The sequence below is a fragment of the Lagopus leucura genome, unplaced genomic scaffold, assembly GCF_019238085.1.
Source record: "Lagopus leucura isolate 7727_CA_CO unplaced genomic scaffold, USGS_WTPT01 Super-Scaffold_73, whole genome shotgun sequence".
NCBI classification, from domain to species: domain Eukaryota; kingdom Metazoa; phylum Chordata; class Aves; order Galliformes; family Phasianidae; genus Lagopus; species Lagopus leucura.
Window position 1 is genome coordinate 79,847,013 of NW_024962252.1, and position 242,955 is coordinate 80,089,967.

Sequence of the window (242,955 nt, forward strand, 5' to 3'; positions counted from 1 at the left end):
AAGGAAAGGAAAGGAAAGGAAAGGAAAGGAAAGGAAAGGAAAGGAAAGGAAAGGAAAGGAAAGGAAAGGAAAGGAAAGGAAAGGAAAGGAAAGGAAAGGAAAGGAAAGGAAAGGAAAGGAAAGGAAAGGAAAGGAAAGGAAAGGAAAGGAAAGGAAAGGAAAGGAAAGGAAAGGAAAGGAAAGGAAAGGAAAATGTTTTGTGTGACAACAAATATCTTGCTAGATAAGTAAGACATTAGAAAATGATTCCAATTACAGTGAAGAAAAACATACTAAAATAGAGTTTAAAAATTCCTTGTTAGGAGGAATTTCATGACCAGTACATCACAGAATCACAGAAACACCAAGGTTGGAAAAGACCTACAGGATCATTCAGTCCAACCATCCACCTATCACAGATAGTTTTCACTAAAGAGGGCATAACCCAAGTAAAGATAGGACAATGCATATGTAAGGTAGTTTCATCTAGGCCTTTATTTCTAACCAGTGTCTGGAATGGGAAGATTAGCACATAAGATCAGTTTGTTTCCCTCCCAACAGTAACCAGTGCAGCTTTCTTAAGAGCAAAAAGACCAAACAAATTGGAAGGGCAGATGATCTCTGAGCGCCAGTAGCCTATAGACAGTGGAACCTGTCTCCATTAAAGCCCTCACCTTATCAGCAGACTGTTGGGGAATATTGTTTCCGAGGTGGTTTACCACAGCTGTCTGTTCTGCGCAGCTCATCAGGCAGAGCGTTTACAAGAAATCCAGGACCATGGGTTCCGGTAGACTTTCATTTCCTATTTCATAATACTGCTCATTATCCACACTGGAATGCATGATGAATACATCCATACGAACCTAGTGGAAAAAACTTACCAGGCATTATCCACTTCATACTTCTAAAAGGCTCAGAATGTTGGCCAAGTCAAACTCAATTTCTACTGAAACTCTCCAAAGTCTTTCCTAATCAAAGTTATAACTTCTTCCAAATGTCAGTTTCCAACGTCTGTTGCACAGCTATTCAGATTTTCATTTTTAAATATTTTCATAAGGAGCAAAATATTCTTTATTATTATAGCTACTCTAGTTACAAATGAAAGGAAGCAACTTTAATGGCCATCATTGCTGCCTGCATCATACAGTAAGTCTCAATTTTGGCAAGGTCACTACAGTAAGTTCATAATCAATGACATTAATGCTGTCTCCTTGCCAGAAAGGCACTGGTGCCACACTGCTGTGTCATACCCTGACCAGAGGTGATCTCTTTAGAGGAAGCAAAAGCATCATGACTGGCACCACAAGTGACTGCCTCACACCTGCTGAGCTCACAAGGTCTCAAATGTTGAAGCAATAAACTGCCAAACAGCATAAAGGAACCCCAAATGTTTACTCATGCAGGAAAAGATAGACAAACAGCAACTAATTAATGACTCATTCTCATTTATATATTTGTTTCTGCAGACTCCTTAAAGCCTATCAACTGTAGGTTGTGTATAGGAGTATACTAAACTTTACACAAAGCACAAGCAAATCACAGTGTAATCCATCATTTTCACTGCTATGTTGGCAACAACTTTATTAACCCAGCAAAACAGATTGCTCATGGCATCATTTCTTTTTTTTTTCTTTTTTTTAAAGTACAAGACATGTTTACATTGCTGTTTTGTACTAAGGTACAAGTTCCAAGCTGTCAGCTTTTAGAAAGCTCAGGCTTCATATTAAAATAATATATATGACTGACTCAGGCTTACTTAATAAATCTTTCTATCTCAGAATAAGTTTTCTTTAATATTCTGATTCAACTCAAGATTTCACCTGCTGGTTGAAGGATCTTGTATCATTATCCCGTGGGAGGAAGGAGATTAACAGCTGATATTCTGGAGGAGGAAAGGGAAAATGATCATGATTCATTTTGCACCCTTTTTTTAAATGGCTTGGTATTAGTTACTATTTTTAAGTGCTTCATTACAGCAACAAGGGAGCTTCCATCTATTTATGCTTGATGGCCTATTGGCTTCATGCATAAAATCTAAGCCAAAAGTAAAAGGAAGAGGGAACAGAGCTGTCCTAGTACAGAACCCAGACTCCCCTCTTCCTGGATGACGAAGTCCCCATGTCACAGCCTGCAGTGTAATGATTTGGAGGGTAGATCTTGAGCTGTAGAAAACTGTCTAGAGGAGATGAAAATGCGACAAAGCACAACAAATTCTAATTGCAAAGGCTTCAGCTTTTTGGATTTTTTCCCAACCAGGCAATATTTTAACATTCACAATCCATTATCATTAAGTGATTGAGTGAACAGTGTTCTCCATATAAGCCTTTATATTTTATTTTTTTGCCCCACTGACATGATGTTTCCTAAAAGCCAGAGAAAAGTTACGTCCTAGCTCATTTAAAACTACAGTCAAAGAACAAAACAGCTAGCTATTTAGCTATGGGATCATAGATAATTCTGAATATTTACGTGTGTAACTTTGGTTGGAGAATGATTGGAGATGGCATCAGACCTATTTCATAGGAGAGTTTCTCTAAACTTGCCACCACATTGTCATCACAGTTATCTGCACAATCTCTAGCAGAGCTGGAAAATTTGATACAGATTAGAAAAAACAGTGGCAGCTGTGGAAGAGCACTGTATAGAGGATGTATTTTATTCATCAATTTCATCACAACACACTGCACATAAGGAAAGCAAAAGCTAGGGAAGACTGAAGATGAATTCCACACCTAAGCTGCCAACAAAGAGGAAGTGCCCCTAAACACAAATTCAGGGTTCTCCTCAAATGTCCAAACATCATCCCCTTTTCTCCTTGCACTCAGCAATACACCATCCCCTATGCTGCATCCTTTGACCATGAACGATAATTTCTCCTTCCCTGAGCCTCCAACAACTTGTAACATATATTTCCAGTGTATTAAAAATATCTAATCTAGGAACTGCTGTGCTAAGTAATGCTTAGTGAAGTTTTTTTTATAGTCCATAGTGCAAAGTGTACTTACATCCAGTGGATATGCATTGTCTTCTTCCAAAAAGCTCAGAAGATTCAACTGACTGTGATTCTCTCTATTTCAAGTGAGTGCTTTTCTCTACCATTTTACCAGTGGACTAAAGCCCAGATTCACTCTCACAGAAAGCATTCTGGTTCTTGTACTGAATTACCATCTTGTAATAAAGAATTCCATTTTGAAAACATCTCCCTGCTGCTAACTGAGGCATCTGCTGAAATTCGGTTCCACATCAAGATTACTTTTGGTTACTGCAGAAAGTGGCTAAACAAATCTAGAATCAATTTTAATGCTAATTTATTTAAATTAATTGGATAGCCATGCATACTAATTGTGTTTTCATTTTTCTCTCAGATATTTTTGGTGAATGGTGAAAGGAGGGAAAACATCTGTTCCAGGTGAATGACATATATAAAAACCATCAGCAGGAGTATTATACAAAGGCTGTCTGAGCCACTAATATTACTCTGCAAGTGCTGTCTAATGCATGTTAATAGACTAAGCTTAGAAACAGTAAGAAAGCCTTTGTTTTTCAATAGTTATGCTAATCAAGGTTAGATATACATAATTGGATACAGAAAATAAGCTGAGAGCATAGATTCTGAATGTGTCTAGAGGAGGGACACAAAAATGATACAAGTGATGGAATACTTCTCCTATGAGGACAGACTGAGAGAGCTGGTTCAGCCTGGAGAAGAGAGAGCTGTGAGGTGACCTGATAGTGGTCTTCCAATACCTAAATGGCAGCTACAGGAAAGAAAGGACAGACTCTTTAGCAGGGTCTGTTGTGATAGAACAAGGGGAAGTGTCTTCCAGATTAAAGAGTGGAGATTTAGGTTAGATACAAGGAAAAAGTCTTTTACACTGAGGCTGATGAGGTACTGGAACAGGTTGCCCACAGAGGATGTGGATGCCCTGTCCCTGGAGACTTTCAAGGTGAGGCTGGATTAGGCTCTGAGCAACCTGATGGAGCTGTGCATAGCAGGGGAGCTGAACTAGATGACTTTCCTTTTGATCCTATGACTATATGAAAACCAAATGGATTAAAGATAGGAAATTCTAAAGTGTCGCTTTATAAGATAAAGGCCAACCTGCACATTCAGCTCTCTTGGTGCACTGGTTTCAGTGTAATTAGAGATTTCTACAGCATAGCTGTGATCAGAACCTGGTCCATTCTGGTCAAGAACTAACTTATATCCTCTGATATATCTCAGCTTTAAAAGAAGTTTTATCTTTCTCCAGTATCTAAAATTATCCAAGAACTGGGTGTATTAAGTGACACAGACTCAATGAATATTTTCCAGAAGCAAACATTATAGTAAAAAAGAGACCAAAGTATATAAGGCATATTATTTGGAAAACAGCTACTTTTAAAAACTGTGCAAGCTAGTCAAGATTATGAAGTATTTAAATGATTTATAAAGTGAAATGTTTTGTTTTCTAAGCAAAAGTTCATTAAGCCCACTCACTAGAGATGTATGTTTACCACCATCCTTTAAAAAAATTAAGGGTGCCCAACCATTTGGGTTTTTCTTGCATAATTTAGGTAGGAGTCATAGTTTAGGAGGGCTGCTTTATACTTGCTGCTATTTCCTACAACTGCTATACTGTTAAAAGGAGAGAGTATGCGCAGCAAACAAGACTAATCAGCAAGCAAAGCACTTTCATTAGACAAGCACTCTTTTATATCAATCTAATTACTCTCACAAAGCTTTGCTTTTTATTCTGGCTTCCACTGCTGCTACTAGATCAGATCTGAAGCTGGCACAATGGATACAGGAATATATGTAGAGTTAATTACAAGCACTGGAGAGCAGCCAAGAAGATAGACTGCTATGAAACATTTACTTACATTCCAGAGGTCATACAAACAACGTTAATGGGATTCCCAGCATCAAGACCGCGTGAAAATGAAAAGGGGGAACGTCCCTTAGGAATATAGAAATGTAAGCTAAAAATGGAAAGTCAGACAAAAGAGAAAGAAATTTAAGATTTATTAATGCAAGGAACTGAGCTGTAATGAAATCTTTTTTTACTGATATGCAAAGAGTAGATTTTAAGGTCTAGCCTGCCAGTTTGCAATGTTAAAACACAGGAAAAGTGTGCTGCCAACAGGTGAGCCTCCTTCCTCCAGTTTTCTGGCTTTGTGACAAGTGTTTGGGCAGCAAATAGTGAACATCAGGCAGAGTCATTCCAGTCTTCCTTCCTTACTCCTTTCACGTTGGTTTGATGTTTTAAAAAGTGCAGTCAGGATCCAAAAATGGATAGTTTTGGATTGCCTTTAAAGGAACTTGTCTGTTAAATCCCTCATTTTGGTACAGTTAAGCTGCTGGCAACTGAGATGCTGGCTGTATTTCCCCAAGTCATGGGAGACTACATGTCCCCCAGAATGATGGACTGACTGCCGCAGACGTGAAGAGGGTTAAGATTCCCAGGTACTGTTCTCTCAAAAGGGAGGACAGGATAAATTTCTGTCCCCATCTCCAGAGGCTAGGAGAACAATTTTGAAGTGAATCTCTTTGCTAATCCCACTTATACTGCATTTTTGTTTCTATCCCAAGAATATCTCGGAGTGCAAAGTTCTGTTAGCATTCGACTCAACTATACAATGCACGTCAGGAGTGCACATACTGTACTAATGGGCAGCAAGTCCTCAGGATCAGACTACTGCAATTCAAAAATAAATTCCCCCGAAACGCATGCTGCAGAAATCAAATACTCCAGTAATAATGGCTTTATGTTAGAGATCATCATGCAGTATTTTTTAATGTCAACAAAACCTGAGAAGATTAATTAGCTCATTTGAGCCACTCTAAAAAGGACTCAATTGGAACCTAAAAATGTTGTGTTGTATCTTCGTAACTTTTTCCACTTTTTTTTTTGACAGTTTCTCCACCATCAACATCTCATCTACAAGTAAATATTTCTTTCATAACCTCTCAATACTCATCATGTGGCTTCTGCAGTGCTATGAGAAGAGATGGATCTGTCAGCCTCAGTCAGTGTTCAAATCTAATCTCAGCCAGTGTTTTCTAGCCCATCTTCTCATAAAGATGCTGTCAAAGGCATGTTTGTTCTGTAGAAATCGCCACCACAGCTTCTAAAAATCAAATCATTTATCCATAGATTCACTTTTGCACTTTTAGAAGTGTAATTTTTACACTTCTGAATTCCTTTGCCATACCCTGGTCAACAAGTATCCAACAAAGATTATTCAAATGAGTAGAGAATAGTGGAACGTTACATTAAAAAGAAGGGACATGTCTATAGCACAAATCAATGTCTGATTCCATAATTCTGTATAGAGAATTTAGAAAAATATGTTTAAGTACTACAGAACATGAAATTACTCTCAAAGTTCCTTTTTGAAAAATAAGCGTGGATAATCTGTTTTGTACAGGTAGAGAGAAAGAGGTCACACTTTGGGGAATATGACCACTGAGGATAAGGAAAAGGCTGAGGTCCTCAATGCCTTCTTTACATCTGTCTTTAATAGTCAGGTCAGTTATCTTCAGGGCTCTTTACGTCCTGATCTGGAAGTCTGGAGCAGTATGCAGAACACACCCCAGTGATTCAGGTGGAGGCAGTTAGAGAGTTGCTCCTCCATCTGGACTGTCACAAGTACATGGGAGCAGATGGGCTCTACCCTAGGATACTGAGGGAACTGGCAGAGGTGACTGCCAAGCCGCTTTCCACCATCTATTAGTGCTCCTGGTTATCTGGAGATGTCCCAGAGGGTTGGAGATTTGCCAATGTAACTTCCATCTACAAGAAGGGCTGTAAGGAGGATCTGGGGAACTACAGGCCTGTCAGCCTGACCTCGGTACCAGGGAAAGTTACGGGGCAAATCATCTTGGGTGAGATCACACGGCATGCATGTGGCATCTGGCGGATCAGGCCCAGCCAGCATGGGTTCATAAAAGGCAGGTCATGCTTGGCCAACCTCATCTCCTACAGCTGAGTGACCAGACTGGTAGAAGAGAAAAAGGCTGTTGATGCAGTCTATCTAGACTTCAAGAAAGCCTTTGACATGGTCTCTCACAGGCTTCTTCTGGGGAAACTGGCTGCCCGTGTCCTGGACAGGTATACCCTTCCTTTGGTAAGGAACTGGCTACAGGGCTATGCCAAGTGGATAGTAGTTAATGGAGTTAAGTCCAGGTGACAACTTGTTACAAGTGGTGTCCCCAAGGGGTCGGTGCTGGGGCTTATCTTGTTTAACATCTTTATTGATAACCTAGACAAGGGGATTGAGTGTACCCTCAGTAAGTTTGCAGATGACACCAAGTTGAAAGGTAGTGTCAATCTGCCTGAATGTAGGGAAGCCCTGCAGAGGGATCTGGATAAGCTGGACTGGGCTGAGGTGAATGGGATGAGGTTCAACAAGGCCAATTGGTCTTGCACTTTGGCCACAATAACCCCATGGAATACTACAGGCTTGGGGCTATGTAGCTGGATGACTGTGAAGAGAAAAGGGACCTGGCAGCATTGATCGATGCTCATGAGCTGACAGTGTGCCCAGGTGGCCAAGAAGGCACCATTTGATTCTTCAAAGTAAAAGCATGCATCACAAAACAACATATCCACTTGTACTCCAGGTAGAATATATTTCCTCATGTTCAGTAAAATATTGATGAGGAGATGATAGTTTGCACTTTCCCTTTTCAGGTGTGTTTGCTTTATCACTCTTTTCCATGAAATCATAATTTCTGCTTAGGATGTAATTACCATTCGGCTAATTCTGTCTGTGCTTTAGTTTCAATTAAACTAAAGTTAAGAAGATTACTTCAGTGTTGCTCTGGATATTGGAGCTCTTCTTGTTGCTGTTTTTTCCCTCAAGTCTCCACGAGGAATCAACAACTTCTGGGAAGATCTTTGCTTTCAATTCTCACTTATGTTTTCTAAATTTTTAAATTCATTAAAAAAAAAAAAAAAAATCTAGTCCTGTTAGCTGTAAAGAAAAGCTTTATAGTGCAATCCAAGAGTGTTGGTTCAGTTCGTGAGCCAGAAAATAAAATATAAAAAGAAGCCAAATATTCAATAAGAAAATAAATTCTCCTTACTGAAATTTAATTGGGAAATGGGGCAAAGAAGAAAGAGAAGGGACCAAAAGTTAAGCTGTGAATTCTTGTGGTTGACAGCTCGATTTTATCCAACCCACACGCTGACACAGCCCGGATACAGCATTTGCAAACAGTGCTTGCAAAGCAAGCTCCGTACATTTTATGTGCAACCCACAGTGCTCTCTCTACCTGCACAAAACTCAGAAGATGGCCAGATGCCCTTTCAACAAAACCAAGCACCTGAGTGAAAATATACAGAAACCGTACCTTCTTCCGATACCAAAGTAAAGTAGCAAAGAATTTTGCTGTTTCCAAACTGCTGCATGAATTTGAGATGAGCTAAATTCTCTTGTGTGAAAGCTAGCAGCAGCTGGCAATTGTGGTGGCTTCTTAGGAGGTTCACAGCTCCACATCCAATATCCCAAAGTGACATAAAAGCATGGATGTGCTTTGTTTCAAATAATTAAGCATTCAGAAGCTGTTCATGTGCTCTGCAACACATTAACACCACTGACTTCAATAAAGTTGCTGCTGCTTTCATATGTGAAGGATCTAAATCTGGCACATAACCTTAAAAACTCTGAATCTTTCATATTTCAGCCAGTGTTACTTTAAGCCTGTCTTGCTCACGTCCTGTAGCCACAAAGTATATCCATCCTGTACTATGCTTTCCAATCAGACTTACATATGAGTGGGATGCAACTGTATCCTGAATGCAGGCCTCCAAAAGAAATGTACAGACTATTAAAAGCATTCCTTCCAATTTTAAACAGGATTCTGCCAAAACACTCAAATAGAGACGGTCAGCAGACTGCACAGTGGTTGCCATGATGAAGTGAGACACCAGCTTAAGCTCTGTCTGCACCACAAATTTAACCACACTGGTAGCTGCTTGGTGGTATAGCCTGTTAATCTGGGCTCATCTCTGTGTAATTCATCCTAAAACATATTTGCTCCCATCAACAGAGAATCTCAATGTGGCTCTAAGGAAGCACGTGAGCGGGTGTGTGCTGTTCACAGATGTGATGCTATAGGGCTTCAGGAATGTGACTGAAGAGCTTGCTGATGGTTGTTTATCTACTAATTTAACACCAGTTTTTTAAAAGTGAAAAAAATGGGAAGACTGGCTCTCAGCACTGCTCTGCAAACTGAGGCAAGATGGGTTTGTCTTCAAATACCTGGATGATTTACTTTTGGAATTACATCCCTGGATACTACCCTCTCCTTTCTCTTGCAACTCTGACACAAAATCAGTAAAACAACATGAAAGCCCAATGGTAATTAAAACTTTCCATCACACTGCACTGACACTATCAAGACGTGGGTGGATTTACTGACACAGTAGTGGAAGTCTGAAATCAGCATTGGTTCCATTCTTTAGAGATGCAGTGCTTCTGGCATTCGGACAGAAACGCCCACAAGTCTTGAGAGAATATGATAGTTGACCTAAAATATTTATATACACTAGGTTATTCAAACAGTTTTAAAGATATTTCTGAGAGAGCGCCTTATTTCAGTTTGATCTCTGGCTCTGTGCTCAAGAAACATCTTGCACTTCACTGAGAATTGTTGGGAATCTAGATTATATCCCAGTTCTGAATGCTTGGCCAAGGAGATGTAAGTCTCTGCCAGCAGAAATATACACTGCAAGACAGGCTGCCTCAGTGTATTTTACCAGTATTCCACCACATATTGGACTGATTTGAAACAACAAATTGCAACTGCATTCTTCTACAAAGTAAACTCAGATCAGACACATTTCACAATGAACTGCTTCAGATAGATTTGAATATATACGGAAATATTTGTAATGCAATCTTTGCAAGGAGGGAAGCAATAATGCACCCAAATATTAAAGAATAAATAATCTTTACATATCAAGCATTGCACAGATTGTCATTCATTCCCAAGTGGATTTATCTTTCTTTGCAATAATTTCTCTAGATAGAAGCACAGAAGTTTTGAGTTTTCTCAAACCTCAAAAGAAAAAAAAAAAAAATCTACAAAATACACTGATCTTTTTGCCATTAGAAATGAACCAAATTTCTGCTATGAAATAGAAATGGAAGCTAACAGTTTGTAAGTATTTAAAGGGAAGAAAATAATAAAGGGAACATAAGATATCAGAGCAGTCTTAATAGCATTAAGCAAGCCTTAAAATTAAGGGACGAAAAAAAAGCTGTAAATTGACTATTGAGAAAAAGTAGCTAAGCAAATTACATGTGGAGGTAGCCAAGGAAAATGGCACCAGTCATCTAGGGCTGTTAGAACTGACTGATGTGGAGCAGAAGAAAAGCTTTTTCAGGATGGAGCCTTCAATGTTAGAAACAGAAAACAAATCGAAATGGTTGCAGACCTACATTAAAAATTCAGCATTCACTATCACAATAACTGTAGACACATGGCCAGTCTATACTAAATACATCTGTTCTGCAGAGGCATCTGCTGTAGGCCCTTTCTCTCCTGGTCTGAGTGAAGAAATTCTCCAGCTTACATCTCAATTCCCCATCTCATGTTTTAGCTTTCATCATATATTTGTTGCAGAGTCTCAGCTCCTACGGTAAGTGGGCTAGGGGATGAGTTAGGTTAAAGCAGCTGAATTCAGCCCTGGTGCTCATGGTCACGCAGGAAGACTGGATCATCTGGCTTCACCATCAAAGCAGTAATCCCAGGGCTGGGTTTGTGTCCTGAGCAATGGGTCACCCTTCCTCTGAGGCTGTCCAAAAATAGCAGTGATGTCAGATCAATAGTTGACTGTCGTTTTCCAAGTAACATGGGTTTTTTTTAAACAGCATTTTCGAATTTTTCTAAAGACTATTCATTTCTTCCTGACAAGCAGCAAACACACAAACTATCTCATCCATAAGTAAAAAGGTTTTGCAGAGGAAGGCTCAGTTTCTAGATGCCAGCTGCCCTTATGACACAATCTCACTGCTTCCAGACCCAACAGCACAAGACAATCTTTCAGTGTTTGTTCCCAGGTGTATGGTAACTGAGACACTCCTCTTCCATTTGCCACACTGCTGATGTCATTAAAGCAGAACTTGAACACTATTCCCAGACAACACCTCCTCTTGGAATTAGGGCTTGGATGGATCACAATGCCTCACTCTGAAGTGAGGAAGCATACAAACAAGAGGAGGAACGGTTGTTTATGTGGGTGGATAGTGATAGGACAAGGGGGAATGGTTTTAAACTGAAACAGGTGAGGTTTTGGTTAGATATTAGGAGGAAACTTTTCACACAGAGGGTGGTGATGCACTGGAACAGGTTGCCCAAGGAGGTTGTGGATGCCCCATCCCTGGACGCATTCAAGGAGGCCAGGCTGGATGTGGCTCTGGGCAGCCTGGTCTGGTGGTTGGTAACTCTGCACACAGCAGGGGGGTTGAAACTGGATGATTGTTGTGGTCCTTTTCAACTCATGCCATTCTATGATTCTAGGAAAGTCTCACCAGAAAATCAGTTCCAGTGCTCAAGCCCTGCAGCCATGACTTCCAATCACTTCTCTAATGATTCACTCTGCAAACATCTCCACCTTGCTAGCCATTACTATGACCTTTTCCCCCCATGTAATTGATCTTACATCCATCCAGGCAATATCTATCCCAGAAATACACTTCTTGATAAAATCTTCTCATGCACCATACATCCAGTCCACTAAAAACAATAATTAAAAAAGGCAATGCAAAAATATGAAAATTATAAATACTGTAACTTCCTGTCTCCTAGTACTAAAATAAGCTATGAACAAACAGCACAGAATGTTTTTTTTTTTTTTTCCCCAAGCGTTCCCAGAATGCCTATCATATTCTCTGGTGATGCGGTCTTGAATTATTTTAGACTATAAAACTTCCCTACTGTTTACCCCCACTGCTTTCTCAGCACTAAGTACAATCATAGGTACGATTAGAATACACACATGCATACTTTCCTTCCTGCTCCCTCATCCAGGGACAGTTCTACAATCTGGTAAAAATTCCCCCCCATCTCACAGCATGAGTATCTCTCCTGGTAACTTAGCAATTAATCTAACCTCTTTGTTGTTCCTATTGCTAAAATGTTTACCAAACTTCAAAACTAAGACTAACTAATTTAGATTATAGCAGAGTGCCACCTAGTGCCAAGCAGGTTTGAAGTCAAAAAGCACGCTCTTATCTGATAAATTCTTGAACAAAAATTGGTTCTTCAGATACATTTGCATTATATTATATGTCTCTGAGTGGGTGCAAGGAAAGTATATAAAATAACAGAGGGGAAAATTATAAAACAGCCTGAACTAATTGCATTATTTGTAAAGCTGGCAAAACTCTGCCATTACCTAAGCCTTGCAGTTCTAGGTGAGTCCCTAAAGAGGTCATTACATGTGCTCAGGACTTCAGCACAGAACAAGATAGACACAAATGGAAGAAAATACTCTCAAATTACTCAAGAAATGCCCAAGGATAGAAGAGAAAGAATAGCCATGTTTACTTCAACTTTTGTTTTACATTACTTTTCTTTTTCTTCCACCAGGAAGAAAATCCAAATTCCTTACTGAAATGGTCATGTCACATACGGCAAAGAATATCTTTTTTATTTCAGGTGAAAGGCATATATCAAGCCCAGAAAACACAAGCTGAAAACCTTACATGCCCCACAGCTCCCTAAAAAGAAATACGAAGTGGAAACTCTGTTTCTGGGCTCTGAAAAGGGCCTTGGACATGAACACAGGTTACCGACAGAAAAGTTCACACTTTTTTACTGATTTTACTGATGCTGTTTGGAAGATTTTGGGCTGGCAGAGGATGAGATTATTCCTTGACACTGCAAACAGAGATTAATCATTTCCTACTATAAAGGAATGATGTTTCCCATGCTGTAGACGTTCTTCTCTGAGACCAACAAAGGATATCAACACACCAAAGAAGGGTGTTTTGTAAAAGATTGTTAAGAAAATGATACCCAGCCTATAGAAATCTCACTCTTGTCTCTCAGTGAGAGCTACGAGTAGTTACTAACAACTGGCTCACACAGACCGTCAGGGTGGAGCACAGATATTCCCAGCAAAACATGATCTGAGACTAAGTCTATTTGCAGCTTGGTGCCGTTCTCTTCCTTGGGTGTGTTTCAGAGAAAGCTGAGATTAATTACCATTTATTATGAAAAACACAACTTATCTTTTTGCCAGTATTACTGGGCAGAGTGAATCAAGAAATGATTCAATGAATATAGTTTTTGATTTCCTTCTCATCCTCTTCAGTGCTTGCAGACTGCAGCAAAGCCACAAAACACTACTTTCACTATTTGTATTTGGAACCTGGTATTATTATTCAGAAGCACAGACTGAAGCATAGAAGTTATCAAATTCTTCCATATTGGAAGAAAAATAATGCTTCTTAACAGCTTCATAACTGTTTCAAATTATGGCAAACACATCTTTGCCATGGGAGAACTTTGCACAATTCACGGGTTTCTTTTTCTTTACTTGTTTTGGTAACAGCAGGGTTAGAGAGACATGAAACCTTTGTAGGCACAGCAGTTTGAAAGCTCTGCCTGACATGCAGCTACTACATTAGCAAAAGTAATCTGAACAACTTCCTCCATGTTACAACAACAAGTCATCAGCTCTGACTCAAAAGTCTCATCTTTAGGGATGAGAGCTGTCACTCTGCTGAGGCTGTGCCTATTCACAACCATGGGTGCCACAACAGAAGAATTTGCTGTAGCCCATGAGGGCAACAGCAGATAGGGTGTGGAGATGCTTCTGTAGGATTGGCCCCTCAGGAAGACCACTCTGAAGTATAAAGTTGCTCCCACCAAGCACGTTCTCTCTCTGCAAAGTGTGGGACGGGTGGCTCTGGGTAATATGAATGCTGCACACCTTTCCCCAGCTGCATACTGTATGCTGCCCAAATACTGCCAGTAAGAGAGAGTGCCCTGGGTTTCAAACCTCAGTAAAGCCTAAAATAATTAACAAGAAAAAATTGAAGCTCTCTCCCCACTTACAAAACTCCCAGACAGAGGCAAGGGAAAATGCTACTGTCCCTCAGAGTTGACATTTTACTGAGAAGGTTTTCTCATGCTATGTAGAATTGAACCTACTTTAGCTCAAGCATAATGTACTCTATGCAATCTTTAATCAACCAAGTTCCTGCCTACATGTTGTTTTTCGTGGAGAAATTTCTTGATTTAATCAAATAAATAATAACACCACATCACACATTTCCATATGTAATAAATGCACATTATTAAATCTTCACTTCTATACAAAATTCTGGCAGGGCAGCCCACCTCAGTTTTTCAGAAGCAAAATTTCCTCATTCTATGCACAGGAAAACTGAGACATGGGGGTAGAGCCTTTTGGCAACAGCTTCCCCACTGAATTAGTACAGGATCAACCCCCTGCCCAGGACTTGGGTTTAGAAGTCAGATCAGCATCGGGAAACTACTGTATCAAGCCCCAGAGACCTCCAGACCAAATCCAACAAACAATAGGATCTGTCTTACAAAACCACTCAGACAAAATAAAGGGGCTGATTCTGAATGATCCTCGTGATTCCTAGCTCTGGAATCCTCTTTTGGTTACTGCATTTGAACTGTTCAGACTGAAACACAATGCTCAGCTGCAAAATATTTTCTTTTTTGGCAGCTCACAATCTTGTTCCAAAGGCACATGTGAAATACATTCCTGGGTAATCTTGGAGTGAAGTGGGCCAGATGGTAGCAGTCAGATGTGACCCAGTTCTTCTTAAGCTCTCATATTTTCAAAGATGCGTTCTGAAAAAATTCATGTATCTCTCCCACAGCAGATACGTTTCATACAGCTTCTGAGGCAGCTCAAGCACACACAGACCCTCACCAGCTGCCTGTGTCCTGGAGATAAAGGAGCCGTGCACGTGTGTAAACTAACAAGTTATCCCATTGCGATTTTTATTCTGCTTCCTGAAGGAGAGCAAATCGCGAGGATATCAGGCAGCCTCCTGGTTTAAGGAGGGTAAGGGAGTGGAAATACTTTCTTGAGGCTTCACTGAAAGGAAACAGATAAAAGAAGAAAGGGAGTGGAAATGGGTTCTAGTTGTTGTATCCGCTGGAGTGGAAGGAATGGCTTTCAAAATGGCCAAAGAATATTTCCATTTAAAATTTAGTCGTCTTCTCCTGAGAAAGACTTCAAAACACATAATTCCTGTTCAAAAATACATGCACAAAGCACTTCTTCCAGAAGGTTCATTTTTGGTTCTTATTTTCTTCTCATGTATTTGGCACTGACATCAGAATAACATCCCTAGTGTGTCAATGTTTCAACATTCAGTATCATGGTGCTCAGAGTAATGCCACGTATCTAACTAATGCTGCAAAGCCTATCAAAGTACGAAGCATAGCAAAGAAAAGCCCCACCAGGCTGGGTGGCCACTGAAGCCAACCAGCTGTATGGCTCCTGGTCCTCCACTTTTTGGCACTCCCCACCCACCTCACAATAGTCAGGTTTTGTACTTGATAGGGAACAAAGTGTCACAGAGAAAAAGGATGGATAGCCCATACAAACCAGCTCCAGTACCCTGCAGCAGCACAAACCTCCCTGCATGAAGAGAAGCATGACCTGTGGAGTGGAAGCTGGCACAAACAGCCATTGCTTTGTAAAGATGCATAATATACAAAGAAAGATTCAGACTAATACAAATGCTTGGTTCAACATTGTGGCTTATCAGATTGACTAGTAAGAGACCTTTGGGACCAGGGGGTATACGTGCTGGTTGTTCTATTGCTCCTGATGTTGGCAGTTTCTAACATCATAGGTACTTACTGTCATATGGTTGTCAAAGTTTGTTAAGAACACAAAAGAAAACCATTTGCAGGATTTCAGGATAAAGCTTTTCTTATTTTCACTGTCACAAAATAAAGGACAGGACCCAAAGTATTTTGTGAATGTCATCTGTCCTTCAGTTTCTCAGAGCAGATGCTTGCAACACAGAGGTTGAGCTGGAGAGAAGTGACTGTTCACCAGCCAATGAGGCGATAATACTCATCCCAGTGCTGTAGGCTGCCTATGGAGATCCATCCAAGAAAGTGAATTTCTTAAAATCTGAGCCTTATAGACCAACTCCATAAAAATACAACTTGCTAATTAAGAAAAAGTAATTAAATGTTCTTCAAAGACAAAATCCTATTTCCACAAGCTCACAGTCTACTCTGGAGAAAACAAGAAAGATGTATCTTTTTTGGCCTATGCCCAGACTAGATTATCCTGATGATTGATACCGTTCACTTTGTGTCCAAAGTTTTGGCAGAGAGATTAAATAATCTGTTTCTACCTGCAGCAAATGGAAATACCAGATGTTCTGTAAGTGAACAGGGGAAGTAAAAATAAACAACATGAAAAATGCATCCAGGGAGGGATATATTTTTGGAAAACTTATTCTATGTTGAGAAGCAACTGTGCAGCACTGTTTAATTTCATTCTTAACACAAACCTACATGGAGCCAACTTAGATTATCACAGCTGTTACAAAGGCATTGTAAATTAATAGAAATATTTTGTGAAAAAGAAAAGGGAGTAATCTACAAAAAATACTCAAAATGTCTTCATAAGAATTCATGCAAAGCAATAGGATTTCCCAAGCTACAGTCTATTTCCAACATGAGAAATAAACCAGTCTCACTGCATATCATCCTGTCCTCACTGGGTCTACAACTTCACAGATCTAAGGTGGGAGACAGGAGCATATTTCCACCCAGGAAAATTTTTAGCCATCAGTGAGAAAGGTAAAAACTCTGACATCCAGCTCCAGTTTATATTGAAAGGGGGTTCAGAGATGAGTAAGGGAAACTATAGCAGAGCTAGAAAAACAGGACATACATTGCCACAAAACAAAATATTCCAGGGTCTTGCATGGAGATCTCCAGACTTTCAGATTAGCGACCAAATATTTTACTTCTTCAGCAGGGAAAGAAGGTACAGCCTTTATAACAAAGGCTCTCCTGAGTCAAGTTGGAGGACAAACTCAAAAACTTGAATATGCAATTACTCAATGCAATTCCTTAGTGGCAATGTGTTTCCTTTAAGGACATAAGTTAACTAAATCAATTTCTCTCTGCTAAGGAAAGTGCTTGTACAGAGGCACAGAATATTGGATGGGATGGAGATATTTAGAACTGCTTTGACTGAAAAGCAAAATAATAATATCCAAGTCTTCTCTCACCACAGTGGATGAAGATGGCATGATTTCTGATGAGAGCTTGTTTTAATGGAACAGCATCCTCAGATGAATACAAGTATTAGAAAACAAGACTTATAAATAAATCCTATGAGCACTATCAAGAGTAAGCTTAAGTCTGACATAGAAGAGGAACACTGAAAAAGACTGGTTGAGAAAATAGTGAAGAAAAAGCTTCAAACATTTTGTAACCGGGTTCAACAATCATTGTGCAACATAATTCCCATTCCATTTTCTCTACTAGAATATCAAAGATTCCTACAAAACGGCAAATTCTTGCAGCTTACAGAATGAAAAATGCTAAACTACCATTTAGTCCACAAAATGCTATAGTGGCGACTGCATCCCTTTACTTAGCAAAGTCGGGTGGCCCGTCCATATGAAATTGCCTCTCTACGGCTTTCTCCCTCATTTCAGCTTGCAAGCTATGAAGAAAAATATCGTCATTTCCTTGAACACATTCATTCCTGAACAAACTCAGATATCTGAACAATTATTTGGAGACCATTTATCTGTCATAGTCAAGAAAATTCAATGACACAATCCCATACTTCTGTTATTTGTGCCTGTCATATGAGAACATATTTCCTTTCCATAAATAACTTCCAGAATTACCATTCCATTTCAAATCTTAACTTTGTATCTCTGAGATTTCTTACATGAATGTCTGCTAATGTTTCCTTAAAATTTGCTTCTTCTGAAATTGCTTTCATATAGCAAATTTTGCCAGGCTCTCCACAGAAAGAAACACAAGGTGAAAGTATGTGTGAACACATATGCCTGAATAAACTCTAATGAATATTTACTTGGAAATCTCTGTTAAGGCAACGTAGGGCAGACATTTATCTATTCATTCATTTAAACTGCAGCAGGAAGACCAGACACCAAATATTTCATAAGAAATATTCAACATGCTCATGATAAGGAGATTAGTGATTTGGGGATTTTCAGTGGTGGTTTTTTGGCCTTTTTCCACCATCCCTCAAATCAATGCAAACAAACAAACAAACGAATAAATAAAAATAACAAGTTTCCATGGAGCATTACAGATCAAGAAGCAAAAAATTGCCATTATCTTCATATACGGACATGGTTTAGCACATAAGAGGTAAGGAAAAACAAGTATTGGTATTGTTCAGCCAAAGGAAGTGCTGCAGACAACTCTATCATGTCTACACACTTATGTGCCTGTATTACATTTGTCTTATTTGTGGTTACTGTTTAGAATTGGCTTCTTCTCACCACTGTGGATCAGTAACTGTGCAACCTCACTACTTCAGTGTTTCAGCAAACCTTTATCAATCAGAGGAGAAAATAATGGTGAAGCTTATTGTAATTTTTATTTTTTCAAATTGAACTCTGCCCTCAAAATGAATACAAAGTGAAATTTCTTGAGAACTTCCCAGAATAAACTTTGCGGAGGGCCTTTGAAAATTTAAAGGAACAATGGAAACCAAACAAATCAGGTTAAGGATAACAAAATAGTTTCATGCTGGGCTGATCAAAAACTTGCCTGTTCTTTTGCACATGTGATTTTAATTCCCTCAATTTCTTGCAGATTTCATTAAATACGTATTTTACAGAGATACAGCATAATAGATGTGCAAAAACTTGCGTGCAGAGAACCCCCACACCAAGCTCCCAACTTCTTACAGATGTACCTACTCGAAAACTTAGGAGTCAATCCCCGTGATTTTCAGTTAGACAAGTCTCTAGAAACAGTGTGAATTCTGCAAGAAGTTGGACTGCAAAGTAAACCATTTATGGCAGTTCTCCCCATCTACAGCCCTCCCCCTTCCATGCACAAATTCTTCCTGCTCTCCGTTGTAGGGTTATGATTTATTCCCACAGGATGATCCTCAGGAGATAGCACATGCAAGAAAGAAATATTATAGTTGGCAATAATTCAGGGCCCAAAACGGGATACAACCCACAGTTTCCCTAAGTCTTTCCTTACAACAGAGCTAAAACAGAATGTCTTTCATACTATCTGTGACATTAAAATCTGTGACCTTGGTCAAACTCCAGAGAGAACTGGAGAGACACAGGAACTTGCTCTGCAGCCAAACCTGTGGCAGACCTTGTGGCAATGCTTTCTTTTGCCCATTTCCAGCCAGTTTTGCTCAAAATTGTGACAAATTAGGGGGAAAAAAAAAAAAAAAAAAAAAAAAAAAGAAGCACAAATCAATGCAGTAAATGAGAACTCCGAGTACAAAAATTTCTTCCCCTGTCCTCTTTGAAATTCATGGATCTTGATATCTGTGTGCTGCTGCTAAGATGAAAACACTCTGGGAGGAAATAATCCAAGTCAGTGAAACTGTTCCAAGAACATCACCAGCACTGACAATGATGATGTAGTGCTCTCATTAACCAGAAACTTTGACAGACCTCCATAACCTACTGTGGGGCAGAATGCAGCCCACAGCAACCTTTGGCCGGTTTGCTAAGTATATGGGCTTACATCCATACACAAGCAATATCATTTAGTCGTTGAATCTATCAAAATTCTCCAGTATAAGCTGAGGTTAACGTGGGTGTACACATAGTCCTGACTAAGCGTGGGATGGACACCTACCCCAACAACTCTGTCCTAGGTAGGTTTTTCAGCAGTTTAAAATGTCTCACGCTTTCCACCCAGGTGGCAGGAACACCACAAGACTACTTACCCTTCACAATTTAGGATATAAGCAATGCTAATACGTAACAGCTTTTGATGCAAGAGACCCAGCTTCACACAATACACTCCAACCAGCACTTAAGTTTTCGTTTGCTAAACTTGGGGCAAATAGGAGTTCTGTTTATGCTACAGATGCTTCACATTAAACATTCACAACAAAGATCCCATTAGCATTAACAGTATTGGGTATATGCATGTGCACAAGATTTTGATTGTTCTCTCTAGTCTTAATTCTGCAGTGCCCAAGCCTTCAAGGAAAAGTCCAACTAATGCAAAGTGGAAAACAACATTTTCCATTGAAATTCTACCTGCAGGGGAGTAATTTAAAACAGTGAGCCCAGCAGGGATGCAGCTCACAATCACCCTGGTGCCAGAAGAAACAATGGGAACTTAGCATACACTTACCTTCTCTGCATGCTACATAGCTCAGTTTTCTTCTTTTCTCACTGTCATATAGAAAACTGTTTGTGTGCTCAGTTCTACTTCTCCTGAGCTCAGGGTCAGTCTCCAGGCCTCCCTAATGCAACAATAACACTATGTTTTCTCATCTCTTTTTATCTCGATCTCAAAGTTCCCAATTCTACTTCATCATCCACACAGTACCAGACAAAGGCTTTCATTTAAAACACTAGGAATTAATTCCATACCACTTCCATAGTAATTGGCCTTTGAAGTAGTACCCTCATCAGATGTAGACAGCTTAGGACATCCCCTCCTCTACAATTTTATTGAATATAGTTAAAGGCATATGAATGGACATAAGAGAGGCTAAAGGAAAAAACTTATTCCCAGAACAAGGATTTGATGGATATGTACTGGGGGAGTAGGGGGGAAGGAGGGAATGTTTGAACACTGACTAGAATAACAAGATGGCCTATTTAAAGGGGAATTAAGTTCTGAAACACCATCATAAGCAAATGTTCGCTCTTGCTTTCAGACTGGAAGTCCAATGATGTGTGTCGGATGAGAGCAGGATGTGTGATGGGAGATTCAGAGCATGTTTGATAAACCAGCAGTGCACAACAGAAGCATCAGATTGATGAAACATCTCACAATGTGGAATTTGGTATCTCAAGAGCTATCTCGAGCACCTCATACAAAGTATGTTCTAGAAAGAGTAACTTTAATGCACTTCATAAAAAAAAAAAAAGTAGGGATAATGACTATAATCCAGACAGCCTTTACTAAGTTAAATAATAGTGTTTTAGGCAGCAATCCCAATGAACGAACAAAGCATACTGCTTGTCAGAAAGCAAACTCTGAGGAGGTTTTTTGATTACCTGGTAAAATGCCTCGAGATTGCGAGTTACCTCTTCTGAAGCATTAACCTCTAGAAGATATGTCGGGAACTTCACCTCATCCATCCCAATGAAGGTGTGCATCCAGACCCACAGGGAGCCATGGGGCCTGTCCTGCAGCACTGAGATGGGAAATGCTGTTCCACCATTTCAATTCCTCCCCATCCCTCTCACCTCACATCCTGCTGGGAATGCTTCCCCTTCCCTAGACTCCTAAACCTCCTTAAGAGCTCGTGCTTCCCTGCAGCATAAAGGCAGTAACCTATCCTTCTCTTTCAAGCATTAAAAAAATGTCCCTGGGAAGTCTTTTCTGTTTGATGCTCGTATATACACACAAATACATCACTGTATACATTAAACAGTTTACAATGCGTATGCTGCTCTGATTCCTGATTGTACAATCCCACTGTAGGCAGGTTTTCATTCTCAGTTGATTAAAGTATTGGTACATAAACCATCTGTGAGAAATAAGGATTAGGCAATGGGCTTGGACTTGTTCAGAAGGAAAGCAAACAAGCAGCACAAGTCTCACACAAGTAAAATCCATCTCGTGCAATATTAATCCTTTTGTTGCCAGGAATCAACAATTCATTGGCAGCAGAAAGGAGAACTTTTTTCTTTGGCTCAGTTTAGCTTAAATTTCATGAGGGCTTACTACTTCTTTTTTTGTCCCAATTCAGCTAAAATACCGCACTGAACTGAAGGAACTATAAAGGAGTATAACTCACAGAGTCTACACTTCAGACAGGGTCTTGTTATCAGTGTCATAAAACATAATTTTTGCTCCACATTTTCAAAGAAAACTAAAGCCACAATCTATGCATTCTAGAGATGATTAAATAAAGCCAAGAGGCTGGAACTTAACACACATCATATACAAGAACTTGTTATTTATGATGAGAATTATAGGAAGATCAAACGTAAGAAATGCTTGGTTCCCCATCACCCATCTACACCTGTAGTCTATTCCTTACCTACTCTGGAGTTTAGGAAGGAAAACAAAAAGCCCCATAATATATCATTATATTGTATCCCTTTATATGCAAAACTCTGTTAATATCACCTCACATGAGATACATCTGAATATGGATGCATATCATAAAGATGCATATGCTGGACATTTCCTAACATTCCGTTATTTAATTATGCAACCTAAACAAACATTTTAATGTAGAGTTCAAAGTTTCTGTCATGCTCAGTGACAATAGCTTTAATGTCTTAAGTGCAGCCTCCACTCTGAAGTCCAGCTCCACGTGACAAAGACCATCACCATTACAGGTTGCCTGAGCTGGCAGCAGAAGATGCTGTCCCACAGCAGCAGGCACCTGAAGCCATATCCTGCTTCCATCATGCGAAAGGCTGCTTCCCACCTTATTGAGCAGCCCAGGAAAAGCAGCAAAACCTTGTGCTGAATTTGGACAGAAAGGGAGTAGAGCCAGGAAGAGCATGCTATTGCCCATACTCCAGTGGTACATGATGTTGTGGGTGTGCTGGAAACAGCATAACATGATCTTAAGGCACCTGCTTGTTCAGTTTAGAACAGCTACGTAATCTGATGGAAAAGAAGAGTCACTGAGATTTCCAGTCAAACTCAAGATATGGCAGTGATGTTTTTTAGTTTGTTTGTTTGCTTTTAAGCAAAGAAAAACATAATGTATTTGGCTATCTTGGAGGTTTCTTTCTCTTCTCCACCTCATCCTCCTTTTGCAAATGACAGGAACCAGCTGCAAGCAATACGATTCAAAGCCTTATAAAAGACAAAGAATCATTCACAAGGAATATATTAAGAAACTGAAGCATATTGTGACCCTTGATAGGACAAGGGGAAAATGGTTTTAAACTAAACTGAAAGAGGGGACATTCAGATTGGATATAATGAAACAGGCTTTTTTTACAGTAAGGGTGGTGAGGCAATGGCGCTGGTTGCTCAGGAAGGATCTGGATGCTCCATCCCTGGAGACATTCGACTGAGTTGTAGGTGCACCTGTTCACTGCAAAGGAGTTGGACCAGGTGGACTTTAAGGGTCCCTTCCAAACGATTCTATGACCTTCTTCATCTGCAAGTGGACGGAGACCATCAGCAATGTGGAAGCATCATGATATTTAACACATTATTTCACAAATAACCCTGTACTTTTCACATGACTTGCAGAAGCATGTAGAACACAGGAAGGTAAGCCTGCAATACATACCAGGACTGATACTTACTTACCTGTAATCCCACAGTGCCCATCAAAACATTTGAAAAGTAAGAATGAGCAATATTTAGGAGTGTCAGCCGATGCTCCTGATGCTTATTTTTAGAAAGTCATCAAGAAAGCACAAAATAAATGAGGTCCTTTTCCTTGTCTTCTAAAACAATACACACAGACATCACAAACGTGACCACAACATGCACACTGCATACAGAAGGAGCCAGGACAGATATGAAAAATACACTGCAATATATTCTTTTGATTACTTTATTTTTTTTTAATCTTCAAAATTTTCTGCCTTCAGACAGGAATGCATGATAGATAGAAATGGCTCAAACATCTTCACATGAAACACTCTTAATTCATTCACAATTATTTTTCTAAAACATCTACTGTTACATAATCCCACCCATTTCCATCCATTATCACAGATTTAATTATTTGTTAAACAGTAGTTGCCAGCAATTGAAAGCTGTAAGGCTTTTTGCATATTAGTAGAGTCTTCTGAACTACAAACACAAGAATATCACAACTATATCTCTCATTTTACATGGCAACCCCAGGTGACAGATGTTCCAAATGAAATGTGTTGCTTACATGGAGTTCATAAAAATGACAGAGAGCTCTGTGCCTCATTAGCTCTAAAATTCTTTTTCCTTTACTAGGATAATTTTCTAAACCTATGCCATACTCCTCCTTTGGAACCATACAGTCTGATAAGCTGATCTTTATCTTCCATTGCTGCTTTTTGGCAAATCTGCAAGTCAGGCAAACTAGAGCTCTCCAGTAAAACACTATGTACAGAGCACAGTTTAAACAGATGGGTTGCTTGGAATCCATTTGTCCCTCCATCCGAAGGGAACTACTTTGAGGTTTTCTGGAACTGTTGTAAACAAGAGGATATATTTTTTAATATATATATATGTGTGTATATATATATTTATATATTTTATATATAAATGTTCTAAATGTCCTTTGGGAGTCCATTTATTTTTTATCTTTCCAAATGATGACTAAATACCTGATCTGTAGCATTTCTCCTGAGAAGATACTAGTAAGGGAATGACAGTTTTGATGCACTTTGGAATGGCACAATCACGTAAACGCTTGCACAATTAAGACTTATGAACTCATCCAAAGTATCTAAACATGATATTCTAACTAAGAACTAAAATACCAGCACAATGCAGCAAGTTAAAAAAGAAAATTCTATGTAATCAAAATATAAACAAGTACATAGGAAATGGATATCTGTCAGTAAAACTATATCTTTTTAAAGTAGGAAACGTATGCACTTAAGAAAAAATTGTAGCTATCTGACAAACTTCATTAAAAAAAAAAAATTACTTTCCAAATGCATAACAAATGCCAAGATATCCCGTAACTGGCCAGGTATAGCCACATGAGAGCTGCATGGCTTAGAGCAACCTGGGGAGAGAGAGGTGGTGGGGAAGTAGGGGTGGGAAAAAACAAAGTCACAAAATATATCAGCAAGTCTGAAAACAAAAACAAAAAAAATATCACATCATCTAAATTGCTGTATGCTTCTATCACCATTGCTAAAGGAACAGAAGGAGAGAAGAGAAGAGAAGAGAAGAGAAGAGAAGAGAAGAGAAGAGAAGAGAAGAGAAGAGAAGAGAAGAGAAGAGAAGAGAAGAGAAGAGGAAAAAGAAAAAGAAAAAGAAAAAGAAAAAGAAAAAGAAAAAAGAAAAAAGAAAAAAGAAAAAAGAAAAAAGAAAAAAGAAAAAGATTGCAGTTTAATGATTCCTAGAGTTACCTCTAAAAATTAAGAAAAAAATTACCGACTAATACTAATACTAATCCCAAGCACCAATTTAATAATTTAAGTTAACTGTATTTTTCTCCTACTACGGATGGAGCAAGTTCTGCTTGAAGGCTTAAAGCTTAACTCTGGAGCCCATCTGACTTGTGTTCTTGTCGCACATTCTCTGCCATTCACATCAAAGTCACTGTAAAGACTCTCTAGGCAATTCTTTGAAGAGACAATTGGATCCTACTGTTTAAATCAACTTTCAGGTCATGAAAAGTGAAACACACCAGTATTTGGTTAGTCTGTTATTAAGTAGCCTAAAAAAATGGAACAGCTGACACCATTCCTCAATAGGATTTGCCTTAGAACTAGCAGCACCCAGGGCAGACCAACTGTGAGCATGTCCAGACTCCACTAGGAATTAGTAGTGTTAGAAAATTGCATATGTGTTAGATCAAGAAGGCATTGCCATACACGTGGCATCATTACATTGTTTTTCCTCTATTTTTCTCACTAAGAAAAAACAAAGGAAAACAGCCCTACCAAGAGATTTTTGGTTTTTGTTTGTCTTCGCACCTAGAAAAAGCAGCACAGTAACTCCTCAGCTGGAATTGCTCAGTGCTTCCCATCAGCTTAGCTCTTTCAGAAAGCCCTTTCACATAGGTAAGGTGGTCTATCTCAGCTAATTCTTAGAGCTAACCTTTTTTTCCAGTATATATTTCATGCCACTTCCTAACAGCAATTTCAGAACTACAATGGATCTATGATAATGTCCACTACTAACTTTGACCAGATCTTGATACAAACCATCGAAGCCAGGCCCTTGGGATGGTTCCACATATTGAACTGAAGCTCAGACTAAAAATTTCACCAAAACTCAAAAAGCTGGAGTGGTCATGAATCTCAGCTACTTTTGCCTATTTGAACCCTCACCCTGTAATGAAAGCACGCACACCAAGGGACAATAACAACCGTCTGAGCTGGGAGCATTATGACTCTGGCGAGTTCTCCTGCTGCTCCTCAGTGACCGTGGACTCGCTGTGCTCCTCACTCGTCTCGTTGGAGGGCTCCTCGTAGCCTGGCTCGGCGGGGTCCAGGCTGCTCCCATCACTTTGCTCCTCGCTCTGTTCCTCACTGGCCTCTGCAGACTGCTCCAAGTTGCTCTCCAAGGAGGCCGGAGAGCTGCCAGTTACACTTTCAATTTGGTTCATTTCGTTAAAAGGCTGCGGGAGGGGAGCAGGAGACTGTACAGCATTCTCACTGGCAGAAATGGGCACTTTGGTTGCACCGATGTCTACAACAATGTCATTTTGTGGTAGAGTTACCTTCTCCACAAGTTTCCATTGGATAATACTCATGTCTTTCCCTCCAGTTGAGATCAAGTGACTATCACTATGGGTAAAGCTGACATTTGTCACATGACTACTGTGAGCACTGTATTTGTGACTCGGAGCCTATTAAAATAAGCAGGAAAGAAGAATCACACATTTCATTACAAGAACACAGGATACTGAAATCTAAAGTTAATATTGTTCAGCCCTTCATTCACATATACAAGTACCAATATATGCTTAGATTTCCCATACAATAAATCTTCTCTTCTTAATGTTTACAACTCAGGAAAAATTTAGAACATCATTTGAAAGGTAATGTACACCAAACTAGGATACTAGGAAAAACTTCTCTGAAAGAGTGGTCAGGCACTAACAAAGGCTGCCCAGGGAGGTGGTGGAGTCACCCTCCCCGGAAATGCTCGAGAAACATGTAGATGAGGCACCTAGAGACAAGGTTTAGTGGACATATTGGTGATAGGTTGATGATTGGATTAGATGACCTTAGTGGTCTTCTCCAACCATAATGTTTCTATGAATTAAGGCCTTTGAACAGAATGAATCAAGCTTCTGCTCCAGAACTTAAGGATAACTATGGCTACTTCAGTATATATATATAAATAAATTCACGTTATAAAAATCTTAATCTTATGAACCAACTGTTACATTAATGGATAAAAGTATGCTTTCATCTCTAGTGCTGTTCTCACAGATTTGGTTGCCAGTTTCCAAAATACTTAGGCTGAAAGCAGGTGTCTGGCAAGGAAATCATCATGTAGTGCAAACATACACATAAGATCAGACTGGTCTAGACTTACCTTTGGCTTGGAACAGGGATACTGAAAGAGATGGACCTTACAAAAATCATCAGCAACTGCTATCACTTTTCGATTATGGGATCTGACAAGAGCATTTATGTCTGTCCCATCTGATCCTTCAGGCCATACTCCTAGGAGAAAGGAGTGCAGATATTTGGATAGCAGATATTTATCAAACAAAATCTATACGGCTGTGACAGACAAGCATAACAAAAGAAAAACAAGAAATTCAATTGGAAAATGGAGCAGGTGTTGAATTAAATGTTGTAGTCATTGTCAGCCTAATGCTGTTCTCCCACAGTCCCTTCTACCCTCAGGCCCTCAGCCCTGGCCCAGATAATCTCTTGGGCTTGATATATTTCCTGGTGAAAAGCTCAGTCTTTCCTAACGCTGATTTTAAGATTAAGTTTGTTGCTTAGACTAGCAACTCTTAAATTATCACAGACTTACACACGAGCATTTAAAAAGCAAGACTGCTGCTGAAGTATGAAACAAGGCAAAGTACTGTACATTATTCAGAGTTTTTTGTTGTTGTTGTTGCAATTTTTAATATTTGCATGATTCAACAGAGACGACTGATGATACTTTATACAGAAACCCAGACTGCAAATTTCATAGATGAAAGCGCTGTCAACTGCTTAAGTACAATTCAATATGCTTTTAAGTAAAAAAATAAGACATTGATATGTCTAGACAAAAGAATAACAACACTGCTTGGATGAAAAGCAGTTGGATGAACAATCTGGGAAGGGGAGAGTCTGTAGTTTGAACAAAAATGAAGACCTCAGAGATTATCCTAAGAAAACTGGTGATTGACACCTGTGAGAAAAACTGAAAGAAAATTAAGCAAGGTGTTGTAAAATAGAAATTTATGCCAATGGTGGCAGATTTTGTAGGTGAGAGTAATTTTTTTGATTAACCTGAGAGTTATGAAGATTTTTTCCCTTCAATTTTTTTCCACCTCAAGAAGGATTTTGTGCCTGATTTACTGAAAGAGATATCGACTCTAAGATATGAAAAAACCTTCCTTATAATCACTGGCTTTGGTGGAATAAAAAGCACATGCTTTTTTAAAAAGCACATCACCTTATACAGCAAAAACCTCAGACATAGCACTACCTTATCTTTTCAAACACCTACATTTTCTTCTTTTTAAGCAAAATGGCAAAAAAACATTTAACTTTAAAGCTGTTTTCCCCCTCCCAGTTCTTCAGTGGGTTGAGTGAGAACTTCATTTTCTCTGACCAATAACAAAGGCAGCTTATCACATTCAATGCAGTGCCAACAAACTACATGGCATATTATTTAATAAAGGCATGAAATGGTGCAGAAGGTATTCAGAAATATTTTAATACTCTTGCACCAATGAATTAAATCTGAAAAATATATTAAACAATTTCCAAGTAGCTCAAAATGAATTAATTTTAACTTTTTCCTGCATTCCTTATATAAAATACTGTCATCAGATGGGAGGAATAAATGAACTTAAAGCCATTTTCCTGAAGTTTCAGATAGCACCTAAGGCAGGCAGCCCTAAATTAGCTACGCTATTTCCTCTTCTTTTTAATTTAAGATTAAAAAGACTAATATTCAAGATTGCGTCTCTTATTAAACATTTTTTTTGTGTTCAAAAATTCCTTCAGCATTTATAAATGCCAGACAATCTTTTAATATAATAAAGTAGGGTTCACTTTCAGTGCAGCTGGAAAGCATGGAAAGCTAAGGCATTAAAGTGACCAAGTTCTGAGTTTTTAAGAGCTTTAAAATAAGAAAAAAAAAACAATACTGAAATAATAGGACTTCAACAGCTGTACTTCAATTTTAATAAATTCTGCTGGTCAGGAGTAAGCCTCTCAGAAGAATCTGCTCAGAGGGAAGTGTGGAAAATGTGCAGTAAACAAGGAAGCAACTTCAAGTGCTCAGGGTGCAGACTGAGGATACCACTAAGCCACTACAGTAGTATTGAGAGCCAAAAGGGAGTGATGCTATTCTCATCCCCACTGTGTGCTTCCATCTTCTTTAGTCTGCCAACAACAGTGCAATGCCTGTGCCTACAGACACCATCCATAGAGCTGAATCTGTAAAACACATGCTCCTGAAAGCCTAAATCCCATAAACTCAGCGCTCTCTTCTGAACATCAAAGTGAGCAGCGCCCAGGTTTTTTTGGATCCCTGAGCCAGCTCACTCTGGTGTCAAAGCCAACAGAAAATATCTGCACTGTCTGATTTAATGGGAAAATTATTGCCTTTGTCTGGGACCAAGCCACAATTATATGATTCTGAAAGTGGTGTCAAAACACCAGACAATACAAAATTAAAGCATGATGAATCCTGTCTAGCAAGTTTAAATACGTAGGTTGCTCTGAAAGTAATACCTCCTACTTATCTCCATGGAAATTACAACAGATGCAAAGAGCATAATAACACTATTTGATAGAGCAAATTCTTGGCTATAAAACACTCATTTTTAATACAGTCACTGCCATTAGCTATGTATTTTTACCAGTGATGAACAAGAACCTGCATGATCCAATGTTGCTGTCACCACCGATGAAAAGCACCACCCATTGCCTCACTGTGCTCATTTATATGCAGTGTTTGGTCTCCATAAATGTTCAGCAAGCATTGATAAATGTCAGTGAGTACCATTTACGCTGCATGGAAGGATTCTATTCCAAACCTTTGCTTCATATGCACTTCCATTTCAAACTCTTCTGGGAAAGTGCTTAGATCAGCTGCTCCATTTACTTTTTCTCTCTTATACCACCAAGCGACATAACTCTATCAGTAGCAACAAAGCCATCTTCTGCTGCCCCCAAATTTTTGCTAGATAAAAGTACTCCAAATAAAACAAAAAGTGGCTTCAGATCTCAGGCTATGCCAGCAAGAGCAGTCAGTTCATTTGCCTTACAAAGTGCTTTCACTGCTCCTGGAGAAAGGTCATATTAGCACAGAACAGAGAGCTTTGATTTTGACATTATTGTTTTCTGAATCTTGATATTCCACTTCAAAAATGCATTTGTGTTATGTTATTATTTCAGTTGTAGCTCCACAGCAGCAAAATAAGGAAATGACTACTATGAACTGATAGCTTTAATCAGCTTGGGCTTACATGTACAGAGCATCAAGAGGAAACAGCCATCCAATCTAAATTTCACAGACAAAATGAATAAAAACATGCACATAGACAATCTGGTACACATTTATCTGGATAATGGAAGCCAATATTTTTTATTAAAACTGCATTAAGCAACTGCATTCAGCTCCAGAAAGAGCAAATGCCTGTTTATCTTTGGTACCTACTCTCAAGTTCTGAATATCTAAAAAATACTTGTGGCAGTTTATCTACCAGTCAGAATCCTTCCCTGATCCCTCTATTCATTTGGCTCTGCCTCAGATCTTTGGAACTCAGAGACATGAGGCTGGTTATAAAGCCTCCAGATTCCTTCCACCTAATATCTACACCATGCAACAACATTAGTGTTAGCCCCCAAAAAACCTGCAAACTTTTGATTAGTTGCTAACTAATCTTTTGACTAGCTGCTCATTAAGCAACTGACAATCTAAAAATATAAATGATAGCTGTCAGAAGCTAAAACAAAGCACTTAAGTTACGTGATTTTTTTCTACCCTGTATAAACTGATATTCAGAAATGAACTCCTAGCAGTTGAGAAGAAAAGATCTGTAAACCTAACCTTCCCTTCTAAAGAAACTGCTGATTTGCCTGCTTTTGGTGCTTCCTACAATGTGAACAACTGAGGGAGGTATCTGATTAGTGGTAGAAGTAAAACATTCAGCATCCTGCTCACACAAATTGGATTGAGTAGTACTTTTCAACCTGACACAGAGGAGCAACTTGTTTAAGGTCAACAGAGATGCCATCAGCAGGAGCTGCTTGGACTAGTTGCATACAGTCCCAAACTAGATTATTAACGTATCTGTCAGCTGCGAAATTATTATTTTTTACATTTTAGAAATAAATCATTAGGTGTACAATCTTTTACTTTCTAAGCAGTATTACTCTTAAAAACCAGTGTCTATTATTCATTTTTTACTACAGCTATCAAGGTGCTGTCATGACTGTAAGTCATGAACTATCTTACACTTGCATAGTCTCCTATCCCAAATCAACATACGAAAAGAGCAATCTACCTGTACCATAAGAACACTTAAAAATACCAGCTTTTTAGTTCAAACTTCCCAAAGATGGTAGTCTAAAATGACAGCAGAAAAATCAAATACTACGCTTCAAGATTTAATAGATATCAATTACAATTACGCTGTGCAGTATCCAGTGGTCTGTATCATAGACTAGTGCAATAGTCAGTCTCTTTGGGCTGTCCTCTCCATCCCAGAAAGAAATCACAAAAGCATCAAGTAGCTTAAAAGCAAATTAAATGGTGCTTACCAAACACTTGAAAGCCTAGCACACAAGTGTATGTCGTCCAATCTATATCCTTACAGTCAGAACGATTCCTGATTAACTTGCAGCCACTTGGAATGTCCCCTGTAATAAAAGTGAAATAAGAGTTACAGCATATACCCTCACATTTATACAGGTGCTCTTTAAAGATGCTAAAATTAATAGAAACAGTAACAAAACAAATCTTAAGACCAACTTGGAATTGCACTGCAGAGGCAAAGATACACCAGTACCTTCTAGACACCTGATGTTTTGCCCAATATCTAAGAGCTACATTTAATTTTCATTTCCATTTTCAGATTAGCATACCTCAAATGCACTTGTAGTTTGAGTCCACTGCTACTGTAGAATAGCCTACAAAATGTTTTGATGCAATAAATGCTTTCATGTAATAGCTGAATGACTCCTTCCTACCAGCTTGATGAGCATACTAAAAATCAGTCAACCATTCAGGAAACTCTGCTTTTAAAGCAGTGAGAAACTACTGCCAGAGACTACTTGGACTTGCAACTACTTGGACAGCTTTTCAACTAGATATAGAAAGGAAAGACTGCTTCCCAACAAAATGTCTCTTTCAATAAACCAGCCCAAAGTCAATGGGTCACAGCTCTTCGCTTTCCTGTGCAGGCAGTTACAACCACCAACACTTCCTTTTGCTACAGTCAGGCACTGTGCTATCCAGATTTGAAGCCTAAGCAGTGACAAGCAAAAGGAACATGTCAACATATCAGATATTTAAACTTCTGGCTCTTCTTGTCTATGCAGCAACAGAACTGTAGTCCTTTTTTTCCCTTGCTAAAACTATATGAACATTACAAAAAAATAGTGTAGGCTGATATACACTAAACAAGTTGAACTTGTGGCCTAAAAACTATATATTAAATTCATATTTTCACATATAAAAATGACAAATGCAAAAACAAGATAATCATTAATTCATTAACGTAGTATTATTGCTTTTCTCAGTTCTCAGCATCACCAGTCAAAGTTAACAAACAAACAACTGAACAGAGGCACAGACCTGCTGATTTTATCCCTCCAAAATAACCAGTACTGTTGACACAAATTAGACAACTATATATATTATTTTCAATCTATGGAGATTTGAGCCAACATCAAAACGTAGCGCCACTTGTTCTGTAAATTCTAAGCTGTTAACTTGATTTATGACCTTGTAAAGAAGTAAGCTATATTTGGCATTGCCATTAGGTAACACACAGCTCTGAATAACATCAAGATATCAGGTTACAAGAGTTCAAATTAGTCAGCGAGCATTTTGCAAAGACTCAAACACATTCTTCTAAATATTGTGATAGTTAATGCATGCTTTTGTTTCCAGTACATTTCACATCATACTTACAGTATAGTATTTCATAGTCTCCTGAGTTTGACATTATATGCTTGTTGTCTGGGGACCAATCAAGGTGTGTAATATAGCTGGAATGTCCCTAAGGAAGAATGCATTAACATCAACATGAAGCACACATTTTAAATAAAATAGCAGCAGAAGTTGCAACCACGGATGGGACAGCTAGCAGGAAAAAAGCACCTCCCCACCCACCTCCAGCTACTTGCACTCCTTTAAAGGCTGCTTACTGCCCAGAGCCACACTCACTAGCAGCCAAACACACACAGTTGGGCACCCTGCCTCCCCACGGCATGGCGGATTCCTCACGGGTAAACACTGTCGTCCCGCCCGGACCACAGCGTGATTTACTCCGAGAAGGTACACTGCTAAAATACTGATGAGCTCACATTTGTACTTTGTACTGCATTAAGAAAGAATATACCGTGACTAATTTAGAAAGACAAGTTAACGTGCAATGGATCACTTTTGGATCTCATCAGAACACTTCATTTCACTATCCATTCAAAATAATTTCAAATACATGCATCCACATTGAGAGCATTTCTCTCTTTACTTATCTTAAAAACTTAGGACGCTTTGATCAGTAACCACCATGTTAAACTGCAAGATAAGGAAGCATTACAAGAAAACCCCTACAATCTTTATGAAAGCTTCTGCAATGTCTTACACGGCACATATACTAATTAATACCAACTTCAAATGGAATCCTCCTATGCTACATAGGTCACCCTGCCTAATAAAAACACCTTTGCCTGATTGCAGTTACCAGTAAGACATCAAGCACTAAATACCCATCTTTGGTGCTGCAGGAGAAACTAAATGTGTCTGGGTAGAATGTTTTACTTAAGCATTAGATATTTTTGCTGACAGTAGTAATACTAAGAATAAAGATAAGAGAGTCTCCAGAGAAGCTGCATATTTGCAAAGGGTAAAATTTTTTTTGTTGTTGTTGTAGAAAAGACATTCCTGTCACTCTTTTCTTCTTGTACTTTCCTATTTCTTCTTTCTGCTCTTCTCTCCAAGGCAAGACTGCTTATTTTCCCTTCCCCAACCAACTGCTAGACAGCAGCATGCCACCTCCATGACAGACAGCTGCCCATTCTCCTTCCTTACTCCTCAGGAAGACATTGGCCCTCAGCTTCCTCAAGGCCCCATGGCACTGCAGCACTGCCTGTTCCTGAGCATCCCATAGAGCCACACTGGAGCATGGACTGGTCCAGCTGCCATGTCAACCTCTTTTTCAGCATGGCATAAGAGATACTGAGCACTTCAAGGGTTATGTGTGGAAATATAACCTGATCTGTCTGTCACTAGGTCTTCTGTGAGAGGGTCTAAAAACACTTAGGAGAAAAGCTATCCAGAAAGATTTATTTATGAACTAATTTTCATGTATTGACATAACTACATTGCAGTCATGGGTAGGATATATTGTATTAACAGGCAAACTTGGCATTTTGACAAAAAAATGAATGCAGTACTGGCTAGGATTCCTTTCCCCCCCTCTTATTTTCCAAGCCTTCAAATTTGCAAGCTAACTCCAAGATGGAAAAGAATTGGTCAGTCATTTACTAAATCCTGCCAGACATTTGGCAGCTGTTAAAATTCCTAGGGGTGGTGGGAAGAGAACAATGCAATTGGCCAGGGGGCTCCATGCTGGAAAATCCCTTCGAGCAAGTGATCCCTGCATGATAACTATTTTTTAAGAAGAATAATCCAAATTTTTATTAAAAACCTTCTTCAGTAGCTGCTACCAATAAAGTAATGCTTTACTCTCTTCTGTACCTTTATATATGATGACCATAATCACTCACATTATCTCTGGCTAGCAAAGTAATTTGACCACATGGAAAATCAATCCTTCATTGGAAATGGTTGTCTGTTTCAGACTTCAGTGGTTTAGGAGTCAAAATGCCCACAGCCTACAGGATGGGCATTTATTCAGGCTAAGCTTAGTGCATCAGACACATGGCTGCTCGCACAGCTTTCAGCTCACAGCCCTCTTGGTAAACGCAGAGTACTTTCTCCTCCTTTGCTAACAGATAGCTCTGCTGTAAGGCAAACAGAAACGGCTGTGGCTAGCCTTGAGCTGCTGAGACATAGGAAATTCATAACTTAGCCCATACCTCCACATTGCTGTCTGCATAGCTGGAGCCCTTGAAAAACAGCTGCACAAGCCAAAGCGGTCATTTCAGCTAATCTGGAATTCCTTCTGATCACAGCCATGGCCACTGCTCACTGCGGAGGCACACTACAGGCCACAGCCATGCCTCTGCAGGAGCCCCAGAAAGCCTCACTGTGACTGAAAGGGGATTTAAACATAACACTGGGAATATAGCCCTTATATACAAACTGATGCTGGTTCAGTAGATAAAATCCTTCTGAAAGTATTCAAACTATGTTTTCAAGTTGGAAGAAACAACCAGAAATTGCCTAGCAGGAGGACTGAGTCATACTACTTGGAGGTCACTCGGTGAGGCTACTGGATGACAGAGGAATGCCAGAAGGATGCAGTGCCAGCACCCAAGCCCTTGCCAGGACTGCCCCAGGTCCCAAGCACTCCTGGGTGCCACCCTGCTTCACAACAATCTGGTTTTGGCCCTCTGGCACAGGGGTGGATGAAACCCAACCGGTATCTCTACAATACAATTGGTCAGCTTGCAGGCTGCTGCTATCTGCTTGGGCTGGAAGGGTCAGAGCAGCTCAGCCCCAACAGAAAGCAGACTGCTAATTTTGGCCTCTACGTGCAGTTGCTCAGACTGAAAAAGAACAGTTAACAGAAATCAGCACTGAAACATGAATTCTTGATCATGCCTAAGTATAACAATGCTTGTTTTTCCCACCTCAATTTTTACAGCCCACATTATGTGCCCTCAGCCAAGGCACACAGATGTATGAAAAGAAGGTGCATATCTGAAAAAGTCTTGGGGTGCATGAGGACAAAAAGGATAGGGAAGGAGAGAAACACTTTCCAGCGGGGTGTTACTTTGGCACAGCTTCAACATCCTCAGTCACTGAAAACTGGTAGTTGATCAATATTCCTAGCTGATTTTGAATTATAAGGCCACTTATTAACACATTTGTTGCTGAAATAAAGCGGCATTATCAGCAAACTAATTGCTCTCTGAAATATTCTCCTACAACAAAAAGACAAGGAGCCTGAACACCAGTTGATACTGGTTTAAATTACAATATGCTCTCTGGAAAGCAACACATAAGATATAAAGAAATAAATGATTTCATATTTCTTCAAAGAACTTGGACAACTTGATGGACATTTTGCAAGCTAAGTATGTATTTTAAGATTAGAGGTCCTTGAGTGATTTTATGTTTTGTACCTAAAAAATAGGTGATGAACTGAAATGCTGTGTTGGGGTAGAGCTGGCTGTCACTACCTTGGCTCACCCCACATCACTCCCAAGGAGTCCCCAGCATGCCCAGTCCTCAAACAGTGTGGACTGGGTGGTGTGAGTTGTCCTCAGAAGAATGGCCTGGAAACTGGAAATCTCTCAAAGATATCACATGTGGTACTAAAGGACTCGCCAACAATCAGCCGTTTCCCACCCACAGTAGGTTCCACTGTGAATCTTGTATCAAAGATCACCAGCATAACATATTACAAAGCATGGTTTAGGCTTATGGTCCTCTCACCCCCACTTTCAAATTAACAGCTTGAGAAGGTCCTTTATTTTTAAAACTAGAGAAATCCAGCTGATTATAAACACATGAGAAGTATTTTGAGCAGGGGATGCATTCTTTAAAAAACAAAAGCCACATTTGATATGTGAACCTAGTTTTATGATATCATTTACAAGTTCCACTGAGGATCAGATGCTCATTATGTAAATATTCCCAATAACCTAGAGAGAGGGCTCAACTAAAACCATGGTGTTAGACATCTTAAAAAGAAAAGGAAAAATGTCTTTTTTGAAACCAATCTTTTTAGCACTGGGATATCACGTAAACACAAGAACTAAAATAAACTTCATTACTTGCACAACATATGCATTTATTTATCCTGGGCCAGAAATTTATTGGTATTATTCCAAATGTTAAAATAAAAAATTCAGCTGAAAATAGTGCTTATATGCAGTCTCCAAAATTATATATTCTAATGAAATTGCATCATCTAATGCTACGTTGGTCCAAGAAGTACTTTATCAGTAGGAATATGCAAGAACCATGACATCAAGCAGTGTGGTGTGCTTGACACACTGGAGGAACCAAGACTCGAGAGGTGGGCCATGTGATCAGCTTGTCTTTGTGGCCCTGCTTTGATCCCGCTCCAACAGCCCCACATCCTTGTACTGGGGGCCCCAGACACAGGATGTAGTACTACAGGCAAGGTCTCACAAAGGCAGAACAAAGGGGGTACAAACACCTCCCTGACTTGCTGGGCATACAGCTTTTGATACAGCCCAGATGGCTGGCTTTCTGGGCTGAAAATGCCCTGTTCATATTGAGTTTTTCATCAACTGACACTCCCACGTCCTTCTCCTCAGGGCTGCCCTCAACACATTCTCTGTCCAGCCTATACTGGTGCTTGGGATTGCCCCAATCTAGGTGTGAGACCTTGCACGTGGCCCTGTTGAACCAACAAAATCCACATTGACAGAGCTGGGGTTGTTCAGCCTGGAGAAGAGAAGACTCTAGAGAGACCTTCCAGTACCTAAAGTGGGTCTAAAGGAAAGCTAAGGAGGGACTTTTTACCAGGGAGTGCAGTTACAGGACAGAGAGTAATGGCCATAAACTAAAAGAGGGTAGGATTACAATGGGTAATGGCAGTAAACTAAAAGAGGGAAGGTTTAGATTAGATATTAGAAAGAAATGGTTACTCAGAGGGTAGTGAGGCACTGGAACAGATTACCCAGAGAAGCTGTGGCTGTCCCATCTCTGACCCCACAAAGGTCACATTGCAGGGGGCTTTGAGCAATCTGATCTAGTGGGAAGTGTCTCTACCCGGAGCACATGGGTTGGAACTAGATGGTCTTTAAAGTCCCTTCCAACCCAAGTCATTCCATGATTCTTTGAAAAAATAACTCCAAAGTGCAATGTTTTCCCAGAAAGACTTTCAGCATCTAAATAAAAGACATTTCTGCCTCTTACTGTTATTTTCCTATTTCAAAGAACAGTTAATAGCTGAAAAACTGTTCACATTTGATGCAAAGGTGTTCACCTGAAAACTAAGTTGCAGTACATATTAAATGAAGTTTAAAATTAACTAAGTGCTAAAAAAGACATAAAAATGATAATCAAAATTAAAAGTAGAAAAACATCAATCTAGAGATTTTCTTTCTGTTCCACTGCTTAACAACTACTATCACATCAAAATACAAAAAGAACTGATTATATTTGCCCCAAAACTTACAGTGCATTTTCCATGTCTGCTATACTTTCTTCCATTTTCTGTTACTATGTAGAGGTAAATAAAGTTGTCATGGGACCCAACTGCAAGTAAGGTGCCATCTACAACAGAAAATTAAAATATTTAATAGAAACTAACAGAACTTTTGTGTTTCAAATCTTAATGATTTCAAATTTATCACTAAGACAATTGTCTCAATTAAGCTATTCCCTGATATTTAAGGTTACATAACTGTTTTCTTTATATTGGTTTTCAATCAGTATGCTTTTATTTTGAGAGTATGTTTTTTGGGCAAAGTCTTTCACCTCTGCTCTTTTAAATTAAAGTCCAATGGATAAAGTACAAATAAGTACAAATCCTCAGACTGCACTACATTTATGGAAATTGTTGACAGCAGGTCAGTTTTCTGTATTACTAAAAATGCAGAACAGTATTTATTCCAAATTTATAGGATTTTTTTTTTTTTTTTTTTCCTGTGGGAGGGGGGAGCAGATTGCACATAAATCAGCACTAAATAAGATCTAAATAGCAAGCGGATCATTCAGTCAGTGTAAGTAGTTTTTTAACCAGTGTTATCTCCATTTGAAAAAAAAAAATGGTTAATGTGGTCAAGATTGCTTTGAGTCACAATTAAATACCTCTGTAGTGTCGATGAACAACAGTGATTTGAAATAAATTACTGTGCTTGGCAGAAGTGGCAGCAGCAAAGGAGCATTTTACTCACTGACACTGCATATTATCCAAAAGCAAAAAAGAAGCAGATTTATGAGATTCTTCTTCTACTCAGTTTTAACAGAGAATTCCTCTGCTGATCTGTCATGCCACCTCCAAGGGAAGAGTACTGTTTTGGAGTACGTGTAATCACGTAGTACATATTTAACAAACAGCTCTGAGTTTCAGACAGACCTAAACGTAGTTTTATGGCTTTGTATTACTAAACTTGAAAAATTAACTAAGAAGGTTATTTTAAATATTAATAATATTTAAATATTATTTAAATTCCAAGCTATTTACAGCCTGAGTAGACTGTAGAATAGTAGAATGCTGATATGTAGCTTTTTCTCTTCTGTTAACATGCCAACAATTTTAAATGAAAATTCTTAATTTCTCTGGGAACAAAGCTGACAGAACAGATGAACGTGAAAGAAAGGCTGGGAAAGGAGACTGCAATGTCTGCAGGTGCAAAGCTCTGAGATTTAGTATACAAAAAACAAATACAAAATCAAATATACAGATATTATTAGTCATGTATTATTGTGATAATTATTCAGGTATTAAGCATCCTAATGCAGGGGTTTTTTTCAAAGCTCTGTCTTTTTCAGTGACTGGAGAGTAGTTGAACACAGCTTAAGGGAACAAACATCCCATTTATCAGAAACTAATCACACAATTATTCTGAATGCACAAGTCTCCCTACCTACTGAATAGCGCATCACTGAGAGCTGCTCATTGCCATCAGTGTGTATTGAGACCAGATCCCTTGTTTCTGCATCCAGAACAAACCACCTAGAGAGAGAAGGAATCCAGTAAGTATCATGTCCACTAAAAAAAAAAAGAACAGCAACAAAAAAAGCAGCAAGCAAAAGAACAATAACATTGCCTTGCTTCGTCTTGTCATGCTAGCCCTCAAGGGCAGCACAGCAAACATCTGTTTTTAATAGAATGCTTTTCTGGTTCACAGAACAATTTTCACTGAAAAATATATAACATTTTAAATGCAGCTGAATTTCTTTTTCGCTCCCTTAAACATTGCAGTAATCACCAAAATGTCTCCTGGCCAATAAACATGCCACCGTATAGAAAATGTGTTGGCACCTTAACACCTTGAAGCTACAGCTGAATTTTGAATCTACCACTAATACTCCATTTTGAAGAATGGCTTGGATATAAAATCTGACCCTTCAATTTGTACGAAGCAAAGGTGAAAAACAACAACAAACATAGTAGAATGAGGAGAGACTGGAAAACACTTCCACTTTCATCCCGTACATGACACCTATTCTTATTGGTATTGTTTGTTATTTAACAGTAACTTCTATACTGCAGTATTAGTTGTACGGAACATCGAAAAAGTTCATAGATGCCCAAAAACCACTGACAGCAAAATGAATAAGATCAGCAGAACCAGAGCCTTTCACGACATTATCTAGCTCCTAATAACAGCAGCACATATTTGCTAGACAAAGACAACAAAAGTTAAATATACTTATATACACATGCACACATGCATGTCATGAAAACAGAAGATGACAACATCGTTAAATAGATAAAAGATGTTAACACAATATAATTTCTGTGTTTAGAAAATCTCAGCACTGTTCACACAATGGCTAAGTTTATGTAACCAGCATCAAACAGCAAGCTCAGAGTGTGGGTATGACAGCAAACTCAAGGGAACAAGCATACTGCAAAAACTAGGACTGTCTACTTGAAAGCCAACATATACAGCCTAAAATAAGCCCTGACTAACAGATGCACACATGGCTGCTTTCTATGGATGGAGCTGAGGTTCCAGCTCATGCTGATCCAGAGTCCAGCTGCTTGGCATCTGGAAAGCTGCCTGGTTCTGATGGTTTAAAAACAGCCTGTGGTTAGAGAGCCACGTGACAGAAAGAAATTGAACAACATGTACATGAAAAAAAGCCCCACATGGCACAGACTGCTGAGCAGTGTGTGTGCAAGGCAGATGGAACCAGTAGAAAACAGCTCATATGTTCTCAATGGACAGCAGCAGAAACCACACTCAATGCTTCTCAGTACTGTAAGCCAAAATGCAGTCTCTTGATTTCTTCCAATCTACATACTGAAGCTTTCCAAGTTATCTAAATGCAACAGAAGTATCAAGTTGCTATTCAGTTCAAACACTGCCCCTTTGTCCCTGTCAAATATTTCAGTAAAATGTTATTTTTTTTATACCTGAGTGATAACTGAGATAGGGTACAGATAATGAAAAACAAATTTAATAAACAGTAAAAACAAATAAACAAATTTGGTATGGGGAAAAAGAGAACAAGAGAGTGTGCTTATACCATATAAATTACTTTGATTAAAAAATTATAACAAAAATTTTGCTGCGATAGCAAAACTACTTTACAATTACACAGGATCACAGAACAGAGAAAAACACACATGGCAACACTACTGACTTGCCAGCATCTGTTTTTCAAGCAACACCAGAAGCTGGTCTGAAGCCACTGCACCACTGCCCCACTCTGGCTTTTTTTTCCCTGCACTCAGCACAGTGTCCAGGCTCCTTACTGCTCTACATCTTTTGTATATGGGCAGGAAAACAGGAGGCAGGAAGACCTCTTCCTCTACCAGAAAACTTTGGTGCTATATGGTAAAATCTGTCTATCTGGCAAGATGCCAGAAAATGATGCCTATTTATTTCTTCCAAGCAGCAGTCATGGTGTCTGGTATTAAAACCTAATTACGAACCCAACAATAAGCAAAAGCTTCCTTCTTTCATACAACAGCTGGGTGCCCCTTCCCATGCCATGCTGTGCAGTGCTTCTGCTGGCCAGCTGCATCCCAAAATATCCAATGAAGACAGTAGTGCTCCTGCATTAGGGACATGGCTCTCATTCTGACACTGAGGCTGGCTCTTTAGGGAGCTCCTCTGAGGTTCTTACTTGAAGTTGGTAACCTTCCTGTCAATGTTTCTTCTGGAACATGAAATATTTTCAAAGGTTGGAAAAACATGCAACGTACAGAAAGCACAGAAGTTGTATTGGGTAGTATGAAACACAAGACAAAACATCTGCAGGTCTTAAGAGTGCACACTGAGTTTCACTGGACATTAAAATATAGCATTTTGAGACACTAATCTTTCTCTAAAGTTTTTCCTGAACAAAAGATGTTAATAGCTGACCATGGAAACAGTCAGCCATGGAAACAGCACCATGACATTCTGATGTTAATGTAGGAAAGTAAGTGCTGGTCACATCTAATTCAGCTGTTTCTTTCTGCCTCTGCAATCTGAATCAAACGTGTTCCCTTTAATCACCTAAGCTCTCCCAAAGCCGTGGCAAGCCTAGTAATAAGCCAGCAAGAAAACATATTTCCATGAAAAGTAGTTTAGCAGCCACAATATTTTATTGGCATGCCTCATACATGCCACGTATCATCCACAGCTCGGTCCACCTTCACACTGCATTTTGAGAGAAGATCTTCCTCCCAACACAGAGGTATACAACATGCAAATGGTAGCAGACCCTGGAAATGCTGCATCCAGCTGCCAAGTGAACTCTCCTGACTGTAGATACACAGATCAGATGAAATAATGCTGCAAGATAGTAGTTCTCCTTCTGATTTGTATCCATTTTTGTTCCATTGTTATTGCAAGCAACATGCTTGACTTGCGAATTAACGTAAACAAGACTGAGTTATCATTATTTTCATCTGTTTCTTGTCACCCTATTCCTTTGCTTGCCTTCTTATTTTAATAGATAACCTATCTGAAAAATAGATTATTTATTTAGAAACAAAATCCCTATAGACAACTCTTTTGGGAAGTGACTTTTAATGACTCACTAACATTTACCAGTGGCAATTTTCATCTGTGAACACACAATTTTTCTGATAAAATCACCAGGGAAACAGTATTCCAAAGTTATATTTTTGCACTAGTGCTTGAAATTGCCACAAAAATAAAAATGAATGTTAAACCTGAAAAGTGTTCAGCGTGTTGACCGTAAAAATCAACAAACCAATCTCATGACTATGTTCATAGGGACATCTAGGCTTCATTCCACAACAAATGCTGAACTGGTCTGTGTTGGACTGACCTACCTCTTTGGAGCTCTGGCTTCTTCCGGCCTTGACCTCCAGCCTTCAGTTTTCTTAATAATGTTAGTAATTTTTACATTAATCTTGCTAGTCTATTTCTTCTGTAGTGCTTTTGAGTAGTTGTATCAATAGCCCTCAAAATATTCTACATTATTAGTCACAGGAAGGTCTGCTTTCCTGAAAATGGTACCACTGACAGCATGGCAAAATTATCTGTATGGTGCTTTGGAAAAAACTCACTTTTCTGGAAAGATTTTCCATTGCCAGACCTTTTGGCTTCTTCAGCTCTGCACTTCCAGCAAACAGTGGCATCAACAAAATGATATTAGTTCTCTCCAAACCAGGCTTAGTCACTGACAACTGAAGACCAAACATTCAGCAGGTATTTAAAGAAGGGAACAAAACCTGCAGCAGATCATTTGCAGATAGTCCCAACAGGGAAAATGATACTGAAATACTCATCATGAGAAGTGGTATGTGAAAGCTACTCCAGAAACATGATGTGTTCATCTGATAACAATGTCGTGAAACTACAGACAAGAATGGGAAGAGACAGAAAATTCAGTTTTCTTCAGATATCACAAGTTCAGCCATAAAACTCAACCTTGTCAGTGCTCCATTCCTAATCCTTGCCTCACTGACCTCTGTACTAGAAACAAAGCAGAACTAGAGCTGCAATAATACACCAAAGTTTGGGTTTATTGAATCGTAAACAAATTAGACTCATTTAACATTTGCTTTATGCCTTTTGGGTTGCAAACTGAGTAAGTTATTAAATGACTAGTTATAGGCCTGACTCTCCTCTTTTACAAATCAAAATTTATCATGCAACCCCATTCCTCTGGGAAATGACTCCCCTAGACTGCATTATCTGGCACAGAAAGCACCGTGTGATGCCACGGTTAGTCTGTAAATCTTAAGCTGTTTTGTTTATCTTGATTCACAACTCCCTCTATTTCTCATCCACTTGTACACTTACCAGGCCCCCACTTCATTTCAGTTTAATTTGTGTTTCTAACCTATCCCTAATCATGTAATTTCAGAACAAAAGAAATAGAAAAGCAAAAATGTAACTGCTTAATTGTAAGAACTTAGTAAACAAAGTTGTTTACTTAGTTGATGGAACTTAGTAAAAAAACAAAAATGAAAACACTAACAACCAACCAATCAAAAAACTCCCCCCAAAAAACCAAAGCCATCTACATAAACTTAACCAATACAGTATAAGTGGGTTGTCTCCAGTAATTTAAATAACATGAATTTAAACTGAAAAGCGCTGAATTGAAAAGGTGATGTTAAATGCTGCAGGGGAAAAAAAAAAAAAAAAAAAAAACACAACAAAAGCAGCCAAGAGCAAAAACACCAGACTGAATGCTCTGACTGCTCAATCTGCCTTGACTGGGCTTTGATGTAATTTCTAAAATGCCTGGTAGCTACCAAGCAATGCGGCTTGATTTTCTTTTTCTTTTTCCCTATCTTAAGTTTTATTATTCCAATACCTACTGCTCTGTTTAATGAAAGTTGAAACACTTAATCAGTTTAATGCTATAATTAGAAAGAGATGAAAATATTGAAAGGCACAACATGGAAATCAAACGTACAGGAACTAAATAAGATTTTTCTTAGGAAGGTACACTAGATTTCCTAGTCTGATTTTGTACCTAATGCATTTACTGCAGATTGTATCATCAACTTGGATAAGGACCACCTTGAAAAATATTTAACATGTAGATTTTCCTAGGAAAGTTAAAGGTTGTTGCATATGCTTAGCAGTTTTTCAAACCCAATTTTGAATGGCTTTTAGGCATGTTGTTAGGTATAAAAAAAAAATTACAGGAGGCAGATTAAACAAAAAGTAATTTTCTTACGTGCTGCTTTACTAACATATGAGTAAGAAATAGAACAAAAATGTCAGTAGATTTCCTAGCTGCTCCTCTAACCTTTCTAATGCTATGAATATCCTGTTTTTTTCTCTTGGTTGATACTTGCTAGAACTCCACCACATTGGACTCCTTTCAAGGGAGATGATACTGAGCCAAAGAGAATTTGGATATGAATTGAGACAATTTTTTTCCACCACAAAAAGATGCCTGAGTTAAAGGTCCTGGCTTGTGTTTTGACAGTTTTGAAATAAGCAACGGTTTTGGGATGAATACGAACAGCTCAACAGCACTTCACTGCAGAAATGTGCAATGCTAACATTTGCCTTACACACACAAAAAAAATCAGAATACAAGCCTGATCATTTGACACTCCAGGTCAATCTAAGAGGTTGCAAGTGTGTTTGATTTGGAAAGGAGAAACGGTCTGTACTTACCAACTAATGTTACATATACAATTAAAATATATATGGTGTTTCATGAAGTCAGAAAGCTCATGAAACCTCCCAGCACCAAAAAAAAAGCCCACAAAAAACCCCAACCAAAACAATAAAACCAAACAAGAGCTGGGTCTTTCATGGAAAAGTAGTTCAAAAAAATAGAAAAGAAACAACTGCCTAACAGTCAAATAATCCTTCTTTCTCACCTGCATCCTGTACAAAAGATCTGCCTCATCTCCCATCTTTTTAGAGTAGTTAAATCCATGCAGAAGAATAAAAATAAAAAAATACATATATTCTGATGGTTTGATACTACAACTCTCGTAAATCTCCTTTAAACTTCTGATCATCACAACTCAGCCAATGCCTGCTTACCGTCCTGAATGCGTTCCTATTGCAACCACCGCTCCGCTGGGATGGAAGTCGGCACAGTGGCCCGGTTCCTAAGTAGGGAGGCACAGACATGTCATTTGCCCACCTGCTCTGCACTCCAAAAAAGCCTTAAAAATCAAAGATGAACTGACAGAGTGAAAAACTACTTGACAGACAGACTTTCTTTTAATGGATCCTTGATATACTACGTGACCTTCTCACAAGTAAAAAGCTAAACTTCTTCATAAAAAGATGCTTTCACCTAGATAGTAGGACAGAATTAATCAAAATATGATCTGAACAATGACTGTAAGGATGAACTTCTAAAGCCAAACCTTTTACATCTGCACTGTAGTCTTTGTAGATGGTTTGAATAATTGGGAAGAAAACTTCCCAATTGAACTGCAACAAGCAGAAAGCACTTGGAGTTTCATTCTGATCTGGAATGAAATCACTAGAATGGCTTTGGACAACACTAACCAGATTACAGCATATACAACATCTGAAGAACCTTGTCAAGCTTATCAAAAGCTTCTGAATGGCTCTTCAGTGCCTCAGTTACAAGATTTTTGCTTCTTTCAATCACATGGGACAAGATGTTTCAGAAAATGAATGCCTTTTGGTTTTTTTCCAGCTTTATATTTAATGTTGAAGGGTAGACATACATCTAGCAGCCTGGTCCATTCCAGTGTGTGGTCCACAGAGTTCCACATACAAACTTGCCTATCTTGAGCACAAGTTAAAAATAAGTCTTTGAAAGGATGTGATGCCAGTCCCCAGAGTTCATCTGTATGTCCCTAGAAAGAACACATTTGATTTGATAAAGTATAAAATAAAAAGTCTCAGATCAACGTACAATCAGGGAAACTTTTACAATTTTAGGGTAATAATTCAAGAAATCATTTTGCTCACCTGTACTTCTACTAGGAAACCATCATTAAATGTTCCACGTAAAACAAAGTTTCGTGAAGTACCCACTAAAAATTGATCTGCTTTTCCTTCTGCTACTGCTCTTATTGTTCCATACTGATCAGGAACCTAGGAAGAGAAACATTTGTAAAGCCACATCACATATCTTAATGCGCACTTACTTCTGAAGGCCATAAATAATGCACAATGGTACTGGAACAGCAATTCTCCTAGTAAGAAGGAAAAATCTAATCACATATGCACTAGGCAAGGACTTGACCTCAAACTTACCTCATTTATTTGTTCATTAGATACAACAGGACCTCACTCCAAAACAACTGGAATTATTCCAATTTAATAGGTCTCAGTAGAAAAAAAAAAAAAAAACCTGAAGTTGCACTGATTTTTAAGCATCAGATACACCAAATAAATGCACTCTACATTCTTACAACTCATAAGGATGGGAACAATATTTATAGTCACTGTCTTCTTTTCAAAAACACATTTTGAAAATTAAGAAGAATCTTGTAGCCCACAGTAAATGTTTCCTGATTCTTAACGCTTCCTGATTAACCTTATGTAAACATTCATATGCCATACGTCAGCAATGACTCCATGTTTTACTGAGCTTGTTTATTGCAACCTTGAACTCTCAGTGCTTTATTTTACAGTGGGCATTTGTGGGTTGTTTTTTGTGCGTTTTTTTCTTCCTAAATGGGTTTGCTTTAGAAAACATGCTTACTTTAATATTAGCCTCATAGGATAGAAAATAATTACAATTGTTCAGAAAGCTGTGTGATAGGGTTCTGGTTATATTTGTCCAAAAAAATAATAATAAAAAAAAAAAATAAAAAGCTTTAACTTAATATATTAACAAAAAGAAAACAAAGATTGATATGAATAGTGCTTTGTTTAAGTCTAAGGGTTAGGATAACTCAATAATTACACTCAGACATGTTTTCTAACGGTCAATAGTGGACTTGGGACAGTAACAAACTCTTTTCCTTAACATTCATGTGTAGTTCCATCAGAATCTTGCTATAAATAGACACTAGTTATGTTGAGTAAATCACTGCTAGAAAAACTGAGAATAAACTACTTCAAGAGGTCATCTATTGTAAGGAAAAAAAAAACACTATTTTTGAATCCGTGATGTACATTTTTTTCCAGTTTATCCTTATCACTGCCATACAGACAAATCACAGGCAGACATTTTCAATAAATATCTGCTTTTTAGATGAAGTCAAGAGAAGTTCCTCAACACAACTAATTTCTGCAGAGTATCCATACTTATCCTACTCATTATTCTTCTAATGTAAAAAGCTCAACAAAGAACTCAAATCCTGATAACACTGCCTTTATCCAGACAGGCAAACTTTACTAAAGCAAATACTCAAAAGTAGGATGAACAAAAGAAACAATGGAAGAGCTGAAGATATAGCTCCCGTGGGCTAATTTCTAGGCTGAAAATTGATATGCTTTTTATTACAAAACATAATCTTCCACTTAAAAAGATAGCAACCAGAAGGTATGCTGTCATCCTAACCGCGGATACTCTAAGGAATAGGGGAATGCTCAGGATTGCTGATCATACCATGTTAATACAACTTCCTTGTCACTCCTGCCTTCTTACCTCAATTTCCCTTTCGGGATTCAAGTCATGATCCCACAGAATGATCTTTCGGTCTTTCCCACCTCCTGTTAGCAGCATCCCATTCCTCATTTGACAGAGGGTAAATACACTGCCATCGTGAGCTTTGATTTGTCTGCTTATCTGATATACTCCTACATGCACAAAAAGAAAATAATACAAAACACCACTCGTTTTGTCAACTGAGGATTACAAGAAACTGCATTTTGGCTTAAAAGTAAAGCAACAGTGCACAATCAATAATTGCATTTGGATTGTCAGGCTATTAGCACTGCATCGTACTGCAAACACAAGGTGGTAGTGTTTTCTTACAGGATAAGAAGATGAAATAAAAGGCGTGTCTTCCTGAATAGAAATGTTTTTTAATTGCTCTAAAACTTGTGAAGACAAGCATAATTATTTGCTAAATACTCTAAATTTCCTGCTATCCTAGGGAACGCAGTTTTTCCTGATGCAAAAAAAACTCCCAAAGTATTGAAAAATATTTGCAGTGCAATTATTAGCAAAGAATTATTTTATTAAAAGAAACTCAAAGACTTGTCTACAGTTTTGTGGGAATGAAAATGAGGAAAAAAAGCAAATTATTTATAGCAAAGTTTCCAGGATGTGTGATCCTAATATCTGATGCTTGATGTCGCCTTACTTAAAAATAGTAAACTAGCATTTGGCAACTATCAATATAGTAGTCTACTCAGAGTGAAACACTAGGAAGAACAAGAGGAATGGAAAAATTAAATGAAAAACAGCATTAAAGGAAATCTCTTGCATTCTAATTGGGTGTTTATTTGAAAAGAACTGCTGTAGGAAAGTATATCTTAACAAGGGAAGATTTTGGGGCTTTGAAGGTTTGCACATATGCAAGTAGTAAACACAGAAACCCTGAAACATCACCCACATAAATGCCAACATAATTCATCTGACTCTGGCTACAGCTGAAGTCTGTTCAAGTCAGCATGCTCTTATGCCGTGAAAAAGCATTTGAGATCAAGTCTGGTTACCAATTTAATGTGATGAAATAACTAAAATATCTCATACTCGATTAAACTGATGTAAATAAATGTTGTATTTGATAACTTTTCGGATTATATATGGAAAATGTTATTTTGCACAAAATGAACCACAAAATTAAACATCAGATAACTTGTTAAATTACTTTTTCATTGCCGTTTGCTTGAAAGACAAGAAAAGGTCTACCTACAGAAGCAGACTTACCTTTAAATATTTGCTTTTTACATGAATGTTTTCCTGGCATACCAATTTAAATCAGAGTGTTTGAAATAGCTGCCAAGTAAAATGAATTATTTTTGAATTTATAAGTTACCTTAGGGCTCAACTGTTCCAGGTCTGCATATGTTGGATAACAAATACTTTTTCTTTCCTTTCTACAAAACTTTTGTCTTAAAGAGTAACTTTAACCCATGTTTCAAATAAGATGGGTTAAAAACTATCCTTTACATCCAAGACTTGAGTGCTGTCTTAATCAGACACTCCTATTTGCATAACTGCTGGATTACATTTTCCCTGGACACAAGTCCTGTTAACAGTATCCCCTGGACTAATGATGATATAACATAAGTCTTAAGAAACAAATGCAGCCTGCAGAATCCTCAAACCGAATCCATGGCCTCATTCAGACCACAGGATGAAAGGAAATATGATTAACTACACAGTTGTAAAATGGAAAACATTTAGATAAAGTTTAGTTTTCTTTCACTTTGGGCAAAGAGAAACTCCAGATTGTTATTAAGTCATCAAATTCATGAGACGTGGAGTTCAGCATCACTTGTTACTAATAGCCAGGTTTTTCTTCCTATTTTGTTTCTAATGCAATTCTTTATATTTGTCTTCTACAGACTGTCTAATCTGTGATTAACTGTGAACGTATCCTACCTTTAGGTCCTTTTCCTGGAGTAGATTCTACAGTAGTTTTGCCCCATATAAGTATTATCCCACCTGAGTCTCCAGTGAGCACATCACCATTTCCCAAAAAAGCCAAACACTGAACAAATTTGGGCTTTTCATATTTCTGAAAAAAATAAGCAAGAGAAAGGGATAATTGCTTGTACTCTACATACTTAGAATAATGTATTCACACCCATACAATCCTGAATATACATAAATAGAATTTAACCTTTTTGTTGTTTGTTTACCACTCTGCTCAATCTATATGAGGTGACAACAAAACAAATTTGAAGAAAGCATGAGCAGACGATTCTATTGATTTTAAACTGACCTGATATCAAGACATTCTTACCCCAAATATCCCTTGCTTCCTTGATAACGAATTGCCACTCCAAGTCCAAAAAAATATATGAGATTTGCCACACGTTATTATGGTATTTGCATCAGTTGGATGGAATTCTACAGCGAGCACAACTTCATTTGTAGTCTGAAATAAACCAAATAATATTTATTCAGATGTTCTATTCTACTTTTACTAGAAACTCATGTAAAATCCCAGGTTTCAGAACAAAGATAGGAGGAGCTACACAGGTTGTTCTATATATGAAAGAATCTGTAAATTCCCTCCTAAACTGGTTGGCTGAATGACTGCACAAATCCTTTTCGTATCATCTATTCATACTTGTTTTTTAGCTTGTTGTTTTTTTAAAATCAAATCTCAGTAAAAAAGTCTGTGCTTTATATTCACTTTCCAAATCACAAGAACTTTGCTTTTTAGCATAGCTAAGAATTTTGCCATGGGAACTGAGTGAAATACAAAAACACGTTTTTGTATTGAACACTGTTTAGTTTCTGCACAGACTTTTCTGAGTAACAAAACTGTGATAGAAATAACTCAGGCAACCGTAGCATACCAGGATTATATACATTATTCTCTTTCTGAAATTCTATAAAAATTCCTTTGCATTCTTTCTCTCTCCATAAAAGAGAGTCAAAAAGAAGCCTGCTCAATTCAAAGCTCTGAAACATACTGTACATCCTTTGTAGTTTTACTGGTTGCATATACTTCTACTGAATAATTAACACCTCAGCGAATATTATATCCCTACCAATGAATTTTACAAACAAACTGACTGATCATTTTTCTGACTTATAAAGTAAACTCTACAAACCTTAATTTGAGGTAATTTTCTGGAGGCAATTATTCTGCATAACACATAAATTCATTTATGCCCTTTTACTTCTATGGTATTTAAGCACATGCCTTAAAAGAGTATACTTAAGAGTTGCTGAATCAGCACCCAGGCAAGAATTGTAGCTTGGCCTCATCCCACTCCAATATTTTTGGCTCACTTGAGGAGAACAATCTTCTTAAATTTAATTTGTTGTTTATGAATGCATTTAGCTCAAGGGAGGAAACTCTCTGCTCACACTGAACCCAGCTGTTGGTGAGGTGCTCAAGATATTCTAAGATAAAGTCCTAAACATGAATAACTGAAGCTGTCACGGCTGATTTGTTTGCTAGCCAGTTCTGAAGCACTAAGGACTGAAGGGTAAAGGTAAAAGTAGTCAGAACACAATATCAATAAAAAGGGAAAGGAAATCTACAGAATGTGCCGAATAGCTTGATATTAAATATCTGCAAGGAATTAAAATAAAAACAAAAGCTGACGTTTAATTACATTAACTCTTATAGAACAGTGCATAGTTACTATTGGTACACATGATTTAGGGAAAATGGGCCCCCAAGACCTGATTTTTGAATTTGCAGGTTTGTAATCACATAGAAATGTTTGCTTATAGAGTATTTCACACACTGATTCATGACTAAAATAAATTTAAAAAAAACAAACCAAAACTCAGTTCCACATCTATATTTATCTGTTTGCTTGTTGCAAGCAAGATGTCTTAAAACAGGGAGTTCAGCAGCAAGTTGTTATTGGATTGGGTGTTGCCAGTGGAATCAGCTTCACACCAAAACTTCTCATCAACCAGAAATTCAGCAGCTCACAAGGGAATCAGGAAAGCAGAACAAATTGCAATCTACAGAAGTGTATCTACCCAACAAATCTATGTCTGCAACCTAATTCAGAGAAAAATGAAAATAAAACATACATATATTTTAATATAAAGAATTGTACACTGAATCATCACTTCAGGTCCTTCAAAGTTCCCAGGAACTATTATTACTTTTTAATTAAGAAAAGACTAGAGGAGTGCTTTATTTAGATTAGCCCTTGGATAAGAGTAAAATTTAATTATGTGTTCCAATATTCAAAACTCTTCCAATGTACAAGTTAAGAACACATTTCTTTTGTGCCCTTATAAAACCCAGCAGTATTCTAATTAAGATCAAATCTGTGTCTCACAAAATTATTGTATTTTTGAGAATAAAAGCATTTGTACTTTAGAATAGGCATCTGTGTTATATTTACCTTTATTTCTGCTACTTTTGATTTTTTCTGCCAATCCCATACAGTGAGCATATGCTCATTAGAGTCATCAATTACACACAAATGAGTACCAGAATCCTAAAAGAAAAAGGCAAAGAATTATCAAACTGTGTTCAGAAACGAGGCATAGCAGTAACATTTAAAAACCACAGGAGTAGAAATATAAATCAAGCAAGCCCTTTGTAAGGAATTATATGATAGTATATCTGGTATTTCCTTTTTGCTTACAGGTAAGAAATATTTTTCCATAATCTCACAACAAATCATCATGTTTCAAAATATATTCTAGGAAAGCTTTAGAGTATCTTGCCAAATCTTTCCCTCCCCGTTCTTCTTTTATTAAATTTTCTAAATAAATATATATAATCATCATTCTAGTAGCATAAATGTTTCTCCCTTTTTCTATTCTACAAACACATTGTTTTTCCTCAAGTCTCAGAACACACAGTTCCAATGTGGTTTTCTTTCTTAACGGTGACCATCACACACACAACTTTGCAGTATTAACATTCAGAAAGCACCTCATCTTTTTCCTCAGAGACATTAATTACTGACCAGCTTCATTATGTAGTTGGTAAAACTGAATGAAGCAAGATAACACTTTCAAAACAAAATGGTGATTACAGAAGCAGAAAAATGTCACATTTACAGTGTTAAATAACTGAAGCGGCTCATACTTGCACAAGCCAGCTGCTTCAAGCACATGTGTAGAAAGATTTGGAGGATGCCTTGTTTATTTTAAAGTTGATTAGTGCAGTTCAGACCACATTCTCTAACAAATTATAAAACAGAGGTGGCTAAAATTTTTATTCCCCAATACTAATGCTATCATGAGCAGTACTACACAAACACATTCCAATTAAGTGGAAAAAAACCCTTGAGAGAGCACTGGCAACACAGACTGCTTTTGTGTGGGTTAGGGGGATTATGTGATAAAAGCGGAGCTCTAGGTACTTCACATTCACTTTTTCAGTTTAATAAAAGTTAACATTCCCAATTCCTTAGATTGTTGGGTTTTTATTTTTATTTTTCTTCTTCTTTTAATTGAATGGTGGCACATGCATTTATTTGCCTTAAAGTTAAAAGGTTCCTGGTTTGTTACAGTGATAGGAATTAGAAATTACAGTTTTCTTCTTACATAATTTTATGCTATACTTTACTCATAAAATAGGCTGTTTTTTTTTTTATATTTCATAACAGACAAAGACATAACTAACTGAGCAATGTTTTGATGTTTGGTGAAATAGCAGCAAGAGAGCATAAGCATTTATTTTTCAACAGGTGTCTGAAGATGCTCAAAATTCAACCGGTCCTCCACAGTCCTACACAGCCTGCCCTGGATGAGGCAATCACGAGAGGTCTCTTACCACCTAATCTGTTCTGTAATTCTGTGTAAGCAAAATACCGCTGGGTTTGGGTTTTTCCGTGTTTTTTTTTTTTTTTTTTTTTTTTTTTTTTTTTTTTTTTGTGTGTGTGTGTGTGTGTGTGTTTGTTTTGTTTTTAAACAACAATTCTCTGCTGCTGCAAGAAGAGCAGCGTGGATTTTCAGGAGGTTGATACCTCCTAGTGATTTGGTAAAAACGCAAAGGCAGCTTAAAGATTAAAATACATGTATTGTACACAAAAAAAAAAACCTCAGCAGCAAATTGGAAATGAGAATTTTATCAGTGACAAACAACACAACACATTTTCATTTCTTACTATTCTGATAAATTCTGTGGGCACAGTGACAACACTTATAAGATTTGTACTATTCTATGTAAAATTACGAAGCACAAATTGATTTTTTTTTTTTAAATTTCCTGTTCATGGATAAAATCCTATTACAGCAGTGCAAGCAGCCAAGCTACCCTTTCCATCAGAGCCCACTAAAACATGTCCATGAAGCTCAGTAACATGCTTGTTTTTAACATCCAAACAAATAAAAGCTCTGTCTTGTCCCACCCCAACCACCAAGCCCAGTGCAGGTTTCAATTTCCAGCCAAGGTATTTCTGTGCCTCCTATTTATTCACAGAGCTTGTTTGTTGCCACAACTCTACAACTGCAATTTCTGTTTTTCACCTCGCTCGTCAGCTGTTTTTATAGAGTACACTGAGACTTTACTAACATGCCTTTAATACCAAAGCAGGTCAGCAAGGCAATCACATTCAGAAGGGTCAGACAAATCTGTTATATACCCCAATAGCAGCATTTGTCTTACCGCTTTCGAAAAATCCAAGCACCCAACTCCACGCTCGAAAGTCCCCAGGCCGATAACCTGCAGTGTCACCAGGCTCACTGAGTCCCACACTCTAACATGGGGCTGCAAGGGCTGTGCAAAAGCAATGGGACAAACAGTGTCATCGACAGCAAAAGCATCCAATGAAGCCATCAGGTTATGACATGCTATCCAAGCAGCAAATTCGGGTGAAATGCAGATGAGTCATTGCTGCTGTTGGACTGTGTCTTGAACCTCAAGAGGCAAGAATTGAGACAGCTTCTGCCCACTGCGTGGGAGCTACAGATATCATGTGGGCATTTGGTACTTGTGAACATAAATCTGCAGTTTAAACCATTGAACAAATAATGGAAGAGCCATCTTGAATTTCAAACCCCAGACTTAAACACCTTGCACAACTGAAAACATATTTTTTAAAACATAAAAGTACGCAGAAAATAATATTAAAAAACACAACCCTAGTTGTACTGAGTCACCTAATTATAACCAATCACTCAAGGAAAACCTCCAAAGGTATATTTCATCTAACTACTACCCCAAAACAGGTTAGCTTCATAAATGCAAAACAATTACAAATTAAGTAGGAATTGGCTTAGGGACAACATTCACCATAAAAAAAAAAACAAACCAAAACAGGAAAAACCACATAGTTAAGCAAAAGTTCAGTGGAAATTACAACAATATCTATACAATGCCCACAGAGATTTCTCAAAAAAAAAAAAAAAAAAAAAAAAAAAGATGTTGAACATTTGAGTAAGGGATGTACTTAATGTGTTTCTATGTTTCAAGGCATCTGTGTTATTTTCTTTTAACCTTTCTGAAGATAATCTCATTATTCAACTTAGCTCACCACGGACAAGAACTTTTAACTATGCTTGTCCTTAACTGAGCAAGCTTTCTAGCAAAGCTTGACACACTTTCAACAGATTCCCAAAGTTGGTTTCCCTTCCCATGAAGCCTTATGAGCACATGGACCCACCGAACCGGGGTTTATTTTCCTCTGGGAGAACAGTCATTGAAAGAGATGTAACAAGTGATGTAGCCTTACAAATCAATTACAAGGCTCACAGTTGCTTGCAGGATTAAATATGAATTTTCCATGTCACAGATTGAAGACTATGAGCCTCTACTCTTTTTGATGTATGGCTGAGTGTCTATATGGTAATACCTATCACTAGAAATATATACTGTTAAGCTTGGAAATAGCAAAATATCTCACTAAATGCAGTGCATAAGAAAAACTGCAAACAGAAGGTGATAATGAAATTAAAAAGAAAAACAAAACAATTTTCCCTGATTTTCAAAACAAGACACTACTGCTCAACAGCTCTATTACTTACCCTTCCATCTTTATCCACTCCAGCTAACTGTCCTGTTGCAATTCTAATTTTGTCTGGATGAACTGCAAGACTAAGACAGACAGAAATATGACTTGCTTTTGCTGTCATCAGCCTTCAGAACTGAGAGGTTTTTTCTTTTTTTCTCTCTTTTTTTTTTTTAATTTTTATTTTTCAACAGAAGCCCATGAAGTCATTTGTGATCCTAGATCCCACTTTCAATGAGACAGCTTGAAAATTTTCTTTGTCAGACTATTTTGTCACATATAATACTGCAAAATCCTGTGTTAATCAGGCTTTTGTAATGGCTGCTGGCATACAACCAGAAGTGCCACAAGAGCCACCTCCACATGTGCTCAGAGAAATAAATCTCAGGTTTGCACTATACTGGGAGTCTACTGTAACAAAATACACATTGTCTCATGTTGAACTTCCTAGATATAGTTACCTGCCATTTTTATAAGCACTACAGCATACTTCATATGCCCAAAGCTTTGGATAGCACAGGTTTGTGCTATCCAAAAAACAGCTAGGAGGATGGTCAAGGGTACACGGACCCAGGAGTTAAGGACTACTGTCTCTAATGAAAATCTCCAATGTGGTACACTCTCAGTGTAAGTCAAAATCTGCTTTTGCTTTGAAGGTAATGTAAAAACAAAACAAAACAAAAACAAACAGATACAATAATTTCCAAGTCCACATCCTCTTACTCCTGCTTATTTTTTTACTAGCCTTGTCATTTGCTTCCTCTGTGAAGTTACGAAGGTGAGGAAACTAAGACAACAGGCAAGACGGAACAGTAGGTGGGGGAATTAATAAGTCAGGATGGTAGACACCAAAATGTTTAAAATTCAGTCTAAGTTTCTGAAAGAATGTAAATAACACAAGTCTGGTGGCATTCTTCCCACAGGAAGCAATTACAGTTATGAAAACAGGCTAGAAGAAAAGAGGTTTAGACAGCAACTCCTTTCTTCCACTCAGGTATAGTAAGGATATACCATTCAAATCAAAGCTCTCTACTACTTTTCAGACTAATGTTGTGAAGTGACCAACGAACTACATTTGCATCAACAATGACATTGGCTTCAATTTTCCTGCTTTTATGTTTTGTTTGCAAGTGTCTTTCTCTTACCTCAGATGGTCTAAATACTTGGATGGGGCACTATTCAAAAATGAGAAAATTATCATCTGTCTTCCATTTGATCTTCTAATTCTCCTTAAGTCTACAAATTGCCATATTGCCTTTAGCTGCTTGATCTAAAAATTTGGTTGACGTCAGTTTTTAATTCTTGGAGTATGTATTTAGAACAATTTATTCAGATACTCCATCTCTAATCTGGCACTTCTAGAGTGTCTACATATCTGGTTTTAAATTTAAGCCAGAAACACTAAGCTAGTGTGGAGTACTCTAGCTCTGTTCATTTGTATGGTGTTCACTACAGTGAAATCTACTGAGACAAATGAAATAAAAGAGTAACTACAATTATGATGATATTAATGAGATCACAGATACAGTAAAAGAATTAAAATAACGCCTTAATGAATTATGACACACATACACACAAATTTTTTATACTAACCATTTAACGCAGTCTGTATGACCCAGGTAGTGTCGTTGAGTTCTCTCTTCATAATTAAATAGTACCACAACTGATGCTATGAAATATACAATTTCTCCGGTAGGAAGGAGGTAAACATTGGCTCTACAATCTCTTCCACGATACCCATATCTATATGCATATTTTTTAAGTCAAGGTTTTATAATCATTGTATATCACATAAAAATAAGAAACAACAACCGTTGAAAGGATGTTTCCTGGGGATCTCTCATGTCACAAAGTGCCATTTTTGTTTTCCTCTGAAACTACAGCACAATTTTAGTAACAGTTTAAAAATATATTAAAAAGAATCAAGACTTCAGAAAAGCGATCACTGTTAAAATGTGATAATCATTGATGTGAAAATGTAAGTCCCTGGGGTAAAACAAATGTAACTGTGTCACCTTACAGAAATTCTCAATGTGAATTTTCATGAGGTAGCAGCAGGATGTCACTATCCAGGCTTAACACCTTTAACAGCAGTAGAGTTGGGCACCTCCATGCTGGGGACCAGTATGTTGGCTCTGTTTGGCTTTTCAAAACAAGCATGTGAAAATTCCTTCAGAAAAATGCAAACTTTGGCACAGCAGCTGCCAAGTTCAGGAAATAGTGTTTTAGAATGCTTTAGAGTATTTTTAAAGCAAATAAATCTTAAAAGGAACTGATAGTAAAAAATAGTCTACCCTAAACAACCCAATATACATAAAACGGATGATTTTTCTAAAAAGCCTGCATTACTTCCCTGCCCCTACAGCATTCAGAGTTTTTAAGCTCTACATTCCAGACTTGGTTAGCCACAATCAAATTTTACTATAACTTATTACTTTGAAACTGGTGCAACTTTCTCCATTTAGACTATTAACGTGGTGGTCTACCTGTTTTTCAAGTCCCACAGTCATTAAGTACTATTAAAATCATCACTCAGACTGCAGTAGTAGCTCTGAGATCTTAATTGTAAAAAACAAACAAACAAAAAACCATCAAACTTTCCTGTTATGTCCTGCACAACACACAAGACAGAGGTTCCCAATTCAGCACCAACTACATCTGCAACAAGAAAGAAAAAACATGCAACTTTAGCTGAAGGATTCCAAGCTCTTGGATAATCAGAAAGAAAGGACAAAGTCAAAGACCAACATGGAGAAATTTGAATGGCTCAAGCCAGCCGTCTCTTATTAAAAGCAGGCATAGTAGGCCAAATTTTGGAGCATCTAAACTAATATCTCCCCACTTGACAGCCTGGCCTCTGTTATTCTTGGACAAGGGCTACCTTTCTACCAAAAATACCACCACACCCCTCTTGATGTCACCCTCCACTCCCAAAAAATCCCCTGCATGCTACCAGCAAATAAAGTTATTTCCTCTTATGTAGTCTCATTAAACTACAGTAATACTATGCCACTAGAACACTTGCAAAATTAAACAAAATCATTAAATACTGTAACTAAACCATGGTTTGAAGAGGGATAATGCATTCAGTCTTCAATTAAGTGCCTTAAGATCAAGGAAACGGAAACAGATTCCCATATTGTAGAATAATACAGTGACTCTGAAGATGAAATTATTCACTGTTTTCTTTAACAAATGATATCAGGAGAAATACTGATGTAACAGAATGGTGAGATGAGAAGAAAGGATGCTTCTGCTTCTTCTTTATCACCATTTAACTTCTCACCAATTTTTCACCTTTAAACATCAGTGGAACAAAAAGAAACTCTAGAATGGCCCTTTACAAAACCAAAACAAAACAAAGTGAACTTTCAGAAATGATGGGCTATAAGCCAATGAAAATATTATTTCTACACAGAAACACAGAGAACACTAGTCTAAATGCCATCTCAAAGAAGAAAGGCAGATTGTGTTCATCTCCTGAAATTAGCAAGGACTGCAATGGCAAGGATTTATTGAGACTGACATCTTTGAACATTCATCCTTTTGTAGCAGTTTAACATGCAAAGCTATGGCTAAATATTTTGGCATCCACTACTGAGCTTCAGTATTCACCAAGGCTGCAAAAATAAAAAAATTGTTTTCTCAGCCCATTCCTTTCCTTCAATCCCTGTACAAATTACAGTACCAAACAGTGGCAGCATTTTTAAGGGCATGCAAAGCCATAACCTGTTTTGCGAGAGAAATTTTTACTTTCCTCAAAACAAGAAGTGTTGCTGCTCCACAGAACGTCTTCCCGTCACCAAACTCCCAGAACAAAGTAGCAGAGATGCATTAATATAATAATTGCCCTTTCCCTACAGAAAAACAAACAAACAAACAAACAAAAACAACAAAAAAAGCCACAAATTTTATGCTTAACTTATACTAAATTTCAATGTTTATCTTTCAGTGAGGCTGATGTTCCAACCAGGGAAATTCAGAGGTAACCGTCTTAATATTGTGAAGGCTTCTCACGAATCACAAGAACTGTTTTGCCATAAAAAAATGACGTACTACACAGATTTTATTGTTTTTTTGTTTGTTTGTTTTGAAGTGGATAAGAATAGTCATGGCCCCATGAAGTGATCTCATTGAACAATAGAATTTAATAGCATTGTTACTGCTGACTTGAATTACTCTTACAAAGAAAAGCACCAGTGCTAAAAATAAGCTTACAAAAAGGAGTCAGAAATTCCCTCCAGTAACTGAGTAACTTTACACTGGGAGAAGGAAGTTGAAAAGTCACTGTCACTCATTAGTAACACTAATGGTGATCTCAGCAGCTACTATAGCAGCCCATTCTCCTATTATTAGGAATTCCAGAGATTCCTTAAACAATTCTGAATTGAAGCAAGACTGTATCATAAAGCAGGGATGTCCAAACTAAATTAAAATGAAATCACTCAAGAAGCAGACACACTCAAGAGCTCAGATTTCCCCATGAACTACTTTATCCTGCCAAGTCACTTAGTTCTTTTCCAAGTGACAGGGCAGGGCAAAGAACAGCAGGGTGTTTTCTACTGAACCTATAGTTCTGGCAATCATTTGTTGAAAATATTCCTACTCCCCAACACAAAAACAAGCAAACACCAAAAGCCCTACCCTACCTCAAAACTTTTTCCCTCTCTTCTTGCCTGGAAGATGTTTATTCTCACAGTTCATCATTTAGCCTGTAAATGGCATGCTACAGAAAGGTAACATCAAAGGCAAGCCTGATTGTAAACAACCATCCAGAAGGTAACTGCCAGAGAAATAAAAGGTGTTCAAAACAAAGCATACAGATTGAACTACCAAACACTTGATTGCAAATCAAATGTTTCAGTTGCAAAAAACTGGCATCACTAAAATACCCTGTGAATCACTGTCCCATGTATTGTTCATAAAGTTCACAGGCTTCAGTCTGCAATTATATTTGGATTTTATGGCTGGCTTGCAGACTTATCAGCCTTTGCATGACTACAAGATTTGCAGCTATAACTTTGTGTCTCAAGAACCAAATGCCAATTTTGTTCAACGTCATACAAATCAATATTATTGCTTCAAAAACTTCCCAGCTTTCTCCTCACTGTTTTCTTCAGCATCATATCTAAAAGATATTCTACAAACAGAAACATACCAGTCTCATTTAGGACTATATTTTCTTAAACAGACTGTAAAAACATGTGGGCATTTTGTTTACACAAGATATATTTCACTTTAATTAGCCCTCAGCACAGAACTGGTTTAACCTGAAATTGAGGTCCTTGGACACTGAATAAGCATTTCCACACTGGGATTTGCACATACTTAGCTGATGGTATGATTTCATGATCAGCTTTCATCAGTCCAAACTTCTTGCTGCTGCTGAAAAAGTACGTCGGACCTTCCTCCAGTGTGCTGGTTGTGCTCCTTGTGCGTTTGTGGAACAAATCAAATTAATGAATTGATCCAGCTGAAAGTTAACTCCACAAAAAAGATTACATTTCAGCCAGATCAGCAACTGACTCAATTCATTCCATGGTCATATTAGTGCCAGCATCAGCACTGAGGAGCGGTGACACTAGGAAAGGCAGGGCACCACAGCTTCGTAAAGACTGAGTAAGAGCTCAGTTCTCTTTCTGATCAGACTAGTAAACCCAAATTCCTCCTTTATGTTCTAAGCTTTTACAATCTTTCTGCAAAGTTGAATGGACTCTAGCTCCACAATTTCTTTTCATAACTGAGTATCCAATATCATTAGCTTCCCCCAATAAAAGCAGGAAAACAATAGGGAAATCATCTTTCCTAAAATGACTAAGAAAGGATAGTTAAAAAAGATGCATGTCTTAGTTGCTATGGGATATGCTGAGAGAGCTTCTTTCTGTACACATCTCCTGACATATGACAGTGCGTCATCAATATTTCTAAAAATCTTATTGCTTTCAGCAAGATCAGAAGGATCAAGCTTCAGATTATTACATCAACTCAAGTGCTGTCTAGACATGTTCTTTTACAGAAGGTCTAAAAAGCTTAATTATACAATCAAAACTTGTTAGAAGATTCTGTAGAGATGGGAAGACATGAAAGAAGGCCCAAATGTGTGCAGAAGCATTTGTTATGAGCTCCAGATTTACTAAGCCTGAAGAATTGTTGACAGCCACATAGCTACTCATCTCCTCAGAAAAAATTATTTACATAAAGTACACCGCTCTCCCCAATAAATGAATCCCTTCAATTCAGAGTTGAAACAAAATTAGTGCAAAAAACTTTGGGCAGATGGTTACTGCAATCGTTTCCCATAGATAGAAGCTATGAGAAATCTTGGATCTTATTCAAGAGCTTCTGTTGATCTAAAATCTCCAGTTACATACACAAAATAAAAAATAACTGTGTTCCTGATTACAGTCTATCTTATAGAGAATATAGGGGAGGAACTTTGAAACTCAGTAGCTCTCCAAAGGCAATATTCTTCCTAAAAATAAACTGCACTTGGTTTCAACAGTAAAAAAAAGTAAAGGTTTTCTGTTTCTGCAACTTAAAAATGTATTATAAAGTACTGACAAACTGCTTTAACTGTTTTGCTATTGCTTTTTTGTTTGTTTGTTTTTAAATATCTTCCTCCCTTGAAGACAAGGCTACATAATGAAGAAGAAAGACAAGGCAAGACAAGAAAATCAAACAAGCCACCAAGAAATAGCTACTGATATCAAGGATACACCCACTCCAGTTTTAACTTTTCAGGAGGCAGCTCAGTCCTAATATCATCATAGTTTTCTACATCAGAAGGAATGAACATTGTGATTGGTCGACCCCGCATGAACATCTTGATATATTCTCCCTCTGTTGAAACAAACAAACAAAATCATATTAATCACATGGCAAGTTTACACATGAAAGGAGCACATGAAAGTAGTACTAAACGGAGGGATGCAAAAACGATTCTGATACAACTATTTTTGAGAAGTGAGCTTGGTAAAAGCTTGGAACAACACACACACACAACACAGGCACAGTAAGTGCTAGTTGAATTTAATAACTTTCTCAACAGACAGCATGTAACATTTTAGACATGCAAATTAAAGAGCTAAGATAAATTTTAAATCTAAATCAAAATGCAAAATTTAATAAATAAATAATCATGGAAACACTGAAGGATATGATCCTTCAGGCTGAAGTAGACCTCACAAGGTCTTTAAGTCTGTCTTCTGGCTCAAAGCTGGATCTCCCAGAGCAGAGAAGGCACAGCTCTGCTGGGCACCTGGCTGCCTTCTCACACTCCCAGGGCCTTTTCTGCAGAGCTGCTCTTTCAGCCTCTTCAACCCCAGCCTGCATCCCTGCTGTAGCTATTCCTTTACATGAGCAGGACTTGGCATTTGTTTTTGCAGTTCCATGAGCTGCTTGCAGGCCTACCACTTCTCCAGACTACCTAGTAGTAAATGAGATTAGATCCTACGAGGGTTTTCCTTCTACTATTAATAAAATAGCAATTTTCTAACTTTAAAAAAAAAAATTAAAATTCCTACAAATAAAACTTTCAAAGACTTATTATGGTCTTTACACTCTACATGTGCAGCAAAAACAGCAGTGTAACAATTAAATCAGGCCTCAAATTCACAAGAATAACTGCCAATACCTTCAACTCCACTGACACAGGAATTGCATTTCAAAATATACTGAGTAAGGGGGACTCAAGTATTTCACAACTTTTGCATCAATTAAATGCTTTTTAAAAATCACACTTCCTTCGATCGCTGCTTTGGTGATAAGTATCCACTGTTAATGTTAATTTCACAAACCTAAAGTAATATAATACTTTGTTAAGAAGCTTTTTTTTTTTTTTTTTTTTTTTTTTTAAGTAAAATTTGAAAACCATAGCAGAGAGAACTCAAGAGTTCCCCAAGTGTAGATGGCTGATTAAGACTGAAGTAGAATAGCTATGGATTTGTAATATAATCTGAAGAATCCTCCAATCACATTTGATGTGACTAATATCAAGCTATAAAAGTAAAAATCTCGGGACAATTGCTTTTATATTACTTTCAAAAAATAAAGATGAGACAAACTTTCTATAAATGCCCTGGTAATGCTTACCAGTATTTCCTGAATTAAATTGCAAGATTATTATCCAGATTGCATGAATGTGAAATCTGTGTTTTGCACCTAAAACAAATCTATATCTAAACATATCTACAAATCAATTTTATGAGAAACTGAGCTTTATTCCCACTGAATTATATTTTAATAGCTCACTCCAAACTTGGAGATGTATAAAAGCAAGAGAAAGCAGATGCAAAGACTGACAAACAGTTGTGAGCCACATCAGAAACATATTCACCAACCTCAAAGCCAGTGTCCTCGTCCTCTCTGAATTTGAATTATCTACACCATTTAGATTACAGAGACATGATCTATCTGATAAGAAACAACTCACTTCTATCTTACAGCCAGAATAAAATGACAGGAAAAAATTTGCTACTATTTTAATCCACTAAGTACGCAAAGCAGTCTTGGACAGAAAAATACACTCCAAGTATTTCTTTCATTCTAACTGAAAACTCTTAACTAGGTCAATGAATCTATGCATCTCAACACTTTCTCTCACATTCAATATTCACTCTGAAGATTTCATAACACTGAAGGCTTAATTTGTCAGAAAGATGTTTTGTTGTTTTTTTTTTTTTTTTTTTTTTTTTGCTCTTGGCAGTTGATTGATCAAACAGCAGTTTGATTTCCTGATGTTTTTACAGTTTTAAAAAAGGTTTTTTTTCTTATTTTTCTAAGTCAACTGTCTGAGGAAGCAGATCCCAATTTATCAAATATACTAAGTTCTCAGCCTTACAAGATACGATTAATGTGACTCATTTTCTACTTCTAGTGTGCTGAAAACAACCTTTTGAGACCATAACTGATTTTACTTGAGTCTTGAGTCTCTCTTAATCCTGTTAGTATGTATGCTTGCTCTGCCCTGGAGGCAAGAGATGAGAATTTTCCTGTTATAGTCCAAATACGACTGAAAGCCAGCACACGAGCTGAGAAAATTCTTCCTGCACAAAAACTGCTAATAACGAAGTAGTGTAAAATTAGCATATGCGTAAAGGTTTTTCCTTACTTTGGATATTAATACAATGAAAGTAGAGCCATTTAAGTATCAAAGGAATCAATACAAAGAAGATGAAAAACAGTTGTCCCACTTCTTTCCAAGAACAAATACAAATTCTTTGAACAAGACATCTGTGAGTCTGTCCATTGACAACAGGAGAAAAATTGCCTCAGATTAAATATCAAAGAACAAAGGAAATCACTTCCCAGTAGCTAAACTAAAAACAATAGTTATTTTGAATGTACACTGCTCAAGTACGTTGCTGAGAAAAGCAAAAGATCTGTGTTATCACTGGTTTGACACAAATGTTTAGATAATTATTCTAAGTATGCCTCATTTTTCCACCAAAGTATTTTTACAGTATATGCTTTGTAAAAAAAGCAGTACTGATCAACACAGAGAATAAGTTATCAATAACGGTCTACCTATTGAAGTCTGGTGCTTGTGCTCTTAAATGGCAGCACTGTGTTTTAAGAAAGATCGTTCATTTCACACGTCAAATCATTAATTTAATGCCAGGCTTGGCACTCCTGGTTCCATATAGTCAGTGCAAAATCATTCCACAAATTCAGCTTTCAATTTCCCATTGCTGCTTAGAACGGCAGAGACAAGCTGCAACAGAGATGCATATGGATGGAGGTAGCTGCACCTGTTGGACCCTACAGACAAGGAACTTCAAGTGGAATTTAGTCAAGTCTTTGGCCTCTGAAGTCTGGAGAAAAGCCTGTCTGCAGGGCTGTCAGATACAAGTTAGCTCTCTGAACTGCCCTATAAAAGAAAGAATATTTTTGGCTCTTATTAGCTAGCTGTGTGTATTCAAGATCATCTTTGAACATACACATTTAACACACTTGTCAGAGAGACACAAAGTGGGTATGACTTGATTAAGCCTCTCTCCACAGAAGGAGGGGGGGGGGGGGGCATAAGAAAAGCAGGCAGACAAAACCCATTGAAAGGTTTTTGTCCAAAGCTGTAAATTTCCTTTCCTCAGAATAACCTGTGGGGCAGATATAATATTAATGTAAAAATCTTTTGAAATACTAGAGAGGAATGGCAGCATATCAACAAAACCATTCTTCAGAGAAACTAATTGCCTAAGGCCAAATTTTTGTAAATGCAAGTTAAGAAAACCAGGAATTTAACTCTTTCTTATCACACTGGCTCAAGTGCATATTCAAGAGCGCCAGACAATCTGCTTATTTTCTGCTTTCTCAGTTTCCAGTTACAAAGCAGTATGTAACTTTTTTTTTTTCCTTCACTTTTTGGAACTAAAGATTCTTTCCTATCTATCTCATAACAGAAATATGGTAAGTGGGTATTAGGAGGAAAGAAAGAAGTTTTAAAGAACTTGGAGGCAAAAAAAAAAACAAACAGAAATCCTTGTCAATTCTGTGTCTAGTAGTATGCAAACAGCAGGTATAAAAGAAAAAAATCTCTGCTCCTCATGAAGAGATGTTCAGACTCCAACATCCACTGCACAGAAGCATTTTGAGGGCGAGGGGAGCAGGAGGGGAAACTTCTAAAATCCTCTGCACTCAAAAAATGATTCTCCAGGTTCTGCTGTCCTACCAGTGCTTCCAAATATGGGTCACATCCACCTAAGAGCACAGCTCCAGACCTGCAGTCAGCACACCCAGGTGCTGTGTAACTGAAGAGCTCAAGCTCAGAGCTGCTGCAGAAGGCAGCGTCATGCAGCCGTATTGCTGAGGCTCTGAAGACCGGCTCTTGTCTGGGAACAGCTGGAGCTGCTTTTGTGCGGCTTTGAGCTTCAATCCACAGCCCTTGCCAGACTTGCTTGGCTGTGCAATAATTCACCTCTAGAGCCTCAGCTATGTCTTTGCACAAGTGCCAGGGGACATCGGACCAATACTCCCAGTTTTGTGCGCAGGATCAGCTCAGGCTTATGAACCTCACATGGGAGCCCCTCCAGCTGTGCTGAACCATGCAATCTCCATGCAGAGCTCTGCAGGATCCCCAGAGGTCTCTGGCTGAGTTAATAATTTCCCCAGAGATGCAAAAATACATGATCCAACACACATCCTGCTATTTGACTGTCCTCTTGCATGATAAAATTTCAGTCTGGCTCCACACAGCCATAAAATTTGCCTTTTATGAACACTGGTGTCTATAACTGCCTGACATACTACAGAGGAGAGCCTACCAGAGTTTTGAGGCATTATTTTTTCCCCCCTCCCTAAGGTTGTGTATGTCTGCTAGAATTACTTCCAACACACAATGGGATTGCATTTATGTTTTCATAATAAGAGGTTCAACCTTTGTGTGATGAAGTAGCATGTTAGAGTCCTTTTACTTACCATCTCATTTTGGCAAACAACCTTACAGGCTTTTATAGCTAAAACATCACTAACAACTCCTGCACATATGATCTTGCACTTTGAATAATTTAATTTTATCTCCTCCTGCTCCAGACTTCAGGAACATCTAGGTCTTCCTGTATTAAATCTCCAGCTTCCACTCTATCGGTTTTGTCACTCAGCTTCACGTCATCAGCGAAATTTCCTGTGCTAAGTTCATTAGTGTAAACACTAAGCCAAATAGGTCCCAGCAGACTGAAAGCAGACACTAGCAAGCAGAGTATCTGCTCTCCTGAGGGTTCTCTGAAAGTTTACGGCCTGCTAAAAAGAGAAGAATAAGTCTGTTGGTGAAACAAGGTGCTGCTATAGAGAGGGACCCAGGAAGCCTGCCTGATCTGCAAGCAAACAAATGCATCTTGCTGACTGCCAAGGAACTACTGGTTCATGCTGCTCCAAGAATCTAGGACGAAACTTAACTAGAGAACTGTGGACAAACAGAATGCAAGGACCAAGGAAATTCTGCAAAATCTCCTTATATCAAAACAAGATTCCCATTAATACAGACAAACTTTTAATCAGGTCTTGTGGAAAATGAGAACGCTGCACAAAGGAAACAGTAAAATTCCACTTCATACAAAGCTGATTAATTCACTCTTGGAACCGACAGTTTAAAACCCAGGAATTCATGGAAAAAGCTGGAAGGTAACAAGTGAAAAATATTGCAGGTGAAAACACATCAGAAATATATGGCAATACAACCCTCTGAAGGGCTGAAATCAGTGCTTACATGAAACTAGCACAGGAAGCCTCATGCGGTCACACTTAAGCAATTCATTACTTTGTGAATCATATTCTCAGGGGAATACGGATGGTTTCCAGGCAAAAATGAGGAAAACAAGTAGGAACTGAAAACAGCAGAAAAAAAAAGATCAAAGAAATATTTATAGAGAAGAGAGGTTCGGGAGACATGAAAGCTACTGCTTATATCCTTCTGAAATTTAAAGACAGTGATGTAGCTAAACCAAGATCCTGACTTCCAAAAAAACAAGCCTCCATATGAAATTGTCCAGGAGCACACAGTGGTTTCCTAGAAGCACGTGAGAAGACCTAATTGTCTCTTACTGATTTCTACAAGACCAGAGGAAATGTTAAAATGCATTTTGTATCACTATTCATCACACCTTAGGCAGACTCTGGGGAAGCTCCCTAAGTCTGAACTGTAATTAAGTGCTTTTCAGCTAGAAAATGTATGCATAATTGGAAGTCTAACATGCATACACAGTTGATGTTTATTTATATATGTATGTGTGTGCATAGAAATAAATAGTGGATAAATAACAATTGTTCATCTAAGTAATTCTTAAGAAACCATTAGCACAATTGGACCTTGGAAACTATTAATGACTATTTGAGGTCTGGGAGAGCAAGGGAGAGGTCTGGGACTGGCACATCAAAATATGTAACTCAAAAACTGCATCTCAGTTCTATTTGCATTTATCATTTTAATCTCATCCTTGGAGCAAATAACCAGCAACCAAAAACCCCATGTGTCTCCAGCTAGCTTGGCCAAGCAGAACTCTCTAATAACATACAATAAACTACCACATCCAGAGTACATTTATTAATCTGTCTTCACATTCTAGCTGCTTGACCAGTGAAGTTATGCTTTTTAATACTACAAATAGCTTCTTTCCCACAGGCTTTCTGCCTTCAGGCCTGTGTCCAAGAACTCCATAGGACCACTAACCTGAGGGACAAAGGCTTAACAATCCTGTTTCTAATTTAAACCAGTGCTAACTGCACAGAGAAAAAATAAAACTGCATTCAGTCAGCATGCCCAGATCACTGCATTTTGTGTTACAGGGGTCCCAAACAAGGTGGCTGGTCTGCCTGCTCCATCCCAACCCAAGTATCAGAGGCAGAACCAGAGAAGCAGGCAGGCACTGACACTGCTAAGTGCTGCTGCAAGGCAAACAGTCTGAAAAAGCAGCTAGAACAAAGATCTGACTGGGTTTAGAATCATTTAATGGTTTTGTCTTGCAATTTCTTAACAGATCTTTGGTTAATAATTTTACATAATGTGATATGAAAATCGTATGTGGAAACTCCAGCTATCTAGATAGTAATAAGTTATCATTCACATTGAAGTAATTCAGGTGTAATAGTAACTAGCTTTTTCCTGTAAAAAAAATAGACTTGCAAAAAACAATACTGCACACAAGTAACTCAGTAGGACTAAACTCAGTACCTAAAACCTTCCTGCTTAAAGAATTAAGTCCTGACTTCTTCAGAAATCAGTGATAAAACTCACAAATACATCAGAGCAAATTTATTTTTCTGACAGTACTGATGTTTTTAATAACATGCACTGTGCCCATACAAGGGCCAGAAGCCCAAAGAAATATGAGGGACCAGGTCACTATTTGCCCTCAGATACGTGAACACCTTCAATAAGCCTCTCTCTGTCTGATAACAAAACCATTCTGAAATAGTTACTGGATTTTGTGCTCTCGGTGGACAGGACACACTGTCAGCAGGGTAAATATTTCCACTGTGAGTTTCATTGCCCTTTTCTGTGAAGCTAGAACTACAGCGCAGTTAAAACTAACAGAAGAAAAAGTACTGGAAACTAATATAGCACAATCTAAAAAGAAACAAACTTAGGAATGCAGTGAATGTTTTTCATTAATTCTTTCACATATGGTTTTTATTGCCATCCAAAAATGTCTAAATGTCTCTTAGTACATTATAAGAAATGAACAAGGGATTCGTGTACAGAGCTGCTATCACTGAAATTCAAACTCAAGTTTAGAATCTCAGTGAAAAAATTACCTTTTATCTGAAAAAAAACCCACCAACAATACAAACAAACCAAAACCCCCAAACCAACAGGTTCTTTAGCTCTTGCAAATAAAATATTAATTCTTTATGATTAATACTTTAAAAAAATATCTCCTGAAGTAAAAATCAAGATAGCCTTTATAGGCAATTATCAGCATCTGCTGGTAAAGAATTTAGAAAAAGTTCAGTGTCCTTTTAAGATTGTAGCAAGCATCTGCTTGTTCCATCCATAACTTTATTGGATTTTCAGAGAATTTTAATACTTCTTAGTATTTGACTTTATTGGAAAAAAAAATTGTCCTGGTTTGCAAGGAGAAACAAAGAACCTAACCCCAAAACCTCTCCAGCATACATATGGAAGCGTGTCTAATACTTCCCTCATTGGATTGGCATTACAAAAGCATTCCTGCATTGCATCTGCTTCAGCATATGCCCAGATGCACAGAGCTCAGGACTAACCTTAATGTGCAGCAGGTGCAGCTCAATCCATGTGAGAGAGAGGCACCGAGGGAGCAGTATCAGGTGCTGCAAGAGAAGGTATGACCAACACTGCTCACATGCATGGCCTCAGTGCTATGTGAGGAAATTCAAGAGATTGCCCAGGAGGCAGATACAGGCTGTGGCTGCTGGTAGGAGAGGGGTGCCCAGGTCTTGGGGATGCTCACATGCAGCACCCACCGCGTGCTCTCTGGGGGCTCCGTGCCAAATCAGATAAAGCTAATGCCTTTCATCTACTGAAACTCATCTAAGATTAATTCTCAGGTATTCCTCAAACCTTTCATTTTCACAGATAATACTTTAACAGAAATCACAATGAACATACACAGGTGGTCACAAGACAGATAATACTGCTGCTAGATAAATAAGATTCCAAGAACTAAGTATGCAAAACCACATTTCTCTACATTTTGTGGCATTCTAATACAGTGACAAATTTCAAAGTATCTTCTTAAATAATCTGAATCAATAAAACTGATTCCACAAATGGTCACAGCTATGCAGGACAGTCATCTTCCATCCCATTACTGCCTGCAATTATCTTCTGCTACAATAATTTGCTATGTTACTGTTTCCAAGTGCATAAAGGCAGAAAAAGGACTTCTTTGTAGATCTGTTTTGAAGCCGGATGGTTTGCACACCAGCAGCATCCTACAGCCCCTGCACACCGAAGTTAAGAAATGCAATCATTAGCGTAGGAGGTGTGTGCTGGGAGTACACAGTGAGGCACATGCAGCCCAGCAAAAGGAGCAGCTCAGGCAAGCTGCAGGAACCTAATTAACAGCACACTACATACTTGTTTTTAGAGGTAAAAGATGACAAGCCACAAAAGATTGTCTGAGCTTCTTGTCTCCTCTTTGGTTTGCAAAACAGAGAGGTCTTGCAGAAAAGCAGCAGCTGCAGCTACCCTCCATCCTATCCTGCTCAAGCCAAATCTGTCCAGTTGCAAGGATCTGCCTTCTGAAATCACATTAACCACTGAACGCTGAACGTTCTGACACTTGGGTCAAGATGTCCATTGTTAATTGGATATTAAATAGCAACTATCTTGCAGAGAACTGGTTTAAAGTCACCTGCCCCAAACATATTGTTGCACTGCAGAGAACTGGCTGAGCATTAGCTGAGCATTTCTAAGCTGATACTGGGAAGGGGTGGGGGGTGAAATCCCTCTGCAACTACCATAGCTTACAAGTGGTTACTTCTGTGATAGTAAACCCAAAACAAAGTCTAACACATAACCCAACACAGGCACGCACAGAAAGCTGATATAAAATACACATACACATAAAATACATCCATTGGTCCATATATAAAAAAAAAAGTCTTTGTAGGTAGAACCCTTCTAATTGCAAATTTGTTAGTGTTAAAGGTAGAGTGATGTTTTGACACTATTTTACACTTTAAAAACATGAGTAAATGCGTTTTCTGTGATGAGCCTTTCCAGCTTTACATGGGGTCACTAATCCACATCATATTTCTCTTTCATTCAGCCAGGCTCAGAGCAAACTAAGGCATGACACGTACAGAAAGGTACCCATTCATCATTCAGTGAAAGTTCACATCATCTGCAGTAACATAATAAATAGCAGAGAAACATCAAGGCCATGTACGTTACAGCCACCAAGATGAGAGAACTGAGAGACAGCCCATCTTTGGCAGGACGTGTAGAATTGTAGATGCATATTTTCAGGAAAGGATTAGTATTCAAGGTATTTTAGCTGTATGCAACTCGGTATTGCAAAGCTGTGTATTTTAGCAGGTATTTTTAGTGTGACTGGTTTTTTATTTTTTATTTTTTTTTAATTCTTGCAAAGCTAAATTGCAGCTGGTCTGGAGAGTACAGATTAGTTTTCTTTTTATAGTAACCATTGCTACACGTGGTTCTACAGCTGGTGGGTGTTAGGAGCCCTGGCATGAAGCAGCATTCCTGCAGCTTACGCATCCTTTTTTACTCCTATTGTCTTCAAATGATGCTTTTGATATAAATCAATTTAGAATATTTTATATCTGTAATTTCTCTGTAAATTAGCAAAAAAGTAAAGTTACTGGATTCGAGTTAATTTTCTGCACATTAAAAGAATTTATGCTAGCTTCCAAAAATCCTGACTGTTTTGTTTGAAAGAAAATTCAAAGGAGATTGAAAGTAATCAAACTGTTTATAATGTAGTTTTGCTTGCAGCACACAATTTTGAGACTACGGATTTGTTAATTAGCAGCAAAAAAAGCATGAAACAAAACCTTTGTGCATAGATTGATGTTGTGTACAGCATGCACTTAGGTAACATGCTTTAGTTTTGAAACTGCATGCTTCAGTACAGTTTGCAGGACATCAAAGCAGAGTAGTTTGGCGACACGAGAAAAGGATTTCTTTTATTGTCACATTCCATCATGATCAGAGGGATGGCTCCTTTTCCTGACTGAGCAAGCCAGCAGCAGCAGGTAGCCACAGAATGCAAGATTGATCGATATAACAGCACACACTTTAGGAGAGACTCATTTCTCATGTTAGGAAACTATATGAGAACCTTCAGGTTCTGTTCTTGTCTCATCAGCATGTGTATGTTTTAATATTGGCAAGACAGAAAGCTGAGAAAACAAATCTTTTAGTTGGCAGTTCTTAATAATCTGATATCTTAGGCAACAATGCAAGACTTGAAGAGCCTTATTTAAACACATTCCTCTGTAAGAAAATTACGCATGTAGTAATTTATTTTAGTCTACTCCAATAATCCACCTTGTATATATTAATATGCATACTGTAATCTATTTAAATAAGAAAGTTGAACTATTTCATTTAGGTGCTCAGAGTTTTTAAGAGATCATGCATTGATGCTCTTTGTTTGTGAAAAGCCAAGTAAAAGATTCACAAGAGAGGTAAATTAGAAATTGACCAACGGGCATAGCTTAATTCTTACCTTGGCTGTTTTTTTCACGAGTTGACATTTTTGCTGGTTATGGGACAGAAACAAAATATCTTAAAACTATTTCTAAATTCTCACTGTCACCTGTGCTTGGATGAAGACTGGCACACAGTTTAAAAGCTTAATTTTTTTTTTTTTTTTTTTTGCTTTCTTAACCTCTCTCCATTTGCAAATATACATAGACGGAAAAATAGAGCATAACCCAGAGAAGTAAAATGAATCTTCCCACCACCCACCAAAATTCTCTGTCCTATCTAAAGATCCAGTTTGATGAGGCATTATCCATAATTTCAAAGACCTTTACAGAGGCCTTGAGTAAGGGTTGGCAAGATCAGTCTTTGAAGTAAGCAGTAACTCAATTTTAGCTCTGCATCCCTGTTTCAAAACCACAATTCCTAATGCATTTATTTACAAGAAATACTATTCAGTTAAAAATATTTTTTTTCATATTTATTTAAAAATAAATTTTTTTATTTACCTTGGCTGATGATGACATCTTTGTGCCTAGGGAAAAATTCAAAGTTTTTGTTAGGACTTCACGAAACCCATATAATCTACTTTTATATTTTATTCCATTTGGTACTATACAAAGACTCTCAGAGTCTGCGTGTAATGTAACTGTACCACAGGATGCTATATAATTAACTTTGGTCAACGTAGTAAGCATTTACACACATTTTTCACTCAGGTCTCTATATTTTTATTTTCAAGTTAAAGCATTTGACAGCATGGCACGGGTTTCTAAGAACTACTTTGACAGCAAGAGGTAAAATGATGTTTAAAATAAATTAGCAAGGTTATAATTTTTGTGGACTGAAAATTCCATTTTAAGAGAGCAAATGTGTAACAACAAAATGTTTTAAGCTGCCAAACACCCTCAGGTCTGCATGTGAAGAATTTACCACCTGTCAAAACAAGTTGTCTGCACAGAACAACATGAAATTCTCTAGGAATTAACCCTGTTAGACACGTGGGTTAAATGTAAGCAAGTCACAGTTTCATTTAAAATGGATCCACACAGCACTGCTGGATACACACAAGGTCTTCTCAAGGAATGCAGTTCGGATAACTTTCCTTGCCAGAACCAAGAATGAACTTTCACAAAAATTTCTGTCTTTTTGGTTTTTTTTTTTTTGGGGGGGGGGTGGGGGGAAGAAATACTGATTTCTAGCATCAGAGTTCTTCTTGTCAGAATGACACGTCTTGATGGGAGAACTTATTGCATTATTAAAAAAAAAATAAAATTCCACCCTTGAATACATTTGAAATTCAGCAGCAAGGTATGAGAGGCAGCCAATGGATAGAGGTCGAATTTTTGCAACAGTGACTAAGGGTCAAGCATATGCATGAGGAAATGAGGAAAGTCGTCTCTGGCTATTGGTACAGTCACCCTTCACCGTGCTACCAAAAGATAAATTAAAGACAAATTCACAGTTTTGCCTAAAAAACATTGAATGATTGGCTGCTGTGAGAATGCTGTCACTTCTTGTGACATTAAACTGATTTACGGTTCAGCACTGGCTTAAAGATTGAGCTTACTAAACAAAGTCCATATTCCGGGCTGGCAGCACAAAGCACATGTAAAAAATTTCTGTCCTGAGGCCTACAGTAGGGGCTGAATTCTATTCCCTTGCACAAGACTGGCAATTTTAGGTTGATTAGGTCAACTTCTATAATTGGGAACTTTAAACGCAGTCTTTGCACAATACAACTGATTCTACTAGAAATCAAGCATGCAGGACCTAAGAAATGAGCTTTAATGTGCGCTCTTGAATGCAAATACTCTTTTTACTATAAATCTGAAAGTAAGAACAAAAGACTCAATACAAAATACAAAAAATTGTAATATCCATTCCTCAATCAGACAATAGTTTACAATCCACACTGTTAGAAGTTTCATTTTTTGCCCAGTGCTTTAAGATACGTGAGCTTCAAGCTGTGGACAAATAACTTTTTCTGATAGTAATTAATCCTAATCTTTCGTCAACCACTCTTATCTTAGACATCTGATTTGCTCTACAGTAGAGATGATAGAAGGGTGGCATTTAATGTCTTCCAGAGAAAAAGCAGGAAAATGAAACAAGGCACTCACTTTGACCTTTCCTGAATCAATACGCAGAAAGGAAATAAAATTAAAATATATTTTTCAATATTAAATAAAGGAAAACCTTAACACTTTTGGAAAGATATTTTATTAGGATAATAGAAATCGGGAAATAAATTTGATTAAGAAGAGGGCTGTTCATTCCTAAACATTATCTATAAGTACTCTGCTACAACTGAGAAAACAGGGCATTTAAGTTCTGACAGTCAAAAACAGTACTAAAAGGAAACAAAAGTACTTGCAAAATATGTAAGCCATAATCTCTCTCACACAGCACTTCACTGAGCCACAGCGCTCTTCAGGCTAGACATAAAGCTTTTAGTAAATGTGCCGATACCTATGCCCCACAAATTAATTTATGATGTTTTTGTTCTTTCTGTTCCTAGGGAAGATGGTATGCACTTACACCAATCTTATTAAATATGTGTTTGCAAGTCTCTCATGGAAGCTCAGGACACCATCATGGAAATTACTTTGAAAGGCCTGAGGAGTTCTGCCTGTTGTAGTAGGAGTGGTTTTCAGGTAGCCCTGCCGTGGGTCAGTTAATGATTATTTGAATGAAGATTAATGAGTAGATGTATGAGATCAGGAAGGTAGATAAGCTGGCAGTACTTTTGGGGCAAGCTTAGAACTCAGAAGGATCTCAGAAAACAGCAAAGGGCTCAACCCAAAAGTCAGCACAATGATTTCAACAAAGTGAGCACAATTCCAAAAGATAAAAATGAAACCAAACATACAAATATGAAGCTGGAAGCCCAAGTGGCAAAGAGGACAAAAAAGTGGGTCAAGCAAGGGGGTCAGCAATGCAGAGTTAGAGCAAAACACAAACTCGTGTCTGTGCTAACAGAAGCGGGTAAGTAACTACTCAGTGCTATTCTTTCCTAGTGCCTTCCCTGTGGAGAGACTAACTGAGAAAAATAATACTGAAAAAGAGCACAAGGGGAACAGTGGTTTAGAGTGCATAACCCACACATAAGGACAGAGGAGACAGGGCTTCCACCATGTGGTCAGAGAACATAGCAGCTAAAAAGCGACATACCATTGTCACCATTCACTACTGACAAAAAGGTAACTTAATTTATAGGTGCAGTGGTTTATCTTGGATATCCAGAAATGTTTTTGCTGAGTGTGGCATCCCACTGCTTTCTGGCAGCCTGATGTACAGAGCAAAGCAGGGAAGGCTTCAGCCTGGCCTCAGCACCAAGCAGCCTACCAGCCACTTTGAGCACTGTTAGGCTCGTTCCTCCAGAACTAACCCTTCTTGTTAAGAAGGTGGAGAAGTGGTGTTCTATGCCTTGTCAAGACCTTAATGAAATAAGAAAACACCATTCAATTCTTCAGGCCTTCTTTGATGTCTAGGGACTCTTGGGTTCTTTAGGGCAGTGCAGGAAAGCAAGCACATGCACAGTTGCTGTGTCAAAGTCAGCTGCCATGCACAAAGTATTAAGAAAAGCTGTAAAGCAGGCCTAGAAAAACACTGCAACACTTTACTGTTTAAATAGAACTCTCTGAAGGACAGAAGTAACAGAAAATAAACCCTGGCATACTAAAAGTCAAACTGAAAAGAAAATCTCTGCCTATTATCTAGAAACAGTATCCAGAAATTTGTTAACCAGTGACCTATCTGAAATCATATATGTTTATTTTTGTAACTACAATCTACTTTAGAAACACACACATCAAATCCAGTGAATTAACAGCAAGGAAATATAATGGCATTTTCAAATAATTATTAATCATTAAAATGACTGGTTAGAAACTTCACTACAGTAGTATTAAGCTATAAATCATAACTTATAGCACATAATTCCGCTAATCCAAACAGGCTATTAAAATATATTTACACTCACTTCACGCTTTCACATTTTATAACTATTTTCAGATTCCACTGATATCTGGAGTGTCACATTTCCAAATTGTGCAAGTAATTATTTGCAGTGAAAACAAAAGTGCAAATTTTTTTTTTTTTTGCATATATTTCAGTTCACTAAATTATGCAATTTCTTAATATTTTGATTTTTAAGTTCACTCACTTTTATGCACCAACTATACGTACTTGTCTGCATTCTTTGCCACTTTCGATATTAATTTAGATGTTGATGCTACTCTCAGTAGCTTGTTACGACTGTCATCTGAGCTCTCCCAAGCACTGTGAGGTTTTTCAGCAGTCAACGACCTCTTTATGCTAGAAGAAAAAAATATATATATTTTAGAATGACGATAAGAGTAACTGGAATGGGTTTGCAACCGACAGATCAAGCAGCAGTAGACAAAAGCAGAGCTAGATCTTCCTTCAAGCTGAAGCATGAAACAGGAAAAAAAGATTAGTCAAAAAGTTCTAACTGGATGAACAAAAACAACTGAGCAAGACAGATGCCAAATGTTTTATCCATTCTTTTGCATTTTTACACACTCTTACATAAAGACTTGAACAAAAAAGATCTCTATACTTCGTTACTACTTTGCTAACAAATTAGAAAAAAAGGGGAAAAAGCAGCTTCAACATATTAGAATTAAGGAATAAATTTTTAAAAAATCACTCAGAAAAGTTGATTTTTTATTGACTGATACACTATTCGTCAGATTTAAACCAACAATCCATGGAGGAAAAACTCTGCCAGACTATGATTGAATAAGATTGCTTTGGAGGTAGCCCATTTTAAACAACATTAATAGCTTCAATCATTTTGAAAAATGTCTGCAAACTTCTTACACGAAGGCAAGCTAGGGTTAGCTCAGTGTTATAGACAAATCTCTGAATTCTGATGTACTTTTTCAGCAATCTTATTGTAGCCAATTTACAATAATAGTAAGCTGAAAAGTTTTGCAGTCATTAGTTCGTTTCATACACAAATCAGGGAAAATATGTTCAAAAGTGATATAGGCCATATTACTCTCATCCAACTGTCTTTGTCTGCATCTGTTCAGCTAGCAGTGTTACATGTCATCCCATCAGAAACGCTTTTTGCAGGCGTAAGTTCTGAACTGTAGCCTCAGAACTGGCAAGCTCACCTTCACAGCACCTCAGGAGGCTAGAAAAGGTCCTGAGACAAACGCGTTAACCAAATCATGTTACACCACAACGAGACCACAAGAGGCATTTATTTTTTTCCCCACATCGCAGAAGATTAGTATGCAAGACTTCAGGCAAACACCTTTACAGTGAGATACCAAGGCAAAAGGACAACAGGCTGCAAGTTCAGCTTCAGATAACGTAGAGTTTGTACAAGACATGAAGACAGCCTTTATGCAGTGTTATGACATGCATCAGTCAAGTGGAAATTTAAATATTTATTAGAATTCAAGCAATGCAAGACAACAATCTTGTGAACTACAGTAAATTTCAGAGAAATAAATTTAAAGGTTTGCCTCCCAAACAAAAAACTTAAGAGAAAAAGATGTCATAGTTTCCAAAACAATAAGATAATGAACCAAAAAAAAAAGAAAAAAAAAAAATGCAAAAAAGGGAAAAAAAAACCCGAAAGCTCAACACAGTAAGTGATCTGAATAGTCTTTAAATTCAGAATTAAAACCAAATCATAAAATTCACTTCCTTAAATTTCCAGTCCATTAATTTTTTATTTTCTATTTTTTGTTCCTCCAAAAAGAGGAACAGAGGCAAATCTAGAACTCCTACCTTCAGTCAAGTCAAGCAGTTCTGTGATTTGGGTGTCAAAATGCAACTTCACTTGAGTAAAGAATCAGAATAAAAGTGAATTCTCCTGCAAACTAGCAGGAATTAAAAGAGATAAAAGACAAAAATCAAAATAAAGAAAAAAATCTGAACTGTGGTTTTTCTGAATAGAAAAACGTCCAAAAAAATAGAATTGCAATAACACTAGCCTTTCAGAAATGTAACAGCAAGTAGTAAATATCTATGCACAAAATGCACTCAATTCAACTATTTAGACAAAACCTATAATGTGTTTGTAGAGAAAGATCAAGTCAAAATAATTGTTATGTACTTTAAGATGATGAATGATTAGAGGTAAATTTACTATGTTAGAATTTCAATCACTGAGCAAAAATATTTTGCAATCTCAAATTTGCTCAAAATTTTTCAAGAGATTTGCTCTGTTGCAATGTATATTGAATGCATATTCTTTCACAAAAAAAATATTAAACATTAACTTGATCAGGAAATTGGAGCTATTTCACATGACTTGTTGTCAGATATGAACTCAGTGTCATTACAATCATTTTCTAGCTCTGTACTGTGAAAACCTTTTAGTTGGAGCAGAACTCTTGCTTTCTGGAGTTTGCCTGTGTGTTTGGAGAGTCTGTGAGGGCGGCTGGGGAGAAGGTGATGCTTGAGTTTGTGGACTTTGATCATTAGAATGAGATTCCTCTTTTTTTTCTTTCTGTCCAGGAGGTTTTTCCTTCTTTTTTTCTGTACCGCTGTAAAATAAAGTATAATACAGGGGAGGAAAAAAAAAAAAAAAAAAAAAAAAAAAAGAAAGAAAGAAAGAAAGAAGAGAACAAGCAAATAAATTAAAAAGGTGGGAGAAAATGCCATCTATGAAAAGATGGGCAAAGCATGTCACAGCATTGTGTATCTATCATCACTTAAAGAAACTTCTGATTATCTACTCACACTGTTCAGGAGAGAATTTTGCTAAAACAAGATTTATTTACAAGCTCCAAAAATAAAAATGGTGATAGAATTATGGATGTTTATTTACTTATACTGGATAGTTATACTAAATTTACTCTGATTTAAATTGAAATACAACTTTGATTTGAGCATGCTTGGGTGCTGCTACAGCACTTGAAGCTGACAGAAGTGAATGCAGCAGAGTTCAAAGGAAATCATCCCTCAAAACACATCACTGTTTTGAACTGCAGCTGGATAATGTCAGGCTATCTTGCCACTTCTTCAGGTAATATAGAAGAACCAAGAATTCATCTTTATTTTCACATTGCTGTATTTATCAGGCTAACATTTGAAACAGCTTTAAGTATAAGTCATTAGCAACCTTAAATTTATTAACGATTTAACTAAAGGTCACTTGCATAGAACAGCACAATTTGCAGTGTATGGAATGACATAACGAGTAACAGTACTTGAAAGAGAAGAGCATTCCACAGTACACAGCATATTTTTTATATGACAAAAGAACCACTTCCAAAATAAATGCATCAGCCAAACAAAGCAGCAGCTAAAATGGGGATAAAAGGATTTTTCTCTTACATTCAAAGTGAAACAGAAATTGCACCCTTCTGAAGAACAGTATTTAGATTTCTCTATCTTCACATCACTTCTCCCCTCAACTCTTGTGTAATCTTCACTGTTTTTCCATTTACTATTTTCCCACAAAACACTATCCGTGAAAAGGAGTTAAGTAAATACTCAAATTAATAAAAATGGAGTCCTGTTTTTGATACAAGATTCATAGGATCCTCTTGGCTCAAATTGTTATTTTAAAGTGTATCATCTATCACTGAAATAAAACCTGCAAAACATTTGATTTTAATATTGCTACACACTCTGATGAAGCACTGAGGATTTGGTAAAATACCAGAAAATAACATAACCCCCCCCAAAATTTATAAGGTTCAATTAGAATTTCTGCACTAAACCATATCAACTAGTTAAACACATCAATATAGTACCTCTAAGTTACATTTTCTTTTCAGTAAGAAGAAAACAAAACAGAATGGACATTAAGAAAAATTTCTTTACCTTGAAGGTGGTCAAACACTGAAATAGGCTTCCTAGAGAGGTGCTTTATGCCCCATGCCTGTCAGTGTTCAAGAGGCATTTGGAAAACGCTATCAGGGTCAACATTTCGTTAAACCTGACATGGTCAGTCGGACGTGATGATCATTGAAAGTCCTTTCCCACTCTATTTGTTTACTCTACAATGATGTGGCACCAATCCTAAAATTCATCTCTTCATTCTTCCAGCATGCTTGTACAATTACCATTTGCTAACAGCAGTGCATTACCTAACTTTTCAGTCTCATATTTTCTGTGTTCTTATCTGAACTCATTCAGCTCATCTGATCCACCTCCTAGAAGCCATAGGTTCAGTATAGGAATATTTTAATTTGTTCAGTGAACTTCTCAGCTGTAAACTGTCCAGTTCCCACCTTTGACATGACTTTCACTACTTAGCTTCTCTGTTAATCTCTGAGAGTCACTCAACCACTGCTAGCAGTTGCAGCACAAGGTATACTTGGTGTTCCAATACAATGTTTTTTATCTGGCACCAGGCTGCAAGTAAACTTTTCTTTTTTTCTTTTCTTTTTTTTTTTTTTGGGGGGGGGGGGGTGGGATGGCTATTTTAATCTGAAAGTTAAAATATTTTCACTGTAAAACATATTCACTGCGAGTGCTGAATGTATTTACTCACTCCTGCTGAAAGCTTAATTGAATTATGGCTGCTATTGTAGAGTGGCTCTCCCACTAATATCTCTGGAACGCCTAGCACCTCTTGTGCAACAACTGAAACCAAATCAAAGAGAGTACCTTTTTTCTTGTGGGTTTCTAAAGATTAGTTCTTCTGGGAAGCAGTCACTTAATGCATCCAAAAATTGTTTCCAAATCCCAACTTGATGAAGCATTTCTTCAGTCCACATTCAAGTATTTGAGATCTATCACTACCTGTGCTAATTTTCCAGATTCTCCATTTTCACTTAACCCAATGTTTCATCCCTTGGATCACAACACTCTGGCAGCTGCAGTGGAGGGTGGTCAGTCTGAAATTACACAGCTCCTTACCAGAAGCTGTTTTTAGAAAAAATGTTTAGTCTTAAGGAAAATGATCACAGGTCTCTGTGAGCACAGCACAAAGTACAAATGTGTTTCTCTGGTGATATAGAAAGCACGCAGCATGTTCTCTGTTGAAAAGCATTTCGGCATCTCTGTCACACATCAGCTCCAGACAGTTAGGATGAATTTTTCCTCATACATATTACTTCGCTTCTCAGAATCAGACATCATCTATCTATTTTTTCACAATGTTTCTGAGCTCTGTTTTTAGTGCTTCTGAAGCAACAGCTGAAATTGCAGCACGCTTGTTGAAATGAGACACAGTGCTGTTGTGCAGATCATTCCCATGATCTCACGATGTTCAAGGTTGGTAGAGTGAGGATTAAGGAGTCCGGGTATGAAACTGTTTATCTGTAGAAATGCTCGAAGATGCCAGCTCTACAGAGGCCAAAGGCCAATAAACATGCAATATTAAGACTGCACAGCACACAGAAACTAAACTTCCAGTAGATGATTAGATGCGTGGCTACAAATATTCGGAACATGAAAAGCTAAGACAGACTTTGGAGGTGTTTGGTAACTACATAAACTTCCATCAGAAGAGGGGTGGCCAGCAGGGATAGGGAGGTGATTGTCCCCCTCTACTCTGCTCTTGCGAGGCCCCATCTGGAGTACTGTGTCCAGGTCTGGAGCTCCCAGTACAAGAAAGACAGGGAGCTGTTGTAGAGGATCCAGAGGAGAGCCACAAAGATGATCAGGGGGCTGGAGCACCTCCCCTATGAAGACAGGCTGAGGGAGCTGGGCTTGTTCAGCCTGGAGAAAAGAAGGCTGCGGGGTGACCTCATTGCAGCCTTTCAGTACCTAAAGGGAGCCTACAAACAGGAGGGGAATCAACTCTTTGGAAGTGTTGATAACTGCAGGACAAGGGGAAATGGTTTTCAGTTGAAGGAGGAGAGATTTAGGTTGGAGATCAGGGGAAGTTCTTTACATAGCGAGTGGTGAGGTGCTGGAACAGGCTGCTCAGAGAGGTTGTGGATGCCCTGTCCCTGTTCAAGGCCAGACTGGTTGGGGCCCTGAGCAGCCTGATCTAGTATTGAACGTGGAGGTTGGTGGCCCTGCATGTGGCAGGGAGGTTGGAGATTCATGATCCTTGAGGTCCCTTCCAACGCTAGCCATTCTGTGATTCTGTGATAAACAGATAATCATTTCCACCTACTGCAACAGTTGAATCTCTAGCCTGAAAAGAAAGCCTGGAAAAGTAAAAGTGAAGTGTTCTACAATCTGCTGATACTATCCTTTAGCCTGCCTCCTACTCATCATAACGAAAAAAGGTGTCTATTTCCAACATGATTATCCTAACTTGGCTAAGAAGATGAGACTATTGAAATTCACTTACGATTCCCAGCACGGACATTGTACAGAACAGTTTTGCTATTGTTACAAAAAAGAAAAAAATTTACCAGTCTTCACATCCACAAAGAGAGAATTGGCATTTCCTTTCATCTTTCTTAAAACAGTACTGTTGCAAAAGGACAAACCTGTTTTCTTCCAAATACCAAACAAATTTTATGGGAGACTGTGGAAAGGCATTAGAACTGCTGAGAAGATAACTGAAAATTGGAGGTCTTAAAACATTCCTGAAACAGGCCTCCCCACCTGCATATTTGGTTTCAGAGCCTGGGCAAAGCTACCCTCCACACATTAGGGTTTTCCTCTTGTGATCCATCCAGGAATCATTTTAAAGATGTTAACTCAGATGAAAGGGATGCAACTCACACCACTCTGCTCCTCTTTTGTAGTCAAGTGCACAGCAACCAATTAATCAGGAAGGCAAATGCAAACTGAGTACTGCTGGAAACGGACTGGCTCTCATCAACATTCTAAGAGCCACATGGGTAAGATTAATGGAAAAGTGCTTACTAACAAATACTTTCCTTCAGCAGTGCCTTTTGTCCCAGTGCCTGTTGTGCTAGCAGATAGAGACATACCATGATCAGTTTCTAATTTATTGCTGAAAAAATAAACAAGAAGACATGCAATGCTCTTTGAGGGAGAAGAGTGAAGTCCAGGGTATTACCCTTCCTTTCCACATTCCAAATGGCACTAAAGGTTTTTTTTTTAATTTGTTCTTATAAGGTTTATATTTGCATTCAGCATTTTTATTCCCTGAAATATATCATTTTCCTGTCTTCTTGTATAGCACAGTATTTACATCCACAGCAGAAGATGAAACAGCTACTGGAGTTACCAGAGAACTCTGCAGAGGCCAAGAAGTTGTTCACATAATTTACCACAGTTATACATTAAGAGTATTCTCTGTCCTGTGGCTATATCAGGCAGCTTGTTCTTCCTAATGAACCATTGTAAAGTATTGATTAAATAAGCCAAGCAATCATTATTTAAACATCCCACAGAAGAAAGTAATTATAGAAACACTTTGCTTATTGTATTCAGCAGGAACCATTACACTAGAGGGAAAAAAAAAAAAGCCATTGCTTTGTGTACAGCTCATTTAAATTTCAAATACTTAAGCTTAAAGCGCTATTTTTACATATTTGAGAACTGATACATACTTTGCAAAGATGAAGACATTTTGATTTAAGATTTCATGTACAAAAAAAAGTAAACTTCTGTCTTAAAATTCACTATTGTTTCATCACTACTTTACTATTGCCTGCTATTTACACTCAAGACAATTAACTCAGTTTCATCTTTAGTCTCCTTGGGGGGCGGAAAGAAAAAGATCTGGATGAATACCAGAAGGAAAGTTTTCCATTCATACTGAAGTATATTTGCCCCTTCTGTCTCTTGCTGAGAATGCATTTTGGCCAATATACACTATAGAGATACTCTCTATTTACGAATTCTTTTTAGAACCTTGCTGTAAGCTGGCGAACAACACGGCACGTTTCCAAAGCTTATTTTTGCGTTATTACACATCACATTCCCATTTCACTTCATAAAATGTGATCTCAATTTTAGTAACCAGTTGGTACCTTTTTGCAGCAGATGAAAAAGTTTCTTTTCTGGCAACAGATACAGAGGAACTGTGGCTTGTTTTCCTGCTTCCTGTACTCCCATTGGTTATACAGGACATCGAGATAGCTTCTCGGAGGCTTGGCTGACCTAGGAAATGAAAATGAAGAGCAGAAGGTTTTAGGTTTTACATCCCTGTCTCAAAGATCTATCAGAGAAACCATAAATTTTCAGAGGGGGACCTGGTAATTCCACAGTAGCAGTCCCAGCACCAACCAACCAGCTGGTATCCACTGGCATACATTCATGACAGCCTTAATCTAGATAGCTGGAGAAGGGAGACCCGAGACACATAGAGAAAGGCAAGGATTCACTATGACAGGAGACACCCTCTACTGCCACAATGACAGCATATAGCTTCATTCAGTGACATGTCACATCTCTTTCTAGTTGTGATCCACAGAGAGAATTATAGATAGATTATGGCTTGCCTCGGTAAATTGTACAGCTGCAGTAAAGCAGATCAGATAACTCCAACTTTTTTTCAACACCATCATAGTTCACAGACAATACCACACGAGGTCTGTTGCTTTCAACCTGTTGGTTTTTCTATTTTTTTGTTTTGTTTTGTTTTGTTTCCCCGCTTAAGCCCAAAGAAGTTGCAGACAGAAGCCCTTTCTATATACTACACGATTCAAGTTATCCCCTAAATGATATCCCTTAAAGTAACCCCTCAGGGTTGTGATAGTAAGGATTCAAATATTAAAGTTTTCTGTTTATTTTCAGCTGCCCATTTTCATCTTAAAAAGGTCTACCTTTTAGCATATGTGTTATTAAATTTTTTTAATAAGTTATTAAATTTCTGATATGGTTTACTCCATTGAATATCTGCCCCACCCAGTGAGCACTCTGCAGAGCATACTGCAGATTCTCTGTTGATTGAATCAAGGTGTATGTGAGGAAGGCTGTCCATCAGATGCCCACTTCTCTCAATGAGAAGTTTGAAATTATGCAGTGAATGTGGGAGGAGACTACAAAAAAGAGGGGAGGAAGCTCTTCTATCTAAAGGGGTGAATGCTAGCTGACAATCAGCACCTTGACCTGCCTCTGCCACAGCCAGGGAAATACATGGCATTTTACTGGAACCTAACATTTCACCATCTCCCACTAATCCTTCTTTTTTGGGTTCCTGTCTTATTTTCAACATCATGTTCAGAAAAGAGTTTTGTGCTCCTTTCCCTGTAGTTCCAAATTTGTGCTTTTCCCTTCTGGAGCATCCCATGCACAGGAGGAAAAAAAGAAAAACAAAAGAAAAAGCACCCAATAATTAGCAGCCATTTCTGTCCACATTTCTGGGCCACATCCCCACTGCATAAACAGCAAATCGTAACTGATCCTCATGGGGTCATGATGTCCAGTCACTCAGGCTTCAGCAGCAAGCACAAAGGACACGACTGACAGGAAAATCATACATCTGTGTTCATGGCAGGCTTGGAATAGTGCAAAATAAATAAGGCATGAAGCCACATGTCAAAGCAGTCAGGAAGAATCAACAGCTCTGTACGTGGAAGGCAAACTCACGTGGACATATCATTAAAACAATACCAGCTTTGGTCAATTTATCTAACTGTGGTTCTGTCAAGTAGGTTCAGGGACAAACTAACGCTTAAACAAGTGCGTTACATATGAGGGAGATGTGCCAAGGGAATATTAGGTTTCAGAACTACTTGACTGGAAGCAGAAATGGGCAGACATGAGCTGACTGCATCCTGATTCAATTGCACCAAGCAACACAAAAGGGACACCATCTAAAATTCACATTGCAAGAGACCAACAGAGCACACAGAATATCCCAGAAACAAGATTGAAGGAAACCTGAAGAAAATAACGATACTTAAGTGCAGAAACACTGCAGAGATCACTACTATTCTTCTTAAATTCTTCACAAATCAGCTCTACTTAGTTTCTTCCAACTCTGCACTTCTTAGAGACCATTTTATTGGACATACTTGCAATATAGATTTCAAAGGTTAATAAACCATACAAAACCAACAAAACTCAACAGATTTTTGCTCCCTTCTTAAGCTTGAATTGCAAGAACAAGAGCATACAAGCTGAAAAGGCACTTTTAGCATTAGAAACCTATAAATTAGATTCTTTTATTTTTGCTGACAAAGTAAATCATCTTCTTTGTGGAGATGCATAATATCAGGGTCTATGATTCACTTGTGAACTGCACATGACCTTACCATCTCTGTCTCCTCATCATAATAGATCAGTGCCTCCCCAAACAGCACTAGTGCAGCCTTCCAGAAATGGAAATCTGGAGGCATAATAGTGGCAATTCTCAATTCTGCCAGCAAAGCATTCACTGAAAAGCATAAAGAATAGCAGTCCTTCAAGCAAGGTACAGAATCTCACCATTCATTTCTTTAAAACATTTTAATTCAGACCAAAACAACAAAAATCTTGGGAATTGCATTGGTCAAATTTGATTTTTTTTTTTTTTATGTGTCAAAATAAATCAGGCTCTCTTTTACAATCAAAAATAAAACTTTGTTCAGTGGCAGTTTGATGCCATACAACAAAATGTAAAAATCTGCACACAAACACAGAAAACACAAACACCCTCAAATACTAACACATTTAAGAAATAAGCCCCTCCCAAACTCTACAAAATACATTATAATTCTGCTAAGTATTCTAAAAATTACCATCAGAAAACTTGTTTTTAAAGGGAAAAAATCAAGTATGTATCTAATTGTATGCAAACAAAAAACATTTCGATTTTCAATTGTTACAACAAAAGAAGACCAGTTTAAGCCCTGTACAAGTCCCAGGCAGCAGAGCATTAAATTCTGGCTCTCCATCGGGACAGATAACACAGACTCTTCTCAGCCAGAGTGAGAGCCCAAGCTGGCCCAAGGCAGTCAACTTCATGACTTTTAATCAGAGGACCTCTGTAGTTAGATGATTTCAAAAATTAGTAATGTCACAATCTTCCTCTTCACTGTATTTTACTACAGGTAAAGTTGCTTCAGAGACCTATGTAATAACAAAGAAACTCAGGAAAATACAATTTCCATATCAATGGACTGATATGGACAACTGAGTCGTCCCAGCATTCCGATTGCATATCTCCCCAGTATCGCGTTGGATGTCTCCTTCTAGAATAAACAGTCTGAAAATTTTCAGAACAGTACTCCACTTTATCTGCAGCTTTGGAACAAAAGCCAGACATAAACTGAATGTACAATGAAATCCAGTGCAGGGTGACCAGGATTAAAGCCAAATTGCAGAGATCAAAGTGGTAAAAATATATTTTATGGATAGTAGGTTCATCTCAGTTCTGATAGTTTTCATTAACTAATATCTGTTGAGTTCAAAGAAGTATTTCATTAACATCTGTCAAGTATACATGTGTGAGAAAGAAAGATAAGTAGGATCAGGAAAAAACACAGGACACAACAAACTGATAGTATATTTCCACTCCTTTATCAGCCTTGATTAGCTAACTGTGGGAAAACCGAGGCATAGCTGTAAGAGACAGCGATAAGTTTTGAAAACACACATCTCATGATAACACAATAGCTTTTCTTTCCAACATACTAAAGCTGTAATTCATTTCTCTTCTCCAAATTGGTTATAGTTTATTATCACCTTCTCTTGCGTTATCCATACTAATTAGTTGAGTATCCTCATCTGATCCTGACAGGTAAACTGCCTTCCAAAGAAAAGCCAAAACCTTCTTTCTCTTCTTAGGATAATTTCATTTAACTGATGTAGCCCTGTTAAAGTACCTTCTCTGTACATGTCATCCAAGAGGATTTCAAAAAAAAAAAAACCTCAAACGAGTTATTTCTAAGAAAAACAAACCAAAAAAGATTTGCTTATATCATTTTTAAGCCTTTTTTTTTTTTAATACAGCAATAAAGCATATGATATCAAAACCATATACTTAAATACTTTATTTTTACCAAAATTTATAAAATATACCTACGTATTTAAAAATATATTGATGCATAGGTGTTTTGTGCAAATAAAACTGAAAGCTTGAAAAACAGAAACCCACTTTGTTACTCATACCAAATGCATGTACCATCTATACTTAATCCCACTATTAGTCACTAGACAACCCACAGAGGTGAGCCTTTAATAGGGTAGCAGAACATAAGGTTTTATCAGTTCTTCCCAAAATAAAGCCATCAAAAACTTGAAAGCAAGATGAATTTAGACTTCAAGATCTTATTAATAAATTATATTAAAGCTGCTGTCATTGCTTCTTTGTTTCCAAGCTTTCAAAGGACAAGACGACACTCAGCTGATGGAAGACTGGCAAAGACTTGGGAGCACTAAACCTCCACTTGAAAAGAGGAAGCAGGAAAAAATTCCTTCAGTACTTTGGTGCATTCAACTGTTTCATCACGTAAGTTAAATTCTAGATATTCTAGACAAAAAAAAAAAAGTTCTGTTCTTCTATCCCATGAGCAGAAGTCACAGGTCAGAATGAGGTACCAATTCTCCAATAATGACCAATATAAATCAGGAAAAACAAGTCAACTTCTTTTCCTGCTAATTGATTATATTTAAACTCACATAATAATTCAACATGAAGTCAAAATTAAGTTTTGAAAGTCTTCTTAAATCAACTACTTCTACTTGAAAAAGTTTCAGATTTTTTAATTTTTTTTTTTAAATAAACCCAGTTCGTCTTTTCCAATTAAAAGGAAAAGAGCAATTTAAATAGAGGTTTTTAAAATGAACTGGTTTGAAAAAATATAAAATGAAAAATATAAAAATAAAAAATATAAAAATAAAGCCTAAGTACCTTTCAGTGCATGCAAAATTGTCTCAGTAGTTACATTAGTTACAAAGCTAAGAAATAAATTAATATTTATTTACAGATTTCTTACATATTTTTGTACCTATCAATGTATATACATCAATATATATATTCCTTACTATAACTACTCCTTCAACAGACTAGTTTTTCAGGTGTTATGTTCCCAAAAGTTTAGGAGAGCCACACTCCTACTAGTAGAATTAAAATCTATTCCTGAGGGAAACTGAAGACTTCCTTGGTGTGAGAGAACCAACAGCTTATTCAAACCACATAGCACTTTTTCTCCCACCTTCCTAACATTTGGTATACTTTTGTCTTTGAGCGATTCCAAATGAGCTGTATTCAAGCAGAGGAAATAAAAAAAAAAAAAAAAAAAGTATCCATGGTATTTTGAAACAATTTCGTAAATTCAGGCAAAGAGTCTTGAAAAAAGCTACTGAAGTGTTATAAAAAACAAGACAGTTTTTGCTTTGGAAAAGCTAACTGCACTGTTTAGCTATTCAAGGTTGCAATTCATAGCTTGAGAAGCATCATGGAGAATAGTAGAGCAGTATCTCAGAAGTATTAGTCCACACTTCTAAAACAAAAAAACAAAACAAAACAAAACAAAAAAAAAAACAACCCAAAAAAACAAACCCAAACCCACACAAATAACTGAAGGCATGTCCAAAACTGGAAGAAGCATATGGAAAAAGACTAAGGGTACTTATCACCACAACTGAAAAACAATCCACTGAACAGGATTAGTATGTTGCAGAAGTTAAATAAAAGAAAATCTACTTTCCTCTTCACTTCTCTTTCCTTCAACTTAGTTTAGCTGCTAAATGATCTTGAGTTAATTAACACGCTCTAGATTCAACTACTTTGAATAGATGAAGAACATCAAGAAAAGTACAGCAGAGGTAAGAGATTAAAGAAGGCAGAAGAAAAGCACAAGACAGGAAAAAATGGGGAAGTGGAGTAGAAAAAAAAATGAATTCCAGAAAGAAGAGATGGCACTAAAACCAGTACCTGGGAAACCCATTAAGACCTCAGGAGTGTCATTACTGGTTATGTGAGCATACTTTAGTTGGACTATTCCCACGAGTAAAAGACACATGTACAAGCATGCCAGGTAAGTATTAATGCCATGGATAAGTGCCTATAATCTGTCTTTACGATGAACATTTTCCAATCTGCATTTTCATTTTCAGTACTGCTAGCATTTAATAATTAGATAATATAAACACGTACCCTGTTAAAAGAACAACTATGCAATTACAATGTTTTAAAACTAAAACCACTAATAAAAGCCTATCTTATGCTTTCACTAGTTAAGCTTACTGAACACTGGAAGCCATTTTTTAAATATAAATTAAAATGACAGCACGTTATGAAAGTGAAACCATTGTTGATAGGAGGCAGAAAACATAACTGAAGCATTTTGCTTATATTAGAGAACTTAGATGGAATATGACACAAGATAGTACTTGAGAATTTTTCTCATTGTGGAGGTGTTCAATAGACATTTTGCACCAGAGAATATTGCAGAAAAGCACAGAAAACTCTCAGGTTCCTATTAGAAAAACTCATTGAACAAATTAAAAAAAATTGCATTTCCAATTGCAGTTGCTAATGCAGATCCCCAAGACCTCTACCATAAATAAAATACATGCCTCTTGGTTTCTACTCCTCACTGTCATGGGAGAACCTCTCTTCAAAACGCCACCATCGCTTCAATTTTACTTTGTGACTTTAATTTGCTTGCAAGTTATTTGACTATTTTACATCAGTTCTCGTTCAAAAAGTGGAAATGTTCCTCCAGGAGGCTAGTCTGTGACAAGCCTCCTCCTTACTTCCAAGTCTAGAGAAAGTACATGAACTCTATGGGCAGAGATGAGGGTGTACTTTCTCATTGTCCGCCACTCTTTCAGGCAACAGCTCCTACCCCAGCAACGTGATGAGCCTGAGCAATTTTACTGGTGCCATCGTGAGACACAACAAGACTTTGAGGGATGAATTCTTCTGTTACATACATTGTGACATCCTCAAAGATTTTAATAGGTTTACCAGACACCAGCTGTGAGACAACCTATATTGCTGGCAGCCACAGGCACCAGGCTGCCTTACATTTTCCTTTTCTTCAATGTCCAGGTAAGCTTTGTTTTGAGAATTTTAATAGCACCAATCATACATCAACATCAGATAGATGTAGCAATGAGAGCACAGAGCTGCTAAAAACAAAGAACTTACAAAGAAAAACTCTTTGCTCAGTCTTTTATTAAATTAAAAAAGAAAGAAAGAAAGAAAAAAAAAAAAGACTACAAGCCCAAACTCACCCATACAACACAATCTCCCTCCCCTAAACCCTGTAGCTGCTGAGGACTTATTCCCTATCCAACACCTTCCATATTTCTAAGAACCTTCAACACTATCTTGAGACGTGGCTATTTTGCTAGTCTGTAGAAATTTGTAGCTATTTGCAGAGATGCAAATGTATTATCATAGCCTTTTCATTTTGAAAAGATTTTCTGTTTGGAATGATTTTATACTGAGAAAAGCTAAAGAGGAAGACAAGCCACACCAACACTGTGTGCTGTCCACTGTGCAATAGCAGAACACATGCTAATTCTGCTGCAACTAGGTACTTCCCTTATCTAGTGCCTGCACTTCATGCTTCACTAGGAGACACTAAAGCGGCGTAAAAACTCTGCCTTATCTCGAGTAGTTTGCAGATCACCTAGCATCACATGAACAGCAGCTTGCTTCTGAGTTGCAGATGGACAGCCTAAATTGTGGGCAGTAACCAGCTAAATGATAGACCATGGAGCATAAATAGAAATCTACCCTTGCCTCCATCAAATTTGTCACTGAAGACTGGACTACATTCAAAATAAGTATGCAACAAAAACTATGCAGAAAAAAAGAAAAACAAAGACTACAAGGATAATGCAAGAAATTCTAGCCTCTGCTGTGGTTGACTCAATCACTCAGTGTAAAATAAAGGGTATAAAAAGTAAGAGAAGAATTAGCTTTCCAGATATGCATTGCAGGCATAATAACCATAAAGGATGAAGAGATCTCTTCTTGCACCAAGTTAGCATATCGACTTCAGGATGAGAAATATCAGTTTAAAAGTGATCTGTATTTGGTCTTTTCACAGCACTTATTTTTAGCTTACGAAAAATCTCTCTTCAAAGACACTGCTGAACTGGTTATAGAAAAACACTGAGGCTTTAGAAAACATTTCAGCAGCAAGTAGGAGAGACTCTTTCAAAGCAGGCTAGATATCGTCTGCTACTCAGATTAAAACTCTGATGGAAAGATTCAAGATGCCTTTTTTTTTTCCAGTCCCATTACTTCTCAGTTTATTTCAGAAGAATCTATCTCACTTTCTTGCCATGCTTCAAATTAAACACATCTCTCAGTATATTCAGAAAAACATACACATCTTTTCTTGTTACTCATTAATAATGACAGCACGTATAAAGCAAGTACTGCTTTGGAGACATACTTCTGCGAAGTATGAAAATTAAATGAAATTGGAAAAAAAACAACACACTGTATTATTTGATACGAAACTAATTGCTGAAATGCAGAAACCTATACTCTTGACAGAATCACGAACACCAGAAAGGGTTTTGGAGAATTACAATAACCTTTGTAGCAACCATGACTTAACAAGTAAAAGCCTGTTATACACCCATTAAATACTTCAAAGAAAAATTAAAATCAATGCTTATATTATTTTTGTATGACAATTCAGATCTTCTGCCAATCCTGTTCATTCAGGAATACAATACGCTTCCCTTTGTTAAAATGTTTCGAGGGTTCCCCACCAACTGAATGCAGTTAAAATACAGAAAGCAAAATAACCACCCACAGCATCGCAAAAAGCTACATGTGAATTTATTTTGAAATATTTAATAAAATACTGAAATTTAAGTCCAAAACAATATTAATATCTAGTTCATTCTCCACCTCCCACAGCTGTATACAGTCTTTTTCTTTCGTGATACCTTTATGTCGTCAATACGCAGCTGATTTTATGGTAAACAGTGAAGCTAAGCGTTGCATGGTTACGTTAGGCAACTGAAGACGAGTTCACATCACAGGCAACTTAAATGCAGTGTCAATTTAGTCGTGATTCAATTAAGTTCAATGTATAAGCTTTTATGCATTCATCTCACCCTTCCTCCCTCCCATCCACTTTTTTTTCCTCAGTTACTGCCGCTGTCATGAATTACTAGAAACTTCATGAAGTTGAAGATATTTATAATCTTCCCTCTTCCTCTCTAGGAAAAAAAATATATTTATTTCTCACTAAAGAAATTGACCTGCAGAACCTCTTATGGCCCCAAGACCTCCTGTTTCCCCAGAAGGAGACGGCTACAAGTCATTCTGCAGAACAAGGCATGTGCATCACGTTTTCTGGATATCAAACACTTCCAAGACAAAAGTCTTTATCCGTACTTGTGCACATCTCAGTTCCCCTGCACATAAACAGGAAGAAGGTTCTGTGTTGCATTCCTTTTGCTCACGGTTTCCCACTTAGACATTTCCTTTTTGTCCTAATAGATAGCAGACAGCAAAGACTGATTTAGCTGAAATACTTGCTTCAGCTTAATTTAAAGAGTTAGACAAGGATGTCTCAATCTTGACGAGACCGGAGATGCGTATCATACAGATAAAGCTGCATTTATAAGCAGTGATGACAACAGTCTACCATTTAGCGAGTAAGAGAGAATGGCAGGATTCACAACCCAAGCCAATTAAGCACCATCACTTCCTTCCATCTGGCAGAGAGACTGCAAAAACACTTAATTAAGCAATTTGATCTCTCTGCCATAGCTAAAACAATTCAAACTTTCAGCATTTTCAGCTTTTGCATTTTCAGCCTGTACAACACAGCCACTTTAACAAACACATGGTGTGTCAGTTCAGCGTTACACCAGCATTGGTGTAATAGCTGAACTTGAAAGCTGAAATACAGAGAAAGAGTCCAGCAAATTCTGGACTGCATGATTTCATGGAGATAAATGCATTTATGATGAACTAGAACTGTAAATTATCTGAAACATGACTAAACTTTTATTTAGTTGTAGGTCTAACATATATCACCAACATACATAGCTGTAGTTCTCCCTCTCTAGTTTAAAGTCAGAGTAAATTCCAATAACAATGCAAATAGTTATCCAAAACAGAAAACAAAATGTTCATGGGGAAAAAAAAAAAAAAATCACAAAATATTCATGCAAACATAGACAAATTAGTGCAAATAGGGTTTTTCTTGTTTTGCTTTTGTTGTTGCTGTTGTTGAACGTGTTTTAAAATTTTTAAATAATCTTTGACAAAAAAAAAAGAGCACTGTTTCACACAAAATATACCTGCTTGTCCAAACAAAAAGGGGAAAGGAAAAGTTACCAATGGAAAACATATTAAATGATAACTTTCAGACTGAAATAATTAACTGAACATGAGCTTACCTTTACTTGGAGCTGATTTTCTCACAGAAGCTACATGGTCTTCAGAGATAGCAAGGCGCCTTAGCACATCAGCCAATGCTGCTTTTAGGACAGTGATTTCATCTTCTTGTTGTTGTACTCTCAGCTCTAAGGCTGAAAGTCGGTCTTGGACATCAGATGTGCTTGCAGCTGAGATGCTGTCATCTGTATGGAGTCAAAACAGTAGAAAGAGAGATTTAATTGTTTTATTCTAAACCAAAAGCCATGGAAAGACATGTACAGCATGAATAAGTCTGTCCCTATACATCCTTTTGAAGTACTCAAGATGTTCAAACAAATGTGTTCAGGCAAAGGAGGAGGAGATATTATATTAAATAAATCAAATTAATGCTTCAAGATAGAAGTATTTCTAGTCATCAGCTAAGAAGGCTTAAATAGCACGGCTCCACTATAAGCAAAAGAGGAAATCACTTTCTGTTAGATGTGTAGAAGGAATAATATGCTTTTATCAGTTTAATAAAGCCTGAAATTAAGTTTTTTTACAAAGCCAGCTAAACTATGGTTGAATTTTGTAATGCATTCTTTTGGTACCGTTGGAGAATTTTAAATGACATAAAAATTTAAAATGATATGAAGTTACAAAAAATACAGTTGGAACAAACAAGTATCCGAGGTTTTTTTGTGTGTGCTTTGTTTTTTTTTTTTTTTAAAACCATCACCACCTTACACAGGCTCAAAAAAAAAAAAAAAAAAAAAAAAAAAAAAAAAAAAAAAGCCAACATTATTTTAACATTTGGCTTGAAGTGAAAAGAAAGTAAATATACTAAAAAAAGGTTCCAAAAATCTGTTTGGCCACACAGAGATAGATTAGCATTAAAGGCATACTCTGGCCAAATCTATTCTTCAGTGGTAAAAAGGAAATTACAGCTTCTGCATATTCTTTGCTTTTGACAGTTCTTTGCATTATTTCTGCCAAGCCAAAATAACACATAACAGATTTTCATATTTGGCTGTTCCAATAAGTCACAGTCTAACCACTAAAAAAGATCCATAAAAGAATACATTGCTCAATCACAAGGTACTGAATTCCTTATTCATCCTGTTTTAATCTTATTAAAACTCAGGAAGGAATGGTTTACAAAATGTAACTTTTATTCTACAACAGACAGTATGAAATATTTTACGAAATAATTCCAAACAGAAAATTCACACATTAGGGGAAGGCACTGGATCTTACTACTGTGATTATATACAACCCAAACTTTAGCTCACTAATCTGATAAATAACAAGGAAAAACGTTGATATAAGGACAACTACAAATTTGTCACTAAATAGCTTAGCCTTTGAAGAATCTGTATAAGTGAAACACAAGTCAAACTGCTCCAATTAATTAAAAATGAGAGATTTGAGTGCCAACTTCCATGCTTTTAAAATACAAAGCCTACATGTATGATAGCCATTACTGAAGGAGTAAGAATTTAATTGACTGAAAAGAAAACCATGATAATCTTACGAAGTGAAAAAATTCCTGCAAGGAGTTAGCAAAACAAAATAATAACCATAGTGAAATGTTAATTTTTATTAAACTGAAAGGAATAGTTAAGATCAGACTGATAGGACAACTCCCAAAAGAAAACAGTTTTGCATAATAACTTAATTCACTATTTTGTCAAACCAAGAACAGAAATATATCATTTCATGTTTAATATAGTGCTAATAATAATACATATTAATAAATAAGAAGAACTGTAGAGGAATTCATAAGATATGCAATCAGACTGAGTCCCAGAGACAATGGATCAGAAGAACTCTGAACAAAATGCCTTCAGTATCACCAGCCATAATAGTAAACCATCTACACAAAAAAAGGTTATTTTTTAAGGAGATATTTTAATAATTCTATAACTTAGCTTGTTCTCTGATCTCTCACTGGTATCTTAGAAATCCACACCATGACTGCTACTCCAGTTAGAAAGAACTGTAAGTTCATCTATTGAAAACTCTATTTTCAAAGAATAAAAACCCATCTGCTGTAAGGAGTTACAGGATATTCCTACAAGCATACATGTATATCTACATGGCACATAAAAAGGAACTGAGGTCAATTTACATCAATTAAGTCATGAAGAGTTTTGACTTTAGCAAAGTGGATTGAAAGAAGAACCACATAATTCATACTGCTGCTGTAATTACAGTATTAGCCTTTAAAGAAATGCACAGGACCAGACAAAATGAACACTGTAAATAAACAATGGCAATTATTTTAAAAGTAATTATCACAATCTTCACATCTCATCTCTTTATACTAGAAGTCTAAGCAAACACAAAAGTGTGACATTTCTTTTAACTTTTATTTTTCACGTCTTATTTTTACTTGTCTGTTAAAGTCTTCAATTAATCAAATATTAATATGTCTGATAGTGGTTAAATGTCCAGGTACTTCAAACAGGCAGCACATTACTATAAAAGATTTGTAAAAGAACTAAGTAGTTCTCTCTTAGCTATGGCAAACCATCATTTTAGAAGCCAGACATAGCTCTGTTCTTTGTGTGAAGTCCAAAAAACAGTAATTACCAAGCCAGTAAATGCTCCAATGTCGGTTTCTCTTTGATGAGCACAGCCAGAAGTGCACTACAAGGGCTTTTTTTTTTTATTTTTTCTCAACCTCCACTGTCTACCAGTATTGACAAGACTGCCTGTGCCAAGCTCAAGCACCTCAGAAAAGAGGCTCATTAGATTGCTCTTGCCAGCCTCAAAGTCAGAGTTTTGCCACTCATTACAAATCTCCAAGGGCCAATAGAGAGGCAAGGCTTTCTGCATGTAAGAGGAAGCTGCAATTTTGCAATCTCCTCAACATAAACTAAGATGGTGTAGAAGTTGAGCAATGTTGGTCTCTACTTGTGCTATGGAGGTTCAGCCCCTAAACAAAGCCCAGTGAGTTGATGCAGAAGCACTCGCAAACCCAACAACCTGTCAGAGATGGCAGGTGTACAAATGGGACATAAAAAGGAAATCAAGAAGATTAAGACATTTAGCTGACTCAGAAATAGGTAAAGCGATGGGCTGTGTGCTTAGTGGGAAAAAACAACCAGCAGCTGCTTTGCACTGCAAAGGCAGCACATGAAGCACAATGACTGAAAGAAGCTTAACATCAAGAAGATCACCTGGAAATTAAGATTATTTTGTTTGACCAAGAATCACAGTCACACACTGTGAAGACATTTTGGTATTCTCTATCACTCTACAGAAGCAGGCTATGCTCTAAGTGATGACAACTAAACATCACGTAGGAGAACTGAAAATGAATGATTCCCAACCCAAACACCTCACCCAGGAAAGCAAATACTCAGCTGAACTCCAACATGCCCTTCTTGACAGCGCCTTGAAAGTAAATCAGCTAGGAATTAGTTTAAAAGAAGATGCCTTGAAAGTAAATACCACTGCAATCCTTGAGATTAGTTTAACGAATCCGCGAGGTATGTTTTCAAAATATCTGGCTCTGGGGGATTTCTTGCTTTAAAAACACATACTTTTAATCCAGAGAACTTTTTCAGAAGAAATTTAAACAAAAAACTTCCTTCAAGAGCATGCCGTTCTCTTTATTAATGCAAGTTCAAAGTCAGTCACAAGCGAAACTTTAATTTATTGTTCCTTTCTCTTCTCCCACTCCTAAACATCTGGCCATTCCCTCATGCCACATGGGGCATATCCAGGCCTTCCATAAGCCACTCAGCTTAATAAACTGGACGGAGCTTCTTTTACTCAAAAAGAGAAATAAGGTCAGAAAATCAAGCCAGAGACTTCAGTGAAATTCACTATTTATTTGAATTAATTGACTTCATTTTCAATGGGACTTTCATCTGGTTATTTTTTGTTATAACAAAATGGTAAAATTTCTGATGCTCTGGTCATTTTTCCCAAGATGCCCATAAACTCTACTCTCAAGAGGGACTTTGCAACAAGATCCATTGTGAAGAAAGCACCATCTGCACTGCTGACTGGTGAAACAAAGGAATCTTCATGTAAATGGGGGCCTGAGGTTTTTCCGCTTTTGAAAAGCAGTGTAAGGTAAGAGTATTACAATGCAAAAAAAGGCAAATATATGCTAGGTCTAAACATATGTCACACTGTAACTTCCAAAATGAGATTTGCTATTTCATCATACTTCACCAGTTTGATTCTTAATTTTAGCCATTAAAATATTAACTTTCCTCCCACTTTTGAACTAAGCAGGGATGTGCTTTGTTGGTAGCCAAGTGGCACTTAAACAGATGCATTATGCTCCATGGAACTTCTCACAGTCATAAATGAAACCTCTCCCAGCAGTCTGAACAAACCTGCAGCTCACAAGTTCCCTTAGGTTTTGTCAAGGAGCTCTGCCAGTGGGATTCAACGCATAATGAAGGTACTAAGAACTCTCAACACACCTTTAACTCTCCTTCTCATGTATCACTGAGCAGGTACATGAGAATAACAGTATTTGAAAGATATCACCCTTAATCACTGTCTGTTTGAGAAAAAACTGAGCACTGTACATTTAAAACATTTGTATTTTTATATATATATATCTTACATATATATTATATATTATTTTATTATATATATTATATATACACATTATATATTATATCTCTTACATATATATATATTATATTATATCTCTTATATATATTATATTATATCTCATATATCTTACAACTGAACTGGGGCCCCTAAACAATTCCAAAGTATCCATTATCCCTTCTCAGAGCCAACTCCTGCCAGCTCTGACTAAACGTAAGTAAGGACTTTTAGACACAAGGAACGTTTCAGAAAAACAAATTCTACAAGCTCCAGCACTTGGAAATTTAAACCACAGGATGGAAAATCCTACATTTTGTCCAATAAAACCACATAGACCACAGATATTTTTAAACCACTGTCTGCCAAGGCACCCACACAGTTTTCTGTTTTCCCCAGAGCACTAAGAGTCTTTTATTACAGAAATGCAACAGAAATTACTTGGACTGGTATAAAGATCTGGCTTACAATTTCAGAAGACAACTGACCCAAAAGAATCCCTGCTCACTAGAACTACGATGTGCACAGGAAGGCAAGTATTGGCACAGCCTGAAACTTTTGTTCTGAAGACCACTGAATAATTTGACTCTGGCTGAGGGTTTTAGCTCCAGAGAGATAACAGACAAATTTTTCCTACCAAGTTAAGTGAAGGAAAAATTCGGTGTAGTTTTCTGTTGCTTACATGTCTTTGGACTAGTTTATCAAAGGTGCAAAGATTCTGTTTTGCACTCATAATACAAAATTCACTTAAAAAAAAAAAAAAAAAAAAAAAGATAGCATTGGATGCCAAAGTCTTTTGCTAATAGTATCTTCACTTTCACCTCCTCCAAATGACAGCATGCTATCCTGGATTTGTAAAGGACACATGTCATGTAAGGAGCATGGGAACAACTGGAATTAAAACAAATTAAAACACACAACATGAACACTAAAGATTAGGAAAGCCTGATTTTCCCAACAGATACCTTATCAACTCTTAATGTGTCCCTGGAGGCTAAAGCCAGTGACATGAAAGCTGAGTGGGAAGTTCTCTCCAGCTTTTCCTGTTGCAAATGCAAGACTCAGGCCTTTAACACACTTGATTACCCCATCTATTATTCACTTCCTTTCCTACTTTTTCCCTCACTTTGCCTCATTCCCCAGTTCCTCCATTCAGAATTTAGAACAATGCACTGCTTGATCTCATTTACAGCCGCAAATGTGTAAAAGGTATCTTTACACTATTGTAGATGTTTTGAAACTAATGTAGGTAGATCATTGTAGATTGGTCCCCTCTCATAGCTCACCTGTGGTATGTTGGTACTTTGAACACCAGCTAAACTTTTTATTTTCTTTTCACACAAACGTTTCTTCAGGTTTTTAGAAATAACTTATGTCATCATTCCTCACTCAAGCAGTGCATGAGTACTGTCGTGCTGGGAAAATCATCTTCCCTGAACAATTCAATGGACTGATTTACATTTTACTATTCAATCTTATTTTAGCTCCTTCTGTGATAGTGAAAAAACAAACAAAAAAGAACGTATTACTCTCCATTAGCCTTGCACAGATGCTACCACAGAATCAGACCATAAAATACAAGTGCAACGTCTGATGGACAGTAAGCACCTAAAACATTAGAAGCAGTTATCTTAAAGGGTAATCTACATTTGTAACCATAGACCATGTAATAAGATTGCTCATTTTTTCACTTTAAAATACATCAGTGCAGTCCACCATGTTAGGTATACAGAACTGAGCTATAAAACTAAACAAAAGAAAAAAACCTCTTGCTCAAGGCTAAAAATTTAGTGTGCATAAATACCTCAGTAAAAACCCTGACAGGAATATGGTTTATACTGTCAAGAATTTATGCATGACTTTGATAAATGAAAACCGGCCCATCTGGAACAGATCTGCACAGATCTGTGTATATCTTTATGGACAATTATAGAACCCAAAATTCAAATATAAAAAACTATAAAATAACATGCCATATACTATAAAATTAAATCACCATAGTACTGCATTAAGATAAGAACAAAGACATAACTATGGTGGAACAAAGTTTCCTTTGGACTTTTCAATTAAGCATACTGCACATCCATAATATAAGCATCCTGTTCCGTCTGTCGATGATTCACAAGATTTTCTCACAGCACATGAATATTCTGAAATGCAACAGCTGCTACTGATCTTGGTAAATTTTGATTGTTTAATGATTGATTTGAAATGAGCTCACATCTGTGAACCTGCACTACTGCAACACTACATTACAGAGAACATCACACATGTTTTGAGGCAATCTCATTTTAAAGAGTTAGTCTGACGTGTGTGATAATCTATATCTTCATCTCTAATAATTAGTTTTGCTTGTGGATGCTGAACATATCTGTGCACACAGGCTTTCATATTTATTTATATATTTGTTGGCACAAAAAAGTGAGAAAGATAATACATAAAACATAATACAAAAAATATCATGGAAATATTAACTTAGCAATTACCACACTTACAGCACTTTGATAAAAAATATTTTTGTAATAATCCAGTGCATCTGCTGCTGTAAATACCTATTTTAATACTGAAAATCTAGAAATTTATCAGCACAAAATTCACAGTGTGCAACTCCACCCTGCATTTAATTAACTGGATCGTTTAGCTTGCCCAAGTTTCCAGTAACCATATTATCTACTGGTCACCCAAGTTTAACAAGAAACAGAACAGACTTCACACATGGCCAATACTAGATTTGATAAGCAGACTGAGGATAAAACAAACAAACAAACAAACACTCCTGCACATTTCTCCTGTTTGACATAGGAATCCACATAATTACTTGAAGAAGCAGGTAATTATGCTGGCTCTCTCTGAAATATCCTTTCACCAGTTGGATACTTCTTATCAACTCCACCTCCGTTAAGATGCATCTAAGCACTAAAACCATTCACTGTATTTTCACCACCCACTAATTAAAATGCCTTGTGGTTTGTTAAGAATTTTCTTTTTCCAGCATTGGTTAGCATCTGATCCCTCAGATAGTCTTCTGAAGCTTGAGCTTCTCAATGCTTGGCCTTCAACCAGCAAGACATGCCCTTATCTTCCAAAACAGTGCTTCTGAACAGCACATATAGAATTCGTGATGACTACAGGGACCTGTGTGGGATGCTCTGCATAACTTGTTCAGCAACAGTCCCAGTCGTACCAGATTCTTTTTAATATCAGATGACACCCTGTTTTCATGTCACAGCAATAGAAAGTGAGGCACAGCATCTCTTACTGTTATATAACATACATGCTTGGCAGTTCACAAAGGAACTAAATAGTTCACAGTGACTGCTGCAATCAACTGCTCTACCATAAACTGCACATGCATTAATGCATAACACTGTGTCTTAAAATCTTCTAGATTGGAAAACGTGTTCAAGATCAGTAGTATACAAACTTGAAAATATATCATATTATGCTAGAAATGTATATATATAGTATATTATATGTTATATATAAAATTATATAATATATATAATATTATTATATACATCATAATTATGCTAGAATTGTAAGCATTATTTACAACAGACCTAGATAGACTGGATTGATGGGCTAAGGTTAACTGTATGAGTTTCAGTAGGGCCAAGTGCCAGGTCCTGCATTTTGGTCACAACAATCCCAGGCAACCCTAGAGGCTTGGGGAGGAGTCACTGGAAAGCTGCCTGATGGAAAGGGACCTTGGTGTACTGATGGACAGTCGGCTAAATACGAGCCAGCAGTGTGACCAGGTGGCCAAGAAGGCGAATGGCATCCTGTCTTGTATCAGTGTCACGGAGTTAACTAGACCAATCTATGCTCGTGACAGGGGGGCAGTAGGCCCCTGCTCTCCCTCCCTCCCTCCCTCCCCCCCACCCATTTTGAGGGGGCAGGGGGGGGGGAGGGGGAGGGGGGGAGGGAGGGAGGGAGGAAAAACAGTGGCAACAATCTATGGAGGAAAACTTATTTTACTAACTATGATATCAGAATGCAAGATAACACAATATAATACAATCTAATTGAAATTGAGACGAATCAGTAAGATAGGAGAGAGAAAATTTCTGAGACCAAGTCAAACCTGAAAAGCTTGGAACAGCTAGGAAAGCACGCTCCAGCACCCACTGCCAGGCAGTAAGAGATCGCCCAACCCGGAAGGGCCAGATCCCATGACTTCTGTAATGTATAGGGATAGGTACCTGGAATTGGAGCATTAACACTTCAATGCCCAGTACACTACATGATGTTTTGATGCAGAATACTGAAAACCAAAAAAAAACCAAAAAAACCCACAACATAAAACTATGACAATGCTGTGGTGAACAGGATTAGGGAAGTCATCCTGCCATTGTACTCAGCATTGGTGAGGCCTCACCTTGAGTAATGTGTTCAGTTTTGGGCACCTCCGTACAGAAAGGCCACTGAGTTGCTAGAGCAGGTCCAAAGAAGGGCAACAAGGCTTGGAGAATATGCCCTATGAGGAGAGACTGAAAGAACTGGATATGTTCAGTATGGGGAAAAGGAGGCTGAATGGAGACCTTATTGCTCTCTTCCAATATCTGAAAGGTGTTTACAGCAAGAGTGGAGTCAGTCTCTTCTTACTGGTGACAGGACAAGGGGAAATGGCCTTAAGTTTAGGATAAGTTTAGGTTGGATGTTAGGAAACTCTTCTTTACAAAAAGGGTTGTTAAGCACTGGAATAGGCTCCCCAGGGGGGTGGTTGAGTCACCATCCCTGGATGTGTTCAAAAACCATTTGGATGGGGTGCTCAGGGATTTAGCAGAGGGTTGTTAAAGTAGCATGGTTAGGTCATGGCTGGACTCAAAAATCTTGAAGGTGTTTTTCAACCTGAGTGATTCTATGATTCTAACTTTTCCAACCAAACAGAGCAGGCTAATAATGACAGTGCCAGGAGCTCTCTCTCCCGAGCCCAGTGAGCTCTCCCATGTATCTCACGTCCACAGCAATCAGGCTTCTGACAGGCATGGGGCTGTCCTGCCTATTAGGCAATAACTTAATTAGAAAATTGGGTGATTAGCAGATGCTTTTGACCTTAATCTTTTTAACTATGCTCTTCATCTGTTAAATGCAAGTATTATCCCACACTTAACCCATAAAGGTTAATTAACACTGGTAGGCTACTGATATACCATAAGTTCTGTAGCAAAGTCAGTGTTGAAATTCATATCCTTGAAAAATGAGGGCTTTTAGTCCTGCCATAAAAATGACATAGGTAGCCAAGCAAAAAAAAACTTAAAGCAACTCAATACCAAGCAACAGCTTTTTAGTTAGACTTGTCGTTTCTGTGCACTGACTGATTCAGAAGAGACAACGATCAAGTAATTAAAGGCTGCACCTTAACACCTACACAATCCAGAAGTCTAAATACAGGTTTGAAGGACTATCCCCATTATGTCTTCAACTTCACATGCACAACCATTTTCATTAAAGAGATTTCATTACCACATAAATCCACAGAAGACAGTAGTGCTGCTTGTCACTGATCTGCTCAGCACCATTCAAGATGATACTGGCACTATCCAGGCTTGGACAAAAATACCAAAGCATCACACAGCAGATCCAGCAAATGCTGTGCAGAGTGCACCAAGAAATCTTTCTTTCCAGGAGTATTTTGTCAACTCATTTACACAAAGTGGTACCCACAAGTTATGACTGCAGGGCAAGGAAGTTGGTATAAAGGTTTGTAAGCAGAGGAGAAAAAAAATTAAGAGCATTCATAATCATGTCAGAATCTTTCACACCTTCCCCAGACATTTTATTTACCTATTTAACTGTTCTTGTCAGAGAGATTATATTAATTCCTATTTAGAGCATTGTCTGTATATTTAGGACTATTTTTGCAAAATTTAAACTCCAATTCATACAGGTTACTGCCAATTTTCCAAGACAATTTATTTCACTAATGTGCAAATAAAATCCAGTTTGCAAAGCATTCAATCTTCAGCTTGCAACAACTCAGGACAAACTCAACATTCACCATCTCTGCAGCAAATCTCCTCTGCATTCAGTAGTACCAACATAGTTATAATCTGAAACTTATGGACACCCTCCAAAATCTTAAACATTTATTGCTCATTCAGTCAACAAACCAACCTAAGTTTTTGTTTGTTTGAGTTTCTAAAAAGAACATATTTGCCCTGGAGGAAAGCTTTTTCTACCCACTACATTCATTGTATTCTCATCAGTTGTGGTGTCTAATTTCAAAAGCAAAACAGAAGAGCACTGAAATCGTGAAGTGAGATAACATCAGTCAAAGCAACACACTCTCTTCTATTGATTCAATTTTTTTTTGTGCCATGCAGTGTTTATTTGCAAAATTTTACTCATCTCAAATCATAACATACAAATGAATGATCTCCAGCTTCTATTATCTAGGAATGCAGTTAGGCATTGAAATGTTAATGAAATTACATTGAAATGTAAATGGAAATGTTGGAATGCTTCTGAAATTAATTGTGCTGTATGCTACATTGTGCTGCTCTTTTTTCCTTCCCTCAAGACTCATAAATAATTATCTAATTGGTAACATAAAAAACACCACTGTACAAAGCTCATTTGATCTCACTCTGCACTATTCTAACCCACTCTATCATAAATGCAGTTGTCCATCAAGAAAAACAGAGAGCCATGGTCTATTTTATTAATTTCCCTTCCCAAATAAATATGTTTCTACTCAAACTGCCTCCTTATGAACATGTTGCATGGGTTGTGCCTCTCCTCGAATGATGGACACACAAAAACGTGTGTATTAGAGTACTGACTGGTTAAAGAGATTCATTAACTGATATTGATATTAAACACAGCATAGTGCATGCTGTTCTCGCTTACTGTTATCTTCCTTAAAGCTTAAGGGAAAACTGGCCCAGCCCATCCTTTGTGGTACAGTTTCAATGTCAAAATTCAGCCATGCAGTGCAGACTGTTCTTCATCCCTCCTAAAATCTACAGTGACCCTCTTGTGGATGCCATACTCCTCACCACCAGCCCATTGAGACTCATTTTTGTGCTGCTTGCATCTCTTGAGGTCCCCATCCTGAAAAACCCTTTGCTCCTGAAGAGAATGTAGTCCCTCTCAGTCTGCTGCGAAGGACAAGGTCCTGTGGGCTCCAGTGCTCATCAGGCATGTGCTTACACCAGGCCAGTATGCACATGAGGGTACTCTCTGGCTCTTATATGTCTGAGTTAGATGACACAGCCATTTCAGATCAATGAAAAGATCTGCTTGGGAAGAGGCTTATCAACATGTATTATCTTAGTTTTCTGGTATTTCAGGTATATGAGTTCTTTCAACTTACAGTGCCATGCAATCTCCCACTTTTCACTGACAATCTAAAGTGACCTTGCAAAGTCATTGTTCTTCCTTATATTTTCTTATCTGCAAGCAAAAAATGATAATACGTTCCCTTCCTGTGAATTTTAAGCTGTACCAAGAGACAAGCACTTCTGGATGAAGTGTTCTATCTAGTGCAAAGCAGGTTACATTTAGTGCTGCAACCAGAAGATGCAACCTTATGAATGTTGCAATATCTCATAGAAGGGCTTGGAACAGACCTCAAAGATCATCCAGCCTACCCCCTCTACCATGACTCACAAAGTCAAGAACTATTTCAGGTTGCCCAGGGCTCCAGCCATCCTCTCCCTGTAGGCAAGAATAGACAGAAAGCTTCCTTTTGCTATCTTTTACTAAGGCCCATTGGTTTTTGGGAACACAAGACCAGACCTCTCTAATCATGACCCAGATGCAGCAGGACGCTGACAGCAGCAGGCCAAAATTCCATTTCAGTTTTCCTCCTCTAAGATACCTCCCTGACTTTTATAACTGCTCACAGCTTTGGCACAAGAGGGACACCCATATCACATCTAGTGCTGACTGCAGGTGCACCCATTGCTTTTTTTAAAACAGAAAAGAGGTAAATCTCCTCTGTTCGAAGCAGTGCTGGTACGAACACAACTAGGCTATCTGCCCCAGTCTTGAGGACAAAGCACAAGCTCTGCAACTCCCACACAGCTAGGCTGTGAATTGCTATCTGCAGCCATTCACTGCACATTAATAGTCAGCTTCATTTCAGTTGCCACAGAAGAGCAAATATTGAGAAATGAAGAAAGTGTTTCCATTCTACATGTCACAGAAAACACTTCAGAGTAGACAGGAAGCAGAAATACCTACACTGGTTCAAGTTGATAGCCACCCTCAAAAAGGGGAACTGATCATAAACACAATTAAAAACCTAACTAGTTCTTTAGACGCAGTCTTTTGTTTTATTACATCAGTGACTAAATAGTCCCAGTGAAGCCCTGAAGTTAGCACTTCCTATAAACAAGGTGTGGGTGGAAAGCATTGCTCACAGCAATCTTGCTGCTGTGGCTGCTACTGTTTGACAGAAGCCTTACCGCACAACCACCAAGCCTGTCATTCTGTAGCATGCAGATCTCAGCTACTTGGATGTATTTCACATCAGCATTTCATATTTGACGAAGAAAGGTACTCTGCTGAACAACGCAGTCCGCAGCTCCGCTACCAGGTGCTGCCATGTTTTCTTTAATAGGGACACCACTAAAAACTTTCTGCAAAGGCTCTAATCCTACAAACAAACAACGTTACAGTGAAATGAAGCTAATTTCATCCATTCTTGAAAAGGAAGAATTCTAGAACAGCAGAACAGCTTTAATAAATAGTATCAGTTGCTAATCCTGACACTATTATGCCTGAGCACAGCTGAAAAAGGGTGTATTAAGCTAAAAAAACAAGCAAAAAAAGAAACAGATAAAGCCTTCTCTATTCTAGAATGATGGAAAAATAAACATAATTTAAAAAAAAATCCTGGGTGTCAACTGGGATGCATGAGATTACTACACCACACTTTTCAAAAGCAAAAACACAGCACCAACTACTACTCAGAGAGATTTGCTTTCCCACTTAAGAAAGGAAAATTCCAGTTGAACAGGAAGAAGTATGTTTCATCTTCATTCAGGTTAAGAATTAGGCAAGTTTCTAAACCTGCAAGGAAGGAAAGAGACATGTAAATAGAGTTCTGTGATGCTACAGAATCTCGAGGAAAAAATAAAATAGATCACTGAACCAGATTACCTAGGTTAAGAACGTTTATGTTAAGAGCTTCCAAAATTTCACCACATTTTATGTAGAAGTTCCATACAAAAGTGCCATAATTTCATAACTGATAGTGATTACCATGGATGTGTCCATGGAAGTTGTCTGCAAGGGAATAATATGCATTTTCACAGGAATGCCTTATCCTTCCCTTCTCAAAGGATGCTTTAGGAAAACACATTTCTGATTTTGAATACTTGTCAAAGTTTGCAAACCTAAAGGTACCGTATTTGTATGAAAATTATTTAAATCCATCATATTTCATATCATTTATTTTTTACATGGATGAAATCTCTGAAGTGGGAAGAATTCTTCAGGCTTATTTTTCTACTATTTGTTATAAAGCAACAGTTTTTAGGTTAAAAAAAAAAAGAAGAAGAATAAATCCCTATAAATATCAAGGGAGGTAGGACTGCTTATATACATGTCTGGTATTAGAAGTAATCAAGTTGTACAGACATTTCACAGATAACCAAGAATTAAATCCGGTTGTGAGTAAATAACAGCAGCGTCAAGAATCATAAAAATGCTGCCTCAAGCTCTGCCCGTTTCCCTTATTATTTCAAATCAAGTAACTAAGTTACAAATTGACACCAAAGTCTTGCTAGAAAGAAGGATCTTTCTGTGCTTTAAACACAGCTTCACAAAAGCAGAAACCCTGAGCTGCACCTCAGTGAACACTGAACTGGGAAGTTGATAAGCTTTATGATAACTCTTCTAAAAAAGTGAAAAGTACTGAAAAATGAGCCATATACTCTAGGTGACTGTTGCTTCTCTTCCCCTTTTTAAAATCTGAGGATTTCTCCAACTTTCTCATACCTAGGAGGAATAATCTTAAACCTAAAAAAAACCTGAGTTATTTTGAAGGCAGCTATTCTCTTAAGCCACATAATTATCCAGTATTCATTTGACTCTTGCAAATTAAGGTTAATTTCACATATACTAAGTATTGACTATAATAAGTACTTAAATATGTAAAATGCATGAACAGTATCTACTTAAATATATAAAACAACTAACCAAGAACCTGCTATTTATTCACAAAACCTTGGTCAAAATAACATGCTCCTTCATACACTGAAAGGATCCCAGCTGCTCTGACAGAATACATCAGTGAGAAAAAAAAATTGCTTTGTACTTTTTCAACACCTTGTAATCATTATGAGCATCTTATTTTCCAAATACTTTTATTATTTTTTTTAAATGTTACCAGGAAAGGAACTAACTTGGTATGAGTGCAGGATGGGTGCGTTTACAGCCAAAAATCTACAGAGTAGGGTACGGCCACATAAACCACCAGCAAGAGAGCAGAAGAGGGAGTCAACAGCACTGCAGCTTCCCTGTAGGAACAACTCAAGCACTCTTACTCAAGAAGAAAAGCCAGTCTATCAACCCACATTTACTAATCAGCTGTGTCAACACGCTGTGAGTTTCCACCTTCACACAGCCCTCCACAACTGGTGCTCAAAGCCCACAGTCTAACTGGGTAGGACCAGCCCTTGTGAGCGCAAATCCAAAAGTCACTGCAGGCAGGCAAAATGCAAAATTCAGCCCCTACCTCTCAGAGCTGGAAAGAACTCACTGTTAACCCATGAACAGAGAAGAAAACCTCATTCAGCTTCTCCTGGAAGGAAAAGCTGAATATGTTTCACAGATACAAGAAATCTGGCTGAGTATTATCGTGGATATTAAGTACTTCTGAATAGCACCACAGGCAAACAAGGGAAAAGAAAAACTCATGTGCCATTTTAGAATGTAAAAAGAACAAAAAAGAAAAGTCAAGAAAAACAAAGGGAGAAGATACGGCATCTGAACTCTACCTATATATAACCTATACTGTTATAATGCATCAAAGTGTCTTCTCATCACACAGTAATCTGACTAATGACTGTAACTTCCATCTCTTCTACTCCTCATGGAGTAAGATCTGCATGTTCAGCAGTTTTGCTGAGTTTATTTGCACATTCTGCTCTCACAGCTGCTCCATGCTGTCTGCAGAAGAAGTAGGTTAAAGAAGCACGCCTGAAGGGAGGTCTGAATTGCTACTGCCATCCTGATCAATTTACTCCTCCATGTAAAGCAGAAGCATGATGCAAAGTTCACAAAAGTAAACTTTTTAGGTCTACTAATCTGGGCATGATTCAAAATTTGAGAGCAAAATTTTAAACCTGAGAATATGAATACACATCTGAATATTTGTCTGACCTTGAATAACAGTTTATCACATCAACTGCACCTTTGATACTTCTGCAAGATCAAAAAACAAACAAACAAACAAAAAACAACTAACCACTACCCTGTGCCAGTCATTATCATTTCAACCTCCCTGTGATGACTAATATATATTCCTAGAACTGCTAGAAGTGAGAGAACAGAACAGGCAAAGCAGAATAAACTTTGCATAAAACCATAACCACACATTTGAAAATTAACTATCATGTTAAAGAAGTAAGACTATTCCACAAAGTAGGTATAGCCTTTTAAAAAGTGTAAGATGAAACCCCTTAACCACCTTTAAACTTGTAATTTTATTTCCTGTGTTAATAGCAGTAGTGTTATCGGTGTTAAAGTAGATATTTACTGTAGATATGTAGCAAAGTATGCACACGAGGGATAATTTTGTCTCTTAGTAGAGGTAAGCATTGGAAGGTTTTTTTTGTTTGTTTGTTTTTTAAAGTTTTATTTAATTAGTTTAAGATGCATGTGTGCAAAAGCTTTCACGGACTGGTCAATGTCGGCAGAGACCTCTGGAGCTCAGCTGGTTCAGCCCCTACTTAAGCAGGGACACCCAGATCCAGTTGCCCAGAACCATGCCCAAGTCTACAGTCAATTATATGCATCGGAGACCAGTATGGTTTCTTAACACCATGCTGCCCTGCTGGCCCTGCCTGAACCCAGCAAGACAAGTCCCTTGCCCTTGGCTAACTGGAAAGTGAGTGGCATATAACAAGTAAATAGGGGTCATATAACAAGTAAATTAGGGGTCTGTGCTGGGTCCGGTCTTGTTCAACATCTTCATCAATGACCTTGATGAGGGGATAATGGCCACCCTCAGCAAGTTTGCTGATGATACGAAGTTGGGAGGATTGGCTGACACGCCTGAAGGCTGTGTTGCCATTCAGCAAGACCTGGATAGGCTGGAGAGCTGGGCAGAAAAAAAACCGGATGAGGTTTAACAAAAGCAAGTGTAGAGTCTGCATCTGGGGAGGAATAATTCCATGCACCAGTACAGGTTGGGGGATGACCTGCTGGAGGGGAGCTCTGCGGAAAGGGACCTGGGTGTCCTGGTGGATGACAGGTTGGCCATGAGCCAGCAGTGTGCCCTTGTGGCCAAGAGGGCCAATGGCATACTGGGGCGCATTAAAAAGAGCGTGGCCAGCAGGTCGAGGGAGGTGATCCTCCCCCTCTACTCTGCCCTGGTAAGACCTCATCTGGAGTACTGCGTCCAGTTCTGGGCTCCCCAGTACAAAAAAGACAGGGATCTCTTGGAAAGAGTCCAGCGGAGGGCCACGAAGATGGTGAAGGGCCTGGAGCATCTCTCCTATGAGGAAAGGCTGAGTGAACTGGGTCTGTTCAGCCTTGAGAAAAGGAGACTGAGAGGGGACCTGATCCAGGTCTATAAATATCTAAGGTGTGGGGGGCAGAATGGCAAGGCCAGACTGTTTTCAGTGGTGAGTGGAGACAGGACAAGGGGAAACAGCTGGAAACTGCAGAATAGGAAGTTCCGCACAAATGTGCGCAAGAACTTCTTTACGGTGAGGGTGACGGAGCACTGGAACAGGCTGCCCAGGGAGGTGGTGGAGTCTCCTTCTCTGGAGATGTTCAAGACCTGCCTGGATGCCTACCTGTGCGACCTGCTGTAGGGAACCTGCTTTGGCAGGGAGGTTGGACTCGATGATCTCTGGAGGTCCCTTCCAACCCCTACAGTTCTGTGATTCTGTGATTCTGTGAAATAGCACTTGGATGATACATCCAGTGAAGCCTGGAACCAGAACAAGCTGGTCTAGCTTACAGTTCACCTCATTAAGCACAGGCTCAGCTAATGCATGAAGCAAGTAAATATTGCTCATTCCAATAGCCCTTATAATTACTTCATATAAAAGATGAATAAAAGGTTCATTTAACTCTGCCAAATTGGTAGGAGAAAGGAAATAGAGTTCTAGTAACCTGCTAAGGAAGTAGAATTAGAAACAAGCATACATTATTTTTCCATCTCTGGTAGAGTTATGGGTCCATGCTATTTTCATATCCTATAATGAGACAGGATTTCACCTCTAGACCTATCAGCAGACTCCTTATTGCAGGAGAAGGACACCAGTAAGAATGGCAGATGTCAGCATTTCCTTCCATAAAACACAGTATAAAAAATAAAGAAACGTATAGGAGAAAGGTGAATTCCACTCATCACTACTTTTAGAAAATCCAATTTCCAAGCACTTGGAGAGTTCAGTTATAGGCAGGAATGGCCAAGTCACAAATAATGCAAACCTTTGCATCTTCAACTCTTGGTGAATGCTGATCCTCTTGGTAGGGAACAGTCTGACCTTCTAGCAGGGCACTGATCTGTACCCTGACCTGTATAACCTAAACTAAGTTGTAGCCCAGATCTAATTTGATAGCCAAGATCTCTCTGAAGAGATGTGTCATAACATAAGCCTGGACTGTATTTTAATTGCAAAAGACTAATTAAATAAAGTATATAAAAAAAGAGTCATCAATATTAACACCAAACTAGCTTTCTTAAAAATGTGAATAAGCTTCCTATCAGCACTGACATCCCATTTATTAAAAGGAAGTTCTAGTTCTTCCCTGCTGAAAAAAATATATATATTTTTAGCTTTGCCAAGAAATGAGTGAGTGGATGTATGTACATACAATGATACTCAGAAATTAAAAAACAAAAAACAAAAACACACAAACACCAAAAGAGACAGATTTGAGTTTTGTTGGTATTTTTCTTCGATTTTGTGTTTGTCAAGCACAAACTAATTCACTGTTACAGGTAAGAGAGTAGCAACAGCTCTCATAACAAACTGTAACAGCTCTCATAACAAACTGTATCTCCTTAGAATCCTCAATAAATAAATAAATGTAAGAAGTTATTGCCAAAACTTTACCTAAAATGCCATATAATTTCTGCAAGGTCTTAATCTCCTTCACACATAAACAGCGAGAACACATATTGCCAAAAACCACCACCAACAAAAAAAAATCTACAACTTAATCTGAAGCTTTTTCCTATTTCTTGTTACTAGATGCCATCTTGTGAAGTTGCTAAAAGCCCTGGAGGCAAGGAACTCTTGAGAACGTGGTTAGAATTTTCATACGAACAAAGCTCTATGTAGATTCTCCATGATTGCACTTTTTCATTTCTGTAAGTTTACTTGACAGCCAGGGCACATTCCACAAAAATTTTATACAAGGGTACATTAGGTCTTATGACGTAAGTAGGAATGAAATTTTAAATCAGCAGAATATATTGCACTGCTAAAAATATCCAAAGTCACATTTTCTTTCAATTACAAATGCTGACTTGAACTTTCATTCAACAATATCTTCAGTTTTGTACCAAAATTTACTTTTTTTCCTAGAAAATTTTGATTAAAGTATAACGTATGTTTTGAGAAAAGAATATATTTCTTGCATCTTACTCTGCTAGATTTCTAGACAAATCTGAGGCCAGTCCATCATGTCACGCTTTCTTCCAAAACTCCGCGTATGCCTCAAACTCAAGCCTGAGACTGTGCTACAGTGATCAGTTGATCCCCAAAAAAAACCCTCTAAAAGCTATTAAAGTCAATGAAAATGTCTCTACATAATCCTAAAACTCATCAGTAATGATGCTGGCCAATTACAGCCATTAAGAATTTCTCTTCTGCTGAATTTGATACTGAAGATAAACTGTTAAACATTTGCCCCTTTTTACTCTGGCACCATAAAAAAAAAATCATATATGGCTGTATGAAACACTTGCAATTTTAAGATTTCCAATTCACCCTCCCTCTTTTTCCCTAGGGTTGCAACATCTTAAATTCTAAACTGAATGCTTTGAATTCTGAAGCAGATAAAGCTCAGTGCATTGCTCACTTTAAGAAAGCACACTGTGGCAAGGTCATTTCTCTCTCTCTCATTAAATACACATACAGATTTATGCACCGAGTACCTGCCCGTACTTATTTTTTTAAGGAAGTTTTCCTGTTGATAGATGTATTTTAGACAAAACATGTCTTACATCAAAACTGCACTAAAAGAACTGCTCAGAGAAGAGTGTTTCACTGGGAATAACACTTCTCTACTATACACAAGAACAATACACATGGTCACTAATTAATTTGGTTGTCTTTAATTTTCCTTTCCTAATAACTGAACTCATACTTTTGATAATAGCAAGAATGCTTCAATTAATCATCTGGTTTACACTGAACAGAGGTCAGCTTGATAGCAAGAGCTGAAAGAAAGGAAGTCTGTATTGAAAGATTTTAGATTTATGAGGACAGTGACAAAAATAAAAGTGAAAAAAAAAAATCTTACCTCTGAAGGGCAAATAAACATTTTACACACACAGAAATACAGTAACTTTAAACTGCAGCAGATAGAGTTATTTTCACCACCTATCTTGAATGAATCTTTGCTGCCTCCTGCCTGAGAGGCCCTTGAGAAGCCAATGCTTCCCTGCAGGGACTTCATGAAGCTCTCCTATCTGCAACATAAAATCGAGGTTTGGACCAAAGGGAGCACGCAGCAGCAGCTCTCCCCACGTGTGGAAGGGGTGCTTGGAGCACTCCTCTCTGGCAGCACACGACCCACTCTGGGATGTGCTGCCAAAGGCCACGCACACCACCAAAGCCACTGCATCAGAAACATTCTGCCCTGCCAATTATTTACCTCCCAGTCACCTTCCTGCTATTTCCTCTGCTATCCACAGATAGCAAATTTATTGGTTTCTCATAAAGTTTGCTCAAGGACACCACGCTGCAGCAAGCTATCTCAGCCACTCCACAAGCACACCTTGCCAGCTGCTAGCAAGGCTGCAGTCAACTCCACCACCCGGATAAATCTTCCCCCTTCAATACGAGCTTTTCCTCTCCCCTGCCCAGAGGTGACCGTACTTTACCCCTGCAGAAGCTCCCCAGTGCCGCAGGATCGCAGCCGACTGCCAGGCAGGGCAAGCTGCCCTCCATTGCTGGCCCCCAGCTTGGCCCCTCTGCCTGCAACCCTGGCCAGAGGCTGGAGGGGGTGGGATGGGGACAAAAATCCCAGGCTGCCGCAGGGAGTGGCTTGCCCTCCAACGTCAGAAACACACCAATAAAGGCACTTACGAGTGCATGCAGAGCAGAAATACTTCATCGTGCACTAGCTATCCATCAGCGATCCCAACATTACGACTTTCTTGCCCTTCCCCCCTCCCCCCTTAGGGGAAGCAGAATTTACCAGCTGTTCTTCAACCTGCTTGAAAGTCAGAAAATGGCCATTGTTTACATACATACACAGGGTCTTGTAGCGCTCTCCATTTAAAACTAAAACAATTAGGCTGTCGCACAGATATACCCTGCTGTGTCTCTTCCAGAGAGACAACACTGCAACACATTCACAGAGAACATTAAGCACAGCTTTAATATTGTGATGGTAGCTACAAAAAGACAACAGCAGTCTATTTGCAATAAGTCTGAACAATAAGAAGCACTGCAGATAGCTAATGATGAGGATTTTTATATTTGGTCAATCCAAAGAAAAAATTATTGTTCCAGAGAATGTCTATTTGTGTCAAAGAAAACCAATCTTAAAGCAGTAAAAGCACAATATGAAATGAAAAGTTCACACAGAGGGGAGGGCAACAGGGTGGCTATTTGTTTAATATTATATTGGAATATTTTTCCTATGACATCTTTCAAGGCAAAAAAGCAATGACGTCACTAGCAGTATATTTGCATTCATTTCATTAAAATGAAGCAAAGTACCAGGGGTTTAAGAGCAGGAGCTTTGCAACGCTATCATTCTGTTAAGTGGAAGAGACCTCGTATCACAAATGCATTACAATCTATTTAGTGCGATCGTGATTTTGTCTGCCTTGCAAGATGAAGCACAGCCAGATGAGAACTAATGAATGCAACATGTGTTCATTCTTTTGGTAGCCATGCCTGCAGCCAGTTGGCAGAATGAATGCAGCAAGATAAATGTCAAAACAAAGCTATTTGTGAATATGTATTGCATATATTTTGCCTCATCTCTCTATTATTCTTTGAATAGTTAGTTTTCAAATGCTGTAAGCACGTTAAATACTGCCTGATTTAAGCTATTATTTCCAACAAGATAATGAAAAATACATAGGGGAAGTTCATGACTCCATTCAAAAACAAGACAGGCAGAATTTTTTTCTATGCTCACAAACAAACAGTTGATAAGAAGGTTCATAAAAACACATAGTTAAGAGAGAGCACCAAGAGTTTGGAATTTCTTACCCTGGAATTATCCATCTGCATAATTCTAATAGTACCTTCATTTTCTGCAGTTCCTGGAAGAACTACAGGAACCACACTGGAGGAACTGACCTCTGCAGTGGTTTGAAAAGCCAAAGCCAAACATAAATATCAGGAAAAAGCCCAGACAGTCAGCTGAACACAACTCTCCTATATTAAGCAAGACAGACAATGACTGTGATTAATAATTGTAATAAAAAGAGCCTAAGAAACTGAATGATGGAAAGTGATAAAGGGCAAAAGGCAAGGGAACAATTAAGTAAACAGCCCTAAGCCAAGATACTCAACACACAGCTGCAGCACTGGGATTGACCAAGACCCCCTGCTTTCCACTTATCCTAACCAACATGTTGCATCACATTATTAGAGGAAAAAATCCTCATTGCAAGATGAAACACTGAGTGTTATCTTGGGTGGGCTGGATGCACAGATACATTTTAGATTTTAGTATCCCTTAATACTTAGCACAATTACAAAATATGGGAAAAATCCATCATCAGGCTGTTCCCGTCTCAACAAAAGAAAAAAAAAACTGCAGTAGGGCAGTAAGCTTCTTGAAGAAGTCTCATCAGAAGGCTAGTGTTTGAAGATAGTTTTCAGACACCCCAAGTATCCTTGCTTACCCTGAAAACTCTCATCCCACCTGCCATATACTGCCCACTAATTTGAGGACCTGGGTCACAATTCCTTCATTTACCTTTAAATCTTTCATGAAAACCTTGACCTCTCATTTGGACTTTTCCTTGCCCATCTCCAGCCAGTACCTTCCTTCCTAAGCCATCTCCCTCTTGCAAAACAGGTGTCTACCTCTAACAGACCTAAGCAACATCTCAGGCTTCCCTTCTCTTGCAGTATTTTAGCACAACTCACATTTAAATAAAACACACACAATGTAGGCAAGTAACCTTTGCCGAGGAAAAAACTCCCTATGTGTTAACAGTGCAAAGCACATGTTATACCCATGAAAAAGAAAAAGAAAAACCAACAACCTTTTCAATCTAACATAATAAAGCACATTAAAGATCAGGAGTAGAACCAAGCATGTTGAAGAAACATGGTTTGGTTTTGTTTGATGAGTGGGGGGGGGGGGTTCTTTTTTGGTTTTGTTTCTTTGGTTTTGCTTTGTCTTTTTTTTTTTTTTTCCCTGGGTTTCTGTCACCAACATGGGAATTTTCTAGAACATTACACGTCTGGTAAGAACAGTGGATGTCTCAAATACTGCAGAAGCATCAGTCAGATGATGAGCCTAAGGAAAGAGTCCTTTGAGACACTTCAGCTTTTTAAGCACCAAAACCCTCTCCAAACCACACAGTCTTCAGAGGTGGGGGCACATGGTTCCTCTGACTTTTGAGGAAAGCCACAGCAAGACCCAGACTCTTTTGAGTCATCTCTCATGCAAAGAAGAGGAAGCAGATTCCCTGCCACTCTGCCATTATTTTTCAGCGTCCCAAATCCAGCCGAGTGACCTGGGGTACCCCCCAAAAGCTACTGTCCCTCAAGCCACACAGGCCGAGGAATGGACATGGTCTTCCTGCATTATCATTTGTAACTGAAAATCAAAAGAAGATGGTTGAGTTTCCTTGGTAATGATCCTGCTACACAGAAGGTATCTGCAGTTGTATGAAGGTTGGAAAAGGTCTACCCATGTTTTCATGGAACAGGATCTCTACCTCCCTGCACAGCAGGTTGTAGAAACCACAGATGACATGTGAGGTAGATATGTTGCTTACGCCATTATAATAACCCCTCCATAATACTAATAATCCCTCCAAAATAATGCTCCCACCTATCTTTCTTTAAAGATAAAAGGTGTTTTTTTGTTTTTTTTACACCTGTTGCTACTAATATCTCTAATCAATATAAAATAATCAAGTATACAGAGATGAATTTAACGACTCTTCGAATTGCAAGAAGGAACGTGAGTCAATAGTATTTCTTCACATATAAGAAACTGATTGTGTTTCTGCTGGAAAACAATCCTTCAATTATTTTGCTTTCCTCTTTCTGAAAAGGAACTGCAACCACATTTCAGTTGACAATTACCTTCCGGACCAAAGGTATCGCATTCCAGCAGCTGCTGCGTCACTGCTGCACCCTACCTCCAACCCATGAAAGAGAGAACAGTAATTTCTTCAGTGATCACCCAAATTCTTTAGAGAAATGAAGTCATCCAGCATAAAGCCTCATCAGTCAATAGCAGCTCTGCCTTCAGGTAATGGAAAGCAATTGTGAAACAGCTAGACTTGTAAATAGCACCTCATTGCCACTTCACTGCCAGAAAACAAGAGCAAGAACTGATACAGAAGACTGGAACACCAGGAGTTTGCAGTGCCAGGGAAGGCAGTGCACACCCACAAGCCACTGGACCTATGCTGAACTCCTCCATCCTATGGGCATTTTTCCTAAACTACAGCTAACAAGCAGAAAATGCGAGAAACAAGACACCTGTATCCAACCTGTAAAAGCCATCCTGAGGCTGCCTTCCAGAACTAAACCATAGTGGTGGCTGTGCAATCGGCCACCCTCAAAATCTGGAGAAGAATTATTTGTTTTTTTCCTTTTTCCCCCCTCTAGAACATTATATAATCAGTGGGAGGAGGGGACGGGAAGAAAGCAATAAAAAGCAAATGCACATGTATTTTAAGAGTAACCACCTGACAGTTCTTGCTATATGGTTATTCAACTGCATCAGCTGCCCACTCAGAGCCCTGTCCAGGTGGCAGCACACTAATGGGCAGAGCAGGAGGGGTGATAGTGCTAGAGGCTGGTGTTTCACCAACCATAACATCAGACAACAGCTGTAGCATGCCTTCCGCTGCCTGCTAGCAGCAGTTGCAAAGCAGACTGCTTGCAGCTGCTTTCCTGCCTACCCATCAAACGCAATAAGGAAATGGCCAACAAACAAGATGAAAACGTATTAAATCTAAAACACAGCCAGGAAAAGTGAATTTTTCTTTGGGCATATGTTCCAGAGCACAGCTGTTGCATATTCTACATAGAGGCCAGTGAAAATGTGCAACCCTGCCCCCTGAGAAAGAGAAGAGCATGAGCACAGCATCCCCGCCAGGAGTAGCCTGTATTTTTGGAGATCATTGTAGTTTCATCCTTGGTCCAAAACCCACTTAGATTTGAATACACAAATGGTATTTCCAAAGCTACTGGTAAACCATGCTACATCGTTAAACACATTGCATTCTCCTTCTCTGAAAGTAATCAGCAAAATTACGATTGTTCATGTAGAAAAGTAACTGGCAGTCTTAGTCACACAAAGCCCTGGTATGGACTAGCCATGGTGAAGTGTCCAGGTGTCAAACCACTCAGCTCACTTCTGCAAAAAGTGGGGGGGGAGGGGGATGGGGAGGATGAACCAACTGCAAAAGATGTTTTTTGACAAAGCACTTTCAAAATAAAGTATCTAATTCTAGAAACATTACAGTGTTTAAGAGTTGTATATTCTTTCAAAATGAGTAAATATCTTTCTTGCCTATCAAAACATCTCCTAATGTTGGCTGTTGCCGTATGTTGATTATTATTGCTACTTTTAAAAGTCACTCTAAATTTAGCATGGAAAGAAATACAACAATAAAATTTGAAACTAGTCCACTATTCATGACAGAGAGTTTCTCATTTACTATCCACTTTAAAATGCTGAGGAACTGGAAAAGCTGTTATGAAAACAACACTAATAAAAAAAAAAAGAGAGATCTTGGCCTCAAAACTAATGATCATGGAGGATGACAAGCAAGAGATTTGCTGATGCACCTAGTGCTCAGTGCACCAGAGCGATGCAGTCCCTATCATGCACAGAAAGGTGCTGTGTGGGCAGCAAGGACTGGAAATACAACCCACAGGTTGGCTCTGATGTAACCACTCATCAAGTAACAAATCAATGAGGGAGAAAAGACACAGGTACTATTCTGGCTTTGCCCAGATAGCTTTCATTGTCTAGACTCCTACATACACTATCAGAACTCACATACCCACTTGAGCAGTGGGGTGATTGCCCACATTTGGGACCTCACTGTGTAAACATCGTATCTCCTATTTAAATATTACCTAGTACACGCAAATGTGATGTAGGTGTCAGACCTTCAACTATTACAACACCTCAGAGTTTGACCTTATCAGGATATCATTTACAGCCACAGTTTTGACATATTACATTTAACAGGTGTACAGTCCATAAATTAATTACCCTACTGATGGCACAGGCTATCAAACGAAGTGGTTTAAAGGGAATCTGAAAGGACACTTTTATATCTGTCATTCCTTCAAATGTATACCAGTCAGCATATTTTGTACTCAGTAAACTGGGTCATAATAATAAACATCATAGCCTGTTTACAAATAAGAGGACTGAGATATTGTGAAATCCTAAGGTAGGGCTTATGACCTATATCGTAGAATATAACAGATATCATACCTATATTAAAAAAAAAAAAAAGGTTGGAAGCTTCCCGTGCACGTCTCATTTTTCAGTTGTGTTCTCAGTATTATATTTCACCTTCACTTTAAAACTTGGTGAATGTAACACAGGAGACTGACTGAAGCAGATCACTGGGGAAAAAAAGGACCATTAAGAACAAGTCACACTATTTTCAAAACTGTCATTAGAAGGAACTAGCTTGGTTCACCACACATCCAAAGTCAAGAGACCTTTCAACCAAGTTAAAAAACTATATGCCAAGCTAGAAGTCATGTTTATTTCTAAGTTTGAATAACATTACCAAGATGAAATTAGAGATTGATTGCTGATTTATTCCTCCCGCATGAAAAATTAATGTTACAAAAAAACTGGCACAACTGATACTTTGGGCAGCGTCTCTGGAGGAAAAAAAAACAAACAAGGGATAACAAGAAACACCATACAGCCTATGCCACTGTAACTGATAGGTCTTTTACATGTCAAGACTGAGGTCAGCCTTTGAATACAGATATGCATATGTGGATATTGCCATAAAATATTCTATTGGTCAGGACAAATTATTTCTTCCTTTGGATCATCAATTCTGTTATGACAGTTCAAGGTCAAAGCAAGAACAAAATGAACAACAACAAAAAAAGAGAAAACAAAGAACATGCTTTGGTGTGCAGTGGTAAAGGTCTTGCTTTGCCACTGTGATGTAGACAACAATGTATCACGTCAAGGAAAAAGCCAACAGCAAAATAGAGAAGGTTTTTGGTGGCATTAAGAAATAGTAGAATTGTATTTTCCAAGAATCCAACTTACTACTGAAGCTTCAGAGACCTACCAAAGGTCAGACGTGACAGGAATTAAACAGTATTGTATTACATGAGGGACATTTTCATACTCGGCAAAACCATCATCCAGGAGGCGGTGCCGGTGGCCGCAGCATGTGACTGAGCTCGCTGTGCCCTTTATTCTCTGTAAGTTTCATACTATGTTCTATCTAGCCATCTTTGAACATCAAGGGCAAGAAAACAAGAAAGCAATCCAAAACATACTGATGTCAATGGGAACATACACACTTTAGCAGAAATTTAAGCCCTCTTTAGACATGAAGTTAATCCATCTGTTCTTTGACAAGGATGAAAATCCACATTCCAAATGAAAAAAATACCAGACATGATGGGACCAAAATCAAATTCTTCACTAACACAAGAAACAACAACACAGACTGATGCAAGCTCCAAACGGCAGAGGATAAGCAATGTAATCTGCTCTAGCATTAACAATGCATAGAAACTAAACTACTATTTTCTAAAATTAAAATATTTTCTAAATACAAGGAGTATTCTTAAACCATTAAGTTACTACACTTCATTTAACTAGCTTCATAACTACTTATGTGGAAGTTTACATGATCAAGATTGATGGAATCACAATTCTACCACAAGATTTTTAGATTGAAGCTTGACAAATAACATGAACATAGTGCTTAGATTTCAACTGTGTATTCTCTATAGAACATACTATAAACTCTTATCAATGATTAAAGACGATTAAAGCACTCAAAAAAGCCAAGCTGAGGATCAAAGAACTGGACTTGGTTGTAGAGCTTTTAAATTACATTTTCAAATTATAAAGCATTCTTTATATTTACAGGGTATGTTTTCCTTAATATTCCAACCTTAGTAAAGTGCTCTGAATTACTTATCAAAAGTGATTTTTTGTTTTAAAGCACAAGTTACACACAACCATCAGAATACTCACTCCAGAATACAAGGCACTCTAAAATCCACACATTCTTCCTTCTTCTAATCTCAAGCCAGAAGAATTTTTTTTTCTAAAAACAGTCAAATCATCTCCACAGCTTCCAAAGTTTGCCAAAATAAAACTTCAGAAGACAAACTATAACGGTGATTTATTTGTCAGTGAGTATGTAGTCAACACAGTAGCCTAAAGTACACTGAGCAACTGACAATATTACATCTTCAGCACAAGTTTTACTTGGTAGAAATATTTTGCCTAGTATTTTTATAAACAGGAAGACTCAGCTATTTCCTTCAGCTAAGTGCTGGAGAGTTACTAAAATAAGACAGCCTTCAGCAAAATCAACTTGAAAGTAACAAACCTGAAAAGCAGGACATTTTAACACCAGCGTAAGAATAGTTCTCCGTTGGCTGTATTTACAGCTCAAAAACTTTTTTTTTTTCTTCCTACTTTCAACATAAATGAAAACTTCTACAGGAAAACACACAAATTACATTGTAGGATACCAGAATGAAAGCAGTATTAGGTAGCAGTGAAAAGAGACTGAAATATCAAGGAAAACAGAAATTCAGTTACTTTTTCAGAAGTCTTCTCTAGAAGTTCTTCAGACACCATTTGAGGATGCTTTCAGCTTACAAGGCAATAGATTTGAAGAAAGCCAAAAAGACATCATCCACTCAAAAAAATAAAATCTTCCACTTCAGTTCAGTTACCCCAAATTCCACCGCCCAATACAAAAATATAATTGCACAATGTTAAACAGCAATTAATTGTTGCCAATCATGAGTAGCACTTGAATAACTAAGATATATCTGGAAAAAAAAAGTAGATCTCTGTATCTAAAAAGTAATCCTTAAAATAACTGCTTTGTGTCATTTTTTCTTCTCTATCACTCTACAACTCCTTGTTGTAGTTTACAGCCCCACAAGGAGGCTCCCAGTGAAGCCCAGCCCCTCTAAAACAAAGACAAAATACAGTAGTTGTGGATTGCAAATGATGACACATAACATCTGCCAAGATTTTCTGAACTGAGGAATTCCATACATATCAGAACTTTTAACAGAATTCAAGTCCTTTCTTCCCTCCCACCAAAGCAGGATCACTTGATTTAACCCACTTGACGTGTAATCAGGCAATAGACTTCACCTGCTTTGTCAGTTACAAGTGGCCAGGGTTAGGTTCCATTAAAGCAAATTGCAGGTTTTAAAGCATACCTGCATACCATCAATTGGATAAAATCAGTATCATCTCACAGGATCCTCAAGAGCCACAGAGGATACTAGCATTGGAAGGAGGTGGGGGAATTTCAGAGAAGACTGAATTAAACAGCAATTTGAAGGAAGCATCTTGTTAATTTCTGTCTTCATTAATTTAATTAGATCTATGGTATTGAAATGAATGTGAGAAAACAAAACACTGCTAATTTGCATTGTCTCCTTCCTTTTCTCATTTAAAAATCAATTGCTATATCCTTCAGCAGGACATACATTACAAAGAATGAGCTAGCCAAACAAGGGCCTGAATTTGCAGCCTGATGCTTATCACTAGCTCCAAGATCCACACAAGCTGGCCTGGACACCTCTGAGACTACTGAGCACCGGCATCACAACAACATGTGATGAGCATTTGCTTTGCAGAAAACTCAGATCCTAACTTCTTTAAAAATAACAGATGCCTGAATGTATACTGGCAATACATTTTCAAGGTTAATAAGGTGTTTATTTTGGTGAATCTTTCCATCCTACCAGAAGAGACCTTTAAACCCAAACAGAACCTGGCACTGCACACACCACACATGAACACATATGGTGTGGAGCCAGTTGACGTAGTCATGTCAGAGCACAGTGGCACAGCAGCACAGCTCTGCTGATCTCCAGACAGTTAGGAACTGTGCACCTATGTGGGATGAGCCCAGCCATCCCCAAAATGTGCCTTGTAAGGTCTGCATAGAACTGCTTTCAAGGCGTCCCCCTTCGATAAACGGGTTTGAGTAGAAATAACCCATGCATGGCATGAAGCCCTACAGTTGGGGTCTGGCTTAGGTCATGAGGGAGTTAGCAGTTCAAACTAGATTCACTGTTGGCAGATTTGATTTTGTAGCAAATGTTTAGGTCCTGCTGCCCCGTTGTGCAGGAAGGGCCCAGCCTGGGTGGAGGGAATGCGGCACTCCTGGCAGGGCCTATTGCCATCTCCTGAGCTGTAGTTTAATACCACATGGCAACTTCTGTAAGTTTCTAAACCAAGGCACCCTCACAAAGACTTCTGAACAAGTATTTCAGTAAAATTATAGCTAAGAAGCAGTTGAACATCTCATGCTACCATAAACATGTGACTCTATTATTCCTTCTTCTATAGCATCATGTTCCCACCAATTGAGTCTCAGATCTACTTTTGTGAAATGAATGGCTAATATTATTCCATCAGAGTTTAAACAAATTCTGTTTTGCAAATTATTCAAGCAATCTATTTTTCTCACATTTGTTTTGCCAGAAAGAAAATTAAGTTATAAATTCATAAAAATGACAAAATTAAAATTATGCTGGCTTAATCAAGGTCCTTAGGGGGAAAAAAAAAAAAAAAAAAAAAAAAAAAAAAAAAAGTTTCATGGTACCATATGAAAAAGGCTCAAAACAGGTTTTACCGATGTGCTACTTTCTCAGATGAATTTCACTAATGGGCATTAAAATAGAAGGCAAGCCTACATGTGAAATTACTTTGTATTAAAGAGTAACACATTGAGATCAGTCTGCTTTTCCCCATAGGTAAATATAAACCTGAAAATTGATCCACTGCAGTTAATTCATCACTAAAATGGTATTTACAATCAGGGACGTTTTCCTCAAAGCAAAAAAGTCACTGATTTGTCATTTATGTATTAGCTCTACCTTAAGTAGGAAAGGTGAGAAGGTATAACTGAAGTCTAAAAAATAAATAACGTTGCAGTTAATAATAGCATCACCTTTCCCCAGATAGGCTGTGGCTCCAGTACTGTTATAGATACCATCCACTCGTGTTATGGAATGAAGTAAACTAATTCCCTAAGCGAGGCATTCCTTTTTTCAATTTGTTATTATTACTTTTAATTCCATCTCTAAAGGCTCCCTGATGTTCTCACTTAAGAAGCACAATCACCTTCACAGGGTAAAAAAAAATTCTTCTACAATTGCAAGTATTTTCCAAGATACAGGGGAGTCCAGAATGAAGCTCCACATAGGTCAGCTGGATACAGGCACTAGATATCAGGCTTTGTTCAGTGAGATAGCAGCTTCAACTGAACAACTATAAACAGTATCAGTTTCAATTAAATACGTTTGTTTAAACTATATATCATGTGACAGGCATCCTCTGCATGCAAGAATGTAAAACTTATTAAGCAGATCTTAAGTATAAGGCCAGCCTAAAAACATTATTAGGAATTATTAGGAGGGGGTACATGTGTTTTGATAATCTTGTGTTTGTTATATCAGATTCTTCTTATCCTGTGTGCCCTGGTTAATGCTGCACCCTACAGCTGTGCTATCTACATGCTTTCTCCTTTTGCAACTTTGAGAGCTGCAGACTTCCTGCTTTTATTGAATGCACACAGAGATCCTCTTCATCATGATTCACAGCTTCACAAAGAGTGACTTTAGGAAAAACCAAACTCTTGAAACATTTGCCATAAAGTTATGCCCCTCAGCAATGCAGCTGATGATGATGCACAAAATAATACTAAAGAGCTACTCGAGGTCTCCTCCTCTAGCAGGATTGTTGGACTTCAGTCACTGAATACATGGCTCGTGGTAAAGGTCACTGCAGCTTGGTGCGTCAAAACACTTACTTGAACATTCACAGCAAAATGAGCAAAGTGCTTTATTTTTATGGGCCATATCAATTGTTCTAACGAATGCTGACCCTATCTTCTACAAACAGAGCAGGGTTTGATTGCACTACAGCATTAAGCAGACAGCTTTTAAAATTCTATTAAACCTGAGCACCTGTTTGAACTGCAACCGACTGTGTTGGAAAAGACTGAAGCAGGTGCCATTCTACAAAATAACCGGTATTCCTATATGTAGGAAGATACATTTCCAAAGTAAATACAAAGGAGGTAACTGAAAAGAAAGAATCCAGTTTGCTTTTTTTTAAAACCTTCTCACAAACAAACACAATTTCATGTGTTCATAATGCAGAGGTACATCATAGCCTCCCAGACACCTAGACACCGACACTAAACCTTGAACAGTGCCAGGACGTTCCTCAGGCAAATCACTCAGCTGCAATGCTCTTCCAGCAAGCACAGGGCAAAGCTGCTTCCAGCTCTGTGACAGACATGACACACACATCACTCCAGCGAGCAGCAGGAAAACAGGCATTGTGAGCTGCCATCCCTGCTTGCACTGAGGGTCTAGTTCCATTTCCCAGCTCCTCCAAGAATAATGACACTAATACTGGCTACTTCTCTTCAAGATTGTGCACAAAGGTTGTCAATGCCACAGGTACAGGAATAGAGAAAAATTTGTACTGCATATAAGTGTGTGCACACACACGTATGTATATACATATGTGTATACATGCATGAATCTGCAACCCACAAAACCAGGCAATTCTCTGGTTCCTCAGAGCATCACACTTAGTGTGCATCAAAGATAAGGCCAGCACCAAAGCAGAGCATGCATCTGTTCAATGCTCATAAGAGAAAGAAAGAAAATAACCATACAAGCAAGAACACAAAACATCACAAGTGAGTTGTTTTTGGTTTTGAGACCCCTTACTGTGGGAGAGATTATACCCATATCTTTTTAGACCTCTAGAAGGAATAACATAGAACTTGGCTCAACTGCTCCTCCTGAATGGCCAGGCATCCTCCCCTTTATTTGCTGGCACCAATATTAACAGCATGATCAGCTATTCAGGGAGCAGCAACAGCATGGTGCAAGGATAAATCACAGTGCATTAGAAGAAGCTGTTATGCAGGATGCATTCAACTTCCTCTTCCTTCTCATCAAAAAAATAAACAATATATATCACAATTAGTTATTCCAAATGTAATCAAATCCTGCCTGACATCGAGACTCGCTGAGGCCTTCCCTTTGCCCATCGCTCTCCATAAACCATAAACCTTAAAAAAACAGTGCATAACATCTACACCCACCAAACATACAAATAAAGCAAAGGAAGCCATGTACAAAAAAAAAAAAAAAAAAAAAAAAAAAAAAAAGCCAAACCAAAGCAAAACCAGCTGGTACACATATGGATCTGGGCAACCCTTCAGTGAAGCAACCATTTGGAAATGGTATATCAACTTAAGAGAGCAGATCCAAACTTCTTGTAACACATGAAAGTTTAAACAATTCAACATTTACACATTTTCACAGCACAGCTAACATCTATCACTCTGCTTTTAGAAAGTTTAGGAAGAAGAGTCACTAACAACTACATATACAGCACATGCACTGTCAAATATATACATTACTGGGTGCAGAGAATTAGAAAAATTTGAGTCAGTTACTGGTGTGATTACACATTTTATATGCATCCTTGTGTTCCTAAGCCCTCTCATCTCCTAGAATTACAATTAATGGCATAGGGATCACATCTGCAAGAAGAATAGGACATCAACTTGTTTTTAGGCAATCACGTTTCTCATATGGTGGTTATAGATCTGCCAGAATTTCTCCTATAAAAGTATTTCCAGCCATTTCAGCTCAATGTTTCTAACCCTACAGCAATAGTCCACTGCAGAAGTTTTATTATTTTGCTATTTGATTGTTTGTTTGTTTTTAGTATTACATCTCCACATTTCTCTTGCATGATGAATAGTTTTCCACAGTAAGATGATGAATGTCTTGCCACAGTGAGCACTAAGTAGATTCAAAAGAAGTATTAGCACCACAAAAAGCTATCTTTTGCTACATCAAGAAATATAAGAAGTAGATTAAGAGAAAGATAACCTTTGGGAGGTAGTCAATACTTACACAGTGGCTAATACTGCCAGGTAAGATAGTTAATGCTGGATGAGGAAAAATAAAGGAAGTACTAAAACATGCATCTTATACAGTGGATCTATCTGTCAGACTTAGTTGATGTAGAATGACTCAGTAATTGACCATATCAGCAAGTTTAAGAGCTCAACTTCCAGTATTTCACTGCCACAAAAGAGTTCAACTTGGGTGCAGTATGCAGAGCCAGATACTGTGTGGCAGTAGGTGACACCATCACATATACCAGCAGCAACACAGACACAGGCACCAAAGGTTACAAGGCAATTAAATGTAAAGGAACGAGGAAGCACCACATACCAGTTATATGGTTAGGAAATAATGGTTGAAAGAAGTAACAAATTTTTGGCAATTACAACTCAGGGGAACAACTGGGACTCTGCAAAGACTAACACCTAAACAAGAACTGCAGTCCACAGAACAGCCCCATCATCACTGATCACCATCACTGAGAAATGTGAACTCCTAGGAAACCAGCATATCAAATGAAAAGAACACAAATAATAATTAAAAAAAAAAAAATCACAAAGTAATGGCGTGATAGCTGGAAGACTCTTTTGGCCATCAATCACCAGGGATTTTTTTGTCAGTTGTTTTGTCAGTGGCTCAAGCAGCCACAAGCCAATTTCACACATACAAGCCTATGGCCATTTCACATCACTTCATAGGAACATGCCCAAATGTCTAGAATTTGGGGAGTCTTAAACCTCAAGAAACTACTGTCATTTGTTAAAGGGCCTGATGGCTCTGAACTGTTTCAGAAGGTGTTTATACACCAATTGAAAGCCACCCCCCCCCCTCCCCTCTCAGTTTTTGGATTTGTTTACCAAGCTAAAGAATTAAACCTGGTGACAAATATTCTTGCAACCTAGATGTATAACTACCTTATCAGTAATGTTACTTTTATATATAAATAAGCGGAAAAGCTTTCAATACAAATTGGAAAAAAAGAACTGCAAGCACGTTTCAGAGCTTACAGGGTACAACCATAAAGAAAAAACAACTAAAAGTCTACTTGAGGTGAATTATGCAAAAGAAATCAGGGAGGTATAAATGTTACTGTGCATTTCAGCTTCGAAAAAGGACAGAAAGGCAGCTGCACACTGAGGTTTGAGAGGATGTTAAGGAAAAAAGATGCAGGAACAAATACTAAAGCAAATACTTTGCCTTCTGTTTAAATAAAGATAATAAAACGGTACATTGAAAATGAGGATAGGATAATGGTTATTACCACATACCCTGTGGAAACAAAATGAGAACATTTACAAAAACTAAATGAGGGGATCTGGATAATCTCCATCCCACAGTGCTGAAATAATTGGCACATGTAACAATGACAGATATGCCAAAAATCATTAAGAGAGGGAGGGGGGAATGAAGTAGTTTGGGAGAGAAGGAAGAAAATCTTGGCGCTACAAGCATGCTACAATGAACTTGATACTACAAGATCTGAAAAAGAAATCAAGGAAATGTAGTAGTGAAATGAACACTGAAATGAAGGTAAATTTAATTTTAATAGCATAATTTATTCATAGAAAAAGAATAATACAAATAATACAGCAAGCTTAAACCAGAGGTAAAGCAAGGACTGATGTGGTCTCTCTTGGAATAATATTTAAGGTGGAGATCTGTAACACTTGAAAGACAAAAAAACAAAAACAAAAAAAAAGCACTAGCAGAAATACTGGGCTTGTACAGCTTGGAGAAGAGAAGGCTCCGGGTAGCCAGCAGTGTGCACTTGCAGCTTGGAAGCCCAACGTTACCCTGGGCTGCATCAAAACAGGGTGGCCAGCAGGGAGAGGAAGGTGATTGTCACCCTGTGCTTCGCCCTTCTGATGCCCCATCTGGAGAACTGCATCCAAACCTAGAGCCTCCAGTACAAGAAAGATGTAGAGCTTTGGAATGGGTCCAGAGGAATCTTCAAGGATGATCAGAAGGCTGGAGCATTTCTCCTATGAAGAAAGGCTGAGGGAGCTGGACTTTTTTCTGCCTGCAGAAGAGACCTCATTGGAGGCCTTCCAGGGAGTTTATAAACTCTTTTTACAATGCCTAATAGGAGAAGGGGGAAGAGGAGAGATATTTGAAGGAAATTCTTTATGGAAGAGGATGGTGAAGCACTGGCACGGCTGCCCAGAGAAGCTGTGGTGCCCCATTCCTGTAGGCACTCAAGGCCAGGTTGGATGGGGTCCTGGGCAGCTGAGCTGGGGAGGCTGCCCTGTCCACAGCTGGGGTTAGGGCTGGATGGACTTTAACCCAAACCGTTCTATGATTCTATACAAAAGGTAAGATGTTCAGGCAAAGAGGCAGTACTGTATTCCTTAAGTACTATGAAATCAGAGCTACTAAATATACAACGTAGTGACAAAAAAGCAGGTACCCACTAAGTATCTGGGAGATAAAAGTTGAGAGAAGTCATTGCTCCTGAAACTATCTCATAGAAATCTGACTGTCCTTTGGGCTGGCTGGAACGACAAAAACACAATAAAATTTGTGCAGCAAGTGAAAGACTATTAAAAACAATGATTTTTACTATGACATGGGACCTATTAAGATGAGATGAATGGGAGAATAAAGACCTCAGAACACAAAAGATCTTAGCCTCCTCTTAGCATTTTTAAATCGCTCTTCAATACTGATGTTTTGCTGTTACTATAAACAAAAAGTTGGTTTTTTTTTTTTTTTACTAAGAACAACAACAAAACACAACAGGAATGATCAATTCTATATAGTACTGATAAACCAGTAGCTGCAGTTTTATAACACTGTGGTTCCCTACTCCAAACTAAAAGGAAAACAAATTGTAAAAACAGCATGCTTCCCCTAAAAAAAAAAACAATTTAACTGAAATAGTTGCACACAACACTACTCAGAGAATACAGGGTAGAGAAAAGTATTTTATGAGGGAAGCTAAAGCACTTGGGATATTTTAGCCTAGCAACAAGGTGCTAAAATCAATACAACACTGAACGTACATCTTCAGTTGAGCAGAGCAAACTTCATAGGAAAAGGATGGCTTGTTCAGAGTGGAAACACAGAGTACGGTTCCAGACAGGAGAATTGAACAGCCTTCGAGCAGGATGGGGCAGATGAGGGGCAAAAAGTGGTTCAAGAGAGAATCTCAGATATCTACAGAGCAAAGACAGCACCTGTGGTTTGAGGCTTCAGGCAGTCAATTTGTGGCATTTCCTAAGAGGTTCATGGATGCACTATTACTAGATTGCATTAATTTAAATACTGTACTGATACTTTCCACTGATTATCTGAGACAGAAAAATAAATTCTTTAGCAACCCAGTGTTTGGCACAGAAAGGTTCCTCCTGCCCTGCAGCAAGAGCTACAGCTCCAGACAGACAGAGGGCAAAAAACACTGTGCTGGGAAAAGAGGCATCAGGGCTGCGTGGCATCTCAATCAGATTTTTTTCTGCTGTTCAAGCGAAACTTCCCTGAGTCAGACTTCCATAGTACAGGTACAAGACTATTCCCAACTCATCCTCTCCTATAACAGAGACATAGGACAATGTCTTTGACCTTCCTTCTTGTCTCCTTGGGACACACTGATATTTATTCACATTCTCAACCTTTCATGAAGGCTTTCAATTTGTTAGAACGTGTTGAGAAAGTGAGCAACATGCCCATCGAGATTTAAACTTTTCACTTTTACATTCTTGTTTGGGGAAATTGTCCCCTTTGGTCCTCTAATCCTAAGTCAGCTGTACTTTAATAGTCCATTACAAGAAGAGAAACAAATCTCAATATTTACTTTCCGTTGAACTATCAGATAAACGCTAGGTCTATTTCTGTTCTATTCACATTCTCCCACAATTTCCATTACAAGGTATGCACTGAGCACTTTGACAAGAAGTTCCCCTCTGCTAACGACCTCTGTGCTGAAGAAAAAAAGGAAATACCTAGTTAAGTTTGGGTTTCAAACAAAAATATGTTCTCAAAATTGAACTGGAATTCTCATCTTCTGTGCAATGAAGTCTCACAATTCTACCAACTCACAGATATAAACTCCAAATTTTGCTAGGCAATCTGAATCCCATTTCACTGGAAACAGTTCTGTTTATTTAACTGTGCAGGACTATCAGTAAAACCTACCACATTACCCTTCTGATTCACTTGGTTAGAAATGGCTTTTGGTTAACTTTTGCTCTCTTCCTCATTTTGCACAGCATCCAGCACACCGGACTACTTGCACTGGGTATAATATACAAAATGCAGTTCCATGTAAAATGAACTCTGTGATCCTTAAATTGTGAAGATAACATTGATCTATCCTAGGTTCCTTATTTCCTTATTCTCATTAAGGCATGAGATCTAAAAAGGATGCCTGTATAATGCATGACAAAAATGTTAAGTTTTCAGCAAGTTTATGTTTTACCTTGCACATAACATACTTTTTGTCTTACTTGCAGGTACGAGAACATTCTTCTGGCAAAGTAACCTTCTTTCTTCTATTTTCTGCCACTTTCACTCTGCTCTTTTTGAAAATGAGTTCATCTCGCCATACCCTCTAACAGCTTGCAGTAGTCACCTCTGGAAAAAGTTCCCTTCTCCAACTTGCAAGCATGACTGCAGCCTATTTAAAAACAATCTTAATCTCTCCATCCTTAAAAACGAGAAAAGTTGATGATGTAATGGTAATCCATGGAAAATGGTTTATAGTTCTCCGAAAGCAGCAGGCTACTGAGGAGTCCAAAGCAGTTCAGAGATGAACAAGAAAGGACAAAAGTGTACTTGATTTGCGTAACTGATTCTGATCTTATCCCTGCTCAGTGGTGACTTTACAGCCAATAAAAAGTAGAAGAAAACAAAAAGGAAGACTAAAAGGGCAAAAGTTATGCAAAGCCTACATTAAGCTTTTTTTTAAAAAAAAAAATTATTTTCTCATTCTTTCTCTGAAAGAAAGTCACATCTCCTCAAAAAAAACATGGAAGACCAGGATATGAGAGCAATATTTCATGTGCATAAAAACCTGAAACTATTGTCCTGCGGCTAATACCTATCTTCAGTTTATGCCCATGTGTTACTGATTACAAGTCATCAACCTGTATCTCATTTTTCTATTGCTCCAAACCTGAACAAAAAACAACCAAACAAACAAAAATCCAAGAATTATTAGATTTAGGATTTTTTCTCACAGAGAAATAGTTTTTTTCTTTCTTTCTGCTTCTTAATTGTGGAAAAGCATGAAGACAATACATATTCTATTCAAAACTTAGGAGAGTATTTGATTTCTCTCTCTCACCAGCTGTCTGCCTTGTAAGAATGCAGCTAGTATATCTTCCAAATATTCTGCCCTTTTCTTTGCTTCTCTCCTACAGGAAAAGAGGTCATTTCTGAGAATATTTTAAAATGTTTTGTTTCAAACTGGTTTTGAAAATATACTACAGCAACTTCACGGGATTAACTGCAGGCAAAAGCAAACATGATAACCAAGCATACACCAAAAAGCCAGCCAACTCTTCCTGCATTAAGCTGATAGTTAATATATAGCAGTAAGAAATTTGGGTGAAATTCACTCAATACCCTAAACGCTTTTGAGTTTTCAGCACTACCAGCCATGCCCTGCAGCTGCTGGCCTCACATCACCAGAGAAAGTGGTCAGTGTGCTGTGTCAGAAGAGATTTCAAGCTGGCATTGGTATTGCATTAGACTCACATACAGCCCGCTTTTAAAATACACGTGAAACACCTTGCTATTGCCAATAGTTTTCCACGTAACATAGTTATTAGCAGCACTGCTAGCTCCATTGCAGCTTCAACGTACATAAGCTCATGACTGTGCTGGGACCAAATATTCCTGCAGTACAGACCTTCTAGACAGCTCACACAGGATAAAGGACCAAAATCTTCATTTCTGGCTCACGTTAGCAACTTGATGAAAATAAGCCTGCTTGTGGAGATGTACTGGATCCACCTGCCATACCTGAACATCACCAGCTCTGGCTCCCAGCCCAGGGGAAGTCAACAAGACCCAGGATCAGCACAATCCAGAAAATACTGCCTATGCTAGAGCTGGAGGTGACTCAAGAACCAAGGAAATATAACTAAGGAAAAGCAGTTTTAAAAAATGCCTCCTCAAGCCGAGAAGCTTCACTGAGATTCCTCTGCCTTCCAGTCTGAACCCTGGCAAATGTACAGGTTCTCAGCTCTTGACCAAGACTGCCACTCACAAGCCGAAACAAGTCACATGGAGCTCTCATGCCACCTAAAAAAGTCAGGCAAACCACCTCCCACCATTACTGCGCTTGGGAGAAAGCATCAAGATAGGAATTAACATTCCATTACTAAACTTGCTAAGAATTAATGCTCTCAGTTCCTTCTGATTAGTGTCACTGTTTTAATGAAATCATTCTGTGCAAGAAGGTTTTGGAACCAAGCCCATAAACCAATGATCCACGAAAAACAATTAGAACTATTTCCTTTTCGTAAACTGTGTAAGCAGCAGAGATTGTATCAGTCAGGCCTAGAAGAAACTCATCATACTACTTCCACGCAGCCCCTCTCCCCCCCTCTGTTTTCTTTTTTAAATCTACTTTCATTCAGTAATAGAGAGCTGGGTTTTTGCCTCTATGTATTTGAAACATATCAGCCTTTGACTATGATAAATAGAGCACTTCCTCACACAAAACATCTATTCTCTCCTCCTCATGCTCACGTAAGTTCTATCCAAACAATCTGAAGAGACAGGATGTTTAAATTTAAAAAAAAAATCACTCTCTGGAAGGCACAGAAAAGGGGATATTTTCAAAGAGCATTGTCAGTTCCTGAAAAACAATCCAAACTGCTAGACTGGTAGCCCACATTTCATGGCCCAGTGTAGCATCACACCCATACTGAGCAGTTATAATTTGAGACTGTTGAAATCTGTCAGAGTTCTCCTAGAAAACACTTCTGACAGCAACAAAATATTAAGACGACCAAGATTCACATAATTCTAGTTTTAAACACAATTTGTTCTGTAAGTTCAATCCTTCTTCTCCCCAGCTGTCAAAATCGAAGCTCAAACTGCACAATGAGCAGTACCTTTCCCACTTACTGTCCTCAACTTTAACACTACTACTAGCAAATCCAGGCAGCCCGACCAGTGGCCTCACCAGCCAGCACACTAAATAGCCTCATTTCATTTGAGTTTGAGGACAGTATTTCCTCCTACCCTGTACACAGCTGAGCCAGTATGCTGCAAACGCTGCACCCACATGCTCTGTAGACACTTTCTTAATGGTACAAGGGCAGCCTAATATTTCTCCTCTTTAAGTTGCACAAAAATTTACTGATAGCCATCCATCTTACTAAATGTTTGTGAAGCAAGTTAAAAAAATTATTATGGTAAAATATATCATTCTACATTATTCTCTTTCTATTCCTGATACAAACCTGTGGTTTTCTAGAATTTCAAAGTTTTCCCTCAGTTGGAAACTGTTTACATGGGATGGATGATAGCCAAGGAGATATGGGTGTTTGGTTAAAAAAAAAAAAAAAAAAAAAAAAAAAAAAAAAAGTAATTGATGTAATTGAAGAACAGAATCTAAAGTTACAGTTTTGTGAAGTTAAAGTTTTAGTGCAATTGAAGGACAAATGGTATTTTTCAGAAGCCCTACAGTGGAGAGCTACACATGTAGCATTTGTTCTCATAAGAAGTGTGGAACAGTAAGACCCTAGATACATTGAAATAAAAGCTATGTATAAGCTTCGATTCGTATTAACTTGTATTAACTAATTCAAACTCTGAATTCATGTACACACATGCATACGTGTACTTTCCTGAAGTTCCCAATCCCCTCTAGAACAGGCCAAGAAGATTTTCCTAAAATAAAGTCCTATCGCCAAAGGTTTGCTATGCCAAAAAGTGCTGAAGCAAAACACCACTTTCACTGGAGATTTAGCAAATATTTGCATGTGTTAATACTGTACCCTTAAAAATCTGTTCACTAAAAGCAAAACACGATAAAATTAGCTTTTCATCCTTGACCAGGCAGTGAAAAAGGCTTAATTTGAAGGCCAGGCACATTGTTCCAGCTAAATGCAAGCCATAAGTTTTCAATTGACATTTCCTTTGTCAACTTTACACCAATCAAGATCACCCATTCTACCTTCAAAAAAAGGATTTAGAATTTATTGTGTTAATGGGACATTGTTTATTTATAGGTATGCCAGTTCACGCAAACTGGATTTTCAATGCAAAAAGTCTCAGATTAAACTCTTTCAATCCCCCGCTGGGAGAATGGGAGAGTTTTTGGTGAAAGTTGGCTGTCTCCCTTTGCCTCTCCTTCAACTGAAAGGGAAAAGTCAATACAGTGAAGTGAACCTAACTATATAAGGAACAATCCAAAAGCACAGAACAATCTGCTATAACCTGCAGGTACAAGGACCCAGCAACCTCTTTTAAGCAAAGGACAACTCAGTGGGCAGCAGCAAACAGAAAGTAAGGATCCAAGTAAGGATTTTGGTCTGACACAGACCAAAACAAAGCTAAAAGTTTTCCATTTCCCCCCTCCCCCAAGGATATGAAGAGGGAAGACTTCATTGTGAGTATACAGTAAAGCACTGTTAAAGCAACAAATAGCACTGGTCTTCCATCCAATCCCAAAGAGAAACTACAAAAAGCAAGGCACCACCTTGCCTTGCCATTATCCCTGACGAATTAGCGTCTGTACAGCTCACTCCAGCATACACGGTACTGGCCACAGATGGCTTTTTTGAAATCTTTCCAAGTCTTTATTTCCTAGGGTCTGTTAGACATTTGACCACAATTTTGAGTCTCAGGATTAGAAAAGTTTCAAAGGCAGCTCTGCTAAATCTTACCATCCTCTCCCACGGAAAACACAGCACATACCACTTCTTAGGCAGAGTACACTTTGGTAATCTTCATGCAAGAGTATTTGGGCGTTTCATTCTCAGAGTAGGTAATAGAGATGTATGTTCTCTCCATGCCTAGAGAATTTTCCTTGAGCTAATTGAAAACAGGTATATTTTGAGTAATGAATATGACTGCCAATAGTCTTGCAGGGAGGCATTGCAAGAATGATGAATGGACTGTGAATATCACGTAAATCTGTCTTCAAGTAAAAGGATCATCTCTGCATGGAATAAACTTAAGTAGTCAATTATCAGTGCTCTGAATTGTAAATATATTTCCCAAGTAAGAAAAAAAAAACACAGCACAACCTAACCCTTCTCAAAGGTTCTCTCACAAAATGGGTATGGTTTATATCTAAAATGCAGACAGAAAAGCAACAGTCATCTACAACACCTTAAAATTAGACTATATTTCAAGTACTTTCCAAATTTTCATACCATCCCATTTTTACATTTCTTCACTTACCACTTACTCAGAGGTCCAAGGGAAAGGCAGTAGTCAGTCAAAATGCTGGTAGGTAAAAGGTGGCTTTCCACCCACCACAGACAAGTCGCTTTCCATGAGGCTGTTTGACATCCACCAGTTACTTGGTGATAACTTCAGGATAATTAATAGAGGAGAGCTGAATGCAGTGACAAAGAAGCCACAGAGACTTAACCAGCTACTACTGGTCCTCCACAAATAGTTTGCAAAAGTCTGATTTCTTTATTTACTTCTACACTAAACAAGTTCAGCCCCTAGCATTGTGCTTGGCAGAAGAGCACTAACTAGGCACTGAACGCTGTCCAAGTGCAGGACGCTTCATTCCAGCCCTTCCACCTACCTAAGTTAATACAAAAGCTAAAGCTCAGCAACATGCAGCACAGTGTCACAATATTTTCAGGTTTACCAGATGTTTAGAAGACGCTTCAAATACTTGTGAATACTTGGTAAAAGAAATTAGCTTTTTTTGTTTAAGGGACAAATTGCAGAAGCTTTGCTATAAAATGGTAGTATTTGATAGTTACCTGCATGTGAATGCACACAAATAAATATAGATAGCTCTGGGCAGGAATAAGTGGACCTGCTTTTGAAATGATGATCCTTCAGAACTTGATTTCAAGACACTGAAAATAACTTCCCCCCCCTTTTTTTTCAGAAAATAATTCTGAAAATTAGAATCTCTAATTTGTAATTACTTGCTCACTTTCAGCTAAATAATGGAGATGCATTGTACTAATCAGAAACCCAGTCCCACCCTCCCTAGAGCATACTCATTATGCTCACGGTGAAATATGCTTCAGAACTGTAATCACCATTCAAAATCACTAATTTTGAAAGGATTCTTACAAAATCCATAATCACAGGAGAACAAATCCTCGTCATTAAACAGTGAAAACTATATTCACACAGTTCTACAAGGAGCACTTTCAGCAGCATGACCCATTAGAAAGCTAGTCTCGCATTACACTACTACCCTATAAAAAGCCCAAGAGCCACACTGAAAACTGTACAATGGCAGTGAACGCATGCCTATTCTATTTGATCCCTCATCCCTTGCAACGGGGCAACTGCAGTCCAGCCATAGCCATTCCTTTTATTTTCTTCCCCCACCCTCAGGTATCAAAATGCAGTATATTCTACAAAACCTACACAATCTACACTGAGTTATCCTTACCGTAATGATTAGGAAGAGAGTCCATCTATCCTACCATCCAGTCAACTTAGCACAAAGCTAAGAGAATGTGCCAACCTCAACAACACGTGCTCCTTTTGAACTCCACTGCAACAGATGGCAGAAAACCACCTCTGATGTTTTGCTGGAAGTGGAATACAGCTATGAACAAAGGTTAAAACTAAAAACTTAAAACTGCTTAGCAGAGGTGTGGCTGCTGAAACCTGACATAGTTGCGTCACCAAGTTTTTACTTTGGCAAACACAGCTTCCTGAATTCAAACAAATCTTAGACAGAACTATCTTTTGTTCCAGCAATAACCAATTATTGCACAGACATGCTTTCAAGGTCACTAGCGGGAAGAGTAAACTTCACCAGGATGTGTCAGTCACAAATGGTTTAAAAAAAGTTAACACCAAGCCTCCCACACTAGCAGGATGCAAAGTACTTACTTCCTTCAAACTGACCACAAAGAAACACAAAGATTCACAAAAAAGCAATAATATTCTTCTGTTATAACTCATTTTAACATTCCTTACAATCAAGATGAATTTTTTGGTATTGCTTTAGTATGTTTTGCTTGAATGATTTTGTTAGGGAAAAATAATGTAGTCTTCAATGTTAAGAACAGGAGAAAAAAAATATTTATTGAGGACTTTGTTCTCACTTATATTAGGAAATCTAATGAAAGCTAAGATTTGGAAAAGAAGCATTTTCACAATCACTAATAAGAGCTACACAATTTATATTATTATATTCCCCCAAACTAGAATAGCACCCTAAACAGAAGTACTGTAGCACTTTCATTAATAAAAACATTTGCATTTAACAAACGAAAGTCAAAAGATCCAGTTATTCCTAAAAATACCACTTTCCAGGAATGTATATATTCAGATTAATAGTAACAAAAACGGAAATCAAAAAAACAGAAACTCCATTTTTGAAACAGATATAATAGGCAAGATTAAAAAACCCGCAAGTGTTTTAAAGGGAAACGCAAAGCACACTTCTTCAGAATTTAAAACAACTTCTGTTAAAACCAAGGAGGAAGGTCACACTGCATTGGTCTGGCGGCAAGGTTTTGTACCTTTCTTCAAATGAACTGATGATGAATGAAGTTAAATACGAATTACTGGACTAGAGAGACACCAGCATGTTCTTGAAGGTCACCATGGAGATGAAAGGTATTACCATGGGTATTCCTATACAAATGGTAAAAATAGCAGCTTCCTTGAATTCAACTGTGCATTCCTTGTTCAATTACTGTAAAACAAATACTGAGTGATAATGAAGAAAACAATGCAATTTCTGCTTTTTTGTCTATTTATTTTTGCCTTTGACAAACATATGCATTATCGTATCAACTGCTTCATTATACTGAACTATAATTCAGGATGCACAACTATATTCCAGCTTTGCTGTGCTTCAGAATATGTAACAATTACAAACAGGCATTACAAGAGCATTTTTTTTAGTAAGACTCTGTTCATCAGTGCATACTGAAGTGAAAAATGCTTTTAAAGCAACTAACGCAGGAAAAACCACACACAGGTAGATCTCATTCAGAGCAGAGTTGAAGCAAAGAACTTGAATTACTGCTTTTATGATTTACTGCTACGTACATACACACATGCAATGATTAACTGCCATAATTCAGTGCAAACAGTAATAAAAGGAAGTTAAAGCACCTTCCTTTAGCAAGCTTCAGAAGTGCAATATTGAGATAACACTTTGACATGAGGCCTCCTCATGCCCAAGAAGGTACTTTGCATCCATGACATACATCATTTGAAGAGTGAGTTTTCTGCATGAACACGCCTGCATAAGCAATTCACACATGAATTATTTACACACACACACACCTGAGTAGAAAAGTAACAAACTCAAGTCTAAGTCCAGTAGGCATGCAAACTGCTTTGCAGATGTGCTCTGTAACACACCGTGGTGAATGAGAGTAAGAGTACTTGCTAAGCAAGCAAGAGTAAACTTAAAGTCACTCTAAAAGTATTTAATTCCATTTGATGCTCATTAATGACAATTTGGTAGGGAATAAGCACCAAATAAAAGGTTATTTCCTCATCACAGACAATGGAGCTCTCTATACCATAACGGGGGACATCTTTGCATCCTATTGTAGGGTAGCTATTTTGGAAGGGGGGATGGGACTCAGTGCTCTCTTGTGGTCCTTCCAACCCTTGCAATTCTGTGACACAACCAGACTGAGATGGGTCTCCTGCCTGACATGACAAAATAACCACTTTCTACAAATTCAGCCTATATTTCATGCTCCAGCTTTTGAAAACTTCACAATAGATCTCAAAAATCTGAAGGACTAAAGGGAAGACCCACCATGCCCAGCGCGACATCAACATGAAAAAGGAAGTAGGCAAACCACATAACTAGAGGAACATTTCTGTAGCCTCTGGGGGACCTGAGGCACACAGAAGTTGAGAGCTACCCATGCAGCAGGGCTGAGCTTCAGATAAAAACTGTTTACTTGGGGAATCTACTTTTAGCAGCGGGGTTGGATTCAATGTTCTCCAGAAGTCCCTTCCAACCCCAATGATTCTGCAATTCTCTGACTACTGGTTCATTTAACCAACAGCTCATTTCTAAAATAGTCATTATTTGCTTCTTCGTTTATGTTAAAAAATGCATTCAAATATGCTTCCCCCGACAAGCAAAAAAAAAAAAAAAAAAAAAAAAAAAAACACCGAAACAACAGAACACCTCTGAAACTTGCTTATGCCCAAAAGCGTGATAACTATAGTCTTCTAAACATAGATTATTTACTGTTACATCTACTTGCTACCCATATGAAAGACTAAATCATCCCAAATCTCAGCATAGCTTTCTGCTTTAGCTTCTCCAAAGGAGACACGTTTTTCAGTGTAAACACTAATTCTATGAGAACAAGGATAGGGAAAAAAGAACGGGTGGGAGTTTTTCCTTTTCCTTGGGTTCAGTTTCACCGGCTGCTCATTGTTCCCAGGCGATGCTCTACCTTTCCATTGTTTCAAATACTTCCCCCACCCCTTTCTTCAATCCCTTAGAGGCAAGCACATAGATAAAGGACTCGGTTTTCCTTCCTGTATTTAAAGTTTGGTTGTTTATCCTTGGTTTTGAGCCTACATCAAGGTTCTGTTTCAATCTGTACACTCAATGTTCATCCTGCTCCCTTCCTTCACAAGACAGTAATTAAGCCCCTGCAAATCCTATTAGTCCAATATAATTTTCTTGTCTCCTTGTCATTCCCTCCTGCTGATTCATCAGGTTACTCTGTATCTCCTTATGAGTTTGCTTAGTCTTAACTAAAATAGTAACTGATCATCCTTACAGTTTTTTTTGTCATTTCACCATACTACTCACACTGAAGGCAAGAATGCACACTTTTAGAACACTGCAACTCCCTCTTCTTCCAACTTCAGTGGAACTTTTTTTGCTGTATTCACCTGGTCACAACAGCTTGCTATGTGTATTTCAGTGCACCATACCAAGCACCATCCTACAGTTGAAAATAATTCATTCTTATAAGACAAAACAAACCCCACAAAACTGCAGTACTCACCACCACAGCCCTTCTACTTTTTCATTTAACTACCAATTACAGAAGGAATTATTGCAACTCTTTCTATTTTTGTGAGGTGAGACATTACAGAACAGGCCATCTGCCTCACAGACCTATCACCCATTCTGGTTTCCTTCCTACACATTTGTCTCAAGCATTTTATGACTTTCTGTATTGGTTTCAGCAGGGCTGAATTTCCCTTTTCTAGAAGATCCCTGTTGACTCAGTCTTGCTTTATTACTCGTCTCCCAGCTTCCCTACCCCCTCCTCCAGTTTTTTTATTTTAAGGAGAGGAGGTATGGTTGTTTTTTCCCCTCACCTTCTGAGACCAGACGTTACTTAAAACTTCTATGATCTAAATTTAATTACTCAGATTCCTTACCTTCCTATCAGGAATTTGTCTGAAGGAGAGAGAGAAATAAATCCTTCCTCCACAAATTCACTGCAATTGTATGGACTGACATTAGTTATCGGCTCAGAGTTTCTAATTTTTATGTGCTTTCCTGTGTATTAATTAATTAGGCAATTATTAACAACCTCGATGTTCACAACAAACCACATATTGCCCATACTAGGATGCATAAACATGGCTTAGTTTCCCTTATGTATTACGAAGATATTGAAAATATTTTCCAGTCCAGGCTAATCTGCTTTAGCTTTAAATAAGCAAAAAGTGTGGGGATGGAGACAGAAGAGGAAGACTCTTTAACTGTTAACTGATTTATAATTATTATTATTATTATTTTTTATCATGGCCAGCATGCCTGAGTTTGAATAATTACAACTGCTGTAATAGAATTCAGAAAATTGCAGTGAGGTGTCTCTATTTTCTTCCCCAAAAGGCAGGCAATCAAAACTGAGGGAACCTGTGAAAGCACAGGCAGCTTTGATCCTCTTTCCAAATAAGTAATTCCGAAGTCCAACGAACACCTTTCAATGGAGAACCGCATTTTTCAAAAGTTCTTACACTGGCAAAAAAAATAAATTATTTCTTCATTTTCCAAGTTAAAAGTATAAGGAGGAAAAACTGTATCTATCATTTGAATGCTAACTTTAAATCTTTCAGCTAACATAAATCCATGAGAAAATCTTCCATTTACAATAAGCAAAACAAAACAAAACAGCCTAACGTACACAATTCTAATTACATCTCTGATATTATCTGTATCAGTAATTAGTTAATGTTGGGAAAGTTGATTGCAAAGATAAAATATTTTTAACAGACCTTGTACTAGATGTACAAAAAAAAAAGCAAAGCTTATGATTAAGGCCACTAGAGCATAATTTGATACAAAATACAAGTCAGGAGAATCAGTCTTTTTTTTTTTTTTCTTCTCCATTTTAATTGTAATCTAGTACAGCTTCTCACTGTTTCTAGATATATATAGGTACACTATAATATCCAGGTCCCACACATGTTTGTGAATTTAGTTTAAAATACAGCAGTATTTTAATACTACTTAGCAGTACTAATTATAACTTCAGTCTGCCACATGCAGAGACATTTCAAAGTTCAGAGACATTTAAAATCAATTTTGCACTTTTTAGTCTATTCTGTGAACTACATTCAAGTCCAAATTTTGATTCAAATTCAAATACGAATCCAAAAAAAACAATTATTTAAAAAATACCCTTATTTCTTGGCTCAGTCCACTTGTCAGATGTACCAGACTGTTTGACAGAGGCACAAACAGTAATACCAGCTCCTCATGTAAATTTTGAAGCCATACACACCTCTTCCTTTAAAATTCTTATTCAGAACATGTTTCTAGCATTTTAGAAGGTGAGGATTTTCTGTTTCATTGCCTACCTATTCTCTGTCTCTGATATATGTCCCCTGTTGAGCACTGTGGAGCTGCAGGAATGCACACCTCAGGAGGAAAACGTTTTCTTGGAAATAACATGCAGGTTAAGGGGCTGTCTTAATGGAGACTATATTAGTTCTTCATTGCTTATTCTTCCCAAAAATTCCATTACTGTTACTTTATGCTCAAAAACTCAGCAATAAAAAGATCAGAAAATAAATAACTACCTGAAAAGAAGGAGCTAGTAGCTCAATTTTGGAAGTTCTACTTTCATCTTAAGTCTCTGAGCTAAGCTAAAAATGTATGGGTCAACAGCTACTTAGACTACTGGAGACACCATTTATGTTATTTTGTGTATCAGCTATATATCAGCTATCAGCTATATTCAAGCAAAACACATAAGTCACCAAAGCAGAGAACAAAAATATTATTCTACAACTAAAGCAAAAAAGAAAAAGAGGAATATCTAGTTATTTTTAAGCACCTCCATGGAAGTTCTACGAGATTCCTAATACTGGCAGTTCCTTTTGGTCAGCCCAAGAGGAAAAGTACATGCAGTAACACATAATTGGTATTTTAAAAAAGGATACATTTGTTTCTGAATCTCCAGAATTCACAATCAAGAGATTCTGTCTCTAGCACAAAGAAGTACAAAAGATCAGTGCCATTACAGCAAATTAAATCAAAAGCCTCAAGATAAGCTTTTCTGCAAAGTGGGTTCATTTTGCTTCATTGCCAGCACGAAGAGATATTTGGGTTGATACCGAAAAAGCAGACTAACATCAACAGGTGCAACAATTTTCAATCTGAAAAAGTAAACCTTCAACACAGCTTAAGAGCACCTTTTAAAGCAATTTTCTTTCCAGAACGCCCAATGAGGATTTGAATTTCCTCAGTGTCATTGACTAATAACCTCTTCCTTATCTATTATATCCTGCCCTTTAAACAGGTAATGTTACATTTTCAAAGTAAGTGATGCAGTAAAACTAAAACTAAACAAAAATGGAAGAGTTATTTCCCAATCTTCATGTGTTACCATGGAAAGGATGAACAAACCAAGCCACCGCTTGAAGGAAAAAGAATACTAGCAATGTATTGACCAATGAAAGTATTGGTCAGTTAGGGTGGCAGTAGTATAGGCTGGAAGGGACCTAAGGAGATCACCCAGTACAACCTCTTGCTAAAGCACAATCAGCTATGAACACACGAATTTCAAAAAACCCTCTCACTTCTTTCTGTTTATATCTTTCACATCAGCTGAAGCTACAAAGCAGTGTTTTTTTCTCCTTTTTAAATACATGGGTATTTGTTTAAAAATGAATGAAAAAGTACGCACACATAACAGAGCATCCAAAGGAGGGCTACAGATATGGTGAAGAATCCACAGGGCAAGGTGTGTGAGGAGCGGCTGAGGTCCCTGGGTTTGCTCAGCTCAGAGCAGAGGAGCTGAGGGGAGGCCTCACGGCAGCTGCAGCTCCTCACAGGGAGCAAAGGAGAAGTGCTGAGCTCTGCTTTCTGTGACAGCAACAGGACCTGAGGGGATGGTATGGAGTTACGTTAGGTTTATACTAGGCATTCGGTAAAGGCTCCTTAAAGAAAGGTGCACTGCCCCAACAACAGCTGCCCCTAGACCAGCAGCTCTGCTCCAGTGTGAGCCAGCAACTCTGAAGAGCTGCACTTCCCCAGAGCAGAGTGTAAATCTCACATTTTCCCCTTGGTTTCACCTAGCCCCTCTCCAATAGGCCTCCTGAAACACGCATGGGAACGCAGCTTTCTTCAAATGGCCTATTTGAGTGTGTGTGCATGCCTAGGGGTGGTTTTGTTTGGTTTGGAGCAGTTAAACTTGTCAGAAGACTTCAGAAAAATCAGCTAAAGGAGACACGCTCTTGCATAAGACATTAGTTTAAGCATGCTGAAAACTGATGCAATATAGAAATGTGTCTTCCTTTATTATTTTTAGCATGGGGAACCACCTCCCTGCTGCCACAAGCTACACTGAGGGAATATTCAAATAATCTTCCTGCAAGCGAGCAGAAATTATGCACGCTTACTGGGCAGGGTAATTACCACTGCCATTATAATGCTTGCTAATTGTGCATGGCCTCAGATAGTTAAACAAGCACCATCAGAGTCACCACTGGACTTTCAAGGCACACAGTGAGAGTCAATTGTTCTAAATACTTCACTAAAAAAGTAAAAAACAGCAGTGTCAATCATAGCTGTCACTGCTTCAAACAACTGTGCCCACTAACAATGGAAAACACTGAGGCCATACAGACACGGGAGGCTTGCCACCACTTATAAACCTGGCTGGAACTCGCTGCAGTGCAATTTCCCAGTTCCTGGAGCAAATGCCCATCCACCAGCCCCAAATCCTGCCAACAAGCAGGCAGTCACTACCAGTACGTTATTTCAAACACCTGCCTGCACCTGGGGGGAATTAGGGAGCACAGCAGCTGAGTCCCAGAGCAGAGGAGCAGGTGATGGGTACCGATCACACAGAGCAGGTATATTAAATTGACTTTAAATTCAGCCTCTGTTGAAAACTCTGTTTCCAAATCCATTTTTACTTACATTTGCACTCTTGCCATGCTTCCAATTCTTCTGGCAAATTTCAGATACCCCTTGTTGCAATCCACAGAAAATGTTTATTTGTTTTTTCCCATGTTAGATTTTTTGCCCCCTTCATAGATGAAGTTTCTTCTTGTTCTAACATATATTTACTGAATGCAAAATGCCATGCAGTTACAGACTGAGCTCTGGCTCCAGGTCTGGTGTGTTCATATAGAGCAAAACTCCAAGAGCACCTGCTTTACAGGGCAGGCATTATTAGGCAATTCTACAATGTATCTATGGCTACTATGTACTAAGAAAGTTACAAGTTGCAGTTTCCAAACAAGCTTTTGCTTTCTGTTTCAGTAGCCGATAGAAAGAAAAAGCATACTCAAAATTCATATTAATGTTATCCCCAGCTTTCTTCCTAACAAGGTGTTATTATAATCTGATATTTTTAGAGCTCCAGTTCTTTAGTTAGTGTCTATCACGTTACACCTGCTGAAATCATACAATCTGCTGAAATTATGCAAAGCTTTTACTAAAAATAAAAGACCCTACACGAGCATCACCAGTTACTAAAAACAAAACAAAAAAAAACATGTTACATCCTCAAAAAAAAAAAAAAAAAAAAAAAAAAAAAAAAAAAAAGTCATACATAATCATAATCCCACAGGCAACTTGATGAAGTTCTGTATGGAATTTCTTCCAAAGCTCTAAGTCCTAGATCCCAACGGCACAGCTGGTTGATCCAGTGGAACTACTCTATCTATATTCAATCCCACAGTCTCCACAGAACAGATTGAAGATCAGAGTCATATTTCATCAGAAGTTTTTTGTGCCTATTTCTAGCAGCACAGAATTCTAATTAAACTGAAGCTCACAGCAAGCTGTTCTCAAATCAACGCAGCAGCAATTACTAGAGTACCAGTAATTATTAGAGCAGCAATTACATTCACCAAAATTAACTTGGCAGACTGACTAAGGTGTTTTAAACAGCTGTACAGCTGCAAATCAGTGGTTATGCAAAGGGGAACACACATTTCATGATCAACAGAACTGCTTAAAAGTTAGTTGTCCTCTACAGATAGACTACAGTTACTGATTTGCATCAGGAACCTAAGGATTGCATGTGATCTTGACTAAGACACAACAAAGACCAGATTTTCTGGTTTCATATATATTAGTTTACATATATATACACACACATATATATATATGTAAATAAACATGTATAACTGCAGCTGGATATGCTTCAGGCAACACATGAATACGAATAAAATAAACAGAAAAACATAATATTCACCATTGCTCATAACAAAGTAAATAATATAAATAATACATCTTCCATTAATTTTTACTGGGCTGCCAGTTTAAATATCTTTCACTTTTTTTGTGTAATTGATGGGAGACTTAGAATGAATACTTCTCAAGGTAGGGCAAACAGGCTTTTACTCAAAAAAGAATGCATTCTTTCTTGTAAGTATTCCTGTTAGCATCAATCTGCACCTCTATCATCTTACACAACAAAAGATCACGATTTTACTTTGTGCTTCCAGCAAACTCAAGGATTTAACAACGAAAGGTCAACGCATCTACAGTCTCCTCTATATTTGACATGTCAATAACTCATATTAGTAGCATACAGAACTGTATAAATTCATGTGTAGAATGGATTTTTCCAGGTTAATTGCAAGAATGTTAAGTTAAAAAAAAAAAAAAATGGATTTAGAGAGAAAGTGTTACTTAGTTTGATCATAACATTCAAAGAAATTGTATCAAAGCTTATAACAACTAATTCATACGAGAACTTTCTACAGAAAAGTGTGTATTTTTTGCTCATTTTCAAAGCCTCCTGTTCTGATCTCTGCCATAACATTCTTTTGCAGGTGATGTTCTGATCATTAAAAAAAAGTGAGTTCTGGTGTGATGAAAATTAAAGTTCTTTCATCACAGTGTCTCATCAAAGAGATATACATTTAAATCATCTTTCAAATGCTTGCATGACTGCAAAGCCAATGTACTCCTATATCTTTTGACAATCAGAGCTACTTGGCATAGTTAAAAGGCATGCAAACACATCTTTGTTATTGTGCAAACTTTTCTAAGTCCAATTCAAACAAAATAAAAAAGAAAAATGTAAAAATAATAATGGATCTGGTGAGGTTAGCAAAATGAGTATACTTACCAAGGCACAATTTAATGTTTACCTGAATTAAATAAGGGTATGTGTATATATTTGAGATAAAGGATATGCACTGAACGCATGTGCCAAAGGAACAGTAAATAGAAGCATCTCTAGAGTGGCAATACCTTCCAAAGACACTACACTACAGAGATCCAGCTCTACATAACTGATGCACGTACCTGAATGCCTTTCTGCAGCACAAGCCAAACTCTTCCCGAGCCTGACCCTATGTTAATCCCCTGTTCCCCCCCAGTGCCCATGCTTGAGTGGCTGCACTGCATCCATGGAGCAGCTCAGCTATGCTTAAAGCTTCTACTCCCTGACGTACTTTTAGGGATAGGAATTTCCAACTTGCTAAACTAGGATTTACACTAACTATCCTATTAAGTATCAGTCATAAAACAATGGATTGCTGCTGTCAATTTGAGAGAAAAGGAAGGGTGACAGAGAGGGAGATGTCAAGGAAGGAGAGCAGGAACATGAGTGTACAACTCTTGAATCGGACAGTGCACACAGGACTGTCACACAGAGCTGCGGGCTGAGCTCTGCAGCCCTTCAGCACTACTGCTGTGCTCTGCTGAAACCTTTCCTCCACACAGCACCATCCTGACTTAGCAGCCACTTTCCTCACATTCACACAGGAAGAGCTCTGAGAGCTCACTGATATCAATGGCTGTGAGCTGGAAGCATATTCTATCATCCCTGTTTGTTCCTAGCAAGTCCCCTCCTCAATGTTTTCCAGCTACGACTTCCTTATGCCCACTGTTACTGTCAGGCTATACAAAAAGCCATTCTCCAGCAAAATGGCAAATACCACTAATTACCTACTTCACAGTTCAGATGAGCCCAAGTGTTTCAAGGCAGCCACCCTCACAGACCTCGAGGATATTCAAATCACACCCTAGTTCACTTTCAGAATAATTTGCAAAACAGAATTCCAACTATGATTTGTCATCAGCGCTGGAAAAGAATATCCCACATCATAAAGGAAAATCACAAAAATGACTTAAATACATGACTGATTTTAAAGTAAGGTTGAAAAACTAAAAATAGTTGCAATGTGTTCACCTGACACTCTGCTTCTACTGTCTTTTATTTTCCTTCAAACTAGTTTTTTTTTGCCTCCATCAAACCAACCATAAAAGTGCTCCACACTCAACCACTACAATGAAACTCAAAAAACTCACCAACTCATACCAAAGAAATTAAAACAACTGCAATTCTCCATTTAATTTCATTCTAGTTCAAATTACTTAGAACATATCACTTTCAACATGGGTACAGACTGTTAAAAAAAAATAATAATAATTTTAATCTACTGGAGTCTGTCCTTCCCAAAATCAAATCCTTCTTAAAATCAATGATGATTTTTAATGATTACAATACAAATCATTTGTTCTGCTATTCAGACTTTCATTTATCTGCTTATCAAACTCACATTTGTGAAGCACAAGGATCGAATGATCATTTTTACCTAACACGTAAGTCATTTTTAAAAGTTACATGAAAAATTAGCTGGGCTATTGGGCTCCATGTGGTGGTTAGTGGTTCTGGTTTAATGGTCTCAACAGCAGCTGTTTTCTAGCAGTGCTCCCTACAGGTCAGTAGGGAGGTCAGTACCACCTCATCTATTTATTGGGGTGAATACACCCTCATCCTGCACATGCAGAACACCATGCTGGGGCAGGACTGAAATGGTAGAGATGACTGCCTCTCACCAGTATCAGGACTGGCTGGAAGACTGGATTGACAGCAGCATCACAAAATGCAGCAAAGAAATGCAGAACTCTGCAACAGCAAGACAACCTTACACAGCAGCACAGGCTGGGGTGACTGAGGAAAGAAGCTGGGAATCCAGGCAGACAAACAGCAAGAAATCACCAGGGCATCTTTGCAGCCATCAATGTTGACCACACACCAGGTTGTGTGAGCAAAAACACAGCCAGAAGGCTAGCAGAAATAATTATTCTTTTCTGGGCGACAGCTAGACACATCCAAATTTGGAGACTGACCAACTGGAGAGAGTTTGGTGGAAGAGCACTGAGACCAAAAGCAGGCTGCAGCACATGTGTGATCTCAGAGAAAAAACTGAGCTCGTTCAGCCTACAGAAAAGTCAAATGGGATATAATTATACTCTTCACTAACTTGGGGGCAAAGGCTACAAAGAACAAAACATCCAACTCTGCTGAGAGGTGCATGGTGAAGGGGCATATATGAAAGAAACAACACAAATCACAAAATGGTAGCTCCAACTTAGCAGTTTGTTTTAGTGCTGAACCTCTCCTAATGCAGACTTTTTTTTCCCCCCCCGCTATCCATACCAGTTAAAGCATTTCCAACCTTGGAGAATTTCAAAATTCAGATCCCAAATAAGACAATCAGATCCCAAAGGCAATGCTGCTGGGGGAGGGGGATGTTGGACCAGCTGACCTCTAGAGGTTCCAGCCTACAGTTTTCAGTTATTCCATAATCTATTCTTGAAGGTCAGACTCAGTATAGGATTACAAATATAATATACTGAAAAGTCAAAATATACTGCCAGCCAGAAGGCAGGAATAGAAAATCCACTCTACGGTCTTTTGATACATTCTCGTCAGCAGATGCTCTAAAAGGTTGGGTTACCACTCAGTGTTCATTCTTAAGGGAAAGGGCAAGACAAAAAATAAACAAATATCCAGAAATACACAAAGTTTTTCTGACATCTGTATACAAGAACATCCACATAACATACAGCAGATGATACAGATTTTCAGCAGTGAAAACTGATTACCCCTGAGCAACAGACAGAGGTAGCCAAGAAGCTAATAGTACAAATTTAAGTGAAAAAACACATGGGACAAAAGACAAGTAATCTGAAATGGGAAGTTTCTTTCTAAGATGCTCTCTGACATTCTACTCCCACAAGGCCATATTCTGAAGTCACAACTCCATGACCAGTTTATGAACATTTCAACAAAACCTGAAGTATATTATTAAGGGCTGCTCCAGAAGTAACATCTCCTATTTTATTATGTCGGTCCATGCCACCAGAGGTAGATGGCAGACATATGGCAGTAGAGGTTGAACCTTCCCACCAATATTCTGTTAAATGTTGCTGCTATGCAACAGATGGCACCAGAGGGACAGCATGGCACAATGGCACCTGATGTGGAAGAGCACATGAAGCAAAGGTGTGCCACTGAATTCCTCCATGTGGAAAAAATGGCACCCTCTGACATTAACTGATGCTTTCTGAATGTCTATGGAAACCAAACAGTGGGTGTGAGCACAGTAAGGTGGTGGGTGGTGCATTTCAGCAGTGGTCACAGTGGGGCACCTCCGCTAGTGCAGATTTTTACAGTCACGGCATACAGATTCTTGTTCATCACTATTGAAAATGTAGAACTAATGGTGATGACTATGTTGAAAAGTGTTTTGTAACTGAGAGTTTGCTCTAACAAACCGTGTTATGGTGGTCTTTGTTTCTACTGCGGTTTCCATGGAAATAAACAGAAGGCATCACTTTCAGAGCAACATATGTACACATGCGTCACCCAATTTCTGTCTGTGGAGAGATTTGCTATAGAGCATCCAACTTCATTATGAAACATAATCAGATAAACTTGCAGAAATAGAAGCATATGATAGATAGCCAAAGTCACTATAAAATCTATAACAAACAATCCAGGGAAAACAGATTTTCTGTAATGGAGCTGATGGAACTAACTTTACTTCAATATAAATGTCTGCCTAGTGCCTCAAAAAGGCAGTATTGGTGCATTTGGGAATTTATTGATGCTGATCAACAGAACATCACCAGTGAGAGAAGAATAGCACAGATTTATATTAGATAGCATTAGATCTGCTGTGACTTTGTTGTGTCTGAAATTTACTATTAAACTTGAAACCTGTCTCCAATTCACATTTCCTAGCAAGGTGAAATAATTAACAGCAGCCTGCACAGGTGGAAAAACCAAGGAACCAGTGAACTCTGTGGATATAAACTATATCGAAGGACTTATCTATTACACATAGGTTACAACTAAATACAAGTGTAAACCCAGCTGCAAAGGAGAACTCATAAGCATTTAGCAAGTCACATATTCAATCCAGCCATAAAAAGGTGAAGTAGTTCAGCACAGTTTCCTGTCCTTAAATGTTGAGAGATGTAATAGAATTCTGAATGAAGAACTGAGACTTGCTTGTTTCTTCACCGATCTCACAATGACCAATAAAGAAGTTCACTTCAATGTCAGCGATGATCTTCAAAATATCAAGAAGCAAGGAGGATGGAGTTAGTAACAAGATTTTTGTATATGCAAAAACATACAAAGATTCAGATCTTCCTATCCCATGATTACATGGGTACACCTCATTTAGGCTTAATAAGAATGCTATTCTCATGTAGGAATAACTATTTTGAGGAGTTTTCTTCTATTGCCACTTACAGATGGCAAATTTCAGGTGGTTTCAGCACTGTTAAGCAAAGAGTTCAATTTACCCTTCCTCTGGAATAAAGGCAAGCTTATCCAGTGCTATGACTTTCACAAAAATCATAGAATCACCAGGGTTACAAAAGACCTTAAAAATCATCCAGTCCCACCATCCACCTACCATCAGTATTTCCCCACTAAACCACATCCCTTAGTACAACCAAAATACAACAACATATTTACCTCCACATTGCTTAAAGTTGTGGTAATTTACAAAAAAAATGCACAAACAAATTGAGGATCCTGTGGTGAGCATGTGTGGATGAAAGTAATTTTAGAAGTTAAAATATTGATGATTCGTGTAGTAAAAGAAAAAGGTCTGTAATTAAGAAATATGAAGGCCAAGACATTGCACAGAGAGAGCATGCAAGAATGTTAGCGCTGACATTTGGAAAACACAGCCTTTACCATAAGAGCTGGTATGTGAGCAGAAATCTACTGAGTTGGGTGTAATTTACTTCTACAAGAAAAAAAAGGCAAAAAAAGAAAGAGGAGAAAACGATCTTCCACAACTATGAAGATTCCTTGTTTCATAGGCAGAAATGCCACATTTTCTGCAACACCTGGTGAAATGGCTATCTTGGAATGTACTGAATTACCACTCCTTGCATAGCATCAAAAACATAGGAAAGATGTTAAGTGTGAAATTCCTTATCACTGTTGTGGAGTCACAAATTTATACTTCAAGCATATGTTACATTCATGCAAAATAAAGCCGCCTGCACTGATCACAAAAGTTACATGCAAACACGCATTAGTCCCAGCAGATTTTGCTACTTCTCAATTGCAAAGGCATAAAACCAAAAATAATTAATAATTCAACCAACATATGTCTGCAAATTGGCTAAAAAGCAAATAACAAGCCCTACATGCACAGATGGAAGGAGAAAAAAATAGAACACCGAAACCCTTAGAGCAAGTGTGGTAGAGCTTGATCGGTGACCGAAGATGCCAACGCTTATCAGTATCTAACTCTTGCCATGTAAGTGTCATTTACAAAAATGCATTCTGACTGAATGAGAGGCATCTCATGACTCAAGATAGCGTGGCATCAGAAATTCAGAACTGAAATAGATACATCTTGGTTAAACCATTTGGAAAATGGAATAAAACTGAATAACCACTTAGACATTTGAAAGAAGTCAGAAGTCACATCCAGTGACTTGGTGTAATGGTTCACTAGACTTGAAGGTCATACAGACTAGAGGTTTAATTGTGTCTAGCAGAAGCATCTAGAAAACCGCATTACACAATCACACATTTGTCACTCCAGTTACTCGTATTTGGACAATCAGAGGGCACCACAAAAAGTAGGTGAAACTAATGCAGCTAAGGAAATAAAATCAGAACCACTTCACAGTATGCTTCTATAAATTTAAATCCCATATGGCAATTGCCCTATTAAAATTTGGCGCTTTCAACTTGATGCTTTAGGTTTGTAAGCCTGTGAGCACCTCCCATTGTGTGCAAAAGCAGCTGCATCTCCTTTTGTGAGCAGTTTTACTGAGCTTTTTCAGCCACATTTTTTAGATTCAGGACCATGCGTAACAGTTGCCTCTTCAGAAATCTCAAGCTAAAAATTTCAAACACTTTTACAAAAAAGCAAAGAAATCAAAAGGTATTTTTCAGACTATTTTTCAGAAGTTGTAATATCTTTATAAATAAATATGCTTGTGCCAAAAGCCATAACAAACTTTTTTTCTTTTTTTCTTTTTTTTTTTTTTTTTTTTAGGTATTTCTGTACAAAGAAATTAACTACATCACATTCAGGTATGTCATTCAACAGTGGAAGAAAATATATCATTTAAAATACCACATATTTTTATGCAAATATCTTTCAGCACATTTTAGTTACTGCAATTCCTTGTGGCAACCCAGGCTATGAAATGAGACCACACAGTGCTCGCATAGTATCAAAATTACTACATATTAAGAATTCCATTTTCATGAAGCAGCTTTTGCTATGTTGAAGAGGACACTATGGGTCACCTGCTTGTAAAGATAGTTGGTATTTCTTTAATCTTAAGTAATTAAAGACCCCACCAGTCACCTCCACTACTTCCCTTTAGTATTCAAATGTAATAATGCATCTTCTTCTCCCTAAATTTTTTCTTATTTTACACAGACCAAAATATTTAATCTACTTACGTTTAAGCATTTAACTCAGAGGCACAGTGTTGTACATTGTATTCTGTTAACCTGCATTCACCAAGAGGAGGTATCTGTACCTCCTGTTATAGCATCATCCTTCTTTTTTTCCAAATTTTAGTTTCTCCTAGTGGTTTAATTCCTCATTTAGCAGCTGGCAACTTTGCCCAAGGCAGAAGGGTTGGAACTAGATGGTCCCTTCCAACCCAAGTCATTCTGTGATTCCATAGTTCCAGGAAATTACTGCCATATGGGCCTGTGCTCTTCATGCCCAATTTCTACCCAAAGGCAATTTCTGTGGAAACAGTGAGCACAACTGCTTCAGACATTTTTCAAGCTGTCCGTGCATACACTCCATATTTTCCTTGTACTACAATCAGAAAATCAGTGCTGACAAAACCACATCTCTGTTCCAAAACACAGTTCACATGAGTTGCTCCAGGAGCTGAGGAACACACCTACCCCACCAGCCCTACACCCTTTGCGGAGGCAGAGGCAGGCAGGTTTTGTCAGCCTGCAACGGTTTCATTCCAGGTTTCGCTCATCACCCTTCAGTAAAATACTGTTGCCTTGTAGAATGGTCTAAAAAAATGCTTCTGAGGGGCTGAATCCTACCAGCATGGTAGGAAATGGGAGGCTGAGAGCTTCCCTGAGAAAAAGGAACTGCTGGTAGGTGTGGTGATGGTATCTTCCTGAAGGCCTGATGCTGCTAGAGAACAATCACAGCTTAAAAAATGCCAGACAGACCTCACTGGTGCTACATCAGCTGTTTAAGAACAAAACAAAAAACACAGTAAAGAGCTCCCAGCAGCACTGTACAGCTAACCACCATCATGTGTCAAGGCAAGTTTTCCAGGTTTAGCAATGCTAAACATGAACAGAACAGTCACAGAATTTCACTTGCAAAGCAGTGCTTCCAAGAGCGTCCCACAACAGTGACCAAGAAGCAAATCAAAGCTGTATATTGCAAAAGGTAGCTCACTCCCTGAGTCTCCAGCGTAGCTCCTTGAAATTACCCTCCCTTTAAAACACAAGGACTTGTGAATATGTTTACATTTGCACATTCAATGAGTGAACTAACTTTTCAAACATGGGCGCCAGTTTTTATGAAAGAAACAAAGCCATTTAGAATACAGAATTCAAACCAAAAAAAAAAAAAAAACCAACACAAAGATGGTTACAGAGGCACATCACATTTCTGGCTATTCCCCCTAAGATGCTCCAATCAATTTAAAACTGCTGTGTGAAAACAGGACAAGCATAACAAAATGCTTACAATCAGCAATCCCAGTCCTCCATTCTGCTAAATTTTGCTCTGCTTCTAATCCTGGCCTCCTTCCTAGTGGCATTTCAGAAATAGCACTGTACAGTAGGATTTGTACTCCAGAAGCTATTTTACTTAGTTGCACTTCTCCATAAAGGTATAAAATACAACTCTTCTTCAAAAATCAAGGTGATTTCTCTCAAATCACAGATACTTTGAAACCAACCTGAAAAAAAGTAATTGCTGACATTTTATTCAAATTTACATTTATCGTAAAAAGGATTTATCATGGAGCTCTCTTTTTTTTTTTTTTTTTTTTAACATGACACAAAGAAAAGGAACAATCTGCAGACAAAAACAGCAGCTAATATTTCAAAGCATGCAAAGAACATCTTCACTTAAATTCTGGTTGGAAGTCACTGGGGAAACCTTACCAAGGCTTAAAATTAAAGGGTTCTGAAGTCCTACTTTATACTTCGCATGACTTCTGAGCAATCACTAAACAATACTGTTAGCCCTAAAAAGTAATAAAAGCAGCATAAAGCTCTTAGCCATGAAAATGAGTTTTCCAGATACTCTGATTCTGTAATTGTAATGGCCAAGATTAAATTCTACACCGTCATGGAGTAAATGCAGCAGAAAACACACAGCCTTTCTTAAACTCCAGAAATTTGGCATTGACAGCAGAAACAAACCAAGGAAGGATGAAGATGAATAAGAAAGATAGAACCAGCACTTCTGCTGCTAGCTTGTCATCCACAGTCACACAGAGACCCCATGCGATGCTGTGGCTAAAAGAATCTATTGACATGGGTAAATTAATATTTCCTGTAACACCAAGTTATAAAATACCGTTAAAACTGTTTGAGAAATAAAAACAACGGAAAATACAGACACATAGAGTTAGATCTGCAGGGATTATTCCACGTTACCATGGTACATCCCAGTGCCTTATCACAAGGAATAAGCAAACAAGCACCAGTAAGGACTCGAAAACCAAGTGGGGCATTTCTCATGGGGATCAAAGATGATCAAATAGCCTAGAGCAGGAAGGCAAGAGAACTGGAATGACTACTCAAAAGCGCTGCTCATGCAAGAAAGTCCCACGCAACCTGAGATATAGGAACAATTGTGATTTCATCAACTATTACACGAAATTGCACTTTTTTCACCATGCCAACAAGTACAGCTGCAATTTCTGAGTCAGGGTATTTAACCACTGCTTTCAACAAGATGAACTAAGCTCTCACTTCTATTTCTAAGATTCCTTTTGTAACCAAGGGGTCTTTAAATTATCTGATAATCACAAAGTACTCCATTCTCTTTTGAGCAGAGAAGCATTAAGCAAAATAAACTGGCAAACTCTCAAAGCATGTTTCTTTCAAAAGAAGTCGCAGGGTGCACTAGTGTTGGCAGCCAGAGTCAAGGTTGCAAAACAATTCCATTATAATATTGTTTTAGAGGTTTTTAACTTTCTCAAATATTTACCTTTTTATTTAAAAGGTTTCACATTCACTGTGGGAATAGACTTGATAAGCATCTGAATACGCTTTTAAAAAACACATCAAAAATAATCACACTGTAAAAACACAATCACTTAGGGCTGCATAACAAGAAAAGTCTATACAATCAATCAAAGCCTAACACATCCCAGATTTATGATAGTGCAGCTATGCAAACTATGTAGCCAAAATATTGGGGGTGTGGGAGTAAACAGGTGAATAGAGCAGATTTATAGAATAGATTTATACATCTAGCAAACCAACTTTTTTTTTTTTTTTGGGGGGGGGGGGGGGGGTAAATAAAAATTTTGGAAGATATTCAGTCCAAAATAATGAATTGTAAACCAGTGTTCCATCTGGAGTTATTCAAAAGCACATATGGTCATATTGCTAATGTAGAAAAAATCTGTAATTCGATACTTATTCACCTTTCTTGTGAATAGCTGCTCCACAACATACCAGCTTTAGAATATGGTGCTTGTTATGGTCTTGTAAATTAAAAATTAAGTCATTAAGTCATTAATTGGAGGCTACTCTCATGAAAGGTATAAATGTGACAAAACTGGAATTAAGTTAGCTGCTGTTTTATTTTAGAACACAGCAACTGTAAATCCCAATTAAAATATGTGCACATTGCAGATGAGAAAATATAACTGCCTTAATAAAGACAACTAGCAAATAGCGATGATGAAGCAGAATAAATCACATCATTAGTTGCATTCAAGTTCAGAGTTTGTTTGGCTTAAAAAAGTGGTAACATTTGATCACATATTTTTAAGATTACAAATGAGATTGACTACACTGTGCATAAGGCACTGGAAAGGGAAATCCATTCTTGAAAACAGAAGTACCCAGTGTTGTCTCCTCTGGAAACAGCGTGACAATGGAAGGAGGAAAAGAAATGCATAAAAATTGAGAGGGAGAAAAAGGGTGTTGGGCTACAGAGGGAGGAACAGAGATGACAAAAAGCATCCAATTGGCTCTCATTCCCCCCAGCTCAAGAGTTTTTCAAAACCATAGAGGCACAATATCACCTGTACATTCACTTTCCAAATCAAGATTCTAGATTCTTTGCCCTCTCACTTCCAAGACCTATGTCTTCTGTCCTCCAGAGACACAACAAATTTATTCTACCTCTGACCTTCTGTACACTGGCTGCATTCACACTGCACAATGCTGATGTTCGTGATGAAGGGTAATGGAACCAAGTCAAAGGCAACACTGATGCAAAGCTGGTGTTACCTCTGTGCCTAGGCTTTTTGTAGAGGGCAAAGTCAAGTCAACAAGTCTCAGAGCTCCTCAGAAAAGCTGGATGACTTCCTCAGCATGACTAAAAGGAGGTGAAAGTTACTACTCTTGCCCGAACACATGCAAGAAAGTAGTTGTCAACAGCAAACCATCTAACTCAGCAACCACAAATCATTATTAGCCTCCTGCCGAATGCAGCCTTTTAATTCTAAGTACATTATGTTATCATACCTCATTATACATGAGCTTGTGAGAAGCACTCATCTTCTTTGTTTTCTCTGCTTTCAAACACAGCCATTAGCCGGCATTAACAGGAAGAGGGTTTACAAGGGCTGATTAGTTAAAAAAAAAAAAAAAAAAAAAGTAATAATTATAATAACACTTCTGTTCCCAAGCCAGGAGAGCCTGGCTCTCAGAAACACTTTCTGATTGGATCCAGTTTGCCCTATGCCCAATGAGGCATCATACAAACAGATGAGCTTACATGCTCAACAAGCAAAGCGTGGTCCTGGAGACAGGAGCATATTGTTCTTGCTCCAAGGAAGGAACGTAGGCAGAACACAACCAGAAATCAAGTCAGTCTGGTTTGCCCTTGCTACTAATTTTAGCAACATTTTCATACAGACAGGAACAATGATATAGCAAAGGACGACAAATACTACATCAAAACTGAACCTTTTCAAAATAGCTTAATATGCAGCTCCTCTCTATGGTTCATTGAAAGGAAGCAGAAAAAAAAAAAAAGCAGAATTCCTGCAGAATGCAAACGACATTAACAAGACCACAATATGAGGCAGAGTAAATAAGTATAATTACATACAATATCTTGATAATTACAGTAACTGATCTATATGGCTTCATAGGTTACCTTTCTAGATCAGTAAAATAGAAAAGCAGCACTGGAATGCACCATTAAGTAAAACTGTGTTCAACTACAAAGTCAAAGATAAGTTTCCTACTGATTATGTTGATGCACATTAGGTTCAGGAAAGCCTTCTCACTGATAAAGCAGACACAGTATATGCTATACAGGTGAAATAGAATATGTACAGCAAGAAATCATTAACTTTAACAATACCCAACACACAGATCAGCTATAAAAGAAGCAGGGAATCTTCAGTGATCTGAGGTTACACATCCTTCTGGGCTTCCTGTTTTAAGTACGTAATTGATGCAATAAAGACCCATGGAAAAATGACTCATGTCAAACAAAGTAATCAAGCCATAATGATTAACAAAGAATTGGAACATACTTAAACTAAAAAACACTTATCAAATGAAAGTGCCCTTAAATACTATGTTTTATTCAAAGTTAAATAAGTGTAAAAGTGCAAAAAAGTTGTGTAATATTTCAATAGGTAAAGTCATCTTAAAATCCAGCAACTGTTCTGCAAATAAACAAACAAAAATCTAAGTAAAACAAGACAACAACACAGATGTTTACTTTGGGGAACTCAAGAAGTACTTTACAATATCAGGAAAACAATTTCTTAATGCACTAAACTAACCCTAAAAACTTACTTTCAGTGCTACAGCAGTATGGCTAATGGTCATCGATTAGCATACCTAAAATTAAAGGAAAAGAAGAAAGCCATGTGGCAGCTATCATCTCATTAAAGAATGGTTCTTGTTAGAGAACAGAAGAGAAGATCCTTATTGAACTGAGCAGTCAATGCAGCGCTGAAGCAGCCGCTTTCTGCTCTAAGCTCCCTGGAAATGGCCCAGCAACATGTGAAGTTCTCACAGAGTCAAAATGATTCAGTTTCCCATTTCAAAAAATACTGACAGTTAACAAAGAGCAAAAGCTAAATTGCTAAAACCTATTCTAACAGCTGCTTCCAGGAGATGGAAAATTGCTTGTACAACATGGAAATCATCTAGTCGGCATCTGAGGAGGGTACAGGTTAGAAGAGTGACATCATGTGTCCATAACAACTAGGAGCACAGCAGAAGAATGGAGGGCATGTTGTGTGCATCAGATTTGGACCAACAAAACTGATAGTGATTAGCAGAGCAGGGCTGTACTGGAACCAGTTGCCAGCATGCCGCAGCAATCCCTTGGGTTTGAGGGGTGACTTTATGCCATCGCCAGCACAAAGCTGGAGGCATGCAGCCATGAAGCCGAAGTCAGAACAGAAGCACAGCCACCAGCTGGAACTTGGAACTACCAAGCATCATTTAGAGAAGACACAGAAAGCTTTACCATTTCCCTGTTTTTCCCCTCAGGTACAAAAAGTCCAAAGTGTATGTGGACTTCAGGTCCCATCGGTCTCCCTAGCACAGCAGCACTACTAAGGATGACCACAGCATTTGCTTTCTTTGCTGTCAAGTACACTACAAGGACCAGCCTCACCTCTCCCTGCTTCTCCTGTCTGAGGATGAGAACTTAGCTGTGCAGCTAACAGCAGCAGAAACAGTCAGGGCCCACCTCAGGAATTTTGCAGCAAAAACTTGAAGTTCAGCAGCAGTTGTCAAAAAAAACCGAAACAAACAAACAACAACAAAAAACAGAAGGAACAAGAATGGAAACAAAACATCCATACAGATACTAGGGGGTGGGGACAAGCAGTTCTAAAAATGACACAGTGTTGGAAAATCCAGGTATTTATAGTGGTGAGCATGATATTATGGCAGCCCAACACAATAGGAAGAAATACGAGTTGCTCAGCAGAGCCTCATTCCAGACAGCTGCAGCCTGTCAGCATCCCTGTGACACTTCTCAGAGGGCAGCTGAGGGTGGCTCCCACTGCCTTCGATTGCAGCAGGCTTTCCTTTCAGACATCTGCCAGCAGGACCCCAGTCCTGCCTTCTGGCACCTCCAGCACCAAGGTGGAGACAAGGCAGCACGTGGCTGAAGGCCACTGACCAGTTGCTCCTCACACAGCTTGGAGGAGGTCAGAGACAACACATGCTATACATGCTGCAGAAAAGGACACATCTGTGCACAAGCAAAGCTGACGACACTCAGTATGACCACCAGCATGAAAAGTTCATGTCTATAGCTTTACTCCATAGAGAATGACACAGATCTAATGTACAACAGCACAAGGCTGATATCCATAATATCCCAGGGCAGTTAAGGGTGAACAGGAGACTTCATATGACATTGGTCCTACCCAATTTTCCTCTTAAAATGCCTACACAAAGTTCATAAGATGGCACACAAGAGCTGTTCGACAAATCGTAGTTCATCTTGAACAAGTGACTTCTTCCTAGTAAAGATTTATATACTTTCTTACCTGCTAATTACTCTAACTTGAAAAGTATTTGAGTTTTAATCTGTACAACACTGAATGCAAAAGACTTGCGAATAGCAATAGCACAAAGAAAGGGAAAAAATACTACTCCAGAGTCAGCTTATAGCTTCACAAAAGCAAAACACATATTATAGAGAATAAGATTATCATAATCCTGAAAATATGTTTAAATTTATCTTTAAGTGAAGGTGGAAAGGTAGCTATATCTATGTCCCTATCAAGTATAAATGCACACATACTGATAAGTCCAGTACATGCTACATGCTGCAGATGCTCTTATGTATGCTTTATTGCCAATTTCACTTTCTTGAAATTCCTTTTGCCATTTTATCAATAGTTTTGGAAAAAAAAGTCCCTTTATGGTTTATAAAAATGGAACAGTGAATGCTGACATTAATTCACAAAAGCCGCAGCCCAGTTATGGCTTTGAGTTCTTTTACTGCTAAAGCTGCTCTAGCTGTACGAACAGGAAATTGAAATTTCTACTGCAAATAATAATTACATAAATGCAGATAATTAAAAGCATGTTAGCAAGAACCTCTACACTCATACACCTCTATTATTTAGCTGGTCAATAACTGAACCAATGTTCAGAGAGCACACAAACATTAGGTCACATTTTCTATCTCTGGAGGTTTCAAATCACTAGAGATTGGAAGGAAAAAAAGAGGGGAGCAGCACCATGCAAGTCAGGTTTCATTTGGGTTTCAAACCTCAGCTGCAGGGAAACAACAGGTAAAATTTCAACTGAAACAGCTGTAATGTCTTATTTATTTTATTGATTTAAGTGTAAACAGAATTTCGAATGCACAGTTTGCAAGCCATAAATGTTTGAATTGAAGGAAAAATCAGGAGTAAAGCATACATTAAGCTGTTCAGGCACATAGCAAGAGGCAGTGCCTGACACTTGCACACCTTGCAAGCTCCACAAGCAGAACTTCTGCAACACCTTACCACACAGTACTGAATGGCTTGCAATCCTCCTGATTGACAGGGATTATGACTTCAGCACCTGACTATTAGAATCCAAATTGACCACTCTCCCAACTTCATATTCCTTTAATGGCAAAGAGTAGGACATATAGAAAAAAGACACCATAGAAAACCATGTTTTTGTAGTGGATACACATACAAAATAAATGATCCAAAAGCAGTTTCAAATTCCAGTGTTTGGTATTTAAAAACAAACAAACAACTTTTCACCATCATAATAGTTTAGAAAACAGGATGCCAAGTTAACTACCATCCAGCGATATGCAGCTCACTGACAAGTTAATCCCATGGTAAAACAACATAAGATTCCTCCAAACATGCCACAATTTTCTGCGTTTCCCAATGCACACCAGGAAATTTAACCCAAGTGAAACAATTCTGCAGTACACCTCAATCAGACATCCATAATAACTGGCAACCTGATGCCCCCAGTTTGAATACCTTTGTACCAAAGTTACCTTTGCAATATATTTATATGTAGCAGACTCCACAGGCAGCCTTCATTTTCCTGCTTATCATCCTCAGCACCCCCTAGGAGTTCCAAAATACCTGCTGTGGCTTCCAGTGCTGAAGAACGATTGTGGCACCCTTTAGAATTTGCAGCCCTGCACCCCTGTCAAGGCTGTAATTCGCAATCCTACAGCTGCCTGGGATCATACCTCTGACATATCATTTTATGAATGGATTGGCAATTTCACTGTGAAGGGACACACAAAATTAGAAAAGCAGAAACAAGCATGTTGATGCCATACAGAACATCTTTGAACTAGCACACACGCACTCAAAAGACATGATTTATACCGTAAGTATGTTTTTAAGTGGAACTCTAAGTAGAATGTTTACTGCTGGATGCCAATTCTGTACATCAACAGAAGAGTGAAAAGTAGAGTCATACACTGAGACATCTTCAAAAAAAAGTTCTCCAAAATCAACAAGATTCTCAGTGACACCACAATGACAGTGCTACATGACTTACAATCACTGACGGTCATGCAGCAGCATAACAAGAACTATTCTCATATTGTTTGCAAGAACTCTACCTAAGTCTAAATGTATTAAATCATCTCATTCAGAAGACCAATGAGGGGTTTCCCTTGCATTACCCAGTTTATCCCCCCTCCCTCTACCACACAGTATGTATACTGCAAATCTAAATACATAATTGATGCAAAACAAACAAACAAAACAAAAAAACCACTGGAATATTCAACTTCTTTATCCTGCATCAGTTCTCACTCCCATGTCCATATACAATAATAAAGAGTTCACACAATAAATAAGGTGTTTATTACACTGAAATCTTAAAGCAACTCATTGGGTATAGTTTCACTGTCATTCAGTAAATATAGGCACTTTCCATGCGATGCATCTGAAAATGAAAGTTTGCCTCTACAAGAGTACTTAAGTAAGAACTTTTATGTACAGATTTGGTATCTATATGTAAAAAAAGAAAATTATTTTAGAACTAATTTTGTAGTTAAAGTAAATTCTCACTAGTGTTTTCACATCACAAAATTGCTGAGGTTTTGTTTTTTTTTTTTTTTTTTGGTGGGGGGGGGGGGGCCGCCGCCCGCCCAGCGACTCCACCACCTCTCTGGGCAGCCATTCCAGTGCCTGACCACTCACTGAGAGAAAAAGATCTTCCTTACGTCCAACCTAAACCTCCTCTGATACAACTTGCAGCCATAACAACAACTTGCGGTCCTTAGCTGAGGCTGCTTTAAACATCAGTCTATTAATCTGCTGATTATAAGTTCAGACCCACTTTCTTTCCGTTTAAACCAGCTAGCACAGAAAATCTACTTAATCACATTATTTTTCCTCAAATCACTTGCTTCTAGGGAGGAACAAAGCCACTAAGAACCTCAGAGTGATAGCTTCCAGTCAACTCACAATAAGACATGAACTTTTGTAGAGTTTGGTGGTAGTTTCTAGCATTGGTTCCCCTCCCCCACCAGTTTTGCAAATCAAGCAGAACAAAAACAACAAGTACAAAGCAAGGCTAACCACTTTCCAAGGGGAAAAGAAAAATAAATCTAAAGAACTTAATTCCATTAGCTTACTGAAATCAGGAAACGCTGCTTTAGTTATAGAATTAAAGAATATTATGCTGTTATTCAGAACCTGAAGTCATTAGAAGCTGTATTAATGGCTGTATTACTCTACCTTTCTGGATCTGGCCTTGTCACCGCTGGGAACACTGCACATTCAGCCCACTTCATTCCTCCATCACTTCTGCAACAACAGTTATCTTCTTGCAGTTCCTTTTCCTTCTAACCAAGCATTTCTTAAATCAGTATTCTCAGCCACATCAACTGCAAGAGAAATCTGGTATGAGATGATAAACCAAAGGAAAATAAGCATGAAAGCGGCAGAAAGGGTAGCGGGGCTCCCTGCTTATTTTCCTTTTGCTTCATATCCCATACCAAATCCTCCAGGAAGCTTTTCCTGGAACAAACATGCTTTTCTAAGCTTTCTCCTAATGAAACCTTCCTCCTCCCCATGCTGCAAGATGATAGTTTGGTTAAACATGCATTTTTTGGAATCTATGTGAAAGTGGCTGAACTGAACAGTGCCAGAAGACAGAAACCATGCAACTCCTGAGCTGGCTTTCATTCCAAACAAAAACTTGAAGTTATATGCATGTACCACACTTTGATATCTGTTGACATGCAGGTAAAGCAAAGCTCAGTTTGAAAGCAAAGGCACAAAACTCAGTAAGATTTCAGGTATTTCTTTGCTTCATACTAAATGTTTGCCCAAGCTACAGTAGTTTCTGCAAATCTAGGCCACTAAAAAGGAGTTAAAACAATCTAAAATAAGAACATTAACAAACAGAAGCAGCATCTCAGCAAACAAACGTATTTTAATGTATCACACACAAAGAAAAAAGAACACATTTACATCAAGAATACACCAATTAAATACATGGTCTTATTACTCTGGTTCTTTAGCTGAAAGAATATGCTCAAAAGAAATCACATTCCTAATTGTTTCACTACATCTGCCTCCAAAAGTAACTTACATATGCACCTTAATTATTAATTAACTCCTCTAATAATAACTCAGACCAAGAATTTTTGGTTGACTGCAACAACAGACAGAGCCTTACTGTTGCCATTCCCATGTCAGGCAATCCTTGAACCAACAAGCACCTTTCAAAAATACTGTTGTCACAAGTAATTGAAAATATAATAAAAGTTACACAAAATAATCCACAAAACCTAGAGAACAGCAATGTCAGCAAGACATGTCTTTTCAATGCCAGAAACACAGAAATCCTCCCAACTCCAGTGCACGAGAGATAAAAAAAAAAAAGGGATCTCATAATTGGGCTTATCACACCTATCAGAGATGTTTCAGTGGCTCAGAACTTTTTCAGGCTCATTCCATTCAATAAATAAATAAAAATTTACAGATGCACTGAATTTGGGCTGCTTGTTATTGTTGTCTCACTCATGATTTTAACAGACATGTTTAGAGTTTAGGAAGAAAGCACTACAACCACACAAACCACTAATTTCCTGCTTGATATCTCTGATGATATTTGCATAGCATGCACTGCAACAGGAGGCTACAGCAGTTTAATACAGCATTTCATTGCTAAACAAAGTTGTAACTTTCCTCTTGTTTGAAAAAGCTGAAGTGGTATTATCTAGACATGAGCATTGCTACATCTGTGAGTCCTGCAACTGAGAAATTTTCATGTACAGTTCTTATCCTTGAAGGTTTCTCCTTCCTCATCTCTCTTCAGAAACACGGGCACGGTGGCAACTTGTCAACAGTTGTACTAGATGATCTTCAGATTATCTTTTCCTATCTTAATGATTCCATAATTCTACAAGCAATGAAGACCACATTCATAGGAATGCATCCTGAACTTCTTCTCAGCCAAATTCTAGCAATGAAACCCCCATGCCATAGCACATCCATCAATTTCTTTCCATTCCATGTGGTCAGACTTCCAGTACCTCCTGCTCCTGGAAAAGAGCTTGGTCAAAGATCTCGTAGTCCTACGGGACTACACCTATAATTCCAAGCCACTCCAAAGCTTGTTATAAAAGCCAGATGTATATTATAACCTTAGAAAATATGTTTGTTTGTTTTTAAGGTGATGTCCATCCTCAAAAACCCAATCTGCAAGATAAACCTTTGGCTGGTCTCCTGCCATCTTTTCAACACAACTTGCCAGTGAAACTCAGTGGTCTAGTTAACTACAGACCCACGTAATGTACACAACAGGAAACCTCTTGAGAAAATGGCGTGGTCTACTTGTGACTGTGAATGAGGGGGAAGGAAACAAACTGGAGCCCACCCTCCTCCTGCTGTTGTTTTGTACTGCAGTAGGTGCAAAGCTCTTCAAAATCCCGTGGAAAAGGGACATTTTTTCTTTTGTTCTCCAAGAGAGAAACAAGGTGACATACAATAAGCTGTAAACAAACTAATAGTTCTGCCATTCATTTTATGTATATTTGGCATTGTTAATTCAATTATGCTTGGGAACATTTGCTCAACTCAGCAGCTAAATGAAATTTCGCATTTTAAAACAGCCTCTATTATTCTTATGTCATAAACTCACTTAAAAACATAAAATATGGTGAAATCATTACCTCTTGTGTTTAGACAGCAAATACAACCTTTTCTTGGGAACAGCCATTTCTTGGTTTTGTGTCCTCAACTCAGAACAAAGAAATCCAAATATTTTGTCCTTAAAATCATGAAGTTCTCATGAAAACGTATTTTCATTTGCTTTAGCTAAACCACATTTCTAGGCCTAACTCATTTGCAGCATCCCTTTAGGGAGCCAAATCTTGGGCTTAAAAGCATTTGTGACTTCAATTTATCCACTGGGTTTTGAACTCCCAGTTTTCCCAGAGGATTATGAAAGTCTGCCAACTTAGCTTGATGCATTAAAACTGTTTACACAAGTTTAAAATATATTTCAGCTTAAAACAGTTTGGCTTTTTGTCCCTTCCACCTATTTATTTTTTTCTTTATAAGCCCAAATAAACTGGAAGGACAAGTGAGAACCAACTCCATTCTCGAATATTGCATCAAAGCTAGAAATTGGGTTTCAGTAAAATACAAGTGAATCACACAACAGACAACAGTGACTGTTTTTCTCTGATTTTACAGAACACCTGAAATCAAAGGTACATAGGTTGTTCCAGATGTGATGCCTATTTACTTCCATGGAAACTATAACAGATACAAAGAACACAATAGCACTATTCGATAGAGCAAATTCTCAATAGCACTATTTGAGCAAATTCTCAGCTCAAAACACTCTTCTTCAGCATAGTCACTGTTAGGTATACATATTCACCAGAGACGAACAAGAGCCTGCACACTGTGCTTGTAACAATCTGCACCAGCAAAGGTGACCCACTGTTGCTGTCACCACTGCTGAAATGCACCAACCACCACCTCTGTGCCTACATCCAGTGTTTGGTCTCCATAAAAATTCAGCAAGCCTCAATGAATGTCAGTGGGAACAAGCTTTTTCTCAAGGAGAAATTCAACGACACACCTTTGCTTTATGTGAACTTCCATGTCAGATGCCATTGTGTCATACTGCCCTTCTGCTGCCATCTGTCACCTGGCAACAAAATGTAATGGAATATTGGTGGAAAGGTTGAACTTCTACTGTCATACTACCAGCATCCACCTCTGAATGTCGTGAGCCAATATAATAAAGTAGGAGGCATTACTTTTGGAGCAGCTCTTGCAGATGAACTTCTCTAAAACATACCATAAGTTTTTATACAGCAGAACTATGTTGCTTCATCTCTTCCCCTTTCATCACAATTTTAGTACATATATGAGTCATGCACACGTACAAGCTACTCTAGATAGCTAAATAAAATTTATATAATACAAAGAGTAAGGCTACTTCTACAGTAGGTCAGATTTGCACTCACTAAAGCATCTTGCCTAAAGACTGCAAGACCACACAGTCAAGCAGAAGACACCACAAAGAAGGCAAATGGATTCTCCAGTGCTTACTAGAAAAAACAAAGTTGTTGTTGTTACAAACGAAAAATCAATATCTTACAAAGTAGAACAGACACTAAAAACCAGAAGAGCAGTTAAAAAACATCAAGACACAGCTATATTTAGCGAACAAGTTAGGCTGAAGCCATTGAGGATGAGCAGAAAGGGCAATCCACTGAGACACACAGCAGACCAAAAAAAAAAAAAAAAAAAATTAAGAAAATGCACCTCACCCATTCAAGTAAGAAGTCTTAAGGCATAAAACTTGGGAAGCATATTGCTACGTACCATCACTGAACATCCCACGAATAATTGAAATATGGAGCCAAAAGAAGAGAAAGAATATCAAAAGTAAAAAGTGAATAAAAAGTAGGAAGTGATAGGGGAATGGGAAAGATTAAAAAAAAAAAAAAAAAGGAGAAAAACATTTCACTTGTTCCGAGATCTAGCCATAAACTCAAGAGTTTTAACCTCTCTGGCATCTCTTCATATCCCAGCCCTCCATCAGCAGCACCCTCTCACTGCCACTGGTTGAATTACCAACCTAGGCTGCAGGCCTGCCCCTAAATCAGAGTGCATGTGTGTGATTCCCAAAGATGCCTGCAAACTCTCAGAGGAGCCCACATATCACCCCACAGGGCTTACAGGTGTCCCTCATTGAGCTCGTCACGAAAGCAATTCCCATAACACCAAAGTTCTACATTAGTTTCATCAAGCTGGTGAAGCAAAAATGAGTAACAACTCCTCTTTAAACTCAGCATGTTTATTTACAGAGAGGTGAAACAAAGCAAGCAGAGGCTCCACCTGAGCTCAGGAGCAATGTAGGAAGATTTCTTGAAAAGGAAGTTAGTGAAACTCATGAGAAGCTGTTTATGGGGTGATTCTGATCTGTTGAACAGAACAATCTCCCTAGCAGAAACAGTCGACAGCAGCAACAGCACAGACCTGCACTGTCATCATACACACTATGTGTTACAAAATTAATTACTCTATTACATTATGTGTGGGTAAAACAGGAACAACATTCTTGACCTAAAGATTACTTCATTAAGGATTAGATTTAGCAAGGATCTAAAAGGGAAAAAAATAATAAACCTCAATAATTGCAGACATCACAATACAGGGAGTGACAAACAGGAAAAAAAAAAAATCCTTTCAGAGGAGGTTTTTCTGGCAAGAGAAAATTCTATCAAATAACTGTGCTGTCTGTATTAGAAATATTCAGAGAGTGTGAAGTACACAGTGTTAAGGCCAAAATTATCCCCTGCATCCCAGGCATTAAGAGCCTTTCTACAGCAGGGAGAGAGAAACTCTCACAGATTCTCCTGCATTTGAGGTTTATGGTTTCTTTGTTCAGCTGGCAATGAGAAGCAGGGCTGCTGTGTGCTGCCCATGCAGCAAGAGGAGCCAGCAGAGAGTTCCCACAGCAAGCAATGTCCTCCTGGCCACCCTCACACCCTGGTACCAGTCACAGCCATCCTTCTCAGGCAGGACAGATCAATGTCCTGCCAAAAGTTTTGTTTCTCAGAGAGCTAGCACACTGACAATAGCACACAGCAGTCCCAGGAGCACAGCCCAGTGAATCAAGTTGAGCTCATTGTCTGCAGCCTAAAAGGGCATCCATTAGAAAACAAAACTAGCCCAGATAAATGACAAACCCTCCAACCTGCTGCAGCCAGTCTCTCTCCCTCTCTCACTGCAGGGCTGAAGGAGCTTTTGCAATGCCAGAGCCTCAACAGGCACCACAGGCTTTCCATATCCAGAGGAGGAGCACATTCTCACAAGTCTCAGTAGTTATCCAAGATAACAGCTACAGACGTGTTTTCCAACAACTTTAAAACAAACTTTAATGCAAATTGAGAATTAAAAAATAAATGAATCTGACCTACATGCCACTTCTGCGAAAAGATGTACTGCAGTTAAAAGCAGTACATACAGTGACAAAACAGTATGCAGATACTGTGTGATATGGAAAACCTCTTTTTCATTTCATTTCTCCAGCTTCCCCTCTTGTAGCACCAACAGAAGAGCAAAGCTACCCCCCTTAGCCATTACTACTCTTTTCTGTTTTCTCTTCCTCTGGGGGAAGGAAAAAAAAAAAAAAAAAAAAAAAAAAGGCATAAACTGAACCACTTTTTTTTCTCCTTTAATTCTTGATTACTTTGCCTGAAACTTCAGGAGAGGAGTGATTTCTAAGCTTCCCAGCCTCCCGCACAGAACCAATGGTTACAGTTTGTAAGTTGCGAGCTCTTTGTTTATTTTTATAAGTTACTGTTCTCCCACAGACCTCATTGCTGGAGACAGCCCTATAACACTCTTCATGCCACGTTGTTATCATTCTGGTGACAAACTTGGAAACAGACGTGCTCTTTTTAAATGCATCTTATGAAGGCTTCCACATCTTTAGTTACAATTGGTTATTGTTACAGAGCTCAACAAGCTGAAGCTTTCTCAGAACAGAAAACAATGCAACAGCTAAGCACAGCAGAAAACTGTCCATCGGGGAACATCCCACGACTTACCCTTTGTGAGTCTAAATCTAGTGGGATTTAAAGGATCTTGTACCATAGCCAGAAATCTTGCAGAAATAAGAGGGGTATTACATGGACGGCTTGAGAATTGACCCAGAGAAGTAACACAGTGGCAAATGCTTTGTATTGAGACCTTCCAGCAAGAGGCGCTGGGAGAAAGACAGTGGCAGGACAAAGGGGCGCAGTTTTAAAATAAAAGTAGGAAGATTTACATCAGATGCGATGAAGAAATGCCCTTTACTCAGAGGGCAGTGAGGCAGCGGCACAGCTGCCCAGAGAAGCTCTGGGTGCCCCATCTCTGGAGGCACTCAAGACCGGGTTGGATGGGGCCTGGGGTAGCCCTGTCTAGGGCAGGGGGTACAACTGGATAGTCTTAAAGGTCTCTTCTAACCCAAACCATTCTACAGTTCTATGATTTGTTGCTCCAAAGAAGGTATCAGTCCCAGAAAGTTAAGATTTAGGCCCAAGAAAAGCATCCCTCTCCATACTTCAGCAGGTTCACAATACAGTAAAGCCAACGCAAGGGCTGGCAAACCTCTCCAACCTTCTAACAAGCCAACTTATGGACAAACTCCTATAACACATGGGAAAGCAGGAAGGCTAGAATTGACTATAGACTATAATATTGGATGGAATGTGAAAATTGAAGTTAGAAGACCAACAGTTTTGCCAACAATGCAGTCTTACAGCCTTCTGCTGGGCCACCATTTCTGGTAGGAGCATGACAGTGGAGGAGATTGAGGCAATTGTCTGCACCATGAAAAAGAGAGATGGTAAAAACAAGGCAACATTTGCTGGCTGCCTCAGTTGTACTATTTCTCACACTGACTTTGTTTGCCAAAACCTCACAGTCTTCTTCTGTTGGTGGGACTAATAATGCTTTCTTTCCCATGAAGATGCTGCCTCTGGGTTGCTTTGATCAGGACCCCAAAGCAAAAGAACTTGGCAGACCCTTACCAGCCACCATGGTGTGCCTGTGTCTTGGCAAGGGCACGAGGCACAAGCCCAAGAGCCCTGTCCAAGTCCCTGGATCTTTTGCTCCTATTCAGAAGCACATTCCCTCACCTCAAGGGGTGTATCTGAAAAAATGGACGGCCAGAATTCACCAAGCTCCCAATTCATTGAGCTCCCAGTGAGCGCTCTGTTAGAAACACTTAGATGTGAGGTGCGCCAGACCTGACCTAACAAACGGGATTCAGTAACTGCTTTGCTAGTAGCAGTAGTGAAAATGCACTCAAGGCCCAATAAATGTGAAATAACTCAGTGTTTTATCAAAAGAGCAAGCCAAAACTTATTTCAGCTGTGGAACTTAACTAATAATGCCCAATTTTATTTATTTATTTTTACTCTTTACAGTAAGTGGGTGTCTCCACTCTTGACACACTGCTACACAAGCACATCCTAAATCAACAACTAAAACAATTTTTTAAATTACATATGAAATGGTTTCTTTCATCTCTTTATTCTCATAAAAGTTTCAGTATGGAAGCCAAAAGAAAACAGCTGCGTGAAGTATTTTAGACTGCAGGAGACATGCAAAAAGGTATTTCTGCCTGTGCTGGAGGGCACAATCTGTAATAACATTTTGCCTTCCAGATGATGACAGGAGGCATTAAAAGGACAGCTTGCTTCCTAATAAGCTCGCTTGACTGGTAAAGCACGCACATACAGAGATAGCACAGTTTTGCCAACAATAATGGCAATTAATTTTTACGTTTCACCCCAAATTACATTAATTTATGGCCTTCCTAAAGGCGCTTAGCAGACAGCTGATTAAATTCAAGCCATTAGATTTTAATTAGAGATGTTTAAAAAAAAAAAAAGTCTCCAAACAACTTTGTGCACGTTACACGCTTGTTACCAGCAGCAGCAAACAAGAAGTGATGACAAAACACCAAGCAGGCAGCACAGCTGAACCTGGGAGCATGGGGTCACACAGAGCTCTGTATTTTGGAGCCTGAAACTTTGGACATTCTCTCCCAGCCCACATCCTGCAAACAACATGCACTGATGCTTACTCCAGAAGCAAAATCAAAGGCCAACTAACAATATCATGACATATACTTTAAAAGACTGAGCTGAGCTTAATCCTCATTAAATTCTAATAAAATCACAGAGCCTGCCTGACCAAACAGTGAAACAAATTAAAGGTCCAGATGGAGCCTCCCTCAGTAAGGGGAGCGGGATGCCCCAAGCGAGCATTGCCTCCATGCACAACACTGACTGAGTCGCTGCTCTGAAAGCAGCCTCCAAGCAGGAAAACAGTGCTCCATTATTTCAAAATCAGTGTTGGGGTCTTTCCCCCACCACACTTCCAACAGTTATTTCTGAATAAGGACCTCATGGGGGGCAGTAGTCCCCGAGCTAAAGGCACACGGGTGCTCTTTGATATGGTGATCAATTCCACCACTGGGTAAAGAGGTTCATAAATATTAAGCAAGGTATATTTGCATACGTCACCCACGGGCACAATTTTCCCAGTGAAAAATGAGAATAGAACACTCGCAATTCTTCCCCGTGTTGCTTTTTGATCGGGAGATATGAAATAATCAGAAAAGTTACTTGGGCAAGGAGAGCGGATCAGGCCAAGAGCCAAGGTTTATTAAAAAGTAAGAAAAACAAAAACAAAAAAAAAGTATATTTTAAAGAAGTGCACTGTTCATTATGGTGCACCAGTTTGGTTTGGACAGGTGCCCAAAACGTGGGAGCAGACATTTCAGAAACATTAAAGGTTGGGATCACACTCACCACTATTGAAACGAGTCAGCTTTTCCAGAAAATCGAGAACTATTCCCTATTATTATAGATTTCACCCAAGTGCTGTAAAATTAACTTCGTGTCATTTTTAGAGGGGCAGATTTATTCTCCTGCCAAAAATGGAGGGGGGCTGAGTGGTGCAGCGGGTGCAGCAGCACTGGGGTAGGCACAGAAGGGCTGCAGGTAGACAGCGCATTGCTCGGTGTCCTGCAAACCAAATAGGCAGAGCTGTGCCACTGAAAACAAATTAGGATGCACGCACTCTACAGTTCTTACATACAGAAATAACCAGGTCAGGTCATACTTTCAACTAGGACGGCTTCACGCTATAAACGAGTTATCCTCTGAAACATTCAGAAAGGGCTGCTGGAAGATTTCTCCTAAAGTACGTGGTGAAAATTTGCCTTCGTCTTAGCGAAACCGAAAAGAGCACAGGCTGTCAGCTCTCCGGGTGCACTGAGACGGATGAGCGATAGATGTTTCGGGTTTGGGCGCAGCGCAGCACGCCGAGCTCCGGGCAGGGGCTGTTCCCCCGCGCTCCAAGCAGAGCGGCGCCCCGAGAAGGCGGCCCCGGAGCCGGCCCGGCCCGGGAGCAGAGGGAACGAAGCCGTCTTGCCGGGCTCTGGCCGTCCGGGGTCCCTCCGCACCCGGAGCAAAATTAAAATGGCATTAAACAGAACGAGCCAGACAAGCCCAAGTAAGTAACTCCGGGGAAGAGCAAGCCCACGGCGAGGAAAGAACAAAGGAGGCAAGTGCAGCCGGAGCTCTCGCAACAGATGGTTTGAAGCTGACCAGATTTCGCGCTGGCATCCCCTCCCTCTCCCTCTCTCTCCCTCCCTCCCTACTCGCTTCCCTCCCCTCCCGCCGCAGAGCGGGTGGCGTTGCGCGCTCAGCTCCGCGTCTCCCCCGGCTCCAGCTCCCGCTGGCGCTGCCAGCAGCCCGGCGCTGCCCTCGGCGGCTCCCGGCCCGGCCGCAGGTGCGCGTCCCCGGTCCGCGGCCCCACGACAGGAGGGCGGGCTGCCGCCCGGAGCCAGGCTCGCCCCGTCCCTCCCGTGCCGTTCCGTCCCGCCCTCCGCTCCGCGCTGCCCGTAGCCGCTCACCCAGGCTCCCGGCGAACCCGTCCATTTTGTCCTGGGGAAGGCTGGTGCCGCAGCCCGAGGCGAAGCCGCTGTCGCCGTCCGGGACAGGTTCATTCACCCGCGGAGCGGCGGCAGCGGCGACGCAGCCCGGCGAACATCGGCCGCCCGGAGCAGCGGCTCCCGGCGCTCGGTGGGGGGCGGCTCCGGCTCCTCCTGCTGCTGCTGCTGCTGCTGCTGCGGGGCCGGCGGCGCTGCCCGGCTCCGTCGCTGCGCCGCGACCCTAACGCTGTGCCGAGTGCCGAGTGCCGAGTGCCGAGCGCCGAGCTCCTCCCGCCGCCGCCAGCGCCGCCCCAGCGCCCCGTGCTGTCGTGCTTCCGACTCCGCCCGCCCTGGCAGCCGCCGCTTCCCCTGCGGGCGGGACGGGGACCGGCCGTCCTTGCTGCCGGCAGCACCACGCCGGCCCCGGCTGCCCCGGGGGAGAAATCCCGCCGCCGCCTCAGCGGCCGGCAAAGGGGAGCGGGAGCGCCCCGTTCCTGCCCACGTCCTTGCTGCCTGTACACCTGAGAAGCGCACCCGCAACCTCTCTGTGGGGCATTTGCTCGGGTTGCGTTCAGGGGTTGGTACCCTTTGTGAGACGCAGCGATCAAAGCTGAGGTTTCCTTAGGTAGCTATGGAATCACTGGTTCAGACTAATTTGGGGGTGAAGTGCTTTAGCAGCCGTTGGAGCTGTTCGTCCCGATGTAAAGTGGCTCCCCGAGCCGCCACTCCTCGCGGCAGCCCCGCTCCGGGCTGCCCCCTTTGCTTCCAGCCCCGCGCACGCTGATGAGGAGCAATGCTAAGCAGAACCAGAAATTCAGGTCGGCCGTGCTGCACTTCGGCCCGTCTCCTGCATAAGAGCTCGTGCGTTAGGCAACGCCGCCAAGTTGTGCGATGCGTTGCTTTCACTCTGGCCAGGAAAAGCTGCGTACCCGTTGCAACATCCTGTTGTGGTGCGAGCGCTTTCCTTTCGTGCACACAGCGAGGGGGGCAGATGCTGCCCCATAGCGCTGCTATTGCTTGCAGCCGTGTCCGAGACTGCCGCTGGGTAGCGCGTCCTGTGCAGGGCCGGGTGGGTCGCTGGAGACAGACCTGCACCTTTTAGTCTGGAAAAGGGAGGCACAGAGCTGAAGGGGACAGCAACAGATCCTTATCTAGATGCTTAATTACAGCTGAAGCACAAATGCAAATGGGTCCTGCACAACGTGCACCACAAGGTAGAGCTGCTGAGAGAGCCAGCTCTCCACTACCTTGCTGTAAGCACAGTGGGGTGCTCAGGTAGGATTGAAAACCCAAACTTAAATACTAACATTTAAAAAAATAAAGCTATTTCACTGTGGAGTTCAGGAACCAAATAAAGTTAAGGAAATTAAAAAGCAAAGACATTTACTCACTGATATGTGAGTAAACCAACCCCATGTCTCAGTTGAGACATGATAACAGCCTATCAATATCTAAAAAGGGATGGAAGAAGAAAGGGGATGAAATCTTTAGCAGGGTCTGTTGTGACAGGAAATGGTTTCCAATTAAAAGAGGGGAGATTTAGATTGGATATAGGGGAGAAGTTTTTTACTGTCAGGGTGGTGAGGCACTGGCACAGGTTGCCCAGAGAGGAGGTATATGCCCCATTGCTGGCCAAGCCTCTTGGGGCTGTGCTGGGGCCCACATGTACACAAGGAGTCTCCTCTTACTTAGGAGAGCAATGGAAAATATGACCTGCAGAAGGAGGTTGCCGTGAAGCACTCAGCAAAGGCTGAACGCATTCCTAGGATTTTTACTCTGCTCTTGAAGGAAATAAGATATTTTCCCCTATTGTTTCATTTTTCTGGCACGTTTTCCTTGGATCACAGGTTTTTTGAACAGTGCTTCTTATAAGAATACCTTAGTATTTATTTTATTTTTAATTGACATAGTTTGGCAACATTCAGCCTGGGAGTTGTTTAAATTTTTTGGTGGCTTGAATGTAAATTGTAATTAACCACCTTCCCACCGAGGAAACACAGAAAAATGATTAAAACAAAACAAAATTGCTGAGATTCTTGTACGTGAAGTTGAGAGTCTGAGCCCTTTCACTTTGCCTGTTAGCATGAGAAATCTGCTTCCCACTCTACTCATCTCCTAGTACTTAACATGGCGCATGGTTTCCTGATCCAGAGTGGAAACATGGAATGAAACGTCCTCCATCATGCTTTCCTGGTGCAAGCAGCCCCAGGCAGTGCTGGCCAGGAGGCAGGGAGCCCAGCACCAGCTCTGGCCCTACTCCCCCAGCACCACCTGCAAGTGCAGGGAGAAGCAGCACGCAGTTTGGAAGCAGCTCTGCCGAGCAGCTGGAGAAGGCTGAAGCAGTGAGGGATCACATCCTGAGTGTGGTGCTGCTGCTCCTTTGAGGGTATTTGGGGTTCTTTATGGTGCCCTGTTCTGAAGAGGAACAATTTTATTGGTTTACCATATGGCATGGCCTATTGGTAATTCTCCCAAGCGAGGCTGCATTTGTAAGAAGTTCCCAGGAGTCACTGATGTAAGGGAAAATAGTTTGGTACCTGACCTAGAGGTGGATTAAATTACTGTTTCCTGGTTTACAGAAGGTAATCCTCTTACCTCCAGCACAGAGTCTGGAGTTTTGCTTTCTGAGCTGGGATTTTTCCTCCCCTATACATGACCAGAGGGCATGAATCACCTACAATGCTGAATGCCATGGGAAGCAACAGGAGTCATGCCAGGGACTTGAGCAGAACTGGGGACATTTGATTACAACTTGGCAGGTAGCAGCAGACAGTGATGGTGGTTGAGCTGAATGCCGGTGTTGTTAATTAAGTGTTTACATTAAATCTGGCATCGGGCTGTCCAAATTGGACTGAACTTTATTAACTACTGTGGCTATCTCAGTGATTTTGACAAAGACTCCCAGCTGCATCCTCTGCTGTGTGTTTATTAAAGTGAATGGGCAGGTAAATGCATCTGGTAGTGCATGAGAGGGGAAAAAATAGAAGTCTTTCCAATTCCTTAAGACTCTTTATCTTTTTACATTATTCCTAGCAGTCAGAAGTGGAGGCATACCTAAGGCTCTGCTGATGGTCCTCCGTTTTGTTTAAGATATCCAAAGAAACTATCTTCCCAAATAAAAAGATCAAATTTTACAGGCATGTTTTCAGAGGCTAAACTCTGTGTTAGGTGAACTCTGTAGCAGGGTGGATTGTAGTCTTATTTCTATAATGCCACTACTTTGTTGTTAATTAGTGTGGCAAAAAAATCTCCTCAGTCAGATTTTACTTTTGGAGCTATATGGAGCTGATCTTCTGCATGTTTAATTATTTCAGCTTATTGCAAATAGATTTGATCACAGTCTGCAGAGTCATTCCTGAATATTCAGAAATGTCTTCATTTCATAGGATAAATGCAATTTTATGGTAATCTGAAAAGGAAAAAAAAAGGAAAAGCTCTTTTTTTATTTAAACGTACTAATGTTTTTTGAGGGCCTTTGTTATGGAGACCCAACTGAGATATTTTTTTTGGAGGGCGTGCAGAGCACTCACCTCCTGAAAAATCAAACTTGGTTTTGCTGTTTTATATTGATTACCCCAAAATTGCAATCCCAAGTCATTAATGAAACTCTGACAAGAAGTGCATAATTTCCTGGTGTCCTCGTTAAGCATGCATTTTGGCTCAAATGTAGAACCTACAAAACCTGTTAGTTTAAGCTACATTTCACATCCTTGAATTAATGTATTTCTAAAATGGCAGTTTCACAGAACTGTAACTACTGGATAAGAGAAAAATAGCAGAGCTCTAGTGCTAATTCATTCACCAGCCCTGGTGGGGAATAAGCAGATGCAGTGCGACTCTAAGCATTCAAAAAATTGGCAGAGTTGTAACAGAGATAGTTGGAAATGTGTGCAATGTGTTTTTTTCTAAGGAGGGGAAAGGCTCAGCATTTTAACTAGAGAGCAGGTTGAAAATTTTATTCTGGAACTTTGTTGATACTGAGATTACTTTAAGTGAGGAAATCTGAAAAACATTTCACAAAGCTGAAAAAATAGAATCTTATCTTCCTTCATCTCTCCCCAATGGATACGTGGTCTGGTTTCTCATACCAAAGAGCACACTCAGTTGTTTTCTCAAATTAGTGAGTTCCCCATGAAATTCATACCTTGGTCCAAGCCCTATAAAAGTCTAATGTCTTACATAAGTGCTAAGTTAAGAATTTAGCTGAAGCATAAATTGGTGCATTGGCATTGTATCAGCCATTTACATTAGGGTGCATTTTATTCCCTGCCTCAGGAAAAAAAAAAATGTGCTTCAGCTTGTAGTTGGGAGCTCTGTGGTGAGCTTTGGAGAGATCTGTTTTCTGTTTTCCTACTTAGAAAAATTAGGAAAAGGTAAAGCTAGTAGTGCTAACTAGAGATGCTAACTACAATACATTAAAGCCACTGGAAGAGGTGGTGATTTTGAGACTGAAGGGGTTATGGGTATCCCCCTTGGGAACGGAATAAATTAGCATCACAGTCAGATTATTTTTTTCCTGACTTAAAACATCTCCTGTAGCTTTGCATTTTTACGCAGATAATTTCCACAATAACAAGCTGGTCCACACAATAGGCTGCGTGCACGTGTATGTATCTATAAATAAATGCACTCATATAGATCCTTCTTCATCAATGCCATCCCCCCTCTGTGTAATTCTGTTTAGGCCATCATTTCACTTGAACTATTTGTCAGTGAAAGGAAGTGCCTGCCGAGAAGTGATACATTACTGTATAGTTTCTTGCTGTGAAACGTTGACTTTAAAATAGGCTGGCAGACGGCAGTCGATGCCATAATAAAACCAGACACATTTTGGGAAGTTTTGTTTTTCTTTTGTCCTGTTGTTATGCCCAGTTTAAGGAATCTTTTATTGTCTTTCAGCTGCACCATATTCAACAGTAAATTTTTTACTTCCTTTGGCTTTTTGCTTCTGGGAGTTTGGAATTCTTTCCCATTTCCATTCCTGCATTTTTAAGCCATGACAACCACTATATTGCCCAGTCATTAGCTATCATGGCAGGTGTGCAATGTTTTCTTTTGGAAAGGATAATGTTAGTATGGAGATCTTTCCCCATTTTACAGGCTGAGAACACCAACACAGATGTTAGTGCAGGGGCGCAGGCTGAAGAATGAAGGCCAGACACAGGTCAACACAGTCTAAATTGAAACAAAATGGAAAGCAATTGTACTCCAATTAAAAATAAGAACTTTGAGCTTAGACTCAAGTGGAAGCCTGCTCTCACTACCCTGGTGTATAATCAATGGATACGAAGATGTTACAATCACAATATAATCAAGAGAGTTAGGCGAAGTGGACAATGATAACAAAAGAGAATAAATGGAAGGCTTACCCTTACGCTGGGCTCACCTACAAAACACCAGAAGAGGCAATCTCCAGAAGAGATCCTTCCCCACTGGTAGCCAGCTCTTAAATAGGTCTAGGAGGGCTGGAGCCTGGCTCCACCCCTTCCGGCAGCACAGGAGAATTGCCTTCACCTGTGCTCCTCTGGCTGACTCATGGCTCACCTCAGGTGATCAATCAGAGGTTCAGGCCATGATTCAGTAGTTTCCATACACCTGGTAATGCACAGTAGAATAGCTGGGCATTGATACCTTCCATCCTACGTAATAGACATTTTCATTATTTCTCCAGGAGAAAAAGTAGGTGTAGGAAGGAGGCTGCTGCCTTCTTCTTCTAAGAAGTAGATCTTCTCTTAAACACACGCTGTTAGTGTATTTGCGGGATAGATCGTACAGAAATGGTTTCAGCATCACTTGCAAAGTATGGTTAGATATCTGACTGTATCTTTGCTGAATGAATAATGTGAGGAGCATTGCTACCAATCAAGAAAATGAAAATTCTAACTCATCAAAATACTGATGCTCATCAAAACATATGCCTCAGCTTAGTATCTCCTGCTTTGATAAGGCCTCCAAAGCCTTTCAGGCAGAGAGTGTGATGGGACTGATAAGTGATTTTTACTTAGACCAAATCTGTAAAGACTTGAAGGTGAAATTTCTATCTTGCACCACAGTCCCCATATGTGTGTCCTTATCCAGGAGAGTTAGATTTTCTGCAGTGAACAGCAGTAGATTATTAACTTAGACATAATAAGGCACAGTGCTTAGCTAGGGCGAATTAACTCATTTTCAGACAGATTTACCTGTGCCTGAAGAATTACTTAATAAAGCACATTTGTTTTAATTTCCATTACCTACTCTACATTTACAAATTATAGCTCCTGATTAATGACATCAGGAGTTGAACTTTGCCTTTTCAAGCACCAGACGCATGCTGTGCTTTAGAGACATTTTCATTCCATTTATGCAAGTCATCCAATTAAAACTTACTTATAGAAAGTATATAATACACTAGGATGAATACATTATTTCCCCTATTAATCTGCATCCTTTGTTTTTCAGCAGAAGTGGCCAACCTTCCACATACCCCAAATGGGAATTCACGTTAAAAAAGAAAAAAAAAAAAAAAAAAAAAAAAGGGTAGTGGAAATAAAAGAAAAAGATCCAGGTCATATTAATAAATTGTCCTTCTTAAATAAAGAATAGGGAAAAAATAAGATTTGCCCTTAATTTTATTTATATATTTGCATTTAAAAAGTGAAGAAACATGGTCTGATCCTATACAGAACAGATGCTCCCTTTGCATAAAGGGAAAATGCTACAAAATGGAGCTGCCTCTGTCACAGAGTGCCCATGTTTCAGGGAGAGCATAACACTCAGGAATATCACCATGAGCTACTTTAGGTTCTCCTTTTGAAGAAAATGAGAAAAAATTAACCAGGTGCTTTCCAAGCAAAGACAAACTGAAATAAGCTTCCAAAAGCTTTCTGGCTTATTCCTCTTATTAAACACAGGAATGATGTTCGTGCAGTATTCATGTAGAGAAGGATGCTGCACAACAGCTTTTGCAGTTCCTCACTTCTGTCAAGTATTTCCTGTATTCCCAGCGCCCTCATGGAGTATAGTGCTCACACAGAATGAACAGAGTAACCTCTGTGGAGGCTTTCTGGTGTGCAGCCAGCATCAGCCTTTCCTGCCAGAGGATGGTTTTCCTGCAGGTGCTCACAAGCAATGTCAATCTGTGCGGACATCTCCAGTACCAGCAGCTCTGCAAATGAAAGAACTGTGTTTGCTGTTTCCTGAAAGCATGGAGTGAGTATAACAGCTTGAATGATATCTGTCTGCATCTGCACGGTCCAGGAAATTTTGCCAGACTGTAGACAGGGTTAATGCAGTAGGTCAGAGGAAAAATCATGGTAGTGTTTGAAATCTTCAATGCTTCCACGTGAAAACAGTAGATGGCAGCAGGAGAGACAGTGTACCACCAAATTTGGTTTTTGCTTTCTTTGCTTTGATGGGTAGGCTTTAAATAATTTCCTGAGTAACCTATTTTCTCATTGGTCATGAGAATATAAGAAAGTTGAAAATTACCTTTTCTTTTTGGTGTGTGATCTTGATATCTGTGATCTTCATCCTGGAGAGGTATTTCATGGTTCAAGACTCTCTGGCACTGAGGTACCCTTTTGTCCTTTTATGTGGTTTACAGTGCTTAAGAAATGCTGAAGGCAGGGATGAGTGCCTGGAGCAACTCAGTCTTTTTATTTTGCTTTAAATATAACACTGGTGAATAGGAAAGAGTGTCCTTTTGTGACACACTTCTCAAACGGGATGTTTCATCAAGACCACAGCCTCCCAGGGTTTATCACTGAATGCAGAAAATCTATTACACTAAAAGCAAGGCATCAGAACTTTTCTGCCTGAGCATCAATGGAGTCCCATGCAAAGGAAGGCTCTGCAAAAGAGAAAGAAAAACATTATTCAAGAAGGAATACTGCTGAAGTTGCGAGAGTGGCATTAAAGACAAAAGTTTCATTTAATATCCAGGTGCTCATGAATTCATCCTTTAAACAGCAGCCAAAAGAGGTAAGATTTCCACAGGTGATTCAAAGCATCAAAATTAATCCTGCAGCTCCATCTCTGCAGAGGTTTAATATGTTTTAAAGGAAATAAATTGTGAGAAGGGCAAGCTTTCCTTAGGGCTTCCTAGCTGAGGAAAACAAGTATATTGGGACAGTACTGTGTCAAATTTAGAAAAATATCTTGAGTTAACCATTCCCATGACATTATGAATAGTGTATTTTGTTGTTGTTATTGTTGTTGAGCAAATTCTCCAATCCTATTGCTTTGACAGACATTCTTATGTGAAAATTTTTCTTACTCTTCTGAATACACAACTGTCATATGCTCTGTAGATCCCTTTACACATTTCTGATCAGGCAACCCAGTTCTTTTCCAAGCTGGACTTAGTGTTTTTCTCTTTACTCTGCTAATTCTTTTACCATATACTTTTTTGCTCTGGAATATAAGGACTTTTTTTTTTGGCTCAAACTGCCCTGCCAGGCTGATTCCCTGTTCCAGACTCAGTTCACAACCGATGGTGATTTTCTGAAGGTTCTTTGTTTCAGATTTAATCAGGATTTCTTACAGCCCTAGTGACTTCAAAGGTGAGATGCTCCCCCTGCTCCCATGGAAGACTTTTAAAGATTTCCTCCTCTTTCCTTGTCTCTGCATGCTGTGGTTGAAGTATGCATGATAACGAATGACATTTTCTTTCTGACTAAAAGATTCATCAGACAGAGTATATTGGCAATACATACTGCTTTTCTCTGCCAAATCAAAGGATTTAGAGATATCTCCAGCATTTCTTCATATAGAAACCAATTGTGAGCTGTTCTATTTTTTACTGTTCCAGCTGTTAAAATTTATAGAGATCAAAACCAGATTTAAATGTTCTTTCCATAAAGACTGTCAAGCTAGATTCTTGTTGGGAAAGAACGGGTGATAACATAAGAAGGAGGAAGATGGTCTATTCCTTTTATTTTTCCTGGCTCACCACATTTGCTTTTATATTTTGTGCTTAAAATAATTTTTCACAGCCCAAGAGATCTGCATTGAAAGGGCTTTCTTTTTTGGTCTTGTCACTCCTACTTTATGTCACACATCCACCATGCTTTACAGCTGTGACTATCTGAAGGGTTACTTGTACTGACCTGGGTAAGACCATTTCCATTCATTCTGCAACAGCACATTGCACAGCTAAAGTGGATCAAAGGATGGGGTTTCCTCACATATTTTTAACAACGTGGGAGAAGTAGCTGGTCCTCTGGTTTGTGAAGGAGAAGACAGTAAATGACAGTAAAGTGGAAAAGGCAAAAAACATCATCAGGCACTAGTAGATGTTGGTTTGTTATTGAAATGAAACCATCACTATTTAGAAAATATGAGTTTCAGGTAAATTTGGTTGTGATGACAGGTTTCCAACGCCTTATGGGCCCATATGTTTAAAAGGGATACTACTGCAAACACACATGTACCTCAGGCAGCAAGTGTAGAACTACATTTGGGTCACCTTAGTGTGTAGTCTCAAACTCTTATCAATGGCTCCTGTCCTTCCCCAAGGCCTGGAGAGTAGTTGGTGGACTGTACCAGTTTCTCTGTCTGTTCATTACAAAAACAAGGTCACAAAGGAAAATAAAAGTGCTCTCCTACTGCAGAAGTATACCCATTCCTACCCAGCTTGTTCTCATGCTAATAAATGCAGGATGGTGAAAATACTGAGTCAAAAGTACGTCTCAAAAATGTGAGAAAAAATGCAAGATGAATAAAGGAATTGCAGGAATAAAGGAAAGAAAAAAAGTATCTTTTGTCCTCTTCTTTTTTTTTTTTTTAATGTTATATGTATATGTTAGTGAAACCACTTTAGATCTGGAATGTATGAAATAAGTACAGTTTGAACATAACGTGAATATTCAGTATCAATAAAATGCTTTTGGTACACTTGAAATTGTTCTTCTCAGCATTCTTTCTGTGTTTAGTTCCTGCATCAACTATACCAGTTATTTAAAAAAAAATTGACCTGTATTTTATTTTTTAAAAAAGCAAGGAGGCCCACATATGCATGCATCCTTTTTCAACATTCCTACAGCTTGCTAAATGATTGCAAGTGCTGTTTATCCTCTAAGTTCATTTCTGCAGAAAAATCTGAGTTGCCGCTGGAATGCATGTGACGAACTGAGACATTCTATCAGCAGCAAAACCCCTAATCAGAGTGCCCAGTAGTTTTAAGGCTGAATTATGGCTTGGATTGATTTTGTGGTGACTTTGGTTTGGTTTCTTGCCATTATTCCAGAAAACACAAAGATCAAAGAAATAAAGTCATATTGATTGGCTCAGCTCTGGTCAAAAACTAGACTTGTGAATTTGTGTCTTCTAATGTAACTAACATTTTACAGATGTCTTGGTTCATGTTAAAGCTAGGGATGCATGTAGATTGAATTATCAGTGGATTAGAACCATCTGCATTTAGTTTGAAAATATTTTTGTGCATATGCTGTCCAGCAAAATGCACAGAGCAGCCTTTTGATAAATGAATTCCAGCAGATACCTGAAAAAAAATAAATGAACATTGAGACGAATCGAGGCCATGTCCTATTTACAGCTGGTTACCTTTTTTCAAAGAAACCACATTACATGTGATAGTTCTTGGGACTTTGAATCCATGAATTCCACAGAACAAGAGCTCATATTTGATCATGAGTTAACGGTGAAAGAGATCAAATCTGAAAAATTTGCATGAAGACAGCTAGAATCCAGCCCAGCACCAGATCCACAAGACAATGGCAATGACTATCCCATCTCCTGCCTTACATTTCATATGCCTTGATAAAAAGATTAAGAACAAACCTGATCCTGATTTTGTAATCTTTTACACTGACTCTGTGCATTTCCAATGGACCAGACCAGGTGCAAAATGATGAAGAGTCAGAACAGAGGACTGACGTTCTGGCAAAAGTATCCTTAATTACTCACCCCTTTTGAATCTAAGTATCAAAGTCTTTTAATGATGCCTCAGGACCTACAGTAATACAAAGCGCAGTATAGAAACAGGCAGTCAACATTTACATTGCTGAACTAGATTTAGTGATTCTTTGAAGTCACTAACAAAAGAACACTTAAATTATAAAAGTGTCGGGAATTTAATTCTATTAACTGTAACTATATTTTAGTTGCATCTACGCTTGCAGCAAAACTAGATAAAACAGAAATCGTGTTTGCAGCATTATTTCTTCTTATAGGCTTATTCTATTATGGGGTTTTATGTTCATTAATAGTACAGTATAAAGGATAAATTCTTGCTTAGTGCCCAGAAAGTATTCCATTATTGATGTCCACTTACACTGCAGTGATTCTTGGTCTTGGTGCTCATTTGTGAGGAGAAGCATTTGCTGCAAAATTCAGAAATGTATTCCCAAGTTCATCTCTCTTTACAAATATATACTAGATTTAAAATACATTTTTAACAGTGCTTAGTAAAACCAATTATGTTTTTCTTCAGGGGTGATTCTTGCCAAATTTATTGCATGGGATAATCTCACCAGAAGTCCAGGCTTAATAGGAAATAGTACTTTATATTTTCATTAAGTTTGGGGGATATTTCTTTGCAGACCTTTTTCCTGAAGCAGATCACTGATGGTAAAATCAGAGTGCTTCTGCTATGCATGTTTTTCCCATAAACTTGGAGTCCCTTTACAGCATAGGCTGATGCTTCTGAGAAATAAGGCTTTGTCTCGACTACAGAGCCAAATCAATCATTAAACTCTCATACATAAGGTTTATGATGTAAAGTAGGCCCCTAAAACTGAGTGGTGTTTTGCATCAGGTATTATAGTTATATGATTTTTAAAAACTCACCTTCAATCTTATGTGTATGTATTTATATATCAAACGAAAATACAAAACAGAGTTTTAGATCTGTCTTCCTCTTGTCTGAATTGGCATTTTGTGGATTGCATGGGAACCATACTGGCTTATCACAGTTAAGCATCCCTTCCTTTTCTTTGCTAATCACCTCTTCAATTCTCAGCGCATATGATTTGACTTGCTGCAGAGAACTCCAGCAAAAAGCATTACTAAACTCCCAGGAGGTTCTTTCCTGGATGTCCTATTAGATTTTTTCTTCTGAACATCAATTTAAAAGGAAAATGTGGCTCTTAAAATTTCTCGGCCACAACAAGGAAGGCTGGGATGCATTCAGGTCCAGAGTTCAGTAACAGTCTGCGTGCTTGTGCAAAGAATCATTTCTGTGTACAGATGTCTCCATTTTTCCTTGCTAGCAGCTTTAGCTATTTCTGACCAGGTATCTGACCAACTTTTACCAAGCTTCTTCCAGCAGCATGAAACCAGTTAGAGAAGGCTTGCACAGATGCAGGCTTTCTCTTCTCTTTTAGCCTGTTCAGCTTTTGGAGCTCTCTTCACATGAGATGGGGATGGAAATTACTTCTCACTGATACTTGAAGTTCTCTTCTAGTCATATTTCCTATTTCCAGGACTTTATCAGAGACTTTTATTTTCACCATGAATGTTACAATATTTAGAGTATTTCACAAGAATAATATGATTAATAGAGATATATAATAACATACGACCATTGTACTTCAATGCAATATGTATTCTATGGTGTAAACTTTACTTTCATACAATATCTTGCAACAGATATGTATAACTGGGCTTTGTAGTCTGTTCTGAAATGTGAAGTGTCTATCCCTAAAAAACAAAGGTGAGTAAATCATTAGACTTCCATGGATCTGCAGCAGTCTTTAGAAGCAGAAAATGCTGTACTGTGCTTCTCTGCTGAAATAATCGTAATGCAGCTTCCACTATCAGGGCAGAGTAGCTCTTTTATTTTCCAAAAATAAACTCTATCAGTGGCATTACTCTGATCTACTGTTGGATCACACTTAGCAAGAAAGGACGTGAATGAGGCAGAGAGGGACCAATCTGGCCTGCAGAGAGCCAAGTACTTATCTGCCTCACCTGCATGGTCCCTGCAGGATCTGGGTGACAACTGTTGCCTCATTGTGTCAGGATGTGATGGAAGGACCTAAGGCTGCCTGGCACTGAAGGAGCTCTGCTGCTGTTTTTACTGAAATGATCACAAAAGCACCATGAGGAAAACTGTCAGTAACAAGAAAATGCATCTTGATTCACCATGTGAAATTAGGAGGAAATACTGCATACTTTGTATTCCAAATAGATTTGAAGAAATAATCTTCCTTATTTTTTCCTAGCTATTGGTAGCTTACATAGGTGGATTTACACTTACAGATAATGCAAATTGCAACATTTAGGAGAAGAAAACAATGTGTATTTTTTTTCGCTTGGTTTGCTAACATAACTACACAAATGCAAAAGAAAAAAAAAAGCAAGTAAAATGATGTTAAAGAAATAAAGTCTGTCATCTCTTCTTCCATTTACTTGCTGAAACTGGGAGGCTTACCTCCTGCTACGTGCATATACTGTTTATGACACCGTTAAATGGATTATTAATTGATCTATAATAGATTATGTGATGTAGTTCCAGATTCATAAAAACAACCTTAAACCTCACTGAAAGCTTGTAATACTTGGTACTGTGCTCAGTTGGTTATCTACAGTGTTGTTGAATTAAGCTCCTGTGAACTTTCCTTAATATTCCCTAATTTTTGTTGTTTTTTATGGGTTGTTTGATTTTTTGTAAATCTTGAGCACTCTATGTGAAGTTTTCTGCAGCATTCCTAAATTATAGATATTTTCCTTGTAAGCCTATATTCCTGAGGTCAGAATTCTGCCTACAGTTTCACTGATTAACCATGCTTGTAGGACTGTGACCTTACCTCATCGCAAAGAGGTAAAATGATCAGATTTAAACTGGTAAAATGAGTGACAGAGAAGAGCAGGTAGAAAGCTACAAGCATCAGAAAAAGGTGTCAATAAGAAGAAAAGTAGTGATGTGAAGGAGGAAAGCAAGTGTGCTTGTTCCCGTGGCAGCAACTCTTCCTCTGTCTCATGCCCAACGCTCTGCTGCAAGTGAAGCAGCCTTGGGTGCAAAAGAAAGTGTTGTCAAAATCTGAATTGGGGTGAGCAGGACAGTGTTGGTTGGGGCCACAGCTCTGAGTTCTCCACAGACTCATGCTTCTGCAGAGACATCTATTGGAATAACGTAAGAGCAACATTAGAGGTAAGAATGGCACAGAATCTGCAAGTCTTGTACAAGGAATGTAGCTTTTTTACTCAAGGCTCTCCTCTCCTAAAGTCAAACTGAGAACCTTTAGCAGAAATCTGATAGGGAGAATCTACAGCTCCATATGGCTTTGTCCAAGTTTTCTGAGACCGCTGAAAGCAATTTTGTGTTAACTTAAATGGACTTTGGTTAGGACCTGGTAATAATCAGAGCACAAAATGTCTGGCACTCTCAGGAAAACAGGTGGATGAATACATAACTAAGCAAAAAATGAACTTATGCGTGTTTATTGTGGACAGCTGCAAGCAAAATACCACTGTTTTAACCCTATGCAGCCTTTGTTATGTGCCTGCATTCCTTTGTGCTTAACACCTGTTATTTATCAGTTGCAGCACACCAGCATTGCCATATGTGGAAAAATTGGCTGTGATTGATACAGACACCATTGCAGCGCATGGCCTTGCATGAGAGGCTCCTGGGGATGCCAAGGACTCTCAGTGTGAGGGACCACAGCCTGGCTTCTCAATTTAGTCTCTGAGTTTGGGAGCTTATGCGGAGTAAATACATGTGGCTCTTCACCACTTCTTTGAAAAGGACAAGTATGCAAAAGGACAAATAATAGTTACTGAATCTGATGCAACACCATCCACCAGTGAATTTGTGTTTTCAACCTCACCTAGACCAATTAAGGAGTGATTAATGAAATCCTTCAATATTATTCATCAATAGTTATTTCTGATGCAAGGATAATCTCTAAGGATATGAATCAAGAAGCAGGGGCAGTGCCTAGAAGACATTAAGTGCAAAAAAATAACTTTCATGCAGAAACTTGCCTTAGCAGCAGTGTCTTGCCTATTTGCTACATGATCTCTTCTGCTTTGCTGGTCTGGAAAGGACCAGGACTGCTTTTGAGAAAAACCTCCATTGACTCCAGCAGCAAAAGGCTCAAATGTTAAAACTCTTTTTTTTTGGAAACATTCTTGTGTATTTTCATCTAGCACCTTCATACTTTGTCAGTTCACCACCTGCTCCCGCTAAATCCACAGACTTCTGTTCTGTCTTTTGTTAATAGCTTCAGAAGGTTTTAAAATCGGCCCTATAATTTCACTGGAAAAAGTAGAATTAAGGATGGAGTCCTGATTTCTTTGGAGTCAATGGCAAAACTTCAATGTTACTTAAGTGCCAGTGATAGCAAAGATAACATTCCATTAGGAGCTTGGTTCAATTTATATAATTATATGACATATTTTCGTTTATGTAATGACTAATGTTTCCTTGTTATTGTTTAAAAGAGATTTCAAAGTCTGTACAACTCTTTTTTTTGCTTGCCTGCAGGGGAAAAAAACACTTAAGAAAAACCTGCTGGGACACTGTATGTCTTACTGGTATTAGTTTTGATGTTCCTTGCTTAAGATCAACTCTGTCTTTTTCTCTGCTTTTCTGTTGTCTTCCAGAATCTGCCAGGGTCGTGCTGAGATGGCCATCATCAGTTGTCAATATGGCCTGAGCCCGAGTCTGATAAACATGGATGAAGTTTTATATTTCAGACCCCGAGTGTTGTGGACATATTTAAAAATAAAAATAAAAGGAAAAATTCCACGTTCACTTGCTAATCTGTGTTCACTTAATGTATATCTTTTCATTCAAGTGTTTTCATGCACCTGAAAATCGTCATACCTCAGCCTAGGCCTTTTCACTGCTTCCATCAATGACTTGGTAAAAGAGATCCCTTCCCAAAGTTATACTCCTGAGCTCGTGTTTCCCATTACAGCTCTAACTGTAGTTGGTGAGATGTGTAGAGCAGGATTAAAATGATGCCATGGGGGTCTTAAAGTTTCTTGTTCTTTCTTCCGTCTTTTTAGTGGGTCACAACTGAGTTCACAAATAAACACTGCATTTGCAGAACCTGTTTGTTTTTATCACTCTCCATGGGAATAATTGGAGTCCTTTGGGCTGTATTACTCTGGGAGGAAAAAATACTCTTCTTTCAGTTACCACACCATCTCCTGCCTGTCTAGTGAAGCCATAATAGTAAGATCTCCACCAGCATTTCTCTGTCTGGATGTAATAACAGCTTTCTGCTTGACTATATTTTGTATATTTAACATTTAAATCTTCCAAGATTTCCTTTTAAGTAGAGTTGTTTTCTATGTCCTCTTAAATACACCTCTTACTCTTAAGCTCATTTGAAGATGATTTGGCAGAAAATGCTGGGAAGAGAATGGTTTAAAAAAAATCTCTTCTACTTTTGCCTCACACCTTAATCACATCAGGGGAGTATCTGAGACAACTACCCCAACACAAGCCTGGAATCTGCTGCAGGAAGTGCAGGTTCCTCCCAAGGTGCCTTCTGTTTCCTCCTTATGGCTAGGGGGAGGACAGCACAGTGAGACCTGCTGCACTAGTTAATACCAGGCAATGTTAAAGATCACAGAAACTTGGATCCTCCTTTGGTGTATACAAACCTACATGTATTCTGACAGCACATACTGTGAAGCCAAAGCCCTGTATTTATTTGTACTTACAACAGAGTTTTCATTATTCCCCAACACTTTTTTTTTTCCTGTTTTTTTTTTCCCATAGACACTGAATGTATGGATTGCTCTAAATTTAATTAAGAACACATTTTGCAAGTTTCTATACTAGCAAAATAACTGTAATTGTTATTGATAAAGTACAGGACCTGTTGCTTTGGCCTGCATGCACCACTTATTCAACATGATTCACTGGGTGCAACTCTTGGAATTTATTTTTTTCCAGTGGTGTTTTAAAGTGTCCCTTTATCATTGTTTTGATACCTAATCTTGGATTTGGTGAGCTTCCTAGAAATAAACTCGAGTCCTACTCACTTCCATGCTGGCCTTTTTGGAGAATTCATTCTTCTCCTCTCAGCTCTTGTAAATGTGTTCAGCATGGAGGAAGCATTTTCTTTCTCTCATGCTCTTCCATAAACTATGCATTACCCTTGGCTTTTCAAATCTCCAAGCTGTTCCTCAAGGAGTCTGAGCTCAAAGTTCAGTGCTCTGCCCTCCCTATAAGTTTCCACTGTTGAGCAGAGGAGGTAACAAATCCATCACTCAACACCAAATGCTTCTCTCACCCATTTCAGCCTTTCACTGAGCTACTTGCAGCCTGGAAAGACAGTTTGCCTCCTGAAGTAGTGTAAATTATTTACATTTGCTTCAGCCTCTCCTCTTCTTCCACGTGGTCATCGAGTGTTTCCAGCACAAAAGGAAGACTTCAGGCAGAGCCCCAATGAGACAGGAACACCCAAGTGGCAGTTCCTGCCCAACACCTGCCCAGGACACCATCTGATCTCTGCAAAGCTTCAAGTTCAAACCCTGCATACTCTTTTCATGGATTACTGCAGAATTTTGCTTCTGATGAGTGTTCTTGAAAAGATGCACTTTTCCCAGAATATTTTCAGAAATAGGTTTCATAAGGGATAAGAATATAAATTAAGCAAATTTGATTACCATTTGGAAAGTATATTTCAGTACATAGTGTTAGGGTGAGAAGGGCAGCTCATACCCCTCCACTCTGTAGCCTTTCTCATCACATTTTCCTCATATAGAAAAGGTATTTTTTTCCTCCTTTCTTCTTTCCATGGATGTCCTTTGGGGCTGAAATGGTTAATCAGATTCGGTGCAGTCATAGGGCTCACAGAATTGGATCTTCAGGCACAGAGCCTGCAGCCATGGCTCTTGAGTCTGACCATTTTGCAGGCTTCAGCTGTCACCAGAGACATGCAGACAAAGGAAATGGTCCTGCAGAACACACACACTTAAGAGCAGCCAGACTTTGGCCTTCTGTTTTTCATTATGACTGTTTAAAATGTGGTGAGCATTTTCCAGAAGGGGCAGGTTGTGTATTTAATTTATTAAAAAAAAAAAGAGGAGAGGAAGAGTCATCTACATTCCTTTTGGTTCAGTGATTTGTACAAATGTGAGAATTGGGGTAATATTATGCCATATCTTCCAATGATTATTCACCAGATGTCCATGTGCATGCTTTTTGATATGGAGAATGGCTATTAAAAAGTATGTAGTTTTATATTATTTGTTATGTAGTTTTGTGCAGGGGTCTCATGAACATTTCTTGATAAGAAGGGTATATACACAGAGGGGAAAAAAGCTGCAATATGCGGATACTGTTTCAGCTCTGAAGCCTCAATATTTTTGGAAGAACTTCTACCTTAGCTTTTGGAACTTGGATATACACAATACGTGCAGGGAATGCAGGAAAAGCCTTATTTTGCTTCAGCCATGTATATGTCCTGGGCTGCATAGTACAGAGTGTGTATTGGGAACTGGCTTAGAGTTGAGACTTGGCAGTGTACAAGTATCCACGGGACAGATAAATGAGCAGTTTGTGCTGACAGACCCTGCTTTCACCTACAGAATTGTAACAAGACCTCAAAAAAGATTGAGGGTATCATAGATATGGTTCTTTCCTGATTTCTTGATAAAGTTTCTTGCTCCAGATCTGAATTGGAGAAATGAACTGTCTTTGCCTAATAAGTGAAAATTCACTTCTGCCCTGTGAAAAATTTTGCAGAGCAGAGGCAGTGTACCTCAACATGTGAGATAATGCTCAAGAAAGCATAAGAACACAGATAGGAAATGAATAAACAAAAATAATCTTTATTGGTTCTATCCCACCTGTACACCTCTTCCTAAGAAAGTGCCAGAGCTTTAGCGTGTGAATAAAGCACTCCATCAACTCAATAAAGACAATGCACCAGCCCCAGGCATTCAGAAGTCATAAGTCAGACCACAAAGATCATTAGATTGTTTTTAAAATAATGAGGTTTAACAGTAACAGATTCACAGTTCTTTTCACTTGCTTGGGACTATTAGTTTTCAAATTATTTGCAACTTTTCTTGGTGATTCCAGGGGCAAATTCATTTCTAACTGAAAGCTGTGGGATTCTAGGAACCAAAGTATTTTTTAAAATGCCTAAAATGGTAAGAAATATTCCTCTTAAAATACTGCATAAGTAGCTGGGAAGGACTGGGTTTTTTACAACAAGGATGAAGAAAGAAGAGATCAAATTAATTCCAGAACTTGATACTGCTGACATGGTGAGGGAAGGTAAAGGACAATATAACTTACTAATACAATGCACATGTTTGCAGTGAATCTGTTGTAGAGATGGGATGTTGCCAAAGACTTTAAAAAGCATATGGATACACAAAAAACCCCTCCTGCAAGGGGAGAGTTAAGTATCTCTCTGCAAATTCTGGAAGCAATAATGATGACTGTATTTCTTTCTTCCCTAATCTCATGGTGAAGTAGATGGGGTGTTAGCTTGGGAAGGAAAGCTTTACTGCCACCAAGAAATATTCCTGGATTTCCCTTAACACTTTTACCTCACTCTTCCCCTTTCATAGAAGGAGCTAAAGACACGGACAGTGCAAAAAAAAATGTATTTTTTATTTCTCATTCTTTCCTCCTACAATTCTTAGTTAAGATTTTACATGCACATTCAGGGATGTTGCCTGTATCCATGCTTCAATGAAGCATGTCACGCTAATGACAAAAGCAATTAAATATGTCCAAGTTAAATATGTTCAACAACGTTCTTCAAAGCAATGGGACCATATAGAGAAAACACTGTACCTCTGTGGGGCACAATTGTACCTGCAGAAGCAACAGTGCAGCAGCGGGCTGGCAGCACCAACCCAGCATTGCTCATTGGCTGCTGTAAGGTGAGGAAGAATTAGAAGGTCTGGCTTTGAGGAGATGAACAGTCGTGTGTTCATTCCTCTAGGAAGAGCTGGTAGTGTTTCTAGGCTTGCATTGCATTACTGGAGGCATTGGAGGTGTACCTGAGGAACCTCTCTTGGCAGCTGACTGATTGCAAGGAGCTTGCCATGGCCAATGTTTTGCTGCTTATGAGCAACCTGAAGAGAACTCTGTCAGATCCCATATCTCCTGCTCTGGTGAGGGCAAATTTAGAGGGAGCAGAATTGAAACATTTTCACAGCAGGGAGGAAAAAGAGAAAGATGAGAAGTATGGCACTAAAGAAGGAAGAAAATTTGATGGAAAAAAAAGAAGAGTTGGCAGTATGGAGAGCCAAGTCCAAGTACTAGCCTGCGGGTCGCACGAATTATCCATACAATTAGGGTAATAAGTTCCAGGGCAGTTGCTGCGGAAGAAGTCCCACAGGACTTGAAGAAGAATTATTTAAAAAATCCAACCGCAGAAAATAAAAACAAAATGATGAACAGATGAAAGATCCCATTTTCTACTCTTCAACAAACCATGCCTGAAACGTGTGATGATTCCTTATGTCTTCAGTATTTTTCTGGCCCCTTTTTATCAAGAGTATTCTCTCAATTGTTTTTCCTTTTCGGCTGTGTGTGTGTAAATCATCATGGCTGGCACCTTCTTGTTGACCTTATCTGCACTAAGAAGTCTCATGCAAAGTAGTTCATGATATGGTGGCAACATCTGAACTGTATTTTACATCAGTGCTCATAAATCATCATTTGTAGCACTGTGAATGCACTATTGCTGGAGACAAGTACAAATTACCATGCTGGAAGGACAGCTGGTGAGATTTATGTTGTATCGATGCCTGTTCTTCCAATAGGAAGTTCTCCTCAGTGGTAAAAGTATGACCTCTCTGTTGAGCAATATATTACATGGACAGGCATATGGAGCCTAGCCTTTGTGCCTTTATGGTGCAATACAAAAATATGCTACAATACCTGACATAACTCCAACTGAAACAGCTCCAGAACTGGGAACAGTCTAGCTGCATCAGCACAGTGGTATGCCCAGGCTAATTAAATTAGGACAGAGGCTACACTGATGCAGCTAAACTGTTCCTGAAACAAAGATAGTATCTCTGTACAGAGCTGCACTGTGCAGTATAGCTAGACTCATGAGAAGTGTGTGGGTATATCCTTTGAGATTCAGAGATGAGCACCAATGCAATACCTCTCATCTTACTTGTTTTTTAAATATTGACACTATCCTAAGTGATCTTCAGTCTTCCCCAGTTTTCCTCTACATCGCAGGAGCTGCTGAACTGAAACAAAAAAACATCAACCAAAATTGATTCAAGGAAAGAGTTCAGGAAAGCCCTCAGCAAGCTCTCATAACATTTCTGAATACAAATTTTCCAAGCCTTTCCACTGACAACAGACATTTTCATGCATTCACTACTCTTGAAAATTCAACCACTTTTTCAAAGTTGAGAATTTTTTCAATCCATGCATTGAATAACTTTGTTCTTACCCCCCTAATTTCAAAAATTTCAAAATTCTTCCTGCTCTCCTTAATTTTGTTGGCCTTAATTTTCTGTTTCCCTTTTCAAGTTTTTACAATGCTCTGTAAAGTATATTTGCAATGTGATTTTATCATAAAGCGCCTTTTTTTTTTTTTTTTTTCTATTTTTAAAAATTTAAGGCTGCCTTCTGTGCTACTGTCTCTATTTGAGAATCTCAGCTGCATAGAATTTTACCTAGTTCTTTTCTGCTGCTCAAGGCTCGCTGGATATTTTCAGCCTTCTGTTGTACAAAGAGTAGGCTCATGTCCTAGATGGAGATAGCTGAACTTCTCCATTGATTTGTTGCTGGTCAGTTCTTTTTATATTGCACTGATGCAAGTGATGCTTCCTGAATATATTTGGTAAAGTCTAAATCAAAACTGAGAACCCTCCATTGCTCTCAGGTAGTGCTGGACCTCTCCTGTGGATCACCAGAGCCACTAAGAACTGGCTTCACAGAAACTAACACTCTCCCATCCACTCTGAATGTATTCATTTGAATCAAATGTCCTTTCTCTTTACCTAGGCTCAGTAAAAATAACTAAGAAATTCTGTTTTCGTCCATTGTTGCATGAAATGCAAAATCAGAGAAGTACTTCTAAATTCATCATCAAAACAAGTTTGGAAGAGCTGTCATCTGGAAATGGATAGTATGGAGGATAAACAAGCATGAAGTGTATGTAGTAAGTTATGATGTAATTTATTTGTCTTCACCTGCCTCCCTGTGATACTTCCATAGACAAAAATTGTGCAAATGGAATATTTCACAACAACGTGGAATGAAATATTTTTCTAACTCAGACTCAGACTCCCTAACTCAGAGAATGAATGTTATAGAATAGCCATTTTAATGGGAGTAGTGATGCAGTTGCCTGTTCCAGAATCCCCTCAAAATTTGCAGCTGTATCCTGGCAAGCACACCAGGATGCCTGAGCCATGGCTTACTTGCATGTGTATTTGCATACTTTCAGATTTAAAAATAGCACATGGAATTGTGTCTGCCTGTACTTTAATATTCTTGGTAAGGTTAGATAGCGACACCCCTTGCTCGAGAAGATAAGGGCAGAAAGGCATCCAGCTCCATGTCAGATGCAGTATGAGAGTCTCCAAGCACATCCCAAGTGTTACCAGCCCAGGGCTGCACACTCTCTCCCAGAGACAGTCAGCTGACAATTGCAGGATGCTCACTGCACAGTAACACAAGGCAGTATTCCAAGGGGAAAAAAAAGCATATATGCAGCATAATGAGAATGAATTTTCTGTGGCTTGGTTTGCTTTCATCATCATTACATGGAGAGAATTATCTTTCTATCTGTATTGTATCTTTTATTTCTCATTCTTAAGAGAGAAAATGGTCCTTTCTATCTGATGTCTTGCATTAGTTCTGTTCTCAAATAACATAAAATCAGGCCTTTTCACCTCTTATTGTAAGGAAAGCCTAGAGGTCTAGAGGTCTACAGAAATTTTCCTTTCATTTCGATTTTCTGCCCTTTGATTAGAAGAAATATAGTTTATTAACAACAAAAACACATCAGGAATAAAGAGTAACATCTCCTGTCACGCATAATAACACTTGAGGTAATTTTCAAGAAAGAGTTTTTCCTTTTTTCCTTTTTGCTTTGGCACTCCTTAATGTGTATTTTTTGTTTGTTTGTTTGTTTTTTCCAAAATTTAATTGGATTTTTTACTTCTTTACTTCCTTTGTCTCAAACCAAGCAACATTTTTCTGATACAGATTTTCACTTAGATGAGGAAAAAAACCAAGATGCCACAAAAGAGCAGCTTTACAGCTATATTTGACCCACTCTATAGTAACTACTGCCAAAAGTAACTTCTGCTGTGCAGCCCAGTAATCACAGTCACGCTACAGTATTTTCATCTTGCCCTGCAGATGACGGGTAAAAATAAGTGAGCTAGACATAAAAGCACAGGGTGAGCAAAAGAGCAGGCAAGAGAGAGATGTCCTCAAATAGATTATACGGGTCAAGTCATGCAAGTGCTTCTATTACTGCTGATTAACTTTGTCAGCTGTTATGTTAATGCGTAGCATGGCTTGAGCGTGCTCAGACCAAAAAGTACAAGGAAGCTGAGACTGTTCTCTAAATAAGGATGTGGCCCAGACTGCTTGAAATGGTGTGTGTCTGCTTCTTACAGAGTGATGATGGATGCTAACAGGATGAAAATGAAATCTCAACAGCTATTCTTCTGCAGTACAGATACATCTTTCTCCAAACCCAGGAAATTAAGAGGCGCATTTTCTTTTGCCAGCCCCAAACTTCCAAAAATCTCAAGGTGTTCTAACATTACGTATTTTTAAAAACTATATCCATGGTTTTGGTTGTCCTTTGTTTTCAGGATGATCAGCATTTCATTTTCAAACCTTTCCTTTCTACCTCCATGAGGGCTGGAACTATACCTAGTACACAGAAAGTCCAAATCTTGCTGTGTGGCAAGTGCTGAGATCTCTGAGCTTCTGAAAACGGTATGCAGGCTAATGTTTCTCTATGATCAGACCACGCTTCTCAGAATAAGAAGTACAGTAAGAAAGAAAAAGATGCACATAAGCTTTGACATGCTTAATTTGTGAAGACTCAGCATTCAGGAAAAAGGCATCCAAAAGACTTTTGGAGGTGATTGCAACACACATCATTTAAACCAAGAACATATTTGAGAGAAGGTGAGGACTGTTAATGGGGTGCGTAGAGCAGTGCACAGCCTCCCCCAAAGGAAAGAAATGCATGCAGACAATGAAGCGACAGCTTGCTGGGATGGCCTCCTGCACAGCGTCTGGGGTGACTGGTAGTTCCACCCTTGTGAGCTGCATCCCTTGCTGGGGAGGTGCTGGATGAGTGATGCTGAGTCCTTCTGGCATGGCAGCATCTGCCCACGGCTGTCACCCACAGCTAGTGTCACATGCGTCCTCCTTTCCTCTTGTAAGCGACAAGGCGTGTGCATTGCTGCAGTGTCTGGAGACCTTCCACCACTTCAAACAGTTCTTTTTTTCCTGAAGGTAGCACTCTTTCTCATCACTGAGCTGACAGCATGAAGACAGCATTAAGCACAGTTGAGTGGGCTGCGAGTTGGGCAGGCACAGGAAAGCCCCTGGTGCTTTTTCCCTGTGCTGAACTAGGTTGTATGTCAGACCCCTGGGAGCCCAGAGAAAGAGGGGTAACAGTGGGGAAAAGCCACAGGATGCGGTCCTCCCATGGGCTTCTGGGCTGGGAACCCCCTTGTCATGCCAGCATCACCTACCTCTTGTCCCCTGGGGTGTCCCTTTTACTACAGCCTCTGAAGTGCTGGCTTTCAGGACAGGGCTCTGCTTTCCTCCAGACTTTCCTCTGCTTTCTGCACCAGGAGACACCAGGACTACATGATACAAATACACTTGTGGCGTAAACTGTCTGATCAAATCCTGGGAGAGGATAACTTGTGCAGTGTCCCGGAGAACTTCCCCAAGCAACAGAAGATCCAAGAAGTGAGGAGTGACTGGAGAACAGACGCGTTGAAAATGGTTTCAGACGGTGCCTTACAGTAGAGTCTGTGTTCCTCAAAACTTGTAAGTTTCTTCCAAATATGCCGACTAGTCTAATAAAAGAAACTGTTTCTCCCTAGAAGCCTCATCTTGTTTACATCTGTAGCGATAATCATCTGCTAATGAGAGATACTATTGTGATGAATAACGTCGTATTATTTGAGTGTCTGCTCTAAGGGCGCCTGGTTGTTGCAGGAGACTTCTCCCCTGCTCTTAGTAGCAGTTCACTTGGGCTCTCAGCAGAACACAGTGATGGCTTAAGGGCTTGCTTCTCTCTCAATTGCTGTTTGTTTAATAAAAGATGCCTCACAATTCAGCGTGTTTTTCCAGCCCAGAGCAAGGGCGTCTGGTGAAGTGGTGTAGGTGGAAGTTTGGAGCATCTCAACTATAATTGGTACAATTGTGTGCTGCTGTAGTGAGCAGAAGACAAACAGATGTCAGCTCAAAAGAACCTGTTTTCATCAGCATCGGTGCTATTTAAAAAGCAATCTTTTTTTCTTTCCCTGTGGGTATAGGAAATTATCTTCTTTCTCCTATTATTTTGTGTCTGTTAAAACCAAGGTCTGTTTGTGAATCAAACTAAAAATACTATTTAAAATACTGATTGCTCTAATTTTCCTTGAAGGAAGAATACAAAAATGGATATACAACAAATGTGAAAATGGAAATACAGGCAATACAAAAAAGCTCCATTCTTTCTGAGTTTCCTTGAGATAATCTATATTGTGTCTCAATCTCCAAATGGAATTCTTAGATGTGGGTAGTTAATTGTCTGATATTTGCAGGTAAGTTTATTCTCCATGAGTCTGTCAAAGGCTATTAGGGCAGTTCCATTTCCCTCTCATTCAGGGGGATAGGAGGCTTTGAGTGACAAGAAATGCAAAGCTGGCTGGAGAGGAGAGACTGAAGGCTGAGCATACGGGCAGAAGGTCGAATGCTGACAAAAACTGGAAGTAACCACATGTGCTGGCAGATACTTGAAGAACTGATTTAGCAGCAGTTCTCCAAATTTTCCTAGAAATGAGAATCCATATTTGTTCAGGAGACAGGGGGAGGTGGCCCTAAGTTGCTGGAGCGGGAGCAGCAGCACATTATACTCTCAGGGTACAGGATAGAGAGCAAAAATACAGAAAAACCATGTAAAAGATAGCATTATGTAGGGAATATACCAGGCTATATCAGAAGACAGAAACAATGAAATGACTCAGGAGACAGCCTGCTCCTCCTCCTGTCTCCCCGTCACATTTGACAATGCTCTGCATTCACCTCAGCAAACTTTCTGCCTTCCAATGAAGGGGAAGCGAGTGGGATGAGGAAGTAGTGGGCCTGCCCAGATGAACTGTGCCCCTGTGTAGCCTGCTGCCCTGTAGCCTGCTGTGCTGTGGCCACCCACCTTCCCAGAGTACCCCTATCCAGGAGCTGTGCTGCTGGCATCCAGCCTGGCACAGGAAAGTCTCACATCACTAGCACTGCTATGGGATTTGTCTGCCCCGAACCACCTGACTTCCCTTAATTTTGGCAAGAGATGGTCAGAGATAGCTGAATGTAGGAATTAAAAGACATTGTGCTTGATTGACAACAAAATCATCTCACTGCTGGTCCTTTTTGCCATTAGCAACAGGAGTATGTGACCCACTGATAGCATAAAAATAAAGACAAAGAAAGACAAATAAAGATAGACAAATAAAAATAGCCACTATGCTCTTTCAAGGTACTTGGCACCTTTCTGTGAGCCTACTGTTCTGTTTCCTTCCTTCCTATTTCTAAGACAACTTGAGTAACCTCGGTCTTGTACTGTCACGTGTAGGAGAAAGCCTTTAAACCTGATCTGCTGATAGAATACATGCCCTGGCACTGGAAAGTCATCTCACAATATGGACTTTGGGGCCAGCCAGTAGAAGAGTTACAGAAGCAGAAGGGAAAATGGGTGTTTTAAACAAGCAGCTTTTGTGCTTTATTCCTGATGCAAAATAAAGGAATTACTACAGGAGTGAGCATGTCAAGGAATGTGAATAATTGTAAACACTGTGTACTCACAGAAAGGGCTGCACAGGTTTATCGTCTGGACAGTTCCTTCAGTTTTTGAACAAGAAAGTTGTACCTTGCCAGAGAGCCAGGCTAGGTGATGCACAGGCAGATTTTTTTTTACCTGGCTATCTACTTGCTTAAGTATTCTGAGAAATGAAGTTTGCACCTACAGTGACACAGCCAAAAAAGCATCCTGAAAGTATTTGGGACCACAAACAGAAGGACTTTTTTCATGCTGCTTCAGAAACAGAAGGCCCACTACTGCTGTGCAGATTTAGCTTACATGTGAGTGCAGAGGATCTAACACTTTGTCATCTCAAGAAAAAAAATCATTTTAAGGTCATCTAAATGAGACTTGTTATCTCCTGCAAAGGAAAGAAACATTAGTAATTACTAATGAAACTTATGAGAGGTAATGCTACCATGAGTAAATGTGTTGAATTTTAGAAAGTGTTCGTTTTAGGTGCACAATAGTGGAACAAAGAATTTTGGCTCAGCAGACATCTGAAAAGGCTGCCAGTTTCTAATGTCAGGAATATGATTAATAACATAGATAAACAAAATAAATGGAGTTGTTCAAAACTAACACTAATGGAATCAAGAGCAGAATATGAAGTACACACGCCTACAAAAAAAGAGGCCAAATATTTTCCTTCTCCAGACAAAGAGGTACAAGAGCAGTATCACAAAAAAATTCAGTTCTTAGAATGTTTTCAGTGCTCATCCTTAAAAGCTAATTATATAAAGTTCCTAAAATACAGAATGAAGCTGACTATAACTAGATGAATACAAATCTGGGAAAGAAGTCCACTGAAACTAGTGGATGGAAATTAGAGCAAAAAAAAAAAAAAATGATGTGGAGACCATGGAGTTTTATTTTCTCTGCTCACACTGCCCCATGATGCTTCCTGAAAAGATGATGTCCATTGACTTTCAAGGACATTTCAGAAATACATTTAGCTCACTGGATATAAACCGTAATTTAGTTTCCGCACTAACACAAAGGAGGATGAGGCAAACCCTGTAGAGTAAGTGATCTTAGATGCTGGCTGGTGGTGTTACTTATAGCTACAGTACAGACTTTTGCTTTGATTTTGTCACAGAGGCTCTATTTGTGGCAATTGCCTTTAGCAGAATACTACCATAATCATGAAACTAATTTATTTCTGTTATTTCACTGCGAAATCACACTATACTGCTGAACTGTATTGCTGAAGAAATGCCAGTTTCACTTGTGGAACATTCTCTCTGATACTTCTGGTGGCTTAGCTATCGAAAACTGAATTCTATGGGGTATAAAACAATGAGAAAACACCCAGTAAGCAGACCCAATTTCTCTTTCTGTAGGATGACTTTTGTTCTTCTTGAGTCCTTGCCAGTATATCAGTAGGGTTTCTTGTGAAGTTTTGAATGGGAGTTTTCAGGGAAAATCCCGGGTACTGCAAGCAGTAACCCGAGTCAGTAGATGGTATGTTTTCCTCTGAGTCAGCCCTCCATCACACCTCCAGAGAGCTGGGAGGCAGAGCTCGCAGCCCTGTCTTCCCACTGGTGCTGCCACAATGCTCAACCACTTCCGACTACGGGAGCCAGGACCTGACTCACTCCTGCTGCTGGTGGGTGCATCTGTCCTATGAATATATTTTCCTGTGGAAATAAGAGATGCTAATGCTGTGCCCTAGCAAAAGCTCTGATTCACCCATTGTGGTTTTTTTTGTGGAAAGATTTAGATGAAGTAGTAAATTAGAGATCGGTGATTATTTTTCTATAGCGCCTACAACTGTCCTTTCAAAAGCATGGGGCAATGCCTTCCCATACTATTATTATGTGGTACTGGACTGGTTATTATGCTCTAAGCAAACAACTGCCAGTCAAGAATTTCCATCTATTATTTTGCTGAATACTTCAAGTATTTCCTTGGTATTAGCAAAGACAAAAGTTTTGGCCAAAGTTGAAAGAAATCATGTGAGATTAAGTGTTGGTATCTTGAAATAATTTCTCTCCTTTTGCACCTGTTTCACAAATAGAAGTTAAGAAATTTTCTAGACCTACAGATCAACCCCAAACAAGAATCTAAACATTCATCATTAGTGACTGCAGTTTTGATTTTCTGAAGTTAAAATGCTTCAGAGAATAGATCTTTATTAAGATTTAAGCAGTGACACACAATGAGCTTGGAAAAAATAGCAGAAACAAAGATCCTGATTTATGTAAGCGTGGCATAAATAAATAGGCTGGAAAAGAGTTGTGGGCTATGTCATTTGATAAAAATGAAAACAAGTTAGAAATAAAGACCAAGGCATATTTTGAATGGTAAGACCTGAGATGTGTGAAACAAACTCTGCTTAAATTCAAGATTTTACTCAACAACTTAAAATTTGAAAACTGGAATATATCATTCTTGATTTCTGCTGGAACTGACTGCTTCTTCTTCTTTTCACCTTTAACCTTCTATTTATTTGCATCTTTAACCTTCTATTAATGCAGAATTAAGACATGGTTTGTAGAAAGGGAAAGCAAATAAAAGGTATTCAGATGTTCAGAGTGAAGGAGACCAAAGTTCATTTGTTTCTTCTTGCAACAGCACCAAGTCTAATAAAATGCTTCGCCTTCACTTACCACCCTTGCTTCAACTACTGCATGATTACCACTCTCTAAATACCACACTATATGCACTGTTAACATCTTAACCATTTCAGACTGCAATTATAGTTAAAAATGAAGCTAATCTGTCATTAAAGGAGGAGAAATACATACATTTTTTTGATTGCGCACATTTTTTTCTGGATGGTCTTGGCACATGGATGTGTTGTTGAAGACTTAATGCCAGAGGTGGAGATAAATCTGAAGTTTGTCATAGTGCCATGAAGGAATCAGTAAGGCAAGATGCTGAAATCAATACCACCCAGCAAGAGGCAGTTTCCCATCTGACCAATATTTATTGAGGTGCAGCCAGTTCTCCACCCTGCATGTCTCTGCATGGGCACACAAATCACCTCCTGTTGGGGACAATCAACCCAGGTAACTGTTCTGGAGGGGAAAAATGAATTCCTCATTGGTATGCAAGTGCTACAGAATTGCCTAAGATCCTGAGTTTTTCTTTCTGGTGCTCCTATACAAGATCTAATCTGGGTTCAGATCTATATGTGTTATCCTGCATGATATCCCTATATATTTTAGTAGAAGGAGAAGCTAATGAAAACTATACGGTGACTGAGACAAAGCCCTGAAAAAAGATGAAGTCGTATATGCAAGTATTGTGGCAGGAGGATGATCTGCCCCGTGTTGTAATCAACATGCTTGTTGATGTTTAAATTGTAGGAGGAGGTGGCCTTGGCTCATATAAGCTTCTTTCCTTACAGCTGTGAAGTACTCAGCTGGTCATATGGGGCCAGAAGTACTGACATGAAAAGCAATGGAGAGACCCTACTGATGAGGAAAAAGTTTCTTCACAAGAGTCAGCACTTCCTCTAGGCAGGAAGGCCCTCTGTGGAGTCTCTGATGATCATTAGGGCACCCAGACGAAGGGAGACATCTGACCTATGTTGTGTGCTCAGACTCTTCCTTTCTTTGAAAAGGAAATTCAAAACAAGTCAACTCCAGGAGAGGTATTTTAAGGGAGGAAAAGCTGAGGCAGCATCCATGCATTATGTAAAGATAAACTGTACCCATATCACAGTGTATATCTACACCAAAGCTGATTAGGTGTTTATGGAAAACTTCTCGATTATCCACAGAACTGCTTAATGTACTTCATGCGTCTAGGGTTGTAATATCCAGTCTGAAAATTGACTTAATATGTGGGGTTGTAAATCAGAGACTGTACCTTGCATAGCTGTGCAGAGCGATGACTTCTAATGCCCCATCTGGAGGGCTTGAGAGAAATGCCTTTGTACAATCCCTCATGGTTTTGTGTTCTGAGACCTTCAGAGAACAGCGCATGCTGATATCACTCTCTCATCAGAGAGGAAATCCACCCAATATTGGCCATAACTGCTGCTACAAATTTAATTCATAAACCTGCTGTCACTAGACAGGTTTTTTTTAAAAAAGCAGAAGCAATCATTTTTCTGAGTGTTTAAGCTTGGGAGATTTTTGTGGTCAGTGTCATCTTATGGGGGCTGAGATTTCCCGGATGTTATTACTGGAATGCTGCAGCTGCATTTTTAACTGTTGATGGTTTGGAAGCAATTAATTTTGCTGTCCCCCATTAGGTAGCTTTCACATGACACTGGATCACCAAGGTGCAGTAGAATCCTCTGACTTAAAGGAGACAACAGAGCTTTGAAGCTCTTTGCTTAAGTGCTTTGTTGGATTAAGATAATGCCTAATAACCTCTTGAAGAATTGTATCCTAGTTGCCCTTCCCAGATAATAAAAAGCAATTCAAGAAACCGAAAATTCCCACTCAGCAGCAGCCTTTTAACCAACTTTGAATAGTTTCTATACACAAATGTATTCAAGCATCAAGAAAATATCACATTGTGGCATCAAAACATAAGCAGTAGTGCCATAAATGCATTAGCCATTAGTCACTATGTTATCAGTTCATCCTTCTTTTTCCTGAAGTCTTTAGTCATCCAACTGGGCAGCAAGGGTAGTTCAATGACAATTTAAAGACAGGAAACCCACTGAAAAACAGCACCTGAAACTGGTCTTATATTTCCTTCTCACTTTACTGCTAGATCACTGAAACAACAGCACTGGTATTTCATTGTGTATAAACAAATATAACTTTTTGCTCATTCTTGGCACCTGGAATAGAGCCTGGGGATGTGCAGACTCCATTTATTACACATATCTCTAAGGGAATGTTATTGGTCTTGCTTTTTATAAGCTTTAATTCAGTACAGGTCTACAGAAACTGGATGATTCCTTACAGAACGAGGATACATTGTTATCATTTAATTGCATCTCAGATTCTTACTTAGAAATCCAAAGCAGCAGTATAGAAGTATGTGAAATATCATAGAGTGGTTTGTAATTTAAAAGAAAGCCAAGCACTTTCTTGTACCAGCTCTTTTTACAGCTCCTCTCACATCTTCCATTTTTTAGTAAGAAAAACAGACGATCTTGTTTTAAGGGCTATTCATTTAGGCTTGTCAACAAATCTGACAGTTAGAAAGTGAACTTCTATTTAATTAAAGGGGTGAATTCCAAAATGAATTAATTAAATTGAATTAAACTGCCCTGTGGACTCTGTTAAATAAATCACTGTGGCTGCCAGTGCTTATTCCATTTTGATGAGTAAAAGCATGTATGTTGGAGTTTAATTTAGTTTAACCAATCCACTTTAAAGGTTAATAAGGATTAGCTTTCCTAGGTGTCCTCATCTGTACTAGCATGCAGCCTCCTGGAGGCTAGCCCTCACTTCAACAGTGTTGGGCAGTGCTGTTCAGACTCCATTGTTGTGGGAATGCTCTTATGCTGCTCAGATCCTACCCACTCTTTTCCAGCAGGGACAAAGTCTAGACCCAGTTATGTCTAACCACTGCTAAACACAGGTGGTGTCAGAATGTTTTCATACAAGCAAGGAGAAGTAGCAAAGGCCATGCACCCTGCCTATGCTGGAGCATGATCAGGGTTCCCTGGGCAGCCCAACAGGAGCAGAGGGTGAGCTGCAGAGCCCTTCCAGAAATGAGTTTCAGTAAGCCATGAGACATCACAGAAGAATGAAAGGGAGTTTGAAAACAGCCTCACTTTAAATAAAAAACATACTTTGGCAACACTACTTTAAATGAAAGTTGATGTGCTTGACCATCATATTGACATGTTCATCAAGCCACTCAACAGACTGCAAACATCCATACGGACACAGTGCCAGATATCAGCTCTGCCAACCAGATGTGGAGCAGACGATAGCTGGGCCTGGCTCTTCCACAGCAGGGAAGTGGAGAAGCTGCTGCTGCACTAGTGGGACCATGGTCCATCAACAGTGCCTGAGCTGTGCCTAGCACCGAGATCCCAGGATCTCATCTTCTTGTGAGGTGTTTCAGGGGGTGATTTACTCTGTCTCTTTTGAGATGGGGATTTGGCCATTGGAAAAAAATGATAGGGAGAGAGTTGAAGTGGGAACACAAGTGGTTTTAGAGTGGGGAGTGGCATTCTGAAATACCAATCATCTGCAAATATTTATTATCACAGAAAAGCGTGAAGTTGTGAAGCTGAGCGTGTGTTTACAGGATGTGAGTGCTCCAGCACATTCCTTGATCAGATGTCTGTACCTCGGGGAAATGGGCTCCTAGCAAGATTTTACACAATACCAGTTCAAAAGACTTCTATAAGAGCCACTTCAGACTTGTTTTAGTTGAAGAATATTTGTGCCAATAAATTCACTTGCGAAGAGATTGCCAGGAAGCAAAAGCAATAGCTAGTCAAGTCCCGAGCAGCCTGAAAATCTGCTATGTATGTATTTATATAATGTCTGCATGCAGGTGCCAAGACATAGCTCAGGGCACCAGCACAGGGATAATGGACTTGATTACCACAAAAGCTGCAAGAAAACATGCTTCAAAACCTTAGAAGAAAGTTTACAAAGGCCCCATTTTTCAGATTTTATGGATGTAGCAGATTCTGAGGACTAAACACTCGATGCAGATCACTAGGTATCCCAGAATGTGCAGTTAATCACTGACTCCACTCAGCCAGTTCTGAGCAGTGCTGAAATGCTGTGACACATTCTTCAGTGGCCCAGTTAAGTAAAATAGAGGCTGATCTCAGAACAAAGGGCCTGTCAAGAAGCAGTAATTTCTTGAGGACACAGTATTACAACCTGCTTAATTCTTGGGCAGCTAACGGTGTGTGACGACGTCATCCACCCCTGCTAACAGCACATGCAGCAAGACAGGGCTGTGGGAGGTGGTACTGATAGCCAAGCAGGCAGCTGCTCCAAAAGCACCATTCTCATGTCCACAGCTCTGTGCAACCAGTTTGTGTGAGAGCTGAACCATGGTAGGTCAGCTGCTTTCTTTGACCATCATTTGAGAGAAAATAAGATGGGCTTGAAAAGTAAACGGAATGGGAGCAATCTAAAGAGAAAGGAAAAAAGAACTCAAAATGCTGATTCTAAGGAAAAAAGCAAACCTTCTCATGAACACTGATTTCGTGATTAGTGAAAGGAATGCAAGTAGTGTTCTGCAAAGATTAGTAAGCACTGCAATTCCAGTGATGGAACAGTCATAAGAACATATTTCATTGAATCATAGAATCATTTGAGTTGGAAGGGACCGCTACAGGCCATCAAGAGCAACTTCACTACAATGAACAAGGACATCCACAGCCGAATCAGGTTGCTCAGAGCCCCAGCCAGTCTGACCTTGAGTGTCTCCAGGGACAGGGTATCCACCACCTCTCTGGGCAGCATGTTTCAGTGCCTCACTTTCTCAAATAGATTAGAAATACCTTCCTTCCCACAGATTTGCCACTCAGAGAAAGGGAAGTTTGAGACAAAGTGTAAGAACTGAGTTGGAGAATTATGATCAGTAAGCTATGGACTTCTTCCTGAGCCACCAAATGATTGCACAAGGGTTGGGTGACACATGTCATAGAGTCAGAAAAATGGAGTGAGGTTTCCAGTGTGACTGCATAGGGCTTTGCTCTCTCACAAGATTCCTGTGTGATTCTGAGTGCTCTCTTTATGTCTCACCACCTCATCCTCTGCTCCTTGTTTGCTTAAATTGAAAATTCTCCCATGGATCTGTATTTTTCTGTGTATGCTCTGTTAACTTCTTTTTTAAATTTATTCAGCCACTGTTAGGAATTCCTGGGTTTTGATTAACTTTGAATTTTAGACTGGGTGTATCTTGACCTATTAAGAGAACTTATGGGCCTTTCTGAGGTATACAAGTTCTTTCCCCTTTCTGCACACCTACTGCCATTATACACTAAGGGGCTAACCCTCACCTTAGTCCAAGACCTTGCTGCTAAGCTACATAATCAAAGAATTTTAGGACGCTATAGTCACAAAATAAACAAGAGATTTAGGCAAAGCAGACTACGATAACAAAGGTGAAAAAAATAGAAAGCTTACCCCTATCCTGGGCTTGCTCACAAAACACCAGCAAAGGCAATCTCCAGAAGAAACCCTTCCCCACTGGTAGCCAGCTCTTAAATAGGTCTAGGAGAGCTGGAGCCTGGCTCCACCCTTCTGGCAGCACAGGTGAATTACCTTCACCTGTGCTCCTCTGGCTGACTCATTGCTCACCTCAGGTGATCAATCAGGGTCCCTTCCAGCTCAAATGGCTTTATGAATATCCCAGTGGGAAAAAAAGGAGTGAGATTTTTGGGCTGCAGCTGTTGTTCTGCTTTGACCTATTGGCAGAAGTGTTTTGCCCTGTCTCAAATGAAAAGCAATCATGCATCCATCAGTCACAAACTTCCAGAATAAAGTGTGATGCACCCACCCTGTAGGCAGCATGTGGATTCAGGAGCCAGCGCAGAAGCAACAGTGCTATTCGTAGACAATTACAGATGTAGCCCTGCTCTTTGATGAGCTTCCAGGTGGACAGCTTGCACATCAGGGCCAAATCAAAGGGAGCAGAAGGTTTTCAGCCTTTGTGGGCTGCCCTGAGGAAGAGTTTCATGGTAATTCACAGAAGATTATAAAATATTGCCCAAAACTCTGCATGCAGTCTGTGACTAAGGGCCAGAGTGAATAAAATTTGCTCTTTCTGAAAGCTGCAGGATATTTCGTCACCCTTGAAGTCACGGCCTCAGACTAGCTATGAAGAAACATAACTTAATGCTTTTAATTTCTTGTGCAGTGTTATAAAGGGACAGCTGAGGGTGGGTAAATTTAATAGTGGAATGCAGAGAAGCCCTGCTGCAACACTCTGCTTCTGCAGCCCTCTGAAATCTACCAAAGAGGTCTTATATACTATGGCTCTTTGAGGGTTTATGGAAAAACACTTTGAAGAGGAAATGCTGCTCCCTCATGTACAGTCTGTCTGTATGTGGAGCTGGGGGCTGAATTTTTGAAGTTAAAACGAGTTGCTCACCTCCTGATTTTTAGTGGGAATGAGATGGCAGATTACACATGTCCCTCTGCACCCACTGCATCTTATCTACACCCTCTGTGTTTTAAAAGCCTGACCCTGGGCCCTTGCATGCTGTTTAGACTTACTTTGCTAAAGATAAAAATAGCACACAGAAGCTATTTCTGTCATTTGCAAAGCAGTTCTAGCATTTTTCTGCTTGAATCCTCAGGCATGTGTTCCCTTCTCTTATTCTTCACTCCTTCCTATCGCACAGGATCCGCACTGTTAAGTCCATATTTTGCAACTACATTTTTCTTCCTTTCAGATTACCCTTATCTGTTCTACCAAAAAAAATCCCTTTAGCTGCCTTCTCCAGTCTTTAACTCTCATCTCAGTGGGCATATTTGCATAAATGTTTCTGTGGTGCCATAGAAATCTTTAGAAAGGCATTGGTTTGTGAAGGCTAGTCGATTAGCTTCAAAATTTATAGATTTTACACTTCTTTGTAAATGTGTCAACAGCATCATTCACAAAGCAACATTTTAAATGCAGAAGATGGTTAAGTGAAAGAAAATCAGTCCTCAGCGAAGGTGTTTATTTCTCTTTGTATTGGAGGCATACTCTATTAAAATATATTAAAAATGAAAATACAGCACTATGTGCATTTGCATATACTTGATATGTATATTTGCATGAACTGTTCTAAGGTCCTTTCAGTACTATAATATCTCTCAAAAGAAAACACTTCTACTAAAATGCAAAATGTGAAGTATTGACTATAAAAAGCATGTTGTGAGAAACTTGATGGGAAAAAATAATACAAAATAAAGATACCTCAAAGTTTTAAAATGACAAGAAATACATTATTCCAAATTGCAAAATGAATTTTGCAAAGGTAATTTTTCTGTGTCCTTCATTCATTATCTCATCATATCATATCCAATAGAGAATATTTACCACCTTCTTCAGTAAATCTCTTTCTGAGCATAGCATAATGAAGACAACAGTGCAAGCTGTATGCATAGCAGGTTAAAATCAAGCTTGGAGGTAGGGGAGGTCATAAAGCCCTTTCTTTTCTCCTGTTGAAACTTCTCTGGGGAAGCTGCTTTAAAAATAGTCAGGGAGGAAGAAAATGGAGTGCTTTATAGCGTGTTTTAGAACAAAATATTTTGTATGGAACAACAATATTAAAACATGAATCCATTTTTAAAATGCAAAAAACAAAATGAAACATCTGTTTTGACTTAGCGCCATTGAATTTTGGCATTTGGAAATTTAAAGATTTCAACTTTTGGATTCCCATGCTTTTTAGAAAAACATGCTCCTCCTTTTCCTCCCCCAACTCTGAAAACACAAATCTGGAAAATATTTAAAGCCACATATAAATATTCTCTTTTTCCCTTGCTTCGCTCCCACCCCAATTTTTCTGCTGCTTTCTAACCATTTTCAGTGGCTGGAAGATGTGCTACTGGGAAGAATGGAAAGAAAAGTCACTTTATGAAATAAATCTGAAAGAACATACAGGTATTTGGACTGTATGTATCTACAAGAGACATCGTCTCTAATCTTCACATGTCCTGTAGAGATGTAACCTGAACGCTTCAAGGTTTGTGTTTCTCTCTCTGGTGTATGTTGGTTAAAATGCATCTCTGAGCTGATTCCTTTCATAGCTAGAGCTGAACTGAGATGTTACTGCTGGGGAGACTGTAGTAACTAAACAATTACTAGGGTAGTAATTAAACCTGTGACCCAGGAACCACCCACTTCAAATAGGAATAGCAATATTTCTCTTCCTTTGTAGAGTACTTGGAGATTCACAGAGGAAACGGAGACATAGAGTATGATTACATGACATATTTGCTTTGCAATTTCTGACACTTTTTGTACAAAGAATTTAATGCCATCATAACCAGGTGCAAAGAAAGAATAAGTGCAACAGTATAGGGTTTTTTTCCAAGTGTGACTGTTTCTGAAGAAGTCCTATCACTGTTCTTCATTTGCCATGGCTTTCTGCCTGGCGAGTTAAAATATTTTTTCTCAAACTCTCCTAGCTTTCATTTGTTCACCTGAGCAAGTTTGGTTTTTCCCAAGGAAAACATTTCTGGGTACTGCAATGGACACAGATGTGCCATGGATATGAAGGTGCCAGCGTCCTCTGGGTGATTTGGACACCACCAGACTACACAGTCTGAGCACAGGGGGAATCAGATCTTGGTCTTCATGTCATGCCTGCTGAAATGCTCTGACAGGCTTTTGGAGTGAGTTTGGTTAAAATGCAGGACAGTATACAGCTTTCTTTCATAATCATCTCATTCCACAAAAGACTGATCGCTTGTTTATGAGTATGTGATTTTGATTATTCATAGTTCTCTGGTTATCTTCTTACTCTTTCTAAGCCAGGAAACCTGTTGCCATTTGCCTATGTTGGCATCAGAGATCTTAACATGCCTTTTGTGGCATCTGGATGGACACTACCTTCCATTTAGGTTTGCCATTTCTGCATCTCTGGAGAAGTTTCCTTTGAGTATCACTGAGGCTGGATGACTGGCAAATCAAAGGGAATCACAGTGCTGTCTGGAGTACCTCAAGGCAATTTCTGGCTGAGATTGCTGTCTGTTTTTTTGGCCAGAGAAACTGCCAACATCTTCTTCCAGGAAAGAGCTCACTCTTAGAAGCTGCAGAGTAAAAGTAAATTTATGTTGCACTAAAAATTTCCTGTTGAGAAAGGACCTTGAAAAGTTAGACTCTGCTTCCCAGTCATTACCATGTGGGTCTTCATATTACGTATAAGATTCTAGAAAATGAGGACAAAATGCCTGGAGAGCATTTTATAATAACATTCCTGGGCTCTCTGTTTATCTTGAAGTGTTCTTGGGGATACTTATCATACTTCTTGCTTCAAAATCAAAATTATCCTTCTGTGCCACCAACAGTCTTGTGACTGGTGGATTGCAGAGTGACATTAATCATATTTTTTTTCTTTTATGAGATCCATGGGGCTGAAAAAGGAAAATGTGAGGCATGGCTTACGGTGACAGCTCAGGCTGTCACTATATAAGTTATTTCTTTGCTTTACTTTTATGCAGACTTCATGGTTAGTTTTCACTGGAGTGGTGTTTCAGAGTTAATTGTTTTTCATTCAGAGTAAGTTTATTGTGCTGTGACAGCCATTCATTAGCTGTCTAAGACAGATTGCTATACTAATGGCTATCTTGCTCCAGGGAAGCTTGTATATTACAGGTCAATTCAGTGAGCCAAGATTCAATCTGCTATTGTATGAGTATTCATAACAGTGTGGACTTTGCAAAGGCATTCAAAGAAAACCCGCACCCTAATGACTGTTAAACAGATAACACAGTGGAAACAGTCATTTCTCTCTGCAAGTTATTGGCAGGTAGTAATGATGTGCATTGGTTGTAACTTCCCTTTGGTTGCCTGATGATGGTTGACACCAACATCTAAAGCAGGAGTGTCAGCCTACTTTGCCATTTAATACTTCTAAATATATTAAAAATAATAGTAAAACATCACTTTGATATAAACAGTCTTTAACATTCTGTCCACTGAAATCACAGTATTTCAGTGAGAGCGGGAGGTCAGGATTTTGCCTCAAGTCATTACTTACCCTCAGAAATCATTTATTACTCTCAGTGAGAGACAGTAAAGGCTGCAGCTGAACTAGATCTATGTTTGATAAGACAACCAGAGTAGACAAGGACAAATTATTCCAGAAACAGCAGTTAAAATTTTCTCCATGGTTTTTCTGGTTGCATGGTGCAACCCAGCCCTTGGCAAGTCTGTTGTCTCACTGGTGTTTTTCCAGTTGGCAGTTCTCACATAGGTATATTCCAGCTTTGAACAGAGGACAAAAACGGGAAATATTATAGCACAAGTACATCACCAAATCTGAAAAGGTAATTCTGCTGTGTTGGTAGCCTAATGTGGAATAAGATAGAGCATTTTTTTAATATGTTCTAATTTATAATACAATAAGTGTGGTAGATCTAATCTGAATAGATAAAGGTTTATTTTCAAGACAATTATAATTAGCAGAAATTGAAAAAGGTTTCTGATTTAAGGTATGAACTTAAATATATTCCACCCTCAAAATCTTGCTACAGTCAAGTAGCTACGCTAGTCATGGAAATGAGAGTAATAATGCTTGGTGAACTGAACATAACCTGTTCAATTAATAGACCAGTGTTTATGCCCGTCTTCATAGCATTTGAGAGTTTGCTTTCTGAAAGTTAGAAGTGAGTATTAAAAAAATGTGGAGAGCATGTACTTTCTATTCAAAAGACTTTTAAAGTCTGAATGCTTGAACTCTTGCAAAGCCAAGGCTGGAATCTCAGGTATTCCTTCTTGTGCCATTGGTGTGTTTGAAAATATGAGTTCTCAGGCTGTGTGAGCAATTGGGTGTTTGTCTGGCTGCACTGCAATTTCCCTACTACAGTTTTTCTCTTTGTGTGTGAACTAAAACTTTAATTGACTTGCTTCTAATCAAACCTACTTTAAAAATAACTAATTCTAGATCATTTTTCTTTGTTAGGCTTGTATCAAATCACTATGGAGCCACTGTTGCAATGAAGAAACTAAAAAATGAATAATCACTGAAATAAAGTCCAAGTTATCATCAGATCTAAGAAATTTGTTGAATACCTCAGTTTCAACTCAAAGATCAACTCTAAAGATCAACTTTAAAGGCTTAATCAAACACACACTTGTTTGCTTAACTCTCATTATCAGCTCTGTGTCAGTCACTGAATGGAACTGCTCTTTGCAGTGAAATCAGGCAGTCCTTCAGGGGCTTGCAGGAACCTGTAGGATCAGAGTCTCAAATGTGAGGTGTTATATTTGGTTTCAAGGAGAGCCACATGAATAAACTGTAACCACCTAAGCAGTTAATTTGCTTCCTTTGGCATGCAGACAAGAGCCTAGATGTTTCATAGTTCTTGATTATTAAGCTTTTGTCAGTTTGGCAGAGTGGATGATCTGTAATGATGCTATTATACCTGGGGTACATGGTGTACAGGGGTGTATATGAATATGGTACATGCCTGCACAGCCCGCAGGCTGGGATATAGAACTTACCCTGATTTTAGACTCACTGTATGTAGTAACTCGTTAAGTTTATGATCAAAACCCAGTCCCTCTCAGGTAAAAAGTCAAGAGAGAAGACAAAATAAACTTCATCCATTCGTGGTTCTGTTTTTCACCACTTACAGGCAAAAACTGCTCAGTAATGAACGGTGCAGTGGGTAAACGAAATGAGATACAAAAATAACTTCACAGGTATTCTCAAGAATTAAAAAAAAAATCCTCAAGGTTTACTAGTGAGATTTCACAAGTGAGCACTGACTTTACTTACCTGTGAAGTGAATCTTTATGTGCCTCCATGAACACATTTCTTACACTTTCTACAATGGAATTGGGGATTAAATCACTTAGGAAAGCAATTTATGGGGTTTTGTGAATGTCAGCATCAAAGATCCTTGCTGCTCCTGTGTTTGACCAAAAAAATTAACATCGGCAATGCCTGAATAGAAGCAACACAGAAAATTAAGAAAATCCTGCTGAAACCTTTTCAGGGTATGTTACTTAAGCTGTGAATCAGATGAGGAACTTGTCTAAACAGATTAATTTCAACAGTATACAGTTTGTACAAAGTCATTATGATGTACATATACCGTACCACAGCCAAAGTGTTTTTGTTCTTTGAAAGGCTCTATTAGAGGTAAAAATCTGTAGAGACAAGTTGGGTAGCAGCTTGATTAGTGCCCAAGAGACTGCAAGCACTGCAGACTGCTGTCGCTGACATACAGATCCCACAGTTTGCTGCATTTGCTGGCGAAAGACACAGCCTCTTGTCAAAACATCTCATCAGAAAGGAGAAAGTTTTTGCTTACTTCTTTTGATGGAGATTTGGATGATTCAAACTCCAGACATTTGAAGAAAATAAAAACGTTTGAATGCCTGATGAATGAGTCACAATGTAATTTTGGATCTGTCTGTTGGCATTACAAAGTATCCATTGTAGAGAAGGATTTCCTGATCTTAAAAATGCTACTGAACTGTTGGCTTCTAACAGCAAACTTTTTTGCAAAATCTCTGCCATTAAAAAATGTCTTTTTAAGCTTTTTTGAGCTTAAAATTGAGGCACACCTTGTTTTTCTGTCAGGCATTCTCAGGAGAATTTACTCTGCATTTCCACTGTTGGAAGTTCCTATTGTCAGGCAGCTCTGTAAGGAGAAAGAAGCAACAACTAACTTCTCCTAGTGTGCAGGCAGAATGATTTGAAACTTCCCACCTGCAGATCATTACTCCAAGCCTCTTGAATTTCTGACTTAAATTCACATTCAAATAGGTCTTCCTTAAACTCACGGATTTTGTTTTTACAGTAGTCTACATTTCTTAGTTTTGACAAAAGAAAAGATCAAAAAGTAGAATGCTTACCTATTAATGAAGGCATTGTAAAGCTAATAAAAGGAAGCAATAATAATCAAGTAGCTGGAACAAAATTCAAGAAATGTTGCGCATATATTCTAACACAAATGAAAAACATCAGGGATCTTGGTGTTCCTTACAAAACTGCTTGATGGCTGCTCAGTGTCCTATTTTGCTCTTTGTTTTCATATTTAACATCTATTTATTTACGCATACATGTATTTTAATTCTGACACTCTGATGTTTGGTATGTTCAAAACATTAGCACTGGATAGCTTTAAATATGTCTTTCATGCCTGTTTTTCAATCTCAAAAGAGGACAAGGGAAAAAGGAGAAAAAAATTCTGTTTGGCTTTTCCACCATAAAAATCACTGATGTCTACTCAAATGTAAATTGAATTATACCCCACCCTCCAGGTTTACTACTTTAAAAGACATTGAAGCCAATATGCAATGTTTGCATAACATTTTAAACATTAACTGCACTTGATTTCTGTAATCAGTTCAAGCTCGTGATGTTATCTTTCTTTTTATGCTTACAACATATACTATGCTTATAACAAATATTTGTATTTTGTTTAAATTGTAATATCTGCCTTCATACACATAGCATCATAATTATTTGACTTATTTATAACATAGAAAATAAACCTCTTGGGGTCAAAACTTGGAGATTGGGGGAATTTGAGCAATATTTGAATTTGTTGATGTCAGCAGAAATTTTCTCCCTCAATGCAATAGCAGAGATGGCTGGATATTTCTTGTTCAGGAAAAAGATACCAAGCAGTATATGAACCTTAAAATGCTATCACATTTAGCCATAATTACTAAGTAAACAGACATTCTATATAAAAATTTCCAAGTTTGGACTAATTTCCATTTCAAGACCACTAAAAAAAGTGTTTTAGTGAGATCCATAGCTCAGTCATAGCTCGCAAACACATCCTCATGTTGCCTTTTCAAATACATAAAATACAGTGATCAAGTTGAGATGTATTTATTTTAAAACACACTTTCAGTTTTAAAAAGTGTGCCATGAACTCAGGAATTTTAATAAGAGTCAATGCTGTCATTTCATGATGAAGTGAATTGGTGAGGAGAAAGAAAAAAAGGAGAAATATTTCTTCTTGACATGAATTCAGTATATACTGCATTCATCCATGAAAAGAGTTTGAAAATGATATTACTTCTCTTTCATACATCAAAGGAAGAATATTCAAGTAAGCTTTTCTTTAAATCAGTGGAAACATGACACAATAATATTTCATCTTTTCCTCCCCAAATAATTATAATTCTGAGCATCTCAAGGGCTTGGAGAGGCCATAGCAATTCTTCAGAAAAGAGGATTTTTTTAGACAAGGTGAAAGGGAAAATAACCTTTATCTAAGCTCAGTGAAATTCTATACCTAAAACAGCCTTCTCTTTACTTTATCTTTCAACACTCCCAGTGATGCTGGCAGCTCCCAGGGATGGGAGCAGTCTTCATTAAGGAAGCAACATGGTTCACAAGTACCACCAGGCAGGCTGCCGGGACTGAGCACATCCCAGAGTCAGCCAGGTTTGTGATCTCTACTTGGGACTGCCTTGACTGTAAAGATGTGATCTCACTCATTTGACAAGGGGAGGGCACATAAACTGATGTTGGTAATGAATTAAACCATCCCAGGGAAGAAAAAGTGTAGGCAATCTCAGGTATACACTGAGGACACCAGGCAGAGTCTATCAGCTCTAAGAACTGCCTGTAGCTGCTTCCTCCCTCAGCAAGAGGCAGAAGGTATCAACCAGAAGAATACCGAGTCAGATGGCCTTCAGAAGGTGGTGATGTGTCCGCTTCCTAAAGATGCTGGAGGTTTGGTAGAGCTGTGACCCTGTGGGCATGTTTTTCATGGAGTCAACCATATTAGTGAACATGCCACTTCTAATTGACCTGAGGAAGGCCAGCACAAATTCTTCACATTTCTCAGAGGTTCTCAGATGATGTTTTGTGGTAAACTGTTGAAAGCAGTAGGGCAACTTGATCACAAACAGTTTGTTTTAACCACATGCATAGAGATACAAGGGCAAAGGTCATTCAACTAGCTCAGGTTCGATACTGCACAAGTTGCTGAGATTGAAACTATGAGTCTATCCTTAGGTGTGGGGGAACACTGGCACAAACACACAAAGCAGCGTAGGTTTTCTGTATGTCAAGAGTAAAATACAGAATTTGAAAGGTATCCTACCTTAAGAGCTTAATGAATGATGACAATAGAGCCCTTCAGGCTCAGGAGGCTTGTGATGAGCAAGCCCCTTGCTGGCCAGGCAGGCCCTGCATGCACTGAGGCTATCGAGGAAACCTATCCATATGCATGGCTCAGGTATGATGTTACTGAACAACATGTACAGCAGTTTTTGCCTGTAAAAGCCAGAACAACAGAATTAACTATGGGGCAAGTGTTGTGCACGGCTTATGTTTCCTGGTGATATTTGCATTGGCAATGCTGTTTGGAATCCAGAGTGTTTCAGTCAGAGCGTTTACCCTTCCACCTATAAAAAAGCAGCCATTAGATTGATTTCCAGTGAAGGCGGAATATGGTATTTTACAATCCAACATTTTTAAACAGCTTTCTCCTTATTTATTTTTTTCTTTCCCATTTTCTTTAAGCAATTTCCCCTTAATTTATTTTTCTTTTCCTGAACTTTCCTTTCATATAATTTTTTTCCACTGCATACTTTTGTTAAAGCTTCATTTACTTCTGTGCATTTCAATTTGCTTTCCTGACCTTAGGCATTATAATGTGCTCTTGTCAAAACTTGTAGTGTTGTCTATATAATTGTTCACATAAAGATTATCTGCCTTTATATTATTTTATTTTTTATTCCATTTGAAATAATTAGATAACTGCAAGCTTCATTAGATTAACAACAGAAAGATGAGTGAGCCACTGAATTTTGAAAATGATGTATTTAACATTTGTTTTCTATACTATTTCTCAGTTACAGCTGTTTTTTATTCTAATGACAAAACCACAGCTATCATTTCTTTTCAGTCTGAGTGATAATTACTGAAGGAACAGGAAAAAGAAACAGCAGTTGTTATCAGCAGGTATTTCAAATTCCTAACAAGAGATCTGGAAACGCTTCCCCCATTTTAGAATTTGTTATTGTAGTGATGAACAGAGAGTAACCGACACGTCAGCCCTTTCTCCATTCAGAATATGTGAAATGCATGATTTTACAACGTCAGATAAGCTGTTGTGTTGATGAATATAAAGCTGACATCTTCATTTTTTCTAGCATTCCAAGCACCTTCCTTTCCAGGCAGCAATATTACCCCAACATCTTCAGACTGGCTCCTGAGATGAGCATCTTCCATCCTGTAAAAATAAAGCCTTTACGAGTTGCCTAATGGATATTAAGGCATTCCAGTGGTGATACAATAGAAATGTTACTAATTAATATACTGTGATGAATGCTAGGATTTCCATACTAATTATAACAAAATAATAGGTTTCTGGGCCTTAGAATTTCTCCTGTGATATGAGCTCCATTCTGTATCCCTTGGGGTTTCATTAGACAAGACACACATTCAGTGCTGCACATTCTATAAGCTTTTCAAAGACCTTTTTTCTTGCTCAAGGGAGAAAAAAAGTGCTTTCAGTATGCCATGGTTTGAAGAAATTATTTGAAAGCATTTGTTGAAAGCTCTTCAGATTTTAGTATGTTTTTCATAACATTTCATATACAACTAACATGAGGACAGCTCCAAAAGTAATGCCTCCCATGTTATGATGTTGGCCCACAACATCAGATGTGGATGTTGGTGGTATGGCAGTAGAACCTGAACCTTCCCACCAATAATCTGTTCCATTTTGTTGCCGTGACATATGACAGCAGAGGAACAGTCTGACAAAAAGGCATCCGACATGGAAGTGCGTATAGAGCAATGGTGTGTCACTGAATTCCTCCATGTGGAAAAAATGGCACCCACTGACATTCATCCATACTTGCTGAACATTTATGGAGACCTCAGAGTGGCTACAAGCACAGTGAGGTGGTGGATAGTGCATTCAGCAGTGGTGATATCAACAGTGGGTTACACCTGTGGTTGCAGGTTGATACAAGTGAGGTCTGCAGGCTTTTCTTCATCACTGATGAAAATGCATGGCTAGTGGTAGTGACTGTGTTGACAAGTAGTGTTTTGCAGCTGACAATTTCCTCCATTAAATATCATAATTGTGCTCTTTGTTGTAGTCTCCATAGAAAAAAACTAGGAGGTATTACTTTCAGAGCAACCTATTTACATTAGACATTGCTGAACCTTGTTAACATACTTTCTGTAAAATGGCTTAAAACCCCAAAACTGAATTCTATAAATATTCTGTCCACCACTGAACCATGTGACAGAAGTAACATTTCAAATTTGCTGAGTGGTCTTTCACCTTTCAGTTAATGCTATCAGGTGCATCATTGTGTCCCTGTGAGTCCTGTGTACCATTCCTTGCCCCACGCTTTTTGTCTTACTTCAGTTGGGCTGGTCCCAAGTGACGCTCATTGATTTGATACTCTCTCTTCACAAATATGTTATTTCTCTTTGTTATTACTTATTGCTAGGTACTGCTGCTATTGCAGTCTTATGACAGAAAATATTGATTGGCACACCCTCTGTTCCCTGCGCAAAGTTTATTTGCAATGGTGTGTGAGGGGAATTATTTGATTAAGTACTGATACAAGCACTTCAGTTTACATTAGAAGTAAATTACTGAGAAGGAGAAAACAACAAATGTTTGCTCGCTCTGCATACAGTTCCTACAAAATTAGCCTTGCAGCTCCTACAAAAGCTGATTTTTCCTTATGTTTTATAGCAAAATCGCACTCACCGCCAGTTCTCAACTGAACAGTTACACATACAAGGCAAAAATGTTTGGGTTGTGGCCCTAACTTCTGCCAGGGATGTGCACAGTATTTCCTACGAATCAGAAACATAAAAGAAGAATGAAATGTATGTTCCCTCCAACAAATCTGCCAAACTACGTAATTAGCACGAAGACTGAGTGGGGATCCCTAATAACTAAACTGTCCCTCCTGAAGGAAGAAAAACAAAACATTGTTGAGAAGGAGAGGAAGGGCAGAAGCTGTTTGTAATTTTTTAAAGTAAATTAGTGAGCAATGTAGGGTGAGCTGAATTACAGCCTAATGTCTCAGTGTGAACCACTTCTAATTCCTAAGTATTGCATTTTTTGCTCACCTTAGGGGAACTTGGAATGCTCTTGAGCATGATTTCCAAGACTTCATTAATCAAGGGAAAAGAAACTGTGCTCCTTGGACTGTATCCTCTGCTGCAACGTAATTAAGCTAAGTGGTGCATTGAATTTACAGTGAGCATTTTGACAGTCCAAAAAAAATGGATCAGTCATTCTGCATTAGCTCAGTTTCTAGAGGAGTGGGAAAACATGCAATCTGTTTACATGAATATGGGAATATATGCCTACGCACTGTCCACATGTTACAAGAAACATCATGGACTTCATTTTCCAAGGCCCTCTTCTAAAACACTGAATGAATTTCATTTGGGAAAATCACTGCATGATTTTCAAAGATGTGGTCCTGGTAGGTCTCTAAAGCTTCTCATTATTAAATCCACAATGTGATGAAGCTTTTTTTCTCTGACCATTTCTCTCCAGATTATATAATTTTCTCTGCTTTACCCAAATCCCTTTATTAATTAAACCTGAGAAAAGGGATTTATAAAACTAATTCTTACAATAACCCACGAGAATCAGATGCCACCCTCCCATGGCACAAAACATGAAGTGCAGCTGCCTTCTTGTGTTAGTTCAATCCCTGTGCTGCTACAGGGAATTCAAGACTGTCTTGTGTCCATTTCACTGTGAGCAGAATGGAGCAGTTTTATAACCAGTCATCTACCCCTTAGGTTATCTGCCACAGTAACTTCAAGGGATATGACCAAGGAGAGATCTATCTATACCCAGTAAAGCTGGATTTTGCATCTCATTCATGTTTATGTGACAGATTGCAATAGTTTTTGGGAAAAGACATGTGGTAATTTTAAACTATCAAAATAACTGGCAAAGTTACGAACAAATTAAAGATACTGTTGCTTATGTACCCAGGCAGCCAACATAACTGTAATGCTGCTAGCCTCAGTTTTGTTGCAGAGTTGTAGTGTACGTGACTTCATCTGGAGCACCACATCAGGTGTATTTTCAGTAAAGAGAAAAAATATTGCACTATAAAATGTATGTTTATGAATGTGTATTTTGAATTTGCAGTGCCTACACAGCAGCACGCTGTGTGCTGGTAAGGTAGCAGGGGAATTATTTACCCACTGCTTGATTACAGAAGTCTGTGTAAATACACATACATCTGACACAGCTTGAGTTGTAGGATTAAGTTAATACCATAATGACTAATGTTTATAAAAAACAAAGCTGTTTTATTTTTTTTCTCTCTGCTGAATACGAAACCTAGAAATCTGTTGCATGCTTCAGCTCATGGTATTCTAGTTAAACTGTCAACATGAAGCATATTTTCCAGATGTGAGAACATGAAGGCAGCTGTAAAATATACTAGACAACATTTTATGTAACATTGGTGTGTTCCCTCATGCAGAATGCAGCTGCTTTTCTCTATCACCTGTGCAACTAAAGACCTCACTAACACTGGTCCAATTTGAAAGTAAAAAAAAAAAAAAAAAAAAAAACTCAAGAATTTCATGTGTTGGTGTATGATCAATGGATATCAAGATGTTACAATCACAATATTAAAAAAGTGGACAATGATAACAAAAGAGAATAAAATGGAAGGCTTACCCTTAGGCTAGGCTCACCACAAAACACCAAGAGAGGCAACCTCCAGATGAGATCCTTCCCCCCTGGTAGCCAGCTCTTAAATAGGTCTAGGAGGGCTGGAGCCTGGCTCCACCCCTTCCGGCAGCACAGGAGAATTGCCTTCATGTGCTCCTCTGGCTGACTCATGGCTCACCTCAGGTGATCAATCAGAGGTTCAGGCCGTGACTCAGCAGTTCCCATACAGTTGGTCTTTTTCAAAACTCAGACAAGCAAGACTGAGATATAAATCATTCATAAGCTTAAGCCAAGTTGGTCTCAAGGCTTTTTAGGGGTCTTGTTTGGAGTTTCACCTGGTCAGGACTTTGCAGTGTAATACAGTCACAAGTACACTGAACCAGGTCTAAGAATGTATTTTCTATCCACCTGTTCTGGTGAAATAACACAAATACTGTTGATATTAGTGAAATCTCTGAAATATTATGATGTAGTCAGCAGCAAATCCAGGACAGCCTTCAACACTATTTACTTGTACATTTCATTTACGATGTATTTTCCTTATGGAGTAGGCTTGCCCTTTACGCAGTTCCTTTTTCAACATTCATAGCGAGTTTGGCCTGAGATACAAATCCTTTAAGCTTTGGTATTTAAGTTTTACTTAGCAGGTGGAAACAAAACAAAGCAAACAAAAAACAGAGAAAAAATAAATTGATACAATTTTCCTGCATTCTAATATACCATTCTAACAACGACAAATCAAAAGCAAGCATTCTAGTATTTTTTCATTGACAATATCAAGGAAGAGTATCTAAGGTACTATTATCCAGCAATATACAGGATTTTCATCTCTTTCACAGCTTTCCTTATGGGAACTGATCTATACTTCTGCTCTTCTTATCAAAGGCTGAAGCTGGCAACACTGTGGGTGGGGGAGATAAGACTTGTTACATCATCTCTGCCACTTAACAGATAATGAATGTTGCACCAAGCAGTAATAATGGGAAACGGGGATGGAGGGGAGAACAACTGCACTAGTCTTCCATCCTCAGAAAACCTAGACCAAACTCACCAAATTCAGGACTTCATTTTGTTTGCACTGAGCCCCAAAGTGTCTCCTGAAAAATGTAATTTTCCAAGATATTTACTTTAAACTTTATCTAGGTATTTCCCCTTGAAAAAGACTTAAAGATTTTCAACTCAATTCATGTAGAAGGCTGAAGTTAATATTTTGATAATACATCTTTCACAGGAAAAGTAGAAAAATGTATAAATCCCTGTGAAATGTCTCCCATAACCCTCTCAGCTATGTGGATACACAGCTCATTTAACAGTTCTCACTGCACCTCACTGTCATGACAAAAATAAAAATATTAAAAGAAAATGAGCTACTCATATACTAAGACCTTTCATTATTTTTATTATTAAAAAAAAAAAGAAGCCTAATGTTGAGGTACTCAATGTCTTTGACCTACCAATTTCCCCGATGAAGAAAATGAATCTTAGCCATCTGTTTTTAGTTATCTGGCACAAGTACGTATTTCTTGTAGTTTAATCTTTGATTAAGCTGGGAAGGGAAATGAATAATTTAATTGAATTGCATTTCCATTTGGAAGATTTATTTGCAAGATTAGAAGTTTTCTACTCTCCCATATCACAAATAGAAATGAATCCATGCCCTTAGTCTACTCCTCTGTGGATGGCTTGCCTACATCATGAACGATGCACACAATCTAATAGCACTGATGGTACTACATTAGCAAAAGGATCAGGGTTGGAAAAGCTTAGAGAGCAAAATGTACTCAGAGCTGCATGAGATACTCAAAGATAACTTGCTTGCTTGTAGTTTAGTCTGGCTCTACCTTTGCGTGACTCCTCTTTTTCAAGCTCACTGAATTTTTTGCTACATTCAAGAAAGCAGAAAATTTGGTCTTCATCTTCTGACAATTCTAAAGCTGCTGGAAGGCTGCAGAGCTGTCTCAAGTAACCAAGGATACATGAAAAATTCTAGATATGTCTAAACACTCCCAATAAAATAAATTGTTTGAGATTTTGCTAAAAATAGTGCTGATATATATATATATATTTTTTTTTTAATGTAACTGTATTTACTCACTGTTGCTTCAAGGCAATTGAAAATCATCTCTAGACCATGTCTAAATCTTTAAGCACTAAATCTTTTTCTTCCTCATAGCACATTACAGAAGAATTTATCTGGAAACACTCCAAATCATTCAAATGCATGTCATTTCCTCAGCTTTTAGGGCAAGAACAGCAGAGTATTGTTTTAATCTTTCCAGGTAACACAGTTATGCAACTTCAGATTTTATGAAACTAAATTCCTTCCAACTGAAAGTACAATTTAATTAAACTTAGAAGAGGGCTGATAACATTAATCAAGGGTACACAAAAATTATTCATTTGTCCTTGTTTCCGAAGTAATAACTCAGATGAACAGATGAAGAATGCCACCTACAGTTAAGGTCAGGAATCTTTGTCTCTCCGGGGTACCTGTTCTGGGTTTCTAAATCGTGGCTAGAAAAAGAACAAACAGTTGCTAAGCCAAAAAGTCTGCATCATACAGAGCAGGGTAATTAAGGTGCTATTACTGCAAAAAATTACAAGACAATACAATACACGCACACAAAAAAGAACTTTCTGACTGCAACTGTCCTGTAAACACAGGAATTCATTACTCCCTTCAAAAGAATATGCAGCTTTTTCTGTGAGCATGCATGATATTTTTAAAAACCCCATGTCCTGGGCCCCAGACTGGCCACATGGAAATTTACAGTAAAAAGAATAAAGAGTTGAAATACCAAGAAGTGTGAGACAGTCCTTTCTACCACTATGCTACAATGCAGTGAAAGACTATCAAGAGGAAAGTAATCTAAACTGAATACTATGCTAGTATGCTGGTAGCCAGAGAATTATCAAGGTGCCTTAATGCAAAGCATCTTACTACCTTGAGACACTTTGCAATAGTGATGATTGCTGAGTGTACAGTTTTGGATGTCGATCAGGATATTGGAATTAGAAAAAGGAAACACTGTGTTTGAATGAGATCTAGAGGAGTCTACTCATCTCTCTCATCTTTCAAGACGAGTTCAAGGTGGGACAGCTGTCTATTTTAACTTCATTCTTCAATCACAACTGTGTCTGATTCTGACGTCTTGACCTTCTTACATGATCACTTTCAGCTCTTTGTGGTTCTGCTTTGCTTTTCAGGCGGAATGACGTGTATGCTACTTCTAAAAGAGGAATAACGCAATGTGTATCCAACAGTGTGCTCTGGACAAATTAACACAATGTCTGAAATTTTAGTCTGTATGGTATTTTCTAGCTTTTGGCAGCAAAACCCTTCTAGGCACAGCCTGCAAATAGAATACATTCTTAAATGTTAAAGCTGACCAAACTGAGTTCATTGCACATTATTAAGGTGACTGAACTTGTGATATACATTAGCACCAGACTGATGCTGCCTTTCTGAAACAGCTGATGTTAATGAGAGGGCAATTTCACTTTCTAGGTAGCCTGGAAGTCTTTTTCAAATTTCATAGAAAACTGACTTCTTAGCAGTTTCCAGCTCAACCTTGAAATGCTGCCCTCCAAGAATGTCCCAATGGACCACTGTTCACCAAGATCATCCCTGCCTGAGGCTGTGGGGGACTCAGTGAAATCCAGAATACTGATGGTGGCTCAGACATTGACTTCCTGGCCTGGCTTGAGCAATATGGCTTACTTCTCTCTTACTCTAAAACAGAGGTAATGCTTGCTCTGAGAATACTGTGAGGTTTCAAGTTTATAAAGTGATATGCCTAGGGATGAGGAAGTGTTAATGTAATGATTTAGCAGACTTGCCTATAATCCATAAGATTCCTTGAAACTAAATCTGTTCCAAATGATGAAAATAAGATATAGTGCAAAAAGATCGTAAAGAAACTGTAGAAATATTTGGGATCATTGATACTTCTTTTTAAGAGAGGGTCTCCAATGACTTGTGTTGCGTGCAACAGCCCTTTGCAAATGTTTTCATTGCAGTCAGGCAGCCAGTGCAAAGCAAAAGCTTCCTGTTTTGTTTTGAAAGGCTGGCTTTGAGTAATCTGGGTGTTACTAAACCATCTCTTTTCTTTTGCAAGTCTTTACGAGACAACTCACAAGATACTGCAAGGCTATTACACAGCAGGCAGCTCTCTCAGTCTTATTGTGAAATTTTTTTCTTTGAAACTCCAATTTCTGGAGTTTTTGAATGAAGTCTCTTTCTTTTTTGTTTACCACAACAGATAAACTCATATTAGCTTTAATGTCTCTACGGGAAAGCTGGAAAGAACAGGAATGGCTTCAAGAGCAAGGGCAAACAGAGCCTTGTATGTGTTTTGTGTTTTGACAACAAAATACTTCTGAGCAGAGCCTGTACAAACAGCAATCCTAAAAATCCTTAAATCCTAAAGCTGATTTGACTATCAATTCCACAGAGATATTAGGAAAAGCCTTGTGATTGCATTTGCTCTCTTCAAAGCACAAAGAAACAGGATGGGGCGAGTACAACGAGGAAAGGAAGTAAGCTTATGTTGGAAATCGTGGGCACTTTGTGCTGGCTGGCATCCACTAGCAGGTACAAGTATCTGCTGGCTTCCAAGCTGGAGGTGGATCAACAGCTCTGCCTTGCAAAACTTTTTTTTTTCTTCCCCCTCACAGTTCTGTACAGCAGTTACATTCAAGATCAGGCCCCGCATCTTTATGATTTCACTGAATTTCACAGAGGGTTGCCAGCCACGACATTCCCCTAGGCTTGTGTGGCTTGTTTCCTTTCACACAAAAATCGAGAAGAAAGAAAGTAACATCAGCTAAGTGTTCAGCATTTCCTGTCTAAAAAGACAGCTGCTGGTTTGTCTGTGACCTTGCCCCTTCATAGGCAAGGTCATTTCCTTCCTCAAAATGCCAACACCACTAACATCTGCTTGCACGAGACGCTCTCTGTAGGAGCTGTGGGCTGTCAATGAGTGCAGTGAATGAGTTGTGCTCTTCTTGGAAGCCGCAGGAGAAGAACATTTCCTACTGAGCTGTCAGCATGGCTATACATGTGTAATCTTGATAAGAAGTGAGTCATACTTCAATAGACAATTATAATGCCAAGGCATCAGGATTTCCCCTCTTTTTAGTTCCTTTAACAGGCTTTCTATAATGCAAAATTTATGTCTTGTTTTAAGCAGGGCAAGAATTCTAGGGAAAGGTAGCAGCATCTCTGGGACTTTCTTGTCTCATTTCAAGCCAAAAGCAAAACACCCACGCTTTGGAATTCAGTCTAAGAACAGATACTAAAGATTCATCTGTGGTTCTTGAGAAGGAGAGAGAGATGAGGCTTTCCGAAATGAGAAGGAAAACAGCATTATCTTTTGGTAAAAAATTCATGCTGTTATTACAGATGTATGTTCCCAACTGAAATTTTCAGAGACAGTTAAAAAAAAAAAAAAAGTATAATTTATCTATAACAGCATAGGAAATAGAGGTTGACATTTCTTATACTGATTTTTACCCCATGTCAGTTCTCATTCAGTCAGGGCTGTGCTCTAACACATATTGGAATGCACCTTTAAGAGATATTTCAAAAAGATGAGTACTTTTTTATTTGTTTTAAAACTGGTTTTATTATTCAAAAAAAAACTCCTTGAGCCAGTGAATAAATACATTTGGTTTGAATGTCCATAATTTTCCTGTGAAAAGCAGGGAGCTTACATTGAGGAAAACAAGAGTTAAATGTGGAAGTGATTAGTATAAGACCATTGGAGAACTTATGTCTCTGGAAAACCATGTGGCCATTTGCATTTACATCTCCTCTAACACATTCATTGTTGAAGCCTAGAATCTGTCAACAGCATAAATCAATCCCCAGCACATATCACTAAGTTCAAGTTTATTATGCCATCAAGGTGGAGCTCAGCTATCCCTGCTGTCATGCTGCTTTAAATAAGCAAATAGATGAAGCTAATTTAAATATCATCTGGTTTGGGAGAGGACTGTGCTTTGTGCTCACTTACATTGCAGAGAATTTATGTTGGATATGAAATAACAGAGATGACTGGGGAAATTTTTAAGTCAGGCAGAACTGAAGGGGAGTGAAAGCCGATATTGAGTTTTTATATAACGCATCAAAGCTTTGGCATGGTTATTGGCTTTATAAGTGTGTAACTCTATCTCCTATTATGAATTAGTTTCACCCGCATGACAGAGTAGCAAGAATTCTGCTGCAGAGCTAGGCATTATCTTCCAGGCCCTAATGCAACAAGCCCAAACTGATATGACAGAAACAATTCCTCTTCACAGATTGTTTTGCTTATTCTTTTCCAATATGAGAGGATGAGCCAGGTATTCATCTTGTGTTTAGATTATAGGAAAAACATTAAAGGGCTCAAGTAAGGAAAAAATTAATGGAATTTTATAAAGATAATTTCTTTAGTACAGTTCATAATTCCCTCTATGTCTGCTAGAATCTTCCCAACATTTTGGAGTTCTCAAAAAAAATGTCAATCTGGTGATAGATCCTCAATACTCTTAGCTATATTTTACACTGAAGGACTGAAAATTAGACTGTAGCCCCATGTACAGGACCTGAACTTGGAAGACTTCAATCCCTGTACATCCCCCAGTTTGTATCCAAAAATTGTATTACAAATGAAAAAATAGTACGGAAATTAATTCACTACAGACTGACATAGGCAAGAGAGATGCATTTCTCTCCCAGATGAGAGATTGAAGTTTGATATCCTATTCAGAAACTGCTGGTGGGAGATTTTAGCTGAGATGTCCCACGGATTATTTGATAGCTACAGCTACTCAAGAACTGTTGGCTGAAGCAGGAGGAATGGGGGAAACACCTCCTTTTTCTCTCCCAAATGTTTGTTGTGTTCACTGGGAGTTCTCAGGGCAGAAAAAGATAAGAAAAAAGGCATAATCTTCCAGGTGGGAAATCCCAAAGGCATTTGGAAGTGCAACAAGGCTTCAGCAAGGTAATGAATCTGACCTTGAACATTGCAGTCAGGAATTGAATGCTGAGGAAATATGGATATTTGTTGAATTTTCAAAACAGGAGAAAATAGATCTCGGAGGATCAGAAATATTGGATTTTGGCATATGAACTCAAACTCAAACATCTAAGTGCTTTTAAGGGACATGGCTGTGGTAATGAGGGTAGAAATTGTGCAGCTGTCACCAAAAAGGGGTTTACTATGCTTAGTATCCAGCATTCCATTGCTTGACAAACTCTGTAATAGGAAAAGCTCATCATGAGCACTATCAAAAGATTTAAAGGCAAGCTGCAGGATAGCTGAGGGGATAGATGCACAGTGATATATCTTAATTTTGTTTGCACTGCACATCTTCTGCTCTGACCTCTGTAACCAGGAGGTGGTCAGTGATGGAAATGGTGCTGGGCTGACTGGCTCAGCTGACTTCCAAGCTGCTTATGCTTTGTGTAGGATGGGCTCAAGCTGTATCGACCCCTGCATACAGAGGAACAATGCTCCCGACCTGCATGCAACCTGCAGTATTAATCACTTCTTAATGCAGTCTGTTTTCTTAAATTAGTACCAAAAATAAAGACGAGACAATGACTGATTGAAAAAGGATTTTCTTTTTCCCTAATGGCCTGTATGGAAGGAAATCTCCTGAATAATTTATCAACTGGGTAATGACTGGATGTAGCTTTTATAATGCTGATAAAATTGTGCTAAATTCATCCCCAGTATACTCTATGGAATTGTAACAGGGAGCAATTTGACCCAGTCAATTTATTTCAGATATTTTTAACTGTTTCATTATCAAAGGGTCAGTGAATTTGTAGGAGTAACAGATGCAGTGTAAAGGGCTCTTCAAGTCATTTAAATTATGTGAGGTGCTTTTGTTTCTATTCAGTTGTGATGTTGGATCTGCAATGGTTACTATATAAGCTAGAAGCCACTCATTTAAAAATACTGTCCACATAAACTGCAGTCAAAGCAAAAATAAAAATAAAAATAAAAATAAAAATAAAAATAAAAATAAAAATAAAAATAAAAATAAAAATAAAAATAAAAATAAAAAAAAACCCAAAACCCAACAAATCTAAAAAAATAATTATCACACTTTAAGTTTATCTTGAAGTATAGCTCTTTCCTGTTGAATTAACTTTATCTTGTGAAAATAATTACTTATTACTCATTTCCTTTTCAAGCACAGGGAAAACATCTTGTCGTCTATTAGAAACCATGCATAAAAGGAATTATTTTATTGCTTATGAACTTGAGAGAAAGGACACTCAATTTTTCTGCTATAATGAAAGAAAATGGAATAAGAAGCAAATCTCTCCTAATTTTTATCTGCTCTCAAGATCCTGGTCTAACTCTTTTCATATCTTTTCTGAATGAGGAAAAATTGTTTTTGAAGAAAGGAAGGGGTTCTAAGAAAAAAAAAAAAAAAAAGTGGAATCAAATCCCCTGTTGCTTTTTAACAGTGTAGGAGAAAGAGGCACACAGAGTTTAAAAACTGTGGTTTTGGCTGTACAAGAAAAAGTGGCAATGGGAAAGGGAGCTAGCAGGGGAACAGTGAAAACTCGGGTGGCTGGGTTTTGGAGCATAGGTATTGAGTGCACAGTAAATCTAAATATAAAATTAATTTCCTGCTAGTTTGTTCATAATAAATACAAGAGTCACGGCATGGGAAAAAAGAGAGAGAGGCCAAACTTCATCTTCCAAGGGATTAGAATGTTTCTATCACTACTGTGTCACATCGTTTGTGTCTTGAAATGTTGCCATACATCAAACACAAACTCTGGAAGCAAAACGAGTGCTTCAGAATGTGGTGGGTGTTTCTGCTGTAAACTTTCATTGCCACAGTATGTATGTCTGTCTAGTTATCAGAGTGTGCTAAAAATAAAGGCAGAATTTAATGCTGTACAAAAATAGCAGGACTTCAGAGTTCTGAGTGAACAGAGCAAACCGCTGTAGTGTTACCGAGTTTTGCAAGCACTTTGGAACTGGCATTTATGGGTTCAGAAATCATGCTTAGCACATAAATCACGTGTGAAACAGATAGCAGGTCTAGCTCACCAAACATTTGGTTTATTAAAACTCTAAATCCTCGGAGTTTACAAGGATTGTTAATTCCTAAAATATACTAGTTACTAATCTGCGGAATTACACATTTAAAACTTTTGTTTCCCCACAGATATTCTCCTGTGAACATAAATCTGCGTGTGCCATCGTTATGTTTCTCACCAAAACCTTTCCTGTCTGTATATGCAAATGTAAAGCAACAGCAGATGCTCCAGGAGCACAGTGCTTCTAATTCTAGCCAGTATGGCTTCAGAATGACACAGGAGCAATGCGACTGGAAATACTGCATTGACTTCTGCTACTCCTATGCCTTTCAATGTGTCTAGGTTTCAGGGGGAAAAAGGAAAAAGAAGAAGAAGAAGAAGAAAGAAGAAAAAGAAGAAGGAGAGAAGGGAGAAGAAGAAAAAGAAAAAGGAAAAAAGGAAAAGGAAAAGAAAAAAGACCTTCTGCTAAAGAGAAGGAGGAGCGAAGCAGCGCGGGCCCCTCCGCTCCAGCACCCGCGCAGTACCCGGGTAGCGGCCAGCACGCAGCACGCCGAGCCCCGGCCTGGATACTGACTCCGGACCGGCCCAGGCCTCGGTCCCTGCCTGCTCGGCGCGGCGCGGCGCTGCCCCCTTGTGGCCAATGGGCACGGCCTCCGGCGAGAGCCTTGCCTGCGAGCCCTCGGGTGGGCGGGGAAAGATTTTTCCTGCCTTCCCGGATCCACAGCAGAACGGATGAATGGCCGTTTTGCTTCGAGGAGCATCGCCCCGCCAGCCGCTGGCCCTCACACTTTCCAGAGCTTCGTTGGAGAGAGTCCTGTGTCATGCATTTGTCCCTTGGTTTGAGTGTGAAAGGAGGCAGACAGCGTCTGTCTTGTTAATGTTGCCCTGGATGCCGGGTGAAAATGATGTGGAAGTGATGTTAATGCAACTGTGTAAACACTGATACTGTTAGTGGCAGGCACTAGCATTTCAGCTCTGTTTATGCACAGAGCAATTGGAGCTGGGAAAAAAAAAAAAAAAAAAAAAAAGAGGATTCACAGATTCACAAACAGAATTCTGAAGCCAAAAGACATCATTAGATCATCTGGTCTGACCTTCTGAATAACACACAGGCTGCATTTCACTGCTGCACTGAGCTTCTAATTTGCTTGTTGAAATCGTCTTCTCTAGCAAAGCACCTACCCCCTGCTATAAGAAACAATGAGATGCAGAGAGCTCACCACTTTCTTTGGATTTTACCCCAGTGCATAATCATGATTGCAATTAAAAAGTGCTCCTGTAGTCTAATTTGATTTTATTTGGCTTCAGTGGCTAGATACAGACCTTACACGTCTTGAATCCGTGTTTTCTTTTCTGAATGTTTTCATGTGATGAACAGCTTGTCTTTCACTTTCATGTTTGATAGAATGCATAGATTGGACACAACAGCTCTTGTTATTTTGCGTTTTCCTGAGCACTCCAATCACTTTTACAGCCTCTCCAATATATCAGCATGTTTTTGAAACTGTCTCTCCTATGCCATGAATATGTAGACTGTGGAGAAGAGGAATGCTGCTGCTACTGCTGTTACCAAGATGCATGTAAGGAGCTGAAATTTGTTTACCACATGCTGCTGTTCACAGCATCATGGGCTATGATGAGGCTGCTAGTAGTTCCCTTGAACTTTACAGACTGTATGTTTGAAAACCAGCCTGTAGGAAAAACCATTTCCAGCCAATATTGGGGAGCCTAAGGATGTCTGAATAACTCATGGATGAGATATTGTTTTTCAGCTACCATGGGCTTTGGAATACACTTTCTCTTTGGATTGGCTACTTTTGCCTGAAAAAAGTGGATGTCTGATATGCTCTGAAAGGCACATTTTAATGAGCGTGAGAAGAACTAGCAAATCGTGCACTTGGAATCAGGAGATCAAGCAACTTGTCTTCAAGCTGTTTTTACTGGTTTGGGTCAGTATATGAAGAGGGAAACACCTGAGTACCTGCTCATTTCTGGTCTCATCCAAAGATTTGCAAAGACAAGTGACAATTCCCCTCCCATGTGCAGCAGTAAAAGTCAGATGATAATGTGATTCCAGTTAAAATACCTGCCTAGATAACTGCCTGATAACACCTAACTGCTTGTTGGTTTCAGCCAGAGCTGACTTGTTGGTTTCAGCAGTGCTTTCTGACATGACGTTATCTGTGCCTAATTACACTTTGGTTTGTGGCTTGAATCCAAGTTCTCCCACCATCTTCACTTCCTTCTATTGGATCACATTGCAGCTTGGCCTCAGGCAAATCAACCGTGTTTTATCAGGCAAGAAAAATCAAGCTCCACGTGGGGAGCTGCTTGACCTTGGACTATGCCCCATCAAGTAGTTGGAACTCGAGGCAACTTGGGTGAGTAACTCAAGCCAATGCTAAGCCATTCCTGAAGAAGGTTATCTGGAACAGTTTTGCTGTTTCTACAAGAGTTTCCAAAGTTTAGATATTCTTTTCTACATTGGAAAAATGCAGTGGAGCAGGGAATGGAAAGTTGTACTTTCATAGTCTTCCTATGTTTTCATAATCTGCTACTTTTTATACCACTTCAGAGAATTCACTCACCTAGCATTTCAGTGAAACAGAAAAACAAACTGAATAGCATCACATTTCAGATGATAAATAATGGAGTCATAATTTTTTATGATGCAATACGTAAGATCTACAGATTGTTTTTATATCAGCAGACACATAATACTTTCTGCCTACCAGTTGTGAATAACTCCTCTAAGTGTGTTTGAAACTAAATATAATGAGCAGAAATGCAAGTCCATCTAGTCCATGAGAGGCGTGGAGAAGGTCTAGAGATTTTGTGTATGTGGGCTCTCCCATGGGGCAAAACAGATTGTAGTGGACTGTGTAGTGGTCATACAAAGAAGAGTAGGACTGGATGTTGTGCTTACTGGTTGCACAGCAGCCTTATTGTAGTGCTAGTGACAGTGTAGTGCAGTAGTGAAAGTCAGGAGATGGAGAAGGAAGCTAGAGAATATTAGGCTGACAGGAAGATCAACAGTACTGATTCAGACTTCTTGCTGACCATGTTTATATCTCTATGCTTATAAGAGTGACAGCAAGATGGAATTACATTCACAGTAAGTTCACAGAACAAAAATTGATGTCAAATTGAAGGAGCATTTGAATGTCCCCTACTTTTACTTGTTTACCTGGTAAACTGCTTGTACCCCACGTAGGTTTCTAGAATAACTTCTCACTCTCACAGTTCTCTCCCACCTATGCTCAGTGGTTGTAAATTCTCTGAGGTGATCACCTGTTTGTTCTGAATACTGAATCAGACTGTCATATGGCTGGACACTGAAAGGATTTTCAAAATACTGGTAACTTGGTCTTGATTGAATTAAAAATAAATGACAGTCAGATATATGTACATAAAAAGTTAGTTGAACTTTCAGACACAAGAAAATACTTCAACAGAGTCAAGCAATCCAATGCCATATTACTAGCTAAATGCAGAATCAGTGGTTATTTGAAAGAGCAAAAATATGTTTAGAAAGGCAGACTGATAATATTTGATAGAGCAAAAATATGTTTAGAAAGGGAGACTGATAATAAAGCCAGATCACTCAAAACCCAAAACCATCAAAAAAGAAAATGACAAAGCCCAAGAAAGAGCTGGCTGAGGCAGCTGGGGCCCAAGGCAAGCTGCAGTTATTTCCCCTTTTCTGGAGATAGAAATACCTAAGTCTCAGAGGAAACGGAGTAGACATTCTTTTTAGCTGATTTCCTTCTGACTTCCTTCTCTGCTAGAGATGCCTATTTTCCTAGAGCTTTTTTAGAAACTAGATCTTTCTGCTGTGAGTTCACACTTCAGCAACTTAAGACCAGCTAGTTTTCAGTGATATCAAATTTTGCTTATGTTCACAAGATATATAAATATATATGTATACACAAAAATTTCATATTGCTTTCCCCAGCAGACTACTTCATCCACTTCAGGATATCCATACAGTCCAGTTTGTACTTTCCTTGATGATCCAGCTGAGTGGCGAAGTTCATATTTGCATTGTTTTCTCCACTGTTTAGTCTGGCATCTGTTTCAGTATCACTGCTTTGTGCTAGAATTGGGCAGGGAAAAAGAAGCATATTTTTGCAGTACAATAAGTTTTCATAATCATTTCCAGATGTCAGATCCCATTCTTCCTTTTCTTGTGATTCACTGAAACTCAAAACACTGTGTGAGATGTTCTGAAGGTAAAGAAACAGGAACAAAATTCATCTCAGAGAAAAGTTGATGTGACTTGCTTTGGGTTATGTATGTCAAAGAAAAAGAAACCTTAAAAATAGCAACTGAATTGATAGTCACTGGGGAAGGAATTTGCTAATCTCATTCAGTGCAGAAAATGACCTAGTAAGCAATATAACGATAAGGTCATCAGCAGTGTGACAAAAATTATCTAATCCATAATCTTTTCTTCGGTTTCATCAGTCCTTGCCCAGATAAACCATTCAAAATCAAATGTATTAACACAGTTGTCCAATATAATTTTCTCTCTGTTAAGGTACATACAGAATTTGTTGAACTTACTGAAAAATATTCAATAGAACTGAGTTAGCTTGCCTAGACAGCAGCAGCTCTTGCTGTAAGATCCTGAGAGAACAGCTCTTTTCCCATGCATAGGGTCTCATCCCCAGCATGCTGTTGCTGTGTGCTCTTGTGGACCACAACTTTTCACTAGACTCAGAGTTGCCTCAGTGAGGATTTGATAGAAAAATCCCAATCCAGGTATGAGAGATGCTGAGATTTCCTGCTTTCTGCCCTGTTTCCCAAGGACTGCCCACCAACATTTCTAACAAGGCTGTTCCCTGGCAGTTTTAAGGAATAGATGGCTACTTCTTTTTGAGAGCAGGATGGTATAAGCTCTGGAACAGCGTGACCAAAATTGTAAAGCTGTGTATATATTCCTCTGCTAGAGGAATTTAGCAGAATGGGATATCTGGACTGAAAGAGGGGAACAAGTGACAATCTGCCTAATAAAATCATTCAAGAGAAAGTGTAATTCTTTGCTTCTGGATGTTAAAGAAATACTGTATCTGGGCTGTTCTTGCAGCTTTTGGCCTCTGACATCTGCGCATTGATGACATGATCTCATTTGTATTGGCCAATATAGAACCAAGAAATCAAGCTGATCAGTTTATGAGATGATGAAATGACACGTGGTTGTCATCCTACTTCCCCAGAGTTTGGCTGATGCTGTGAAGAGGGAAAATGTATTTATTTCTCCATGCAAGATTTATTTATTCCCTTTCACTTCCATCTTCCATTCATGTATCAGTCCAGGAAAGGAGCATGTCAGTTCAAAACAAACAAAATACCCAACATCTGGGTGGCTCCAGATTCACTACAGATCAGTACAGATGCTTTCATTATGAAATACGCATGTTTGGATGTGGTTGAAGCTGAGTGTATTCTGGATTCCTGCTCCCCTCCATTTGGGTGGCAATGCTGTGCCCCTTAATTGACCAGCATGATTCAGTGCATTTTGGTTTCTGTTTGTTTCTTTTTTGCCTCCCATATCCTCAGCACTGTGACCCTTTTCCAGTATAAAGTTCCTCCAGTCAAGCCTGATCTACCTCACTTCGATGTCAGTGGAGCAGTCAGAGAAATTAAAGGCAATGTTTCTAACTCTTATAATTCTGCTCCTGCACAAGTCATATCATAAAGAGCTCCATGTGTCTGCTGCAGTTTACTTGATTGATAGTTTCAAAGAAAAAATAAACTCTGCTCACAAAGTTCAATTTGCAGACTTTGTGGCTGACGGTGAACAGCCCATTTGTAGGGCACAAACAGAACTACATGCTGGGAAAGAAAAAAAAAAAAAAGAAATGCAAAGTGTCATTTTGTTGTGGAAGAGGTGAGTTGCAACACAGGTATAATTGTCACCCAAGAAAGACTGATTTTTTATAACTCCTTAAAAGATACTTATTTGATAAATTTGAGGGCTGTGTGTGGGCTATTATCCTCCTATTCTTTTTTCTTTTTCCTGGCACAGATCCTGTTAAATACACAGAGGGTCAAGTGCTTCTCTTGGTTTTACTCCACAGAGGCCAGCTGGAGAGCTTTAGCATAACAAAGTGCATTTTTGCCTTCTGCAATTTACCTCTGTGTGAACTGACAGTGGGCACTGGAGACCTGATCTTGTTCTTGCTGAGTGCAAACTATATCCCTCACATTCAACGTACTGCCAAATGGATGCCTCTCTGAATGAGAGATGATAAATGTGTCTCTTTTCCCTTTTCTTTTCTTTTCTTTTCTTTTCTTTTCTTTTCTTTTCTTTTCT

At 38.7% G+C, this 242,955-nt stretch overlaps 1 protein-coding gene and 1 long non-coding RNA gene across 5 annotated transcripts; both read right to left on the minus strand.

Moving 5' to 3' along the window:
- Positions 1–25,141: 25,141 nt before the first annotated feature.
- Positions 25,142–178,536, minus strand: EML4 (EMAP like 4). Of its 4 annotated transcripts, none has more exons than XM_042884479.1 (24): positions 178,408–178,536; positions 96,203–96,385; positions 85,915–86,044; positions 80,428–80,601; positions 78,260–78,388; positions 74,578–74,603; positions 74,094–74,126; positions 63,141–63,264; positions 58,018–58,167; positions 56,441–56,510; positions 55,083–55,193; positions 52,864–52,959; positions 50,781–50,915; positions 50,417–50,552; positions 48,509–48,660; positions 46,879–47,004; positions 46,632–46,763; positions 45,970–46,037; positions 39,904–39,992; positions 38,490–38,587; positions 33,116–33,203; positions 31,741–31,839; positions 27,332–27,462; positions 25,142–26,636 (listed from the first exon to the last, which is right to left on the minus strand). In XM_042884479.1, exons 1-24 carry the CDS (start codon positions 178,430–178,432, stop codon positions 26,172–26,174), a joined length of 2,970 nt encoding a protein of 989 aa, XP_042740413.1. In that variant the 5' UTR covers positions 178,433–178,536; the 3' UTR covers positions 25,142–26,171. The 4 variants fall into 4 exon arrangements, with proteins under 4 accessions (XP_042740413.1, XP_042740423.1, XP_042740406.1 ...); XM_042884489.1 differs by lacking the exon at positions 178,408–178,536 and adding an exon at positions 147,736–147,754; XM_042884472.1 differs by lacking the exon at positions 178,408–178,536 and adding an exon at positions 141,030–141,210.
- Positions 178,537–223,667: 45,131 nt separating this feature from the next.
- LOC122190723 lies at positions 223,668–227,631 on the minus strand. Its single transcript, XR_006182205.1, has 3 exons — positions 227,591–227,631; positions 225,638–225,726; positions 223,668–224,134 (listed from the first exon to the last, which is right to left on the minus strand). It is a non-coding gene; the product is annotated as an uncharacterized LOC122190723 (long non-coding RNA).
- Between the last annotated feature and the right edge of the window lie 15,324 nt (positions 227,632–242,955).

What these genes read in the sequence shown, in the direction of transcription:
- EML4 (XM_042884465.1), bottom strand. Translation starts at nt 117,055, where the DNA reads ATGGAGGGCAGCTTGCCCTGCCTGGCAGTCGGCTGCGATCCTGCGGCA. An exon ending in AAAATCAGCTCCAAGTAAAG is followed by an intron (nt 86,045 to 96,202) that starts GTAAGCTCATGT and finishes TTCATTTCCTAG; the next exon opens with GTCAGCCAAGCCTCCGAGAA. An exon ending in CAAAAGTAGCAGAAATAAAG is followed by an intron (nt 50,916 to 52,863) that starts GTAAATATAACA and finishes GGTTTATTTCAG; the next exon opens with ACTACAAATGAAGTTGTGCT.